The sequence below is a fragment of the Zootoca vivipara genome, chromosome 6 (genome assembly GCF_963506605.1).
Source record: "Zootoca vivipara chromosome 6, rZooViv1.1, whole genome shotgun sequence".
In the NCBI taxonomy this organism is placed as follows: Eukaryota; Metazoa; Chordata; class Lepidosauria; order Squamata; family Lacertidae; genus Zootoca; species Zootoca vivipara.
The window spans coordinates 80,088,932-80,339,644 of NC_083281.1; the positions used below are offsets into that span (position 1 = coordinate 80,088,932).

The following is a 250,713-nucleotide window of genomic DNA, read 5'->3' on the forward strand; positions in this document are numbered from 1 at the left end:
TATTCTGGTTTGGTTTGTTTCCTGAAAGTTGAGGAAAGAAAACTGGTTTTTGTTTTTTTTAAAAAAACACTGTAAAGCCCAGTTAATAAGGCTGTTAGTTACCCAGTGGGGAGCCTGATTCCAGTAGTTGAACTAAACAGACAGCACAGTTCCCGCAACTATAATAGCTTTATGTGCATTGCAGGTTTGTTAAAATAGTGCATGGCTGTAGCTCGGAGGCAGAACATTTGCTTTGTACACAGAAGGTCTCGGGTTCAATCCCTGGCATCTCCAGGTAGGCTGGCAAAGGCTTAATGTCTGTAATCCTAGAGAGCTGCTGCCAATCACTGTAGACATTACTCAGCTAAGATGGACCAAAGGGCCTGACTCAGGAGTTTGGCAGGCCAGGCCAGGCCAAAGCACAAATCAAGAGCTGAAAAAGGAAGGAGGGGCTGGCACCTTGGTAAGCGGGTTTGGAGATGGCACAAACCATAGAGGCTGGACTCTGCTGCAAATATGCTTAATTAAACTTGAGAAGACAAGACGGAGCCAGACTTGGGTCCTTTTGAGTGGGATGGAGGATTCTCCCAGGAGCAGCTACCAGCCACTGCTTGGGCACAAGCTGAGGTTTCCAGCTCCTTCAGAACCAATGGGCATCAAAAGCATTGCTGGCAGCTGCTCTTGATACATTATTTAGGGCCTCTTTTGTGCTTGAATGGCTAGGCAGCCCTGACTCCTAAACAGGAGTTAAAAGGTCAGGTCATTTCTCCTGGGGGATGGGAGACAGGGAGGAATAGTGTTGGCCTGGTTTTTGCCCCACACTTTGGGGGAGGGGTGCTTCCACAGCACTTTATAAAGCAGAAGCAGAGAAGTCTCTGCCCACAGGTTGCTGGCATTGAGCAAGACACATGGCACAATCCTGCACATTTTCTATATGTTGAAATATGTCATAGATGTACAAGCAGGGCCTGCCTGCATTGTGGAGTATTCCTGTTCAACATGCCAGCCAGCTAGCCATGCGCCTCTTCCAGGACACTCCATTACATTTTCCTCTCCCTAGTTTCCCATCATTGACACACCCTAATCAGATGTTCAGCATCTCATGGTCACTAAGCATTCTCAGCTGACTGTTTTGGGTTGTATATTCGTTTCCTCCCCTCTTTGGTCCTTCCCTTATTTTCTCCCTGCCTACTTCTGCAAACCTTGGGGTTTCCCCGAGCAGTGAACCCCCCCCTCGTTTTTTACTAGTCCCATTTTGGTGACATAACTATCGTAATTCAATACCCCCCCATTTGCCATTTTGATGGTGCTGATTATATTGATGCAATATTTATAATGGATTGGTCTGTTGAATGGTTTAATACTGATACTGATTATTTAGTATTACTTGGTCTTACAAGCTTGTTTTGAATAGTTTTTGAATTGTGATTTGTGGTTTCCACTAAATTGCTGTGCATTGAATTTCTGTATTGGTGCTATTTTGCACCTTAAGAAAATGGAAACTGCTTTGAGCATTTTACACACAGAGAGAAGAGGGAGAGGGAGAGAGAGAGAAAGAAATAGAGAGACTGATGAACCCCTTCTGGAGAAACCACCTTCTTGACTGTTGGACCCACTACAGTCATACCTCTTGTTGCGTTTGCTTCACATTGCAGCTTTTTGGGTTGCAAACGCGGCAACCCCGGAAGTGTATACTTCCGGGTTTCGCCGCACGCACAGAAGCATTATGTGTGCTTTGCACATATGTAGAAGCACTCCATCGTGCTTGCGCAGAAGTGCCTCTCTAGTTGCAGACTTTTGAGGGTACGAACAGCACCCTGGAACGGATCGTGTCCGCAACTAGAGGTACCACTGTATTGGTCTCATCTGCTCAATTTGCCAGAGCCTGTCTTTGCACGCAGGGGAAGTCCCAAGCTCACCAAGGGTTTGAGACCCATCAGCTACCCACATCTGGTTTAGCCAGCCAGTTGAAGCTGTTCCCAGGGTGTGGCCGCTGTCGCATGCCAACAGCTTTTCGGAGCCACAGGTGAGAGCTGAGTGCAGGGTGGGGACCAAAGTTGGACAAACTACCCCAGAAACAGCATAACATGTCTCCCACCAGAAGGTGTTACCCATCCCCTAACACCCCAGGTACCACACACAACAACAACAACAACAACAACAACAACAACAACAACAACAACCAGGCATTTATTTTTTTACAATGCCTGGGTTCAAAGATTACATTGGAGCCCATGATTCTTCACCTGCCCTTTAAAGCTCCACCCTACTCTTCCCCTCTTTGTGACCCCATGGACCTGGTGTGCTCTGGTCCATGGGGTCACAAAGAGTCGGACAGGACTAAACAACTACTCTTCCTCTCTAGGGAAGAAATAGATGCTTTATACAGAATCTGACCACTGGTTCATCTAGTTCATTATTATTGTCGCAGAGATTCTTAAGCGGGGGGGGGAGCTTTTTAGCCCAAGGGCCGCATTCCCTTCTTGGCAACCACCTGAGGGCCACATGCCAGTGACCGGGAAGGCTAGAGGCAAAAGTAGGTGGAGCAATGAGTTGAATGTGTGCTCCTCTGGCGGGACAAAGGTCCCGCCCCCGCCTGCTCTATGACGCTCACATGTGACAGGGCAAAGGCTGCTCCGCTATGCCTGCGGTCTGCACTGCTGATACGCTTTCTTATTCATACTGCAGAGATCCTGCATGGGAGGGTGGGTGGCAGGGAGGAGCTGCCTCCGGCTGTAAATAGCAATGATGTGGAACTTGTGCCGCTGGGCTCTGCCTTGTGGGTGGGGATCAAAGGCAAAACAGCAGCTGCTTCTGCCACCTGCTGCCCAGTTGGAGTATAGCAGTTGTCTTTTTTATTTTTTAAAGAAAGGATAGCTTCTCAAATAAAGATGAATTTGATGTTGTCGTATGACTCTCGTTCACAAATGCCTGTGGGCTTCCCAGAGGAATCTGGTTGGCTACTGTGGAAAAAACAGTGCTGGACAAGATGGATCCAGCAGACCTCTTCTTATGTTTTAAATAAGAACATAAGATGCTCCAAAACCTTGATTACGCTGAAATCCTAACCCCACATTCCTGGGGAGTATGCCTCAGGGAAACTCAGATAGTATTTACTTCTGGTTAGGGTTGTGGGAACAGTCTGCACCACACATTTAAAGCACATTCAGTGCAGATTTAAAGTGTGTGACTTTCCCCCAAAGAGTCCGGGAAACTATAGTGTGCTAAGGGTGCAGGGAATTGTAGCTCTGGTGGGACAAGGGACAGGACTGAAGTTCCATGGATTTTGGGGGGAGAAGCAAGGTGCTTTAAATGTGTGTTGGATGTGCTTTATGGCATGAGCTGCCACAAGATTCCGGCTTCCTTTTACTACAAGACAGGTGAGGTTGTGATTGCTCCCTTATGCCACTAGGGGATGCCAATGCACAGTATTTCTTAACAGTGTGCCAGTATTTGGGTTTTCAAGGGTGGCACTTGTGAAACAATTCTGTATTTTTCTTCCAACATTTCCCCCACATCCAGAACAGAACAATCTCTACTCTGGGTCACTGAGGGGATTATACACATGAAGGTGATAGTGGTTCGTGAAAGACCCTGAGTGAGAGGAAGGGAAGATCTCCAAGGCTGGGAGATTGGAAAGAAGGAAGGGAAACTCCCAGGTGAGAGCCAGGAGGGTTCGCCCCTTTCTGTGTGAGACAAGGGTTAAGATCTACCTTTGAGAGAGGGCTTTGCATTTTTTCCTTCCATTTTCCCTTCATTCCTTTCTTTTAGTTTGTTTTTATTGTATTGTATCATGAAAAAGCTTTTTTTTTTAAATTATTTGGGGGGGAGGACTAGGCACCCTGATTAGTCATTTTATCTGGGGTATTTTATCTAAACTCTTGGGCAGGGCTAAGTCAAAGCACCTAATCCTTTTTTCTTGACTCTACTTAGCAGCAAGGATTTTGAGCAAAGCCTTTCCTGCTTCTTTTAGAAACCAGGAGGGTATAAAGGTAAGGTAAGAGGTTTTATTATATTTTGCTTTCTTTTGGACTCTTCCCCCATCCCTTTTGGTTTTGGTCACCCTTTTGGTTTTGGTCAAACCGGGGAGGAGCAGCTTTTTCTTATTTGGGTAGGATTTCTAACGCATCTGTGATCTCGGCCATCTGGACCTGGCAGGGATAAAAATAGGTATAAATGAAAAGAATATTAATCTGTGAGGAGAGAGGCGATGAAAGGGGAGAGACAATCAAAGCAAAGCTATTGATGTTCAGTACATTTGCAGCCTCTCAAATATCTGTTTCTGATAGATGGCAGATGAAAACAGCATCATTTAGCATAAATACAGGGGAAATAGAATTCAACCCAGTTTTCTAGGATCCAGCAAAAAGCAGGACTCTCTCTTCTAAAGCATGATTTCTCCATTTTAATTTTTTCCCAGTTTCAACCCTCATTTCAAGGAATGAGCCCCTTTGGAGAACGGGTGGGATGTCCTTTATAAATTCCAGGAGTGAATATTCTCCAAGTACTTGTGGAAATGGGAGCAGGGAAGGACTTCAACGGTGGCCAAGCATCTGCTTTGCATGCAGAAGGCCCCAGGTTCAATCCCTGGCATCTCCAGGCTGGGCTGGGAATGTCCCCTGCCTGAACCCCTGGTGAGCTGTTGCGAGTTAATGTAGACATTACTGAGTTAGATGAACCAATGATTTGAATCACTATACAACAGCTTCCTATGTTCCTAAAGGCAGTATATAGATACACACACTAAATAAAGGTTTAATCGCCCTTGAAAGCTGTCAGCGTGTCTTGTGAGAAGTGAGTATCATTTTCATTATGCGTTGTGTGTGAAGTGCTTCCTTTTTTGAGAGTCCCGAACTTTTCTATTGGCCTAATTTGGTCTCCCCACCCCGTATTGAAAAAGTTTTAACAGTGAAAGTCTATGAAAAGTGGCTTTCCAATAGGACCATTATGGGAGACATCCTGACCTTTTCCCGTTACGGCTTCCTACAAGATTTGTCCGACCACCAAATTTTGGCTTACAACTGCCCCTAATAATGTTTCTTTCGGATTAAATCCCTTCTTAACTTGGCTCCGATGTTCTTGCCAGTCTTATGAAATAAGTGCAACTGGTACGGAATGAAGTGTTGTTTCTATTTTCAGAAAGGTTGCACTAAACCTGTCTGCCATAACTGCATTTAATCCTGTTTTAAAATACTAATAATATGCAAATATAACAGAATGAAAACAAATGCTGGCTACCATTAACAGTAAAAATGAATCCTAATTTAAACCTATCTATTAATCAAAGCAGTCCAATTCCCCCAATTAGATACCCAAACAAAATTGCAGGAAGGGCAATAAGCATTTTAGACTATTTACTAATGATGGTTGGGGTTTAGCCTCCCAACATAGAAGCACAAGGCTCTTTGCAACCATAAAGCAATTGCAAGGTCCTTTTGTCGCCTGTCTGCTTGTCCCCCCCACATCACAGGGATCCACAAACCTGAAAGATTTTTCCAAAACAACGTTAATATTAACAACTGCTGCTGACCAAAAAGAAGATGTCACAGGGCACACCCACAACATATGCCTCAAATAGACATTATCAGCACTGCATCACCAGCACTTATTGGAAGGTTAGATAAATAAGCACATAATAATTGCCTTGCTTGATCAAGCCAGTGGTCCATCTGCTTCAGGGATGATAAGGCCTTCAGTGGCTGCTAGCCATGATGGTTGTGCTCTGCCTCCACTGTTGGAGGTGGCAATGCTTCTGGTTACCAATTGCTGGAACCCACTGGAGGCAAGAGAGCTCGTGTGCTCAGGTCCTGCTTGCTGGTTTCCCACCAGCCACTGACCTGGTATCAACAGCAGCTCTACACTGGGTAGCTGCACTGGAATTCCCAACAATGCCTGAGAGTGATGTCTGGGGATCGTGGGAAATAAATGTGGCAGCTCAGAATCTGGGACATACATATTTTTGATGAGTGGACCAAGGCAGGCATCATCAGTGGGTTCTTTTGGGCTCCAGCAAATGCCCAGGGAGGCCACGTGCCAGCACTTCTCTGGGGCACAACCAGTACTACTTAATTATTATTGCCTCGAGGTTCAGGACTAGCACGTAACCACTCATGCTCCAGAAAGTAAGCAAGCAAGCGTCCCAAAGTTCATTACCAAGGTCATACCCTTTGGAGGTGGCTACAGAACCATTGAGCTCTCTAAAAATAGGAGTGTGCTTGTCTGCTGAGCCATTGTCCCTAATCGCCATCAATTAGGATAAGTGTTCATCAAACAGCGGAGGTCATCAACGTAGCGGGTCATCTGGTGGTCCTTGTACGAGTAATAAGTGCATTGCACTAGAAATGCATCTCTCCTTGGTTGAGGGAAGCGGGGGAGGCATCCTTCCCCTAAAAGCAGTAGATGTCCTAAAGAAATTGGCTATATAAAAATGTTTCCTCTTAGCAGTTGTAACATTGACCTTGTTGCTTGCTGGAAAGAGAAGGGCAGGAGCATGAATCAAAATTATTTTTCTAGGATGGGGAATTTGCATTAGGTCTGTTTAAATAAAATGAAAGATGCTTCATGAAGAGCTAGTACAAAGCATTTGGGAAGAAGAAGAAAAGTTTGGAATTGATATCCCGCTTTATCACTACCCTAAGGAGTCTCAAAGCGCTAACATTCTCCTTTTCCTTCCTCCCCAACAACACTCTGTGAGGTGAGTGAGGCTGAGAGACTTCAAAGAAGGGTCACCCAGCAGCTGCATGTGGAGGAGCGGAGTTACGAGTCTACCGCTCTTAACCACCACACCACACTGGCTCTCTGGGAGTCTTGATGCAGAAAAAAACACAGGCTTATACTGAGTCAAACCATTGGCTCATCTAACTCAGTACTGTTGACACTAACTGGCAGCAGCTCTCCAGAATTTCAGGCAGGGGACTGAGATTCTGGGGATTGAACTTGGGACATTCTGCATGCAAGTTACAGCCCTTCTCCAATCCAAATGGGTCCCCACCTCCACCTCCTTCATGCTCATTGACACAAGGCAAAATTGACCAGGACATTAACCTGTGTACAAGCCTACTTGAAATGAATGGGGTTTCTTTTCTATGTTTGTTCCATCCAGGCTTGCACAGAACAACAGGAGTCTCCTGCTGGATTATAATGCAAAGGCCAGGACAATCAGTAGCTCATCACGATTCCCAAAACTAAAGCAGCTACCTCATGACAGGGCCCACCTCTGGCTTTGTTGACCTGTTTTCAGTCGACTTTTCGAAATTCCAGCCAACTTTTGCGAAAGGGAAATAGCACCGGATGTTACACTAATGCAGCCTTCAGCAACTGGGTGCCCTCTAGATGCTTTGACTGCAACCCCATCAGTTAAGGCTGCAATTGGCTTTAGGCAAGATGGCCTCCCTAGGTCTCAAGCCCCCATCAGAAGTACTGTTAATATAAAAATGCCTTGCTTTCAGTTGGGATTTCCACTTTTAAAAGCCCTCTCTTGCAAACAGGCTATCTGCATTTCTGATATTACTCAAGCTTGAGGAATCTGGCTTGCACTGGGTTAGTGTTATCCCCCACACCCAACCATTTACGAACTTCCTCATTCAGATTCCTCCAAGCTGGTGCAATAGGAGCATGTGGAAACTCTTGACGGGAACACAAATACATGTTCACCTCTCCTCCCTCAAGCACCTTGCTCAAAGATACTGGTACTCTGAGCTGGAGTGACTCCTTAAATGCCAAATCTCACCCTAACCCTAAATAAGTCTTTCTAATGGTTTGGTTTTTTGAGGAGTGAGCTAGTTTAAATCGAACACCCATCCTTCTGTGCCATTTTGCGGATTTTTACCTTCCCAGACACCTGTTATTAGCCAGAGAGTATGAGTGTGTGTGGGGGGGGTATTTGATTGGGAGAACAGTGCAAAGGCTCAATCACCCCCTTCCTCATCACCACATTCCTCTAATGGAAATGAAGATTCCTCTACATCTGCTTTAAAGTTTGGTTTTTTTAAAACACTATGCAGCTCCCCCTCCCCATGTTATAACAGACATAGAATCATAGAGTTGGAAGGGACCACGAGGACCATTTAGTCCACCCCCTGTGCAATGCATGAATCTTCTTGCCCAGCGTGGGATTAAGAGTTGCCTAGGGGCTAAAGGCAGATCGTGTTTTTTTTTTAAGAAAGAGCTAAAGGCTAACAAGTGGGAAAGAGAAAGGAACCCGCTCAGCAGCTGATTGCAAAAGATCAGGAGGGAGATAAGAGAGCTAGCTCCCTTCCTGGCTCCTTGCCTAGGCCTCAATTGTTGTCTGCAGAGGGAGACATGTGACTGGCTGATTAGATTATCTGTCTGGAAATTAGAAATGGGTCTCTTTCCTAGAGAAGTTGCAGAACTGTGAGTTGAACCCCATAAAAATAGGATTTTCCCCTTTGCAAGGAAACTCAACAACTTTGAGCTGATCCCAAAAAATCGAGCTTTCCCCCTTTGCAAAAAAGATGCACAACTCTGAGCTGAACCCCCCCCCCCCCCGGGCAAACGGGGCTTTTCCCATTTGCAAAAAAAGCTGCACAACTTTGAGATGATCCTTTTAAAAATGGAGCATCCCCCCTTTACAAAAGAAGCTTCCTCAAATATATATTTGGGGGGGGGGCAAAGGCACCTAGGCCTCTAGGAGCTGGCTGCTATGCCTAGGACAATTCAAGAAAGCAAAATATATTTTTTTCTTGTTTTCCTCCTCTTAAAACTAGGTGCATCCTATGGTCAGGTGCGTCCTATGGAGCGAAAAATGCAGTAATGAGTGGCCCGTTGCCACTCAGTGAGTTTGAACTGGATTCTTCCCAGTTCTAGTCCAGTACTCTTTAACAAACACACAGGCTCATTCGAATCCTTTCACAGCACAGAAACCTTTTCTACCTTGCCTTGTTTTGAAAAAAAGAATCCCTTCCTCCATGCTGCTTCCTAGGCTTGATCTCATTCTAATAAATATTTCCAAGTTCCATATGCACTACCATAGGTAAAGGTAAAAGTACCCCTGACTGTTAAGTCCAGTTGTGAATGACTCTGGGGTTGCAGCGCTCATCTCGCTTTACTGGTATCCTCGCTGGTATCCTCCTCCTCATAAATTTCAAAGGTATGATCCTGGGCTGCTTTAGTGGGATGGAAGAGATTTACTCTTCATAAACTCGGGAGCTCTCTTGTCTCCATTCTTACATGTTACACTTCGAATCCTTAATTGCACTGTGGGCGGCCCACAAAAGCTTTATTCCAAAATAAACTGCCATATCGCTTATAAGGCGACACAAGACCATTTGCGCATCTTTTGTTTGTTGGACAGCCCACCTCAGGTTTTGAGAGAGAGATGTGGGCCGTGAGACTTCTGCAGAACCCAAGGAAAACCAGGTTGTATCTGAACTTATGCAGAGCGCCTTCTTGTCACAGCGGCGCGCAGCGGGGCCACTGGCACACACTGCGCACGCGCGTTGAAGTCGCTTGGCCTCGCTCTATTTTCGAGCAGGCCTCTTTTTGCGCGCGCAGAAGCTCTTACTTGAGCAGCTTTTTCTTCTGAGCGATAGAGAAAGAAAAGTGTAGAGTGGCCCCGCTTTATGGACTGGATACTGAGTTTCTGGGTTGCCGGAAATTCAACACCACGCTGTGCCACTTGAGGTGTTATGTTTCCGTAATCTTAAGCTTGTTTTAAACTCTTTTTTTTGGTATTGTGTAATTATTACGTTTTAATAGCGTTGTGTTTTAAATTGTTGCAGTCCGTCCTGGGATCTTAGGGTGAAGAGCGAGTAATAAATTGTAACGATAATAATGATGATTATCATCACAACACCTACGTTAAAATTCTGGGGTTCTTCCTTAATTTATATGGGTGTCTACAGAGCCCAGAAACTAACCCTGCGCGCCGCTCTAACCTTTTCCTAAGTCTGCGGGCCCACGTCTACAGAAGCGCCCGCCACAAACACAAGCCGCGCATGCTCTCCTCACGGACCGAATCCCTTCCCTCAAGCCCCTCAGGGCTCGCTTGGCCATGGCCTCTTCGCCGAAGGAGCGCATGCGTAAAAGCGCTCTCCTCGCTTCCAGTCCCGCTCCTCCCTCTTTACCAGGTTTTACCTCCCTGAGGGGAAGGAAGGAGGGACGGGCAGAGGAGGATGGAGGAGGTGCCTGGCGGAGGTTGCCGCTGCCGCCGTCGTTGCCGCTCTTGGCCGCGCTCGCTGGGCTGGAGGAGTTGCCGGTGGGCGGCAGGCTTCTGAGGCCGGGGAGCGGGGGTTGGCCTCGCGCACCTGAGGAGGAGGCGGAGGCGGGGCCGCTTGGCGCGAGAGTGAGAAAGTGAGTGACGCGAGGCGGAGGGGGCGGGGCCGGAGGGCAGGGTTCGGAGGGGGAGGGGGCGCCCCACTAGAGAGGAGGGCCGAGGGGGAGCTCTGTGAGGAAGGTGCAAGAGGAGGGGAAGGGGGCATGGAGGTGAGGCAAGAAAGGCAGGAGGAGAAGGGGAGGGGCCGGGGCAGGAGGGGCCGGCGCAGGCAGAAATGGGGCTGTGGGGCAGGAGGGGCTGGAGAGTGAGAAAGGAAAGTGGCATGGGGCAGGAAGGGCTGGTGAGTGTGGATGCTATGGGGCAGGAGGGGTGGGATGGGATGGGGGGGCATGGGGCAGGAGAAGCTCGTTAGTCTGGGAGGATATGGGGCAGGAGGTGGGGTGTGGGGGGTATGGGGTAGGAGCGGGTGGTGAGTGGGAGTGCAAAAGTAAATGACAGGAGTCAGGAGGCACTGGTGAGCGTGTGGGCGTTATGAGGCAGGAGGGGCTGTGGAGTATGGGGCAGGATACCGGTAAGTGTGGGGTGTTGGGGGTATGGGGCAGGAGGGGCTGGTGAATGTAGTGGGATATGGGGCAGGAGGGGTTGGTGAGTGTAGCAGGGGTATAGGGCTGGAGGAATGAGGGGCTAGTGAGTGAGAGAAAGGAAAATGGAAGTATGGGGCAGGAGAGTGGGGTGTGTGTGTGTGAATTAGGAGGGGATGAGAGGAAAGGTGGCAAGGTGTGAGAGAGAAGTGGGCGTATGGGGCAAGAGGGGTCAGGGATGAAGGGGTTGGTGAGAGAGAAAATGGGGGGTATGGGGATTTGAAGATAGAGTGGAGCTGAGCTTGGATATTGAAGAAACTTGAGTTTTATCTAAATTTAACTTTTGGCACTATTGGGTGGATTTTTCATTGTTACATAAATCAAGAGAAGTGGAAAAGAGCCACACAACTGTATATAACTATGTTTTCTAGTCAGCTCAGTTTCTTTCCCCAACTTTTTGGCTCTGGATTCCCCCCCCCCCCCCGTTCCTGGCATCTGTTGGCTGTGCCCATAGAGGGCTTCATATGATGAATAACTGCTTTCTTGTTGTCTGCAAAAGCAGTAGGGTCTTGTGACGAAATACATCAGTTTTTGTTGGTAAATGTCGGTTCAAAGATGGAAATTTGTCAGATTTTTTTCATTTTGACAAGGGTGCAAGTTTTACAGAAAGGCAAAGTAAAAATGGTGACAGATTATCAGCATTTCACAAGTGTTCAGACCTGTCCTGCTTTGGTAATGGCATAATAATGTTTGTTTGTTTGGTTGTATTAAATGTCTAAACAAACCCACAGCTGTATCCAAAATTCATTCTTGGCTTATTGCTCATGGTTTGTTTGGAGAAAACAAATCATGAGCCTAGGTGCAGACAAAACATTGTTAAATCAAACCATGGTTTAGCTTCTGGCAGTATGGTCATGATTTTCTCCCTGTGCACTAGCACGCTTGCTCATTCATGGTAAGCCATGGTTTGATTTTGCGTTACAAGCAAACTGGGTTGGTGGTTCTTTTCAGACTTTAAGCCAAACCATGGTTAAGGAAGCTTAGTGATGGTTCGGCATGATGTCTGAATAGGCAAACATTGTTTGAGATCAGATAGTAAACCAGAATTGAAAACCATGATTTGTGCTAGGTTTGTGTGGTTACTCCTTTGATAAGACATATTTACAGCCATAGCTATGCCTGTGGAGCAAACTGAATTTATTTCAAGGGTGGCTTGCCTGTTGGGCAGCCCAAACCATGGTTTTGCCTGCCTACTGCTCATTTGATTTTCATCCTCTCAGCACTCCTTCTATTGTACAACTTAACTCCAGAAAAAATTCTTTGACTATAACTGGTTTGCCAATTCAGATATTACATCAAACCATTGTTAGCAAAACTATTCTAACTCTATAAATTATATCCATTTCAAACCAAGATGTAATAAGATGTTCAAACAGAGCCACTGACTTGCTTTTGAGATCAGGAAGTGAACTTTGGAAGTCATACTTTATCTTGAAATAGAAGAACCAACCCTTTTTTCCTTTGCGCCATTCTGGCTTCTAAAGTTTGCAAAAGTCAGTGGTTACATGAATTTAGAACCCCTGATGCTCTTAAGACAACAACACTGGGATACATTTTGGGAAGTTACTTAATTTGAGGAAGGGCAGACTGAAACCTTGGTCTAGTGTTTTCTAGACTATTGCCAGCAATGTTTCCTGTTTTTTACCTCTTATGTAAGAGTTCGGTAAACTGGCAGCAGGAACAGGAAATTTTGAGTCTGCAGTGCGTTCAGAAGAATTGTTTCTACTATTATGCATTCGGATTATACAAATAGCATGGTCCAGCAAATCCAAAACTTTACTTTAGTTCTTCAAGACCAGCAGTGGTGACTGGTGCCCATTGGGTCTGGTAGGGCAGTAGGCCAGGGAGACCAACAGTAGGTGGCGCTGGAGTTAATGGCAAACGGAACCTCCCCCTGACTGAGATCAAGTTCTGCCTTTGCTGAAATGTTACAGGGTGACCTCAATGTTATTGTGTTTATTTCATCTCGCTCTCAGTGTAAGGTCAAATGTAGTGAAGTCTTGAAAGTGTGGTTTAAGGTAAATTACTGTGATAGAGAGAGACACATGGAAAGAATAAAATAAAAAAGTGTATTTTAGCTAGCATTCTCATATTCTGTGTGCTGAAGAGGAAAAATGTTTGGGTTCCTGAGCATTAGTGTGTTAACTACTGAATAAAACATGTTATTTGCAAAAAGGAAGCATAAGGGTGAGATAAAGTGCTTTCTTGTTCTGCTTTCTGAATGCCCCACTGTCCTCTTGTGTTATATGAGTTATGGTGAGTTCTTAATTGTGTAATTTACAGGCCGACGTCTTACAGAGTAATCTAGTTCTTCTGGCCAATTAATGATGGCATGAGCTAATGGCAGTCAGAAATATTTCGAACCCTCTATGTGGTGCTATAGTATATTATGTGACCTCCACTCTGCAGGCACAACCTGAATATCTTTGTCATCAAGTGAAATTACTGAGGGAGAAAAATGACCTATTTCTTAACACTTCTATATTTATTGTATTTCTATCACACGCTACCTTCAAGGAACTCAGGGTGGCCCAAATAATTCTTCTCTCCCTCTCCCTTTTATCCTTACAGGAACTCTGTGGGTTAAGTTAGGCTAAGGAAGACACAATGACTGATCTTAGGTCACTTCAGTGAGCTTTGAGACTCAGTGGGGATTTGAATGTAAGACTGCAGGAATGCAGATATAGTCTTATACTCTAACCCAGATTTGGGAACATTTGGACCTCCAGACATTGTTCCCATCAGCCCCACCAAGCATGCTACTTGTAGTTCAGCAACATCTGGGTTTTCTTAATGGGTCACTGCGTTGTTCTTCCAGGTAGCACCTGTTTGTTTTCACACACACACACACACACACACACACGGTTTTTATTTGCTAGTCTATAAAGCATTCTGTAGAGTGCAGCTGCTGCATAAAGTTTCCTTTTAGTAGGGTAAAGGTATAGGGACCCCTGACCATTAGGTCCAGTCGTGACCGACTCTGGGGTTGCGCGCTCATCTCACATTATTGGCCGAGGGAGCCGGCGTATAGCTTCCAGGTCATGTGGCCAGCATGACAAAGCCGCTTCTGGCAAACCAGAGCAGCACACGGAAATGCCGTTTACCTTTCCGCTGTAGCGGTTCCTATTTATCTACTTGCATTTTGACATGCTTTTGAACTGCTAGGTTGGCAGGAGCTGGGACCAAGCAACGGGAGCTCACCCCTTCACAGGGATTCGAACCACCAACCTTCTGATCAGCAAGCCCTAGGCTCAGTGGTTTAACCACAGCGCCACCTGTTTTAGTAGGGTAGGAAGCCTTAATTCTTCTACAAAGTCCTGTAGAACTGTAAAATAAGCCCTCTTTAGGTTGTTGGGCCTACAAACTGCTTGTACTGTACAAATCGCACTTGGAAAAGAACCGTCAATGCCCGCATTCTTATCCTTTGTTTACAAAGTGGCATGACCCCCTTGTAGCACCAGGGAACTAGTCTACCTGATCGCCCCTGTGCTTCTGCAGTCCTCCTGTGCAATGCAATATTGACTTGAAGGCTACTCCGAAAGTTGGCTAGGCTCCATATCCTCTATAATAATATGCAAGTGTCTCTGCGTCCAGTCCGTGTGTCCGTGGGATTGCGCTACTGTGCATGTGCCCCATGGACAGCCGTTAGGACTTGGAGCACAGAGACACTTGCATATTAGCAGCAGCTAACGGGCCTTCCGGCCTGCCCAGGACAGCGCTTACCGTCGGCTGTCGTGGCCCCAGGTGCTCAGGGAACCCGGAACCACAACGCGGAGCACCGCCACCTGCCGGGACAGGGCCAGAGCTGATATCCGGGAAATGGAGGGAAGCGAAAGGCACTCGGGGTCGACACCTCCCTCTCGACTCCCGGCTGCTCGGGGCGCCACGCTGAGGGGGAGCCGGAGGAGCGAAAATAAGTGGGGGGGGGAGGAGACTGAGCCCAGCTTAAGCCTGTGCGCGTTTACTCAGGAGTAAGTCCCTGTGTTCTGTGGGGTCTACTCCCTGGTAAGAGCGCTCCAGACGGCCCACCTGGGGGTGTTTTGTTTCGTTTGTTTAAGCGGTGGCGGGGCAGCTTCCACCCCCCAAAATCAAGTAAATAATAATACTCATCTGACCAATTGTATTGCAGGTAACTCGGTTCTGCCCGCCCCAAACCTAAAGCCTGCCCCCCCCCATAAATCCTGGTTTCGCCCGTGTGTTTTAAACAATGAGCGGCGGGCGAGCAATGTCAAGCGAGAGCCACTCGGTCAGCTCTGCGCATGTCCCCAAAGTTGCTCCATATGTTCTAGCACCCGTTAATTTAACGGGCTTCATGATACTAGTAGTTATATAATTCTGGCCACATTTGTATGATGTCCTACCTGACCTGAAACTTTTCAAGTCTTTCTCCCATCATCCCTAGCTAACAGGACCAGTGGTCGGGGATGATGGGAATTGTAGTCTCAAAACATCTGGAGGGCCAAGTTTGCCTATGCCTGCCCTCAGATGTCGCCTGCTCCTTGAACTTGGGAACCATCATGCAAAATTTCGTTATGGTATCCGCAGAAATGTCCAAATGCATAGTGAGCAACAACTTTCCAAAATATATCGCAGAAGTATGAAAAGCAGAATTTGGAGATGATCACCTCTCCACTTAAGCATAAAGTCACTTCCAGTATATAGCCATCAGAGGACTACTTCATTAGGCTCTTTACCGGACAGGGATGAGGAACATCTGTGGCCCTCCAGATGTTGCTGGACTCCCAGCACCCATCAACTCCTGCCAGCATGCTCAGCAGTCAGGAATTATGGGAGTCATGGTTCAGTCACATCTGATCGGTGCCTGGTACACCAGAGTTTGTTTTTTGGCAATGTCAGAAAAATTAACATGACACGCCTCTTTTAGGGACAAATAAAAAAAGAAGGCTTTATTGACTTTGCAGCAGGGATGGCTGTCCTCAGTGGGACCCCTGTCAGATGCTCTCTCAGTTAACACCATACCCTCCAACATTACTCCAGTGAATATAGGGATGTCCCATTCCATAATGATAATTTTACTCTTTATATCCCACACATTTTGCTGGGTTGCCCCAGCAACATACATAAAAACATAATAAAACATTTAACATTTTAAAAAACCTTCCCTATACAGGATTGCCTTCAGACAGCTTGGGGGTTGGATAACTCCATATCCTCCAACATTTCTCCAATGAAAATAGGGACATACTAAGGAAAAGTGGGACATTGTGGGATCAAATCGGAAACCTGGATGGCTTCTCTAAATCAGGGACACTCCTATATTCCCTATATAGGGACACTTGGAGGGTCTGGTTAAGAGAGGACCAGTGGGGCCTCTTTCTTGCCCTACAAGTGGACTTGGAGCCCTTTTTCTTAGTTTGGGGGTTGCTTTGATTTGATGACCCTGTGAAGTAACAGATTAACCCATAAGGCAGGGCTCACCAACCTTTTTGGACCAGTAGGCACATTTTGAAGTTTGAGCATGTGCTGGGAGCCCCAGTCACAACATGGCTGCTGTAGCAGGTGGCAAAACATAAACATTAGAGAAACAGCCATTCCCAATAGCCTTTTGTTTACCATGGGAAGTCAGCTATGTCCTCCTAGTCTTGATTGTGGGGGTCACACACTGTTGATTTTACTTGCAGACACACACACACTTGCAGATTATTATTATTATTATTATTATTATTATTATTATTATTATTAATACTCCACCCCCCTGACTGGGTTGCCCCAGGCACTCTGGGTGGCTTCCAACATAAAAACTAAATATAAAGGATTAAAAAGCAATCTAGGAACAATTGGAAGTATTTCTCAGTACCAGGATAAATATACAAGGTGGCCACACTAACGGTTCTTTCATTTCACAGAAATCTCTTTGAAAGTACTGTACCTGACTTTTTGCCCCATAACTTACTTTCTAGCAGAGCTAGAGACTTTTTTTTTTAAAAAAAAATAAAAGCTCAGAGTTTGAGGCACCAGTGAAAGCCTTTGTGGATGCTGGGCTGGTGTGGTTTCAATATGATTAGCTTTCCCTGGTTTAATTTTTGTACATGTACCACCTTCCTTTCTCCTTCGATTTCTTTGAGCTGTAGCCAACCAACATCTACTTGCAGCAGTAGACCCATTGAAATTAATGGACCTAAGTTAGCCATGTCTATTAATGTCAATAGATCTACTATCATTGGATAAAAATGTCACTGTGCCGTTACATTTTTATTGTATTGGTTTTTGGTTTTTTAAAAGCTATGGAACTATAGCCAACACTTCCCCACCCCACCCCCCAAAAAACCTAGCATCTGGAGGGCCAAGAACATCTGGAGAGCCACAAACATTCTCACTCCTGGCAACACAGAATATGTGCTCTTGTTGCAAAGTTGACACTAAAGAAAATCTTTAACCCACTGGAGCAGCTTCTTTTTATTGTGATTTATATATGCTGTGTGCGTGTGTGTTCTTAGCATAATTTGTAGCTTCAAAAGGCTGCTGGCTCAATATATTTTGCGCATGTAGCACAGAATACCTACCGGTATTTGTTGTTTTTAAGAAGCCCATGATAGTTATTTCACAAATTATGAGGATGAAACAAGCCATTACAGAACTGCTGACATGAGCTGGAATCACTTCATGGTTAAGCTGTGTGATGATGAAGAAGAGGAGCAAACATTGAAATAATAATACTTTTGCCTCTCCTGCTAACATAATGCAGTAAATTCCACTCAGGCATAGCACGGTTTTGCTTGCATTTAAACATACCTTGGCAGCTGCTGCCTTTTCCTTTTTCAAATTATTCATAGGGCTGTACTTCTCAGTCTGTATTGGAGAGGGACCAATCAGAAGAAGGTCAGCTGGTTAAATAAAATGGCAGAAATGCTTTAAAAGCTTGAAATGCACCAATCTCAATGAGGCTAGCACCTGTATGTGGTCTGACAGTTTCAGAATGCTTATAGCTGAGACCGAAATCCATGTGCTGTTTTAAGAGTCAGAATTTCTACTGCCTCCACCCCTTTTTATTATACTTTGTAGATTTTTGTATCCTGCTTATTGAAATGTCAACAGCACCCACTTCCCCATTTCAAGAGCTCAACCCAAGTAATGCCTTTTAACATGAAGACTCGAAAGAGAGTTTAAGCTTGGAAATGCAAGGATACAGTTTAGGAAGAAATGAATTCTCTGCATTTTAACTGAAGTGCACTGGTGCCCCATAGAGATTAAAGAAGCAAAAAAAATCTTAAGCCGTCCAAGCGCCAACACTCCCAGCAACACTCAGACTTAGTTATTACTTTATAACCCACTTTTTCCTCCAAAGAGCTCAAGGTGGCATATGTGGTGCTCCCTCTCCCCATTTTATCCCCACAACAACCCTGTGAGGTAGGGTAGGCTGAGAGGCAGCAACTGGCTCAAGGTCACACAGTGAGCTTCATGGCTGAGTGGGGATTCGAACCCTGGCCTACCAAGTCATAGTCCAGCACACTAACCATTGCACCACATTGGCATCTCCTTAAGGAGAAGAGGGACATGTTCTGCCTCCATCGTCAGAGGCACTATTCCTTTGCATACCAGTTGCTGGGAATCTCAAGTGGAGAGGGTGGCTGTTGTGCTCAGGTCCTGCTTGTAGGTTTCCCAGAGGCATCCTGCTGGCCACTTTGAGAACAGGATGCTGCACTGGATGGGTTTTTGGCCTGATCCAGTAGGCCTCTTGTGTATATATAGAGTATAGACACGTGACCTAGTAAAGGTGTGGATCGTTGCCTTGTGTAACATCCAGCCAGGCACAGCATCCCTATAACGAGAGAGAGACCCAGAAAACCAGAGGGAGGCTTGCTTTCACCAAAAAAAGGTAAATTGGACAACCAGCTCAGAAGGCATCAGGAACGCCTTGTACCCTTTTCTCATAAACTGTTTTAGGAAACTCAGGGCTGTGTTTGGTGAAGCAAGAGCCGAAATGTATACAAAGCTGTAATAAAAAATGTAATTGATATGAATGCAGTTGCACTCAAGTTGCATTGGAGTGAGAAGGGATGCGGTGAAGGGAGGGAGACAATTCGACAGCAGGCAGAGCTCTATCCACCCAGGCGAGCAAGAAGAGGCATTATCATAGTTCAATGACACAGCCAAGTAAAAGCACTTGAACTGAGCCAGTAAGGGGTGTGGCCTGGGGAGAGTCCTGAGGGCCAGATGGAGATGCCTGGAGGGCCACATTCAACCCCTAGACTGAAGGTTTACCCAGCAGCGCCTTAAGGCCTCATGGAAGATACAAAACTATATTCTTCTAATATGATGTGTTCGTGGCATGATTAGTACAGGTGGCTGTATCCAACTTAAGTCCTGCTAAGAGCGGACCCATCTGTAATTACTGGATCTAAGTTAGTACTTGTCAGTAATTTCAGTGTGTCTACTCCAAGTGGGACTAATGTTGGATGCATCCTGGAGGCAGCATATCTCTGGGTATCAAGGGCTGGATCCACGTATTTGAGAAAGACACTCGCCTTTATGGGTTAGCTAGTCCTTGGGCTCCAATCCAGCAAAGTAGCTATTCTGTGGGTCTTGACCTGTCATTGGTTTTTAAACCTGACATTCACCTGAACCCTGCTTTTTTTTTCTTCCCAGGAAAGTTATTTTCTGAGGATGGAGATGGAGCCGGAAGCCTTCAGCCCTGGGGGGGACGATGCCAGCTCAGACTCCACCTGCTACCAATGCTCCTCGTGTCGGGCTGACGAAGAGCGGAGCTGCGCCAACTCCATGCGTGGGCGGGCCAAGACACGCAGCTTGTCTGCATCTCCAGCCCTAGGCAACACCAAAGAATTCAGGTATAAAGCCAGAGGCACTGAATTGACTCACGTAAATCTATGCCAGCTGCTGGCTGCTAAGCTACATTTGTGCATATGTGCCAGAGGTTGCCCATTGTCAGAATCCAAAACTAGAACTCATGGACATCCAATGAAGCTGAATGTTGGGAGATACAGGACAGGTAAAAGAAAGGGCTTCTTCACACAGCACGTAGTTCAGCTATGGATGCCCACTAACTTGGATAGCTTTTTAAAAGAATTGGGCAAATTGATGGAGGTTAGGACGATCAACGATTACCAGCTATGATGGTTTTTTCTGGCTCTATGGTTAGATTGCTTCCAAATACCAGTTGCTGAGAGGGGAGAGTGCTCTTGTGCTTGAATCCTGCTTGTAGGTTTCCCAGAGGCATCTGGTAAGAGCAGGATGCAAGATTAGATGAGCCAATAGCCTGATGCAGGAGGTTCTTATGTTCTTACTAAACAATGAAAGCATCCAATAGTTCATGCCTCCTGAATAATGGAGAGGAAGGCATTCCAGAAGTAAGGGGCCACTACAAAGAAAGCCCTGCTTACATGCTTCTGCCAGGTGTCTCTGTAAGTCATGGCTTAGCAAGGCCCCCTCTGATTACCTTTGTGATCTACTCATCCGGTATTGGGGTAATCTGGTCGCAAGTTGTTCAAAGCTTTATATGTTCATAACAAAATATTGGATGGCTCAATGGGCTAACAGGCAGTCTGTGAAGTTCTTTCAACACTGGTTCTTTCAACACATATGCATGACAAGAGGCACTAGGTGAGTATCCTAGCTGCTGCAGTTTGCACAAGCTGAAATTTCCAGGCCTCAATGATAGCCCCATATAGAGCTCATTATGAGAATCTAATTGGAAGGTGCCAATGTATGTATCACAGTGGTCAGGCTATCCCCATCCAGGATAGGCATACTAACCATAACTGGCAATATGTGCTCCTTGCTGTTTGAGACAACGTGTGTCCCAAGTGACAACGCTGAACCTAGGAGGTCGCCCCCACCCAAACTACATATCCATTCAGGACACGCAAACTTCCCAACTTCCAAATCTAGGGAACCAATTACCCACAGAGCCTCCGTCACCCAGCTCTTCACTGCAGACAAGCCCCAGTTCAGGTCATGCACAGCCTCTCCTGATTCAGATGTTGCCCAGAAATAGACCTGGGTGTCATCAGCATATTTCTGGCGCCTCGCCAAAAAAATAACTAAATCTCCTAATGATAGAGAACATAACAAACAGTGTGGGTCAGTGCACAACATAATAGCCTTATATAGCAAAACAATTAAAAGTTAAAATTAATAGTAGTAAGCGGTGCATGTAGTACATTGGTCACTTAATGCATACTTACTAAAGCAGCAGTGTCAACTTTTACACAGTATCGCCCTATCATTGACCTCCATAACGCCTAGAAAATCTGGAGTACAATAACACCAGTTATTACCTCTTTTTGTTGGGTGCAACTATAAAGCAGTATACGGTATCTATCAACAGTATATCTAACCACAGCCTCCTGAAAAATAAGTGAGTGGGCAAATCAGTAGCAGGCTATCTAAACCGTAAGTCCTTCTAAAGTGTATAGTCCTTCTACCATCTCTCTGCCACTTTTATGGGAGTGCAGTTCTTGCCCCCTATTGGTACCCCAGGAGGGGAGACACCAAAGGGGTAAGTACCCTGGGCCATCTCCCCCTTGATTTTTTAAATACAGCTTTATAATTTTGTGATGACCTACACACATACACATACATGACGGAAGCCTACCAACTTTTTCTCAGATAGATGGGACGGAAAACAGCTTTTTGCCAAGACATACAACCAGGAAAAGAAAGTTGTAAAAATCCACTGTAGCTCAGTGATCGAGCATCTGCTTTGTATGCAGAAAGTCCCAGGTTCAATCTATGGCAGGCATGTCCAAAGTCCATTTCGGGGGCCTAATCCGGCCCGCCGGCCAATTTAATCTGGCCCCCGTGGCAGTATACGCAAGTTCACTTCATCAAATCTGGCTCTCTTTGAAAAAAGTTTGGACACCCCTGATCTATGGCATCTCCAGGAAGGGTTGAGAATTTCGCCTGTCTGAAATCTGTACAGACACTTCCAGGCAGTGCAGCACTGAGCTAAATGGACCAATGGCTTGACTCAGTATAAGGCAGCTTCCTATAAAATTGTTGTTGTTGTTGTTGATGATGATGATAGTGTTGCATGCCACCCCGGTCTCTGAGCAATGCGATTTCAGGGATTCCAGATGCTTACCCAGGGTTCGTGTTTGCTTTGGAAAGAGGCACAGCAGAGGCAGTGGTGCCTTAAAGATATATGGTTTATTTAAACACATGTACAACCTAAATCTGCAACTCCCCAAGATGGTCTTGCTTCTCCCATAGCCACAGCCCTGGATTCCAGCAGAAATCAGACCTGTCTCTCTCTGCTTCTCCAGCCTGCCGCTTTTGCATCCAGCTTCAGCTGTGGCTTTTTGTCTTTCTAATTAACCAGGGAGGGAAGCCCACCCATTCGCCCTCTGGTACAGAGCCACTCCCTTTGTTCCCTTAAGGACTTACCTTTAGTGCGCCATTACCAGGCTGGCCTAGCTATTCCAGCAGTTGAATCTGTGCTGGATCCAGGAATTAGAAGGGTTGATTCATGTTATGAGAATTATAGGTCTAAGATATAAAATAAATGTTCATAAATGTACCAGGCAAACACATAAATAAATAAATAAATAAACCACATGTCTGAAACAGTACAGTAAAATAATCCTGAAGCCATTTTGACTCTCCCAGTGACCTCAAATATTCCTCTGCAGTTTGGATGGAAATGGGAAAAGCCTCCCCATTGTCTCTGTGCTCACAAATCCTGCCTTAAGGGCACATTTGGGTATGAATAGGGTGGGACACGGGTGGCGCTGTGGGTTAAACCACTGAGCCTAGGGCTTGCCAATCTGAAGGTCGGCGGTTCGAATCCCAGCGACGGGGTGAGCTCCCGTTGCTCGGTCCCAGCTCCTACCAACCTAGCAGTTCGAAAGCACGTCAAAGTGCAAGTAGATAAATAGGAAGGTAAACGGCGTTTCTGTATGTTGCTCTGGTTCGCCAGAAGCGGCTTTGTCATGCTGGCCACATGACCTAGAAGATGTACGCCAGCTCCCTCGGCCAATAACGCGAGATGAGCGTCACAACCCCAGAGTCTCTCACGTAATGGTCAGGGGTCCCTTTACCTTTACCTTAGGGTGAGCCTGTGACCTGGACTGTTATAAGAATTTTGAGGTCATATCTATATATATATAATAATTGTTCATAAAACATGTACATGAATGTACAGTACAGGCACATGTCTGAAGCAGCACAGGAAGACAGGCCTTTCTGACACCATTTTGACTCTCTCTCTGACCAGGTGTTCCTCTGCAAGAAAGAAGAAGGGAGGGGGGAACCTTCTCATTGTCTCAGGAATTAAAGTGATAATCCCTGGCATCCTGATACCTGGGTGCCAGACAAAAGGGTGTGATTAACTTGGCTGGGAAACAGGGAAATGTAAATCTCTCTTTTTTTTTTGTTGATTAGGTTTTGGGGGCAGGGGGCAGGGTCAAGACTGCTCAGATTACTGCCACCAGACCTCCCCTTTCATGATGTACCTATGATGAATCTAGGGAGGGGGGTCTTGGGCTACACCCCTTCTGTGACATATGGATGATGCTTCTGGGGGGTGGGCTGAAACCAATTTCAAATTTCTTTTTAAGGGCAAGACACCTCTGTTTGGGGTTCCTTCCTTGTTCTCCTGCGTGAGAGGAAGGACCCTGTTGCAACAGCGAAAATAAAGGCTTTGCTTCTCAAACTTCTCTGGTTGGCCTCTGTTATATTCTCCAACCGATGGAGAACCCAATAAGGGAATAAAGGCAGATTTTTGCCTATATCATGGACTTTAGAATTAAGTATTTATCATCACAAAAGAATGGCCAGGCTCTCCAAGTAAACCCATCAACAGGTTTCCTGCCAGACAGGATTCTGCTGTAGACCACCCCTTCTGTGATGTATGTATGATGTATTGGGGGGTGGTCTTGGGCTCCAGGGTGGGCAATTTCAAAAGTCTATATAAGGGCTTGCACACCATTGTTCTGGGTTCCTCCTCCCTCCTGCATGTGGTGAGTGAGCACCCTGTTGCAACAGTTAGTAAAGATCAGGCTTGCTAGCTGCTTTGCTTCTCAATATTCTCTGGTTTGTTTCTGTTATTTTCTCCTCTCGATAGAAAACCTACATAAGGACTCTATATGGGCTCTTGGGTACCCCATAAGGGAAAAGGAGCAGTTTTTTCTTATAACAATTAGATTTTAACATTTGCTGGATCCAGGGATTAGAGGGGTCTAGCACACCCACACACTCATAACAACAATAATAATGAGCTTAAAGATAAAGACTGTCTCACCGCATTCAAATGAGGCATCGGGAATTCTATATTTCTTAAAATGACAGCTGGAAAGTTATTTTTAAATAGCAGGCAGTTTTGTTTCCCCACTAAACAGAACCAACAGTTGTATGGTCTCTTGAAGCAGCTTTTTGTGGTTTCAGCTGTATGGTGACTAATGATGGTGCAAAGGTAACTTGCCAGAGGTTGCTTGTTGCTCCACAGTATGCAAGGGCTGCCCATTTTCTATCTGATTTGCCAGACTTAATGGCTCTGAAAGCTTGTCACGTGGAGAACTGGGACTGCTGGTAAATCTGTGCAGGGATCATTGCCCTGGTTGTCATCACAAGAAAGGAAGGTGCTGCATGCTCGATCGCCAGAGTGCCTGCCTGCCTGTCACCTCTGCACAGCTTGAGACCATGGAGTTGCTTAGCAGGTAGAATTCTCTCTCCTCTAGAGTGATAGACGATGGCTGCAATGTGGAGCTTAGAGCTTAAATGAAGGCAAGTTGAAGCTTGGATCTCTTAGGGTGGAAATCTTAATTGTTTGTGGGCCATAGCCTTGCAACATATCATCTATTAACTTTTTTTTAGCACATCCACCTTTGTCCTGCCCTCTCTGTTTTCCTCTTGTCTTTGGTTCTCCTTTCTTCTTCGTCTGTCTCCAGCTTATCATACTTTAGAGAAGGAAAGGGGGAGGACAGTACTGTTGGTGCAACCCATTTTAGGTGCAAGCTGGTCATCAGCTGATCCCACTTGCTGAAAACCACTAATCTAGCGGAAGAAGGGTTTGTGTGCACATGTGTGCATATACTCTCCAGGGCTCTTCAATGCTGGTTTTAGAAGATAGCGTATTTCCCCCCAACTAATGTAATCAGTTTGGTGCTCTTTAAGGTAGAATTAGCATCTGGCTGGCTTGCTCCAAATGTAGGGTTGCCAGACTCAATAGAGGACAGGATTTATGTGCCTTTAATTGCCCTGCTCTCTTTTGAGTCTGGAAACTTTAAAGAGAAACCAGCAGACCCTTTGTTTAATTTCCAAGCAAAGGGTCTGCTGGTTTCTCTTTAAGGTTTCCAGACTCAAAAGAGAGCAGGGCAATTAAAGGCACAGAAGTCCTTTTCCACTATTGAGTCTGGCAACCCTATGCAAATGTCTTTCTTTACGTGGAGAAACAGAAACAGAAAAGTAGATAGGAGAAATGGCAAGCGGGTGAAAGGCAGTACTGAAATTTGTGGTTGCAGCTGAGGGTGTAGGAAGTTGCTAGATAAGGGAGTGTCTTGTTTACCTTGAAAGTAAGTCTCACTCACTGTGTTTAATCACACTTCTCCCTAGTAAGAGTGTATTACAGTTGCAACCTTAGTCGCCTAACTTGAATAAAACTTTATACTTGGAGAGAGATCATGAGAGATTGTGGCCTGCCTTCACTCTTGGGTTAACTATTTAGTTATTTCCCCCCTAGCTTCTGCTCTCTCTTGTAAAAGTGTAATAGAAAGATGCTCCTGCTGTCTTGTCAGTGCATGCATTGGGGCGGAAGGGAGTATCAGGACAGTTTTGGGGTTTTTTAATGATCTGATTTGTCCTAATCAAACCAGCTTAGCCACCTTTGCAACACCCAGTACATTAAATCTAGGTGAATCTTGCTAGCTGGCACCTTGCAAAAGAATCAGTTTTTCTTTTAGCCTTGGGGTGACACGACTTGTGTCTTTTCCTTTAGTACCTGAATTGCAGGTTCCCAGACTGAGCCTTCGTCCTGGCATGAGTGAACCCACGTTCCATAGAATTGTAGAGTTGGAAAGGGACACTGAGGGTCATCTAGTCGAACTCTCTGCAATGCAGGAATCTTAACTAAAGCATCTGAGGCAGATGGCCATCCAACTTCTGCTTTAAAACCTCCAAAGAAAGATAGTCCACCACCTCCTGAGGAAGTCAGTGGCCGGGCCAAAGCCACCCAGTGAGCTTCATGGCCAAGTGGGTATTGCAACCCTGGTTCTTCTACATCTTAGTCTCAGACACTAACCACTACACTGGCTGTGAATCTGGAGGTCATTTGGGCTGTGGCAATACATGAATGTCGAGATGAGGATGCAGGCAGAATCGATTTGAAGTTGCTAAAGTTCATGGGACTGTTTAGTCACTGTTCTAGGTACCCGTGATGATGGGGATTACTGCTTAAGTAATGATGACATGGTTATTGCTATAAATACTCAGAAGCCATAACCATGCCCCTGTTACCTAAGGAATAATCTCTGATGATCTTCCTTGGGTGGTGATTAGAAATAATGATGTTACTGCTTTCATCAGTGATTAAGAAAAAATGTTTTTACATCCTGTAGTGGAGTTAACATGATTTTACCTTATGACCATGTTTTTTTTTATTGAGCAAGATTTATATACCACTTGATCGTAATAAAACCTCAAAGCAGTTTACAGAAAGAATAAAGCAACGCAATGATGGGGGGGGGGGAAACGACACACAGATAAAAACAACTATTTAAAACATTTATAAAATGGTTAAAGTAAATGATGAGCTAAAAAGAGATTAAAAGCATGTCAATATTCTACACAGGTTTGGATAGCCTTGTCTAAAGAAAAAATGTTTTCAGCAGGTGCCTAAGAAGGCGCCTGCCTGGTGTCAATAGGCAGGGAGTTCCGCAGTGTGGGTGTGTTGCCACTGCTTGTTGGCATGCTCACACTTTCAAAGGGGAGATATTGTTACTGGATGCAGCATTCTGAGAATCTATGCTTTCGTTCAGTGGAGGGGGGGCGATAGTTTTAAAGGATGCAGAACACTGAGAATCTGTGCTTTGATTTAGAAACAACTACAAAGCATGCAATACTCCAAGAATCTATGTTTTTGTTCAGGAAAACAATTGGTGTTTTAGAAGAGGAACCATGGGCTTTAAGGCAGTCTTGTAGATAAGCTCGCAAAAGTTATCCAGTCTGTGATTTTATTTTACTTTTATTTTTTATTTGTTTGTTTGTTTGTACCCCGCCCATCTGGCTGGGTTTCCCCAGTCATTCCAACAGCTCCAACAAACAGCTCCCCAGTCATTCCAGCAGCTTCCAAGAAAAAATTAAAAATACATTATAACATTAGTCATTAAAAACTTTCCTAAACAGGGCTGCCTTCAGATGCCGTCTAAATGTCAGATAGTTGTTTATTTCTTTGACATCTGGTGGGAGGGCGTTCCACAGGGCGGTGCCACTACTGAGAAGGCCCTCTGCCTGGTTCTCTATAACTTCGCTTCTCGCAGTGAGGGAACCGCCAGAAGGGCCTCAGCGCTGGACCTCAGTGTCCGGGCAGAATGATGGGGGTGGAGACGTACATTCAGGTATACTGGGCTGAGGCTGTTTAGGGCTTTAAAGGTCAGCACCAACACTTTGAATTGTGCTCGGAAACGTACTGGGAGCCAATGTAGGTCTTTCAAGACTGGTGTTATGTGGTCTTGGCTTTCTAGCTTTCTAAGAGGTGGTATCCTATGTTACCAATCATTAGCAGGCCCATCTCTAGGTGTAGTCCCGGTGGCCGCGCTGCGAGGGCGGGAGCGCTGGAGCGATCTCCGCGCCAGGGGGCCCGACCTGCTTGAGGCGGCCCTGATCATTAGCAAGGGAAGACTTGCCTCTTTCATGAGCTCAACAAGTTCCAGCTCTCCTCAAACCAATTTCTTTGCCCTGGAGGATGGCAGTGGAAGCTGTTGGCCTAGCTGAGGTGGCTAAGCCCTTGGTGGTTCAAATCCCCCCTTGGCCATGGAACTCACTGGTGTGACTTTGGGCCTTCTAAATGTTGTTGTACTCCATCTCCCATCAGCCCCAGCTAGCATGATTAGTGTGGTAGGGGATGATGGGAGTTGGAGTCTCAACTTCTGGAGGAGACCTTGTAGAGAGTGGCCTTAAACTTTCATAGAATCATAGAGTTGTAGAGTTGGAAGGGCCTGTGAGGGTCATCTAAGTCCAGCCCCCTGCAATGCAGGAATCTCAACTAGATTATACATGACAGATGGCCTTCCAACTTCTGCTTCAAAACCTCAAAGGAAGGAGAGTCCACCACCTCTCTTGGGAGTCTTTCTCATTGTCGAACAGCTCTTGCCATCGGAAAGGTCTTCCGATGTTTAGTCAGAATCTCCTGTCTTGTAACATGAAGCCATTGGTTCGGGTCCTAATCTCAGGAGCAGGAGAAAGCAAGCTTGCACCAGCCTCCTTATCATAGCCCTTTAGATAATTGAAGATTGATATTGTGTGTGTGTGTGTGTGTGTGTGTGTGTGTGTGTGTGTGTGACCTGCGGTGTCTATATTCATGCATTAATTTCACACTTTTCTGGAGGCAATGTTCATTTGCCCCAGGTGATCAGGGAGGTGTGCTTTTATTTCTGAGACTTCCCTGGTCACCTGTCAAAGTGAATTTGCCTCCAGGCTGCCTGGTTGGGAAGCCAAGGAAGACTAGCCCTCTTATTTAGGTTGTTGCATTATGCCACGTAGGTGTGTTGTGGGCAGGAGGACTAGTAACTTGTGATCGCCAATTTGCAACAGTGTGTTAGTCATGCATTTCTGAAGGCTGAGCTTGTGGCGTATAATAATGTTGTACCTAAGAGAACTTAGGTTGAATAATGTTGAAACTAAGAGCATTTCTTGCAGTGAGGTGTCAGACCGTTCCGACAGGGCATTCTTGGTGGTATTTTAATCTCCAGAAACTCAGCATACTGGTTCACATTGCTAAACACACCAAAATGGACACACCAAAAATGCTGGCTGGTGCAGATACTTCTGGACAGAGCTGGTTTCAGACTTTAGGGGGCCATTAGTATGGTGCTGAAGATCCGTAAACCAGGACAGGTGTAGGGTTAGTCCTGTTAAATCTACCCACCCCACAGATCCATGGAACCAGTAAAATATATAGATCTATGGGCCTAAGCCAGGCATCCCCAAACTGCAGCCTACAGCTCCCATGATCCCTAGCTAACAGGACCAGTGGTCGGGGAAGATGGGAATTGTGATCCAAAACATCTGGAGGGCCGAGGTTTGGGGATGCCTGGCCTAAGCATTACATTTTGTGTTGCTTAAAAATGAATAACGCCTGCTGTTGATGTGAGCGGGGCTTTGCTCCCATTTGAAAGCGTCACTGCTGAGAAGCAGTCTAGGGGCCCGCACTGCAGGGAAAGTGGCGAATGGCAGTACGGCTGAGTCTGACCGGCATGGGGGGCCCTTCCAAGGCCAGTTCCTGAGCTGGACAACTGCTGGCACGAAGCCTGCTCACGGAGGAAGAGGTTGTTGTCACCATTCACACCACCTCCCTCAGAAGCACTGTTTGCATCGTAAATGTGGGAGACCGTAAAGAGCTCCCCCTGACCCCCGTGGCAGTTGTCTTTCACTAATTAGCATCCCAACCAGGGCTGCTTTGGAGAACCAGGGGTGGGAAACCACCCTCAGGAACTGCTAGAGAGAAAACACTCGGGCTTCCGCTGCATTTTGGAATTTCCTGATTGTGTTGTGCTTGGCTTGGCTTGGCCTGGCTTGGCCTGCCTTGCAACAGCTGGGAAGTTCCTCAGTGCTGTGGCGCCATCTCATGCCGTGTTCAGTTTTACTGCTCAGTGCAGGGGTGGGGGTTAGAGGAAGAAGAAAGCTGGGGGATTTTGCTGTCCGTGGCAGGACTCCTATACCAAACTGCTCTACCACCTGGAGATTATGCCGCTCTACTGGGGACTGCAACATAAGTGTAGCACCCTGCTGCCTTGGTATAGGTTTGCCTCCAATTTCAGAGGGAAATGGGTAATGTGACCAGAAACCCAGTACCTCCAGTGTGTGTTAAAAGTTGCTACTGTTTGTGACTGTAACAGAAAATTGTACATATAAAAGAAACCCGTATTGCCACACTACCTCTTTTTTATCATAGGCATGTGGTGGCTTATGCATTTGGCTTTGCTTCCTAGCCTGTATGTGTGGCACAGTTTCATGGCAATTTAGAAGCTCACTTTTTGAGCTTCTAGTTTAAAAAGTGAAGAAGGACGTTTCTAGCCCAATTGGGGGCCTTGTAAAATAGTCCCACCAAGGTTATAATAGCCCACAATAATTTTTACCGGCCTGATGGGAAGAGAGGCTGGCAGAGGAGGGGCAGAGAGCTCCTTCCATGCTGCAGCAGCCCATTGCATTTTTTGTCCTGCCCCTGCTCCACCAGCCAACTCATTCACCAGCCAGCAGTTTCTTGTTGCCTGTGATGACCAGGCAAGCGCTTAGGTAAAGGTAAAGGGACCCCTGACCATTAGGTCCAGTCGTGACCGACTCTGGGGTTGCGTGCTCATCTCGCATTATTGGCCGAGGGAGCCGGCGTATAGCTTCCAGGTCATGTGGCCAGCTTGACAAAGCCGCTTCTGGCGAACCAGAGCAGCACATGGAAACGCTGTTTACCTTCCCGCTGTAGCGGTTCCTATTTATCTACTTGCATTTTGACGTGCTTTCGAACTGCTAGGTTGGCAGGAGCTGGGACCAAGCAACGGGAGCTCACCCCGTCACAGGGATTCGAACTGCTGACCTTCTGATCAGCAAGCCCTAGGCTCAGTGGTTTAACCACAGCGCCACCTGGGTCCCTCAAGCGCTTAGGTAACACATAAGATTTGCTTGAAAGAGTGCAGGCCATGCCAGCAGAAATCTCAGAAGCCGAAAGGGGAGTTGCTGAACAAAGTTTCCAGAGTTTGTGGAGGCTTCAAGGCCTATGATCCCTTATACAGTATAGTTAGGTAGAAGAGATTATCAAAATAAGCACAACCGGGCAAATTGGTTCAATATATCCAGGGTGCAAACACAGTGCATTTTTTAAGAGGGGGGGGGTTGTCACAGAACTTGGATTGTCATGGATGCATAATTTTATAACACAATCATGTTGTGTTTAAAAAACTAAGCCAACTAAGTTCTACTCAGTGTAGGTCCATTGAAACAAATAACCTAAGTGAGTCATGCCTATTAACTTCAGCGGATCTATGGGGCCAGCATTGGATACAACCCTTAAGCATGGAAGATTCACCGTTGCGAATGTACGAAATGTCCCTCTCCAGCTCTAATCATATGTCATTCAGGTGGACTGTGTGAGTGTGTTAATGATTTACTTGTGGTAGGGAAACGTAGGATAGAAACGCAAACGCGAAGTGCATCTGTTAGTCATTCAAGATGCAGTTTGCATATTATGCAATTTGTAAGCTTCCTTCCCTTGCACAAATCACTCTGGAGGCTGTCATAGTTCGCAAAGGGACATGGTACGATAACACACACACACACACCCCAGTTACTGCTTCAGGGCTTTTAGCGCATATCCTGCACCAGGGAACTCAGTTCGCCTCCATTTGAGGAATCTTAGAAATGCTTTTTAGGAAACGAGGGCCATAGTTGAATATGAATCCTGTTTTATTATCATGATGCTTTTGTGCATGAAGTTGGGGCTGTCTTAAAAAAAAAAAGTTTTGAAAAGTCTCTCCAAGAACCTAAGACAATACAGCAACTTAACTAAACTGTCTCCTTCTTCTTCCAGGAGGACACGCTCCTTGCACGGACCATGCCCAGTGACCACATTTGGACCAAAAGCCTGCATGCTGCAGAATCCCAAAAGTATCATGTAAGTGCCTCCGCCTTCGGGGGGAAAAGTCCTGATCCCATTCATCTGATTCTCTGCTGTTAAATAATTAAACCTATTCATTCATTCCCATACATACTTGTGTCTTCTTCAGCTGCATTGATTCATAGATTTGTCTGCTCATTTATGGCAATACAGGGTGCTGTGCTGAAATGGAGTTATACCGATGTGCTTGCATGTTTGCAGTTACCAATGAATTGCTTGTTTGCTTCGGCCATTATTACTAGTAGTAGTATTTTAAAAAGCCATTATTGCCTGAACTTACCATGAACTTACCATGAGGTGTTCTGTTTACAGGGGCTTCATTGCTTTGTAAAGCATGAGTAGGTTTACCCTGTTTTGATGTAGCATCTTCAAAAAATGGACAGACGAGGTGCAAAGGCTTTTGAGGGCCCCCAGGTTCTGATCCAATAGAGGAGGAGGCCATCTCTCAAAAGGTAGCAGGTGTTTCCTTGGGAATAGGTGTTGACCATCAGTGGTAAACAGAGGGTGCTCTGCTGCAAAGCTGGTTCAGAAAGTGTTCTAGAGATGTCAGTCCGACTGTGGTCTTACCTTGCAATCTGCTTTTGGGTTCTTAAATCCAGGCCGTATCCTACCAAACTGTGTCAGTTTAAAATTTGGGGTGTGTTAATTGTTCTGTTGTTTTACTGCATCTTAGTTATGGATACTTGTATTCCAGTGTTATAATTTGATTTGTTTTATGGTGTATTATAATCATGGGTGTTTCTATTCTAATGCTTGTGTAATCAGGTGTTGTTGTTTTTTTAAATTAATTTTTATTGAAAAATTTCAATCGGAAATAATTAACAGCGCTACTTATTTTGGCCATGTCTGCAAGTATTAGTACGCACAATTAATATCTGCATCGGTCTAAGCCACGCATGTCACTTTCAGTCATTGTCCAGTGAATGAAACATGGATTGCACAGAAGAGCTGATCAAAACTGTATGGCAAAGTTCTTCATACAGTTATCCAGGCCTCTTTTAGATTTTTCCTTTGGTTTGTGGGTGTCTTCAGTGGTGTAAAACATGGAGCCCATGTTCTTACTTATTACATTTCCCACGCAAATTCCGTCTTTTGCATGCAGTGGGAAACAAGTAATGATTTATTGTACTTGTTTGTTTTACCACGTCCCTTTCTAAAGTGTGTCTGCGGGTTTTATAGAATGGGTGACACCTTTGTGACCAGGATGTCAAGGAATCGCATAACATGCGATGGGAAAGGCCATGACTCAGTAGCAGAGCATCTGCTTTGCATACAGAAGGTTCAATTCCCAGCATCTCCAGGCAGGGCTGGGAATGAAACCCCAGAGAATGAAAACTGCTGCCAGTCAGTGTAAAAAAGGTAAAGGTATGGACCCTTGGAGGGTTAAGTCCAATCTAAGGCGACTATGGGGTTGCGGGACTCATCTCGCTTCAGGCCAAGGGAGCCGGCATTTTTCCACAGACAGCTTTCCGGGTCATGTGGCCAGCATGACTAAATCGCTTCTGGCGCAACGGAACACCGTGACAGAAGCCAGAGCAACAGAAACACTGTTTACCTTCCCGCCGCAGCGGTACCTATTTATCTACTTGCACTGGCGTGCTTTTGAACTGCTAGGTTGGCAGGAGCTGGGACAGAGCAATGGGAGTTCACTCCGTTGCGGGGAATCGAACTGCCGACTTTCCAATCAGCAAGCCCAAGAGGCTCAGTGGTTTAGACCCCACAGCGCCACCTGCATCCATAATGCTAGTCAGTGTAGAAGATAACACTGAACCAGATGGACCAATGGTTTGTATAAGGTAGCTTCCTGTATTCCTCTGTCTTAAGCGAAGGGCTGCTGCCAGTCAGTGTAGACAGCAACTGAGCTAGCTGAATATAAGGCAGCTTCCTACATGTTAGTCAGCTAGTGTAGTGGTTGCTTTTAAGACTAATCATGCTAGCTGGGACTGATGGGAGTTGTAGTCCAAAACATTAAGGGCACCAGGTTGGTGAAGGTTGCTTTAGATCAACTTGGGTTCAGTCCTGATATGGGCGTTTAAAACATTATTCCCCTGTTGGCTTTCGGCTGACCAGTCTTCCCCACCCCTCACTCTGCTTAATTCTGGTCCAGAGGGATGGATGGGAGCAAACACCATGCAATTGGATAAGCTAGCTTAGTCAATGCCACCTCGAACGTCACCTGCCAGGAGACACTGTTAATATTTGTCTAGCACAATGCTTATTGAACGGATCGGTCTGCGCTCTTAATTTTTTCTCTCTTTTTCATGTCCCACTTCTTTCTCCTCGGTCCGTACTTTCCAAAACCAAATGAAGCAGGGTGAGGGTGAGTCCACTTCCTCTTCCAGTTGCTTCAAGGTGTGGTTGACGTCAGATTTTCACAGATGTTGGTCCTTTTTTAATAAATTGCATTATCTTCTGCTTAGCGCGCCCCCGGCTCAGCCACCGCCCCACCATAATAGCCAAAGGCAAGCTGACCATTCAGGGAAGTCCCGTAGCTCAGTGGTTAGAGCATCTGCTTTGCACGCAAAAGGTCCCAAGTTCAAAACCTGGTATCTCCAGGTGGGACTGGGAAAATCCCCCAAGTCTGAAACTCCGGAGAGCCACATTCAGTGACTATACTAAACTAAATGAAGCAATGATCTGACTGCATAAGGCAGCTTCTTATTTAAATCAATCCTTTATTCAGAAGCATGAGGACTAGAAACTTAGTTTATCCTTAGGGAAAAGGATATCCCAGTGGTAGAGCATCCACTTAGCATTTAAGAGGCAGTGTTAGAAATTAGCCAGGCGCGTTTTGTGACTGGCGCGGGTCCAATTGCGGCCACGTGGAGATCTCTGGAGGCCAGGTTGATGACTTGGGAAAGTAAAACATCACTTAGAGAAGGATGTGAAATATTTTCCTTCAAATCTTGAATTTGTTTTATTCTGGATTGTTTTATTTGTTTTTTAAATGTGTTGTAAACTACTTTGAGATTTGTTTTTTCAAATATAAAGCTGTAGAAATGAAATTGTTATTATTATTATTATAACAACAATATTCAATTGCACAAAACAGCACCCAGACATTCCACTGTGGCGACCATAAGCTAGGTTTAATTTGCCATTTGGTGATTAGATTAGATAAGATATCTGAGTTTCTAACACTGCTAGAAGGTCCCAGTTTCAATCCCCAGTTAGCGCTGGGAAAATACCTAGAACCCCGAAGAGCTGCTGCCAGTCAGTGTAGGCAATACTGAGACAGACGGACCAATAGCCTGACTCTGTATAAGGCAGCTTCCTGTGACCCCTTTCTCTTGCCCCCTCCATTTCTTACTTGCCCACCTGCCAATTCTAGCACACAAGGGAGTGAGGGGAAGAGGTTTGCTGACTGGCAGGTGAGTGGACAAATAACTTGTCCCATGCAGATGAGACCTAACAAATCACCTGCTCCCTGTTTATCACATCCCTGCAGAGAGTATCTTGCAAGCACACTCCTCTTCTGTTGCACCCCGTGAGGATTCAGTCTGCCTCCTATAGCTTGGGAGCCGAAGAGTTAAGGGATGATTGCCACTTACTCAACTTTGGACTTACATCATGCATTTTCATCACCAGATTCTGGCAGCTGAGCAGCCGCTGCTGCTCCTGCTGCTGCTCCTCCCTCTGGGGCGAACAGGGATATAATGACAGCATGTGTTCAGATTAGTCCAGCCCAGAGGCTTTCCAGGAGGCACTTAGAGCTCTTTAATTGCCCAGACAGACAGCAGATCGTAACCCCAGCAGTCTAGAATAGCCTTCAAGCTAGGGAGCCGCTTTGCCAGGCAAGAAGGGAGAAGGCAGCTGAGCTTTTAAAATTCTACCGGGAGATCTTCATCCTTCCTCAAAACTTGACTTTTTAAAATATATATATATATATATATACATGTAGCTTCAAAAAAAATTTTTTTATTCCCCACCCCCTGCATACACACACACACAAATTGAAAGCGGTGCTCGCTCTCTCCTGTTGCCTTTTAATAAGAGGAATTTAACAAAATCCAAGATTAAACTTCCAGCGGCTTCCTAAGTGTTGCATGAAGGCACACTAAGCCGCCTGGTGTTGATTAAACCTCTTTCGTGGGGTTTTCTACCCCCCCTTTTTTTGGTAAAAATTGAACATTTAACAAATACGCTAAGTTTTTGCTCCTCCTTTTTCTAATCCGGTAGTTTTCAGGATCTTTTTGTTTAAGCAACTTTTAGCCTCCTTTTTATGGGGAACTGCTTCTTTATGAAATGGCAAGGCTGGTTTGGTTTTGTTTCATTTCTTTTTGACCAAAGCAATCTGAAAACAGAGGCTATCTGAACTTGGCGGGTGTGATGTTTTTTGCAAGTTAGTAGTTCGTCTGCAAAAGATTATTTCAAGGCCTTTTTTTGCTGTTGAGTCTTGCTGTGTGTTTCTCTCTGATTTGTGCAAAGAACAGCAATGAAGATATTTCAGCATATTAACGATCGCTCCTTTGGAAGCTCCGCTTGGAAGTGGTGAGTAGATTGGGGGGGGGGGAGGTTTAATCCACCTTTCATGTTATGAGCCAAACCTTTGGTTAGCTTCAATGGTGGCTTAGATTTCTTTAAGTGGGGCATGGCGCTATGTCCAGCGCTAGTCCTATTCAGAGTAGACCCACTGAATGGACTTGGGTCCATTCATTTCAGTTGACTTAAGTAAGGTTTCATTGGATGCAGCCTTTGGTCACCCCAGAGCTGATATGTAGCTCTACAAACTGATTCAGATAGACTGAGCAGATTGTGTCAAAATCTGTCATACTTTTCCTGGTCCCCCAGGTATGAGGAAGGGATGGTTTTCTCATCTGAAACCCACTTTATGGCAGCAATGCAAGTTCCTGGCACAGGAAACTGCACTCTGCCGTGGGAATCTCCCTTTCCTTAGGGCATTCTTGTTCTCAGCCTCTGCCATTAAAAAAAATCAGTCGCCAAAGGACTCCTTCCTTCAGTTTCTTCCTCTTTCTTGTACACATTAGGTTTATTTTTAGATGTCTTCATGTGCGTTCATCAGGGCTATTCTGCGGTCTGCCTGGCATTCTGCATTTTGCGCAAGAGTGGGGTATCCAGCAATGGGAGGGGGGGACTGTATAGAGAATAAAAGAATAACATCAACTCTCCCCATATTCTGGATTCAAGACAGAGTTGGCTGGGGTTGTGGTAGTGGTGGCAATTTGCCCCCTTTGTATCCTTAGCCCTTCCTCTGGGGAAGGGTGGGCTAACAGGTGTCCCTCCAGATGATGATGATGAAGAGCAGCACTGGGTAGTTCAGTTGGTTAGAGCTTGGTGCTGATAACACCAAGGTTGCAGGTTCGATCTCCGTATGGAACAGCTGCATATTCCTGCATTACAGGGGGTTGGATTAGATGATCCTTCTAGCTCCACATTTCTATGTTTCTCAGAAGATGGTGATAACCATTTATTATCGGCTCTTCATGCTGAGGTCTCAGGGCAGATCACAACAATTAAAACACAACATTAATATCGAAACACAATATTGGGCTGCAGCACCCATCATTCCTGACCGTAAGGCACACTGGCTGGGTCTGATGCGGAGGTTGGGAGTCCAATGTTATCTAGAAGCCTACAGGTTCCCCATCCCCTGAGCTTGGAGCTTAAGAGCGGCAGTCTCACAGCAAACCTTGTATCACGGTGAGGTTAAAACAGTCGCCTAAGGCTACCTAAGGTTAGGTTTTTTTGCAGGGTGAGAGCTGGTGGCGGATAGGAATCCACCCAGTTTTTCTGCACAGAAGGCCAAGGAGGACTGGCTTCTGCGACGGTGCAGGGTTGCCTAGGTTGACTCCCACTGTGCTCTGTCTCCATGGTCGGAGATAGGAGTTGTTTCTGAATATCAGTTGCTGGAAACCACAAGAGGGGAGAGAACTCTTGTGTTCGGGTCCTACTTGCGGGTTTCCAACAATGGGCATCTGGTTAGCCACTGTCAGAACAGGATGCATCGGCCATTGGCATGAGCCAGAAAAATATTCTTACGTTATGTTCCTATTATTTTTTAACAGCGTTGCTCTTCTCAGAACAAATAAGAGTTTCTTGTAATTAACTATTAACTGCAAATTTAGATACTTATGCAAAATCAAAGTAGTGTAACAGTGGTTTTTGAAAGGAACAATACCAGAATTAAAGCAAATTCCTATACATTTCACCAATGTTCAGTAATGTTTCTAGAAATCTACATGATTCACTGAAGCACTACTTCCCGGAGGCTTTTATCTTGCAACAGCAGGGTCAATTGGCAGTTTTGGGTTTTGTTTTTATTTTTTAAGGGAAAGGAAGCTGGAAATTAAGTAATAAAGACCACAATAAAGACCACGTTCAGGGACCAATTTACAACCAGTACAGGGATACGTGAGTGGACTTTTACGTATAAATTATGATGTTCAAGTCAGTTCTTGAGGTTCTTGGGTAAAGATGTCTGTGTATGCTGACCAGAGCTTTAAATATATGTCCTTCTACCTAAGTTTGTGATAAAATACTACTTATTATTGATTATAAAATCTTCCCACCCTTCCTCTGAGGAGCCTCCCTGTTTTTATTTTCACAGCAGCCAGTGAGGTGGGTTAAGGGGAGAGGGAGAGATAGTGACTAGCCCAAGATCATCTAGGAGGCTTTGAGAATGGCTGGGGATTTTGAACCCATGTCTCTAGCTCGCTAATACTCAAGAGAAATGCCAACTGATTGGAGAACACCCCAGTCAACTGTAGAGAGCCCCCCTCCCGTGACATTCTGGATTAAGGAGGTGCCTCTCCAGAAAGTCGTAAGATCAAGACTCTTTGACTTAAACCCTACACTAATCTGGTGCTCTCTAGATGTGTTGGACTCCAACTCTCTTCAGCCCCAGTTAGCATGGCCAATGGATAGGGACAATGGAACGTGGAGTCTGAAACTTGCCCCTGTTCTCGACTTAATGTATTGGATGGCTTTCCCCAGTGCCTCCGTTGCAAACGTCAAGACGTTTCCCCACCACTGTATGGTCTTGGAATTCTCACCCTCTAAAAGCTGGTGGAGAGAACATTAGGGTCTTTGAGAACTAGAAATGGGATAGTGCAGGAACTCCAATACCCATTAGCCCCAGCTGGAGTGTCCAGCGCTCAGGGATGATGGGAGCTGTAGTCTAGCAGTGTCTGAAAGGCCAAAGGGCTCTGTCCTTGAACTAGGCCATCACTTGCCTTTCCTGCCCCCAGCTACTGCCATCACAGTGCTGCCTTCTTTTAAAGCAGAGATAATGTACCTGTCACCTCCTGGATGTTGCTGGACTCCAGCCTCCATGAGCTTTGTCCATCATGGGATGATGTAAATCATAATCGAGCAACATCCGGTGGGTCACAGCTTTCTGCATTCTTGGGATACTGTGTGTGGAGGCAAGTTCCGTCTTCCTTCAGTTTCTTTGGAAGGTGTTGTGGATAAAATGCAATCAAAATGCATGATCTTCAGAATAGGAGGACTGGAGGAAAACCTTATTTGCTTGAATAAGGAAATAACATTGGAGGCACATATTATTGGGGGGGGGGGGAGAGAGATATACACACCAAGTATGTATCAGAGGATCGCCAAAGGATGTGCCATCAGGACATAACATCATCAAAGCTAGAAGTCAGGTCATTTGTTATTCAGATCTCGAAATCCCCCACGTTACTTTCTCGTGCATGCACTCTTGGGTTGGGGCAAGTGGCTAAAATGTTTTTAAATGTTTTAAACGGTTCTAATTTTGGTTCCTCTGTTTTGTTTTTGTCGGGTTGATGTTGGTTAAATGTTTAGTTGAGGTTGGCGGTTATTTTAATTTGGGTGTAACTGTAAGCCGTTTATTATTGTTATTATTGTTGTTATTATTATTGGTTTCTATTGATTTATTGGTTTGTTTGTTGATCGTATAGAATATTTTGGGTTTTTTAAATGTTTGGTGCTTTGTTGTGTTTTTATATATGTTATAACCCACCCAGAGTGGCTGGGGAAACCCAGCAAAATGGGCAGGATATAAATTAAAAGGATATTATTATATTATTATGACACTCTTGCAAATTGCATATGGTGCTGGAGTGGTGCAGGAGAAACCTAAGCAGCTGCTTAAGAGCTGTCATATCCTTCTCGCTGCCGGTGACGCATCTTGAAATCCTAAGCATTGACTCCCCTCCCACCAAGCATGACAGCGATACCTTGACAGCACCTCTGGAATTGCATGATGCATCTATCTGGGGTGGAAAGCTTTGCTGCCCTAATAAAAGCCCAGCTCATTAAAGATGGGGAAAGATGGGTGAGAGGAGGAGATTAGGGAACATAAAGTCCAGAACAACATTGGGACGTCGGTTGATCTGAAGGCAGTTCAGAGAGTTTGGCTGAGCTTAACTCCGTAAGCTCTGCTTGTTGAAGGAGCACTTGCTCTGATCCAACCAAGCAGGTCAGCATTTTGCCTGGGACAAGTAATGCCCCCATTTCTACAGCTTGTTGTTGCACACCAGGCAGCTCAGGTTGTCCGGTGACACATTGGCATTTGTGCTGAGTGGGCCTGCAGTGGTGTCTGCAGGACATAAGGGTACTAAGACTAAGTGTGGTGCATGCCAATTCCCTGCAATTATTATTAGCATTATATCTTATTAAATTTCTGTTCTGCCAGTTCTCCCCAAAGAAGCAAAGCAATGCAATTAAAAACAAAAGCGTCTTAAAAACACATCTGTGAAGCAGGCCTTGGGAGGAGGTGTTCTCATCTCAACCAGCACCCAGGTGGGGTGGGTGAGGAGCAGCTTGAATCCTCTGTGTTGTGCAGAGGAATGTAAAACCAGGCTTTTGAGCATCAGAAGTATGTTAACCCATGGTGGTACCTAAGCAAATAATACTTTGGACCACAAGTTTTCATCTTTGCATCTGTGTAACCATGGCTTAATGATTTCTGGCCACTATCTTTTAGTGTCCCAGAATAAGAAATGAAAGGCGGGTTGTACCCGGGAAACTTCAGTGAAAAGGGTGGGGCAAGGAGAGAAAATACACATTGCGCTCTTCAGTACTTAAAGAAGAAGCTGCTGAATTGGACCATTAATCCATCTAGCTCAGTACTGCTTTCACATGCTTGCACTTTCTATGGGAGACCTACCTGGATAAGCCAGGAACTGAACATACCTTTCTGTATGAAAAGCAGATACACTATTACTGACCTACAGTCCTTTCCTTAAGACGTAGGAACATAGGAAGCTGCCTTCTACTGAGTCAGACCATTTGTCCATCTAGCTTGGTATTGTCTACACCAGCGTTTCCCAAACGTGGGTCTCCAGCTCTTTTTGGACTACAACTCCCATCATCCCTAGCTAGCTGGACCAGTGGTCAGGGATAATGGGAATTGTAGTCCCAATGGTCCACCCTGACTGGCAGTGGCTCTGCAGGGCTTCAGGCAGGGAGCCTCTCAAAACACTAGTGGGAAATTCCACAGATTGAACCCAGGACTTTCTGCATACAAGGAAGATGCTCTACCATTTAGCTATGGCTGTTCCCTAACATTTCAAATAACATTTTAAAAAATAAAAATATTGTCCAGTAGCACTTTAGAGACCAACTAAGTTGCATGCACACAAAAGCTTATACCAAGAGCAAACTTAGTTGGTCTCTAAGGTGCTACTGGACAATTTATATATATATTTTGACTGCGTCAGACCAACACGGCTACCTCCCTGAATTTCAAATAATACTTAAATATGCCCTAATAGTTTTGAATTGCCTGTGCCACTACCAGGTCATTGGTCCAAGCTGTTTCTTTCTCTGCTTCTGCCTCTGAATCTTGAGCATAGAATTGAGGTATGAAGCCTACTTCCCTTCTCAGAACGCAGCTCCCCAGGCTGAAGGTGTTTAAATGCTTCCCTTAAGTCCTCTGCACATAGAGAAAGCCGCCTGTCAGGGTGAAGGCTATGCCAATCACTTCTTCAGCATCATGCTAGGACTGCATGGGCGAGGGTCTTGTTTTGTTTTTGTAGATGATGAGGAGGAGTTGTGGCAGTGTTTTATCACATGCAACCAGGAATTGACAGGACAAATACCAGTTCCTGAGACTCACAAGGGGTCTTTTTATGTTCTTATCATCTTCCACCTGCAACCGAAGCAGCACACTTTAGGAAAAGCTTGCTGTCTCTCTGTCGTGCCAAGTGCAGAGCTAAGCTGGCCCGTCGTTTTCTCGTGAGGAGTGCTAACGTGATTTGTCTCAGGAACTTCAACCTGTTTCTTTCCTGGCTTTGTGTTTTTGCAGGCACATTCAGGACCCAGCAAGCCAGCGGTTGACATGGAACAAACCTCCGAAGAGTGTCCTTGTTATAAAAAAAATCCGGGACGCCAGTCTCCTGCAGCCCTTCAAAGACCTCTGCATCTATCTCACAGAGGTAGGCTGGACTTCTCTGCCTTAGTGAGTTCAACCCAGGATGGCCAAAGAATTTTAGTGTGGTAGGCTTATGGGCTACAGAGATGTGTCTTGAAGCATGCTGACAGTGCTCAGGAAAGTTCACCCAGAGCCAGGGCTTCCACGACCTATATCTCAGGGATGAGGAACCTGTGGCTCATGTTGTTGGACCCCAGCTCCCATCAGCCTTGGCTAGCTTGGCCAGTGGTCAGGGGAAGCTTAAATCATTTCCAAAACCCATAACAAAACAACCTCGGCTGCAAATAAATGCCAAGAAGAGTTTGAGATGGCTGGCATGTGCCATTTCTATCTATCCAAGAGGATTTCACTTTGGCATGGCGTGAACTGCTTGCTTGGGTTTGCGGTTGGCAAAACACCGCCTCGCACATAGGAGCTTTTTCAGAGTTTCAAACTAAGTCCAGCTGAAATTTTGTATTGCTGTGATCTCCTTGGCAGTGCTCACTTCACTCCTTCACGAAACCGCAGTTCCTATTGTCCCTTCAAGAGGAATCTCGGAGTGGTTAAACTGGTTTTGCCCTTGTGCTTTTGCCCATTCATGTCTTTCATCTGCTTTCAATGTTGTGGGAGAGCCAGGCAACCCTGATCTCCTCTCTCTCATACTCAAATGGTCACTCTGTTGATGTGATTCCTCCTTACCTTTTAAAGTTACTGCACCTATTTTATTACTCATAGATAAAATAATATAAGGCAGCTCTTTGCATTAAAGGGGAACAGCCATAGCTCAGAGCAGCAAATGGTTTTGCATGTTGCACAAGGTCCATGTGCAGTCTAGGAAGGGTTGGGGTAAACTCTGTGTGAAGCCTGGGAGAGTCACTGCCAGTTACTCTGTTTTATTACTACATTTCCATCTGGCCTTTCTGCCTAGGAGCTCAAACTGGCCTACACACTTATATATGAAAAATATTTGAAAGGTGATTAACAGCAGCTACAAAGAAATAAGAACACATGTAACTCCTCCATGTCTGGATAGGCTTGCCTAAGCAAAAATGTTTTAAGCAGGCTCTGAAAAGAATGCAGTGAAGGTATCTGCCTGGTGTCAATAGGCAAGGAGTTCCAAAGTGTAGGTAGAGTGGTTTTTATCTGAGATTGTAAGATGCTTTGTAGGTGTCAGGGGCTGGGCTGGATTGGAAGACTGGGGAATGCAATCTCAGGAAGAGCAGCTCCTAACAGAAGAGGAGGGGGATTATCCCCGGCAGGCAGACACAGAAGCTGTACACTTGATAGAGGAGCTGCCCAGCTATGAGATAGTAGCTAAGCAACCAGAAGGGAGGGAGCAGCTGAGCGATACATCAGTCAAGATTGGGGGGGGACCCCCTCCCTCTCCCCGAACTCAGAGGTCCAAGCATGTCAGAGAACAAAGACGCAGAGAAGGAGGGACTTCCCTTTGGCACACTTCTTGCTGCGGAAGTGAGGAGGAGTCAGAGTAGGCAACTGATAAACTTGCGGAGGGTTGCCTGTTTGTGCTTGTAACATAATGCTGAAATAAAAGGACTATAAATCTACCAAATGCTCATTAATTCTTATCGGTGAGCCAGCAGAAGGGAGAGAGGAACTCCTGTACTTGACAGTAGAAGAATTTCCTCAAAAAGTGGGGTATTTTTTTAAAAAAAATTTTTTTTAAAAAAAAATAAATACATATTATTGTCTCTGATTAATGTCACTAGTTTCAAGAGGTCATGCTTCTATTTTTCACTCAGTGTTAAGATAGTTTTAATTACATCGGTTTCTTTTCCTCCCCACCCTTCAGGTGAACAACATGATTGTCTATGTAGAAAAGAAAGTGTTAGAAGACCCAGCCATCATGAACGATGATAGTTTTGGACCAGTGAAGAAGAAATTTTGCTCTTTCAGTGAAGGTAAATATGCATGTGTGTGAGTGTAGGTTGTGGTTTTGCATGTAACAGAAGCTAGAGATGCAGCAGAAATTTGGTTTGGTTTGCATTTTAATATACAAACTATCTAGTGTACAGTTCCTGGATAAATCCATGAACCAAAACACAACTAACTGTGTTAAAATCCGCTCTTCTCCAAATTTTGTGATCAGTTCTCCAGTCAAATGAAGTGGTACAAGCATGCCTGTATCAGGCAAAGGTGTGCATAAAATGTATATATTAGTGAAAAGTGGTTGTTGTTGTTTTGCTTAAAAAACCACACTGCACACAAACCACATGCTGGAGCATGCACAGCCCAGCCTCTCCCATTTTGCCCCTTTTCTTGAGTAAGCTTTCTTGCGTTGCCAAGAAAGGGCTAGCATAGCACTGCCTCCAAGCCAGGGGTCATGGTTTGTTTCCTCCTAACAAAGCACAGTCAGTGCATCACAACAAGCCATGGTTTAAGCTTCACCAGCGATCGTGGTTTGTTAGGGCGGAACAACCCACAATCCTGCATTTGGCTGTAGTGCTAAGCTATTGCCTTCTTTCTTTCTTTACCTGCTTGTGCCAGGGGAAGAGCGAAGCAAGAGCTCACAGGAGCACAGAAAGCTTCATTATACCAAGTCCAGCCATTGGTCCAGCTAGCTCAGTGTTGTCAACATTGGCTGGCAGCAGCTCTTCAGGATTTCAGACAGAATACATTCCCAGCCCAGCCTGGAGTTGCCATAGTTTGAACCTGGGACCTTCCATGTGCAAAGCAGGCGCTATGCCTCTGAGCTATCACCCTTCTGTGACCTAAAGCAATTGAGCTGGGTGTGCAGTATGGTTTATGAAGCTTGTAACTTTGACTTACCGTAACATGCAAATTCAGGTGCTGTGTCTGTTTCCTTAAAGAAGGAAGGCAAGAGCAGTCAGATAAGAGCCAGAATGAGGATGTAAATGGGTTAAAGGAGGGTGAAGCGAAAAGCCACAATCTTTATACTGCTGTATTTCTGCCCTTTTAAACAGATAGGATTGGAATTTTAAAAAATCGTATTCCATGTTTTCAAACTCTTTTTCTTTCTTAGACTACGATGATATCTCCAATCAGATAGACTTTATCATCTGCCTGGGAGGAGATGGGACCTTGCTTTATGCCTCTTCACTCTTCCCAGTGAGTTTATCTTCACCATCCTTCCCTTGCCTGCAATCTTTCACTTATGAAGTCCACATGGGATGCTTTGTGATGGTTGCGTGTTCTTCCACAGGCCCTTAACACTAACTTTTGGCTCTTCCCCACCCAGTATTCACTTATGTGCTTCCTTTTCTGCCCTGCCCATTTATAAGGGCTTGGTGTGGCTGTAGTTAAATATAAGTTGCTGCTTTTCAACATGTCCTATTGTTATTGTTATTATCATCATCATTTTTTAAAAGAGGGTGGGAGGACTATAGCTGGGCGATATCTGGTTGTCAACATCACGATATATCACCAGCTGAACATCACGATATATTGATATATCACAATGTCTGAAATAAGGATGGAACTATGTAGAGGTGAACAGTAGGGCCGGGCTTTCAACATTGTGATATATCACCAGCTAAACACTGTGATATACCAAAACATCATGATGTCTGCAATAAGGATGGAGCTATGTAGATGCATTGGCTGGCTTCATGGTTTTTCTTGCTTTGGGTTTTTGGTTGTTGTTTTTTGCATAGCACATGCACACACATATAATGATTCGCGATACGTTGTCGGCCAAAAATTATGAAACTGATATCACAATATGGACTTCAAACTGGTTTTTGGACGATATATTGACATATCGTCCAGCCCTAGGGAGCCCTATGCAGAATTTAATACATGCAGGCTTCTTGACAGCCTGGTGTTGAGTATAGACTGCCCAAGATACCCCCCCCCCTGCCTTTGTTTCCTTCCTTTCCCCCAGAACTCGGACTCAAGGCAGCTCAAAAATATTAAAACCAGCACTATGTATTTCCCGAGGGAAATGGTCTACTGCATGACCAAGAGGGTAGAAAGGAGGAGGCTCTGGTGTCATGCTTTGCAGAGGTAGACCTCAAGGGCACTCTGTTTTAGGCCGCCACTTGTGAACTGGTGGGCTACCAAAAAAAATGTTGGGCTAGTAACATTCGCGGGCTTCTTTGGGGATGCTGATCTATTTTGGGCCTCTATTTTGTGCCTCCACATTTTTGGCACAGAACTGTTAAAAGCGGAATATGTTGAAACTGTTAAAAGCTTTGGCTTCTGAACGCCAAGACCAAGGACAGTTTGTGCCGCTTCTGAATGCTCTCTTCTTCCCTCTCCCTTTTTGCCACCAGGGCAGCGTACCTCCCGTGATGGCTTTCCACCTGGGTTCACTGGGATTCCTTACCCCGTTCAATTTCGAGAACTTTCAGTCCCAAGTGACTCAGGTTATTGAAGGTAAGGGTTTGTGCTGAGCTGATCACTTGCGCTGCTTATGCAGAGGTAATGCTGGTAGCATTTTTATTTTAAATAAATAAACAAATTATAGTTTGTTAGAGACCTCTGCTGCTTTGTGGGATATCTTGGGGAGAAGAAAAGGCTCAGGAGCAAACACTACACAAATCAGGAGTTGAGTCCTAAGGCGGTTGGATGGTGCCTTGCCGGCCTCCTTCTGGCAACTCCTGCAGCCCAGCTGGTGCCAAACGTATTGCTCTGCTTTCCTTTGGACCACACCAGCAATGCCGAGAGGGGGTTATTGTCATCTGCGCAGCCCAGGACCTCCATACACACTCAGAGAGGTCACTTCAATGCAGCAGTTTCTTCACCCCTAGAGGTGCACTCCATTGTCTTTTGAGACAGACGGGTGCCAACAAAGTTTATTAGGGTTGTTGCAATCAATCAGTACCTCCCTGATGAGATTGAGTACACTTGACAGCTCCAAGCTACTGCTCCCAAATGCAGCCAATCCCTGCTGCAAACTCTTAAGACTAGGGATGTGGGAGGGAGTTAGCAGCTTTGCATGCAGAAGATCACAGATTTGATCCCTGGCATCTCCAGGTATGGCTAAGAAAGACCCTCCCTCACCTGAAATTCCAGAGTGCTAATTCTAGTATTAGCATAGACAAGAGGTGAGGAGCCTTTTTTCAGCCTGAGAGAGCTGCATTCCCTTCTTGGGGGGGGGGGCTGATGACAATGGTGGGTGGAGCCAGAGGCAAAAGTGGGTGGAGCAACAGATGCAAAATACCTTTGTGTGATAGGCTTGTTTTGACATACCATCTCGCTCCCCTCTAGCCTAAGGTTACCATTTCCCCCCCCCCCTAATGAATCTGGGGACACTTTAAAACTTCAATGGATTTTCTATGGGGACTGATTTGTAAATCCGGGTCTGGTAACCTTACTCTAGCCTCCTTTCCTGGCCTGGGGAGAGTCCCAAGGGCCAGATAGAGAGGCCAGATAGAGAGGCCTGAGATTCCCCACCCCTGCTGTAGACAATACTGAGCTTGATGTCAGGGATTGAACCTGGGGCCATCTGCAGCTTTCCCCTGGATTTTCTGGGCTTCACAGCCCTTTGGCCTTTATATGTTTATTGTAGCAAATATATTTTTATTATACAGATAAGTCTCTGGGGTTTGTAGGGACAATGTTTACTGTATCTCCTAAATTGATCCCATGTAGGCAGGTCTTTTTAATGTCCTTTTACTTAGAAATGTGTGGTTTTTCACCCTCCACCCACCACAGGCAATGCAGCCCTTGTTCTCCGGAGCAGGCTCAAAGTGAAAGTGCTCAAGGAGCACAAGGAGAAGAAGGCAATGATTCAAAACGGGATCGAAGAGAATGGGCTGATTTCTCCGAGCCTAGAGAAGGAACTGTTCAAGCAAGCCATTCAATATCAGGTGCGTGCATTCGGTGGGCGAGGTTTGCTTTTCTTCCAGTAGCAGCAGCAGCAACAACAACGATGATGAGGTTAATCTTAGTGAGTTGCTGAATTTATGTCCCATCCCTTCCCCCCAAAGGAGCCCAGGGTGTCAAACAGATCCATTGTTTAAAAAAACAAAGCAATAGCAATAGCATTCTGAAACAGTTAAGCGTTATAAAGGCAATGACGGTAAAAAACATTCCAAAAACAGTTACAGTCAGAAGCATTATTCCATCCAGTGTTCTGGATCCAGGAATGGTATGCTTCAGCCACCCAATGCCTCACTGGAGAGGAAGGTTTTCCTCCTGAAAGTTAATAATGATGGAGACAGGCACAGCTCGCTGCGGAGCTCATTCCACAACCAGGAGCCACCACTGAAAAGGCCCTGTGACGGGTCAGTGCCAACCAGGAAGCCCCTGGTAATATAATCATGATCATGACAATATAATATTGATGATTATATTTATAATGGTTATGTAATAATATATTAAACTTAAGAATCCCTTCCCGTGAAGCATCTTGAAGTGTCTGTGTAGATATAGAAAGCCAACGTACCATAGTGGTTAGAGTGTTGGACTATGACCTGGGAAACCAGGGTTCAAATCCCTACACAGCCATGAAGCTAACTGGGTGTGACCTCAGGGCCAGTTCACTCAGTCTCCGCATCTAACCTATCTCAGAGGGTTGTTGTGAGGATGGAATGGGGAGGAGGGCAACTTGAGTTCTTTGAAGGAAAGGGGATATAAATGTAAATTCCATGGGAACCGTTTCTCTCTTCTAGCATTGCTCTTTGAACGTTGGAAAACTAGAAATGTATAGAGCAGTGTGGAGCTGTTTGAAAGCCCTTTTGAAAACAGTCCCACACTGATCTTAGAACCACCAGTTTTCAGAGGATTAAAGAGAAGTATAGGGCTGGTTGCTATTATTTATTTTTAATTTTGGGGTTTTTTTATTTTAAAAAACCAAGCACTTTTGGAAAGTGAAAGGGGGGGGGGAATAGTCCACCAGACTTTTTGGATTACAACTCCAAATGACGCTGGCCAACATTTAAGGCTTTCTCTCTGCATGCGAAAAATCGGTCATAAAATCATAAAGTCAGAGCCTCATAAACCCTGTAGAAACACAACAGATTTTACAACTTCCACACAAACACAATACAGTAGATCTTAAAACAGAATGACTCTGGTTCAGAGTTCTAGTCAGCGTCATCAAATATTTAACCTCTTTTGCAATTGTTTCATTCCATCATCTGCATTTCCTGTCGGCAGGTCCTGAATGAAGTTGTGGTGGATCGGGGCCCTTCCTCATACCTTTCCAACGTGGACGTCTTTCTAGATGGGCACCTTATCACCACAGTCCAAGGAGATGGTAGGCACGTTTTTTGTTTGCCAGAAAGCAGAGCGGCCTCCCTGTCCCCTGCCTCCTTTGGGGGCTGGAGAGCATTTTATTTGCATGCCTGGCATCTCGAGATGGGACTGAAACCCCTCCGGAGCTGCTGCCAGTCAGTGTTGGCAGTCCTGAGCTAGATGGAGTCTGTCTCAGGATAAGGGCACTTCCTATGCTAAGGCACCTTCCTGTACCCATTAAGAGCATTCATAGCTGAGCTCTGTTTAGGTCCTTAAATGGTTTGCCCCCAAGCGGTTTATTGGACCGGCTGCACCCTTATGATTATCCTGCCTGTACTTTTATGATCTGCCTGCCCCATGGTAGGTAAGGTGGGTTTGCAAGGTCCTCTTCCTTTCCCTTCCCTTCTATTGCACCTGCATCAAATTCCTACATGACAGGCTTCTCAGAAGGCCCCAAGGCCTTGCAGGCACAATGTCCATTAGCTGGGTGGTTGAACTGCCTCTGCCCCACTCCCCTGCTCTCTTAATAGACTGTTGTTTCCAACTGCTTTGAATGGGTGAGTGTCCTAACAATATTTTAAATGAGTAGGTTGCACAGTCCTGTTGAAAGGGATGTTTCCAGTCCTAAGCCTATAAAGAACAGGCGAGGCTATAATTGCAACTCTTTCCTCTCAGGTGTCATCGTCTCCACACCCACGGGCAGCACGGCATACGCAGCTGCTGCAGGCGCTTCAATGATCCACCCGAATGTCCCTGCCATCATGATCACCCCAATCTGCCCACACTCACTCTCTTTCCGACCCATCGTCGTTCCTGCTGGGGTGGAACTGAAGGTGGGTTCTTAATCAGTTTCCTTTCCCTCTCCAAATTCTGCTAGTCGCTGCGAGATCTCTGCCCTTGAGAATTGCCACCTGAGCTTGCCTTTTTTTTCCCCCTTCTCCCTCCCAGTCCTTTGTTCCTTTTGTGTCGTGTCTCTTAGACTGAAAAGCGGGAGGGATAAAAATGCCTAACAATTAATGAATTAGAAAGCTTTCCTGCCCATCAAACAAACAAGCCTTAAGCTGCTTGTTATGTAACCAAACAAAACATCAGTATAAAATCCAGCTCTATCACACCCGCCTTCCCTCCTGGCAGCCAGAGAGGTTATTGCTTTCTTAAGCAATGTGCCAAAACATGTTTAAACCCTACTGAAAGGTCAGATTCTGCTGAAGCGGTTTGTTGCTTTGTTTGAAAGGCTGCATGGAAAAGACAGGTTGCCTTCCCCTTTTGGAGGTGCCAGTTGCTGGCAATTGCAAGTGGGGAGAGTTGCTGTTCCACCCAGATCGTGCTGGCCGGCTTCTCATGGGCAATCTCTCTGGCCCCTGTGAGAACAGGCCTAGTGGCCTGATCCAGCAGACAGCAAGCTAAAAAAAAATTAGATCCCGGAAATCAATGTGCTTTCCCTTCTCCTCAGATCATGCTGTCTCCCGAAGCCAGGAATACAGCGTGGGTTTCCTTCGATGGGCGGAAGAGGCAGGAGATCTGCCACGGGGACAGGTGAGGATACCCTTCTGAGTTATCTGTGCCACTTGGTGCTCTCTTCTGTCGCTAAATATATGAGGAAGAGCAGGAACGCCTGACTTGAGTCACATCCACACCATGCATTTAAAGCACTCTTATACCGAGCTCCTGCCAACCTAGCAGTTCGAAAGCACGTCAAAGTGCAAGTAGATAAATAGGTACCACTCCGGCGGGAAGGTAAACCGTGTTTCCGTGTGCTGCTCTGGTTCATCAGAAGCGGCTTTGTCATGCTGGCTACATGACCCGGAAGCTGTACACTGACCAGTGAAGCGAGATGAGCACCGCAACCACAGAGTCGTCTGTGACTGGACCTAACGGTCAGGGGTCCCTTTACCTTTACCTATACCACTTTAGCAGTCGTGGAGAATCCTTGGAACTGGAGTTTGCTATTGTACTGGGAACTGTAGCTCTGTGAAATCTTCACCCTTAATTAGTTTATTAAGTTCTTGGGATTCTTTGGCATAAGGGGGAAGCCCTGACTGTTAAAGTGCTGTGAGAGTGCCTTAAACGGTGTGGACATGGCTTCAGCAAACATTCTCTTTCTCATTCTTCATTTAATTTCTATAACACTTCATATTTTTAAGGGGGGGTGGGAAATCTCATTCAAGCATCCAATAGAGCAGTCCGCAATAGAACATTACTGAAGAAAGTCAAATATAAAGTCTACATTCAAAGCAACATCATTAACGGGAAACTAAGATGGTATTTTAGATTCCTGTTAATTATGTTTCTTTGAATATATACTTTATATTTCTCAAAGAAAACTTTACAAAAGGAGGTCAGCTACAAAATGCACATTTTAACACCCCAAAGTTAACAAGAAGAAGAAGAAGAAGAAGAAGAAGAAGAAGAAGAAGAAGAAGAAGAAGAAGAAGAAGAAGAAGAAGAAGAAGAAGAAGAAGAAGAAGAAGAAGAAGAAGAAGCCTTAAACATTTCAAAAGAAAACATTCCTAAAGGAAGACAATATCTGCTTTATCTAGAAAAGCTAGTGCCCAACAGCCAATCCTGCTTTATTGCAGAGGTGGGGGGGGGGGACTGTGGTCCCTCCTGATGTTGGACTCCCAACAACCCCAGCCAGCATAGCCAATGGTCAGGGATGATGGGATCTGTAGTTGAGCAATGTCTGGGGTAGGCACAGCTTCCACCTGCTTTAGTGCAGTCAAATTGCCTTGGCAGCAGGCTTTCTTCTTAGTACCTGCAAAGGCCGGGGATGCCTAGCAGAATTACCAAGGCATTCTCTGTCTAGGATGACACTGACTTGTGTCCACTCACTTCAGTGGGTCTACTTTGAGCAGGGTTCGTGTTGGATACAACCCTGTGCTGCTTTAGGGTTGGTGTCCGTCATTCAGCCCCATCGAGGAAGCGATTCACAAGTGGAATAAATAAGCTTTTATCCTCCGTTGAGCCTGTCCTGAACTGAAGGCCAACCCTAATAACATTTCTGTCTCTTACAGCATCAGCATTACTACCTCCTGTTACCCCCTCCCTTCAATCTGTTTCCAAGACCCCGTAAGTGACTGGTTCGATAGCCTGGCCGAATGTTTGCACTGGAACGTCCGGAAAAAGCAGAACAACTTTGCTATAGACGAAGAAGAGGAGTTTTGAGTGTTGGCACTAGCAGAGGATCATGGGAGGTGGAATCCCTTCTGTACAGAAACATGTTTTTAAGCCTGTAGCTCTGGGGAGTAGACCAATATAATATAATATTATATAAATATATATATATATATATAATAACTTTTTTAAATACAGCGATGTACCTCATATCAGTCTGTTCTGCTGATGACCAGATATCATGTCGTTGTTTTTCTGTCTGTCAGGAGGGCTTGAGGTGAGAAACAAGCAGAGATACTTTTTGTCGGGGCATGTTAGAAATGTCCGATGTTTGTTCGTTGATGTGCAATGTGTTTTCCGCACAACGTGTTTCCTAGAAAGAAGGGGTTTTTTTTGCAAAAGCCTTATTAAAAATGAATGATGTTTTCTTGGACTTTTGTTCCCGGTTATCAGCAAATCCCCAGATTCTCTTTATTGGCCACTGTGTGGGTCGGGCAAATGTTGGTTAAAGGGGCGCTAAAACGTTTTCTCTTACGTTTTTCAAATCTTCAGTTCTGTGCACTTATTTCTGGCAATGTAAAGAGTATCAATCCGTTCTTGGTTGCCACTCTTCCCCCCACCCCCCACTTTTTTCTTTTCTTTTCCAGCTCACAAGAAATGTGGTTTCATGGCTGCTTAGAGCAGGGATTCCTACCCCCACCCCGGGATATTTCCCCACCATCTTTGTTTAAATGTGTTTGTAGGAACTTTATTACACCTCCCTGATGGTGATCAAAAATAAGTAGGTCTTGTTGGGGGTTTTTTTGGAAGGAGGGAGACAGGTTTTGAATTGCAGAAAGTTGTCAAGATGAGTGTTCATAGATCAATTCTAGATGTGATCAGCAACATTAAGACAAAGGCGGCCTCTGTATGAAAGACGAAGTTGGAAATTGGTTGGACTGGGACATGCAGGCAGTTGTCACCTGTTGGTTGAGTAACTGGGAACGTCAGACGCCTCCTTAAACCATTCCTGGTGAAATCACAAGGACTGTGCGCCAAAAGCACCTGTGTGCATACCTTTTGGGTTTCAGCTGGGCTTGCACAAGAGATGATTCCTCTGAGCTGTGCAAAATCTGAAGGTTAAAACTTCACTGTCACATGGGAAATGTATTGGGATTCTTTAAAAAGGCAAAACAAAACCAGTACGTTTTGGGATTTCTACGGTTTCCAGACAAGCAGCCATTTTTGCCGTGATGGTTGAATCTCAAATAAGCCACCCAAACTTTGGGTGTATCTTTTTTATATGGCAGTGAGGGATTTGGAAAGTCTTATGCGAATGTGCTGGTGGGTGGCAGCTTCCCCCTTTGCCGCTCTTTTGGGCCCTGGTCTGTGGATTTCTGCCAAGAACAAGGACCTGTAGGCTGTAGTTAGCTGGGGCTTTCATTTCCATGGGGTTTCCAGTTTGCTCAGCCACACATGGAGGCATCGCCTGAGCGGTGAGCTTTGCAAACACTTCTATGGTATAAGCAAGTCTGCAGGCCCAGCAATGTGTGTGTTTTCTGTGTCTTTAAAAACCCAACAAGGAGCAGTCGCCAAGCACCTATTAAATGACCCAGTCAGAAGAGATAGGCCAGGAGTCACAGCTGCCCTCAGGGAATGCAGGCTGGCTTGGCTGTTGCCTTTTTGGACCAGGGTAGCCAATGGAGTGCCTTCAAGACATGAAGGACTCCCATCAGCCCCAGCCAGCATGATCAGTAGCCAGGGATGAAGCCAGGAATGATGTCCTTGGCATTTGGAGGTCACGACAGCTGCTCAGGATGGGGCCCTGAGTGCCTCTAGGCTAGAATGATGCTGGAGTGGGCGGCCGTCATGTGAGAAATGTCCAGGCGGGGTATTACGGGAGTTTCCAATCAGAAGACCAGGAGATGTTACTAGCACATTTCCTCTTTTTGTGTGCCTTCAGCACACTCTGATGTTGTTTGTTCGTTTGAAGCTTTCTCATGGATGTACACTTCTAAATATATATTCCTTGTTTTTATGAAGATAGTTAAAAGGGGATGGTAAAATCTATCTATTTTCTTTTTTTGGACTTAAGCTTGGGTCTACCGCTTGCAATGGTACAAGGTGGTGGAATAGCTCTATAAGGTTACTGCTAAAGGGTTGCCCATTCTGACAGCCCTTCAGATAAAAGAGGGGGGGGGAATACCATCATGTAAACTGGAATCTGACCTGCCATGGTTGTAGGGTTGACCTGTCACACATGTTGCTTTTCTGCCTGATGGTCTCGTGATCTGGTGTCAAATTTTTTTTATAAAAAGGATTGATCATTCAGAAATGGTGAACCCTCCGCTTTGAAGTGGAACAGCCAGATTTCTGCCACATCAAGACTATACCACCTCGTGCCTCTGCATGTGTGTAGACTAAGCCGCTGAGGTTTACATGCACGTTCTTTAGCAGCATCGCCATCCCATGCCTCCTGCCTTATCCAAGCACTTCTGCAGAGATCTTGAGATGCCCTCAGCCAGTCCTTGTCTGTGACACAAAAGGTTGATGGAAGGGGATAGAGAGAGAGACCCCATGCTCCCTAAATGAATGGAGTTCTGTTGGGGTTTCGTGGCTGCCTTAGCATTAGGGAAAGTGTGTGTTTCACCCACCCTTTTGCAACAGGGATGAGGCGCCTGAGGGCCTGTAGATCCTGTTGGGCTACAACTCTCTGACTACCAGCTACCAAGGGACTCAGGCTCTACAAACAGGTTTTACAACATACACCTGAGAGTTTGATCCAACCAATTTTGCTGAGAGTAAACCCCTTGAAATGAATGGCCTTTAGTTACATCTGCTAATTTAAATGGATCTTCTTCTGAGGGAACCCTGAATGTTTCTCTTTCCTCCCCAGCGTCTCAAGACCTTGTCCGTTTAGTTTTGCGCAAAGCAAATTTTCAGCTCTTGACGGTAGCGTCAACTGCACTAAATTGTGTTATGTGTGCGTTATATATTTGTGAAAGGGTAACTATTGTAAATGTTTTGTGTGCTAGAATATTGGATTCGGGTTTGTTGGCTGGTTCTGAAACTGGGTCTGAATTGGGCAAAATGTTGTTGGCAACATTTGGGAAAGACGTTTCAACCAGCTTTTGAGATACCTTGGTTTCGCTTATATTTTATAGTACTGTATGGTTATGTTACCACTGGTTTTTTTTTAAGTCAGGGTTTTCTAGATGGCAGAGAGTGCACTGTTTTTGAATCACAGTCTTGCTTTCTAATCTGTGAAAATAGAGCTTTGCTTTAAAAAGGCAATGACGCCCCCGACACCCTTAAATGCAAGAATTAAGAAAAGGAACAGAATAAAGGACTTCAGGTTGTAGCCAGCAAAGCCCTCCTGCTAGGGTTGCCAGACTCAATAGAGGACAGGACCTCTGTGCCTTTAATTGCCCTGCTCTCTCTTTTGAGTCTGGAAACCTTAAAGAGAAACCAGCAGACCCTTTGTTTAATTTCCAAGCAAAGGGTCTGCTGGTTTCTCTTTAAGGTTTCCAGACTCAAAAGAGAGAGCAGGGCAATTAAAGGCACAGAGGTCCTGTCCTCTATTGAGTCTGGCAACCCTACCTCCTGCTCAGAGTAGACCCACTAAAATTAATAGACGTAAGGTAGTCGTGTCCATTAACACCAATGGATCTAACTAAAAGTAGGGCTGGTATTGAATAAAACCTTTTTATATGAAGTATGTTGAAGGATTAATATGCTGAGGAAAGACTTATTTGCAGATGAGATGACAAACTAAAACAAGCCTTATTTAGAAAATCTGAGAGGTTTTTTTTTTGTAAACTCCCCCCACCCCAAAATAAATTAATTCAGCATCTTTAGTGCTTCTTATTATTTAAACTAGTAATGTTTCTCAGGATATTTACAAAAGCAACCCTGTTTTAAGGTCTCCCCAAAAAGTCTTTCATTACTGCCTCCAAACTTGTTTCAGTTTACTAATGAGATCTTATAGTGCACAGGTGAGCTTTAACTTGCTCTGCTGGGATCCTGAGCAAATATCCCCCTCCCCCGTTTTCCTGATTTAATTGGTTAATTGTCTCCTTCTAACCTAACTGCTGCAGGCAGACAGGGGGGAGCAGGCAACAGAACCTCTCAGAAAGGCAAGCCGTGTTGATCTGCAGCCTAAAAAAATTGTACCCGGACTTTCTAGTTGTATTGTTGCAATTAAAGGTGGCATCCTGGTTGTGGCTAGGGGTGCATTTTTGCTCCCTCGCTTTCAGTACTCAGGGGTGGGGGCCTTTTGCCCTCTGGGTATTGCTGGACTACAGCTCTCATCAGCCCCACCAAGCATGGTCAGTGGCCAGGGATGTCAAGAACTGTAGTTCAGCAACATCTGGAGGGCCAAAGCTCCCGCCACCCTTGCAATGCACCATTGCCTTAAGGCCTCATCTGGTCCTTGCATCTGCTATTGGGGACCGCTGTCTGTCCTCTGCAAGGTTGAGAGCTCGGCTGGGCCCAAGGGCTACCGCCATCCTATGATGTGGTTGAGCACTGAGCCATAAGGCCTGTATGATTTTCTGCAGTTCTTGCAGGTCTTCCTCTTTAGCCGCTGATTGGAAAGGAAACTGGTTCCTGAGCCAGTTTCTGTTCAAGTGAAGAGCTCCCAGAGTACAACCCCATTTAACGTATGTAACATTAACACTGCAGCCATCGCTTCTCCTGAGGAACAGACAATTTGCCAACGGTTGGCGGTTGCACAGAGCTTCATTCTACAGGCTACCTACCGTGTGGAATATTAAAGCCCCGTTTTCTAGAGCAGGCTGAGAAAATGGGTAAGCAGAAGGCCTAGGCAAGGAGAGAGCAGGAGGAGTTAAAAGCTAGGTTCTCCTTATTGCAACCCCTCCTCAACACTGTCCTTTAAAGGAAGCACTGAAGCTAAGGTCAACGAACACCGCCTTCCTGCATTCTGAGTTCTTGTTTCAGCTAAGTAGCTGATTGGTTTTTGGCTTGTTTTTGATTCACTAGGTGTTTAAGATCTCAATCTCTCCCTGCCTGCCACCCCTTTACGAGCAGCAGTATGGTGAACTGATAGATCAGCTTGCCAGGAATGGGAGCTTGCAGGATGGGAGTCCTGACCAGGAGGTGGAAGTACAGTCAGGCGAGGGGACTGTTCACAGGGAGTCACTGTAGAATCATTGCAGAGTTGGAAGGGACCTTGGTTCCCTTCTGCATTGCAGAAATAAGTAGGTGTGCTGAGAATATGGCACGTCGGTTGGATCTCCAAAGAGGTCCTTGGCTTTTTCTTTAATTCAGCATTAGTTAAAATGTTTTTTTTGGGGGGGTGAACGGGTCTGATCCACTAATCCAGTAGGTTCCCCACTTGTCTTGTGTGACTTCTGCTTGGAAGACCTGTTGACATACCTGGCCTAAGCCCACTCCTTTTCCTTTACAGTGCTTTGCATAGGTGCCCATTCCAGGCTTCCTAAAACATGGCAGCCTTGTTGGGTGTAGCAGAGAAGGGACAGAGTGGCAGGCTGATGACGGCGGGGGGGGGGGGGGCGTGTCAGGGAATGCACAGTCCCACAGATGCTGCTAGAATCCCACCTCCCATCGTCCCTGACCTTGCTGGCTGAGGCTGGGGCCTTGCTGGCTGAGGCCTTGCTGGCTGAGGCTGGGGGGATTTGGCGGGATGGGGGTTGTAGTCCTACTCAAGAGCAGACCCCTTGAACCCAAGTTTGTCAAGGTCATTAATCTCGTCGGGTACAACTCTGGGAGTCCAATAACGCCAGGAGGTCCACAGGCTCCTTAGCCCCCTGGAGTAGGCCTGATGTGGTTCATTCATTGTGTGTCAGAGGTCCCCCGCCCCTCCAAAGAGGCAAGCCTTGTTTCACTCAAAACTTTAAAAGTGTTGATGACATGGCACAGCGCCCAGAGTTCCGAACTTTATAAAGGAAAAAATAAAAAAAGCCTAACGTTTCATATTGTTACTGCTTTGAAAAAGACTTGTTAAATATTGCTGAGAGCAAAACTATTTTCCAGACCTTTTCAATAAACCTTTTTTTTTCCAAAGTTGGAGTTTGTGCCGTAGCATTTTTTAAAATAAAAATTCTTTGCTCTTTGCAAGGCATTAAAACACAGTGACTTGTTGCAGGGGGCCCACAAGCAAAGGACGTAAGAGTTCTGTTTTGGTTAATCTCAGGTTTGTGGAAGGGGAGAGAGAGCTCAAGACTGGGCCTACTGCATCAGTCCTCTTAACGTCCCATCTGCTTTCATGTTTTCAGCAACGGCGAACCAATCTGCCCTTCAAATGTGCTGGGCTCCCAACTTCCCATCATCCCTTGCCACCATGGCCAGTCGTCAGGGATGACCTCCAGGGTAACCACATGGGCTATCTCCGGGTTGAGAAGCACCATGGAAACTAGAGAGCGTAAGAGGAATCTGCTGAATTAAGCCAATGAACCACCTATTCCAGCATCCTGTTCTCACAGTGGCCAATAAGATGCCTGTGTAGGAGAAGAGTGCTCTCCTTTCCTGCGTTTTCCACCAACTGCTTTTCAGAAACTTTACTGCCTCTGACCAGAACATAACCATCATGGCTAATAGCCACTGAAAGCCTTACCCTCCATGATTTGCCCACTCAAAGCCATTCCAATTGGCAGCCATTTTTCTTGTAAGTGGAAGCTCTCACAAGTGGAAGCTGCCACCATTTTGAAAGATTATGGGGAAGTGGAAACATTACAGCGAACATGGGTTGGCAATGAGAGCGCTACAGTACTTCTCTTCCCGCTTTCCATTAAGGAAAGGTTATTCTTCCAAAAGACAGATAATTTTCGTTTTGTCACAAGGGCGATGTTTGTGCAGGGTTGTTGGTGGTTGAGAGATAACAGGTGGGAGCAAAGTAAATAGAAAGGAGAGATGTGGAAAGAACTCTTTAAAATAAATAACCGGAATGGGAAGGGAGGAGATTTTTTTCTACCCAGCTCGTTGCCTTTCAGCAAGAGCCAAGTCAATGGAGGCAAACAAGGAGTGAGCAAACAAGCCCACTGCCTGGCAACTAACAATGAAAGTAATGGGCAATTATGTAATCTCACTATGTTCAAACTTAATATTTTCCTTTTTAAAAAATGCTTCCTTTTTGGAAAGGCAATGTTGAAAAACAAACCCTCTAATTGGTGGTATTGACACTTTATTGAAAAATACAAGGCCAGTAACAAACCTCTTAATAAATTAACAAAGCTTTGAATTACTGTATTAAACATTCTTTTTCCTTAATTAAAAAAACCACCCTCACTGCTGTTGAAAAGCGCATCAGTTAAGACACTCACATAGGCTTGGTTAGTTTGAAAAATTAGGACCAAAATAATAATTTAGGGTGTGAGGGGAAGAAATCAGGTAAGGAGGCAGAGAAATTATTTGGGACTTAGCAAGAAGTCAGCCACACAAATACCGACAGAAGCAAATTGCTGAAGCTTTAGCAAGTGGGAGGTGGAAGCACTGTCCAAGCAGCTTGTGGGCAGCTTCAAGGAAAGTGTCCTGTCCCGTCCCCACAACTTGGTGCCCTCCAAAGTTCTGAGCTACAACTCCTATCAGCCCCAGCCAGCACAGTTGGGGTTTGTAGGCCAGAACATCTGGAGGGAGCCAGGTTGGCAAAGGCTGTCCTTGAAACAACAGGGGCTAAGGCTTCCACGGCAAAAGCATCTTCTTAAGAGCCCTGTGTGGAAGAAGAGTTCTCCCCAAAGTGCTGTAGGACAAGCATTTCTGGGGTGGGATAGGATCAGCAAAGGCATGGTGGAACCTGTGCCCCCCCCCACGTTCTTGCAACATTCAATAGCCCCAGCCAACAGTCGGGGCTGTTGGGAGCTGTAGTTGAACATATGGGGAATTGCCACAAGCTGCCCACCCTTTGCTTTGGTGCAGGTGTGTGGGGAAGCCTCTGGTTGTTTGCTGAACTACAACTCCCACTCAACATGCAGGCTGGTGCTGATGGGAGCCAGGAGGTCGACACAGCTGGTGGGCCAGAGCTTCCACGCAATGTCTGGGGATCTGCAGATTCCTCATGCCTGTCTAAATCTCTCTCCTGTTTAAGGCACAGACATACTCCTTGGAGTCAGATTCTGGAGTTGGCTGGGGTGGGGGCAGCCCTTCTCCATGTAACCTTTGGGGAGGGTGCCTTCCCTTTGCCCCAAATCTTCAACCATTCTGATGGTGCTGAATCAGCCACTCTTCCTGGGGCAAAACTGGAACTTGAGGCTCTCCTATTTCTCGGGCCCTCGGCCCTCCACCAAAGGGATGGGACCAGAAGCAAGAGTGCCAAGACGAGTAAAAACAGCGTATCTTGCCACCGTGAAGGTCTTCAGCAGCACAGAAGCCACCTTCAGCACACACCAACATCAGTACTTGGGTGTTGTTCTGCCAGGGCTATAGGTTATCGGCTAGATGGGGAAATGGCTGTGGCTGGCCAGAGGGGTCACGACGGTGGTTATGCAGTTTGAGCCGTATTTCCAGTTTCAAACCAAACACACCCATTTGGATTTGGGTTAATGGCAGGCAAGATGGCTTTGCAACCGCAGAGGTGCTGGGTTTCGAGCAGCCTCTGCAAAGCTTGCGCCCTCGAGATGTTTTGGACTACAACTCCCATCAGCCCCAGCTAGCAGTGCCTGGGGCTGATGTGAACTGCAGTCCAGAACATCTAGAGGTGGTGCGTCCTGAAGGCTGCATGTGGTCCTCATGCAACTTTTTAAGCAGCCCACGAAAGCTTCAAGCTGCCTTCCACTAGAATTCTAATCTTTGGTTCTATGTGAGAGCCATAAATTTCACCGGATGGGGGCTGTCATCTTAAAACAGATAAAACTTTGGAGGAATGTCGGCTCCTCGTTTGCCAGGATGAGGCTCTCAGCAGTGAAATACGGCAAATGAGGGCACATAGTGTCGCCTAGGCCCTCCCCACCAGGTTTCCAAAGCCCAAAGCTAATCTAGGTGCAGGATTGTGCTCGAGGAAGAAAGCACCAAATTACTGGTCCGTCAGCAACACTCACCGGTGGTAGGCAAGCCACGGCAGGAGGGGGTCATCCTGGCAGCTGTTTTGAAGGTGGGGTAATGGGTGAAGTGGTATCTAGCGTAAACAAACAAACACACCGGAGGAATCTTGACGGGGTTGCTGCATGCAGGAGCTGTTTTGCGAAAGGACTCGAACTTGACGGAGCAGAGTTCTTGCAGCAAGCCCCAGGAGGTGCAGGGTTGTGAAACGTCTTCTGTTGAACTGTGGTCAAGCTGGTCCTGCTGCAACCTGCCTTTTGGGTCCCCACTTTCTTGGGTCGGAGCAGGGAACTGATCTCTCACAGCACACTTTCACTTTGTAGGAGTGTCGCCTCGTACCTGGAGAAGGCGTCATGCTTCACGAGTCAATCCTTCCATAGGAAGAAAACACTGCAGAAGTGGGGAAAAGAGTTGCGGTAAATGATAGGAAGAATCTCACCATTTTTTAAAAGAACGTTAAAGAGCTTGCTGGATCAGGCCAGTGGCTTATCTGCTTCAGCATCCTCTTCTCACAGTGGCTCAATGGGAAGCCCACCAGCAAGGGTGCAACAGCGACTCTCCCTACTTGCAATTCCTAGGCAACTGGGATTCAGAGGCATACTGCCTCTGACGGTGGAAGTATCACAAAGTCATCCTGGCTAGGAACAATGTATCATATGTGGTGGGAGTGTGTATATATCAAACAATTTTGGAGTGACGTTCAAGAGAAACTAAAAAAAAATGCTTAAAATATCATGTAATAAAAAAACAGAGGCGTTACTCTTGGGAATTATATTGACTGACATTCCTGCCGCTAGGAAAAAAGTTTTCTGATATGCAACTGCTGCGGCTAGAATGATTATAACAAAAAAATAGGAAGGGAGAAAAAACTCCCTCAGTAAGAGAATGGCAAATAAGATTTTGTGAATACATAGAATCAGCAAGACTTACAGCAGTGGTAAGAGGCCAATCAGATCAAAAACTGATAGAGGAGTGGACTTGCGTGAAGGAATATATGAAAAAAACATTGTTCTGGTATAAATATATCAATATGCAATGAATGAAATTTATAGAGTAAAAAACTAAGAAGAAATGGGTATAAGATGAGATAGTCAAAAATAAAATTGATAACACAGGGAAAAGAAGAAAAGAAAAAGGAAGTCACACATAGGTGGAGGGAAGTCAAGATTTATGTTTTTATGTTTAGTTTCTTTTGTAATTTAAGTTAAAAAATTTTTTGTTAACATTTGTTTTCCTTTGGCGGAATTAAGAAGTTGGTTGGTTGGTTGTATGTATAATAAGTTCGTTTTGTGTTTTGTTTTGCGTTTGTGAGTATTGTATTTGTCAATAAAAGTTTTAAAAAGCAAGAAAATAACAACAAAATCATCCTGACAAGCTGACCATTTCTTAGCATGCTAGGCAGCTCCTTCTGCACATACTCCTTGCACACTGATGCTGCAGGGAAAGTGCACCGAATGCAGCGGGAATTTTGTGCTGATTGGTGGCCCTCTCTATCAATCAGCATGCAGTCTCCGCTATTTGGATGGGCTAGCTAGATGAGGCTCTTCCCTCAAGTGTCCAGGGGCAGCTAGCATTCCATCAGGCTATAGCAGAGGAAGAGAGCACTGCAGAATCTTTCCATCAGCTCTGCTGGCTCCATCAGGTTCCTCTCTATTGCCTCTCTATTGCCAGCCATTCCAGGAGGCTGCATTCGGAGGGAGAGAGATGGGAAGCAGGGCTGCTGCATCAATGTCAGTGGAGAGACCAGCAACCGACTGCACTGGCTGCCATTTGGTTTCTGGGCCCAACTCAAAGTGCTGGTTTTGACCTATAAAGTCTTAAAAGGGCACAGGACTGCAATACCTCAAGGACCACCTCTCTCCATATGAACCAACCCAGACACCTGAGGCCGTTCTTCATGTGCCTCCTCCATGAGAGGTCTGGAGGGCAGCAACACAAGAAAGAGCCTCTTCTGTGGTGGCTCCCCACTTGTGGAATGCTTTCCCCAAGGAGGCTTGCCTGGTGCCAGGCAAAAACATTCCTCTTTTCCCCGGTGTTGGCTACTTAAACAATCTGTGGCTTTTTAACCTTTGTACTGGGGGTTATTGTTTCTGTTATTAAGATACTGTTTTTGTAAACTGTCCTGTGATCTTCGGATGAAGGGTGGTATAGAAATTTAATAAATAGTAATAAGTTTCACTCCTCCACTTCTCCTTGAACTCTCTTCCATTCCAGCTAATCACTACTAAAAGCTCTGTAAGACCTCCAGCCCGAATTTGCCTTCCTCCTCCCTCCCAATCCCTTTTCCTTTTCTGTCGTGCCTTTTAGATTGTAAGCCGGAGGGCAAGACTTATCTTACTACTGACTTTTGAAAACTGCTCAGGGAACTTTCTCCCACCCATCCACCTTAGCTGAAGAGCAGGGTAAAATGCTTCAAGTAAATACATGCCAGCTGTTTAACCTGAATTTGGGCAGGGGGGGATAAAATTCTTCTCACTGTGCCCAGCCAGTGCTCCAGTGAAACCCATGAACTGGACATGATTGGTCCATCCTTCTCCCTTTGCCCTCAATCCCAGAATCCTCTGGGCTTTTCTATGTACCTGTGTGTCTGTTTTTCCTCCCCCTGGATTAATCTCCTCCAATACTCACTCCTTTCTCTCAGCCCTTGCCCAAAGCTGTGGTAGACATGGAACAACGCCCAGAACAGGACACTTTTGATCATCACAGAGATGCAGGAACAGGTGATGACAGCTGCTTCCAGCGCATAGGAACTCCCTTGCCCCCACTCTTCGATCACCTGGGAAGAAAGCACATTCCACATAAAGAAATCACATTTTCAGACGGAGAAATGAAAGGAGTGAAAAGGGCAGGATTGTCCCATCTACCCAACATTGCAGCCGGGGGGGGGGCGAAATGATGCACCTGCAGGAGAAGTGATGCTTGGGGAGGAAGAGGAGAGGCGATGGAGGCCCCACAACAACTGAGCATAAAACAATCTAGAAGACAGGCTTTGGGGCAATTTGCAATGCCAGAGGAGACAGAAACATTTTGCTAGTGGGGCACTGGATTGTCATGAGAACAAAATAGATTTCTCCTTAGAAGTGGGGCAAAATACATATGGAATGAATTACATGGGAAGCCAGCTGGTCCTCAGTCAGGCCATTGGGCCACCTAGCTCAGGACTGTCCGCAGTGACTGGCAGTGGCTTTTAGGCAGGAGTCTCTCCCCCCCCCCACCTTACCTGGAGATGCCATTGTGAACTGGACCTTCTGCACGCAAAGTGGATGCTCTATGACTGAGCTAGGGCTTTTCCTTAACATAGGAAGCTGCCTTCCACCAAGTCAGACTATTGGGTCCAGGTGGCTCAATGACTGGTGGCAGAGCTCCATGGTTTCAAGACAGGGGTCTTTCACAGCCCTGCCCAGAAATGCAGGGGATAAGCAGCTGCTCCGCCACTGAGCTCTGGCCCCTTCCAGAGCTACAGCCAGCATGTATGGATACAGCAGGAATGGCAGGCGCTGTCCCCTCTTCCTAGCCTGGACATTGTCGCTGACTCTGCTCCTGGACCTGATCTGGGATGGAAGCATGTTTCGAGGGGGCAGGCAGCAAGACAGCCAGAACTGCCACTGAAATTGGTTGTAACTTCTAAGAACTCAGGCTTGAGCTTGCTATCTCCTTCTCCCCTTCCTTTCTCCTCATGTGCGATGTCTTTTTGTCTTTTGTCTTTTTTAAGATTGTGAGCCTGAGTGCAGTTTCAGTACTTTGTAAGCCACTCGGAGGGTTTTCAGGCTGAATGGTGGAGTTTGAATGTCATAAGTAAATAAACAGGCAAGCAAGCAAGCAGGTAAGGCTCAGGTGAAAACATGGGAATTCCTGGGAAGAATTTAAATCATGTTACTGACAGCAACTGAGAGCAGACAGGGAAAGGAGAGGAAAGTGTGTATAGTTCTGGTTGCCTCAATTCAAAAATAGATATTGTTGAGTTGGGAAAAGATTCAGAAAAGGATGAAGCGACTCCTACAAGGGAAGACTGCAGCATTTCATACTTTTTAGCTTAGAGAAAATGCAAGTGAGAGGCGACGAAACAGAAGTTTATAACATGTGGAAAGTGGAAAGTTTTTCTTCCTCTCTCATAACATCCAATGAAGCTGAATAATGAAAGATTCAGGATAAATAAAAGAAAGTCCGTCTTCATGCAACACAGTGTTAAACTATGGAACTCACTCCCCCAGGAGACGTCCACCAAGCTGGATGGCTTTAAAAGAGGATTAGATAAATCCATGGAGGAAAGGGCTATCGCAAGATCCTACCCATGATGGCTGTGCTTGTAATGCTTCTGAACAGTTACTGGAAGCCACAGAAGGGGGAGAGGGCTCTTGTGCTTAGATCCTGCTTGAAGGTTTCCCAGAATGGGCATCTGGTTAGCCACTGTGAGAACAGGATGCTGAACTAGATGGGCCATTGGCTTGTTCAACAGGCTCACCATATTTATGAAAACTAATGACACCTCCCCCCAAAAGTTTTTTGTTTGTTTTTAATGGCAGTGCAAAATGGAACTTGGGCCAGTAGTCCAACAAGGGCATCATGCCCTAAAATCTCTTGTGTTGTCTCTCTCACTTCCACCTTGGACTTGCAATCCCAATCCCTTCACCTCCGCTGACCTTCTCGTCTCCCACCCCCACTCCTTCTTCCTAACCAGCCAAGCCAGCTTGACCTTTCCCATAAAGCCATGCTGCTTTCCACACAGCTGTGACGAGAGAAGAAGCTGTCAGATGGCAGGTTTTTGAAAAGCAATGCAGTCTTTGAGATCCCGCTGCTGCTGCTGCTGCTGCTGCTGCTGCTGCTGCTGCTGCTATAACATCAAGAAATCAAACACCCCCCCTGTCTCCAAAGAAAGGGAAAAGCTTTCCAGTTTCAGTGCAGCAACCAATCCGAGCCGCTGGTGTGTGAACAATTCATTCTGGTGTGTGAACAATTCATTCTGAAACAGCAGGTTTCATTTCCGTTATGGTAAGTGCCAAGATGATGGCTCCCTAGGGGAGCAATGAGATGCCAACTCTGTTCCCAAAGGATCATGGGAGTCTCATGACTGGGCTAAGTTTCTGTTGGCTGGCACAGGAACAAAGGGAGCTACTGCATGCAGAGTCAAATAACTGGTATGCCTAGCTCAGTATTGTCTACATCAGGGTCTCCCAAACTTGGTTCTCTAGCTGTTGTTGGACTACAACTTCCATCATCCCTAAGTAGCAGGACAAGTAGTCAGGGACGATGGGAATTGTAGTCCAATAATAGCTGGCGACCCAAGTTTGGGAAACCCTGGTTTCAGACAGGAGACCTCTCCCAGCCATACCTGGAGGTGCCTGCCCAACCTGCCCAACCTGCTCCACTTCAGCAAAAAAGATTCTCGAGCAGCTTCCAAAACGAGCTCAAAGATGGCCCTTCCTTGCCCCCCACCCACCCCCATTCACAATCTCATAAAGCATGCAAGGAAAAAGGGAAGGGGAGGGAAGAGAGAAAAGCAAGCTCAAGCACAAATCTTAATGCTATCGTTCCAAAGGCAGGGACCGTCCCTTCGGCTGAAAAGCGGGTTAACACTTTAAATACATAATCTCCCGGACCTCCTGGCTTCTGTGCCTTTCGGAGAAATTATCTGTGGATGAAACTCTGGGGCTCTTCCCCTCTAATCCCTGGGGCTTCCCTTCTTTATCCCTGCTGATACACATTCAGAGCTGCCTGCCTGCATCTCTGTGATGCATTTTTAAAAAAAGAGAGGGTTATTGTTGTGTCTGAATTTTCCCTGCTTTGCCTTGACCAGAAGCAAAATCCCAGGGCACCCTGACACAGAGGGATTTCAGAAGCCTTTTGAGCACCCCGACGCTAACCCTTGGATGCCTGGCGATGACGGGACGTGGGAGCGTTTGGCCGCAATCCTGGAATGTTCTGAGCCCGGCTTGAGTTAACCGCTTCCAAGGGTCATCAGAAATGTGGGAGTAGCACCGGATGGGCATCTGCATTGCATTTTTCTCAGGGGCTTTTGGATCGAATAAGCCACAGTTAGTGGGGGGGGGGAACGGGACAATAATTTATTAGTCCCAGAGTTTTGGTGTTTATCTTGTTGGGTCTATTGGACCAATTGAGATGGTCATGTTAAACCTGCAGTGGGTGGGCCTTTTTGAGTCCTAAAGTATGCATGTTGTGGTGAAATAAGAGCCATACATTCACTCTTTTCCCAGCCCCACTGCAACTTCTGTACAAAGAGTTGTGAAGTCTAAACTTGCCCTGCTGGTACATTGAGCTCTCAGCAACCTCCTTGCTCCCCCTGTCAGCTGATTGGCACTGGGCACAGCCAAGAAGCTACAGGATTGGTGTACTAGTCAGCTCTTCCTGTCACGCTTCTCCCCCGTCCCCGACCCCCAGCTGTGATTGGTGCTGTTGACTACATTGCCCGCCCCCAGAGGCTGAGGAGAAGGAAGGTAGGTACAGGGGGAGAGCCACTCTTGTGGGTTTTCTTCCCTCAGGTAAATCGTGCTCCAAGCAGCAGTCACCGGGCAACCCACAGTGAGCCACATGGGGGCCCTGTAATGGTCAGATGCAGCCCACAACTTCCCCTCGCCCTGTGGGACCTACTGTGGCTTAAGTGCCTGGGAATTAGCCAATGGCTAGTGCACTCTCATCTCCCTTCTCATAAAGAGAAGGCAAAAGGCACAGTTTCCTGGTACATAGGAAATGTTAACGAAGAAACCAGGAGTTGGGTCCAATGCCCGCCTTTCTGGGGTTGGCCACCTGCAGTTAATGATCATCGGCCAACCTAGGCCTATTCAGTTCAATGGGTCTCCTCTGAGAGGAACTTGGCTGAATACAGGATCTGAAATGTCAGGTTTGTCCCAGAGTTACAATTAGTTAGGATCACACTGATAATCAGTACCGACTGCTTCAGTTTTGCATATTTGTCCACACAGCCTAGACCTGAAACCATAGGGGCTAGCAACCTTTCTTCTTAAAAATAAAGCGTTAAAACAACCCAACTTTATATGGTGAGACGGCCAGTTGCCTGCACTCTGGGAACATGCAGCCCTTCCTTCAGAACAGCCCCTACAAAAAAGGGCCCACGTGAAGGCAGCCAAGCTAGGGGCTTAACTTGCTTGCACTAGCAATCAGCATCTTGAGGACTGGAATAATTCCCCCTTCCCTTCCTTCTCATTAAATCAACAAAACCCTTGGCACGACTTACCGTATAGATCAGGTAGGCGAGATAAGCAACCTCAGGCAAATTCTGACTCAGAAAAATCCAGGCTAGAGGTTTTAACTCTTTTAAGATCTGGGAAACAAGGGGGGGGGGTGAACTGAGTTAGCTTCACAGTCATTGGTTGGGTCTGCTTTAGCTATACGTACATCTAGCTTCCTCTCAAAGTAGTCTCAAGAGTTATCATAAGCATCAAAGGCCGTGGGGCAGAGCTAGGGCAGCCCCCCACCCTGCTTTCCCCTGCTGGTAAAACAGTGGCAAAACTAGGAGGCAATATGAGCAAGGACCCTTCCTCCTCCTTCCCAGGCCAAGAGGTGGGCTTTCCCAGCCAACCCTCACCCCCATGCTGGAGAAGCCAGCAGCAGCTGAACAGACGTCCGGTCTGGGAGTTGAGTGTGGCCCCCAGCCCTCTCTACCTGGCCCTCAGAACTCTCCCCTGACCCCGAGTGGTGTTGCCTGCCTGAAATGTGTCCCTGAACTCTGATCATGCCTCTTTCTTGTCTATATGGAGCAGAGAAAGGGGGTGCAGGCATTTGTAGAACCTGAGCTACTCCACAAAGGTAACGTTTAACTCTGTTGCCCCGCCCCCTTTTGCCTCTGTCCCTGCCCACTATTGGCATGCAGCCCCCCAGAAGGCTGCCCAGAAGGGATTGCAGCCCTCAGGCTGAAAAATGTTCCCCGTCCCTGCTTCAAAAGGGGAAAGGTGGCTCCTCAGAGCAGGCAGGGGCAGCTGCAAGACTAGGCTGCCCACCATGCAGAAGGCTTTTGCAGGTCACTGAAGCAAAAGCTCCCTTTCAGGCGGTGCTTGGTCCAGGGAATTTCACTTGGCCATGGCCTTGCCTCAACGCAGTTGAGCCACATCTGTGTCTACCTGAAGAGGCAGCACAAACGTAGCCTGCTTCCCTAAGAGCTTGGAGCCCAACTGGCACAAAAGGGGACGGGACAGACAGCCCCTTTCCCCATATAGCTGTAAGAACAGCAGAGCAAGGACAGCCACTTCTCTGTGCTGGTGGGATTCTGGCATCCGGCAAGACAGTAGCCAGGGCTCTGTGGATCCCTCAGAAATGGAACAGGACCCGATTCAGGATGCAGAGTCCAGCTATCTTTTCTTTTGAAGATTCTAGCCCTCATGGTTGTGAAGAATGTGCTAGCATCTGAAGGGCCAGAGGGGACACTGAAAAAGGGGTGACGACCCAGGGCCCTAAAGATCTCTGCCCAGCTCCCAAAGCAGCAAAAGCAGTGGATATGCAAATATATGCAAGGACGCATAATTCGCATAACTCACGCCAAGTTGCAGAACTTTGCAATTTATGTTAGTGCTTTGGCACAGAATGCTGGTCTTTCTTAAAAAACAACAACAACAACCAGGGCCCAGCATTTCTTAGAGGAAATGTCCCTGGTTTACCCCCAGGAAATGCCCAGTTGATCAAGGGGGGGGGGTGCACTCACAGCAATGATGCCACAGACAACTTTCAGCCCAGCCCACAGAATCCCAGCCGCCAGGAAGATGCTGTGCAGAACTGAGATCTCCCGAATTGAGGTGAGCAGCAGAACGCACAAGCAAAGCTGGAAGGCAGAAAGAGAAGTTTAGGAGGTTGTGGCAGCTGCAGACATACCCCTTAACCATTTGCAGCCCCTGGTTTGTTGCGTTGGTCAACCAGCTCACTCTCCAGAAAGGCAGGCCATTTCATGACCTGCGCTGGAGTGTTTAAAAGAATCAAAGAATTGTAGAATTGAAAGGGCCCAATCCTCTGCAATGCAGGAATATGCAGTTGTCCCATAAGGAGCTCGAACCTGCAACCTTGGCCTTATCAGCACCACGCTCTACCAACGGAGCTATCCAGGCTAGAAGGAACACTTAACAAAAATGCAGCTATTCAGGGCTCAGCCCCTCCAAGCGACCATTCAGAACTGCTCTTCAATTTTAAGAAAAGTGGTGCCTGATGTACACTGATTTCAGTGGGCCTACTCAGAGTTAAACGTAAAATGTGACACCCATGCTATGTGCTTTTTTGTAAAACACGTTTAACAAAACTCTCCATTTCCTTGGCTTTTAATTTTTATACGAGTTGCGTGTACCTTGCAGAAAAGCAGTTGAGAGAAACCCAGGAGGCATAGTTGGGAGATAGATGGGCCAAGGGATTCAGGCCATGGTTTGGACTGAGGCCTGGGCCTACCTGAGCCTGGAGGTCAAAGGTCAGCATGGAAAAGCAGAGGTTGAGCATGAAGTATTGGGCCTGGAGGCTCTCCAAGGCTCCACCCACCCGGAAGGCCATCATGCTTTCGGTCTGAATGAGGACAACGGCGCAGATCACGTCGAAGGCGCCGACTAAAAGGATCAGGACGAAGCGGGCCTTAAGAGGGAAAATGAAAGCAAGACCGTCAGAATGGACCACATGCCCCTGCGGCAGCAGAAGAACCTCCACCGGGTTCAACGTGTTTGATGAGCTTGCAGAGGAAGGACACATGCTCGCAGAATTTACTAGAATGCTCCACATGTAAGGTCGCACCCGCACTGCACATTTAAAGCAGCACCATGCCTCTTTAAACCGCCGTGGCTTCCCCCAAAGACTCCTGGGAAGTGTCATTTGTTAAGGGTGTTGTGCATTGTTAGGAGACCTCCCTGTTCCCCTTCAAAGACCTACAATTCCCAGAGTTCTCTGGGTAGAGGGGCTGGCTGTTAAACCCCCCCCCAACTGGGAATTGTTGTTCTGCAAGGGGACCAGGGTCTCTCCAAACAGCTCCCAGGAGTCTTTTGACGGAAACCACAGCTGTTCAAAGTGCTGTAAATGTACCATGCAGATGGGGCCTAGGCAATGCAATCTGAGCAGCATAGAAGCAGGAATTTTAAATTCCACACGGACAAAGATTGGAGCCTGCTCTGGACAGAGGGGAAGTCCAGACCTGCCCCTCTCCGAAATCATAAACTACTCTGCTGCCTCTCCTAGCATGCACCATGCCCAAGCCCTTTGGGAGCAAGTTTATCCCTCCGTCAAAAGTGACCTGCAAGGAACTGAAGTGTACCGGTTTGGGGCGGCTTGCATTTCCGCCCTCCCTTCTCGGATCCAAACCAGTTATGCATCCTTCTAAAAGGGGGGCAGCCATCTTCTTAAAACCAGGGCACAGCAAAGAAACAGAAGGTGATGCAGGGACATCACGACACACACAACCCTGTGCTGAACTACGCTGACAACAGGCCCCAGAGTGATCTTGCACGCTCTAGGAAGCTCCCGCCAGGCCCTTGGTTCAAGGCAAAGACCCAACCGCTGACAACTCACGAGCAGTTTGGGCTTCTGCTCGGCAGGCAGGACACTGAAGTTGACGACTGAGCGCAGCATGACCAGCGCGACGGAGAGGACGAAGACGATGAGCTCCTGGCGGTTCTCTTGCAAGATGCCCCGGCTCACGTAGTAGATGCAGAAGACTGTCGGGGAAAGAGACAAATCCCGCCATCAGCCATCTGCACAGGGGAGAAAAAGGTGCCTTCGAAGCTGAAGGTTGACGTCAACCTAGAAGGCATTTCTTCGTTTTTTAAAAATATATATATTTAGAGTTAATTAGATTAGATTGTTGAGGCTTTTTAATCTCCAGGGTAGAGGAAACATCCATTAATTGGCTCACCTGTCCTCCCAACAACCCTCTTGTGAAGTAGGGAGCTGTTCCCTGGCTCTGAAGGCAGGGAGTGGAGGCTGAGCAATAGGGAGGTCATTTCAAAAGCCTGCAGCCTTCATGAGTGATTTATAACTTGTTAATGTGTTTTTAAAAGCTAGCACTATCTTGAAAGAGGCACTGGGTTGTATTCAACTAAGTTATACTGGCAGCAGACCCTCTCTGTCTCCCTCTTTCCAAGGGAAGAAGTTTCCTTAGGATCCAATGGCTGCTGCAACCCCAAATATCTCTGGAGAAGCCTAGAAAAATTAAAGGTGTGGATTTTCTAGGTGGGGAGTGGGCAGGAACAAACAGGAGACAACAGTAATGGTTCTGGATCGTGCCATCCAAGTCAAGACATTTCTGTGTCCAAATCTGATGACAAATGGGATCCTGTCCAGACGCATCTGCCCAGCAGTTGCAGGCCCAGAGAGAGGAAAGCGAGATGCTTTTCTGCAGAAATATTTCTGAGCAAGGCTAGCCCTAAAGGTGGAGTGGAGTGGGGGCATCGACTGACTTATCTGTCTCTTTTTTTCTTTTCCACAATGAGTAGGGAGAAGTCGAGCTTGCTATGAGGCAAGGGATTTTGAAGGTGGCAGAGTAGGAGGCAAACATATCTGACTTGGCAAACTGGGAAAGGACCAACTCAGTGGGGGACCTTAGGTTCAGGTCTGAGACCCTGAAGAGCCACTGCCAGCCAGTGTGGGCAATACTGAGATAGATAAACCAAGTTGATTATCACCCAATTCCATATAGCACAGCGCAGGGAAATGCTCGATTGGCTTAGTAGCAATTCCTTTTAATATACATTAACTGAGTGCAGTCCTCTCTCGCTTTAATTGTTGGCCACCCAGATTCTGTGCGAAGAAGAGATGCTGATATTTCTGATGGTAGAGAGCATAGCTTTCAGGTAGTTTTAATGAAGTTTGAATCAGAGCCTAAACTTCAAGCATTTGAGTAACCAAATATATTTAGGGCAGGTTCAATCAGCAGCCCTCCCTTATTGTAACAGAACTTCATCAATGCCCTTGCGGTTTTTTGTGCTTTGACTTTCAATGCCTCCATATGACACTTCCAAGAGAGGGTTTCACTAAAGAGTAAATCCAGGTATCTAAATAAGAGGGATTGTTCTATAGCTTGGTGATTTAAACACCATTTATACATAGGACTGTTTTTGCCAAAAAATCATCATCTTGGTCTTATCCTGTTTACAGTATGTGCAGAAAACCTGCAAGAGATTTTTGAAGCCCATTCGGGAAAATGAGAAGAGCACTAACCATGTGCACGTATCAAGATTACTTGTTCTTAATAACTGGAGATACCCTCTCTATATATCAAGCTCTTATCTCTCCATTTTTGGAGATAATTGTTCAAGGAAGGGGTGGGGTGGGGAATGAGACCTTGTCGGTTGATAAGAACAAGAAATGTTTACCTTCTACAGCCGCAGCCAAAATTAAATCATTCCTAATCTAATTATTGCTTATAACAAATCTCTGGAAATGTAATTAACATTCAGCCTGGGTAGCATCAAGAGTCAACATTATGGTTATTTATGATTTTAATGTATCCAGGACAGCAATTGCCTGCTCTTAGGGTACAGCTATACTCTGCCCATATTGCTAGTATTTTATTTTTTGAGGTGATCTATGCTATCTACTGTCCCAGTCAGACTTCTAGATGCATAGCAAATACACGGGGATCTTAGAAAAAGCTCAAAAAGGTCATCACTGAACTTAAGTTTACTGAGAATTTCAATGTCTTGGGTTTTTAATAGGTTTTTTCTCTCTTTAGAGCAGGCATCCCCAAACTGCGGCCCTCCAGATGTTTTGGCCTACAACTCCCATGATCCCTAGCTAACAGGACCAGTGGTCAGGGATGATGGGAATTGTAGTCCAAAACATCTGGAGGGCTGAAGTTTGGGGATGCCTGCTTTAGAGCCACATTTCTGGTTCTCGTGATTGCACAGGTGTGCTCCAAAGCTGCTGCTGAACCACATTGCTTTCCCGATCCTCAGGATCAGCTAAACCAGAAATTAAATTTTATCCTTATTTTTGTCAGTAAAAAATACACTGTGCAAGGTAGCATGCCATGGAAGCTGTACAAAATGGGAGGGAAAATGTGCAGATATTTCTTTACTGGTTTCACTGTTCTCTGTTAGGGAAGCCAGCCTTTCTCGGCAAAGAACATGCAGAATTGTTGCTGGAGCACAAATGGCCTCGGCCGCCTTATGTTCGTATCTTCCTTTCTCTAAGTTCTCAGGGCCCTCTTCATTACCTACTGCCCAATCGTTGCAACTGGAGTGAACCTGACGCCTTTTGGATTCAAAGCAGGTATTCCACTTTTGTGCTGGAACAGGGGTGTGAGGAACCTCAGGGCCTGGCGGCCAAATGTGGCCCCCGAGGACTCTCTGCCTGGCCCTTAGAACTGTCCCCAGGTCACACCCCTAACCAACCTGCTATGCACCTTGCCTGTGTGCTTTTGCCCCGCTGGAAAGTGCGACTGAACTGTGATAAGGTATCCTGCATGCCTGGAGATGTGTGTGTAGTCCCCTGTCCTAAGTCACGCCCAATGCTCTGCCCACTTTCCCCTCTGGCCCCACCTGCCACTGGCATCTGGCCCCTGGGAGGTTCCCCATAAGGGAATGTGGCCCTCGGGCTGGAAGAAGTGTTCTAACCCTGTGCCACTCTCTCTCTCCCCCCCCCATCTCTCTCTCTCTCTTTTTAAAGGGGGGCGAGTGGGGTCTCAATACTATATCCAATGGACAGGTTTATATGGGGAAATGGGGAATACCACCACGAGTTATTGGAGGATACAAATATAACCATTCAAATTTGTAAGAATAATTATTATTTATCATCAATGGGCCCTGCCAGGCTCGTTCTTCTCTGCCCTGCCAAAATCTGTGCCAATACTAAACAGCACCTGATGTTTTTGACCAATCAGAACCTCAGAACCTGCCAGCATTCAGATTCCAACTGCCAAACATCCCAGGAGGGCAGCGCCTGTGAAATATGAACCTTGTCAGGGGCCCCGTGGCAGATTCATGGTTTGATTAGAGAACATGAGGCAGGTGGCATGATGTTCACGAGGGAGGAGAGGGGAAAGGGAGAGTGTCGGTAGTGTTGCGCAGCTCCCTGCTTGCATCACGAGGTGGTTCTTGGCTCAAAAGGGTCCATGGGGCGCAGTGGTACAGAGCACAGGTAGGCAGCTTTGGGCTCTCCTCATGTTGCTGAGCAACAGCTCCCTTCAGCCCCCAACTAGCATGGCCAACGAGCAGAGATGGTGGGAGTTGTTGTTCAGCAACATCTGGAGGGCAAAAGGTTCCTCACATCTGGTATAGAGACGGGAAAAGTCCCTTGATCAGAAGTTGCCAACCTTTTTGGACCAAGGGGCACATTTTGGATTTTGAGAGAGGGATGCCAGTCACAATACGGCTGCCATGGAGGGTGGGGAGGTAGCATAACACAAAATTAGAAAGAGGATGAAGTCCCCTATAATACTTCCCATGGGTTCCACCAATTGGGGGCCTGCAATAAAACGTTGCAGTGTGATGTGCTTCTGTCCCAGGGTTCCATTCCCCCACCCAGTTTTCTTTTTCCCTCTGCCCACTGAGCATGCACAATCCACAGTGGGTTTTTCTCTCTCCTTCCTCCTTTTTTATTTTTTAAAAAATGCCCAGCTCCATGACAATCTTGAATGTCTCCTTTTGATTTGATGGGCAAGTTTCACCTCTGTCTGGGGTGGGGGGCATTAAAAAGAGCTTTCACGGTGTGAACGAGGAAACAACCTTTTCAGACACCAAGTTGGTTCTCTCTACCTTTTTTATATCTATGCGTCTCCTTTTCCAGCTGCCCCCATTCCATGCCCCATCCCACTTGGTTGTCGATTTTTCTCTTCTCTGTCGGTCAGCATTCTGTAGCCTTTTAGTACTCAATGGACAATTCTGGGGCGTTTCTGTGCTTTGGGACATTTTTTAATATTTTTAAAAAGTAGTCCTGCAAACCACCAAGTTATCCTGAGCCTGCTGATTTGTGTGGTTTTGGCTTTGTATGTGCAAGTATGCACAACCATGTCCAAACTTGAACTGGAATAGTTATCTACTAGGGTTTTGAAGTTTCACCGCTGGATTTGGACATAGCAAGCGGGAGGGGGAAATCCTAACCAGACTCCTATCAGGGATATGGTTGTGCTAGAGGCGCCACCTACAGTCCATAAGTAGTATTGCCCACAGTTCCAGGACAATGGAGGTCAGAAAACAGAAAAGGTCCAAAGTCCTGGGAGATTGGACTTGGGTGGGCACCAATGGTTATTTTCTTAGGCCTTAGTTTTTCACCTGCAGAAAGGGAATGATCTCTGCAATTGCACTGATGTGAACAGGAAACGATATAACAATTGCAGGAATGCAAAAGGAGCATAGAGAGCTGTCTCTATGGTCCATTTAGCTCAGTATTGTCTACACTGACTGGCAGCAACTCTCCAGGATTTGTGGCAGGGAGTTACCAGAGACCTTCTGCATGCAAAGCAGGTGTTCTACAGCTCTTTCCTGTGGGATTAACCATTAATAAGCAGGATGATGATGATGATAATTTATTATTTATACCCCACCGATCTGACTGGGTTTCCCCAGCCACTCTGGGCGGCATCCAACAAAATATTAAAATACAGTCATACCTCGGTTTGCGACTGCAATCCGTTCCGCGGAGCCGGTCACTCCCCAAATCGGTCGCACCCCGATGCACGCTTCTGCGCGTGCGTGAAAAGCCAATAGAGCACTTCTGCGCATGCGCATGCTGCGCAGATCGCTTCTGCGAATCCAAGCGCTGTGGAACCCGGATGTAAACACTTCCGGGTCCGCAGTGGTCGGAAACCGAAGCGGTCACAAACGGAGGCAGTCGCAAACCGAGGTATGACTGTACAATAGTCTATTAAACATTAAAAGCTTCCCATACAGGGCTGCCTTCAGCTTCTAAAAGTCTGGTAGTTGTTTTTCTCTTTGACATCTGGTGGGAGGGCATTCCACTCTCCCCCCTGGCCCTGCTCCCACGATGGAGTCTACCTCTTCCCGAATCTGAGTGACTTTATCTGCAAAATAACTTTGCAAAATCATTGCAGGAGATCATGTGGCCCGTACTGGGCTCTGATGGAGCGGGTGGTTCCGCTACATTGCGAACTGCCTTAAAGAGTCCCCTGCTGCTGTTCTCTGCAGATGCAATAGAGGCGGTAAAGAAAGTCTTCGTCGCCACTGCTATCGCCACTTGGTAGGCTCAACATTGAGCTCTAACCCGTGGCCAGTCAGCCTCAAAATGAGTTATTTGCCACCGGCGCTCTAGCCGTCTCAGCGATTGTTTCATTGCCCTCAGATCCGTGGAAAATCACGGGGCTGTCCGGGCTCCATGCAATCGGAGAGGGCGCTTCGGAGCCAAACAGTCAGTAAAGGTAAAGGTACCCCACCGGCATGCAGGTAGCGCTCTGGGTTAAACCACAGATCAGAGGGGCCCGATCAGAGGGTCGGCAGTTCAAATCCCCACATGACCCAGAAGCTGTATGCCGGCTTCCTCGACCAGTAAAGCGAGATGAGCGCCGCAACCCCAGAGTCGTCCACGACTGGACCTAATGGTCAGGGGTCCCTTTACCTTTTACCTTCCTGCCAGTGCAGTACCTATTTATTTACTTGCACTTTGACGTGCTTTCAAACTGCTAGGTGGGCAGGAGCTGGGACTGAACCACGGGAGCTCACCCCATCGCAGGGATTTGAACCGCCGACCTTCTGATTGGCAAGTCCTAGGCTCTGTGGTTTAGACCACAGTGCCACCCGCGTGCCTTTCAAACAGTCAATAGCCCTGGTTAACTCCACACTCCAGCGGGCCACCAGAGAATCAGCTGAAAGGCCATCAACATGGGATAAAGCATCCCCTATCACTCTCTGGAATCCATTTGGATCCATTAAGCGGCGGGGGCGGACCATCCAAATCGGTCCCACCTCCCTGCAGAGGGGAAGGGTCGCAGAGAAGTCCAGTTGCACCAGAAAATGATCTGACCATAGCACTTCTTTAGTCTCGCTTTTACTTAGTGTCAGATCACCAACATCCATAGAGGTGAACACCAGGTCTAAGCCATGTCCGCGGCTATGAGTTGGGCCAGACTTATTCAGGAACAGCCCCAGGGAGGCCATGCTTTCCACAAAGTCCCGAGTGGCCCCTTGTAAGGTCATGTCAGCATGAATGTTAATATAGGACAACTAAACTAAGTGTCTCCAGGAGAACATCCGCCACGACCTGAAGCAGCTCGGGCAGGGAATCCTTGGTACAGCGGGGATGTCAGCACACCAAAAGGAATCCTGTACTGCCCCTATTGCCCAACTTCCAGGATTAATAGTGTCTGGGAGAGAATAAAGTAGCTTGTCCCGTTCATCTCCATGCACACCTGAAGTCCGCTTTGCTCAATAATGCCATTTCTTGAAGAAATTATCTCCAGGCAGGGAGGCCAACAGTAGATGATGCCAAAGCCAATGAGAGGCAGAGCTGGTTAATTCTTGTTTGGCCCGAATCCACCTCCCTGCTCAGTTCTACAAGGTTAATACCGAGACTTAGGAGGAGGAAGCTGACAGCCCATGCTACCAGCTGGAGTCCTTCTAAGAAGACAGGCAAATGGGGGCTGGCTGAAGGCAGCTCCACTCACCCCAATGGACCAGACCTCCACTACTCTTGACTATCTCCCTTATAAACATGTTGCCATTTGTTGTATGGTTAGATTGCAGAGGGTGCAAAATGTCAGGCCGGCACAACCTCCATTAAGAAGAATCATGTGTATGTGTTTGTGTGCTTCCATGTGCAGACACATTTCCTCCACTACCCCTCACCTGAGGCCTCTGCAAAATATAGTCCTTCTTCCCACCCATCAAAAACATAAAACAGGCATTTTGCTGTAGAGTCCCCTCTTCCTTACCGACGCCGATCAGCTGAATGAGAGAGACAGTGAAGTCTTCGTCCTTCTGCTGAACGAGGTTCTCTATGGTTAATCCGATGACGCTCAACAGGGAGAGGATGGTGACGCAGAAATAGATCTTGACCGGAGAGGACAGCTCCGACCATGGTTTTATCTGCAATTGGAAAGGCATGTACATGTTCTCTAAGCAGCTTTGCAACTAGGTAAAAAACAACAACATGGTTTCAAAGCAGCCCTGCAAAATAATCCAGTGTTGTTTTGGCAGGGTGTGTTCTTTGGAACTCCCTGCTCATATGTAGCAGGCAGGGACCTTCCCTGTATTGTTTTCTGTGCCTGAGTAAAACTTTTTTGTTTAGGCAAGGCTACCCAGGCAGGTAATTTTAACAGGTATATCTATTTTCAAACTGCTTGTTTTCTTTATAGCTTGTTAAACATTATGTCAACTGGTTTTTAAGGGTTGCTTTTATCAATACAGTATTTTAAAATGAATCTATTGTGCCAACTGCCAATTAAGTGGTATATAATTTTTGTTAAATAAATAAAAGTTGGAGTTGGGGAATGGGTGAGACTGAGAGATGGTAGTTAATGACAAAGTGGTCCACCCCTGTTTTAATTCATTCATTCTATCTATATCAGGGGTCGGCAACCTAAGGCTCATGGCCCACAAGCAGCACACGGGGGTCGTTTTACTGGCCCACAAGTCGCCCGCTCAGCAAGTCCCTGCGCGCTGCGCTAAACCAGCACAGCACGGGCACGGGGACTCACTTCCACAGCGCCAGAAATCGCATCTGAGCATGTGCAGACACCGGAAATCACGTCTGCGCAGACGCAGACACCGGAAATCACGGGCACGGGCGCTCACCGCAGCAGTGAACTGGCCCAGGCAAGGTAAGCCTTGCGAACCCCTGATCTATATCGTGCCCTTCCTCCTGAAGGAGCTCAGGACAGCAAACCCATCAAGCAAACTTCATAGTGCTTTTCATCAATAGGCTCTGTTTCAGGCTTTCAAAATAATCAAGGTTTCCTGAATGATGTACATTTACGTATGTCAGGTTTCCCACCTATGCATTTATTATCTAAACGAAGCTAAATGAAGAGGTTTGACAGGTCACCACCCCAAGTGACTTTTAAAAAAATAGCCACATGGAAAACAGAGAAAGGAGATGGGGTAGAAGCAGGAGATAAAACCAAAGAGGGGTATGTCATTACTGCAACAAACACACAAGCCAGGTGTAGCTCTAAGCATGATAAATGCAACTGAAACTAACAAGAAATTGATTGGTTCAGATACTTACAGGGCCACATGGGGTAGGGATGAGGTCTTGATGTCTTGGGGTTAGATTTGGCACCACAGAGGTTAAAACTTCATTTGGCAGGGGAGGATCCTGCGTCTCCTCTGAAGGGAAAAGGAGGACCCTGGAGGGAGAGAACAACGATGAAAGGATGTCTGGAGGTGAAGCTAAGTGGAAGTGTCACATATACATGTGGGGTGGTTTGGGGGTTCACTGCGTAGCCTCTGAAAAACCATGGCTCCTGCCCAGCCAGTCTTTTACTGAGTTGATTTCAGTTTGAACTTCCTGATCCAACTTTTTGAATTGGAGACCTCATGGGCGGCGGGGGGGGGGGGTGTATCCCCACCAAGCTGCCTTTGCTGTTAGCTAGCATAGCTCCTGCCCACCTAGCAGTTCGAAAGCACATCAAAGTGCAAGTAGATAAATAGGGACCGCTCCAGCGGGAAGGTAAACGGCGTTTCCGTGCGCTGCTCTGGTTCGCCAGAAGCAGCTTTGTCATGCTGGCCACATGACCTGGAAGCTGTCTACGGACAAACGCTGGCTCCCTCGGCCTATAGAGCGAGATGAGCGCCGCAACCCCAGAGTCGGACACGACTGGACCTGATGGTCAGGGGCCCCTTTACCTTTAGCATAACAAACATACTTGTGGACACCACAGGCTGTTGTGCAAGAACAGAGGCAGCTCCTTTTGTGAGTCAGGACTGCAAAAACATGCATGCTTTTCTGCTGCATGAAAGTCTGGGCCACAAAGACATGCTCAATGATGTCATGATCTCTTCCCCCATTCTGTCTGCACTTCTTTTGTTGCTGATGTAGAAGCAACCAGGGTGGAACCTTCCCCATGTCATAGTGTGGTGTAGTGGTTAGAGTGTTGGATTAGGACCTGGGATAGCAGGGTTGAAAGTAAGCCACAATGTGTTACTTTGGACTGCTGACAATCTCTCTTGCCTAAACTACGGTACCTCATTGGGTTGTTGTGAAGATAAAATGAAGGGAAGCATGCATGCTTCCATGAGCGCCTTCTAATAATAAATACCGGTATAATTATTACATTTATTGTATGTATGTATGTATGTATATGTATATGGTATGTACCTACCACTGGTCACTTAAAAAAAAACCACAAGGTAACTAAATGCATCTGTATAAATTTAATAAGAAATAAAATACGTTTTTAAAACAAATTCAGAATTTTTGAAGGGCTTTTTTCTTTTCTTTTCTTTAGAAAAAGCACCTCAGACTTCTAAGTTTGGTGGTGGTGGTGGTGGTGAAATGTGACGTCAACGGTCGCAGTGAGGTCGCGGCGTGACGCGGCGCTGACGTCACAGTGCATGCAACACTTCAACCACTTTAATGCGGGCCAGAAGGAGAACTCTCCGGTCCAGACTGGTAGCTCCACCCTCTCACCCCATCGCCGCCCTCCCCCGCCCCACTCACGCTCGCTACGGGTCCCCGCGAGGCGCAGGCAGCGGCAACTACCTCGTGTCGGGAGGCTCCATGGTGACAGAGTCAGTTACATGGCCCGACAGGGAAGCGAGCGGGCGCCAGCTCCGCTTCCAGGCCTCAGGCGCGTTTTTGGGAGCGGGTAAGCCATAGAGACACTGGCCGAAGTTCCTATACCGGTGAAACTTCCGGTACAAACAGGAAGTCTATGTTCCCCCTCCCTTGCTCTTCGCTGTTGCTTATGTAGAGACTTCGCGTTGGGAGTTCAAAGGAGGAGAGCCTGTAGAGATATAAAAGGTTAGAGTGACGCATAACAAAAGCACAACTTGGGCGTCAGGAAAGAGCAGATACTAGATTTTTTTCTTTAATAAAAAGCCCCCCTTTCAATTTTAAAAAGTACTATTATAGGGGGGGGGGTTTAAAAAAAGCTGCTGTTTCGGCCATCGCTTCGTATGACGCCTTGTGTGATGCAAACCCTCCACTTTTGACAGAAAAGTGGATATACAGAGATAGAAAGTTTAGAGTGACGCACTCTGGATTACAGCCAGTGTTAACCCTACTCAGAGTAGAATAATAGAAGGCTCATTTTATTTTATTCCAGACCCACTAGAATACATGGACAACAGCCCCAGCCAACAGGAATGATGAGGGTTGGAGTTGAACAACATCTGGCCACAGGTTTGCTTGTAGCCTTCCAAATGCCATTGCACTACAACTCCTGTCAATCCTAACCATTGACTATGTTGCCTAGAGTTGAACCATTCTGAGAGGCGAGCCAAAGTTTCCTCAGCCCTGGTTTGCAGAAAGAAAAATATTTAGGCTGGAAGTGCCCATGGGAACTGGGCGGTGGCGGGGTGTGTGTGTCTGTGCAGACACCCAAGCATTTAAATTTCACATCCCCCCATAGGAACTGTAATTTGTTTAGGGTGCTATGTGAGGGATAAACTACAATTCCTAGCATTCTTACGGGGTGGGGGGTCCTTTAAATATATTGTGTATGTGCCACAATATTCACACATATTTCCCCTCATTCCTGATACCTAGGTTGGAGTAAAGTAAAGGGGGGGGACTTCCTCAAGTAGTCTAGAAACTTGGATTTTCTCATAAACTGGGACATATTTTGTTTGCTTGCTTATTGGAAATATTTCAGCTTCATGGCGGCGAAAGAAAGAACGAAGGGGCGGGGGACATTATTTCCTCCCTCCCCTAAGGTGAGGGTGTGTGACCTGAGTCGTCTCTAGAAACTTACAACTCTGTTATCGTTAGCCCCTTCTTGTATTAACTAACGCTTGCTAGTTATATTTGGCTGCAAAATCGACAGTAACCCGGAAAAGAGACGCCGGGAAATTCGTCGCGCTCTGCACGTGCCTAGCGGCACAGTCACCTTTCGATGTCAGGTTTGGGGCCGGGCAAAGGAGCCTGGTCCTAAGTGCCAGTCGCTCTCCGTCGCCTTGAGAATTAAAGTATTCATCGCATTCATAGAATCAAAGAGTTGTTAAGGGACCGCGAGGGTCATCTAGTCCAACCCACTGCAATCCAGGAATCTTTTGCCCGACGCGGGGCTCGAACCTGGGACCTTGAGGTCTCTTTCTCACTTCCCACAACACCTTGCTCCGCCCGATCAGAGGAGGAGCCCTTTGCAGACCAGGCGGGGCTTCTCCATTCGCTGAAGCGGCCGTGATCATGGCTGCGGAAGGGAAAGGCGAGACTTCTCCGGGACTGCAGGCAGGTGGGTGTGTCGGGGGAAGCATTGTGCGATTGCATTGCAATGTCGGGGGTAATTCCCACCCCACCCACACCCCCAAAATTGGGAAGTTGCTGGAGACATTTGCAAAGCTAAGCGCATCCACATCCACCCCACCCCCCTCCAACGGTGGCGCTGCAGGGATTGCAATACTGTACTGTATATTGTTTTGTGTGTTCAGCACAGCAACGCGGTGCGTGTTTGTGTCTCTTTGAATGGTTATTTCTGCCGCGGCGTCTTGCAATTGTTAATTTTGGGGCGGGGAGATTCCTGGCTGGTTTTTTAATTATTGCCAGGGCTCAGGAGGTCTGAATATAGTGGTCAAACTATTGAAGTGGGTACGGGTATTTCTCATCGGCTAAACCAGGGATCACCAGCCCCCGCACCCCCTTCCAAGGGTAAAGTGTGGGGTGGTAGATACAGCTGAAATAAAGGCTGGCAGTGGTGGTATTGTAGCGGCGGTCTTTGAATTAACCCTGGAACTGAATCAGAAATTAGCACCTTAAAGTAAGGCTGCATGAGCACAGAACAGGGTTAACACACAATTTTTCCTCTCCCAAAGAATCCCTGGAACTGTAAGTTGTTAAGAGCTCTGTGAGGGGTAAACTACATTCCCCAGGAATCTTGCAGGGTGTGCTTTAAAAAGTTAGGTGGGGTATACAGCCTAAAGGATTAATTGTGCCATGAACCCTTTTGGACTTCACCAGATCATGTAGAGGTGTCTCTGTAGCTGTACCCACACTGTGTGTTTGTGTGTATGTAATAGCACACTGATGTTGTGGTGTAGTGCTTAGTGTGTGAGACTAGGATCTGGGTAACTGGGGTTCAAATCTCCCCCACTTAGCCATGAGAATCACTGGGCAGCTTTTTCCAGGGTCTAATTTTGCCTCTGTGTGTGATTAGGTATAGAATGATATTTATTACTGTCAGGTAGGTTAGGCCATGATAGGGTGTATAGTCAAAGATCATCAAAGAGCTTTGTCGCTGAGTGTGAACCTTGATCTTTCAAGTTGAAATCTGACACTTTCTGCATTTTACATGTTCCTCTTCTTCAGCAATCACTCGTAGCCAAGTAAGACTGTCTTCCATGAACACAGTCTTAACAGTGAGTCTGTAAGTGACTGTGGAGGCCAATTCTGGATCCACATATCCTTCCACAGTGGGGACATAGGTTTCCAGGCGGGAGTTGATCATGGTGAGGGTTTGCCAAGCGTGCCTTCCTCTTAGCACAGGGGTCAGCAACCTTTTCCAGCTGTGGGCTGGTCCACCGTCCCTCAAACCATGTGGTGGGCCGGACTATATTTGGGGGGGGGGAATGAATGAATTCCTATGCCCCACAAATAACCCAGAGATGCATTTTAAATAAAAGCACACATTCTACTCATGTAAAAACACCAGGCAGGCCCCACAAATAACCCAGAGATGCATAATAATAAGAAGAAGAATTTTTAATAAAAGGACACATTCTACTCATGTAAAAACACACTGATCCCAAGACTGTCCGTGGGCCGGATTGAGAATGCAATTAGGCCGCATCCGGCCCACGGGCCTTAGGTTGCCTACTCCTGTCTTAACACGTTTCTCCCTTTTGTCCTGAGTTTGAGCGTCTTCAAAGCCTATGGCACCTTTGGTAAAGACTGTTCTCCAACTGGAGCCCTCGCAGGCCTGTGTTTCCCAGTTGTCAGTGTTTATAATGCATTTTTAAAAGATTTGCCTTGAGAAAGTATTTGAACCTCTTTTGCTGACCACCAGCATTGTGCTTTCCATTTTCAAGTTTGGAATAGAGTAGTAATAGTTGCTTTGGAATACTATAATCAGGCATCTGAACAACATGACCAATCCAACGAAGTTGATGTTGAAGAATCATTGCTTTGACACTGGTGATCTTTGCTTCTTCCATTGCACTGGTATTTGTTCGCCTGTCTTCCCAAGTGATATGTAAAATTTTTGGGAGAGACCATGATGGAATCTTGGTTGGCAGTGCCCAGGCCGTGTGTGTGTGCAGGGGTGGGGGGAGGACACTGGCCCAGCCCTCGCCAGTGACACCACGGTGAGGACTGGACAGAGCAAAGGAGGGCCACTCTGTGCCTCCTGCCTGCCTACACCGGGGGGGGGGGGCGGCTGGCCAATGTGGCCCTTGGCGGGTAGAAAGGAGCAGCATGCAGGGCCATGCTGGGGTCACCTGCATGGGGGTGCCTGGTTCATGCCCCCTCAAAAATTGTGTGCTTGGGGCTATGCCCTGACTCTGAGAATTGTGTAAGTTGAAACTGTCCCATTAGGAAAGAGAAAAAAAGGCAAAATAGACTTTGCATATGGAAGGTCTGTTTAGAAATCGTGACTAACTGAATGACTATCAGTGACTAGCTGATAGACTTGCCTTTACCATCATGACTTTATCTAATCGTCACCATTACTGTACTTAATAAGCACCCTGTTGGGTTAGTGTAGGCATGTCCAAAGTCCGTTTCAGGGGCCTAATCCGACCCGCCTGAGTTTTGTCCTGCAGATGGTGACAGCAGTCACGAAATTAAAAGACGCCTGCTTCTTGGGAGAAAAGCAATGACAAACCTAGACAGCATCTTAAAAAGCAGAGACATCACCTTGCCGACAAAGGTCCGTATAGTTAAAGCTATGGTTTTCCCAGTAGTGATGTATGGAAGTGAGAGCTGGACCATAAAGAAGGCTGATCGCCGAAGAATTGATGCTTTTGAATTATGGTGCTGGAGGAGACTCTTGAGAGTCCCATGGACTGCTAGAAGATCAAACCTATCCATTCTTAAGGAAATCAGCCCTGAGTGCTCCCTGGAAGGACAGATCGTGAAGCTGAGGCTCCAATACTTTGGCCACCTCATGAGAAGAGAAGAATCCTTGGAAAAGACCCTGATGTTGGGAAAGATTGAGGGCACTAGGAGAAGGGGACGACAGAGGACAAGATGGTTGGACAGTGTTCTCGAAGCTACGAACATGAGTTTGACCAAACTACGGGAGGCAGTGGAAGACAGGAGTGCCTGGCGTGCTATGGTCCATGGGGTCACGAAGAGTCGGACACGACTAAACGACTAAACAACAACAATCCGACCCGCCAGTTGGTTTAATCCGGCCACTGTAGCAGTTTATTTCCTAGGGTAAAATCCTAAAAAAAACCTCAACTACTTCAATCCTTTAAAAAAGGTCAACAACTTTGGTCAGCCCCAACGGCCCTTCACTTCATCAAATCTGGCCCTCTTTGAAAAAAGTTTGGACACCACTGGGTTAGGTTAAAGTCCCATCTAGCCAAGTATCCCATTTCCAACAGAGGCTGGCCAGAGGCCTGTTGAAACGAGGCATGAGAGCTACTTAGCTCCCTTGTGGTTCTCAGCATCTGATAACTGTGCATGTACATGGAGGTTCTACTTAGCTAACTGTTGCTAAATGCTATTTATAGCATGTCTCTCAAAGTGGCTTTCAAAAATGACTGTGTCTCCCCCCAGGTCACAATATAAAGAGATTTGAAGCGAGATGGGAAATGAGTGGGAGGGAGTAGGAAATGGAACATCTTAAAAGTTACAGATCTTAGCATTGCAGTTGATATCAGTGGCAGTTCTGGCCGTCCTGTTCTTGATAATAATAATAAAAACTCTTCTCTGAAGCACTCTTCTTCTTCTTCCTGCCTCACCCACAAAATCCCAGCACCTGCCTCACAGTTCTTCATTCAGAACTAGGATAGCCCTAGCCTCCACGAATTTGTCAAATTTTCTAAGTTATTTGAACTAGGGGCACCATTGAAATCAGTGGGACAAATGATTCATGACTTGCCTTCCACTGATTTCAGTAAACACTAAGTTCAACTACCTTAGTCACTCTGGACCCAACCCTATTCTTTGTTCAACTCGAGGAGGCTCCTTGCACATTGAAATGGTAGACGATCAAACATCTCCCGCAAAACTAGGTGAAGTAGAAAGCACCCACACCCCGCCCGAGAAATCACGCAAACCAGCAAGAGCTATCAGCACAAAAAGTTAAGAGCAGAGCACCAAAAGAAATATTTTTTATTTTATTAAGAACATTTTTCATCTAGCTCTCGGGATAGCTTACAGTTAAATAGAATTCTGGAAAGCAATGAGGTACTGTATTTTTCGCACCATAGGACGCACCTGACCATAGGACGCACCTAGTTTTTAGAGGAGGAAAACAAGAAAAAAATATTTTGCTTTCTTGAATTGTCCTAGGCTTAGCAGCCAACTCCTAGAGGCCTATGTGCCTTTGCCCTCCCCCCAATTTAATATTTGAGGAAGCTTATTTTGCAAAGGGTGAAAGCTCCATTTTTTTTTTAGGATCAGCTCAAAGTTGTGCAGCTTTTTTTGCAAACGGGAAAAGGCCCGTTTGCGGGGGGGGGGGTCAGCTCAGAGTTGTGCATCTTTTTTGCAAAGGAGGAAAGCTCCATTTTTTAGGATCAGCTCAAAGTTGCTGAGTTTCCTTGCAAAAGGGAAAAAACCTGTTTTTATGGGGTTCAACTCACAGTTCTGCAGCTTCTCTAGCTTCTCTGCATTTCTACAGTTTCCAGACAGATAATCTAATCAGCCAGTCACATGTCTCCCTCTGGAGACAACAATTGAGGCCTAGGCTAGCTCCCTTAATTCCCTCTCCGATCTCTTGCAATCAGCTGCTGAGCTGGTTCCTTTCTCTTTCCCTCTTGCTTGCCTTTCTTAAACACACACACACACACACACACACACACACACACACACACACACAAAATTGGCCTTTAGCTCCTGGGCAATTCGGCTCCAGGGGTCACGCATTCGCTTCATAAGACGCACAGACATTTTCTCTTACACGTACATTTTGGAGGAGAAAAAAGTGTGTCTTATGGAACGAAAAATAAGGTGTGTTATAAAAGGCAAAGGGGAAAGGACAACAATAGGAGCTTGTGCAGGATCTTACCTGCTGGACCCAGCCACTGTTTGCTATCCTACCAATTTCTTATGAACTCCCGTAGGCTCCCTGCCTCATACAGTTTAAATAAAATATACCTGCTTTGCCTAACCTTTTACTTTACTGTGGATACTATCACAGCTTGTTCCTTTAACCTTCTACTACATATAGTAGTGGGATAGAGGAGATGAACAGACCCACAGAATTGTACCAAATACTTTAATAAAAATAAATAAATGTAAGATTTACTTGCAAAGTAAACAGCTCTTGGCTTTGATTCTTGCTTAAATAGGTCACTCAAAGTATACAGTTGCTCGAACATTGATACTTTAAATTTTATCATTGCTGCTTCAAAAGAGGGGGCTATAGAGTTGCCCTCGTTCTTTGCAGGCCAAGCAAAGCTACTAGACAGTTTTGCTGGTCTCCTGCCCTAGTTACCTCTGGTCAGGGGACTACAGAAAGGATAAAAGACATCTGAAGGTAGCTCTGTTTAGGGAAGTTTTTAATGTTTAATGCTGTATTGTGTTTTTAATATTCGGTTGGGAGCCGCCCAGAGTGGCTGGGAAAACCCAGCCAGATGGGTGGGGGTATAAATAAATCACAAGTTTCTCCCTGGAATTCTGAACCCTCACTGGCCTATAACTAGAATTCTGAGTCCTCATTGATATGAAACGATGGTTTGGGATAGGATGGTCTGAGCGATGGTTTGGGATAGAATGCCCTCTGAAGGACCTTGCCACCAGCCGACCCTTTTCCATTCACCTGAACCATATAAAAAGCTGGATTCTGTTGCACTCGAAACAGGAAAGCCTTGCAATTACATAGCAAATGCACCTATTCTGAACAGCTATGCTGCTTCTTGGCAAACATACTTTGTATCTTTCCTGCTTCTGAGAGTTGTTAGGAGACCTCTGTTTCCCATAGTGGAACCTCGTGTTACGTACCGTCCTCCTTGCGAACGCTGTGGGTTACGAACTCCGCTAACCCGGAAGTAGATGTCCCTCGTTGCGAACTTTGCCCCGGGATGTGAGTGGAAGTCGCACACCAGCAGCGCAGCAGCAGTGGGAGGCACCATTAGCAAAAGCGCACCTCATGTTACGAGCGGTTTGGGGTTACAAGCGGACCTCCGGAACGGATTAAATTCATAACTGGGGGTATCACTGTACTATGCTCGCCAGAAATGGGTTAATCCCTCTTCCCAGAAAAACTCTGAGAATTGTACCTCTGTGAGGGAACAGGGGTTTCCTAAGAACTCTCAGCACCCTTTATGAACTACAGTTCCTAGGGGGAAGCTATGACTGTTAAAGTGATATTGTACTGTTTTAAATGACTAATGCAGGTGGGTGTATGGAAAGTAAATACAGATATGGCCAGTCTACTATTACTTGGTTCCTTTTTAGGGTCAAGCCCCCTTAAACACTGCTTCCAACAATATAAGCTTCCAAAAGTATAAGCTACTAGCTGGCCCTGCCACGCATTGCTGTGGCTAATCCCTGTGACTGTCCCCACCCTGTGCCGATCCATAATGTATCACATCCCCTCTTCCCCCCACTCCCCGGCTCATCTCTGTGAATGGTCCCACCGTGTCCTGACCTATCCCATCCCCTGCCCCCCCAACCCCCACCCAGGGAGTCAGTACCTCCATTCGGCCTAGTCTGTAAAGGCTTCAGCCTCCATTCAGCATAATCTGTAAAGGCTTCGGCCTAGTATGTAAACGGCAGCTGAGGTGCTGTTGAGTGGGAAGGTTCTATAGATGTAGTACCAGTGTAGCAGCCGCTAGAGGGCGCTGGTTTGCAACCTGGTTCTTTTCCCAGCATGCACTTTTGGCTGAGTGGTGCATTCTGGAACAGGGTTTTTTTGGGGTTTCACCTGGCGGAGGTGTGACACCTGTCTTTATAAGGGCCTTCGGACATTGGCTTTGGACGTTGTGTTCAAATTTGAACGGAATCAGTGATGCGGTTTCGGAGAAAAGTGGATAGTAACCCACATGCCCAGTTTACATTGATAGATAGATAGATAGTGCATTTAATGTATGAATTGCTTCCCATGGGACACCCTGAAGCAATTTAATCAATTGCTATCCCTCACATTTCATTTCATTTATTTCTTACTACTTTATTATATTTTATATCCTACCTTTTCTTCAAGGAGCTCAAAGAGGCATGCATGGTCCTCTCCCTCCTTTTATACTCACACCAACCCTGTGAGGTAGGTTTGGCTCAGAGTTGGCGGCTTTTCGCCCGAGGTCATGCCATTAACTTCACAGCCCAGCAGGGGTGGGGGTGGATCTGAACTCTGGTCTCCCTGGTCCACCATCCTAACCACTGTGCCACACTGCCCGCTGCACAGCAGGATCGCATCACACTCATTTTGTGGGGTGGATAGCCCTTTAACGGAACTTTCAAATATTTTTCTGTGCATGTGGTTCGCTCTGACCCTCCTCCATCTCTGTTCCAAGTGGGAACATGTTAGGAGTGTCTTTTTGCCGCTGTGGTGACCACAAAGTATTGTTTTCAACCTCATTGTTTTTGAAAATGCATACATGCATTCTGGCAGAGAGTGAGATTGGGGGCAGAGAGAGAGAGAGAGAGAGAGAGAGAGAATTTCCAAAATACGTGGCATATAATCACTGGCTTGTTCTGTGTTGTTTCCTTCCCCCGCATCTGTCTTGATGCCAGCTTAATAGCTCAGCAAACTGGTTAAAGTTCTTATGGCAGCCGTCTTCCCTGTTCCATTTTCCAACTTCTTGCAAAATTGCTGAGGATGTTAGAGGGTAAATATTTCATTACCTCTTGATTTATTTGTCTAGAAGCCAGTTTTAGTCAACCCGCCGTGGTTTTGTTGAGCTGGCGCTTGGAACGAGATCCGTGCAACGGCTTTAAAATGTTGTGGGTTTCTCCGAGAGGTTTCAAATCCCCAAGAGGCCCTGCTTCCCAAAAATGCGCTTCCCTGCCAACTACCTTCAGGATTTGAACCGAAATATTTGATTTGGGTGTGTGTAAGCAGCTGAAGAAATAAATCTTAGGCTGTAATTCTATACATGTTTAACTGGCACGAAGCCCCATTGAATTCAGTGGAGCTTACTTTTTAAGTATATTTACACAGTGTCATGCTGATACTGTGATTTAAACACACTGCCCAATTTGCGTATTATCACATTAGGAACATTAATTTCAGTGGGTCTACTCTTGAGTAAAACTTATAGAGCTATAGCCCAGTCTGTTCAAACAGCTGTGAAGCATTACTTGGAATTTTTGTAAACATTTCTAAGAATGACAACTCAACGGCAAATACTTCCATTGTGTGCATTTTCAGGATTTTTTTTGAGGGGGTAGGAACTGAAAATCGACACAGATTTAGCAGAGAATTTTAAGAGAATCTATATTATTGTTTTTTAACAGGGAATTGCGTGCATTTTTAATAGAATTGATAAGTGTGTATTTCACAGGGATAACTAGCTAGGAAATCATTTTCAGCTTTGAAAGTGCCCAGTTGGGCTGGTGGTATACTTATTTCTTACGTCACTCTGGTTAGAGTGTCAGGTTAGGACTTGGGAGCCCAAGGTTCAAATCCCCACTCAGCCCTTAAGCTCATTGGGTGACCTTGGGTCAGTCACTTTCTTAGCCTAACCCGACTCACAGGGTTGTTTTGAGGATAAGGGAGGGAGGGAGGATTATTTAGCTGTGATTCCTGCATTGCAGGGGGTTGGACTAGAAGGCCCTTGGGGGTCCCTTCCAATAACTTTGTCTATGTACAATTGATTTTGTTCCTGTAGGATCACAGATGGTGGCATTGCATTGTTATAGAACAGCCAGGGTTGGAAACTGAGATATGAAAACTAGGAGCCAAATGGCACTTTAAACCTATATTATGGGCACCACAACGGAGTGTCTAGGCACACTTTTTTTATAACAAGAATACAAAGCTGAAAATGAATGAACTGCAACTAAAATCTTAGGTTCATTTTTCACATGGTCTAGTCCTCATCTGAAGACTGCAAAAAACCAAAGCCATACTCCCCTTGCGCGCCTCCCCAATCTTCTTATGTGGGTCCCTTCTTCAGTCTTCAGAGAGTGGCTGGAAGTGGGGAGGCAGTGGCAGTTTAATCTGAAATCTTAGGCTCAGTACTGCCCCCAGAGCTCCAAAACTGCTCACATTAATGAAATTCCCTGTCACAAAACGCACCTAGAAGGATGGGAGTTTCGAACGCTGAGAACAGCTTTTCCTCATCTTGGTGGTTTCCAAAATGTTAGGCTGTATTCCCTGTCAATTCCCAGCCAGCAAAGTCAATACAGTAGTCAGGGATGATGTGAATTATTAACACAGTGTGGTTTAACAGACAATTCCCTGCTCCCATGTGGTGGGCCAGACTATTTTTTTTGGGGGGGGGGTGAACGAATTCCTATGCCCCACAAATAAATCTAGAATATGTTAAGGAGTTTAACAATAAAGAGTAGAGTGTTTTGAAAACTGAAGTATGGTACCAATATTTTTATCGTAAACACCAAAATAAACATGTATTAACAGTTTCTGCTATAAAAAATGTGATATTAACAATGTGTCACTTATGTGAATTGCGTATTCATTCATGCTTATCAAAATAATAAATAAAAAGTGTTGCTGACCCCCACCCCCAGTGGTGACTAGACATTCTGTTTTGGCGCCCACAACCCAGGTCCCAGAAGCCATTTGGCTCCTAGCTTTTCCATCCCAGTTTCTAACACTGCCAGTGAGCTTCATGGCTTAGTGGGGGATTTGGACCCTGGTCTCCCAGGTCCTAGCGTGACACTCTAACCCAGGCACCCCCAAACTGCGGCCCTCCAGATGTTTTGGCCTTCAACTCCTATGATCCCTAACTAACAGGACCAGTGGTCGGGGAAGATGGGAATTGTAGTCCAAAATATCTGGAGGGCCGAAGTTTGGGGATGCCTGCTCTAACCAGTATACGACACTTGACTGTGGACTATTGTTTATTTTTTTATTTATTCAATTTTATAGACCGCCCTTTATGAAAAGATCCCAGGGCGGTGTACAAGAACACATTTTATGGAGTACAGTAAAATAATAATGATGATGATGATGATGACGACGACTAGACTAGCTTCTGAAATCATAATCCCTAGGAAATGTGAAGTCAAATTTTGCAAACCTTTTAGGAGGGGTGTTTTTTAAAATTGATTTTTAAAAATATATATTTGCAGAGAATGGAAGTGTACTCTGGAAAGAGCACTTGAAGTTCCCTGTGAGCAAGAACAACTTTGGAGGATAGCCTGTGTGGACTGCTGGAGGTGCTGAACCTTTCTCCCCACTTAAGCAGAGCGTCGCATTTGGCCGATGTTCGCTGGGCCCAGACAACCAGCTGTTGTTTTGGGGCCTCACGATGGCCTCCCTCGCAAGCGTCCAGAATTTGGAGAATGCTGACGGTGTCGCCGCTGCTTCTTCTCTCCTGGAGGAGAAGTCCAAAAGCAAAGGGTTTTTCCAGCTCGGCTCCTTCTTCCATTCCCGGAACGAGAAGTTTGTCATCGCCAGGAGCGACAGCGTCCCGGAGGAGAACGTGTTGAAGATCACCATCACTGAAACCACTGTCATTGAGTCGGACCTGGGCATCTGGAACTCCCATGCACTCATCTACCTCACCTTGTGGTTTTTCTTCAGCTTTTGCACACTTTTTCTTAACAAGTACATCCTTTCGCTGCTGGAAGGGGAGCCGAGCATGCTGGGTAATTACTTCTTCTTGCAGGGGGTTCCTTCTTGCTCTACAATGCAGACGTCTCTCAACAATATTGTATTTTAATATTTCTGTTGGAGGCTGCCCAGAGTGGCTGGGGAAACCCATCCAGATGGGCGGGGTATAAATAAATTATTATTATTATTATTATTATTATTATTATTATTATTATTATTATATAACTTACTCAGGGGTTACATTCCAGGGATAGGGCACGAAGCCACAACCACATATAGTCAAAACACTTTGTGTCCCATGGCAGGTGGGATTGCTTAACTCTTTTTTCTCAGACGCCCACCCCATCTCCCCCCTTTTTATTTTAATATTTGTCCAGCTGGATGCGCCCAAGTTAAATGTACGTAAGTTGCGAGCTACCTGTTCTACGATCCCATGGCTCTGTGAAAATGGTCTGGGCAACCTTTGGCCTTCCAGATGTTGCCAAGCTACAGCTCCCATTCTCCTGAGGGTTGCAGTTCAGCAACATCTGGAGGGCACCTTGTATACACAGTTTTGGTCAGGGTGGGGAAGCTCCAGATCTTGCCACACTACAACTCCCATCATCCCTGACTGTTGGCCATGCAGACTGGGGCTGAGGGACTTCTTCAGCATCTGTGGGGACACCAGTTCCCCCTCCCTGGTGTACAAAATGGGTTGGATCTAGACTAAGTTAGTAATATACTCTGGTTTCTCTTCAGATCGTATAAATCTTTCGCCCTTTTTAGACTAAGTTAGTAACTTTTGAGTCCCTTTGAAACCATCAGGGCTGGAGTTAGAGCATGCCTGCTTGCTTGATGTCCATGGTACTACTAAGCCTGACTAACTTAGTTTGGAGCAATCCTTTATTCATGTGTTTGTTTGTTTGTTTGTTTGTTTGTTTGTGTTGTTCTTTTAAGTGGCAAGCTGACGGTTGCAACCAGTATACATGGTTTATTTGTGTGTGTTTGAATAACAATGATAATATTTCTTGAGTTGTATCCAGACAACAGCCCGTCTTCACTATATATTTAAAGCAGCATTTAAAAATTCATGGCCTCCCCCAGAGAATCCTGGGAGCTGTAGGTCATTAAGGGTGCTAACAGACGTTAAAGAGGCCCCAATTCCCCTCACAGGGCTACAATTCCCAGAATTCCCTGGGAGGAAGCCTTGATGATTAAACCGCTCTGGGAACTGAAGTTCTGTGAGGGGTTTTAGACCGAGAGTCTCCCCCAGCCCTACATGGAGATGCCTGGGATTGAATGTGGGGCCTTTTGCGTGAGAAGCAGATGCTGTAGGATGAGACCCAGAGTCTTAGGGCTGTTTGAATGTTCAAGTCCCAAATTTACCATAGACCGTAACCAAGCCTTTTATGCAGGTTTTTTGAATGGGAGGGAGAGCAACGGGGAGGTAAGGATCTGTCTCATTCTGGCTCTGATTCTCCCAGGCGCCGTTCAGATGTTGTCTACCACTTTCATCGGCTGTGTCAAAATGTTCGTCCCTTGCTTCCTCTACCAGCACAAGACTCGCCTCTCATACCCTCCCAACTTCCTCATGATCATGTTGTTTGTCGGGCTGATGAGGTAAGAAGCGGCTAGAAATCTTTCTAAGGCAGGGATTTTCATCAGTAATAAAAAATGCAATAAAGTAATCAAAAGGTCACACACACTCTTTCAGCTCAGATCTTGTATCTGGGCCTCTGTTTCAACACAAAGGAGAATGTCCACCTGAGCAGCAAGAATGGGGATTTCGTTGTTGTTTGTAATCCTAAAGGCCGTATTCACTTATGGGCAACATTCTGAGGGTCCCATGTTAGGGGTGGATGGGGCCAGCAGTAAAAAAAAATAAAAAATTGGGCAGGGCAACACATGTAATTTTTTACCTTTGACCACTAAGCTAGCTTCAACACACACACACACACAGACACAGACACACACACACCATCCAGGCAACAAAAAAGGCATTATGAGAGTTCAAACACATAATCTGGCCAGGCAAAAATGTTTGAAGAGAGTTCTGCGGGCCAGATAGAGAGGACTGGAGGGCCACATTTGGCCTACAAGACTGAGGTTGCTGACCCCTAAGGAGAGGTGTGCTTGTCATTTATTTATTTATTTATTTGTTCATATATACATACATACAGTGGTACCTCAACTTACTAAGGCGATCCGTTCCGCGGCGCTCTTCATAAGTCGAAGTCTGCAGTTGTCGAAGCATCCGTTATGCATGAAGTGCGATTTTGCACGACTGCGTATGCCGCTTCTGCGCAGGCGCAGAATGCACGTGCAGCGAAAAGACTTCCAGGTTTGCTGACTTCGGAAGTCAAAACCTTCAGAAGTCGAGTCATTCGGATGTCAAGGTACCACTGTATGTATACATATATGAAATAATGTGGCTATTTTATATCTCACATTGGGATGAACAGATTCCAGGCTGCTTCACTTTTGCATGTGTTCATTTGTCAGTCTGTGAATTTCTTTTAAAAACTGCATGAGAATCCATGCTTCAATCCCTATTTAAACTTGTCATTCTGAATATATTTTCTCAAAAATATGCCTTTCTAAAGATATATTTCCCCCTGAAAGTGTGCATATCTAAACATGTTGTAAGCAGCTGAGAAATGGGTGTTTTGCTTTTACACACAAACACAAACACAGAAAAAAGCTGTGTTATTTAAAACTTTGTTACCCCTCTTCTCTTTTTAGGTTTGCAACTGTGGTCTTGGGCCTAGTCAGTCTGAAGAACGTAGCTGTCTCCTTTGCTGAGACAGTGAAAAGCTCCGCCCCCATTTTTACCGTCATCATGTCCCGCATGATTTTAGGAGAGTACACAGGTAAGTCTTGCTGAAACTTAGGCCGCATCTACACTATCCATTTAAAGCTGTATCACCTCACTTTAAACAGTAATGGCTTTCTCCAAAGCATCCTGGGAACTCTGTTAAGGGTGCCAAGAGGTGTTAAGGGCCCCCATTCCCCTCATAGAGCTACAACTCCCAGAGTTCCCTGGGAGTAGGGAATTGTCTGTTAAACCACTCTGGAAATGGTAGCTCTTGCAAAGCCCCTTGCATGGTGCTAGGTGAGAAAGGCTCACCTGCTGTCTTTGGGATATGCCCACCTATCCAACTTTGCCCAGGTGGAACCAGCAGGGGGCAAGGGGAGCCAAGGCTCCAGACCAGCAGCCAAATCCACTTGCAAGCCAGGCTGTTGGGGCGGCAAATCCTACGTGTGAAGAAGGGCTCCCTTCTGTTTGTCCTGGTCTGTCCATCCTAAATCGCAACAGGTCAGCCCAATCTCTGGTCCCTGAGCTTACATAACCATAACCCAAATGCCAAGCAGCTTTGGAAATACAGTATGGCTGTGGCCTGATTTATTGCCTTTAAAAATGTCTTTGCCTCCTTCCCCCTCCCTCTCTGATCAACCCCTTTTCCCCCTACAAAGGATTGCTCGTAAACCTGTCTCTTCTCCCCGTCATGGGAGGGCTCGCTTTGTGCACTGCGACAGAGCTGAGCTTCAACGTCCTAGGCTTCTCGGCAGCTTTGTCTACAAACATCATGGACTGGTAAGTACCGTATTTTTCTGTGTTTAACACGCCCCCACGTATAAGACAACCCCTAATTTTTTTGGACTACAGCAACAAAAAATGGGGGGGGATTGGCCAAATTGGCATTGCCGATCTCCTGCTGGCTGCTGCCCGTCCCCTCTCTGCTATCCATGTATAAGACGACCTGCAATTTTGGCCTATTATTTCTAAGGAAAAAATATATAGTCTTATACATGGGATAATATGGTATATTGGAGCCTGCAGACAGAAGTGTATGGGATGAGTGTGTGTGTATACAAGAGAGACAGACAGACAGACAGAGTTTCCTGTGGCTGTTAGTGGGTGAAGTTATTGTGCGTATGTCCGTGTGCGTGTAATAGATATAGATATGAATTGGATGAGTTGCACAGGGTTGGACCAGAGGACCCTTTAGCTCCCTTCCAACTCTTAACAGTTCTATAATTCCATTACTTCTGTTCATGATATACAGGCGTCATCCCCACCCCTTACACGATGGGGGTTACGTTCCAGGCCCCTGCGTGCCTGGAAAGTGGAATTGTGTAAAGTGTGGAGCACCCCACTTGAATAGGGAGGGTAGATGGGGAGGAGAGAAAGAGAGAGACCCACCGCTGCGTGGCCTGTTGAGAACCTGCCTGCCTCCTCGAGGGCAGCCAGCGCACATAGCGGCTGGCCGCGGAAGAGGACGGCCAGGAAAGGTGCCCAGCGAAACTCCTGCCAGGATACACATGCATGGCAGAGGCAGGGAAAAGCCCCCCCCCCCCGAATCACTGGTGGGTCAAAGGCTGCCTTCCCTCACTCCAGCAGCAGCCCCGAGTGACTTCCGGGCAGCTGAGCAAGGGAAGGCCCATTTATTCATTTAGATATTTATTTCACGGCATATGAAATAGTCATGCTTGAGTGGGGGGTGCATAAGTGTGTGTGTGGGGGGGTGCACCTGTAATGTATTTCTGTTTCTGTTTCTAAATTTATTTATCTGCTTACTGCATTTATATCCTACCTTCCCCACAAAGGGGCTCAAGGTGGCTTACATAGTTTCCCTCCCTGTTTTTTCCTTGCAACAGCCCTGTAAAGGTAGGTTAGGCTAAGAATTAGCGACAGGCCCAGCGATGTGTTGTGAAACTTGCTCGGAGACCTTTGTGTAGCAGCATGTCTAAAAAATAATAATAATAATAATTCCACACACACATATATATATGCATACACACACACACACACACAAACAAACAAACCATGTTCCTTCTCATCAACAAACGTGCGGTTTCCTCCCCCCTTGCAGCTTGCAGAACGTTTTCTCCAAAAAACTGCTCAGCGGAGACAAGTATCGCTTCTCGTAAGTACCTGTCATATTTCGGAAACCAAAAAACCCTCCGTATTGATGAAGCATTGGCGAGTCCTTCTTGTTTTGCCACCTCCCTCAGAGGACAGCAGCCAGTTTAGGAGGGCTCTCAGAGCCGTCCTAAATCCATCTCTTTCTTCACAGAGGTCTTAGCGAGTTCCTTGGCTCCTAGCACGTGAGAGGGCTGGGACTCTTCTCATCATTTGGGCTACTGCAAGGGTTGTCCATGTGATGATCTGCAGGTGTCATTGGACTCCAACTCCCATCAGCCCAAACCAGCACGGATTATTGAGGATTAGACAATAACAGGGAGGAGAAGGCTATTCATGGCTGCTAACCACAACGACTGTGTTCTGCTTTCACTGTCGGATGCCTCTGAAACGGCTGGGAATCCCTAGCGGCAAGAGTTGGTCTTGTGCTCAGTTCCTGCTGTTGGGTTTCCTCAGAGGCATCTGGTTGGCCACTGTGAGAACAGAATGCTGGACCAGGTGGGCCTGACCCAGCAGCTTCTTTCCCCCTCTTTATCTCTCACGCTTTTGACCAACATCTGTGTTTTCTCTGGACTGAGCTGCCTGTCTGTTACACAGGACAAAGGGCCTTTTGGTTCTCTGCCCAGGCAGGCTACTCAAGCTTCCCCTGACCTCTGATTTACTGGACATGATCAGATAAGCATGCAAAGCAGGCTGCATCTGCCCTCTGAAAGAAGCTTGCTTCTTCCTGTGTTGAATTTTGTTTCATTTAGCAGGATTTGTATCTAAAAGAATTAAGCAGGTCTCTAAGCCTGGGGACTAGTAAGGGTCCCAGTTTAGCACCCAAGGCTACTTCCCCTAAACATATCCACCTGACATCATATATGGGGCAGGGAGAGACAAATCTGGACTGACTGAGTTCCATGTGGGAAGCTTGGTCACTCATTCAATCCCCTCTGAAAGCAGGCTCCAAAGGCATCACGTTTTCAGAGTGATTGACCATCTATTTCCACTCATAGAGCTGAAATTCCCGGAGTGGGAACTTCACCACTTTTAACAGCAATGGCTTTCCCTGAAGAATCCTGGGAACTGCAGTTTGTTAAGGGGTGCTGAGGGTTGTTAGGAGGACCCTGTTCCCCTCCTATAGCTACAGTTCTCAGAACTCCCTGGGAAGTGCCACTTTGGAAATTGGTGGTGTGTGGGGGGGGGGAATAGGAGTCTCCTAACAACTCTCTGCACCAATAAAAAATTACAGCTCCCTGGATTCTTTGGGGGAAGCCATGACTGTTAAATTGGCATGATGCTTCTGTATAGTGCAGTTTTGTATGTGTTGATGCCCAGCATAAGCCATGCACCTTCCATGCATTTAAAGCCCATTCCCCACCCCCCCTCAAAAAGTATCCTGGGAACCGTAGTTTATTCATACGGAGCTACAATTCCCAGCACCTTTAACTACCCACACTTCCCATGATTCTTTGGGGGGAGTCACACGCTTTAAAAGTACGATGTGTAAGGAGCCGTATGTATGGACCACTGCTGTGGGTAACCATCACTCTGTCACAGCTGGTTTTGCTTTTCTTTTAAAGAACATCTCCGGTTTCATCAGTGTATTGAGTTTGGGTGTTTTTCCATTTCATCCTTCTGACTGTTATTTCCATTGCAGCCCATGCAAAATACTAATTTCACTTGGTTAATTCTCCCCAACCAACACCACTTCCATAGCGCTCCCGAGCTTCAGTTCTACACCAGTGCAGCCGCAGTGATCATGTTGATTCCAGCTTGGATCTTTTTCATGGTGAGATTTTTTGCACATTCTCCCCCCCCCCTCCACCCCACTATAAACTAAGAGTCCTTCTCCATTTTCAAAGCACCCAAATTCAAATCTTGCCTCTATTTCTAAGCAGCCCTAAACAAGTTAGGGTCCCTCGGCCTCTACTTGCCTCCTCCTGATCAGCAGTATGGGAAAAAGAATGCCAGCTTGTATCAGGCTGTTGTGGGGATTATATTGACATGCTGTATGTGAAGGGCTCTGACCGCCATAAAGCAAAGATGAGGAGGGAACCTGTGGACTCTTGACTTCTAGCAATGAAGGGCCAGAGCTTAGTGACAGAGCATCGGCTTGGCATGCAGAAGGTGCCAGGTTCAATCCCTGGCCTCTCCAAGTAGGGCTGGGTGAGATCCATGTCTGAAATCCTGGAGAGCTGCTGCCAGTCAGTGTGGACAGCACTGAGCTAGATGGACTAATGGTCTGACTCAGTACAAGGCAGCTTTGTTTGTTCATAGGAAACCTTATAGGTGGTGTATTTTGTCCGCATCCATCTGCAGGCCACAATTTTTCTCCCAGCTGTTCAAAAAGGAAACTGTCTTTGAAACATCCCTTTGAGAAATCTGTCCCTAGGAGAATTATACAGGAAGCAATACTGCACATAATGGAAATCTGAATAATGTAAGAAAAATGCACATGAGTGTCCAGAATCTGAAAACCTTGGAGAGCTGCTGCCAACCAGAGTCAACAATAATGAGCTTATATAGATCAAACACAGCTTCCTGTGTTTCCTTACTCTTCAGCGACCCCTTTTCTGTGTGTTTTAATGAGGTCTTCACTGCATCTCATATATCTCCCTGTTTCCTTTTCTTTCCTTCTTAGGATGTGCCAGTAATTGGGAAAAGCGGGAAGAGCTTCCAGTACAACCAGGACGTCGTCGTGCTCCTTCTGATAGACGGAGTGCTGTTTCATCTCCAAAGTGTTACAGCCTATGCCTTGATGGGAAAGATTTCCCCTGTGACTTTCAGGTTAGGAATCCCGCTTCCATTTTGTCTGGGTGGGGGGGTTTAAAAGATTTGTTTGCAGATATTTGAACGATGGATTTCTTTGCCTTTTTGACCAGAGATTGGTCTCTTATGGCGACTTATACAAGGTGACTGCCTGGTAGGTCAACCCTAAGGGAGCGGAGGGTGGCCTTTTCAGTGGTGGCTCCCCGTCTGTGGAATGCTTGCCCCAGGTAGACCCACCTGGAGCCATCCTCGTCCATCTGCAGATGCCTCCCATGGTGGTGTTCATATTTTCATAGAGTGGGTAGGACTGAATGAGTGTTTTATGGGTTTTGAAAGTTTTAAGAGTTTTCTGGTTCTACTTTGCTTTCATTTTGTTGTAATTTATCTTGTCAAGTTGCTCTGACATTGTGTCTTCAGTATAAAGTGACTGATGCATGTGGTTAATACCAACAGATAGTAATAATAAGTTGCTGGATAATTTGCAGTACATGGGCAAAGGTTTCCTGATTCCATTGCTGTTTTAACGAGTGGGAAAGACAGTATAGTGGGGTGCAGGGTCTGCCAACATGGTGCCTGTGGGCACAATCACCCTGATCAGCCCTTCACTATATTGGAAATAGCAATCAGACAATCATGGAAAATATAACCAAACAAAAAACAGAAAGCAGTGACAATTGACAGTGAAAAATATTATATATATATATATATATATATATATATATATGTATGTATGTATGTATGTATGTATGTATGTATGTATGTAGAAGGTCCATGTTTGTTAAGCCGCGACGTTCTCCGAAACCACTTGCCCGATCGCGTTCAAATTTGGCCACAGCGTCACATGGGGATATCCAAGTGTTTCCATGCGCTTAGATTGCCCACATGTCACACCTGTGCCATGAAAACCAGGTAAAACCCACTGGTTTGGAACCCTGAAATCAGAGGGCCAGGGAAGCTGGGAAATAGAAGGCAGAAGAGGTTGCAACACAGCACCCTCTAGCGGCGGCTACACTGGTACTACAGCTAGAAAACCTTGACCCTCTTTCGGAGGCTACACTGGTACTGCAGCTACTAGGCCGAATGGAGGCTTGCCTTTACAGACTAGGCCGAATGGAGGTGGGAACTCGCCTGGGTGTGGGTTGGGGGCAGGAGGGGACGGGATAGGTCATGGATCAGGACAGGGTGGGGGGAATCACAGGGATGAGCCACAGCAATGCGTGGCCTGGCCAGTTGGTATATTATAGTAACAGTGTAAATAATAATAACAAAATATCTATGCAAATGCAATGGCCTGATGCATACATTCAATGGTGTACAAACATTACTAATCTCTTTCAGTCTAAAGTGCAATAGTTCACTTGGGAATCATAAATGTTCCAGATAAGTATAAAGGTGATATTCATTGGTGTTCTTTTTCCAGCAAAATTCCTCAACTATCCTTGTCTACCCTGACAGGTTAGATAGACGAGGATAGTCGAGGAATTTTGCTGGGAAAATTGGGGTGCACATCTGTTACGCCACATGCTAGTGGTTAAAAATCCCCACAGCCCCAACCGGTCCACCTTTTGCTGGTTTTGAATCTCCAGAAAGCAATGCTCTTGACCCTCTTGGGCTTTTGGGCTGAAGTGGTGGCTGACCTTCCCCTATCCCAACTGACCATTGCTTTGTAGTCTTTTCGAAATGCAGACGCTTCAGCTCAAGTCCCTGCAACAGATGTGAGGGATCTGCGGCACTGTGGCAGACGACGGGAAAACTTGCTGTATTTTGCATTGCATTCCCAATTGAACTATTGCACTTTAGACGGAAAGAGATTAGTAATGTTTGTACACCATTGAATGTATGCGCCAGGCCATTGCATTTGCATAGATATTTTTTTGTTATTATTTACACTGTTACTATAATATATTTAATATTTTTCACTGTCGATGGTCACGGCTTTCTGTTCTTCACTATATTGGAAGCTGAAGCTTAACAGTGGTCATGGAGCAGAAGAGCCAGGGCCAAAACTCCTGAATGCAAACAGTTTGGCCCTTGCGGGGGGCAGGGGGGAGGCATAGCTCAGTGGTAGAGCATCTGCTTTGGAAGCAGAAGGTCTCCAGTTCAATTCCCCATCGCATCTCCAGGTGGGTCTAGCATTGCATACAACCCAATGAGCCTCCCCGGAGCATAATGTAGGCCCCATATGTTTCAAGCACCACTATACCACTTAAAACGACCGTGGCTTCCCCCAAAGGATCCTGGGAGCTGTAGTTTGCAAAGGGTGCTGTGAGAGCCCTATTTTCCTCACAGAGCTACACTTTGCAGAATATCCTAGGAAGGAGGATTGATTGATAAACCACTTTGGGCTGTGCACCTTTGTGAGGGCGAAGAAAGCCATAAAAGCCTGTAAACTCCTGGGTCTGGCCAATAAAACTCAGGAGCCAGGAGGAGATAAGAGTCCCATGAGTTATTACTTTACAAGCGATAGGTTCAGCAGATAATCCACAGAAACCTGAACGCTGTCCTGGGGGGGCATTTATAAGTTTCTTACACATAGGATTCCAATTTCTTCCAATCATATGCACAGAAACATTTCCCATTACATCATCATTTTCTTCAAGCGATAGGCTATCAATTTTGGGGGGCCCTGGGGTCCCCCATCAAGGGGAATGGGGGGGTCTATTAACAGCTCTCGACACCCTTAACAAGCTACAGCTCCTGGGATTATTTGGTGGGGAAAGGCCTGACTGTTGAAAGCAATGTGATGGATGCAGCCCTACAGTTCTCTGTCTCACCCAATCTGTTGACCTGCTCTGGGAGCCTAGCTCTGTTTTTCTGACTTTGTGTCTCACTCCATCTTCCTCTCCATTTCCAGCGTTGCCAGCACGGTGAAGCACGCCCTGTCCATATGGCTAAGCATCATCGTGTTTGGCAACAAGATCACCAGCCTCTCGGCCATCGGGACTGTCCTGGTGATGGTTGGGGTTCTGCTCTATAACAAGGCCAAGCAGCACCAGCAAGAGACCATTCAGAGCCTGGCAGCAGCCTCTCCTCCCCAAGGGTCCCAGAGCCTGAATGAAGACACCGAACCACTGATTCCCAAGGACTTGAAGCCCTACGAATGAGGCCACCCTCTGTCCCTCTGCCACAACTTTGCTGCAGAGAAGCATGGGGTGTTTTTATTGGGGGTGGGGTGTAAAGGATACAATCCCAGCGATTAACGCTGCTGTGGGCGCTTCCTGGGGACAAGGCCTATTTTCTGCGGTTGAGAAAAATGAGTTGCATGCCAACAGAGAGAGAGAGAGAAAGAGAGAGCGCTCTTTAAGAAATGGATGTATAGAATGGAAACATATGGACTTTTGACTCTGTCTAAAAAGCGGGCAAAATGTCAGGCGGTTGCTCGGGGCCCAGCCTCCACCAAAGCAATGTGGACTGCAGCAAGTTTCTCCGTCGTCTGTACAGCGCCGCCGACCCATCTCATCCGTTGCAGCGACTTGAGCTGAAGCGTCTGCATTTCGAAAAGACTACAAAGCAACGGTCAGCCACCACTTCAGCCCAAGAGGGTCAAGAGGGTTGTTTTCTGGAGATTCAGAACCAGCAAAAGGTGGACCGGTTTGGGGCTGTGGGGATTTTTAACCACTAGCATGTTGCGTGACAGGTGTGCACCCCATCATCCCTGAGCCCCAAACACACAATGGACTGAAAAGGGGGGATACCACTGTCTCTCACTTTCTCTTATTGGCAAAACCCTCCAGAGACCTTTCAGCCATATAATCAGTTCTGATAACAATCCACACACACACAATTTTGGTAGCCATCTTACACACACACACCCCAAGTTTAATTTCTAGGTGCCTTCTGAATGAAATGTACATTATTAAAAGCATGGCTGGGAAATACTTTGCACTAGAGGTCAGGAAGGTGGGCAGCTTTGAACATCTTCTCTCACCCCACCTCCAGTTTTGAGACTGTGTAAGTAGGCAGTAAATAACAGACTCTTGGGAAATGTGGGAGTACCAGCTTGATATACATAGCAAAACTTGCTTCTGAGAATTATGAAATGGGAACCAAAGGAGGGAGAAGAAGGGTCCCTATTTTTTTTTAAATGGAAGAAAGAAAAATAAGGAAAAAATGGCAGAGGTGATCCTACCTTCTCGTGAGGTTTCAGGTTAGTTCACAAGGTTGTAACAGCAGGGGTGGTGGGGACACTGGGGTTTTCTGGTTCTGTCCTGGGTAAATGGCTCTAGTCAGCAACTAGCACGGCCAGAAGTTTGCTTTGAGAAGGAAGCAGAGGCTGGTGGGTTGTAGCCCCTGCTTGCCCTACTTAGAGGAGACCCACCGAAGTTAATAAGCAGGACTCGCTTATTTCACTGGGTCTTCTCTGAGTAGAGCTAAAGTTGGATGCAGCCCATAGGAGCAAAGGAAGCTGATTCATACTGTGTTGGCTCAGTGTTGTCTGCACTGACTGGCAGCAACTCCAGTGTTTCAGACAGGACTATTCCCAGCCTTACCTGGAGATACCAGGGGTTGAATCTTAGGCATGCAAAGCAGATGCTGTAACACCTGAGCTGCATCCTTCCAGGTAGAAGGTGACAGGACAGACTCTGCCTGCAAACTCACAAGTAGACAGCAGCAGGCCAGCATAGACCAGTGATCTAAGACTTGGCATGATTTTGAGTAGGTTTGCATGAAATTTTGTACACTCTCTTGCAAGGACAATTGCACCCTAAAAGGCATTTTATAAGTTATATACGGTGCCATCCTAATGGTGTCTACTCAGAAGTAAGTCAGTGGGGCTTCTTCCCAGGTAGGCACGATAAAGGATTGTAGCCTGTGGTCTTTGTGATCCAAGTTTTGTGCTGGATAGAACGGGAAAGAGGGAGAGAGCCCATAAGCTAGGACCTCTCCGGCCCACAGAGATGTGGTTGCAAATAGCAGAGTAATGGCAGAGTAAACACGCTTAACTTAGGGTTGCGCTGCCCAATACTGTTTAGCATTGTGTTACATTTCAGCAGGGACACCTTCCCTTTTGCAAAACAAACAAACAAACAAAAACGGCATGTCATGAGCCACAAGAACACCAGCCACATTGCTACAGCTCAACGGAGGCTGGTCCATCTGGGCATGTTGCCCCACCAACCTCAGCCGGCCCCAACCTGCCTGCCTTCTTACTTGCAGCAAGACCAGGAGGTGGGAGTGGCTGTCATTCTTAATGTTTCCTGTGGAGACAAAATTAGAATTGGTTGGCTCTGGCGCCACCTACTGTTGGACTCCCTGATTTCCGCCCTACCAGACACCACTGACAGGACTGGCAGCTGGTAAAATTTTACCCAAGTCTGCCAATCACCAGCTAGTTTAACATCGCCATCCTATGCATGCCTACTAAGAAATAAGCCCTCGCTGAGTTATTCAGGGCTTACTCCCAGGTATGTGTGTATAGGATTGCTGCCAAAGTGAAACGCAGCCATAGCTGTAAAGACAAGCATTTTGTGCATTACATATGTTAGACCTGCATATCACAGTAAGTGCCACTTTATGGGGTGTTCACTTCCATGTGTAAGAGAAATAGGAGTACCTCTTTCAAGCTGACATATTTTTGTGTGTTATCAGTGTTTTATGCTGTAGTTGTGTGTGTGTTTTTAATCAGCCACGCGATGAACAGAGGAACTTTTAAAAAAACTTACCAGTAAGCTTATCGTCGGGTAAGCAAATCAATTAACTTATACTAAACATTTACCAACTGAATGTTTGTTTGAGGAGTTGCCAACTTTTTTAGGCCTGTCTGCGACACTGCCTCTGGTCACCTCCTCCCCCTCCCCAGTTCAGCCCTGCCCTCAAGGGCCAGAAATAGAGAACCTGTGTACTGTATTTGCATACTTTGTGTCCCCCCCCCCTCTGTGTAAACATCAGATCCAGTAGAGCCTTGAAAAGAGTTGAAAGAGGAAATGGGAAAGTGTGCCTCTCTATCAGCTTCCTCTTTCATCTCTTTGTATCTTTCGGTTGGGGGGCGGGTAACCACCCTCACCAGTTTGTGACAGAGGAGACAGTGAGTGGATAGGGCAAGGGGCTCAGAGGCTTTCTGGGTGCCAGAAGACCTCAAGAGCCCTATGATGCCTGCGGGTTTCATGTTGGCAACTGGTGGTTTAATCACTAAGCATTCCAGCACGAATCCTTATAAACAGCATGTCTATGTTTCAGCATTGCATGGGCTTTTGCAATAAGAATGACCTCAAATAGTCAGGTTCAGGATGGTTGTACCAATCTATAAGATACCTCATCCCACGATACCTGCCTCATCCTCTGGGCTGCCCAGAAAGAGGCATAGCCTGGCTACAGACAAAACTGGTATAGCCACAGATTCCTCCCCTAATAATCATGGGAAAGGTAGTTCCAAGAAACAAACTACTAAGAGAATCAGCATAATTCTCGGCCCTCTTGTCAAGCTACAATTTCCAAGTCTACCAGGGAAACAGTGACAGTTAAGCACCTCATGGCCATCAAACCAATTTATGTCTCTGGTGTGGAACAGTGCTTTTCCACTAAGTCCCTAGTTGATGGTGGGTGCAAGTCCCGCTGTCCCTGACTGCTGCCACAGCTGGCCAGGAATGATGGGAGTTGTAGTCCAGAAGCATCTGGGGACCTAAGGCAGTCAGTTTTTGACGGTGTTTTAATCAAAGATGGTGTTTCTGGGAAATGCCTGCAATTTAGATAAATCGTTCACATTTGCTCTCCAGAAAAAGGCAATATGTTTTTTCCTGCGGAAACTTGAACACACAATCTCTCATGGGTGCTTTTTTTTTTTTTTGCGACGGGGCCAAACCTTAAGTATACTGTATTGCAGGCATCCTCAAACTTCGGCCCTCCAGATGTTTTGGACTACAATTCCCATCTTCCCCGACCACTGGTCCTGTTAGCTAGGGATCATGGGAGTTGTAGGCCAAAACATCTGGAGGGCCGCAGTTTGGGGATGCCTGCTGTATTGGGATACCAATATGAAAATAAAAGTGCATGTAATACATAATTGAGTATGTTCACTCTTCCAGTATTGACTTAATGTGGAATGTCCATCCGCTTTATAAACCTGCTTTCAAGCACAACCAATTTGATGTAACTGTGACATCCGCTTAAAGTCTCCAAACGGACCAATCCTGTGGATGAGCTTTTGCTACCTGCGTAAGAGGCAAAAATACAAGCTGCAATGTTGTTTGTTTTTAAAGGAAAGAAACTTGTAACTGTACATAATCCTGTTTTTGTTCACTGTATCTTCTAAGAATTCTCTTTTTGGTAAATAAAAACAAAACCATGTTTTGCTCTCTGTTTACTTATCCCGTCTACGTGAGTTGAGGGAAAGAGCAGGGCTGGGGTGGTGAGGGAGGCAGGAGGCCGAATGTGGGGAACCCTCCCTCCACAAAGGGGGTGGTATGACTTGGTGGGTCCCCCCCTCAATCCTCACCCCCTGATATACCTCAGTTTTGCCCAAACCAAAGCCCAGCTTCAATTCCCCCCGCGTCTCCGGATAGGGCTGGGAGAGAGACATGTCTGAAATCCTGGAGAGCTGCAGCTTGGCAGTGTAGACAATGCTGAGCTTTATGGGTTGTTGTAAAATTTGGAGGTCTCTGGGCACCTGGAAAAAGGGATCTTGACCCAGGTAGAGTCCGCAGATCCTGGTAAACTAGCGCAATTGCCGCTGCTTACCGCTACGAAAGAACAGAGCCCCAGCCAGAGCTGTCAAAGCAAGGCAAATTTATTAACCCACAAAGAAACAAAGAAATAAAAGCCGTTGCAACAGCGGTTCCCCCCCCCCACAGCAAATGAAGTGGAGAAGAACCCCGAACAAAGGAAGGTTTGGACTTTTATAAGAACAGCTCTCCATGTTACTCAGTTAGAGAGAAAAAGGCGGGAAGCGGGCGGGGAGGAAGCAATCAGGCATGTACAAAGGCTTAACAGTCCGTGATGGGGAGCGACAAAAGGTGACGGTCTTTGGTGATAGCCGATTGATGCGTGGGTAATTTTCTTCTATTGTTTCAGGATGACTCAACGGAGATGCGGAGAACGTCAGCGATAACAAAATCTAAATAAAGTTGTTTTTCTTCCTTGATTTGTATATTAGTGTCATTTGTCCGCGGCCAGCTAGATGGCAGTGTGGTATCGCACATGTCGAGGCGGGAGGGACAGTCAGTAAAAGTCCGTGGAATATATGAGAGTTAATTTACAGGAGTTCATAAACATCATAGAAGTCAAGCTTGCAGTAATGTGCTGATCAGAGTATACAGTATTGATGAAAAGTAGCAAGAAGTTACAGTTCATGTGCATTCTTATAGAAGGTTACATACAATTGTAGCGGGTGAAAGGAAAAGGAGCGGTTACCTTCTGACAGCGATCGTGCAGTGACAGCTCAGCGGAACAATTTGGCATTCAGTAACAAAGTATAACGAAATCTCAGGCCAGACAAGTATATGGAGGGAAACATTTGTTAGAAACAGTATAAAACAATTTCTCCTTTATTTAGGCACAGTTTATTGCAACAGGATCGGCTGGGTTCCTTTGGAATCAATAATCTCCCTTCCTGGGAGGGGGAGGGGGAGACGCTTCGTCAGCAGCGACAAGGAGTTTGTGTAATTAAACGAGATAGCTGTCATTTCCAGACATCCTGGCTTGGCTTTGTTATGTGTATCTTTCTATGGGATTAGGGCGGGGGTTGTGGTGATCTGATTATGTTGATTGGGGTGGCGGAGAATACCGGGGCATGTCTGGTTCAGACAAGGATTTCCCCATTCCCGGTCTCAAGTCAGCTTCCCCTTTGACCTGATTTTTGGTACCCTGTGAAACATGGCCTCGGTGTGGCCAAGAAATGCGTGTCCCCCTCTCTGTTCATTACTGAACCCTTATTTCAGGGTCAATGATCTCCATATAAGGCAGCTTTGTATGTTCCTATGAAACCATATTAAGGTAGTACGGTGGTACCTCAGGTTAAGTACTTAATTGGTTCTGGAAGTCCGTACTTAACTTGAAGCGTACTGAACCTGAAGCAAACTTTCCCATTGAAAGTAATGGGAAGTGGATTAATCCGTTCCAGACGGGTCCGTGGAGTACTTAAATTTAAATTACTCAACCTGAAGCGTACTTAACCCGAGGTATGACTGTATAGTTATCCCTATCCATTAGCAAGTAAATTTTTCTCCCTACAATTCAGAAAGGAATCGTTCTTTTATGAAATCCGTCTCTGGGAGAATTGAACGAGAGAGCAAAACATAAACTGTTGAGCTGCCAATAAGCATAGGATGGCATCCGATCCAACTTAAAATGGAAACAAGCCACATGTACACACACAGAGAACCTGAATTTGAAATAGGGTTTTTTTCCTGCCCAGCCATAATTAAATGCAAATATACTATTTTATCCATTGATATTCGTGGGCAGCTCTCCCTTAATTCCACAGCTGGGGGTGGGATTTTTTTTGGAGTGGGGAGCCATAAAAAAACACCCTGGAAGTTAGGGAGCCTTTATAAGTCCACACTTTATGCATGCCTATAGAAATTGTGCATTGATGTCCACAAGAAAAAGTTTGATTTCTGTCTTGGAGCTGGGAGGCTTAGTGGACCCAGAAGTACGCTACCCCCTCACATGTCTATACGAAAGTCTATGGGCTTCCGGCTGACGTTCTGCGAACGTCCACAAGCGGATGGGCCTCTCCCTTTAACTGTCTCCGGACCGGGATGGAAACTTCGCCCTTTCCGGTGACGTAACGGACCCGCGCCGGAAGAAATGCGTGCGCCACGCGCCGCGCTTCCGGGCACTGCATCTCCGGCAAGTGGGTCGTGGAGGCGGTGGCGGTAGGGGCGACAGGGAAGGTAAGGGAGGGTCGAAGGCGGGGAGGCTGCAGCTGCGGTGGGTCGCCTTCCCTTCCCCGCTCCCCCGGGGCCGGGGACCGGGTTTCAGAGGGGAGGGAAGCGGGGGTTTGCTGTGGCGGGAAGTTGGGCCGTGGGAGGGCGGCCTACCTTGCATGGGTGGCGTGTTGTGGGGCTAGGCCAGGGGTAGACAACCTAAGGCCCGTGGGGCCGGATGTGGCCCAATCGGCTTCTCAATCCGGCCCACGGACGGTCCGGGAATCAGCATGTTTTTACATGAGTAGAATGTGTCCTTTTATTTAAAATGCATCTCTGGTTTATTTGTGGGACATAGGAATTCGTTCATCTCCCCCCCCCCAAAAAAAATTAGTCTGGCCCACCACATGGTCTGAGGGACAGTGGACCGACCCACGACTGAAACAGGTTGCTGACTCCTGGGCTAGGCCTACCTTGCAGCGGGTGGTGATGAGGCATCCTCTCGACCTCTCCTTAGTTTACTAGGATTTGGAGGTTTTCTTCTTGCCTTTCCCCCAAGACGCTCGGAATGGCACGTGGTAACTTCCTTCTCTGTCCAAATCCCTCCCCCTTTCATTCAGGTTCTGTTCACTTCATTCAAGTCTGGAGCCCCGTCAGGGCTCTTGGCTGAGTGGGTGTTTTATTTATCTACCGTTATTTATTAATTAAAATTATATACCGCCCTTTTGCCAAGGGTCAAAACCAAACAATAACATCCACCCCAATTCGAGCTTTTGATCTTCCTGGTCCTGCCCTGTACCACCACTACAAAAACGATGCTGTATGGGGTTTGTTTGTGTGTGTGTGTGTGTGTGTGTGTGTGTGTGTGTGTAAGGCTGCAAAATTCAAAGGCTAGCTTGTGGACTATGAGCTTTTTCTTTTAAGGAACTTTTGATGGTGTGGTTTGTTCATGGTCGCTGTACCTGCTGAAATTCCTAGCTCTAGTACAGCTGTGCAGGGGCCCTGCCTTCTGAATACCTTTAGCAATGGTGCAAACTGCTTGTGGAGGCTGTTGCCCACCAGTCGATAATAAATGGGGAGGAAACAGATTGAAGGAGTGGGGGCTGCCTGCATCGCGTCCCATAAGCCCCAGGTTTAAACCTTTGGCCTTCCTATTATAACATGTGTTGGAATCCTTTGGTGCTATAGATGTTGTTGAACTACAACACCCATCATCCCTGGCCATTGGCTGTGTTTTCTAGGGCTGATGTGAGATGTAGTTCAGCAATGCCTGCAGGGCCAAAAGTTCCCAGTGTCGAAGTTTAAATAATAGGTAGCAGGTTATGGGAGAAACCTGTGTCTTCCTGAGAGGCTGGAGAGCTGTTCAAAGGAGACAATAGCTGAGATAGGAGAATCAGGTGACTGATGTGCTCCAAGGCAGCTTTCTATGACCCTATTAATAAATGAATGCTGTAGTTACATTATACTAGCAACCTCTTACCCAGCGTTGCTTGGGAATTGTATATAAACAACCCAAAACCAGTACATTGAAATCTGCAGTTTTGAATGGTTCAGTCCACCATTTCAGTTCAAATGACCTTGTATCCAAACATAGACAAAAACTTGCTCTTTGAGCTCATTCAAAATTTTTGTTGCAATATCTTAGGAAGTGTCCAAATGCATAGGCAGCAGACAAGCAACTTTCTGAAATATATAGTAGATGTTTTTCATGATGCCGACCCAGCTAGCACTGGCCTGTTTGTTTTGGGCTAATTATAGTTTCCAAGTGCTTTTCAGAGGCAGCTGCAGGCAGAGTACCTTATCGGTAGTTTTAATCTCGGTGTTATTAAAAAGTGGACAGCCAGGTGCATGATAGGGTAGTAGCAGCCTCTTTTGATGGTTGTCTTTTCTTTTAGTGCCTTTTTAAACACAAATGGGTGATGAAAAGGAATCTTGGAAAGTGAAAACGTTAGATGAAATTCTTCAGGAGAAGAAACGTCGCAAAGAGCAAGAGGAGAAAGCAGACATAAAGCGCATCAAAAATGTAAGCTGCCCTTTTAGAGCCAGTGCCTATAAGGGACATGAGTATGTCTTCTTTTCCCTCATTTTATTCCCCCCTCTTTAATTAGAACAAAGCTTCTTCTAGTATTCTCAGGCTGCAGTCCTGTGCTCACCTGCTTGAACTAACTGAGACTTGCTTCCAAGTGTAAACACATAGGATTGCATGTCTGGTGAAAGTCCTTTGTGCTAGTCGAGTACCACTCTCATGCTGACATTGTGCAGTTTAGAAAACTACCCAAACTTTGCTCCCTCACTTCTAATTAAAGGGAAAGAGTTATATAGCTTGTTATAATCTGCCCTGGGACCTGCTGGTGGAGGGCAGGTAATAATCGTAATCTCCTCGGGCGGGGGGGGGGGTTATCCTAAATATTATTTTGATTATTTTTATGTTTTATTTAATTTCTATACTGTCTAATAAATTAAAAAGATCTCCAAGTGGGGTACAAAAAACTGAAGCAGCAACAGGCAACTTAAACAAAATATTACAAAAATACAGTTACAGTTATAATGTTACATTGATATAAAATTACTAATATATCTATACCTATATAACTAATATATCTATACCTATACATGAGTTCATTTTCCTCCTGACACACCCTTCGGGTTATCACCCAAGGTCCAAACAAACACCCAAAAAAGTATCATAACAAGAAGAGTTCCTGCAAACAGCATACATCGCCCATGTCTCTTACTCTAGACTTGCTTTTTATGGGCAGGCCCAAGGGGGATGATACTTCCTCAGGCTGCCCGCAGCTGTGTCCCATTCAGCTGCACTCTCCACACCCAGTTCCAGGTACAGCAGGTTTGTACTTTTGCAAAGCTCAGTGTTGTTGTTGTTGTTGTTTACATTTATATACCGGTACCACCCTTCATCACAAGATATTAGGGAGGTTCACAGAACCAAACTGTCTTGCCAAAGGCAAGGTGGTTCTTTTAAAATGAGATTCAGAAGCAATACAAAACACACAAGTGAGTGGGAAGATTAAAGTTTTTATTCTAAAACACCAAGCAATATATAAATACCAAGCAAGCACTTCAATCTCCCACTTGGAAGCACTCAAGAAGCTGTGAAGCGACTCCCCCAGGTAGCCTCAGTTTGCACAGCCCTGCGGCCACTCAGTCCGTGCACAAGCTTCAAAGAAACTCTGCCCAAACTGTCCAATTTTATAGATAGCCTGTGTGGCTTCCAAGACTGACTACGTGCAGATCATCCATTAACCACCCTCTTCCCAATGGCTTACTTTCTCAAAACAATGTCCAACATCAAAGAAGGTACTCAGCACTATCCTCCACACCTGATTAAGGCAGCTGTGTGTGGGGCTTCACCTCCTCCCAATGTTCTCAGGACATTAAAGACTGTTCTCGCACCAACAAAAAACTTAACAAGAGCGAGGGAGGGGGAAGGAACAGAGGCAGGAAGGGTAACCATGTGAGATCAGTAACTCCTTGATACATTTTTGTCTTCCGGATGCATTTCCAATACACAAACACAAGATAAAAACACAGTGTTCCGCCTAACCTGGCAAAATTATTGCAAAAGAGCTTCCACATTCACTTACCACCCCCTATGCCATACACATTCACTTGTTCACACACATGCACATACAGCAGCCAATTAACACTTGCTTCCAGAAAGAAAGTGAATTGGATTGGAGAGTTCAAAATAATTGTCCACAGCAGCAGCATGACACTACCCAGGTTGGAAATAAAAACCTATTGGATTATGGTGGCATCCTACTTATGTGCACTGATCCCCAGAGGTGAAAGAGTGTGCCTGCATGATCTTCTTTCCCCACTATACTTTGGTTCTACCTATTTGTCCAAACTTCCCCGGAATATTTGTATGAAACACTGCATCAAAATACACGTCAAGTAGCATCCTGGGATTCCCCCCCCCCCTTGAAGTGAATATAGCACACAAATAGGTCAGGTTTCCCCTGTTTAAATGTCTGTGTGATCGGGTAACAAAATAATTGTGGAGGTAAAAGTATGAATAATCTTTCACTGCACAATTTCTGAAAGCCAAAAATATGTGTTTCCTTCTATCGCCGTAGTCTGATGATCGGGACTCAAAGCGTGATTCCCTTGAAGAGGGAGAGCTGAGAGATCACCGCATGGAGATAACTATCCGGAATTCTCCTTACAGGAGGGAAGACTCTATGGAAGACAGGTAAGAAAGCTGCTAGCACACACACACACCGGTTTAATTGCGCCTACCATACGATAGGGATGTGTATGGGGGGTCTGTAACCCTTCCAGATGTTATTGGACTGCAAGTCCTGTCATCCTTGAACACTAGGCCTGAAGGAGGTTGGAGCCTAGCAATACCTGGTGGGCCACAGATTCCTTTTCCTCGCATCGAAAGAAAGCAGAGTTGTGATGGTTGTAGCTGGGGGCAATAAAGGCAAGGGATTGTCTAGCTCAGGAATGGGGAGCTTGTGACCCTTCCAAGATGTTGAACTGCAACTCTCACCATCCCTGACCATTCTGGCTGGGACTGATGAGAGTTAGCAACATTCAGAGACTTCTGGTCTTTAGAGATGTGGCCGTTACGATGGGCTGCACCTGAATTAGTAGGCTGGCAGGTTCTAGTTCCAACTTCCCTTCGCAGCTGGCTTTGCTTCATTGGCAGTATTCCCTGTCATCGTCTTTGGGACCATCACCTCTGCCTTCCACAATTGCTGTACTCTTGTAGTGTGGTATACTTCATTTCTCATTTTTAAACAGCTGTGTTTTACTAAGCACTGTGCACACATTATAAAAGTCTCTGCTCTGCAGCTTACATGAGGAAAACAAGGTGGGGAGGGTTAAAATAAGCGATCTTGGGCATGTACTTTTAAAGTGACATAGTGATGACCAGCTTGAATAGAAGCGATTCAGGGGAGGGAGGTAGCCAATGAGCAGCTGGTTTCAGTTGCCACTATCCCACCTCTCAGGCTGCTGCCGCCAGATGGAATGACTCCTGATAAACAACAGTAAACAAATGAACTCTTGTTCTCCATACACATGATACTTTTCCCATTCCCCCCCCCCAATTGTTGTGGACTGCAGGGGAGAGGAGGACGACTCCCTGGCAATCAAACCCCCCCAGCAAATGTCACGGAAGGAGAGGGCACACCACAGAAAAGACGAGAAGAGGAAAGAGAAGCGCCGTCATCGCAGTCACTCGGCAGAAGGTACTCAGGTCCCTTCTTAGCATTTCCTCCTCAGTGTCTCCTAACCTCTGGTATCCTTGGAAGAGGGTTGGTCTCTGGAACCCAGCACAATGATGAGTTCAGTTAAGGCAGCCTTATATATACGGCCAGAAAGTTTTGTAGCCAGCAGGCTCCCTCCACCCCAGCCCGCTTAGAGCACAGCTAGCTAACTTACAGTTCAAGATTCTGATCTGGGCTTCAATAATTATTTTTGCTGGCCCTTTAAGGACTCAGCAATCTATACTGGCAGTGGTAAGGGAACTTCTTCAGCCATTGGCTCAATCGCTCATCAGGTTGACCGTTCCTACTTTTGACCACACCCCATTATGTTGGGCTAACCAATGAGCTGTAAACGGTGGACCTTCTCATCTTAGAGGCTAATAGCCTCTGTTTCCATCTCCGCCTTTCAGGGAGCATGGAAATGCAGAGGGTTCTTTAAAAGGGTAGTTTAAAAATGCTGTGGCTTCTACTGAGCCCATCCCTTTCCCTCTGCATTTCCATGCAAGTTGTGGAGGAAGAGACTTTCCTCCCTATGCAACTAGCCTGGGAACCAAGCAGAGGGGCTGATGTGCTCTGTCCCTCCTCCCCCAGAGCACTCACTTACCTGCATGGAATCCCTGGTTGCCTATGGCAAGCGGTTGAATATATGAGCTGACCCTCCCCATGTAAGGTGGTCTGCTGAGACACGCCCAGCATACTTCAGGGTGTAAGCTCAGTCCATGTGGGGCACTGGGTCTTTCGGGCCTCACCATTGATGTATGTCAACTGAGAACGCACCTTGGGTCTATCAGTTGTCTGCTGGCTAATAGGCCACTTGGTACCTTCTGGTTGCTGGCATCCATGAGGAGAATTCTGGACCATCAAGAAGCTTCTTATGTTCTCAGGTGAGAGCTCGGAGCCAGGGTAGCTTTTACCCTGTATCAGTAGAGTAATATTGTTAATAGTGCCAGCTACAAAGTCACAAGGAAGGGAAAAGTTCCAGCTTTTATGGAAGTCAGTTTAATTTTAAAAAGCCCTTTAACTGATGGCTAATCTTAGCCATGGTGGCTTGTGTGTTGTTGTTGTTTTTTTAGCAGAGTGCCAAGAGAAATGATTCTTTCATAATCTGTGTTTCTCCCTCCTCTTTTTCATCTGGTCCCTTTGCTCATTTTGCGACTTCCGAATGCTGTTTGGGAGGGGGGGTAACGGTTTGGCATTTTTTTTGTATCTCTATTATTAGGGAAGCATGCTAGGGTGAAAGAGAAGGAGCGCGAGCATGAACGTAGGAAAAGGCACCGCGAAGAGCAGGATAAGGCCCGCCGTGAATGGGAGAGGCAGAAAAGGAGGGAATTGGCTAGGGAGCATTCCCGGAGAGAGAGGTAAATCCCCCCTGGCCCTGGAGCCCCAAATCCAGCATTTCCTCCCCAGAACCAGCTTCTTAGGGACATTATGCAATCAATCTAACAGCTGTACACCTGCTCCTTTGATTCTATGCTTATGTCACCTGCCACTAAATAGCTGTCTGGGGGCCGTGATCACAAGAACTGCAGAGATGTGGCAATTTGCTTAACAGTGTAAATCAAGCACTTAACTGGTTTAACTGTGTAAGCAAAGGTATGGGCTATTGGAATGTGGTATTATTTCCATGATGCCACATAGGTTTGATGCAGCTCCCAGTTGTTGATTTGGGGTCATGGAGAGCTCCCCAGAAAAGCTGAACTAGACCATGGAAGCAAACTTATTGGTTTGGCTGAGAGCAAAATGCACACTTCTATTTTTTGAGAAGGCATTGGCTCTGCTGTTTTACTGTCATGAATCAAAAAGAAGATGCAGGATCACAGATTAGCTATTCCTGACTTAACAGGACATGGACAAAGCCTAATAGCCCCCTGGGCTCACACCCTCTCTCCTCCTCTGTGGCTGGGAGGATGAGCTTGAAAGCTTTCACGTCCACTTGTAGTTCAGCACAGTTTGTCTTGTCATTTGAGCATGGAACTGTGGTTGACATTGACTGCGGTTGGTTTAAAAACAAGCCACTATCAAACCATGGTTTCTGAAGCTGTGTTGTTGAAAGGAGTCATACTTAACGCAAACCACAGTTCCTGGTGTGGGTGGCATGGCAAGTTGCACTTAACCAAAAATACAAGCTGACAGAGTCCTCCCAACTGCATAGTGGGAGGAGAGCAGGGAGCTCGTAACCTCTTAGCTGCTGTGAGAGGGAGGGGAAAGGGTTGGGGGGCATGTTGGGGGTAACAGCTAGGCTCCAAATCATAGCTTTGTGTGATATCTGAACATAGCTTTTAATTGATTGAGAGACTTAATAAGCTGAGTTCGGCCTTCTGTATCAGGCATCAGAAGCCATGGTTTGGGCATCTAACTGAGTGTGCCTGTTGAGCGATGGGTGGAGCTGGGGTTAAGAGTTGCTCCTTGTGCAGAAATCTAGCTAAAGGAGGACATTCTGCACCTACCACCCATGGAGGAGTCCTGTAGCCCTTTGGACGCAATTGATATGTGAGCTTGGAGAGGAATGTACAATAGTGATTTGAACCAACATTCAGAAAACCACCTCTAATATGAGGGATCTTACAACTTAAGAAATGGACCATGCATTTCACACAGCTTACTCCTGCATATCTGATTCACCCCAGTGGGCATCAGGAACACAAAAGCTGTCTTAGCACCTGTTCAGACTATTTGTCTGTCTTGCCTAATATTGGCCACTTTGTCCCTCCAGCTGCTGTTGGACTCCAACTCCCATCCGCCCCTGCCAGCATGGCCAATGGACAGGGAAGATGTGAGTTGGAGTCCAGCAGCATCTAGACATAGTGCCTCCCCATTCCTGGTCTGCTATGACTGGCAGAGGTTCTCCATGGTATTGGACAAAGAGAGGACCTTCCCATCTGCTGCTACCTGCTGTTTAACTGGGAATACCTGGAATTGAACTGGGGACCGTCTGCATCTGAAGTAGGTCCTCTGCCACCAAGGTCTGTGATCCCTCCCCTACAAAATTCTCCAGCGTGCAGGCCTCAAGTCTCCTACCAGCCCATAAAGCAATGTTACAATGGCTTCCCCTTAAGAGAGAACATTTGGGCACTAGATCAAGTGTATGGTTAAGAAATTGTGGGCTGTATCCAAGGTCCGCCCTGCTCCAAACAGATCCATTGAAATCAGTCCACGTGGCTGATTAGGGCTCCTTAATTTCAGTGTGTCTGCTCTGAGTAGGGCTAATACTGGATTCAGCTATGTGTTACAGGGATGGAGAACATCTGGCCTCTTTTATCTTTTCCTTGGGTCTCTTCCCAGGCCACCACCTCTCCTTAAGTGGTTTTTTGTTTTTGTTTTGCCTAGCCAGAATGTGCCCTTGAATTCTGATAATGCCTCTGGCTTTTCCGGAACAAGGATAAAGAGTGTAATGTAGAAACTCACTTGCTGGTGGAAGGTGAAATTCACACCTATTGCTCTGCCCGCTTTTGCCTCTGGCTTCACCCGCCACAGGCATGTGGCCCCCAGAATGTTGTCAAGAATTGAATGTGGCCCTCAGACTTAGAAAGGTCCCCCACTGCAGTTGTACTACGTCGGTGGTACTATTGCCAGAACCATGAGCCAGGGGGGATGTTGGTAGTCACTGTCCTCTTGCGAATTTGAGGAGGGTCGAAAGCAGGTTAGGTGGGTGGGCAGTCAATAAATCTTTTAACATCCCGATTTGTGTTGGTGCTGACATGGCTAAGCAAAACCTCTCTTGATAAGGGAGATTCGGCCTTTGTGCAAATGCCAGAAGCTACGCTCTTGAAATAAATATTGCTAATCTTTCTAGAGGGAATGCAGCGAAAGAGACCATATAATTCAAAATTGTTAATTAAAACAAACAAAAACCAATTCGATAAAATAACACGGGCGCCTGATGAAACCCTTCGTAGGGACCGCCTGGAGCAGCTTGAGCGGAAGAGGGAGCGAGAAAGGAAAATGAGAGAGCAGCAGAAAGAGCAGCGGGAGATCAAGGAACGGGAGAGGCGAGCGGAGGAGAGGCGTAAAGAACGGGAGGCCAGACGAGAGAGTAAGTAGCTCAGAGGTGGGGGCAGAACGGTGCGAGGGAAGCCTTATTTCCTTGCGGGTACGGATCGTGTGTTTATTTCGTCTATGACGTTTATGCCCTGGAAACCTTTGACACAGACATGCTCGGCTGTCTTACGCCGCATCAGATTCTTGGGACGTCAAGCTCAGTACTGCCTCTTAATTGACTTTCCATTGGTATCAGCTCTCCGGGGTTCCAGGAAACCCTACCTGGACACAATGGGGGATCAAACCTGGGACCTTCTAATGCAAAATGGATGCTCTGCCGCTGAACAGCAGCCCTTCTCTTAAGACCTGGGAACATAGGAAGCTGTGTTCTCCTGAGTCAGACCATCGGTCCAGCTCGCTCAGTATTATCTACACCAGTGTTTCCCAAACTTTGGTCTCCAACTGTTTTTGGACCTCAAGTCCCATCCTCCCTATCCAGTGGGACCAGTGGTCAGGAATGATGGAAATTGTAGTCCAAAAACAGCTAGAGACCAGAGTTTGGAAACCCTGATCTACCCTGACTGGCAGCAGCTCTCCAGGGTTTCAGACATGAATTGCTCCCAGCCCTACCTGGAGATGCTGGGGCATTGAAACTGCTCTACCACTGAGCTACAACATTTCCTAAAAATAAAAGCAGGGTTCCAGTCCTCATGTTTCTGAATAAAGAGCCAATTTAAATAGGAACATATTAAGCTTCCTTGTAGGGACGTGGTGGCGCTGTGGTCTAAACCACAGAGCCTAGGGCTTGCCGATCAGAAGGTCGGAGGTTTGAATCCCTGCAACAGGGTGAGCTTCCGTTGCTCGGTCCCAGCTCCTGCCAACCTAGCAGTTCGAAAGCACATCAACGTGCAAGTAGATAAATAGGTACCGCTCCAGCAGGAAGGTAAACAGCATTTCCGTGCGCTGCTCTGGTTCGCCAGCAGCGGCTTAGTCATGCTGGCCACATGACCCAGAACCTGTCTGTGGACAAACGCTGGCTCCCTTGGCCTATAGAGCGAGATGAGCGCGCAACCCCAGAGTCGTCCGAGACTGGACCTAACGGTCAGGGGTACCTTTACCTTTTAAGCTTCCTTGTACAGAATGCATCTATTTCAGTGTTTTCTGCACTGACTTGCAGGGGTCTCTAGGGTTTCAGACGCAAGTCGTTTTTTCCAGCCTTGCCTGCAGAAACCAGGGGTTGGACCTGGGACCTTCTGTAAGCACAGCGCATGCTAGTCTAGCACAACATTGTGTTTTTGTCTCAGGGCACAGAAGAGCCAGAAGGGCATGGGCTCTGGTTCTGGCTGCCGAATTGCCACTTTGCAGGAATCTCCACTTTCTTGTTTTAAAAGAGAAAAAGAGTTTATAGCCTTTGCTGCTGCCACAATAGGCTTGGAAGTGTGTGGGCAGAACATGGGAGCTGAAGGCATTGCCAAAAACAGCTTCACTATGGTTGGATGCAGGAGTGCTGTGCTGCAAGATGCTCCTGTGGTTATTGGAAGCAGGAGAGCAAAATAACACCCAAGCATGGCTGCTCCTTTGCTGGTTGTGCAGTGGCCTTACGATAAGCAGAAGGTTTGCGGTGGAGGAGGTTCCTCTTCCTGGTGCTCAAACTACAGGGCATGCTTAACCTTTTTCGTTGTCCCCCCCCCCCCCAGGTACTCCTTTTATTTTGTAGAAAGCTTGGGGGTGGGGAGTGGTTAGCTAAAAGTGGGTGGGGGGCAGGAATAGTGTTTGGATTTCATTAAGTCCTCCCTCCGCCACCCCCCACATTAATTTGTATTTTTTTTTAAATCCTCCACATTTAAATTTCCAAATGGGTTTTCAAAATATGTAAAACTCTCTCACCCCACCCCCAGTATTATTTCCTGCTCCACATAGTCTCTTAAAGTTAGCTGGTGTATTGTTGCTGTGTCTCAGTGCTAGCTCCTGCTGTGATTTTGGGTTTGGCATATGGGGAAACTGACATATTGGGGTCTAAATGGACCCTAGCATGGTGTGAACTACTCATATTTAGCAACCTAATAACAACTCTAGGTTAATCTTTTATTATTGTTATTAAAAAGCACCACACATCTGTATATCTGCTATATATATTTTTGGAGGTTGTTCATTCGCTGTGCATTTGCATCACTTTTAAGGTATCATAGCCAAATTTTTGCATGATGGTTCCTGAGATCAAGGAGCAGGTTATTGTCTGTGTTTGGCTACACAAAACGGATGCCATTTTGAATCAAGACTGGGCACTGAACCTTTCAAAACCTCTACTTTTAACCACTGATTTGAAAACTACCATGGTTTTTTTATGTTGTTGTTGTTCCTTAGAATCCCAAGAAACGCTGAGTACGGGGCTGGTAGAGAGAGTGTGCGCGCTTGCTTGCTTATCTGTGTATATATTTTATTGCAAAAATAACTGAAAGAAAAAGGAAATAAATGTCAGATTGCATTAACAATCATGCATCAGTCCAAATTTAAAAAACCACATATATAAATGCAATGAGTCTGGATGTCCAAACAGATATCCAAACAGGATTGATGGTTGTATACATTAAAATGTAGATAGGCAAGTAAAATCTCCATGCTGTTGAGTAATGGATGGTGGATATTTCCCCTTCCAATTGTAACGTAGAAGTCTCTTTGTCCCACCGTTACCCTCTTAATCTTCTGGAAATACTGAGTTTGAGGAAATCGGGCAAGAGTAAAAGACCTGTGATTTGTGAGACCTCATAGGTCCCCAGGGAGTCACTATCTTCTATTGTTTCCAAAGTTCAGGTTGTCAGTGCCATTGATTATGTAGCAAAAAGGGTGCTGTCTGTGCAGGAGAGAGAGGCATCTGCAGACTAGGGAGAACCCCAAGGTTTGCAGGTGGACATATCTTCTTATATGTATAAAAACATAAGTCTGTCATCACACTGCCATCATAGCCACCAGTAGGCAACCATACCAACATGACAACAGAATGGCAGGCAGGTGAATGAGCAAGTGGCCTAGGAGAGCTGTTTCATGGGGGGAGCTGCAGTTTGGACATTGAGGACTGAGCATGCTTGGTGGACATGGAATGCTGACTGACCGGGGGTGGAAAACAGTATGTGAGATGACATGGAGTGGCTGAAATGCTGAACAGCACCATTCCACATTTGCAACATGATATTGCGAGTTCCACATAGGTAGCTGGCTTATACTGACTCAGATCATTGGTCCATCTAGCTCAGTATTGTCTGCACTGACTGGCAGTGGCACTCCAGAATTTCAGAGAGGGCCTCTCTCCCACCTCTATCCTGGAGGTGGTGGGGTTTGAACATGGCACCTTCTGCACTCAAAACAGGTGAAGTCCTGACTTCTGGCTGCACTTTTAGATCTTGACATCTGGCTTGTTTCACTCTGATTTGTTAGCAAGGAGGTTATCTAGGTAGCTGTCTTACACTGAGTTAGAACTTTGGTTCATCTACCTCAGCATTGTCTACCCTAATTGGCAGCAGCTCCAGGATTTCTGTCCATCTCTACCTGGAAATGCCAAGGATTGAACCTGGGACAATCTCCATGCAAAGCAAATATTCTGCCACTTGGCTACAGTTCATCCTTGTATAGACTCTGGATTCCTTCCCTGTCTAGCTATTTGCTGGTCGTTTCCCCCACAAACAAGTCATAGATAGATTTCTGAAATAAATAGTTCTTCCGTGCTATCATAAATATTTGATTCTTGGTACATATTTTTAATGTTTAATTGGAGTCATTGTGAGAGTCTTCTGATTGATTTTAAAGCCATGTCTTAATCCGTCTGACCCTAATAGCACATCACCGAGGTGCATTTTCAACCTTACGGAAGGTTGAACCTTAATTAAACATTGCTCCTTATTCGAATGTACCAGCGTAGTACCGGTAGGCAGGGAAGGAATTCTCATTTGTGAAGCAAATTGCCATGGTGTAAGAACAAAGATTTCAGTTCAGGACTCACAAACAGATGTTTTGTTTTTTCTTGTGCTGACCAGTTTCAGCACACCACAGGACGGTGAGAGAAGACTACAGCGAGAAAGTAAGGATCTGGAGCCGCAGCCCGCTACGACAACAGAGAGAAAAGCTTGAACAAGGAGAAATCCGAAAGCCAGGTAGCTTTTAAAAGGCATCAATGTGTCTTCCATGTGCCAGGGAGGAATTGGAATCCATCAAGCTGGCCTAAAGTATATGGCATTTTAAAATTATTTCTACTTGGCTATTATCCACCCTTCAACCTAAAGTCCCAGGGTGTGTTACAGGAATTAAAACACAACATTAAAAATGTTTTTTGTTCTCAAAAAAACAAAACAAATTTACAGTCATAAAAATACAGTAAGGTGGATCCTAAGAACATGTACCTCAGGTGCCCAAAGCCAGGGTAAAGATGTGAGTGTTCAGCATCCTCTGGAAGCTGCATATTGAAGGGGTCAAACACACCTCTGTGGGGAGGGAGTTCTACAACCTGGGGGCTATAGGAAAGTTTCTACTCCCTGTATATCATTTGAGCTCAGTGATTCAGTTTACTTGGCTTTTATTTAGTAAACAAAACACAAGGCTGCCTTGTAAAAAATTATCTGCTCATAAATTATTTCCAAGTGTTTTCGTGTGGCTTAAAGTTAACAAACTGAAATACTGCGTTAAGAATAAATAAATAAATAGATCATCCTTCCAGGGCAACTCCGTGCATGTTGACTTGGTTGGCCAACTTGGTGGCAGATATTTTCCTTGCATTCTTCAGACCAAGGAGAGGGAGGGGAGGTGTTGGCCCTTTGTTTGTTGCTGGGGCTGATGGGAGTTGGCTTTCGGGTGGTCAGGGGTTCCTCACCCCTGCTTTAGATTTTTAAGGCAGAAAAAAAACTGCAATATTGTACGAGTAGAATTCCTTAGTACTTTTGAGAATTGGGATTTCTCAACCCCTGTTCCAATTTTTTATAATTAAAAATAAAAAACAGTGAAAGAAGAAAAGCCAGAAGAGAGAGACCCCCTTTCTGATCTACAGGACATCAGTGACAGCGAAAGAAAAACCAGCTCAGCAGAAACATCCTCAGGTAACCGCTGGGGTGTAAGGAATTTAGGGGTTCTTTAATGAGCCAGTAGCAGTTATCTTGAGAGTTGAGATCAGTTTGAAGGGTTGGGGGTTTTTTTGTTGCTGTTGTTGCATTTTTTTCATCTTTGTGTTTGCTTTCTTCAGGGGAATCTGCATCCGGTTCGGAGGAGGAAGAGGAGGAGGAGGAAGAAGAAGAGGAGGAGGAGGAGTCCAGCAGTGAAGAGTCAGAGGAAGGAGAAGAGGAGGAGGAAGAGGAGGAGGAGGAGACAGGAAGCAACTCTGAAGAAGTGACAGAGCAGTCAGCTGGTAAGTGTCTCTCTCTCTCTCTCTCTCTCTCTCTCTCTCTCTCTCTCTCTCTCTCTCTCTTTCTCTCTCACGCACACAGCAGCATTCATGTTTCTACTGTGGTCTCTTTGGAAGAGTGTGTGTGTGTGTGTATGTGTATGCATGCACACTTTCTGCCTCTCAGGGTTGGGGGAGCTGAGCAAAGACGGTCGCACCCACAGCACTGGCTCAAAGACCCAGTTGTGCCCATGAGTCTAAAAACGTTGCCCACCCATGAAACCAGTCTTATGCAGCTCTACCTAGGGATGCCATTGATTGAATCTGGAACCTTTTCCATGCTGTACCGCTGCTGTGTCACTCAGCCACGGTATCATTTTAGTAGTGTTATTTCCTTTTAACCATTGCAACCAGAAGGAGGTCATAGTTCAGTGGCAGAGCATCTGCTCTGCATGCGTAAGTCCCCAGGTTAAATCCCTGCCGTCCCCAGGCAGGGCTGGGAATGTTCCCTGTGTGAAACCATAAAGAGCCGCAGCAGAAACGTCCTTAATTGAACTTGACATCAGCCTCTGTTCTAGAGGTTGCAGGATCTGGAGCTGAGCTTCAAAAGAAACTTATGGAAGACTATAGTCCTTGAGATAAGTCAGGTCTAAAGTTGTTAAGGGTTTTATAGGCTGATGCTGCCATCAGCTCTTAAAAGTGCCTAAAAGTTACAAAGCACCGTACAATGATTAGAGGACCAGCAAGATGGCCCCCACCCCCTGCCCACAGAGGTATGAAAGTAATCAATTTCTTCCCAGCATGTCTCATTCTTTCCCCTTTTTTTGCCTTGCAGAAGAGGTAAGCGAAGACGAAATGAGCGAAGAAGAAGAGCGGGAGAACGGAGATCACCTCCCAGTGGGTAAGAAAACAAATGGCGAAATGTGGCTTTCTGTAACCTCTCTCTCTCCTTATGCTTGTTACATGACCTTGGTGATCTTTTGATGGTTTGGAGTCACCTCCTAAAAATATGGTTTGCGTACTAAGGGTATCCCCTACCCACCCCAGGCTGGTTCCCGTGTTTGCAGTCTAAAGCAAATACTGTATAGGGAACCTCAAATGCGGCCCCCAAGCCTCTCTGTCCCTTGAGACTCTTGCCAGGTCACACCCTTCTCCATGCAACACCTTTTTAAAATTAACTTTGCTACATTAAATATGCATTCTGCAGCTGTCCTCCTTTCTGGTGTTTCATTTTGTAATCTTTAAGGTAATATTTTAGTTTCCTGTTAAATTAGGTTGCTTTTGAATGTGTACTGTGAAGTGTCTTACTTGCGTGGCTATAGAAATTTCTGGCTTTTGCATGACTTGAATGTATCTGTGATTCTTGCATTCCAGGGGTTTTGGACTAGGTGATCCTTGGGGTTTTGGACTAGGTGATCCTTCCAGCCCTACAGTTCTGTGATTCCAATGTAGCCTACTGTACAAAGGCAAGAGTCATAATTGTTGCTCTGCCCATTTTCTATTTAACTCAGGCTTCAGGCAGAAAAAATAGTTCTGCACTCCTGAACTGGAGCTCCCTCCTCCCTGACAAATACAAATATTTGGCAGCCGCTGAACACAGATCCTGGCCTGATTTGGCTGCAGGTTCTTGAAGGGCAAAAGGGGGAGAAGCTTTACACAGTATATAATTTGACTTGCGGACCTTGCTGCCGCAAGACATGGTTAACAGGTGGATTCAGGAAGGATAGGTCTATCGGAATAGCCATGGGAACCGTGTCTAACGTTAGTTCTACTTGCAATGAGTAACACAGGTTCATTGATTTCAGTGGATCTACAACTTAGATACAATCCATGATATTGAAATGAAGCCTCCACACTCAGAGGCAGTTTTGTCTCTGAGCGCTTTTGAAATGTCCCTTTTGAACTTCTGGGGGGAGAGGATTCCCAAACATCCGCTTCCTGCCACGATTTGATTCTTACGTTTGAAGTTGCAGAGTCGAGGTTTGACCGGGATTCCGTGGAGAGCGAAGGAGAGGAGGAAGACGCTGGCGAGGGGACCCCGCAATCCAACACGATGACGGAGGGCGATTACCTTCCTGACTCACCTGTGTCATCACCTGTGGAACTGAAGCAAGAGTTGCCCAAGTATCTACCTGCCCTCCAGGTTAGGGGGCCACCATAGATCTCTGGCCTTCCTGTGGAGGGGCCAGGCCAAGCCATTGGTGTCTTTTGCTGACCTCCAAATGAACAGAGACTCAATGAACCTATCACAATGGCCCACTGAGATTGGGCAATCTAAGGGTCTGTCCTACTGGCTGGAATCGAAAAATGCAGCCATTCTGCTCCTTCCCAGGCCCTGCTGCCACTGTGCTACCAAGGTCTAAGCCAGCATCCCCAAACTGCGGCCCTCCAGATGTTTTGGCCTACAACTCCCATGATCCCTAGCTAACAGGACCAGTGGTCAGGGATGATGGGAATTGTAGTCCAAAACATCTGGAGGGCCAAAGTTTGGAGATGCCTGGTCTAAGCCATGGTTCTTCTTAACTTTACTTCCAAACCTGGTCTCATGGTTTGTCTTGCTCCAGACAAGCCATTGGCAGGGTTTGTTCTTGGTTTGCTGCGTGTGGTTTGTCTGGGAAAGAAGCAGTATAAGCCTTGTTCAGCTGTGACTAGGGTTGCCAGACTCAATAGAGGACAGGACTTCTGTGCCTTTAATTGCCCTGCTCTCTTTTGAGTCTGGAAACCTTAAGGAGAAACCAGCAGACCCTTTGTTTAATTTCCAAGCAAAGGGTCTGCTGGTTTCTCTTTAAGGTTTCCAGACTCAAAAGAGAGCAGGACAATTAAAGGCACAGAAGTCCTGTCCTCTATTGAGTCTGGCAACCCTAGCTGTGACCCTAAGCAAAACCACAGCTTCGCTTTGGGTACTGCAGCAGCAGGACCAGAGGGGAGAAGCAAAGCACTCACATTATTTGCTAAGTGTATCTGCATACGTGCTCATTCATGCTAAACCATGGTTTGGGCTGGCATTGGATGAAAACTGGGTCTGCGAGAGCCTCAAAACAATACTCTACACCACAAATAGAGAGAGACTGAAACATATCCATATAGTTTCTATTTTATAATAATACAAATTAGCATGACAAAATCCCACATGACAAAAAAAACCCACCCACCCCATCCTCCGACTATGGATCACATGTAACTAACTCGTTTCAATTATGAGTCTTTCTCAAGTTCCTGCATACTCCTGCTATCAAATATTATTTCTAGTGTCTTATTTCCTTGGAGTTGGGAGGGTTTTTTTTTCAGATTCCAGCTCAAACCAGAGATGAGCACAGCTCCACTCAGGATAGTTGCATGATAGATGGCTTTGGCTCTTACACTGTGCTTTGAATAGAGCTTGAATTGGCTCTCTCTCCACTCCCATTTCTTTCTTCCTTTTCTAAAGTTTCTAGTCCCTATGAATGTGAAAAATCACAGGGACAATCACAGGAACTAAGAGGGATTGTCTTGTGGCCCTGCGTAATTCCTTGCCCCTCCACCCGACTTCTAGAAGCAGAGCAATTTGAAAACTAAGAGAAATTATGTACATATGCAACTTTTATTCTCTCTCTCTCTAGGGCTGTCGTAGTGTTGAGGAATTTCAGTGTCTAAACCGGATCGAGGAGGGAACGTACGGGGTGGTTTACAGAGCAAAAGACAAAAAAACAGGTTTGTTGTTTCTTCAGCACTGGCACTGCTTAGAGCCTATAGTAACGAAGCAGTGCATAAATGGTCAAAATAAGTAGATAAGTTAATAATAATACTACTACTAATAATAAATGCTTTCCAGATGAGATTGTGGCACTGAAGCGGCTGAAGATGGAGAAGGAGAAAGAAGGTTTTCCAATTACTTCTCTAAGGGAGATCAACACCATCTTGAAAGCCCAGCACCCAAATATCGTCACTGTTAGGGTAAGGCCGCCACCACTTGATCGCTTGTTGATGTGTTAGCTGGGTGCCTTGGAATTGTCCAGGGTTCTAGTCTGTGGCATTCCCTTGTTCTAACAAAGCTGCAGCATATATACCACCCTTGCGTGGAAGCCTATATATGTAGCTCCATATCACTTAAGCCCCCTTTCCCCACCACCACCACAAGGCAAGGGGACATTGGCTTTTATGAAAACATAAGAAGAGGGTGATGGATCAGGCCACTTGCACCTCTGGTACCGCATCCTGTTCTCACAGTAGCCAGCTAGATTCCCGAATGGGAAGCTTCCAAGCAGAGGCTGGATAGATGGCTCATTAGCATGAGCCAGAAAAGTGCTTATTATGTTCTTAATTTAGCACTACATAGCTGGGATATATGGATGATTTGTTTTTGAGACCTGAAAGAAAATCAGGGCCTGAGCACGTGAGCACTTTGCCCGCTTCCTGTGGCTTCCAGCAACCTGGTATTCAGAATATTACTGCCTCCAGCCACGGAGGCAGAGCATACGTCAATATGGCTAGTAGCCGTTTTTAGCCCTTTCCTCTGTGAATGTGTCTAATAATATTTTTAAGCCATCCGAGTTGGTGGCCCTGCCTCCTGTGACGGTGAATTCCATAGTATTTACTAGGCGCTGTGTGAAGATGTACTTTCTTTTATGTGTACTGAATCTTCCAACATTCAGCTTCACTGGATAAGTTCCAGAAAGGAAGAAAAACATTTCTATCTAGCCTTTCTCTAACCTTGTGTTTTAAGCACTTGGCTGCAGAGGCGTCGTTAGGGCATTTAAAGTGTGGTCCCAATTCCTCTCCTAAGTGTCCTAAGTGTTTTGGGGTAGGTAATGAATTCAGGAGATAAGTAAATTGGGGTGTGTATCCCGGGCTACTGGCTAGGGGAGGGATAGGGAGAAATATTATTTCAAAGTGACCTTATCTAGAGGTCACTCGAAGGGTATTGAATGGGAGAAATTGAACTGGGTTTATTTGGAGCAGGATACATTGGGAAATTTGGGGGTAGTTTGGAGTGATCTGAGGTGAGGAGCAAATTTATTCAGGGTGGTTCGGAAGGGAAACTAGTTGGCTGGCCTCCAGTTTCATTTTAATTGAAAAGAGTCCACACCTGTTACATATTACATGTTAGCATATGTTAATTTGTATCTGTGTGCTGATGCCCCAGATCTTCCCAAGTATCTAGTTATGTCTCGGCTTGGCTGGTAGTCATAGTCTGCAAGGAATCCCATACACTTGAGTGAGATGTAAGTAAGCGCAAAGAAGGAAGGAAGGAAATGATGAATTAAACCCTGCAGTCATCCAATCTGTGGCCTTTAGGATCACTGGTGCGTCTCATTTCGGTTTCCAGGAAATTGTCGTTGGCAGCAACATGGACAAGATATATATTGTAATGAATTATGTGGAGCACGATCTCAAGAGCCTCATGGAAACGATGAAGCAGCCATTCTTGCCAGGTATGTGGCGTTTCTCAAATTCTAAACACACTTGAAATAAACTGAAGCTTAGCAGGGTGACAAACGGATGAGTGGGTCTTGGCTTCTTTCTCCACCCTCTTAGGATCTCTGCTGTTGTTTATTTCAGGGGAAGTGAAAACCTTGATGATTCAACTGTTGCGAGGGGTCAAGCATCTTCACGATAACTGGATTCTTCATCGAGACTTGAAAACCTCCAACCTGCTATTGAGCCACGCTGGCATCTTAAAAGTAAGAGCCAACTTTCTGAAGCTGTTGCAAGCAGTCAGATGTGTTCATGGCAGGCTCTCTGCAGAGTACATTTTGACCCATCCAGGGTTGTTGTTGTTTTTCCAAACGCAACGTAAAATGATACATTTTTATTGCATTTATTTATTAAGCTGTATGCCTTTCCTTTCTATAAAACATTCAAGGTGATTGTCCAAAGCTGCAAGAGAACCCAACCACCACCAGTGGGGTCTGGCTTCATTTGGTGACACTGCAGAATTTTAGAGTTGATAGAGTATTTAGAGGTTTATCCAGCGCACTCCCCACTCCTAATACATATCTTGCCACTACACATCCCTGGCAATAGGTCGTCCAGCCTCTACTTAAACAACCCTCACCTTCAAAGAGCTGGCAAAATAGGGGCCTCTGGTATTTCAGCAGAAAGAGCATTTCGCAATACTGGTTCCACTAGTGTAAAAGCCCCCCTCTCTGTTACCAGACTGAGTGAGTGGACTTGCCAGGATGTCCTGTTCCCAGACAGATTGAGGGCTTTAAAGGCTTAGAAAGGAGTGCCTTACTCAAACAGAAGCCAGGACAGTGACACAAAAAGCTTGTGACTTTCTAGGGGCATGAAGCTGACTGCTGCCGAAAACCATATAGCTTGTGGTCCCATTTGTTCCATTTCTTTCTCACCAGGTTGGAGACTTCGGGCTGGCCCGAGAGTACGGATCGCCTCTGAAGCCGTATACCCCCGTCGTGGTGACATTGTGGTACAGGGCGCCTGAGCTGCTACTTGGAGCCAAGGTTTGTGACTTGTAGCCTTTCCTGCTTGGGAGTTTCCAAAGGCAGCTATTTTTCATCATTCCCCTTTTAACATTTATCGTGGCTGAATGTACCGTGCAGCTGACGAACGGCACTCGCTTGGTTGGTTTTCCTTATTAAGTTGAGTGACCTCAAAGTTTCATAAACCTCTATAATATTCACCCTTGGCCATCTTTTCCCTGTATTTTAAAATAAATCTGGGGTGTTTGCATCTACCTTCCCTCAATATGATGATCCCACCCATATATTGGGGTGGGGGGAGGGGAGGAATAAGTGGAGGAAATGGACGCTGCTCGACTCAAGTGCCAAATGATAACCTGCCATCGTGACTTAACCTTTTCAACCTCACCCACTCAGCAGCACAGTTTCGGAATTATTGCCGGGGACTCTTCGCTCCCCACCCTGCAAAACGAAAACAAAAAACCCTTCCTTGTTCCAGAAATCTTCACATGCCTGCATGCCACACCATACTGATCTGCCTTAACCAAGGCAGCCATGCTTGCCGGCCCACAAAATTAAGCAACTACAGTGGTACTGCACAACAAAAAACTTGCAAGACGAAAGCGTTTTGCTGCGATCTTTTTGTTAACTCTCAAGATGAATTTTTTTGCAATTTTTTTTGCTTTGATTTGTTTAAATTGGAAAACCGCAAGACAAAATTCTTGCAATTCAAAACGACTTGCGGAACGAATTAATTTCGTCTTGCAAGGCATCACTGTAACTTAATTTCTTATTCTCCTGCCTTCCAGGAATATTCCACAGCCATCGACATGTGGTCCGTGGGTTGCATATTCGGAGAGCTGTTAACCCAGAAGCCACTGTTTCCAGGGAAGTCGGAGATTGACCAAATTAACAAAGTTTTCAAGGTATGCCCTTAAACCGTCATGCAAACACATACACCGCCCCCCTCATCATATATTTGCGTAATGCCTGCAAGGACAAACAAAACAAAACAGGTGCTAGCTTTCTCTTTTCTGCTGCAAAGGCCCCCTAAAGAGATGTTGTTAACTCCCCATTTTTCACTTCTTGATATTCTGGCCCCCGGTGGGTCGAAAAATAAGATGCTTGTTTTCGATCCAATCTTCCTCCTTTGTTGCCAAGCAACTAGCTTGGCAGGCTATCAGTGTCTTGCTCTCCACCTGACATGGTCTGGATGGCACAGACATGCATTTAGTGACTCACTAAGGACACGGGTGGCATTGTGGGTTAAACCACAGAGCCTAGGGCTTGCCGATCAGAAGGTCAGCGGTTCGAATCCCCGCGACGGGGTGAGCTCCCGTTGCTCGGTCCCAGCTCCTGCCAACCTTGCAGTTTGAAAGCACGTCAAAGTGCAAGTAGATAAATAGGTACCGCTCCAAGCCGGAAGGTAAACGGCGTTTCTGTGCGCTGCTCTGGTTCGCCAGAAGCGGCTTTGTCATGCTGGCCACATAACCTGGAAGCTGTACGCCGGCTCCCTTGGCCAATAACGTGAGATGAGTGCCGCAACCCCAGAGTCTGTCATGACTGGACCTAATGGTCAGAGGTCCCTTTACCTTTAGGGAGCTGTAGGCAACTAGAAATTCCTTGTGGGCGAGTGAACCCTTCTACTGGGCCCCCTTCCCCCCCCCTTTGATCCTGTACTAACTGCAGAAGAAGGAAACTATTTTTCTTTCCCCACCCACATAGAAATTCAGTGAGTCTTTTAATTTTTTTACTAGCTGAGCAGTGGCTCTTGGTACCCCATGGTAGATACTTTTAGGGTGTAAGGCAAGGAGCCCTAACAGTATTGTAGGGCTGGAGCCAATCACAACTCACTTGAATTTTGTCCCCACCCTCCCTTCCTGCTGAGTTCTACAAAGGCCATACTGACTCGGAGGAGGAGGAGGAAGCAGCTGACAGATGCCTTCCTCTGGACAGGTTGTATGTTTTAAGGTAGGGGCTGCCTGAGGTCAGATTGAATTTTCAGTAACAGAAGCCGAAGTCACTAACAACAGATGCATACCAAAGGCCACAAAAGTTCCTAACAATATATCACCCAAATGGGATGATACTTCCTGGTTTTTCAAAACTTCTGTTCTCATTCTGTCTATGATCCTCATTCCATTTTCTTGATCTTCACTATTTTTGTCCACAGACGATCCTTGGTAGTATCATACTGACTGGGGCAAGGGGAGAAGGGGGGGGGGGTTGAGCCATTTTAAGGCAGCTTCCTTACATGGTTTTTCATAATTATTCTTTTTCGAAGGATCTGGGAACCCCCAGTGAGAAAATCTGGCCTGGGTATAACGAGCTGCCGGCAGTGAAAAAGATGACGTTCACGGAATATCCTTACAACAACCTCCGCAAGCGGTTTGGGGCACTCCTTTCAGACCAGGGATTTGATCTCATGAATAAGTAAGTCCATAAGAATATCAAAAACGTAAGGTGAGCCCTGCTGGATCGGACCAAAGACCCATCTAGTCCAGCATCCTGTTCTCACAGTGGGCAGCCCAGTACAGGAGGAGGTAGAGCATAGCCATCATGACTAGCCGTCCTCCATCAAATCCTCTTTTTAAGCCAGGCATCCCCAAACTTCGGCCCTCCAGATGTTTTGGACTACAATTCCCATCTTCCCCGACCACTGGTCCTCTTAGCTAGGGATCATGGGAGTTGTAGGCCAAAACATCTGGAGGGCCGCAGTTTGGGGATGCCTGTTTTAAGCTGTCCGAGGAGAGAACCATGAATTAGAACATTAAAATAGGCCTTTGGGATCAGGCCCATCTGGTCCACTTTCCCTATTTGTAATTCCCAGCAGCTGGTATTCAGTTCCCTCCAAGAGTAAACTGCTTTGAGGTTTTATTACAATCATGCTGTGAAATATACTATATAATTTGGAGAGCTGTTTGTCCTCTGCATTCAGGCACTCCTGAAGTTATTGCCACCCAGTCTGGCCTGATGGTTCCTAAGATGTAGGAGTGGGTTTCAATCTCTGTTCAAGTAACTGTTGGACACAGATGGTGGAATGACCCTTTTCAAACAGCACTGATTTAGGCACCTCTAGAGATGCCACCACCCGCTTTGGCACAATGGTCCTTGAGATGAAGGATTGGGTTTTGATCTATCTATGTTTGGATACCATTGGGTGCCATGTTGAATGGTGGGTAGACTGATTTTAACCAAATTTGGCAGGAAACCTGCAAATCGCATTATATCCGTTAATGAATCTCAGTGCAGTTTCTTTGGTTTTTTTTTTGTTTATTAGAATTTCTGAGCAATGCTGCGTACTTTCTGCTAGTTAATGAATAAATAAATAGGCAGCACAGAGAAAACACAGTGACCATGGCTAGTAGCCATTGATAATAGCCTTATCTTCTATGAATAGCACCACATTCAAGAGGCAGATGCAGCCCAGCGTTGCAGGGAAAATTGAGCCGCTTGGGTAAGGTTCTGACCCAAACCCACCCGACCTTGAGGCACATTGTGATCGCTGCACACACCCCCACACCCCAGATGCTGTGCCACAGCAGTTCTTCCCAGTGGGGAGTGAAGTGGTGTATGAAATTGTGCTAAGTGAACAATTTGCAAAAAAAATCATCTTTGGCGGCATCTGACTTCATGCTCACCCGCATTTTTCTGCCCGAAGCTGCCTGCTGCTTTTTTCCAGCACAGCGAGCAAATCATCAGACATGAGAATGTGAAGTTCTGGGCTCCTGCTTTGTTTTGTTTCTAAAAGGGCTTTCAGTGAGCTCTCATCCAGGTAAAATAGAGGCCACTTGGCATTGCAGGGTGGCTATGGTTTGTACTTGCCCACTCTGGCTCACTTCTTCCGAAATTCATTTTCTTCATCATTCCCATCAGCTCATTGTGCTAACCCTTTCCCAGGTTCCTGACGTACTACCCAGGCAGAAGGATCACCGCTGAAGACGGCTTGAAGCACGAGTATTTCCAGGAGACGCCGCTGCCCATCGAGCCATCCATGTTTCCGACGTGGCCAGCAAAAAGTGAACAGCAGCGAGTGAAACGTGGGACGAGTCCACGGCCGCCAGAGGGGGGCTTAGGATACAGTCAGCTGGTAAGTTTCCTTGCAGTCGGCGAAGCTCTGTGTAAAAATTCACCATCCTAAAAAGGCCTCTGTTTTAAAAGAGAACAAGTTTCTGGACCTCACTGAAATTTTCAAAACAGGAAAACCTAAGGTGGAAGATGGTGCACTTTCAGTCTATAACGCTTCCACCATAAATCCCCCTTTATCTGTATGTTATGCCAATTTTATGTTCTCATTCTTTGACCAAGATGAAGTAACCGGGTGAAGAAGTTCTGGGTGTGCTTGGTTTCTGAACAGCCTTTTTCTTTTTAAAAGAGGAGGAAGTCACAGTCTTCCTTCTCTGGGCTGTACCGGGGGGAGGAACAGTTTTGAACACTCGTCTTGCACCCTTCCAAGCAAGAGCAGAACCAGATGCTCTAAGCCAGGAAGGAGAGGTGGAACACAGCTTTCCTGGAACCAACTTCCCCCTCTTCAAAATCACCATGTGCCACCTCTTTCTACAAATTATGCAGATCATCCTTGCCCCAATCTGATGCCCTCCACATATTTGGACTATAGCAGGACCAGCAGCCAGGCAAGATGGGACTTGTAGTTCCAACAACAGGTGGAGACCCAAGTTTGAGAAACACTGGTCTACACTGACAGCCGTTTTCAGGGGCTTCAGGCATGGGACATTCCTTGCCCTACCAGGAGATGCCAGCTGGGTTTGAGCCAGGGACCTTCTGCATACAGGGTAGATTCTCTGCCATTGAGCTATCGCCCTTCTCCAGCAGCGCTGTAACAGGAAGAAGGTTCTGTTACATAGCTCAGTGACAGAGCACTCCACTTGGCATATAGAACACCCCCCCCCGGCCCGTTTCTATCAGTCCAAAGGATCAGAGATAGCAAGCTGGCTCCTTCATCTCTCCTTCAAAGGTGGCTGGCAGCAGTTAAAAACTCACTGCTAAGCCTGCTGCTATTGCTCATATTGCAACCACCATCCCGTCTATCTTGGTTCCCCCCCCCCCTCAGTCCCAGACAGTGACTGCATTTGGCTTGGTGGGTTTGCCACCAGCGCAGGCCTGATCTAACTGCCAGCAGGTGGCGCCGTTGCTTTGTGGAAGGCTTTAAGGATATATGTGTGAGAGAGCCCTTTTGGATCAGACCAAAAGGCCTCTCTAGTCCACCATCTTCTTCCTCACCATGGCCTTTGGGAAGCCCACAAGCAGGGCCTGAGAACAGTTGCCCTTTTCCCACTATTGGCTCCCACAGACTGGTACACAATTGAAGCTGTTGCTTGAGCTACCCTCTTCCGCTCATAAGCCTCATTCCCTTCTCGAGTCATCTTGAACTAACAGCTATCGGTGCATCTTGTGGGAGTCAGTTCCATAAGTTAACTATGCACCTTGTGACAAAGTCCTTGCTTTTGTCTGTCTTGAAATCTCCCACCATTCAGAGGCCTGACATTCTTAGAATCTGCGGCCGACTGTTGACTAGTGGAGCATCTTAAGTTCGCTTATCCGTTTTATCATTCTAGGGTGACGACGACCTGAAGGACACTGGCTTCCATCTTACGACCACAAACCAAGGGGCATCAGCCGCAGGACCAGGCTTCAGTTTGAAGTTCTAAAGCGTAAGGCGAAGCAGCGCAGGAAGGAGACGGGGAGAAGCCAGAGGGGAAGCGAACACTTTGCTTTTCTGCTCAAGCTGTTGGCAAGCGTGTCAACAAGCGCTCCCCATGTGTCTTTTGCCCTGGAAATCCACTCCTCTTGGAAGGGGGGGGGTGTCTTTTTGTTTATTGCAGGTTGTCACCTGCATATGTGAAAAACGTTCTTCCTGGATCTGGCACAAAAAGGCATTGTGATTCCATTTCAAGGATTGGAATTAATCTGAAAAGCCAAGGACTCTTTTTTGCAAAAAGAAGAAAAGAAAAGGCAAAACAAAAAAACAAAATCCCAACGAACTTGAATGGTACAGTTTTGGAAATGATTTTTTTTTCCTTTTCTCTTGTTTGTATTTAAATCTTCTACTCTGGATGGGATTTTTGTTTTTGCTTTTGCTTGTACATTTGTAGAATAAAGAAATTCAATTTTTAATTGTTTACCCTGTGTAAAGGAAACTCTTCTTCACTAGTGCCAGACTTGGAAACAGGAAATTATTTGCAGAAAGGCACGCAGATCTTCACCCCTCCTTCATTTTCACCTTTATCAGCACTTTTTGTTTCTTTTTCTTTTTTTGCACTGCTGTAGTTTTCCTCAGTTTCACTTCTGGAAATCGAATTACATTTCCAGCAGGGGAATAATTTGGTCAGCTTGCATTTTGAATGTGTACATTTTCCTTGGAAGTTTTGTGGTGCAATGTTGAGTGGCATGTCAAAATGTTTAGGGGGAAGCGTGTATGAGTCCAATGATCGATGGCAGATGCCTGCTAAGTTACTCTGGTGGTTGCTAACCCACCAAAGTCTGGGACGATGAGTGCTTTTGTTTCTCTGTCTGCCTCCATGTCTTCCATCCTCTATTCCCCTCAAGTGCAGAAGGCCAGGGCTGCCAGAGGCAACACCTTTGATGCTCACCTTGAAATTGTGCAAAGTGCAATGCCCTTTGATTGCACCCAAGAGCACAGGAGCGTTCTGTTGCACAAGCTTGTTGGAAACAGAACAACATCAAGAGACAGTTGACCCAGACGACATCCGGAGTCTTTTGAGTTCTGACTCAGCCTGCCGGTTACTTTTTATTGTTAATCCACAGAAACGGGCTCACGTAGCTGTAAGGGACAGGCACGTATGATTGTATCCAACTAACTTTTACTCCCAGTAGACTCATCAAAATTAGTGGACCTAAGTTACTTGTGTCTATTAATTCTTAATAGGTCTCTACTCTGAGCAGGACTCTCACGGGTTACAAAGCTGGTAGCTTTGGGGAGCTGTATAGCTGAAAGTTTCTCCAAGCAAATGCAAATATCAGTCCCTCGATAAAGCAACTCTCCCCACTCACCAAAGGTGTTGGGGACTGTTCAGTTGAGGCAGTTTGTTCTGCAGTTGTTAAAACTGTCCTTAAATGAAAGCAAAGGATTGTGTGTGTGTGTGTGTAATATATTTCATATATATATTAGAAGTTCTACCAAGTAATCAGGGACCGTAATGCATTGAAATTGTTCCACTGCATCTTCCTGGCAGGTATTTAAACACAGAGAGTGGGATGGCAGCTGACTCGCTCGCAGCGTACATTTCTGCCAAATTTTCATTTATGCCGCCCCCATGGACTAGAGTATCATCAGGTACCCTCTTTTCTTTTTGTCTCCTCCTGTGGATCCAAGTTTGTTTTCCAGGTACCTCTTTTGCCTTCCAAGATCTGACGAGAATTGGATCTGGTCAGTGTTTAAAAAAGCCCATTTTAAAGCAGAGGTGAGCATGTGGCCTTCCAGATGTTGTTGGAATACAAGTCCCATCTTGACTGTTGGGCCATACTGGCTGGGGCTGATGGGTCTCACAGCAGTTGGAGGGCCGTAAGATGCCCCACCCCACCCCCTTTTCACCACCACAGTTGGAAAAACTAGATTACTTCCCCCACCCCCAACCAGGATCTGCCTGCCGTTCTTAGAATCTCCTCATCCACAACACATCCAACCCACCTCGGTTGAAACATGTTTGGGATGCACTTTAAATGTACAGTGTAGATTTGGCCTAAGACTGTGTGAAATTGATTTGCCAGGCTGTCGGCGTGCAACGAAACCTGGGAGACGTAGCATTGGATGCAGAGTCCTGCATCTTGAAAATCTCAGGGATAACCGCTTCCATTCGAAAACAACAACGGTGTGAGAGTTTCTAGTCCTCGTGACGGTGGAAATAACGCTTGGAAGTAGGTTGGCCAACGTCTGCTGAAATTTCATATGACAGAGAAGTGGCAGAAAAAGATGGACAGAACCTAGAAACTTGCAGCAGAACAAACCCAGCTCAGCCTTGCCTACTCAGACTGGCAGTTGTCTTCTAAGATCTCAGGCTGTGACCTTAACCCTGGGACTTTAGGTGAGAGGCAGGTAAGAAATCTGATTCATAATAATGAACAATGATGATACTGTTTGAGCATATCTATGCACACACTCTTGACAAGTGCTGTATGTGCGCATGTTACACTGTCATGTGGCCAGTTTTTTTGGTCACGTGAAGCTCTTGGTCAGAATCAGGTTAATATTCCTTGTTTAACTTTTATTTTTGTACGTTCACCAAGCAAGGAATTTTGTTTTGATCCCGAAGTGTTCTGCTGGGTGTGAAACCAGCAGAGGGGAGTGTGGGGTTGGTTTTTTTTGTACTTTTGCGGAAGAAATATAATCATGACTTGTACATAGTGTTTTCATGTAATGTCAATGGTTTTGCTACTGTGCTGGAAAATGTACATATATTAATACTTGTGTACGACTGAAATGTTTTTGGGACTTTTCAATATCGTTGGGCGTATTGAAATAATGTAAATGCACAAATTCAGACTCTCTCTCTCTCTGTGTGTGTAGAAGCCAGCCTACTGCACCCAAAGGTACTATTTACATTCATAGCTCTGCCCACTTTTGTCTTTGGCCTCACCCACCTCTGGCCTTTGGCAGAAAAGGGTTGCCCACTGGGTGCTCTAGGGTTGTCCTTGTAAACTGGGCATTGTAGTCAGAGTAGGCCCATTGAAATCAAGAGACCTAAGTCAGGCTGGTTAATTTTAGTGGGTCTACTCTGATTAGGGCCACACCCATACCACACAGCTTCATCTGTGGTATGGATGTGACCCGGGACTTCTTCGCTTCTTTGTTTGTTTGTAAGTTGCTTTGGGTTGGGGCTAAAAAATAAAAATGTTAGATACAACCCCATGCTTCCCCAGATATTCTGCTGCCAGAGGGAAGCCAGCTGTTTGTACATCTGATCCTTTCGACTGAAGATGGAAGGAGGGGGGGAATGAACTGAGCTATTCCCTCTATGAATTATTATGTACTGCGATTCATTTTGATGGCTTCGCGAATGCAAGAGGGTGGGGTAATTATAGGTCAAGAAGGGTTTTAACGCAAACTTGCATCTGTCTGCCATTGCTCTCTTAACCTAATTTATTGGGGGATCTGGTTTTCTCTTAGAAGGATTTGCGGGCAGCATAATTTCTACATCAACGACAAGAATGACGGCAGAGTCAGGAAGCACTTTATTCAAACAGGAGAACCGCAGTAATTTACCAGTGAAATTCCTAGAGGATCAACTGTCCTTTAGCTTTCCAGAAGCTGTAGACAGCTCTTCAAGAGGCTCGACCGAGGGATAAGTGCATCACAACATATGCAAGGAATTTAACAGTGTCTCGTAAGCTTGCTTGAGTTGCCATCACAGAGAGCAAATCGGAGAGTCGATGGCTCATGGTGGACAAATCTTTTTTGTTACTCTGAGGAATACGCGATCGTTACACCTAGGAGCTACGTAGCATCTTCAAGTGCCGCTGAACTACAGCTCCCATCAGCACCAGCAAGCAGGGATGATGGGAGTTGTAGCACAGCAACAACTGGAGGGCCAAAGGTTCCCCACACCTGATTCTATATCTTATCATCACTTTTGTAAGGAAAATAAAAATTAACTGCAGCAATAGCAATATTGCAGCTGAATTTATTACCCAAGGTGACATTTCAGTTATTCTCCATCTGGTAGACACTAGACATTTCCACTTCCCAAAGCTGTTGGGACCTCCCCAGACCTAATGTCCACAGGTGTGTGGGCTTTGTTTGGGTCCCCCCACCTTGTACATTTTACAGACTCTCTTTTCGTAATGGTAGCAAGATAAACAAAACAACCGTTCTAGCTCCCATCTCTTTGACCTGCTAAAACTAAAATATACAGAACAGATGAATTTTGTACTCATCTCCTTTTGGAAGCGGTAATCTGTTGGGGAGGAAGGCCCAGCCTCCCCACACATTGCCCAAGCCACACCTGTGGATGGGCTTTGCCGTTTTTAAGATTGGGTGCTGAAAGTTAGATATACAAAACGACAGGCAGAAAAGAGGAAACCCAACATAGGACAGAACCACTTGGGTTATACCAAAGTCCTTTGCAAAGGGTTCCATGCTAGTGCTTCAGCCTGACCCTCCAGGAATACGTGGTGAGGATCTGAGACTTTTTCTTCACTACACAAGTATAGGTCCCTTCATTGATGACGTTGGCTATGATGCTCATGTGGTCGTCATTCAGAGACAGGTATCCCGGATAGGAGTATTCCAGAAGCTCCTTCTCTTTATACCAGCTGTGAGGGAAAAGCAAGAGGGGAAGATCGATATTCACCAGGTTTGATCCCTTTAACCACGGCCTGGAGTCCTGGGTCCAGTTCTGGGCACCTCATTTTAAGGAGGATATCGACAAGCTGGAACATGTGCACAGGAGGGTGATTGGAACCAAGCCTTATAAGGAATGGTTGACTCCGTATAAGGCAGCTTCCTATGTTACCCCTGATGCTGGTTGTCCCTAATTCAAGGTAACCCGCTTTCCTGCATTGCAGGGAGTTGGGCTAGATGAGCTTTGGGATTCCTTCCAACTGCACAATTCTAATGATTCCCAAAGATCACATACAGACACACACTCCAAACCAAAAAGTTAAAGAGGCATGCATGCATGTCTGGCTCAGTCCTAAGTGAGATTACTTACTAAACTTTGCCTTTTTTATTAATGATCTTCTGGCCACAGCGGAAGGTAACATTCCTGCCTTCGGGAACAATCCTCGTTTTCATCCTCGGGGGAGGCGGAGTTGGCATCACCGTTGGGAATGGGAATTCTGCCAGCAGAACAAGGAAGGGAAGGGAGATCAAAACAAAAAGGACATATTGTCAGCTTCGAGCTACAGATTTAGGATTGCACGATTGTTTTCCTGTTTTCTTACTAATTTTGAAAATCGAGGAATCTTGGGAAAGGGCTGGAGTTCAGTGGTTAGAGCATCAGCTTTGCATGCAGAAGGTCCCAGGTTCAATCCCCAGCAGGGTTGAGAGAGACCCCAATCTGAAAAACTGAAGAGCTGCTGCCAGTCAGTGTAAAAAACACTCATAGAATTATAGGGCTGGAAGGCACCCCAGGGATCATTTAGTCCAACCTCCTGCTGCAATGCAGGAATCACATCTTAAGAATCCCTGAAGCAACTACCAGAACTACTGAGCCAGGTTCAAGGGCCTTGTCTTAACAAAGCCCTGAACAGCTCAGAGACCACATGAGCCCTTATATCTGGCTTGATAACCTGCAGGAGCATAGCTGGTCATTTCCCCAATCGGTGATGCTAATTTGAAATCAACACAAAATGCAGCCTTTAGTGCCATTGTCCCAGTCATGTGGGAACTCAGCCCATAGAGGTTCATCAGGCACCTTGTTTTTCCATTTTTAAATGCCTGCTGAAAACTATGCCTCCAGGCTTACGCAGGCAATTAACAAACAACAGTTATCCGATATCTGATCTTTTTTTAATGGCTTCATGTGTGGTTGTTGTAAACCACTCGGAATTTTTTTTTAAAAAAATATGAGTAAAGGTATATACATATTCTATTAAAAACTACATGATCATATTATCATTTATGAATAGCTTCCCATGAGGCATCCCATCTTCCTAAACGGTTTTGGATGTTGCATTCCAAACACCAGAGAGAGACTCCCAGCTATCAGGAGAATGTGGCCTGTCATTAGCTCCCATTAATAAAATATCAGCCCATTATCCTGAACAGGCCAAGCTACCAGTCTAGCAAAAGAGCATTCTCCCCTAGTGTCTATTGCTTATAAATATATTATATATCCCTTTTAGAAGCAGATATCCTGGAATGCTAGATTCAAAGCAAAGTATATTCATTACCTGAGCAAAAGTCGCAGCTATACGGACAATGTTTCTTCATAAACTTCCTGCGTGTTCTGCAGTAGCCTTTCTGAGACCATGAAGGACATATGAATATTCGATCTTTACAGCCTGAAATAGGAAGATTCATTAAAGGTGGAAATAAAAACTTTTAAAAAGCTGATTGAACTTTGTGCACTTTGATTTCAACCGATGTTAGTACTGCCAACGGAACTGTACCCACATATTTATTTATTGGAAGCATTTTTTTAATCCTGCTTTTCAGCTGAGAAAGGCTATACAGTACATGAGTGGCTTACAGATATCAGTGGTAAGACAGCCCATGCCTTCAGGCTTATGGAATAGCATAAAAGGAAAAGACATGGGGAGGGAGGTGGAAGAAAGCAAGCTCAAGGCACTAGTTACAGGGTAAAAGTTCCTGTAGTAACCAGCCGACATGAAAAACTTTGTAGAGAAGGAGTCCAAGGTAGCTGATCTTTCAGCCGCGCCTTTAATTTTTCTTTGATCCAACAGTTGAAAAAGCATGCTTTTGAGGGTGGATGGTTTGAGTGGAAGAAGCATATTCACAAATATATGTGAAAACTTGCCAGGTCACACAAAGGGTTAAGAGTCATGCATCCACTGCTCCGCCTACTTTTTTCCTCTGGCCCCGCCCACTTCTGGCAGGTGGCCCTAGAAGACAATGCAGCCCCTTGGGGGCTGCAAAAATGCCCCCCCCCCCCCCGGTTGTGTTTTGCATCCAGCATTGCAGATCCTGAGTGGAGCAGGAACATTCGCCTACCTCCAGGTTCCCTTCTGACCCCGACTCTTAAAAGATGCCCAGGTCAAAGGAGAAAGGGGAAAGAAATAAATAAACCAATATCCCCCCCCCCAAAAAATAGGAATATCAAACTCAGCTGGAGCCCATTTTGGCTACACAACTATCGGCACTTGTTATTAGAAGGAGTGAAATGTGCGACTGGGTAGGTGGCACAGGCTTGGCGCAGAAAGCAGTCCTTCGACGGCAAAGCCAGTTCAACCCTTTTTTCAAACTGTAGACAAGGCTGGCTCCTGATCCCTCCACTGCCAGAGCTATGTTCTCATCAGGCCATTTTCTCCTCGCCCCACCTCACCCTCAGCTGTAAATATAGCATTTCACAGAATTTCTATGATGGACCAGAAACGTATCATTTTCTCTCCCCAATACTAGTTTTCAGAGGCCCAGCCTCGGGAAATCTGGGGAAGTCGGAGCCAGTAGCTGCCAAACTGAAGACATGTGGTGCGGCCCCAGGGATAAATGCTGCTTTCAGGAGAGCAGAGGGAGCCACTGATGTAAACACGTTTCAGCAGGGGGCAGGCAAGCTGGCACTCAAGAAGGCAGCTTGGTGTAGTGGTTAGAGTGCCAGAGCAGGACCACACAGCCACGAAGAGCTCCTTGCAGGGCTAGCTTGGGGCCAGTCCCTGTCTCTGTAGCCTACCTCACAGGATTGTTGTGAGGATAAAATGGGGGGGGGGAGCCACATACAGCCTGCATTGTGTGTTGGAATTGTTTAAAAGGTGTTTTCCTAGAGGAATCATAGAATTGCAGAGTTGGAAGGGACCCTGGCGATCATCTAGTCCAGGCATCCCCAGACTGCGGCCCTCCAGATTTTTTGGCCTACAACTCCCATGATCCCTAGCTAACAGGACCAGTGTTCAGGGATGATGGGAATTGTAGTCCAAAACACCTGGAGGGCCGAAGTTTGGGGATGCCTGATCTAGTCCAACCCCCTGCAATGCAGGAATATGTAGTTGTCCCATACAGGATCGAACCTGCAACCTTGGCATTATCAGCACCACACTCTAATTTTAAAGTGTTAATTTTATTAAAATTGTTTTATCGCTGCTTGCCACTCTGGGTTCCTTTTTGGAGAAACGGCAGGATTATAAAGTTAATAAATAAGTAAATTATATGTCACCATGAGCTCCTTGGAGAAAGGCAAGATAGATATGAAATGATTTTTTAAAAAAATTACAACATTTGGCCCCTATAAGCTCATCATCTAGCCACTTTGCAGCCTCCCACTTCAGAGCCCCCTCCCCCTGCCTGAACCCAATCCACAAAGGGCTTTTTACCCCCTCCTCCTCCAGGGAGCCACCATTGCCACTGAGCTAGAAGCCAGTCTCCACTATCACCTCTCAGGCCATTTTGCACATGCAGCAACCAACGCCTCTTGCGTGAAGGGACAGGGCAACAGGGCTTAACCGTGCAATTGTTGGTTGAGTCCTTCCTTTCCCACCTTGCAGCCAACAATGCTCTCGCTCACCGTAAAGGCGGAAGATCCCCCACATCTCGTCCTGTGAAATGGTGTTTTTCCCAGTCAGGGTGGCATTGATGTGCATCAAGGCATTGGGGTCCAGGGAGTGCATGAGGCCCAAAGCGTGGCCGATTTCGTGGGCTGCAACGTGGACCAGGTCTGTAAGCCAAACGCCTAAAGAGAGAGAAGGAGAAAGAAAGGTGTGTGTGTGGGGGGGGGTATGAATAATCAGTGTCCTTAATAACACAACAGACCAGAGCACCAACCGGATGTACAAAGCCACCTTTTGCCGGATCAGACCATTGGGTTTACCTAGCTCAGTACTGTGTAATGTAATCCAATCTGATTTCAACCTGAGATCACAGTGATGCTCACACACCGGGGTCCCGAGTTCGGGTTGATGCCACCTTTTCACTGCTAAAAGCAGTCAGGAGAGTTGGATGGAGAGCAAGCCAAGCAAAACCTTTTACAATCTACCAGTTGGGTTTTATCAATCTGATTTGGAGGAAAGATGCCTTGTGGACTGTTGGCAAGAAGCAATCTTTAAAATGTCCATTCCCCCCCCCCCCACCCCGCTTGGCCCAAAGTGGAGGAGTTGTGAAATCTGCGGTGATGGCGGTGAACTAATCTATACTGGTCAGTTAAAACGTTATAAATGCATTATAAACATGTGACACCAGAAGGCTCTGCGGAACAATGTAAAATCATCAATGTAACATAGCATTGAGAGCTGTATAACTTTATTTAAAGCGTTTTTACAATCAGTATAGATCCAGCCGGTGTTTACGCACAATAAACCCCAAGGTGATGCAACACCTTTCTATTTTCTCCTAAATATGAAATGGGCTTGCAAAGCCGTCTCAAGACAGGACACATGGGAAATCCTTCCCTATCAAGCCAGAATGTGGATAGAGATGGAAGCCAACCATTCACATTTCACAAGGTCCGTGCCTCAGCAAATCTGTGCATGGAACCAGAAAGATGTGAGAGCCTGCAGTTAAGTGCATTTCCCTCCAGTGATTTTACAGCTCTGGGTTTTAACGGAGGGTTTCTACTGGTCAGAGCAACCCACCTCACGCTTGGAAACCACAACCCAGGAACTCGTGAACTGAATTTTATGGGCTGGTTTCGTCTCTTTGCGCCTGGCAAGGAGGGGGTCTCCTATGAGCCTAGCAGTCAACCCTGTCATGGGAAGCTGAACCATAAAACAAAGCAAGCAATAAGGACGAGGGCAAAGGTTAGCCTCACCTTTCCAATTGGTGCTCTGAGGGAGATAAAACTAAGGCCACCATAAGTTTAAAGCACTGTGATACTACTTTCAACAGTCATGGCTTCCCCCCCCAAAGAATTCTGGGAACTGTTATTTGTTAAGGGGCACTGAGAGTTGTGAGGATAAATCTCTTCCCCTCACAGGACTACAATTCCCAGGGTGGCATAACAGGCAATATCTTCCCAGGGAACTCTGGGAATTGTAGCTCTGGGAAGGAAAGAGGGGCTTCCCAACAGCTCTGAGAGCTCTTAGCAATAACGGTGTGAATTAGGAAGGTTCACCTTTAAATGCAATCTGACCCCAATTTCTCTTCCAGCTCTGTCTCCAGATGAGCTTTTTATCCAGCATTTATCCTGACCTGCTTGTACAAATCTTATGCGGCAGTTAGACTATGTCACTCTTATTTGTTTACCGGGCGGTTACACACAGTGCTATTTTTCTAGAAAAAGAGGTGCTGGAACTCACCATGAACACCTCTTCTTATAATGGCAATGGCACCCACTTGAGAGGTGCCAGAACTAAGTTCCAGTGAGTTCTAGCTGAAAAGAAGCCCTGAACACTCATCCCAATTTACTTTTACATGTCTCCCCATAAATCATTCACCCACTGCAAATTTTTCAACACATATCCCTGTCGCTTTCTTAACCGCCAAAGTTGATTTTTAAAAACAAAAGCAGATTTGCCACGCCATTTGATCTGTGCCAAGTGCGCCAAGTTCCATACCCTCCAACATTTCTCTGATGAAAATAGGGACGTCCCAATTGCATAATTTATACCCCACACATCTTATTGGGTTGCCCCAGCACTCTGAGCAGCTTCCAACATATATAAAAACATAATAAAATATTAAACATTTTTAAAAACTTCCCAATACGGGGCTGCCTTCAGACGGCTCAGGGGTTGGATAGCCTCCAACATTTCCAATGAAAATAGGGACATCCTAAGAAAAACCAGGACATTCCAGGATCAAATCAGAAACCGGGACGACTTTTCTAAATTAGGGACGTCCCTGGAAAATAGGGACACTTGGAGGGCTGAAGTTCTGGTATGTGTCCGAATGCTCATAAATTCTCCATCTGGTCACACTGTGAGGACTGTTGTAGGGTTAAAAAATTGGGAGGTTTGGAAAAAATAAAGGGGGCTGGGCTGGGGTGGGGACAACAATTGTTGCAGACACTTCCCGTCCCTATTAAAGACCCATCTGCTTAGCATTTAATGTCAAATGGAGCCTTTTAAAGAGCAACCCGGTCCGTAATGGAGGCATCTGCTGCCCACAAAATGTCCACGTCTGCAGGAAAGCTGGTGATCCAAGTGAACAAAAATGTAAACAGCCCACCCACCCCCACCCCGCTTTTTTCTCTCTCTTTTGGATGAGAATTCAAGGGAAGGGACAAGGCAAAACCTCTCCCCACTGATAGCACAACTGGCTGGATCTATGCTGGGGGGGGGAATGCTTTGTGCAACTGTGGTTGCAGCAGCCCCACTGAGTCACCGAAAACTGAAGCTGGAACCGGCTACCCCTAAATCTGGAACATTCTGTGTGCAGAACTCCTTCGTCAGCTCACGTCGCATACATTTTTCTCCCCCCCCCCAATGTCTGGCAAGACAGACGTTGAACCAGAAAGGGGGCGGGGAGCTGTCTAATCTAAGTCAACCCCAGTGAAGGTCAACGCATCAGAAAGCTTTGATGCTCCTCGTGGGAAGAGTCTGGGCACATCTTAATTGTCTAGCAAACCACTCAAGAGGATCGCAGGCAGTTTTTTGTTTTGTTTTTAACAGTTCCCACTCCCAACCAAACAGTGTAAGGAGCCCCAAACAAGAATAAAAATAAATCGATATCTTTAAAATATCTGTGATGAAAGTGAGGCTGTGTACGCATTACAGTATAGGCTTAAAGAATATTCCAACGTGCGCCCCCCCCAAAAGAATCCTGGGAACTTTAACTCACAGAGCTACAGTTCCCAACAGCCTTAACAAACTACCATTCCCAGGATCTTTTGCTGGGTGTACTCTGAAGGATAGTAGGCGGCCTCTGAGTGACTGAGAAATCCTGTGACCTGTATATGTATTTATTATGACTGAGTATATTTCCATAATGTATGCCACAAGGCTGAGTTCACACAGTATATTCACAGCACATTCAAAGCACACCCTTCCCCTCCATAATTATGGGCAATGTAGTCCCCAGAAACCCCATATAAAACTGCAGTGTCCAGAATTTTTTCAGGGAAAGAAAGCATATTTTTCACGACCAAAGGGACTAGAAACTTGTTTAAAAAAACCACAAAGAAACCCGGAAAGCACCTGCAAAATAACACACAAGAAGAGCTATGTGTAAATTCCCTGAGGAAAGGCAGCGAAATGGCACCACGTTACCCACGATGACATCAGCCTCAAGAATCGAGACACGCGATTCCCTTACCCTTTTTCCAGCTGAACCTCGTGTTGCCCACGATCCAGTATTCATGGTCGTCAAAATGGATCTCGCCTGTCTGAGGGAAAAAGGCATGTGCAAGCTCTCCCGTTGTGCCATCAAAACAGTGGTGGATACTGGACTCCAAGCAGTCTGTATGGTTTATGGAATAGAAGCCTGAGGAGAAATGAAAACGGTGAAATGGGTTCACTTTATAACGGTGGAAGCTGGTCCATTAGGGCCAAGGAAGCACTTTCCCAACAGCCTTAGTTTGCCCTCGGCCCCCACCTGCCCAACGGTTTAATTTAAAAAAGGAAAAGGGAAAATATTATATTGATTTTTCAAAGTCCAGTACTGAGGGGATTCTGGCGGTTCCCTCGTTGCGAGAAGCCAAGTTGCAAGGAACCAGGCAGAGGACCTTCTCGGTGGTGGTGCCCGCCCTGTGGAACGCCCTCCCATCAGATGTCAAAGAGAAAAACAGCTACCAGATTTTTAGAAGACATCTGAAGGCAGCCCTGTTTAGGGAGGCTTTTAATGTTTAATAGATTATTTTATTTCATTTTTCTGTTGGAAGCCGCCCAGAGTGGCTGAGGAAACCCAGCCAGATGGGTGGGGTATAAATAATATATTATATTATTATTATTATTATTATTATTATTATTATTATTATTATTAAAGTAAATGAAATCCCCCACAGCCAACAATGCCCTCTTCCCACTGCACCCTGCAAATGCAGTTTCTTTGTGGGAAAACATTGAGTGTGTAACAAAAGAATGCCATAAAGTTATCTTTCTGGTTAATGCCTTGACTTCCTTAGTTAATTTTTCAGCGAGTGCCGAGGTCCATACTTCTTGTTGCTACTGCGATTATTCCAAATGTCCTAGGGTTGTGGGAATATATGTGCAAGGAAGCAAACATCACTGTCCTAACTAAGACAGGGTGAACGGACAAGATGGCTGCCTAATTCTGAGGTTGTACACACATCCATGTCTTAAAATGCAGAAGCTGGTTTGAGGGAAAGTGCATCAAACAGGAGCATTTCTCAAGAAACTACAGGATGGATATGGGTTGTGGCTGGTGTCATGTGCCCTTGGTTTCAAATGCCAGCAGTGGGAGCTAGAGTAAACGCTAATGTGTACACAGTCTGAGTCAGACCATTGGTCCATTTGGCTTAGCATCATCCACACGGACCGCCAATGGCCCTCTAGGGTTTGCGACAGGGAGTCTTCCCTGCCGTACCTGGAGAATCCCCAAGATAGACCCTGGGACTTCCTCATGCAAAACCACTGAGCTGTGCCCTTTCCCCATATCAAAATGGTAACTTCAACAAAATGTTGCAGTGCTGTTCTACAAGGTGTGACCAGAAAGTTTGGTGAATGGTCACAGAAATTTGACAGCAAGAAGTATTCAAACATGCAATCATCATTGGAAACCCACAAAATGCTCACAATTGTGTATGGAGATGTAACTCAAAAGACAGTGTATGAGTGGTTTAAACATTTCCGTGAAGGGCAGCAAACCTTCAAAGATTACCCTCTATCTGGCAGACCGTTGACAAGCATAACAGCAGCAAATGTCAACAGAGTTTGTGAGTTATTGATTTTGTCCGTCTGAATGATGGCGGAAGAATTGCATATTCCACGTGAAATCGTTCCTGAGGTTACTGAGTTCTCCCACCCTCCATATTCTTCCGATCTGACCCCACCGGATTTCTTTTTCCAAAACTGAAACCAAAACTGAGATCTGCACTGAAAGGGCACAGATTTCCCAACATTTCACAAGTCCTAGCTGCTGTGGGGACACGGGTGGCGCTGTGGTCTAAACTACTGAGCCTAGTGCTTGCTTATTGGAAGGTCAGCGGTTCGAATCCCCGCGACGGGGTGAGCTCCCGTTGCTCGGTCCCAGCTCCTGCCAACGTAGCAGTTTGAAAGCACATCAAAAGTGCAAGTAGATAAATAGGTACCGCTCCAGCGATAAGGTAAACAGCGTTTCTGTGCGCTGCTCTGGTTTCACCAGAAGTGGCTTAGTCATGCTGGCCACATGACCTGGAAAAACTGTCTGCGGACAAACGTTGGCTCCCTCGGCCAGTAAAGCGAGATGAGCGCCGCAACCCCAGAGTCGTTCGTGACTGGACTTAACTGTTGGAGGTCCTTTACCTGTACCTTTTTAAGCTGCTGTGATGAGAGAACAGAAAGCAGTACAAAAAGAGGACTTCTCCAGAAATTTCCAACAGTTTTATGAACGTTGTCAACAGTGCATTGTATCAGTGGTCAACGAAAGAGGTTTAAAGACTGTCTCAAGGCAAATTTTAAAAAATGACAGAGTGCCTTAAGAACTATGGATGGAGGCTTGTAACATTATACAGGAGGCAGCAACGAAAACCATCCCAATGAAAAGGAAATGCAAGAAAGCAAAGTGGCCGTCCAATGAGGCCTTACAAATAGTACGGGAGAAAAGGCAAGCAAAATGCAAGGGAGATAGTGAAAGATACAGGAAATTGAATGCAGATTTCCAAAGAATAGCAAGGTAGTATAAACACAAACAATTGAGAAACACTGGCCTGCGAGTACTCCAATTGGAGAACAGCCTTTACCAAAGGTGTCATGGGCTTTGAAGACGTGCTAAGAGGAAGGCACGCTTGGCAAATCCACACCATGATCAACTCCCGCCTGGAAACCAATGTCCCCACTGTGGAAGGACGTGTGGATCCAGAATTGGCCTCCACAGTCACTTACGGACCCATTGTTAAAATTGTGTTTATGGAAGACAATCTTACTCGGTCGGCTTTGAGTGATCGCCAAAGAAGAAGAAGAAGTAGTATCAGAGGGGCTGTACTCTGAAGGCCTGTAAGGCTCAAATATTTCTCGCTGTCCAATTTCTGTACTCATTCACCAAATTTTTCGGTCACACCTTGTATGTTCCAGCCAGCCATGCCCTCTGTAGGGTGCTCCATTCCATCTTCCTTGTCCTTCCCCCACCCTGACAACAAAGCATTCTGTAAGCAGTGAGCATGTTTAGTCCTCAGGGGGCTTGCTGTGGGCCGTCTCCCACCCCCTGCCGCCGCCTTTCAGAGTTTTCTTCTGAAACCAGCACTATAAGAGGAGCCCCTACCAATTTTTAGGTCACTGGCTGCCCTCGGCGGCACCTCTCGGAAGCTGAAGGGCGAGACGTCACTCCACATGCGGAAAGCAGCAGACAGGCCCTTCCTTGTCTGGCTCTCGTTGATGATGTTCCTAGGAAAAGACAGGATCCTGGAAGGAAATGGAAATGAAATGAAATGAAAACAAGAGGCAGCTTTGGAACTGCCAGAGGGATCGTGGCCAGAAATGGCTGCTCAGCCCTACCCAGGCTTCGAAGATCACATCATATCACATACAGAGAGAGATGGGGGTTGGGAATTATAGGGACAGAACTACCCAAACTGTATAGGAATTTATTCATGTATGCAATGACAGCAGCAAGAATGTTACTTGCCCAAAAATGGAAAGAAGAAGCCGTCCCAACGAAAGAAGAATGGATAACAAAAACTTATGGAATATGCAGAAATGGCAAAACTTACCGGAAAAATAAGAAACCAATATTAAAAAAAAAACACTTTTAAATAAAAGAATGGAAATGGTCTATTGGATATTTACAAACAAACTGTAAACAGATAAGAACACTGGCAGGATCATTGTAATAACCTGCAGTTTTATATTTCAAGTACTGTAGATGAACAAATGAGTAAATTAAGATAATTTGGAATATGCAGAAAATATAAAAAAAATAAATTTAAGAAACCACAGAAAGAGGGGGAAGGAAGTCGAGTTTCGAAATGTTAAAATGCCGGTAATTGTAAAATTATTGAAATGTATACAATTGAAAATCATATTTTTTTATTAAAATAATGGTGCGGGGTGTGTGTGTGTGTGTGTGTGTGTGTGTGGCACAGATCCCTGCAAAGGGTGCCTGATTAAATCCTTCCTATTTGAAACCTTGGCTTGCAGCTTAGACCCGGGCTGGAGAAACTGTGGCCCTCCAGGTCTTGAGGATTCTAGCCAGCCATGCCCCTTTCCAGCATACTCCATTCCATTTCCCCTCCCATTAGGCTTCCTTGTCTGCCCACCTTCCAAATGGAAAGTCAGCATTGTGGATGGAAGACAGAGCCCTCCCCTTTATCGTTTCCAACCCTTCCCAGAAACCAGAATTCAGACCAGGAAAAGGGAGAGAAACTTACATTGCAATGTATTTCCCCCAAACAATCCCTAATCTGCACTTCCTCCAGTGTTAGCCAAATCAAAATGCTGTTAAACTTAGAAATTCCCGTGCCTCCGGCGCAGTTTGCCGAGTCCCCCCAAAAGTACAAAAATATGCGTATTTGAGGTATGCAGGAAAATGCGTATTCATTTGTAAAAACAACAGGCATAAATGTAATTTAACAGAGAAAATCCGTTGCAAAAACTATTAGTATTTCTACAAATCCTGGCCTTACTTGTACGTGAGATTGAAGTGGTCCCACTTCAGGTGACCTGGCGTGAGCGTGTAGCGTTTCTTCCGGCTATGGGGATGGGGTGGAAACTTGCCATCTCGGAGAGCAGGGGGAATTCCAGGAGGGAAAGCGTGAAGTGCAGGATCTGCCTTTAAAAAGCCAAGCCAAGCAGGTCAGGAGGAGAGCTCAGCATGTCAGCCTTGCACCAAAGCCTCTGGGTTGGGTCCCTGTTATGTGAGAGGCAGCGTGGTGTAGCAGTTAGAGTGATGGACCCAACTCAGCAATGATTCAAACCGGGATGACTGTGGGAATGAATGTCACAGAATTTGGATGAAAACTGAATCAGAAAAATTGTTCCGTGGCCAGAAAGGAAATCAATCCAGCAAGTACAATCAGGATCCGCTGTTTTTGCTCGGTCTGCAAACAATATGTTGTTCCATCTGCAAACAATACATAATTTATTCCTTGCCCCCTCACTGCCCAATTTGCAATGTGTTTCCTTTGCATTGAATGAATGGGGGGTGGAATAACATCATTTACACAATTAATTATGGAAGCCGTGTGATTTTGCCACAGTGAACAGGATATACCAATAGACAGAACAGATATACCAATAGACAGAACTGCCACGGATATACAGTACCAATAGACAGAACATTCAATTGGGAGGCTAAAAGAAGACTATAAGGGACACCTCATTCTTTTATGAAAATGCTAATGTCGCCATTCTGCCACTAGGTGACAGTCTAGAGAACAAGGTGGTTTGAGGGCAAAACTAACTCCGACCAGCATTTTATTTTTGTAAACTGACCCCAATCTGAAACACTGGAGAGCTGCTGCTGGTCATTGTAGACAATACTGAGCTAGGTGGACCAACGCCTTGGTACAAAGCCAGCTTCTTATATTCCTCTCTTCTGCCGGGCAAAGGGAAACCTGAATGTTAAACTAGCATGAGAAGTGGGCTCTGGATCTCAGCAGGGGAAAAAAACAAGCGGTGCAATTCAAGGAACTGCCAGATCCTGCCTTGGATTTCCCCCCTAGCTCTTGTCAGCAATGGTTAGTCTTGGAGCTGAGGCCAAGCTGGCTTAGTTGAGATGTTGGACTCAGACGACCTTTCACTAGGTACGCAGCCCTCGGTCTGAACAGCCCTGATGAGCTGCACACAGTGGAGGCTGGTCCATTAGGGCAAATGGGGCACTGCCCCACCAACCTTATTCTGCCTGTCTTTTTTATTACACCAAGTCGAGGGGGTGGCCCTGCCTGCCAGCGTCCTCCTCCTCCTTAGTCTCAGGGACAAAACTAGAATCAAGTAGGCTCTGCCCCTCACTGGCTCTGGCGCCACCTGCTGTTGGGCTCCCTGCCTTCTGCCCCATCAGCCTCTTCTGCCACATGATGCCAACCAACTCCCAGCTTCACGTGTTTTTTCCAGGAAAGGACCGTGAGCCAGGGAAAGAGCTGGCTGGTTCCTTAAAGAGCTCGGCTGAAGGCAGCCAAGCACAAATGGGCTTTCTTTAGGGCTGCCAGCTCTCTGGTTGCAGCCCCAGAGACTCTTGTGTTTCAGGGTCCTTTTTTTCAGGAGCTTGGAGCTGGAAATTTTAAGCATCAAGGCTATCAGCTTGTCTCTAAATCCCAGGCTTGAAATCCAGGGGTGGCTGGTGCACACTGGGGGCTGGTAGGTTGGAAGGCAGGGAGGCAAACACTAGGTGGCGCCAGAGCAACTATGGGCTGAGCCAACTAAGCCTATGTTTGTCCCCAGCCTCTTCCTCCCTGTTGAGTTGTACAAGGGGCAAGACCAAGGAGGAGGAAGCTGGCACCTGGATTGGATGGAAGTAAATGACAGTCAGAAGCTGCCCAATGGCAGGTTGGGGTTGGTGGGGCAGGCCCTCATTTGCCCTAATAGGCCAGCCTCCACTGTTCAAATCCCCACTTGGCTACAAAGCCCACTGGGCGATCTTGGGCCAGTTGCTCCTTCTCAGCCCTGCCCTGCTCTACCTTGCAGGGTTGGTGTCGGGCAAAAATGGAGGGTGGGGAAGTGAGAGTGAGCTATCTTGAGCTCCGTGTCTGTTTGCCTCCTCTGTGTAGTTGTAATAAACCGGCTCAATTAGCAATGCGTTGCAGGGGGTTGGACTAGATGATCCCTCCCAACTCTGCACTCTCTTCACAAAAGCAGGCGGCTTTGAAACATCCTACCCCTTGTGGAAGTGAGGAAGGGGAAATGCCACATTGAAACAAGGCTCTTCTCTAGCTCAGGATCTGTCCTGAAACTTATATAGGGCACACAGACATGTGCTTTTCCAATGCATCTGTAAGTAGGTCAAAAGTCTGATCTCACTCCCAAATCTGAAAGAAAGAAAGAAAGAAAGAAAGAAAGAGTGTGTGAAACTTCCATTTTTGGTCCCCTCCCCACAAAAAAAGGAACTTGCAGAGATGGAAAAGCTTCTGAAAAAGGAAGCCAAAAGGATCAAGGGGGTGGAAAGACACCCCCCCCCAATGAGGAAATGTTGCAGCATTTGGACTTTGGGACAAGGAGAGGTGTGCAGGATAGAGGGGCAGGATAGAGGTGTATAAAAATGCTGTAAAGTATGGTGAAAGGAGAGGCTTCCCCATTCCTTCTTCCATAATACTTGATTTTTGGGCCATCCCAAGGAGCTGGATGTTAAAAGATTGAGGACAGACAAAAGCAAGGACTTCTTCACACAATGTACCTTTAAACTGTGGAATTTTTGATGGTTATCTGTCTGGAAGGCTTTAAATTTAAAAGATTAGACTAATTAATTCATGGAGGGTAATTGTCTGGGGAAACTGAAGTTCAACCCATCACTCAGCCCTGAAAACTCAGTTGGCAATCTTGGGCCAGCTGCTGTCTGTCGACATAACCTGCCTTGCAAGGTAGTTGCAACCATTAAACAATTGAGAGGTGTGTGTAATAATAAATTAAATCGGTGGGCCTTACTTCTAATTAAGCATGCACTGTTAACCCCACCAGAAGCTTTTTCTGCCATGCCAGGAATCTAAAAATGAAATATCAATAGGCAATACTTGAACTCTTTGCTATCTCTTCTGCCCAGGCCAGTGGGCAGGGTTGCGGGACCCGAGTTCAAATCTTTGACCTCCTTGCAAAAACAAACAAACCCAAAACCCCAAAAACAACAACAAACCCACAACACCATGAGATATAATGTAACAGATGAGCAAATATTAAAGTTCCCATTCCATAGAATATGACCACACAACAAAGAAAAATAAATGGTGAAATGTAACAAACCTGAGTTCAAATCCCTGTCCATTGGGGCAATCTTGGGTCAATCACAATCTCTCCGTCTAACCTACCCCACAGGGCTGTTGTTAGGATGAAACAACCACCTTGAGCCAATTTGGGGTGGGGCGGAAGGCAGGATATTAAAGCAGCACACAATATTTGGAAGAAAACGGGTCGCATCTTACCTCAGTCTCTCTTGCTTTCGTCTCAAGCAAACCTTCCCGAGCAGCCAGTAGACCCAGGAGCGGAATAATGCATAAGAAACTCAAGATGCAAGGCCATTTAGGGCTTCTCTGCTTCTCCGTTGGTAGAAAGCCACGAGAAAAGCCGGCGGAAAACTTTTCCATATGCTCCATGCCTGGCTTTAATTTTAAAAAAAAACATCAACAATGCAACACAGCATGCAAGCGTCTGCAGCAGTGGCAAACTTTGCTGGAAATTGACAAAACTATTTGGAGGGGAGTGTTGAAGGGGGGGGGACAGGAGGGAAGAGAGGAGTAGACTTTACATTAAACTTTGGTTTGATGAGCCAAGTGGATTTAAAAAAATAAAATAAAATAAAATCAGCTCCTGCCAAGCCGTTTCATATTACTCTGTGATTTTCTGTTAACAGAGGAGGGAGAAAAGGGAGGATGGACCGCTGGACAGCCCAACAGCTGTGCTCAGGGAAGAGAGAGAGAGAGAGAGAGAGAGAGAGGCAGCTGTGTCTCAGCAGCTGGAGCAGGGAGGCGATTTATGCAATGACACCCTGCTCCAAAAAAGTGGGGGGGGGGAGTATAGGAGGGGAGGAGAAAGTGGTGGGATGGAAAGCAGAAGCAGAATCCAGATTCAGAAGTTTCCCTTTGGAATATTTCATCGTGTGTGTGTGTGTGTGTGTGTGTTCCGTGTTAGGAAACGGTGTTGTTCATTAACAGGCATCTTCTAGGAAGGCAGGGTGGGCAGAGACCAGTATGAGCATCCGTTTCATCTGGTTGCTCTGCTCTCAAAAGCTGGTAAACAGCACTAGATCAAAGAGAGAAAACGAGAAGATCCAGGGCAATGCCAGTAACCGCTGCTATTCTTACTATTCTTATTACATAGAAGCCTCATGCCCAGTGTTACTCAGGAGTTCTAAGAAACAGAACACAAAACAGTGGAGTCTTGCCATTGGTGGGATTTGGAAAAGTTCAATCCGCCATCTTGATTCAAAATGGCGCCCAGTTAAGGACTCAAGAAGAGCCTGCTGGATCAGACCAGTGGCTCATCTCGTCCAGATACCTGTTCTCACAGTGGCTGTCAAGATGCTTGTGGCAAAGCAGCAAGCAGGATTTGAGGATTCTCCCCTCCTGGGGTTTCCAGCAAGTGGTATTCAGAAGCATTGCTGCCTCCAACTGATGAGGCAGAACGTAAACATCACGTCTAGAAGCCACCGACAGCCCTCTCTTCCAAACGTAGCCGAAAACCAGCTCCATTATCTCAGGAAGCATCACGCAAAATTTGGATAAAACCAATGTGGTTCTAAAAGGTTGGGTCGGCCATCTTGTTTCAAAATGGCTTCCCTTTGTTTCTAAACGTCGGTGGCAACTGGCTCCTCGATCTCAGGACCATCGTGCAAAATGTGGTTCACCTTAAGAGGTGTCCAAATGCACAGAAAGTGAACAACTATCCAAAATATGGATACAGATTATGATCTCTTCGATTTCAGCCCCACCTTTTACCAGAAGGTCAAGGTCACAGTGCAAGGTTAAAATCTGCAAAGCAAAGTAGAAATATGAAGAACTGAAAGCAAATAATGTCGGGGTGGTGCCAAGTAACAGTGTGGTATAGTGGTTAGAATGTGCAAATGAGGACCAGGGAGAGTTGAGTTCAGATTTTTGCTCAGCCAGGAGGTTCAGGGCTAGCCAGTCTGTTGCTTGAAGCAAAGGTCAAGATGGAACCCCCCTCCCAAAAAATGCAAAGTGGACAAGGAGAGGAAACTTATGTCAGTCTTAGCAAGGCTGCAGCAGAGGTATGGGGGGGCAGGTGAGGCCGGGGGGGGGGTGCAGAAGGGGACTCCGGGGGAACAGTTTGGTAGAAGAAGGGGCGACCACCTACAACTTGGCTGCAGTTGCCTCTACCTAATGGTTGGGTTTGCCTTGACGAAGCTCAACGGGTGACTCTCGGCCAGTGGCCATCTCACAGCCTTGCCTACCTCACAGGGTTGTTGTGAGCACAAGAAACAGTGGGGAGTGAGATTTGTGCACTGCCCCAAGCTGCTGGGAGCAAGCTCTTGGTTTCAGGGGAACCACCAAACTCTAACTTCCAGCTGATGCCCTAGATGAGCAGAGTGCCGCTCTGAGACCTGGTGGGTATTGCAAATGTTGCCTCCAAGCTGCTTGCAGGGAGGGGCTGGAAAAAAAGGGGGCTGGGGCATAGGAAGCTGCCACCTGCCGCTGTCAGACCGCTGGGTCCATCCAGCTCTGTGCTGTCTGCACTGACTGGCAGCAGCTGTCCAGGGTTTCAGATAGGACTCTCCCAGCTTGGCCAGCGAATGCTTGTAGCTTCGTGGCAGAGCATTTGCCTTGCACCCAGAAGGTCCCAGGTTCGATCCCTGGCGTCACCAGGTAGGGCTGGGAGAGAGCCCTGCCTGAAACCCTGGAGAGCTGCTGCCAGCCAGTGCAGGAAGTACAGAGCAAGATGGCCTGACCCGTTATAAGGCAAGCTTCTTGTATACCTGCAGATAGTAGAGATTGAACCTGGGACCTTCTGCGTGTAAGGCTCTACTTGCTGATCTGCCTCCCTCTCTCTACTCCAGGCATCCCCAAACTTCGGCCCTCCAGATGTTTTGGACTACAATTCCCACCATCCCTGACCACTGGTCCTGTTAGCTAGGGATCATGGGAGTTGTAGGCCAAAACATCTGGAGGGCCGCAGTTTGGGGATGCCTGCTCTACTCCATCAGTGATGAGCCCTAAACTGGCACCACCCCAGAGCAGGGTAAAAGAAAAAAAGAGGATTATAGGAAGCAATGAGGAGATATAAGATACCATTACCCAGTTCTTTCCCCTGGAGCCTCCTTCAATCTGAGACAGGCAGAAAAGGCTGCAGTTTCCCCGGAGCAAGAGAAATGGCTTGCTATCCCTGGGCAGGTTAGGGTCATGCTCACGCCAAGGCGAGGGTGGAACGGTTTTCTTTCAAGCCAAAGAGCACTTTCTTGGAAAGCAAAGCTCTCTCGTTCCCCTCGTGCTTCGAGGCGGAGACAGACAGAGCTCCTAATATGAAGTTAGGGGGTGCTGGCTCTTTTTAAAAAAAAAGTCAGGAGAAGCGAAATGTTTGCTCTGAAGGCAAGATAGCCAAAGAAAACCTTTGGTGTTCGAGCAGCGGGCATTGCAGCTGGGAGGTGTGTGTGCCAGGGGAAAAATTAGATGGAGAAAGGGACTCTGGGGAGAGCTTGCATAGGTTTAGCAATTGAAGACTGGGAAAATAAGCCCCAATTCTCCTCCCTTGCAGGGAATTGATAAAAATCAAAAGGGTGGCAAGACGAGACTTGAATGAGGTGCAGTCTGCAGCCCCAGTGGGCAGAGATGCCTGAGTGGGGTTCGAAGCCTGGGCAAGCCGTCAAGGTTAAGTCTGTGATCCGGGCACAGGAGACGAGTTCAAAGCCTGAAGTACTCGTGCACAAGATCCATTGCGTAGGCCTGATGTGGCCCACCAGGCCTTTTGATCCAAATCACGAGGCCGTATTGGCCAAGTCATACCCACAAGCCACAACATCAAACGTGCATGGTGTTTTGCAGGCTTGGGCAATTAAGCTGCTAAAGAATCATGGGCGTTTTTTCTTTTTAAAGCCTATAATATAAGCAAGTTCATTGAAGACAAAAGGAACTTCGATCTGGCCTAGGCATGCTTCGGAGAGAGGTGGTGGAATCCCCAGGTCAAAAGTTTACAGCTTCAGATCCTAAGTGGGGGTTAGGCTTATCTTCCTAACCATAATGAGGACTAGCAACTTGTGGGCTTTCTTTAAAAATGAAAATTGATAACACTTTGCACTGCATTCTATCCCCTGATTCTATACCAGGCCAGGGCTTGCCCCAAAGGATGGAAAATAGCCCTGTCCTTAATTGAACCATGCTGTTACTTTCTCCATTTTTTTAAAAAAAGGAGAGGCTGGCCGTGTTTACATGCTTTGACACACAGCCATGGTAAATGGCATTACATAAGCAGCACAACAGGCTATTCTTAATTCTCCCTTCTCTTTAATGAGTGTTTCTACCTTTCCCCCCCTTCTTTCAATTTTCACATCTGGCTGTTTGACTTGGCCGGTTCTCAATGATTGTTGAATCCAGCTCAATTTAATTTTGGCCCAAGGAGAGGGGAAAATATTCCTTGCAACCTTGCATGTCTTTTTCAGTCCTGTGTCAAGAAGCGAGATAGAAAAGACGGCGGGGAGGGAAGGTCCTATGGAGGTATAAGAGAAAAGCCTGGGCATTGTGGTCATTTGAGGATGGGGGGGGATTTGATGGGGGGGAGTTCCCCTTTACAGGTCAGCCTACCTAAGTCACGCTTTCTGAAACAATAAACCAACTGAAAAGCAGCACTTGTTCAAAATTTGCACTTCTCTGAATTTTGCAATGCAACATACAATAATGTTTTATAAGGGAACATTGCATTCTCAAAATGAGCACATTAGCCAACAATGCAGACAAAATTGTGTGTACGTCAGGAAAAAGTACGCACAGATGGGTTTGCGCGAGGACTAAGGAAGTCGGTCAATCTGCAAACTGATGTGGAAATGTGTAGAATGAAACTTAATATTGGAAACTGAGCGAACATGTCATGGAGGCAATAACAGCACATTCGTGGTGGATATATACTGGACCGTCCCCACCTAATTCTGCTTTATTAGTTGGTTCTGCAATACTTCCCAAATGTTGCCGCACTATAGGGCAACAGAAATGGAGGCAGGGGAACAAGAATCCCTGGAAAATTTGTGGTACAAAAAGTTATAGGGTTTCAGCAGAAGTCACATCACAGGCACTGATTGGAAACGAAGCAGTGTGTGTCCACCTCAAAACTTTTGCAGTGACACCACTGCGAACACAAATAATCATGAGCGCACAAGGAAAGCATATGCCTGGAGGGCCTGAAAAAGATGAAGAACAAAAATCTAAGGAGCAATGGAGAAAACGTCTTCCGTCAAGAGAATTCCAAGAATTTTAAAATTTGTTTGCGGGACAAGATGTCCCAGACAATTATGCAGACCCACAACTCGCAAACAAATCTCTCTCTCTCTCTCGTCAAAAGCAGCAGGCTCAAAAATATATCTGAGATTAGAACGGAAATGCAGACAGAAATTAAAGAGAAAAACATCGAGACTTAAACCAGCTGCTTGCGGAGAACAGCAACACAGTTTATGTCTTTGATTCACTGCCCTGTTTGCAACCACAGCTATCTAGACACCTCTAGCAGCTCATAAGCAGGGAAGGAGGCAAGTGTCTGCTGCCCCCTGGTGTTTCTCCCTAGGAACTGGCATTCAGAGGTATCCTGCTCCTGTACAAGGAGGATCCACTCTTTAAAATTCTTTAATCTTTAATACCATTAAAATGTACTCATATTGTTCAGCAGCAGCACATGCTATTTACCCATATACTGCCTCTGATGCTGGAGGTTCCATTTAGTCATCATGGATAGCAGTAATCGAGGTGTGTGTGTGTGTGTATCCAATCCCATTTTAAAACTGCCCAGGCCAGAGAGAAAAGGTGTTACATGGGCAGGACACGATTAGACTCGCATACATTTCTCTCAATTCACAAAAAATATTTCCTCCTAAGGAAAAGGTTGGTGGTCTTTAATAAGCTACTTTATAGGTAGTGAGGATTAGAACCCTGGTCTCCCAGGTCCTAATCTGACATTCTAACCACTGACTCAATTCTGAACATTGGGAATTTCTGCTCCAGCATCTGTTTTTCATCGAACTTCTCCAACATCCCTTTCATTTACCTAGGAATTGGGCCCAAGCTAACACCCTCACTCCCTTCTTTGCTACTTATTCCTCCAAGGTAGGCCATGACTTTCCTCCTCCTCCGCTCATCACAATGCAAAGGGTGAGAAGCCAGCTCACCCAGAGGTTGGCAGAACTCTCAAATCTGTTTCAGCAAAATAAAGCAAACAAACATCTATCTGGAGAAAATGCAGGTGGTCACTATTCAAAGGTGGCCTTTTGTGCTTCCGATGGATGCCGCTCCATGACTTTCCCCTAGGAAAGCCAAACATAAGAGAATGGGAGAGGAGGAAACAATCTTTTTCGATTCCCAGAGGAGGAAACAATCTTTTTTCGATTCTAAGTCTTTGTAAGACTTGTCAGTGACCTTTGTAGGCCGCCCCGGGAGCCTGCTCAACTGGATAAATAAGCCAGGCTCCCCCCAAATCCAGATGCAGCCCACCTTGACATTTAAAAAATAAAATAAAATTGGCAAACTTGAAAGTGCACCAAGAGCCGGAATCATCCAACCCACAAAACAGCGAGTTCCCGGGGCTTTGTAATGAGCCTGCCAGGGCAGGACCTGCTTGATCGCACCACGGGCTTTTTCCGTTCTACAAAAATCGAGCAGGGAGGAGATTCTCCCTGCCTTCCTCTTCACAGCAGGCTAACCCCGACTTCTCCTGCCCTTCACAGCTGGGCAGAGAAAGGGAACTATTTGTCCGTGGTCTCTGAACACTCTCCGCCTGTTCACTCAAGGTGCACGTCTTAGCACTGGGCTAAGTGATGGAAGAACAGTTTGCTGCAGGGTTGGCCAGGGGTGGAGACAGCAAAGGGGAGAGCTTGCAAAACTAGATGCAGTCGACACCCGAGGGCTCCCCTGGACCAATGTCTTTTTTGTGCAGCATGTCATTGACAGAGTGATGGTGCACTGGTGGCGGATTTCACCAGATTTGTAGGAGGGACTCTCTGAGGGTCATCTAGTCCAACCCCCTGCAATGCAGGATTCATACAGCCCTGTCCACACATCGTTCTGCTGCATTAGCTGTTTGGTGATGCTCTCCTGATATGATCGCGGATGACAAGGGCATTGTTGCGCTCTGTCATAATCACTTATGTTTATTACGCACACTACGCCAAAAAGTCCCAGGGTCGCTTGCAACTATTTAAAATTCAAATTAAAACAAATTGCAGTCCCAGGAAGAGAGCAGGTGCTGAAAATCTATGTCTCTCAGGTGTCAAATGCTAAGGTTGAAGAGGTGCTGCTTACTTATGTTACTGAAAATGTGTAATTGATTAGATATTATATTATTATAATGATGTAGCAGCCGTAAGCCTTTTTAGCATGTAAATGGCAAATAAATAATAGAATCATCAAGGTGGGAGGGACCCTGAGGATCATCTAGTCCAGGGGTCAGCAACATGCAGCCCATAGGGGTCATTTAACCGGTCCACGAGCCGCCCCCGAACCGAGCCGCCCACTCGCGAGTCCCCATGCACTGCACTAAACTGGCACAGCACGGTGCAGAGACTCACTTCCATGGCACCAGAAATTGTGTCTGCGCAGACGTAGGAAATCGCGTCTTTGCAGATGTCGGAAATCGCACACGCGATCTGGCCCACGGAGGGATCTTCGCTGGAGTGAACCGGCCCAGGCGAGGTAAACCTTGCTGACCCCCGATTCCAGTCCAACCCCCTGCATTGCAGGAATATTGAACCTGCAACCTTGGCTTATCATCATGATGCTCTAACCCAGTGTTTTTCAACCTTTTTTGGGCAAAGGCACACTTGTTTCATGAAAAAAATCAGGAAGCACACCACCATTAGAAAATGTTAAAAAATTTAACTCTGTGCCTATATTGACTATATATAAAGTAATTCTCCCACAGCACACCAGGCAACATCTCACGGCACACTAGTGTGCCGCGGAACAGTGGTTGAAAAACACTGCTCTAACCAACTGAGCTATCCAGGCTGAGTGGGGTGGGCCATCCTCTTGGCCCCCTTTCAAAGCTACCTCACGACTGCAAATTCCATACAATAGAATTAACACTTCCTGATTTTGCCTTGTTTTGCTTTTTGCTCTTTGTCGGGTGGCTCAAGGAGCTGCCCAGGCTACAGAAGCCTCTCGTCGCCACCAAAAGCGCAGAAAACCTTAACTAGCCACCCTTCTGAGATTTCAGCCATGGGGACTAGAAACTTTTTATAAAAAACCCACAAACCCAATATCATCAAGGCAGCTGAATTCTGCAGCCAAATGCCACACAGTGGTAGGGAAAATAAGACAAAACACTCACCTTGCCATCTGTTCAAGTCGACGCATCTCACTGATATTGTCCAGAGTCCTTCAAAAGGAGCAAAGGCACTGGTGTTTGTTAAACCTGGGTGTCATGCCAACCATGGTTTATTGTGCCATTCTGGAGGCAGAGGATACAGTTCAGGATCCTCTGCTTGGTTAATAGCCATATAAGGTCCCATAGCTCCAAACCTATTGCCATGTGGTTGGTTCCACAGAATAAGAGTATGAATTAGCCCCCCATGGGAGAACCTCTTGTGAATGAAATATCCCCAAAGAGGGCATGGACAGGTGGCTGGCTGGCTGGCACCATAAAATGAGCACCCTACACTACCACATTTTACTGCAGGCTCCCTTTTATCAAAATACATACAGTTGTACCACGGGTTACAAACACCTCGGGTTACAGACACCTCAGGTTACAGATTCCACTAACCCAGAAGTAGTACCTCAGCTTGAGAACTTTACCTCAGGATGAGAACAGAAACCACACCCCAGTGGCACGGTGGCAGTGGGAGGCCCCATTAGCTAAAGTGGTACCTCACGTTAAGAACAGTTTCAGGTTAAGAACGGACCTCCGGAACAAATTAAGTTTTTAACCAGAGCTACCACTGTATAAAACTCCTACTCAGCTTGTGAAACATATAGCCGTTAAGGGATTTTGGGAAACCAGCTGTCTTTGGACCTCCCTCAGCTCTGTCCTCACGGCCAGTGTCCAATCAGGCTACCTGAGCAGATTCTATCCCAGCTGGCCATCATAGTAATTTTCGGCATTGGTGCCTTGTGTTTCCTCCTCCCTCACCAGTCCTTTTTCCTTGTGTGTCATGTATTTCAGATTGCAAGCTCCAGGGTTCAGGGACTGTCTCAGAGCGACCTGGAAAAATCAGGAAAGCGCACCGTTTGGGGCTCCAACTAAAATACATATTAAAAAAACAGTAGCTCCCCCCCCCATCACTAAAATCCTCTGCAACACGCAGAGACCAACAGCAAGGCAAGCCTAGCAAAGAGAGTCCCTGGGAAGTTTTGAAACAAGGTTCAGCAAATGCCTTGCACATTTCCACCAGACCTGTGTCAGGATCTGCTTGACCCTACGACTCACAGTTGCATGAAGAGTTTGGACGAGCGTGGCTGACTCAATTTGGTACGTTGCAGCAAACCATGGTTTCCCAACACACAACTGAACTGTGGCTTAGAGCAACTAGTTGGTTTTCATTCTCAGCCCCCACCCCAACCTACCCAAAACATAATAAATTATCCTTCTTTCTTTATGATGCAACAGCCTCTGCAAAGGGACTGTTGCGTTTGCTGTGGCTTGTCAACGTTCAGTTCACACCAAAGCCCAGATTTGGCTCCCTTTAACAACAAGGACAGTGTTAAATGCCTGAATCATTTGCACTAGGCATGGCCAGGGGGTGGGATGTGGAAAATGTCTTAAATCAAGGGTGGGATGGAGGGGGGGAATTCTTTGTCAAGTCATTTTTCATTTTTATTGTAATCTCTCGACTTTTAATAGATCTCTCTCATTGGAAAACACCTGCGTGTGGCATTTTGGGCATTTTGAAGAAATAAAAACATTTGCACTTCAACATAGAAGAATATTTCTGTTTCAGTGTTTTGGGTTTTTGTTTTTTTACCCAGTACCTCTCTCTCTCTCCCTCTCCCTCTTACACACACACACACACACACACACACACACACACACACACACACACACTGTCCATCACCATTTATCATATTGGATCATGGCTTTGTTAAAATAGAGGATCTTCAAAACTGGAAGGAGGCCGGGGTGGGTGGGAGAGGGGAATGTGTGGAATATTTGGTTGTGAGCGTCCTCTCTCCGAGGCCTGCCCCTCTCTCCAGGAAATGAGGAACCCAATTTACCCTCCACTTTTCTTTTTTAAAGTGCAAGAATACTGCTTTCCTTGCCCCCCCCCCCGCCCCTCCCCAGTTTCCCACCCTCCATGGAACTGAAAGAAACGTGCTTGTCTTTTCTCTCTCTCTCTCTTTTTTTGGAAGATCGTGTATTTTTGTCCCTTCAGAAGCTGGATAAGGCTACGAAGAAGGAATAAGAGTCCACGCATTACACCAATAGGTCTTTCTCTCTGCACACCACTGTTTTTGGCCCTCGTGGGCTTCCGTACACAGCACCCCTCAGTTGCATCCAGTCCGCCTTGTGGCCCTTGACCACGCTTATTCTAGTTATTCTTAAAAAGGGGAGGGGGAACGGAAAAAGCAAGCCATGTTGGGCCTTGGAATTCAGGGGGCCCCAAATCTCATGATTCTCCCACCACCAACTGCCTCTCCCACATTCCTTCATGGCTATTAAGAAACAGGCCAGGCCAGTCGTGATTCTCATCCAAAAGGGGGGGGGGACTTAAAAGGGGAGGGTGGGTTTGCGGCGGGGCAGAGAAGGAAGAGCGAGCTGTCTTCAAACGAAGATGTGTATCCTTTCCCGGATGGTCTGCCGGCAAATGGGGCAGACGGAGAGGGCAGCGCTGCACTCCTGGCATGATCCGTGCCCGCACTGGAAGATCAGTTTGATTTGGTTGTCGATGCAAATGGGGCAGGTGATCCGCTCCTCCATCTGCCGGTAGCGGTTCTGGAGGTCTTCCATCAGCTTCTGTTGGCCGGTGGATTCCGAACCAGAAACACACTCCACCTCCGTGCTGTCTGTTCGAGGGAAGAGAAAGAAGACATATTTTGAATTCACAAGTCACGTTACACCTTTTCAGCGCCTCTTTCCTGGAATTGGGGATTTGAAAAAAATTCAACACACCTTAATGTGAGAGTTTAAAACGAACTGTCCTCACCTTGCTTTAGCTTCTTGGTAATTGTCATTTGGCATTTGATGCATTTCTTCATTCTTCTGGAACATTCTAAGGACGAGGAGAGGGGGAAATGGTTGGAACAGGTTCCGGTTTATTTATTTATTACATTCACACCCCGTCTTTTTCCTCCAAGGAGCTCAAGGGGGCCTACGTGGTTTTCCCCTCTCCGCATTTTATCCTCACACCAACCCTGCGAGGTAGGTACTGAGAGGCAGGGATTTGATCCCTGGGCCTCTCCTCCCCATTTTGGTGCAATTTTGCTTTACAGCACCCCAGGGAGGAAGTGCAAACAGGAAAAGAAAGGTATGCCCTCAGGGATCAAAGATGACATGCTCCCCTCTCATACCTTCACACACGATGCTGTGCTGACAAGGGGAGAAGTGGATGAGCAGCGCCAGCTCAGAGCAGACCAGGCACTCGGAGGGAGCTGCCACCTTCGCCACGCTGAGGTTGGTCATGGTGTTGGGGGTGGTGTGAACTCGCCTCTGGCTGCACACCACCGTGGAGTTTTCTGAGGGGTCCTGCTGCTCCCTGCAGACGCCAGAAGCAGAAAAGACACAGAGAGGAACTAGGCGTCGGGTCTGAAGCTGGGTGAGCATCCGCAGTAATGAATGCTGTGAGTGTGTGCTGTGGGCGCCAGCTGCAAAATGGCCGCCGTAGCAGCACAGCACAGACACAAGATGGCTGCCATGGGCGTGTGGCGTGACACAAAAAGGCTGTCACCTCTACAAGAGCAGAAAGCGGGGTGCCAACTTGAATAAAATATTGTGGGGGCCCAGGTGAGCCCTGCCCCGCATAATCAATCACATGACACAGAGCACACGCATCATTCGAATGGGAAAGCCCATCAACTTTGGGGGGGGGGCAACCCCCTCAAATATGTTATTGTGGGGGCCGGAGCCCTACGGCCCTTAGGAGTTGGCTCCTATGGCATAAAGGGAGGTAGAGGGCCACAAAGTGTGTCAACTCCATCCCATCAATGGAGGGGGAAGGCGCTTAAATCAGCCACTGTCGCACTTGCTCCCAGAGAAAGCCTTTGCTCCACCCTCTGTCAGAACAGGAGGGAGAGCGGGTGTCTGGGCCCAGTTTTCATGGGCAAGCCGGGGGGGGGGGGGAAGAGAGCTGAACAGTGCAAACAAGAATGGAGAAGGAAGAGCAGTGTTTTGTGCATCACAAATTTTTGAGGACATATACTTTGTGGGCAATGTGTTGGGTCACAGTTGGCATAGAGCATTTCAACGAAGGAATGAGGAGAGGGGGCCCTGGAACGAAGACAAGGAGGGAAGTCAAATTGGGAGAGGATGGGGCTGGTCCTACCTGAATTTTTGGGAGAAGTTCTTGATGAGCTGCGCTATACTTCCATCCGAAACGAGGTCAAGGGGGGACTTTCCCCTGTGGTTGGCGTAATTGACGTCAGCACCTTCTTGAGCCAAGTAGCACGCGATGGCCGCCCCCACATTCAGCTCAAGATTTCCAAGGAAGCCAGAGGCCTGGAGCTAAAATGAGGGGTGGAGAAGTAAATTTTAAAAAATGGTTTTAATCATTTATTATATTATAGTTGTCAAAGAATTAAAATACTCATTAGCCCCCTTTTAAGGAAAGTGTCTTAAGAAAGCGGCTTCCATAAAAACATAAAATAAATATACCAATCTACTATATACAGGTATTTTGCACCTGCAAAAGTTTTGGGGCAGACATGCTGCTTTTATTTCCAATCCGTGTATGCCCCGTCACTTACTGCTGAAATCCTGCAACTTTTTACACCACAAATGTCTAGATTTTTTTGGGGGGGGGGGTATTTCCTACTTTTGTTGTGCTACAGTGCAAGACTTGTCTCCTCCAGGCTGCAAGAATGGTATGTGGGTGAGTACAGTTTAAATCCACCGCAAATACACAATTGTTGTGTCAATGACATGCTGAATAAGACACCCGCAAAAAAAAAAGACAATGCAGCCTTTCTTATCTAAAACACAATTTAGATGCAATTAGGATGTAGATGGGGAACTGCAGCCTTTCAGATGCTGCTCGACAATTCCCATCATCCCTGACCACTGGTCCTGTTAGCTAGGGATCATGGGAGTTGTAGGCCAAAATATCTGGAGGGCTGCAGTTTGAGGATGCCTGATCTAGGCAATTGGTTCTAGGAGATTGGTTCAGAAACCCTCCCTCCCTCCCTCCCTCCCTCCCTCCCTCCCTCCCTCCCTCCCTCCCTCCCTCCCTCCCTCTCTCTCTCTCTCTCTCTCTCTCTCTCTCTCTCTCTCTCTCTCTCTCTCTCACACACACACACACACACACACACCTTAGATAAGAGGCTTTCCTCTCCCTCCTCTTGCTCCTTGGCCATGATGGACATCAGGTGCTCCCTCTCCAGGACGATGTGCATGGCTGTGTCACCGTCCTCGTCCTCCGCGTTGACATTGCAGCCCTCGCTCACCAGCAGCCGCACCATCTCCATGTGGCCTTGCGTGACAGCCAAGTGCAGTGGGGTCTGGTTGCGGTTGTTCTTGAGGTTGATGTCGCAACGGCCCTGAAAAAGGGAATAGGGTATGCAGAGGCCATGGGCACGCTGGTCGGGTTGAGGGCAGAAGAAAGATGGCGGTGGTGCTTGGCTTGCCAAGACGACACCATGGTTCCAGTTTGCAAAACCTGGCTCCTTCTCCACATCGCTCAGCTCCAATTGTTTGTCTTTCTGGGCCTGCAGCGCTGCAAGAAAGCAGGCTCTGGACTCTGCCCCCAGCGGGGGAATATGGGTTGCTGCTTGTGTGTGCGAGACAGAACCTGGATCAGGCCAAAGGCTCATCTAGTCTACAGCCTGCTGTTCTCGCTGACCAGTGGGAAGTCCTTGAAGACAACAGCTCTTCCTCGTTGCTACTCGTAAGAGGAGGCTGGCTGGTGGATCAGGCCAAAGGCCCGTCTAGTCCAGCGTCCTGTTCGCACAGTGGCTAATGAAATTCCCCAGTGGGAAGCCCAGAAGACTTGAATTGCACTCTCCCCTTTTAAAGCCGGAAAGAGTATGATGAATGAGATGATAAGGAAAGGCCCAACTTATGATGGCTAAGTTCCACCTCTACCGCCACCCCATAACACTAGAGCTCATAGTCACCCAATGAGGCTGAACGCTGGGGAATTTGGGGCTCAGGAATTTGTGCCCCCCCAAAGATGTAGTGTGGGCTGCCAAATTGGATAGCTTTAAAAGGATGAGACAAATTCAAGGAGAAGACCGTCAGGTCTAGCTTGAAAGCTTCATCCCTTTGGACACTGTGAGATCAGGTTGCTGGACTAAGATGGGCCACTGGGCTGATCCGGCAGGGCTCTTATCATGCCCTTATATTGATTTCCTTGCTGCTTACCTCTTTGATTAAGATCTCCGCCACCTCCTTGTGGTTGTTCAAGGCGGCGAGATGCAGGGCGGTGAAGCCATCTTCCTTCTTAGCGTCGACCAGCTGCCGGGCTCTTGCCAGGATCTTCTTGATGGCTCTGGGAGGTGGGAAAGATCAGAGCCAAGCGGAGTGGGAGGGGAAGGAGAAAAGAAAAAAGAGAGAGCAAGTCTAGGGCACCGGATGTCTCAAAGGGCAAGCATGCATTGCCACTCAGTGGTTACTAGTGGCCTAAATGGTGGCTGCTGGAGGTGACACAGTCCAACAGGCAGGAAAATAAGGAGAGGCAGAAGAGCAAGAGAGTGTGCACTGATCTTCCCAGGAACTGAAATTAGGAGAGGAGAAGGGACGCTTTGGGTTTACCACCGGTGAGATAAAACAAGTGTGGGGGAACCTTTGGCTCTCTGGATGTTGCTGAACGACAACTCTCATCACCCTGACCATTGGCCATGCTTTTTTTCTTTTCTTTTCTATTCACATAATATATATTCTTTATAACAGACAAGTCCAAAATAAAATCATATATAGCAAAACCATCAGTCTCATATTATCATTTACACTGATCTCCTCTCTGATACCTTTACTTGATATTTCTTGATGCTTCTTTCCTTATTTTAATTCTCTTAAATCCTGTACCAATCTTTAACAATTTTGATTAATACCTTCACCTCCCTCCTCCGTAACCCAGTGCTTCCCTCCCCCCGTGTGCGATCTTTTTTGCTTACTATTGTTTTTGTTATTGTTGCGTTACTCACTTTATTTGCTATTCCATCCTTATTATTTATTTGTTATTCCATCCTTAATATAATATTATTTATCCTGTCTCCATGCGCCTTTTGAACTTTTGCATATTAATTTTTAAGCTTCATGTATTCCTTAACGCATTCCCACTCTTTATTAATTTTTTGATTAGAGCAGCCTCTAATTGATGCTGTTAATTTTGCCATCTCCACGAATTCGAAAAGTTTGGTTCTCCATTCTAATAATTCTGGTATTTTGTCAGTTTTCCAATTTTTCACCACTACAATTCTGGCTGCTGCGGTTGCGTAAAGGAACACATTCCTTTTATCCTCGGGGATATCATTCGATACTAAACCCAGCAAAAATGCCTCTGGTTTTTTAGAGATTGGACTCCTAATTTTTTTTTTAGCGCTTCATGTATCATAATCCAAAAGTGTTTCACCACTTTGTACCCCCACCACATATGGTACATCGTCCCCACCTCTGTTTTGCATCTCCAACATAGGTTTGATTGTTTTTTGTAAATCTTTGATAATTTTACTGGGGTGAGGTACCAGCGGTAAAACATCTTCCTTATGTTTCCCTTAATCAAATAGCACGCTGTGAAATTTATATCGGTTTTCCATAGCCTTTCCCATCTATCTAAGTGAATTGTCTGGCCTAGCTCTTGTGACCATTTTTATCATTGGTTCTTTTATTACCTCATCTTTCAGTTCCCATTCAAGTAGCAAGCTGTATATTTTCGGTATTATTTTCTTATTTGGTTGCAAAAGTTCACTTTGTAATTTTGATGTTTTCTGTTCAAATCTGATTTGTTTTTTTAATCTTGGTTTGAAGATATGCAATACCTGGTGATATTGCAGCCAGCTGTTACAATAGTTCTTAACCTCTTCATATGGTCTTATTTTTACCTCACCAAGTTCTTTAATTAATAACTGTTGATATGTTGGCCATCCCAGATTGCTCTAATATTCGTATCCTGTGTTTTATTTATTTCAAAAAATTCCTTTAATAATTCTTGTGCTTTTTTCCACTATACTTTCATTGTTTAGCAATGTTTCGTTTATTCTCCACCTTCTATTTATTTCCTTTCTATCTTCTAACTCCAAACTAACTGGGTTATGGTCTGTTATAGATTTAGATCTTATTTCTTAAGGTCATTTCACTCTTTTGCTTACAGCTTGTTCCCTTTCAGAGCCGAATGTTGCAACAGATTGAATCCTTGTTGGTTCTGGACGGTGAAATCGATGTTGGGGACTTCGGTGAGGGCCTCGATGATGCACTTGAAGTCGGCCGTGATGGCGTAATGCAGGGGGGTGTCGCCGTACGAATCCTTGAGGAGGAGAGGTGGGACGGTACACAAAATCTCTGTCAGGTGTCTCCAAGAGGGGAGGGAGGAACAGACACATCATGGCTAGCAGCCATTGATAGGCTGATCCTCTGTGAATTTACCCATCGCCCCTTTTCAAAGCCACCCAGGGAGAGTACAATGAATAAAAACACAAGAAGATCCCCCGACTGCTGGATCCCGTCAAAGGCCCATCTAGGTCCAGCATCCTGTTCTCAGCAGTCACCAATGGGAAGCCTGCAAGCAGGACCCGGGCAAAACAGCTCTTCCCACACTCCATTCAGGGGCACCATTAATGCCCTGACCAGCAGCCAATGACAGACTTCCCCTCCGTCAATGTGCCTAAACCCCTGTGGATGTCCTCTAAGCTAGCCACTATCACTGCAGGTGTCTACCTCTTTCAATCCATAAAGCCCTTGCCTGTTAGCTGCTCAAATCACCTCCACTTCACTGACGGGCACAAAGAATCCACAACACAACATGCCTCCCCCCAACCAGCTCAGTTGGCTAGAGCAGGGTGCTGATAACACCAAGGTCACAGGTTCAATCCCCACGTGGGACAGCTGCAAATTCCCTGCGTTGCAGGGGGCTGGATTAGATGATCGACGGGGTCCCTTCCAACTCGATATAATTCTATGATTCCATGAGTTAGAATGCAAATGCAAAGATTCATAAAACGAAACAAAACCCACCGGCAGGTTGACGTCGCAGTTGTGCTCACAGAGAGCCTGCACGACCTCTGTGAAGCCTTTGTTGACGGCAATGTAGAGGGCTGTGCACTTGGCGTTGTTCCGGAGATCGCCATTGGCCCCTTTGCTGACCAGGAATCGGGCCACGTCTGCTTGGTTCCTGGACAGCGAGAGGGGTGAAAAATCAAGAGGAAAGAATGACAGGCCACAGGTGTTGAGGAACACTGAAAGCTGCCTTCTGCTGAGGCAGACCATTGTCCCACCTAGTTCAGTATTGCCTGCACTGATGGGCAGCAGCTCTCCAGGGTTTCAAGCAGGCATCTCCCTCCGGGAAATGCTGGGGGATAAACGCGGGACCTTCAAATACTCTTGCACTGAGATACAACCCTTCCCTTAAGACAGTGGTTCTCAGGTGGATACAAAAACTTATGGAAGATGCAGAAATGGCAAAACTTACCGGAAAAATAAGAAATCAAAACAATGAAAATGCTTTATGGAATAGTTACAAACAGATAAGAACATTGGCAGGATTATTGTAACAACCTGCAGTTTTATAAGAGTACTGTACGTAGATATTTAGAGTAGATGAATAAATGAGCAAACTAAGCTAATTTGGATATGCAGAAAATATTAAGAATAAATTGCAGAAAGAGGGGGAAGGAAGTCAAGTTTTGAAATGTTAAAAGGATTGTAAAATTATTGAAATGTATGAAACTGAAAATCATAAGATAGATATAAAAAGATGGTGGTTCTCAAACTTTTTTCTCTGGGTCATGGTTTCAGAATAAAAATTTGCTCCCACCACACCAATTTTTTTTTAATTGATAAGGAATACACTGGAAAACAAAGAAACAACTCCTACCAGTGCATGATTTATAACACAGAACACAACTACTTTATAATATGAACATGGGGCATCCAGAAAGTATAAAACAAGAACACAAATCATTCCCAAAGTATAATTCTAAATGAGCCTGTACCTTAAGTATGTATACAAACTCAAGAAGAGGTGTAAGCTTGTTTTTGCTCATTTATATTAGGTCTAATTTGAGACAAACTCTCATCTTATCAACACGAAGAAGCCTCTCTCTTTTCTGATCTTTCCTATTTGTCAGAGTTGAAAATCCCTGTTCACAACAGTATGTCGTGGAGAACTGTAAAAGAGTAGCCAGTGCCCTTTCATTCTGAAAAGATATCTATCCATATTCTGCAAATTAAAAGGAATTATTTTGATACCATAGTATCGGTGTGGCGACACTGAAATGTTTAAATGTTTCTTTGATTGTCCTTGAATCTTCCTGCCACGCTTGCCATTCCCTCCTGCCACACCCTTTGAAAACCTCTGCCTTAAGACACAGGAAGCCGTCTCGTACTCTGAAACATCTCAAAGCAATTTTACAATGCAAGAAAACAGTGTACATTGAAGTACTCCTTGGAGTAGACCCATTGAAATGGGTCTACTCTGAGTAGGACTATCACCCTACAAAAGCAGTTTCAAATATATAAATTGTACTGCCATATTTAGGCTTTTGTGTGAACTGCTTTGAGCAAGCCCGACTTGAAGAAAATAGGGTGTATATAAATAGAACAGGCTATTATTAGAACTATGCCTGCTGTGATCGGCAAGGAGGGCTTAGAAGAACTTTTTGGAGCGGCCCCCAGATTCATATTACAAACATTTATTCTTCAGAGGTTAAGTCCAGGGGTCTTAGTCAGTGGTGGCTGGTTCCCTCTGAAGTTGACAGGGAGGAAGGCAGGTAGACCAATGGGAGGCAGAGCCAGAGCAAAGACAGACAGAGCTAAGCCCTGATTGGTTGTAAGTAAGAAGGCAGGCCAAGGCCACATGGTGGACAACTTCCATTGGACTAAGAAGGCCAAATGCACATGTTGAGTGACAGCTGTTCTCAGGGGTCACCACCTACCCAAATGCTGCGTAATGCAGAGCTGTGTCCCCTTCCTCGTCCCACAGGTTGATGTTGGCGTGGGCCTGCAACAGGATCTTCACCACTTCCACCTGTCCCAGGTAAGAGGCCACTTGCAAGGCTGTCCTGCCCTGGTTTTTGACGTCGACCTGATGAGACAAGGTAAGGTCATCGTTTCATTTATTCAACAAGAAGGCTGGTAAACAGCCAACTCAAAGCAACAACAACATAAAGATCACGAAATTATGAAGACCAATAAATTTACAGAACAAGGTGGATGACACTGAATCAAATTAATTCTCTAAAATTCAATTAATTTTTCTTTTTTTAAAAGGAAAAAACTCGTCAAAATGAAACAAAGTTTACTGCAGGTGATGAAAGAGCAGAAGTGCAGGTGTCTGTCTGGTTTCAAGGGGAACGGTGTTCTCAATTGCTAGTGCCGCTCCACTAAAAAGTCTTTGCGAGTTCCCCTGAATACCAGTTCCTGGGAATCAACTGGGGAGAATGTTGCTGCTGTATTTGCAGGCTTCATTGAAGGCATCTGGCTGGCATCTGTGAGAAAAGGATGCTGGTCCAGGTGGACCTTTAGCCTAAACTACCTGCAGGGCTCTACTTAGCTTCTTACTGTTGTTTGCATTTACATCTGATAACTGGATACAACCCACTATTGGTTTTTTAATGTTCTAAGCAGTTGTTTTAATTGTTTTCACCAATAATTTTTATTGCTTTATCCTTTTCGTAAACTGCTTTGAAACTCTTTTTTAAAAAAGACCACTCTCTCCTGCAGTTTTCAGCGAATGGTAACGCAGATTTGGTTGGCATGCATACTTTTCGTATGGGAAAGGTAAGGTACACAAAGGATTCTATAATCACTTAATTAGGAGATCATTAATGAGAGTGTGGGAAAGAAGGAATAAATAAATACTTTTAAAACAAATTTGAACACATACACAGGAAGTTTTAAGATATTTAAAAAAATGCAATATGCGTCCCATTTCCAGAGACGACTTGCCTTCTCAGGATATTTCTGAACCAGATCGCGGACCTTGGATACATTTCCATGTGCTGCCTCTATGACCAGGCGCCCAGGGCTGTCCGCTTCCGTCTTTTGGGACAGCAGCCTTCCCACCACAGAGAGCAGCGTGCCTGTTAGGAGAGATGGAAAACAGTCCTCCAATTACTACACCAGGCAGACAGGGACGGCATGAGATCCCCCCGCTCCCACTTGTGGATTTGCATCCCGTCCTTCCTCCTGAAGGAGCCCAGGGTGGCAAAAACACCCACAATTTTTTTAAAGCATTGTAAAACCTTCTAAACACAGTTGTAGTAAATGTGTAAAACTATATAAGATCTATAAAAATGATCTAAAAACAGTGACAATTAAAAATGTGATTTCATTCAGTGACCTCGGGGGAGGGATGCTGGGAACAGTATTCTTCAGCCACCAAATGCTTTTCAACAGGGCTGTTTTCAGTTTCCGCTGGAAACTTAGTAACATTGGAAACAGACGCATCTCACTAGGGAAGGGATTCCACAAATGCAGAGCCACCATTGAAAAGGTCACATCTGTGGCAATTGTATCAACAAAACATTCTTCTTCTTCTTATATTAATTTATACGCCCCTTATATGCCCAAATGGCTTTTAAGCGGTTTACAACTATAAAATCAATCCCTAATTAAAATACACAGTGACATCAAAACACGCTTAGTTAAAATATACAATGAAACAATGAAAGCAGTTAAAATAAAAAATCCTAAGTTCAGTTCAGGGGACCGGTGCCTAGACAGGTGTGCTTTGGGGAGCCGACAGAATGCCCATACTGATGGGACCTCTCATATTTCAGCAGGGAGGGGCATAGGAATTGAACATGGCAACATGATGGCCATAAAACATGTTTTTTATTACATACAAAACAACATTATTGGGAGGTCCATGGGCCACTTTCGAAAGATATTATAGGCAAACACGCTACAATGGGCCCTCTCTGAAAGACAAGGAAAGGCTTGTGTATTTTTTGGTATTGTATTGTTGCTTGAAAAATAAATAAAAATCAAGAGGGATAATTGTCTCAGTACCTGTGTTCAATCTAATCAATTTTAGCAAGCCGCATAAATGTACAGCAGCCCACAAGGAACTGCAGAAACGTCTCTTACACAGGCCGGGCTGCAAACAGTCTGAACTGCTTTATCCTTTTAGCAGCTAGAAAGCTCCTGAACATTCTGTGCCATCACATCAACTCAGCCCATCAGTGCCAAGGAAATGGATGCTTTAGCTTTCTGCATTGCAGGGGGTTGGACTAAGTCTAAATGACCCTTAGGGTCCCTTCCAACTCTACAATTCTATGATTCTATTAATTCAAAACACAGGTGGGGCTTCCTGTATGCCCTTCTTATGTCCTTAAATGAAATGTAATACAGATTATTAAAAGGTTTCCCCCCTCCCTCCTAAGCTGGTTACTGCTTTCCTTTCAGACTCCTCACTTTTAGATTCCTTGGCATCCTCGGTGGTCATGAGGTTTGCATCTTCCTCCCTCTGGTAGGCCGTCAGGCAAGCGGGGTTGAAGGTCCAGGACTGGCCTGCAAAAGACACCCGCAAGTCCCCATCTCCAAACACTTTGATCACCTTGCCAATGTGCCCCAGGGTCTGCAAAGGGAAAGGGAAAATTGAAACGTGAGGGGTCGGGGGGGAAAACCTCCTTCTTGTTACTCATCCTTTTTGTTCCGTCTAAGTAAGAAAAGCAGCAGAACATTACATTGTGGAGTACTCCTGTTTCCAGCCAGCCATGTCCTTTTGAAGAATGTGCAATCAATTTCACTAGCCGGCCAGCCATGCCCCTTTCCAGTATATACCATTCCATACCCCCTCCCCACAACTGTCAAGTCAAAATTCCATAGCCAATGAGCAATATATAGCAGGTGTGGGTAACCTTCAGTTGCTGCTGAACTACAACTCCCATCAACCCGAGCAAGCTTGACAAATGGTCAGAGGGAAGATGGGAGCTGGCAGTTCAGCAATATGGAGGGCCAAAGGTTCCCCACACCTGGGACATGGGATTCCAAGACAGCAAAGCCTTAATGCAGGCATCCCCAAACTGCGGCCCTCCAGATGTTTTGGCCTACAGCTCCCATGATCCCTACCTAGGAGGACCAGTGGTCAGGGATGATGGGAATTGTAGTCCAAAACATCTGGAGGGCCGAAGTTTGGGGATGCCTGCCTTAATGCAAGGAGAAGTCAGGCGCTTTTAAAAAGGTATGTGTGTCAATCAGCTCCTTCTCAGAAAAAAAACAAAACCATGAAGTGCTATGGAATAATATCATAGCTGTCAAGTTTTCCCTTTTCTCGCGAGGAAGCCTATTAAGCATAAGGGAATTTCCCTTTAAAAAAGGGAGAACTTGACAGCTATGAATAATATACTAGATGCGCAAAAACTCAAGACGGGCGGAGCAAGTTACGATCTGTGGGTTGAATGTGAGATACTGGTCATATTTTTGAATGCTTCCCCCTTTAGCGCTGTTACCAGGTTTTTAAAATGTCTTGCTGAATGAATCAGCGATCCAATCAATTAAAAGCGGATGCAGTGAATCTGCACACAACTCAAAATCCTGCATGCAAATGAAAAGAGAGAGGGGGGAGAAATCATTCTTTGATTTTAGATGTCATAATGAAGGCTTTGGAGATTTTTAAAAAATTGATTTATTCTAATCATTTGAGCAAGGCCATAATCCTTTTTTAAACAACAACAACAACACATTGACATTTTATGATTATTTTACTTAACAAAATGTATATATCGTTCACTTGACCATTAAACTGTTTGCTAGGGAGCAAGCCTTGCTGAACAAAGTAAAGAAATTGTATGCAATGTATACAATGTTTTTTTTTAATAAAAAAATATGTATCAAACCAACCAATTAATCAAGTCAGGCTGCAATCCTTAAAAGAAAGAAACTCACTCACTAGGGAGTAAGCCTCACTGACCAAAGTGGGACATATCTCTGAGGAAATATGCACATCTCCAGAATTAACAAAATATAATGTTGCATCCAAAAATATTTTGTTTGCAGGAAATGAACACTGAATGCTTCTTCTCTTTTGTCTGTGTGTCAGCTGGGAAACAGTGTTTTATTTATTTCATTTCATTTCTATCCCACCTATTTTCTCCAAGGTGCTCAAGTTGGCATATGAGGTTCCCCCCACCTCCTCATTTAATCCCCACAACAACCCTGTGAAGTAGGATAGGCTGAGAAGCAGTGACTGGCCCAAGTGAGCTTCATGGCTGAGTGGGGATTTGAACCCTGATCTCCCAGGTGTTAGTCTCTGACCCAATGGTGGCCAAACTTGGCCCTCCAGCTGTTTTTGAACTACAATTCCCATCATCCCTGACCACTGGTCTTGTTGGCCAGGGGTGATGAGAGTTGTAGTCCCAAAACAGCTGGAGGGGCAAGTTTGGCCACCACTGCTCTAACCACACCACACTGGCTGGGGGACATAATAAGGCAAAGATTTGGTAGTGGGCAAGATGGGATTGAATACCCCTTTGCCGGGGTCAGCTTGGGCAGAAGCCAATCAGTGGGCAGAGCTGATGTTAGGAAAACAGGAAGCTGCCTGATGCAGAATCAAGACCATTGGGTCCATCTAGCTCAGTACTGTCTGCACTGTCTGGCAGCAGCTCTCCAGGGTTTCAGACAGCTGCCTCTCCCAGAGATTGAACCTGAGACTTCCTGCATGCAAAGGGGATGATCTACCAGTGAGCCCTTCCCCTACATGGTGGCAGCTGGAGACCTGCGTTCGAGTTTTAACACACCAGGGGAGAGGGGGGAGGGCAAAGCATGGACTGGATTGTTTTAAGTAACTGAGCTGTCTTGGAATAGGAAGGACACTCACAGGGGTCATTTCATCAGTCCACTCCCCGTGACCAGCTTGCAACTGCTTGATTCTTTCCATATCATCTATCACCCGGACAACATCATCAACCCAAAAGGTGTTGAGCTACAAGGAAAAAGAAAATCAGAAGCTTTTTTCTTTTCGGTGCGCGGGGGAGAAAGGAATCATAGGAAAGAAAGAGATAGATAGATATATAATATATTTTATATTATAAAATAATATAATATACACAGCTGCCCAGAGCTGCTGGGGCAACCCAGATGGATGGGGTACAAATAACTATATAAGTATTGGTTACAGGTAGGTAGCCGTGTTGGTCTGGATCGAAGTAAAATAAAAAAATTCCTTCAGTAGCACCTTAAAGACCAACTAAGTTTTTATTTTGGTATGAGCTTTCGTGTGCATGCACACTTCTTCAGATACAGTGAAATGGAAGTTTCCAGGCACTTATGTAGAGAAGGGGTGGGGAGGGGTGGGGATGGGGAGGGGGGATCACTCAGAAGGGTGGTGGAAATGGGTGATTGACTGACTGATAGCTGTTGATGACCGCAAACGACTGCAAATGGTTTTGCATGAAAAAGCAAGGGTTGAGATGGCTGAAGATCGCTTATCATGTATAATGAGATAAGAACCCGATATCTCTGTTCAAACCAGGTCCCTCCATGGTTTTGAGCTTGCTGAATTGCAACTTATCACCAAGCTCAAAACCATGGAGGGACCTGGTTTGAACAGAGATATCGGGTTCTTATCTCATTATACATGATAAGCGATCTTCAGCCATCTCAACCCTTGCTTTTTCATGCAAAACCATTTGCAGTCGTTTGCGGTCATCAACAGCTATCAGTCAGTCAATCACCCATTTCCACCACCCTTCTGAGTGATCCCCCCTCCCCATCCCCACCCCTCCCCACCCCTTCTCTACATAAGTGCCTGGAAACTTCCATTTCACTGTATCTGAAGAAGTGTGCATGCACACGAAAGCTCATACCAAAATAAAAACTTAGTTGGTCTTTAAGGTGCTACTGAAGGAATTTTTTTATTTTATATAAGTATTATTATTAACTATTGTTATTGTTATTATATTTTTTAGACAGCTAAATCCATCAAGCATTAACCGTGGAGACGCAGGATGGTGGCGGTGACCATCCCTGGGTAAGATTTCGGCAAACATTCGTAGGGCCTTTTAACCCAGTCGCAGGCCCCCCAAACGTTTTCGACCCCAAACCCTGCCACTCACAACAATCCACAGTGGATTTTTGTGGGCGCCATTTTGATTCAAGATGGCGGACTCACTGAACCTTTCAAAGCTGCCTCAGTTTCAACCACTGCACAGATCTGATGGTTTCTTATAATTCCCAAGGAAGGCCAGGTGAGAGGCTCCTAGTATCTACCATTTCTTAACATTGTTAAAGTATGTGGGTCCTCCCCTCGCATTTCAGACAAACATATGCCCTTTAAATTAAAGGAAGTGAAGCTAATTGACAGGGCCGGCTCATCATAGACCCCCGGTGGCGCAGGGCACGATGGCGCCGGCCCGGGGCGGGAGGGCGCCGGAGAGATCGCGCTGTGTCTGCCCGCCTGCCCACCGCGCAGCAGCGCCGCGCCCACCGCGTTGGGAAACGGGGCGGAAGGGCACCGGAGAGATCCGGCGCATCATGGCGACAGGCGCGCTTAAGACGGCGCTGCTAATTGATTTCTGTGTGAGGGGACCCCCTGTTTTCTCTTTACGCTGTGTGCTTTAAATGGGTATGTGTTTAGGTTCTCTTAAAGACCAGGGATTGGGAACAAGATTTGGCCCTCCAGATGCTGTTGGATTCCCAGCATCTGCCAGCCCCAGCCAGCATGACTAATGGTCAGAGCTAATGATGGGTCATGGGAGCTGGAGTTTACAGTAACAGATGGGGGGGGTCGTGGGCCACCCCATCCAAGTTCTTGAGCAACATAATAGAAACTAAAGCAAAATAGAGACTACCCTTGTTCAAACAGGAAGGGACTCCTCCTCCATGAACATCTCCATTTGCTTAAAAAACAACAACAGGTAGCCAGCTTTTTTCCTTCGATCACGTGTTTCTTGTTCCTTTAATCGAGCAACTGATTAAACTTCACTTTGATTAACAAGGGGCTTCTGGTGGGGAGGGTGAGACAGCCACAACTGCCACTGACATCGGCAAGGGAGGAGGGTAATGCCATCGAGCCCCCTCCCATGAGGAATCTGCCATCAAGACTCAAGCTGTGTGGCAGGAGCTGCCCTGGCCAGGACATTGTCACGTACGATGTTCCTGGATCTGGTTTGCAGGAGGCGGGCGAGAGCGCTTTCGGGGGAGAGACTACCCCAAATCAAGAGCAAGTCACCCAGACAAAAAGAGTGCCACTGACAAAAAGAGTTGCTTGTCGGAACTTGTGCTGGAGCCAAGGACAGCCGGAGAGAAAGCGGATCGCCTTTCTCCCCACCCCTTCGACACAACAGCAAGCAAACGCTGAACGTCAGAATTAAGCGACTGCCAACATCTTATTGGTGTATCTCTACACAACTTCACATTTGTCACTTGGGGAGGGAGAAGGATTTGCGGACAATTGTCCACGAATGTGACAATGACCAATTCTTGGTAATTCACTGAAATATACACTTGCTGGGACAAAACAAAGATCTGCGGGGGTAATAACATAGGAACATTGGGGAAGCGTCATGGAACAACTAATAAAGCAAAAGGACATGTGGATGGTCCAGTATAAATCCACCACTAATGTACCCAGGTGGCGCTGTGGTCTAAACCACTGAGCCTAGGGCTTGCTGATCAGAAGGTCGGCGGTTCGAATCCCTGCGACAGGGTGAGCTCCCATTGCTTGGTCCCAGCTCCTGCCAACCTAGCAGTTCGAAAGCACGTCAAAGTGCAAGTAGATAAATAGGAACCGCTACAGCGGGAAGGTAAATGGTGTTTTCGTGTGCTGCTCTGGTTTGCCAGAAGCGGCTTTGTCATGCTGGCCACATGACCTGGAAGCTGTACGCCGGCTCCCTCGGCCAATAATGCGAGATGAGCGCGCAACCCCAGAGTCGGTCACGACTGGACCTAATGGTCAGGGGTCCCTTTACCTTTACTTTTTAATGCACTACTATTGCATCAGCGACATGTTGCAGCATCCCCCCCCAAAATAATACATCAGCCAACAAATGTTATTCTCCTGCTAACAGGCTCACCTTCCATTCCCTCTCCTCCCCCCCAATCTGTCTATGAACCACGGCACAATTTTTAGATCCATCGCCAGGATGTGTCGGCCGCACTCACCTTGGTCAGAGCACCTGGATGGAACGTCCAACGGGTATCGCTATTGAACTGGACTCTGACGTCTCCTCTGTCTGTGATTCTGTGGACAGTTCCTGTTTGGCCAATGAACTTTGGAAGGAAAGGAAAGGAATGGAGAAGTATTGGGGAGGAGCAGGGAGATGAGGAGAGAGAAAACTAAAGGTTGTCATTTGAAAGCAAGAAATGCCAGATTTTACCATTGGATGCCTCCCCTGCAGCAAGCCAGTAGCCCCTCCTCGCTCACAAATACACTTTCAAACCGCTGAAATATTTATTGCTGAAGTCCATGGCCAGAATAATATCCATGGATCAAAGTAACAAAAGTTTAAAACACAAGTTCACACAAACAGCAACCATCCTGAAGTGGGTTACAAATGGTTCTTATTATTTCTTAAGATTTATCTTTTGCTGGCAAATGGTGATCAAAGTCTCCAAGCGACTTACCCGCATTTAACTTGCATGCATTCACCTTTAAACACTCGACAAAAACAAAACAAACAAGAACAACCAAGGGGGTGGAACGTGGGCAGGCCCCTGGGAAAAAAGACTTTGGCAATCCCGCCCGCCATTGAACCCAATGTGTTTTGACTATACACGATTTGGATTTTGAATGTAACCTCTGTGTACATTGTGTCTCACCTGCATATTATTCCATTAAAAAGTAACATGAAACATTAATATTCTCATACGCCGGCTCCCTCGGCCTATAGAGCGAGATGAGCGCCGCAACCCCAGAGTCGGACACGACTGGACCTGATGGTCAGGGGCCCCTTTACCTTTACCTTTTTACAAGCACATATAATTTTCTCTTACACCTGCACGCACAACAGGAACAGTAAGCTTTGGTAGCACACTAACTTGGGTCCAATGCTTTCAATGGGTCTACCCTGTGTGCAGGTTCTTCTTCTTCTTCTTCTTCTTCTTCTTCTTCTTCTTCTTCTTCTTCTTCTTCTTCTTCTTCTTCTTCTTCTTCTTCTTCTTCTTCTTCTTCTTCTTCTTCTTCTTCTTCTTCTTCATATTTACATTCTATAGATGGGTTAGGCCGAGAGAGACTGACTGGCCCACGTTCACCCAGCAGGTTTCATGGTTGAGTGGGGATATGAACCCTTGTCTCCTCCTAGATCCAATCTAGGACTCTAACCAGTATACCACACTGGCTTAGTTAGAAAGAACTTAGCTGAATACAACCCCTGCCAGCAGCAGAAAACATTTTAAAAATTGATAGCACAAATGAAAACTGCAACAAAATGTTGCAGCGTGGAGACCTTGCTGTCTAGGATTCTGTTCCATTCTTCGCCCACCAACAGTCCATCACAATTCTGTGGCCACTGAGCATGCTCAATCCTCCTGGAGTTGTTTTTGGACCTCCTCCCAAGTTTAAAGCCCCCCCCCTTTTTTAAATGCGGTCCCCTACCTCAGCCATTTTCGGGTTCCATCCCCCGTGCCCTTCCTGCATCTCTCGTAAGATGTCGATATCCAAGAGGCATTTCACTTTGTCCCCATGCTGGAACGGGTGCCTCTCAGTGCTCTCTTTCTTCTGCAACTCGGCCGGCTTACCTGGAGAAAGAGAGAGAAAGAGCAGCTGCCGACAATTTTGCATCTTGAGTGCATTCAGACAACAAACTAAATCCTGGGGTAGATGGGCAATCTCTAAAAGCAAGACCATAGGCAAAAATTGCTGCACATAGGAGCTGCTGCTGTTCAATTCCACTCCTCTCCTCTCTGACCCTCTCTGAAATCAGTCAGCAATCCATGTTTATTTGAGAGGGTGTTATTTTAATTTTTAGGGAGGGCCCCCCTCTTTTCAGAACTTTTTCCTTTTTCCTGCAAACGCTGGATTCCCCAAAACCTGCACGTGGTGCCATTCGGGCTACACAATGAACGGCACTCACAGCTGGAGCATTGGAAGGAGAAGGAACAGCAGCCCGATCTTCTCTTCAGCTCCTAAATCGGTGCGTGGGTTTTGTTTTCGCTTTTAAAAAAAGTCCCAAAAAGTTACTGGGGGAAACCCCCAAAAGTGTGCTATTCAAGACCAGCATTTAGCATGACCGCAGTGCAAATTACACTGCAAGTACTCGATGGGTAGAACTCCCCCCCCTCCCCTGAGAGGGTTTCACACACGTACCTAATCTGGGGAGATGTTCCTTGTAGTAAAAGCCCCCCGTCACTTCTGCAACGCACTTCAGGTCCACTTTCCCTTTGTGCCCGACTCGGTACACGTTTGTGGTGCCGTCGGCCCACGTCACGCTGGCGACGCTCCGCCCGGTTTCCACATCCCAGCCACGGATGTCAACCACGCGCCCAGCTTTGCCTTCGCCACCTGTCCGCAGGAATAAGAAGAGGGCACAGTTGAAACGTGCCAATTCAACCATTCTCCCCCATCCATAACACACACACACACACACACACACAGAGGTTTTCATTTCAAGCTCTTTGCCAGGAGGTTGAGACGGCTTACGTGAGGCCACCTGCAGATCACGACCTTCCGTGGCTCTAACTGCAACAAAGCCCCAAAGATTAGAAAGAAGTTCCCAGGAAAACAGCAGGGAGGAAGAATCCCTCGCAGGAGAAGGGGAGCTTAATAGGTCAAGAGTGGAGCCTGTCTGACCCAGTGGCTGCACGTCTCCAGTCCTGTCAGATCACCTGCCTTCAGGGGTGGGGGGAGTGGAGTAATAAGGCGACGTACACAAAGGGAACCCGCTCGAATCCAGCCTCCCTGCGAGGCAGAGGATTCTCAAAATTCCAACCGCACAGCAAAACAAACACGGGCTGCATTCGCAAAATACTTTTAAAGTGCTCCATCCCTTTAATAGTCATGGCTTACGCTCCCTCCAAAGAATCCTGGGAGCTATAGTTTAAGGGTGTGGAGAGTTGTTACACGACTCGCAGAACTACAATTCCCAGAGTTAGAATAATAAAATCACAGAATTGTACGAGTTGGAAGGGACCCCCAAGGATCATATCGTCCAACCCCTGCAATGCAGGAATCCTGCCCACAGCTGTCCCTGAGAAGAGGGATTAATTGCCAAACCACTCTGAGAAGTGTGGGTCAGTAAGGGAAATAGGGGGCTCCTAACAGCTCAGAGCACCCTTAACCATAGCTGCCAAGTTATCCCTTTTTTAAAGGGATTTTCCATTATGCTGAATAGGCTTCCTCGTGAGAAAAGGGAAAACTTGGCAGCTATGCCCTTAACGAACTACAACTCCCAAGATTCTTTGGGGGAAGCCATGACGGTTAAAGTGGTATCGCAGTGATTTGAATGTGTGGTGCGGAAGTGGCCTAAGTTGTGCAAACATTAACACATTTGGGTGTTAAACCAACCTAGCCATACTCGAGAGTAGACCTACTGAGATCAATGGGCATGACTGACTCAAGTCCGTTTATTTTGATGGATATGATCTTGTTGGATACGACACCCCATCCATTTTTATACAATTTACCGGGTCCTGATCCAAGCAAAACTATTTGCTGAGAGTGGAGATTGATTCACAAGCGCTCTGCCCTTGATGGTGTGATTCCCATAATGGGCAAGAATAGGATATTGATCTGGATAGACCAGGCACCCCCAAACTTCGGCCCTCCAGATGTTTTGGACTACAATTCCCATCTTCCCCGACCACTGGTCCTGTTAGCTAGGGATCATGGGAGTTGTAGGCCAAAACATCTGGAGGGCCGCAGTTTGGGGGTGCCTGGTCTAAAGCCCACTGAGTAACTCTCATTTAGATTGTCCCACTGCAAGCAGTTGCAAGAAGGTTCCAGAGACAAAATGCTACTCACTTCTTAAAGAGTCCCCCCCCCAAAAAAAAAGAACAGAGGAAATAATTCAACCCTGTAGCTTGGGCCCTTAATCAATCACACATACCGGGTTTACGAAATTTAGGACAGTAGCCTCAAATACTAGTCCTACACAGAGTAGAAAATGTATCCTGACATAATTTTCTGTTTTTATACATAAAGCTTCATTTATTTTCAGGTTATGTCTAAAGCTATGTGCACCATTTGTTTGTTTGTTTGTTTGTTTGTTATTTAATTTAATAATTCAATTCCTCTTTACCCAGGCCTATGACTACTAAATAATCTATGGCCTGTGAAAGTGTGGGGGATTGGACTGTTATTATGATGATTATTTTATTATTAGGCCATCTGTTATTATGTTTTTTTTTTAATTATGTTTTTATTATTGATGTTCTGTGATGTGTTTTTAATGTTGTACACTGCCCTGGGAACTTCTGATAAAGGGTGTTATTTAAACTGAATAAATAATAACAGGGTGCAAACAGATACAGAATTCTAAAAGCTATAACATGCAACACACAAAGAAAGACCTTGCAGGGCAAACTCTACCTGCTGCGCGCCGTAGTACATGGTTGTGCTGACATCCCCCGTCATACTTATATCGTCAACTTCCAGTTTCTCTCCCCTTCAGCGCCTGTATTAACTGCTATTATTATCTGCATCTAAATTATGCCCTTCGGGTTGCAGGCAACAGGGTGTGTTCTGCTTCTCTCATGCCTAGAAAGCACAAGACCAAACCGTTTTCTGCTTGCCTCGTGCTTTCTAGACATGGGTAATAGCAGTCTTGCTTTTGCCTCACTGCTTTCACCTGGAAGGCAGTAATCCATGGAAAACCCAAGCGTCGTTTGCTCTAATTGAGTGCTAAACCATGGGCTTTCCAGGGGAAAGAGGCGGGGCAAATGGGAAGTGTGTGAGAGCTCAAAGTTTCAAGGGCTTGTTATTTTTGTTTTATTTTGCAAGGCTCCACAGAACTAGTGCAACTTTCGTTCATTCAGAGTGGACCCATTCAAATTGATGGGCATGACATACTGAGTCCCACTGGTTTTCAGCAGGTCTATACTGAGTAAAACCTGGCTGAGCGCAAGCCACCAGGCAGATTGAGGGAAATGTATTCCCCCCCCCCCAAGGCCCTCTCTACAGATCCATTAGGCCCTAGGGACAGAGCCTCTTGCTTCTTGTCTTGAATATAGAATTTCTCTGCCCACATCAATCACAAGGAGCCAACTCCCACTCCCCTAAAAGGCAAAAAGCACCTCACCGTCCTGGTTACCCCATTCCCAGTCGGGGCCCCGAACCACTTTCGCGCCCTGAAAAGTCCCCTTTAACGCGATGCGTGGCAAGTTCTGTCGTGGGCTCACAGTGACTCTGCAAGAGGGAAAGGAGAGAGAAAACACCATGTCATTTCCCCTGCTGCTCATACAAACAAAGCCAGTTTGGAGGTGAAACACAGCCAGTTTGGAGGTGAAACACAGCCAGTTGGGAGCATCACCAATGCAGACAAGTGCCTGTACACCCATATAAAGTACAAGGAGTCCTCTTCCACATTGCGTACCATATTTCCTTCAATTAAAGACTCCTGTTATTTAGTAGTCAGCCTACCCAATTAGTATATATTTCCCATTATAAGCTCCTTGGTTATCTTCCCTTACCCGTGGTTTGGGCTTAGTGTTGGCATGCTAACCAAAAAGCTATAGTTTGTCTCGCTCCAGCCAAATCACATGCTGTAGCCGAGGACTGTTGCTAGCTTACTGCTCATGCTTTTCGTGTAGGGGAAGAGAAACCAAGAACCTGGTTTGGGACACAACGCTAAGCCAAACCATAGCTTAGCTCTGGGTAGCACGGCAGTGGTAGGGCCAGAGGAGGAGCACAGCACCCATATCCCCCCCTCCACCCCTGTGAATACTTATACTTAGCCACACTTTGGCTTAGCATTACATTGGGGAAGGGCTACAGCCCAGTGCAGAGCATCTGCTTTGCATTCAGAAGATCTCAGGTTCAATCTCCAATGGCATCTCCAGGTAGGGCTGGGAAAAGACCCATCTGCGAGCCTGGAGAGCTGCTGCCAATCGGGGTAGACAATACTGAGCTAGATGGACCAATAGTCTGACTGAGTAGAAGGAGGTTTCCTTTCTTTTTCGTATGTTCCAGGTCTTTTTCTTGTTTTACTGACGTTTATGTCTGCTGTCCTGGAAATATAATTTGTTGAAAGGGTGTGTGTGTGTGTGTGTGGGTGTGTGTGTGTGTGTTTGTAGGGTGGAATTATTTATTAAATTATGTGTACTTATATCTATATCTATATAGCTAGCACCAGGGCTAAGAATGCAGTGGTGGCTGGTGCCCATTGGGACCAGTAGGGCAGAATGGAGGGAGCCCAAATAGTAGGCGGAGTCAGAGACAATAACTGGCACGGCAGAATATATATGTATATCCTCCTTGCCCGCAAAGAGAACATAGCCTTTCCACAGGGCAGTTTATTGTGGAATCTGGGCTGCTCATAGAACACCGGTCCTGAAAGACGTTTCCGAGCACAATTAAAAAATGTTGGTGCTGACCTTTAAAGCCCTAAACGGCCTCGGCCCAGTATACCTGAAGGAGCGTTTCCACTCCCATTGTTCTGCCTGGACACTGAGGTCCAGCTCTGAGGGCCTTCTGAAAGTTCCCTCACTGCGAGAAGTGAGGTTACAGGGAACCAGGCAGAGGGCCTTCTTGGTAGTGGCGCCCGCCCTGTGGAACGCCCTCCCATCAGATGTCGAGGAAATAAACAACTATCTGACTTTTAGAAGACATTTGAAGGCAGTCCTGTTTAGGGAAGTTTTTAATGTCTGATGCTTTGGCGTGTTTTTAATATTCTGTTGGGAGCTGCCCAGAGTGGCTGGGGAGGCCAGGCCAGATGGACGGGGTCTAAATAAAGAATGATGATGATGATGATGATGATGCTAACTTATCACATTGTCCACACAACATCATTCTCATCAAAATGCCACCCCATCTCTCACAGCCCCCCTAAATCTGGGTTTATAATTTTAACAACAACAACATAGTCGATTTTCTTTCTGCAGCCAACAATAAACTGCCCTACTCACAAGCCCTTGCAAGGAAGCTTACAGGTAAATTTAAAAATCACAGTGAGACAACTGTTGAGAAAAATAAATAAATACAGTAGAGGTCAAATATCTATCTCAATATAAGGTTCCCCAGGCTTGTTTTAAATCAGAGCAGCAAATCATGCAGAGACATGGCAAAGAAGCCTCCTTTCTTGATGATGCTCCCAGCTCCCGGAAGCTTTTAGTTCTCCCAGCACTCCCTGCTGGACTATGGCTCCCATCATCCCTGACCACTGGCCATACTGCCTGGGGCTGATAGGAGTTGGAGTCCAACAACACCTGGAGGACCATAGGTTGCCCATCCCTGATGTAGAACCACAATTTATAGGAGCTCAGAGTAGACCCACTGAAGTTAATGAACAAGACTAACTTAGGTCCATTCACTGTGTATCATCTAGCTGGATGAAACCAAAACCATTTTCATACACAATCATGTGTGACTTTTTCTTTTGTTCAGAGGGATTGAAAGCAACACCACAGAATCCCTAGGCACGATGACATGGGATGGGTGGACATCACTCAGAACTTGTCTCAATAAATATCAATTTGTTTTAAATGAAGAAACGCATTAGCCACCTCTTCACCTGTAACGCCTTGCCATGTTTTACTTTACAACATAATATGTATTTTCGGAATGTTTTGTTTAAGATGCTGGTTGTTGCTTCTGTTTTCTGCACACCGCTTTGAGATATTTTTAATATATTAAGCGGTATGGAAATTAAACAATGAATCAAAACAATCAAGAATGATTATTTAAACCAACATAAAATTTTCGTGTTGCTTCTCTGCTTACAACAACTCTCTGTGAAATGTATATTTTAAAAAATCAGTAACTGAAACATTTAGAACAGCAAACAGAAAGTCAAGCAGTATAAAAAGGAGAAACAGTCATTGACACACATTGTTAAAAATTAAGGATACAACAACAACAAAAACAACAACAGTTCCTGGTTTCCTTGCTTAGAAGGATCTCAGAAAGCAGTTGATGGAAAAACAACCCTTTTCTCCCCAAGACCCTGGAGAGGTGCTGCCGGTCAGAGTATGCAGCCTTGTTTGGCCGGGTCTCAGTTTTGCCACACCATCAGATTCAGCCAAGAGGCAAAGGTTTCAGGTTGAATCCAATGACAGTCCCATGCAAAGTGCATCCTCTGAAGCTAATGGACATGACTCACCTGGGTCTAGTACTCTGAGCATAAGCAAGCTGAACACATGTTCTTAAAATGTGCACTTAAACCACACCACACTAGGTTTTACTGAGAGTTAACCCACAAAAATTAACGGACCTAAGTTAGCCATCACCAATAATTTCAATGGCAGGATAACACAGGACACAAACCTTTACGTTTCTTCCTGAAACAAAACCTCGCTTGCACTACTGAGACTTACAACCCAACGCTTCCTCCTCCCCAGAAAGTCAAGCTAAAATCTACAAAAGGCTCAGGGCAAGCAACAAGGATACGTCTCTGCACGGTACCCACACAATGGTGAAGATGGGATCTGACGTCCGGTTAAAGCAGCTGCCAATGCCCATAACGGGATCGGCATTCGTCGCGTCCCAAAATCAAACCAAGTGCATTGGATTAAGCAGAAGCTTCGGGCCAAGCCCTTCAAGAATTCCAGCTGGGGGTTGAGGAAGCAAAAAACTCTCCCACCGCCATAATGAAACCGCTTCCACATTTGCGCGGCTTCCGTAATGGGGGAAGAAGAGGCATAACACTTCCAAGCCCCTTATTTAGCGCTTAATACCCAGCAGCAGACGGCAGAGACTTGGGCGGATAAACCCCTGACGCAGCCTGGGAACCAGCAGCCCACTGCGCCACTAAAATTAACCTTTGGCTCTCACCTTGGCTCATTAATGGATTGCTTCGGTGGCGTGGCATGCCTGGGGAAAGGTGCTTAGGGGAGAAGACCAGGGGGCAGGTTTATTTGCACACACGATGGCTAATCGGTATCTTCCCAGCGGCTTTCCGTGATCCAGATTGTAACGTGATAGGAGCCAAGAGCGAGGAGGGAGGGCAATCCTGCTCAGCCAGCCTCTGGTACTAAAATTCTGTACCGGGGTCACATCAATTCAGCAATCAAAAAAAAAGAAAGAAATGAAAAGGATTCCACAATTGGAAGCAACTGATACGTTTTTCCTCCAAGAAGTTCAGGGACATACAGAATTCCCTCCAACTTATTTTAAAATAGCATCATAGTGCTTTAAACGTATAGTGTCATTGTGGTCTTGGACTGGTTCAAAACCAGAGGACCGTCCTCTGTAAAGTAGGGCATGCTACTAGACATAATCCTGAGTGCAATTTGGGGTTCTTGTTGTTTTAATTCAGTCCTTCCCTGCCCAAAGATATTTTTCTCCTCTGACACAGCATCCCCCTAAGGAAGTGGAGAAACAAATTGCACAGAAGAATTCACAGTCAAGAGGCAAAGCGCCTCAGGCCTACCCATTCCCCTCGATCAAAATTTGTCCTGGAGGGTCCCTGCCTGCCTCAGTCAATGCCGTTTTATTCACAGCAATTTCCTCCTAAATCCTCGACCAGCAAAAGGGCCAGCTGGAAATCTGACAGAGCTGGAATCCCTGGGTCAGCACCGATCTCGAAAATGAAGGCCTTAATTAAAATGGTTATTAAAAGCAATATTGCAGCGATTAAATGCACCCCCCGGGGGTGAGGTCTGCGGCACTCTTTAATAGCCTTGGTTGTTATCCAGTATTCGGAAGCAAAACAACTCAAATTAGATTAAAATCCAGGAGGCGCTTGGCTCCTGCTGCATCACTTGGCTTCTTCGTGGCTGGGTAGAAAGCAGAGACGGTTCAGTTCAAGGTTAATGTTTGGTTCTCGAGGGGCTCGGAAGAAAAAGTAGCCCTGTCCTGCTTCTGTGGAAGCTTGTCGGGACAAATAAGGACATCAGAAGAGCCTGGCTGCAGGATCAGGCCAGTGGCCCATCTAGTCCAGCATTCTGTTCTCAAAGTGTCGAACCAAATGCCCGTGGGAAGCCTGCAAGCAAGCCTGGAGGAGCACAAAAGAATTCTCCCTTCCTGTGGTTTCCAGCAACTGGTATTCAGAAGTGTTTCTGCCTCTGACAGTGGAGGTACTCGAACACACCTCCATGAAATTGTCCCACGCCTCTTTCAAAACCATCTAAACCGGCGGCCGTCACAACATCGTGTGGGAGTGAATTCTTCGGTTTTAACTAGCACGTTCCGCGTTCCTCTAGCTGTAACAGGATACAAGACAGCACTTGAAGGACAATGGAAGATCACCTGCAGACACGCCCCCCCTCCACCAAATTTCTCTCTCCTCCCTACTGAACTTTGCTGCCTCGGTGGAGAGTGTAACTCAGGGAGGATCCACCCCTGTGCGCCTTCCTCTCCAAGCCCATTGCAAGGGGGCAACAAAAAGGGTGCCCACCCCAAATCTAGCAGTCAACAGAGGCCAGAACATCCTTCCTCTTCCCTCTGCAAGCTGAGTCCCCTTGGCTCCCAAGGTAGCCAGGTTTTATTACTTGAGCCAGCTGAGAGCTTCCTAATCAACACATTGCCATATGGAGCAAAAAAACCCAATAACCTTGACTTTCTGGAGACAATGCCTCAATGGAAACATCTGGTCTCCATGCCGGTGTGTGTGTGGGGGTGGTGGTGGTGGAATTTGGCAATCCACCTGATGCAGTCCTGTAAGCTTTATTCAGATTTAATGGCCAAAGGAGAGAGAGACAGAGGAGGGAGGGCAAGAGAGGGACCTTGGAGCCAGGAGGCTCAGCCCAGCCACAAGAGAGAATAAAAGGATCATCTCAAGCAGGAAAACGGAATAAGCCTCCACACACTGACCTTGGAGACAGAGATAAGGCAATGTGAAGGTCCCAATGCAATCTGTGGCACTGCTCTCCACACCACCATGGCCAACAAGAAACACACAGCAGAAGATCAACAGAACTGGGTCTCATCAAGACGGCTGTTTTATCACGGGTGTACCGGTATGCAGCAGCCTGTCATTCACCCATGAGCAGCACATTTGAAGTGGATTTACCCTGGACCACCCTGCCTTATCAGTTGTTCAGTAATGCTTCTCCAACACTCCCGCACTAATGCCTCTATACTTTTAACTCTGCCATTCCACGGTCCTTGTCTCACACCTCACCCCACCCCACCCAACATAGCTGCACTAAGACACCGTTGCACACACAGCTCCATCCAGACAAGCAAGAGGCATCGTCAGTATTCAAGGGCAAAGTCTAGCATGGCAAAAACACTCCAGGAGGATGCAAAGAAGCAGCCAGTGAGAGAGAAAGGCCTGGAGGGCCACTTTCAAACTTGACGTTCCTGACCTCTGCTCTAAGCCAAGAAAAATGAAGGTGAGGAACTACATTAAAAGATCAAGATCACAGCAACTTCATATTATTTATTTATTAATTAGCATTATTATTCTTATTATCTCGACTAATATCCCACCCTTCCTGCTGAAGGAGCCCAGGGTGGCAGAACAGATTCTTTTGCATGCTGATTTCTCCTGGCAAAATGGGCATGACACAAGCTAAAGTCTCCACCTCACCAGCTCAGACGCTGTTTCTCAAAGCATTTCTTTTTAAATAAAGTCCTACCAGGCACATACTCGAGAAGTGTCACAACACGCAACACTGGCTATGTTTCCGCCTGGGAATCAGGTCGACAGGCCCAGCTGGGCTCGCGTTCCCCAATTACCATCACCGAGGCAGCGATGAGGCTGGCCAAATTTCAGAGAAGGAAACAAAACAAAAGGCGAGAGAGTTCTCACTTTGGGAGTTCTCTGCCCAGAGTCCAGCCGTTTCTAACTGATTGATCTGGCCTGGTCTCCAGCCACGATGCCATTGTGAAATTAGGGAAGTCCCTTGGATCCTGCAGGCGGGAAAGAACAGCACGTAGCAGGGAAAGTGTCATTAATTCTCTGTCGCAGGAGAGCTCTGGCCCTTCAAATGTCGGTGGACTACAACTCCCATCAGCTCCAGTCATTGGAGGGATCACAGGTTACATACCCAGCTCTGTTTGGAAGGGTTCAAGATTCAGATAGGTAGCCGTGTTGGTCTGACGCAGTAAAAATATATTAAAAAATAGTCTAGTAGCACCTTTGTTGTTGTTTAGTTGTTTAGTCGTGTCCGACTCTTCGTGACCCCATGGACCATAGCACGCCAGGCACTCCTGTCTTGCACTGCCTCCCGCAGTTTGGTCAAACTCATGTTCGTAGCTTCGAGAACACTGTCCAACCATCTTGTCCTCTGTCGTCCCCTTCTCCTAGTGCCCTCAATCTTTCCCAACATCAGGGTCTTTTCCAAAGATTCCTCTCTTCTCATGAGGTGGCCAAAGTATTGGAGCCTCAGCTTCACGATCTGTCCTTCCAGGGAGCACTCAGGGCTGATTTCCTTAAGAATGGATAGGTTTGATCTTCTTGCAGTCCATGGGACTCTCAAGAGTCTCCTCCAGCACCATAATTCAAAAGAATTATGATTAGAGACCAACTAACTTTGTTCTTGGTATGAGCTTTCGTGTCCATGCACACTTCTTCAGAAGGGTTCAGGCAGTGTCCAGCGACCTGGAAAGATACCCCATCTAGGAGAAGGAAAACTCTGGTGCTAAATCTCCTCGGCCTATTTTAGGGACTTGGCGTGGAGTCCCTAAAATAGTTGGATGGCGCCTTGTAGGTCTCCTGCAGCCAAGCTGGTGCCAAACGTATTGCTCTGCTTTCCTTTGGACCACATCTGTGAGGCCAAGAGGGGAGTCTTGTTATCTGGGCAGCCGAGGACCACCGTACACACTGCCCAGGCTTGTGCCCCAAGGGGTCACTTAGTTGCTATGAACGCAGTGGTTTGACTGCACCCCTGGAGGCACACTCCACTGTCTCTCGAGACAGACAAATACCAAATACCAACAAGAATGCATCTTCTTAACTTATTATTACCAGTACTTATTATTTACCCACCCTTTACCATAAGGTCAAGGGCAGGTTATTACATTAAAACACAGTATTAAAACAGTTTTAAACAACTAAAAATCACCAAAGTAGTGGGGGTCCCAAAATATACCATCTCAAGTGTCAGAAGGCCAGGTAAAGAGTTTTTCCAAACAGTTTAAAAGTAATCTTTACTTTCTGTGTTTTTTTATAATCCAAGATAACTGCAATTTTTCTATTGTTTGGGAACTGGAACGTTCGACTCCCAAGACGTTCGGGAGCCGAGGTGCGACTGTATTGGAAAGTAGTTCCCTCGGTGCGTATACGGAATGAAAAATTCATTGCTCAATGGGCTTTAAGGGTCTGTTTGCTTGAGATAAAACTATTTGATTAGCTGAGAAATATATATTTTGAGGTATGAGCAGCCAACTTGTTTCCAGATCTCTGAATATTTCTTTTAGTTAGACTCCTATCAGAGGGTTTTATTTTTTCTAGCAGTCTCTTTATTATGTGCAATCCCTTCTGTTTCCAACCACTGAATTGCATTTCTCTTGGCAATTATTTAAGAAGCCTGTTTTGTAGGTGAGGTAACAGGAAGAAAAAAGTGATTTTAAAACATATTGATAGCAAGTGCCACATAATGTCTGTTCTGCACTTGTAAGCAATCAATCTTTTAGTGCTTGTTCAAACAAGCCTACCCAGATACGTGAAGTTGACATGCATTTTTGCCTTGTAATATAAGGGTTGTAGCCTATACTAATCCTACTCAAAGTAGACCTGCTGAAAGTAATGGGCATTAGGACCATTAATTTCAATGTGTTTACTCCAAGTAGAACTTCGTTGCAAACATCCCCCCCCCCTTTCTTTTTACATAAACTGCTCATCATGCTTGTAATTTGAACTTTCACCAATCATTTTAACATGCATTTTATTTTATAGAAACAACACAGATGATTTTACGGTTAGCGATTTACAAACTGTTAAATAAAGAAAGAAGAAGAAGAGAGGGTGCCTGAGCAATATCAGTCAGCAAAAGGAATAGAGAGATTGTAAAAACTGCGCAGCAAAAAGTTAGGTTGACATTAGCTGAACTTGCAATGTCTTCAGGGGAAAAGAGGGTGTGTAGGGTCCAATTTCAAACTTAGACGGATGCAAGCCTAGCTTTGCCATAGATAATAAACTTTTTATCACCTCTGGAAAATCAGCATCAGTGTCTCCATGGGCATCATTTGTGCTTGCCTAGAACGGTTGAAAAAAAAGAGATAGAAATGCAGCTATTGATCTTGTTGGGAGAAGAAAAAGTTTGCTGTTTTACGTTGAGCAAGCAATTTGGAGAAAGGTGAAATGGCTCTTCAGAATGTAAAAAAAAGAAAACAGCTTTGTTTCCTGGTTTCTGTGGCATTAGCTATGTCTTCGCATCTAGGCTGTAGGTTTGCAAAATGCAAATTGCTCGCAATTAACAGGATCGGAGCCAGCACAGAGGGGAAATTTCACATTTTCCTCTCCAGAGGAAAGTCCCTCCTTGAAGCTGATATTTTCTTGGGGGGGGGGCAGGAATTCCCCAGTGGTACCTCTCTGTACCATCTCTGATCCCCCACAGTGGAAGCGGTCTACATTAAATTAAAATACTGTTCTTACGTCTCATCAGCAACCAATCTGCCACTAGTATCAAGCACCTTGCCACCTAGCAGGTTAAAATTAAAACAAGGGCTTGTCTCAATTGCAGAAACCGGGGGTGGAATTCTTCTTGCAAGGAGAGCAGCAGCATTGCTTCAAAGAACCTAGGGATACTGGGATACTGTGGTCACATCCACACCATATGTTCAAAGCATGTGGTCCCCCCCCCACCAAGAATCCTGGGAACTGTAGTTCACCGCTCAAAGAGCTACAAATCCAAGCACCCTTGACAAGCTAGCTCCCAGGATTCCTTGTGGGAAGGATCTATATATAGAAGGATGATTTACATTGGCAGTACCTCTCCAGGATTTACGGCAGGAGTGTCTCTCAAAGCCCTAGCTGAAGATGCCCAGGGTTCATCATGAGGCTCTTAATCTCAGGGTCGTGGGTTCAAGCCCCATGTTGGGCAAAAGATTCCTGCATTGCAAGGACTAGATCAGTGTTTCCCAACCTTGTGCCTTCAGCTGTTTTCGGACTACAATTCCCATCATTCCTGACCACTGGTCTTGCTAGCTAGGGATGATGGGAGTTGTAGTCCCAAAACATCTGGAGGCACAAGGTTGGGAAACACTGGACTAGATGACCCTCGTGGTCCCTTCCAACTCTTAGGATTCTATACCATAGTTAAAGCTATGGTTTTCCCAGTAGTGATGTATGGAAGTGAGAGCTGGACCATAAAGAAGGCTGATCGCCGAAGAATTGATGCTTTTGAATTATGGTGCTGGAGGAGACTCTTGAGAGTCCCATGGACTGCAAGAAGATCAAACCTATCCATTCTGAAGGAAATCAGCCCTGAGTGCTCACTGGAAGGACAGATCGTGAAGCTGAGGCTCCAATACTTTGGCCACCTCATGAGAAGAGAAGAATCCTTGGAAAAGACCCTGATGTTGGGAAAGATTGAGGGCACTAGGAGAAGGGGACGTCAGAGGACAAGATGGTTGGACAGTGTTCTCGAAGCTACGAACATGAGTTTGACCAAACTGCGGGAGGCAGTGCAAGACAGGAGTGCCTGGCGTGCTATGGTCCATGGGGTCACGAAGAGTCGGACACGACTAAACGACTAAACAACAACAACCATTCTTCTATATGCGGAGTCACATCCTTCATCCATCTAGCTCAATATTTTCTACACAGCAGGCAGGTGCTCTCTGGGGTTTCAGACAACAGCCTCTTCCATCTGCCCACAGCGGATGCTCCTGGCTTTAGTTTGGTAGACTTTGCAGCTCTGGTTATGATACGTCTATATAGTATATGAGAAGTATCTTTTAAAAATATAAAAACAATTAATAATGTCCAAAGCAAAAAAGGTTTCAAATCCGAATGAGGCGGAACAACCAAATGACCACAAGCTGCTTTTTATGGCTCAGGAGCTGTCATAAAATACACACAACAGATAAAAGTCAACAACGTAACCAAACACTTTTTGACTATTTGTTCAGCAAATAATAGGTCAAAAATACTGGATGTGCAAATCGCCAAGCGGCATCACTGGTTTGAACTTTTAGTGATGATGTTCATCTGGCCCCAGGGTCACTTCCAAATGTAATCCCTTCAGCATGCTCCTCCTCTAAAGGGGCCTCAAAACAAGGATTCAAAAATTATCCGGCTTGTTAGCCTTTCAAGTCCTGCAGCCTTGAGCTGTTATCTGGATCCTCCGGACTGAATTGAGAGCTCTGTTCTTTTTGCTGTTTCAAGAGCTCCCACCGGCATGGCCACTTAGAAATGATTTACACTTTTGCAAAACCCTCGAATGCAAGGACGAGGCCGTTTTCGCACCCAGGTGCCTTCTTAATTAAATATCAGTATTCCTCAGCCTTTTGGTTTTTTTCATAGATGTCTTCAGTTATCTTCCGCCTCTATTGAGATCCGTATATTTCAACAGTTTCATTGGGTTCTCGCGCATATGGAATTATCTTGCAAGTGCCCTGGCTTGTATTTTACTTATCTAACTATTGTCAAAAGACATATTCTGAACTGCCTGCATAGCCCTGGATAGAGAAGTTTTCAGCAGGCATTTAAAATTTGAGACAGAAGGCACTTGCTGAATCTCCGATGGCGGAGTGTTCCACAATAAAGAGTTAATGGCACTAAAGGTTCAGTTTATTGCTGTTACTAGATGAACCAATGATACTCCTGCAAACGATCTCAATAATTCTGACAGTATGAGCTGTTGTACAGTGGAAGAGACTCGCATGAGAGGCAGTGGACTCTACTCCCTTGGAGGTTTTTAAGCAGAGGTTGGAAGGCCATCTGTTATGTATGATCTAGCCGAGTTTCCTGAATTGCAGGGGGCTGGACTTAGATGACCCTCATAGGCCCTTCCAACTCTACAATTCTGAAAGAAGCAGCTATAAGGATCTCCTCCTTGCCCCCCACCTCGAACAATGTTTGGGGCCTGTACCCTACATGAACCAAGAGATCAGAAGATGGGCCAAATGGTCCGAGGCCAATTCAAATCCCAGAACATACAACCCTGAGTGGTGGTCTAGCCAACGTGCTAAAAGCCCTCACCACATGTGGTAACAGAGAACAATTCTGCTTCACTTTTGGCGTGTCTGAAGGCAGCTATTGCATCTGTCCTGAATCTTTACTGCCCAGTGCTAACTTTATCCCACTTTCCACAACCGTTCTTTGTGAAAACTGCTTTCAAGACCTCTTACTCATTGTAGGGCATGAGAGAGAGAGAGAGAGAGAGAGAGAGAGAGAGAGAGAGAGAGAGAGAGAGAGAGAGAGAGAGAGAGACTTCACAGTGTTTTCACCTTGGAGGCAACCAACACTGCGAGGAATCAATACATTCTGCAGGCCTTGTTGGGATTTTCAACAGGAAGTATCCATTATCTGAATGAAACCACGAAACCATGCGTTGGATTTATTATTATACACAAAAAAAGTCACCAGAGATTCCAAACTTAGGTGCTTCAAGTGATTTCTCCTCCTTTTCACCTTGAAAGCCCTGGTGGGAAAGTGACGCACTGTCTGTCCACAGCCTCATAAAGCATGGTTTATGAAGTCACAGATGAATGTCATGGCCGCACAATCCTCCCTTGGCGCTCCCCTTTTGTCCTTCTGCTCCGCCGCCACCCCCCCCCCCCCCGTGGAAGCAGCTTTGAGACACAGATCCTGACTTGTGTTAAGCCAAACTTCTACGTTTCCCCCTCCAGGACCAGAAAACAATTGCATAACATCATATCACAAGCCAGGAGAATGTTTGGGGGGGGGAGGAGAGATTGTCCCTTATTACCCTGGCTTGTCAAACCAACAAAAGCTAAAGAATCGTCGTTCAGACATAACAGGGAACCTGGGCTTAAAGGAAACCAGAATCTCGATAGCTACTAACCACAGTGGCTATCATGAGTCCTGAGGTGTTGCTGGGTTCAGGAGTGGGGTAGTGGGTCGAGGTGGACCAAGAGGGGGAACGGGAGTGAGACATGGGGGTGGGAGGCTGGAGGAAGTGGGTACCTGCCCCTAACTGGGGATGCATAACTCCTATCTCCCTCCTCCCCCCCCCCATTTTGCACGCCTCCTTCAGAAGACAACCTGCCAACGGCACTGAGCACCTGCCCCCTCTCTTTCATCCCACGCCCCCACACCCACATCCAGCTCTCCTGCCCCACGCACAGAAAGCTTAAAAGTCACTATTAGTCACCCCTGAGTTCCTTTCTCTTCCAAGGACTTCACACAGTGGCACTGGCAGCTCCTCTACAATTTAGGAAGCAACATTAGTACGGTGTGTGTGTGTGTGTGTGTGTGTGTGTGTGTGTGTGTGTTTTAAAAAGAGAACGGGGTAGGTTGCCTAGTTACCATTGCAATCGTCTACTGAAAAAAGCCCTGGAAGCCCTTAGCTTAAGCAACCCCCCCCATCCATTTTCTATTTGCTCCAGTTTTGGAGAAGCTTGGTTCTCTTAGAAGCAAAAGCATCACACCTGGGGACAGATAAATCTTTTCCATTTTGGTTTCTCTCCGTTTCTCATTTCCCCCACTCTTTTAAGGTTCAGTTCTCCCCGTCAGTTTTCCGCACCTATAGTCAGTCAGCAGTGCGCGAGACTCGTAATCTCAGGGCTGTGGGTTTGAGACCCACATTGAGCTAAAGATTCCTGCACTGCCAGGGGTTGGACTGGATGACCCCGGGAGTTCCTTCCAGCTCTACAGTTATAGGATTCTATAAGTCTTGACCAACTGCCTGAAGCTATAGAGACATGGGGGGGGGGGAATTACCCAGGTGACTGATATGTAGGCAAGCCATACCCATTTGTCAAACTTTTTGTTAAAAACAACAACCCTCCGTCTCCATCAGTTGTCACCTGGGGGCATCAGGCTGCCTTAGTAGAAGAAATATGAAACAGAGCTCCTTCTGCCAGCTTTGCCAAAAGACCAGCTCTATCAGGCCCCTGAGCTGTTTCTATGCCAGCTGGTCATGACTGGAACAACTGCTTAACAACTGGTGCCCAAGTTTCATTTTTTTCTCATCCCTTCCTGTCCCCTTTCCCTTGCATGCCATTGCTTGTTTGTTTGCTTGCTCGTTTTAGACTGTAAACCTGCAGGTAGGGACCGTCTTGTTTTCACTGAAAGTATGTAAGCCACTCTAGGAGTATTTGCGGCTGAAGAGTGAAATGACACCACACACTGAAATTCACAGAAATAAGTTAGTCACACCCATTAATTTCAACAGGTCTATTCCCATAAACCAATAGAAGCAGTGGTGTATGGTCACTGGACTAGGGCAGGGGTCAGCAAGGTTTATCTTGCCTGGGCCGGATCGGTCCCACGGAGATCCTTCCATGGCCTGGATCATACGCGCCCCCTCAATTCGCGGCATCTGCGAGTGCGCAGATGTGATTTCCGGCGCAGCAGAAGCGAGTCCCCGTGCCGCGCTGTGCCAGTTTAGCACAGAGTGGTTCGGAGGCGGCTCGTGGGCCAGTCAAATGACCTCCGCGGGCCGCTTACAGCCCATGGGCCTTAGGTTGCTGACCCCTGGACTAGGGGGACTAGGCTAGTCCCCTAAATGTTTACCTGGCGCCTCCTTCCCAAAGCCCAGGAAGCTTCTCCCCGGCTTGGGGAAAGGGGCGCAATGCTCACAGGCACAGCATCACCCACCCACCCCAATCACCATTGCAAGCTGGTAACTACGGGCCTACAAAAAAAATTCACTGCATGCCACTGGATAGAAGCCGCACAAATGTCCCCAACAGGTATCCACACAAAGCTGATGTTTATAAGAAATATGTTCAAGATGTAGCCAAGGCAGTAAGGTCCTCAGACTGCTGCACATTAGACAACAGATGCCTTCCCGGCTCCAAATATAAGTCTCTTAGAGACCTAAAGCAAAATACAGTTTTCTTGTTCTTCCATTAATCCCCATACTAAAGGAATATCACTTAAAAGTACACGAGCAAACTGCAAATATCAAGGATCTGATAGGTACAAAATTGAGGAGGACGACAACTTCAAACCAAGAGGAATATAAATCACTGGGCATGTGCCCAAGGGATTTCCAGCATCACACCACATGCCGAACTTGGCTTGCCAGGGGGCGTGTTCCAATTTCCCACCCCTTGAAGTGAAATAAGTACAGATAGAATCGATCCTTAAAAAGAAAGAACACGTCACCCTCTTGTTATCCAAATCTCTATACATGAACATTTCTTTTGCTTACAATGTACACGCGGGGGGGGGGGGGGGTGTCAGAGAGTTGGACTAGATGACCCTTGGCACACCTTTCCAACCCAACAAAGCTCTGATTCTATCACTTACGGCTGCGAGTGGGCAGTCTCGTAGCGCTCGAAGGCGTGGGAGAGGTCGTGCTTGTTGTTCATGTAGCACTGCATACACAAGTCGTAATCGAAGCAGACCTTGCATTTCCACCGCATCCCACGGATCCCGTGCTTCTTGCAGCAGTCACAGATGATGTTGGGGTGGCGGACGCCTAATTGAGAAAGAAAGAGGCGAGAGTTGCCATCAGCAGCTTCAGCAACTAAGGAGATCAAAGGGGTTGGAGAAACTCCCTTATGGAAGTAAGGTTATCAACATGTGTGGCTTTCAGTAAGCTGGAAGTGTGTGTGTGTGTGTGTGTTAGAGGTGTATGAAATAATGCATGGGCACCCAGGATCCCCGAATCATTCCTGGGAAGGACCCGACTCTGAAACCTCTAAGCCAGCCAGTGTAGATCAGCTGGGGGTAAACTGTGGCTTTTCAAGTCACCAGCCAGCAACATTGTCAAAGGACAATTGGGAGTTACAGACCAACAACCAGGGGAAGGCCACATGTTCTTTACTCTGACTGGTGCAGACAATGCTGGATAAATGTTTGGTGTGGCTCAGCAATGCGGATTCCTAGGTTTCGGGGAAAACCGCAGCTCTGTGCAAGAGCATCTGCCTTGAGTGCAGAAAGTACCAGGTTCCAATCCCGGCATCTCCAGGGAAAGGTGGAAATGTCACCTGCCTGAAACTCTGGAGAGCAAGTCAGTGTAGACCAGTGTTTCTCAAAATGTGTGGCAGGAGAGGATGGCAAGCGTGGCAGAAAGGTTCAAGGGCAATCAGTATTACATGCTGGGAATGGTTCATGTTCTTATGTATCCGCCTAGTTTTTTACTTTCTGGATTTCCTGTTATCATATGATAAAGTAGCTGTGTTCTGTTTTCCAATGTTTTTTTTAATCAATTTTTTAAAAAATGGGGCGAGCAAATTTGTATTCTGAAAATGTGGCCCAGAGAAAAAACGTTTGAGGCCCACTGGTGTAGATAGTACTGACACAGTGGCTTAATTCAGTATAAGGCAGCTTCCTGTGTTATTTACTTACCTATTTGTGCATTATCGTACAGAAGAAGATCGTATGCTCCCTGAAACCCAGTCCGGTAGTTGGTGCGAGTTCCTTGGTCCCACTGGACCACCACGGTCTTATCTGGGGTCGTTGGGCTGCCCTGCCGACCAATCTCCACCACCGTCCCGACATTCCCTTCGCCGCTGTCTTGGTTGCTCCACTTCCAGTCCACCCCACGGACCACCCGCATTCCAACCTGCATGCTTGCGTAGGGGTCAAAGTCCATCGCCCGGCGCAGGCAACCTCAAGTTGACGGCCGGACGGCCGGCTCACAGCACAGAAGGCAAAGCATTGATGAAACCTGGAGAGTGGGGAGATGAAAAAAACACACACACATGGGTTCAAAAAGCAAGCTGGGAAGAAGATTGAGGCAGTGTGGCTGCTATGCACCAGGTGTGTGGGTGAAACTTTAGTCTTCCGGGAGTTGCTGAACTACAACTCCCATCTGGCCCGGCAAACATGGGGCAATAGGGAGTTGTGGTTCAGCAACATCTGGAAGGCCAATTGGTGCCTCTCATGCAGCAAGTGGCATATATTGTTCTTCTTTGCTCTCATATATTCTAACAGGGACATCATTCTCCAGATGCCATAAGATCAAGTCAAGTGGACTAACTAGTCCAGCATCCTGTTCTCACAGTGGCCAGCCAGATGCCCCAATGGGAAGCATGTCAAAGGGACCTGAGTGCAACAGCAACTCTCCACGCTTGCAATTCTCAGAAACTGGTTTTCAGATGCATAGTGTATCTGATAGTGGAGGCAGAACATAGCCAATGTGGCTAGCAGCTACAGTCAGTCTCCTCCTCCTCTGAAATTCGCTTCCTTTAAAACCAGTCAAGGGGAACAGAATGAGCATAAGATGATCACCAGTAGGCCCCAAACTGCTGGTTTCAGTTTATGTGGTCAATACAAATCTCAGATGACACTCGGGCAACCCAGGAAGCAGCAGCTCTCACACACAGTTCTGTGCCAGGGTATTTTGCAGCTCTGATCACCCCCTCCACCCACCCTTTTACCGAGAAGTTTCAAAACAGAAGGAAGCTTTAAAAATAAAAATAAAAGTACATATGAATTTCTGACACAGTCCCTCTCTCTCCCCTTTCTGATGACAAGGCCTAAAATTAGACCAGGAACTAAAAATACTTGCACAGGAGACAATGAAAGCTTCTCACCCCACCTGCATTAATGAAAAGAACACAAAGCCACGATCTCAAACACACCATCAAACACTTAACAAGTCAAGGGCAGCCCATGACAGGATGAAGTAGAAAATGGATGCTCTTTTAAACACACAAGTAGAGCACCATGAATTAAAAGCAATGGGAAATTCATCGGTTCAAGGACCTCAGAAATAAATTAGGAAAGGTCACACATTTATTTATTTATTTTAAGATCAAAGTTGCTGTCGCGTTCAAAGCTGAAGCTTGGAATAGACATACTCCCCTTATGTTATATAGCTCAAACAAATATTCAGAAATATTTAACACAGGATGACATGTCCAGCTCTGCCGCTCGCACTTTGAATGGACTAGGACCTGGGAGACCAGGGTCCAAATTCCCCAGTCAGCCATGAAGCTCACAAGCCCAACATTGGCCCAATCACTGCCCCTTAGTCTATCCCACCTCACAGGGCTGTTGTGAGGATAAAATGGGGAGGGGGGAACCATGTACGCTGCCTTGAGCTCACTGTAGTAAAGGGGGGGTGTAAGATGTAATAATGAATGTAACAACGGTACAAAATAAATAATCTTTTGACAAAACACTCCAATTTTATACATGCAAAAAAGTCTGCAACACAAAGCGCGCTTACTTAGCAAGCAAGCCTCAGTGAACAGAGCAGCTTTAACTTCTGGGCAAAAACACAGGGTTGTCTCCAACTGAGGCCCCATTTGTACTAAACATTTAAAGCAGTATCATAGCACAGTAATTCCCTGAGTGGTTAAACAGACTGCAACAGTACAGATGGGGCTTATCATACTAGTTAAACAGTCATGCCTTTCCCCAAAAGGATTCTGGGAGTTGTAGTTAAGGATGCTGAGAGTTGCCAGAAAGTGAACAGTTCTTAGAGCGGTTCAGGAGTCAACAGGGAGCAACGGGAATTGTAGCTCTGTGAGGGGAGCTGGGGTCTCCTAACAACCCTCAGCACCCTTAAACTGCAATTCCCAGAATTCTTTGAGAGGTAGCCATCAATGGCTATTTAAAGTGGTGCCACAGCTCGTTGGTGCAAATATGGCCTTAATATTTGATGCCTGTCAAAATTGTGTGGCAAATGCTGGCAAGATTAACAGCACAGCCCTCTCTTTGTATGTTGCATCCAGTGCTAGCCCTGCTCAAGAATAGATTCATTGAAGTTAATGGACTCAGCTAACTTGGCCCCATCAATAAAAGTGGGTCAACTCTCAGGCTTGACTTCAGTGGATCTACTCTGCATAACACTAGCTCCGTGAAGGGGGAATAAGGGGGTCTTCCCAACAACTCTCACCACCCTTTACAAACAAACACCAGCTCCCAGGATTCTTTGCGGGAAACCACAACTGTTTGAAGTGGTACCACAGTGCTTTAAATGTATGGTGTGGATGTTTTCTGTCTCTGGAGCTATCAAAACGTTAGATACCACTAATGGTATGCCAGTTATCAAAATACTACAGAACATTGCAGGTCCCTGCTTCACGGGCTTTCTGCGTAGGCCTCAGGCTGGCCGCTGTGAGAGCAGGATGGGGTCTAAATGGACCTTTGGCCTGATCAAGCAACGGCTCCTTTTAGGTAATTCTAGTAATAATAAAAAAACACAATTGATGAACAGATATCCGAACAGAGTTTCGGTGCTGAGCGGCAGTTATTTTGGCGAGTCCTTTGGCAAACGTTCAGAGACAACAAGGTTCTTAGAAGATGAGAAAACAGAAAGCGAAATACGTTCCCTCTCAAGCCCGGCTTCCTAACCTTTTCTCGAGAGCCGCCCAGAAAAGCGATTCCATGGCTCCCCTAGGCCTCTTGCTCCATAGATAATGTCCTCTCATGGTTAAGAAAGGGCACCTTCCCTGGAGTTTAAGCGCATGACTTCTACACTTCAGGTGAAAAGGCACCCACCTAGAGAGATGTCCCACCTCCACATGTGGTGGAGTCTAGATACAGCCATGGGTGGTAGAAGCTTTCATTTGCCCTGGAAGATGCACTTTGCAGTTGCCTAGCAACAGGGGAACACGACGTTACATAAGGAGAGTCCTGTTGGATCGGTCCAGCACTCCATGGAGTCTTCTTACCGTGTCCAACCAGAGGTGCTGATACCGGTAGTTGTTAGAACTCCCCTGGAAAAAAAACTACAGCTCCCAGAATTACTTGAGGGAAGCCATGATAGTTTAAAGTGGTACCATAGTGCTCTAAAAGTATGGTGTGAATGTGGCCATATACACTTTAAAAAATTATCAATGAACCCTTCAAGGATATTTGGGGGTGTAGCTAGTAGCTCTCTCTGTCTGGCCCGCACCATGTGTCACCCAGACACACCCCTCACCAGACTTGCTTTGCTCCCTCCTTGAGTGTTTTTGCCTGGCTGGAATGTGCCCTTGAACTCGGGATCATGCCTCCTGGTTGCCTGGATAGGGAGCTGCATGCACCTATGTGTGTAGAAGTACCCTCCTGTACAAAAAGCAACATTTACATTTGTTGCTGCACCCACTTTTGCCTCTGGCCCTGCCCACCTCTGGCATGCGGCCCCCAGAAGGTGGCCCAGAGAGGAATGCGGCCCTCAAGCTCTGAGAGGTTCCCACACCATTCTGTGTGTAAAACCATGAGCTCTACCAGTTTGCTCTATGGGTCTGAAGTCAAAACTCTTAACAGGTAGCTAGAAAAGAATCCCACTGCGATGTGTTCATATAATAAATTTATTTGATTTCTATCTGAGGAGTTCCTAGGTAGCATACATGCTTCCCCCCCCCCCTCAGAGACAGTGACTCTCCCAAGGTCAGCCAATGAGCTTCATGGTCAAGTGGGGAAGTGAGTCCTGGTCTCTTCCAGGCCCTAGAGTCCAGCACTCTAACCACACTGGCTAAATAAGTTAAAAGACATCTCAGGTGCCAAAGGAACAGCTAAAGAAACCAGACGGTTAAAAATAGATAGATACCTTCTCACATGAGAGGAAGAAAAAATTAAATATACCAGCATGGCTATTCTGGGATCCAGCTGCATCACAACCAAACGTGTCATGCTTCAGACATCACAGGCAGACCGATTATGAAAGGGGGGGGGGGACAGGAGGAGCTCTTTCAACTGAAAGAACAATTAAAATCCTTGCCTTAAGGGGATTATGTCTGTCAGTCTCAATTAAAAGGGATTAGTAGACAGTTACAAAAACATAGGAGTGGATATGTAACCTAGACATCATATTTAGAAAGGGAGCGGGCAGGGGAGGTCAGTTACATTGTACGATGTTTGGAAGGGGCTAAAAATAAGTTGACATTTTCAATTGAAAATACTATTATTAGCACCGATGTGATTCGTAGCGTTTCTGCAAAAATTTCCCACACATTGTTCTTTGATAGTAGAGGAGGCTGAATGTCTGCGATGAGGGGAGAGGAGGAGGGGGGAACCAGGAAGAATGGCAGGTGGCATTTCGACACAACCAGAGAAAACCTTGGTTCTTTCTCATTGCATCACACAGTGTGCCCGGGCCTGGAAAGACTTGGGTGTGGGAGCTTAGATCTGACGCAGGAGATAAAAAAAACACAGTATATTATTCAATCCATCAATTCATATATCACTCTTTTATCAGAAGATCCCAAGTCAAGGAGAATTTTCAGAATCTTCAGATTGCTATAAAGCATGCTTTTTAAAAAGAGAAAGAAAGAAAGAAAGAAAGTTTGAGAGCTTCAGGCAAGTGGACCTGTTCACCACTGTCTCCTGTGAGATTGAGTTCCATAGTTTAACCTTCACTGCATGTCCATGCATTCTAGTATTGCGAGAGAGGGAGAAACCCTTTCCTCATGCCAAGCATCATATTATGAACTTCTGTCATGTCACCTTCTTCAAACGAAAAGGTCCCAAAATGTGCAAACATTTCCTCACAGGGGAACTGCATCATCAGGTTTTCGACTGCAGCTCCCAGCAGCCACAGGGCGCAACATGCATGCTGGCTAGCTGGAGGATGGGAGTTGTAGTCCAAAACATCTTGACGGCACCAGGTGACTTTCTGCAAATCAGGGCAAATTCTCTGCTGATGTAGTTATATTAGAGGCCGACAGCAGAGAGCTGTAGCTCAGGGATAGATCAGAACACAGGAGGTCCCAGGCAGGCTTGGGAACGACTCTTGTCTGGAATCCGATGAGTATAAGGCAGGATCCTATCTACATTGAATTTTGGAACATTTGTTTACTATGTATTTGGCACCTCTTAGCATATTGTAAACACATTTTGCATGACTTCCCCCGAGGTCAAGGAGGAAGTTGTCGCCTATGTTTGAATGCAACTGGATGCCATTCTGAATCAACCCTGTTTCCCCTATTTTAAGACGTAGTCATAAAATAAGCCATAGCAGGATTTTTAAGCATTCAAGGAATATAAGCCATACCCCGAAAATAAGACATAGTGATAGGCGCAGCAGCAATGCCGACCGCAGCAGAAGGAGGGAAAAAATAATACATCCCCTGAAAAATAAGCCATAGTGTGTTTTTTTGAGGAAAAATATATATAAGGTGGTGTCTTATTTTTGGAGAAACACGGAAGATGGCAGACAGAACCTTCCTAACTGCCCTGACTTTAACCACTAATATTTTTTTTTCTTGCTTGTTTGTTTGTTCCATAGAATTCCTGAGCAACTTGGGATATGAGGCTGGTAGCGTTCCAACATTATCTGAGAATTCCTCATGGAACCCAGACATCTCTTGGGCACTTAATTTGAAGAAGAAAAATGGGCATTTTCTCCTTCCCTCTGTCTGGTGATGTCCCTTGAATGCCAAATGAAGCCTTACATAACCCGGCTTTGGGGCGGGGAAGTGAGAAATAGGCAAGGAGATGGCCCAGATCTCCCCACCAAAATACAAATACAAATACAAACACAAACACGCTTTCTAAAGGGTCCAGCTATCACTTTGTTAAAACACATGGAGCTAATTCTGTTCACAGCTAGCCTGGAACTCTCCCCCCCCCTTTCAGGCACACACACTCTCTCCTGCTGTTTTTGTAAACCAAACCCAGGAAATGCATTGTACCAGCTGGGCAGCTGGCTGAGGCTTCCAGTCACTTCAAAGCGCTGCCAATGCTCGACAAGGTTATGGTTAAAGAGACCGCTGTGCATTAGTGGAGAATGATTCCTCTCTACCACCACCATCACTTTTTTGAAGCTGCACGTTTTGTACATTTCCCAACTTTTTCCTCCGCATTAGACCAAGTCCTGCTGGATCTAGCCAGTGGTGCATCTAGTCCAGCATCCTGTTCTTGCAGCGGCCAACCAGATGACTATGGGAAGCCCGCAAGCAGGGCCCAAGCACAGCAGCAACTGCCCCCACTTGTTATTCTCAGCAACTGTCTGTTCATTGTCTCTGACACCGGAGAGGTATCCTCTGTGAATTTATCTAATCCTCTTTTAAAGTCATCCAAGGGGACCGTCGCTTCCTCTTGTGAGAGTGAATCCCACAATATAACTTATGTGCAAAGAAGTACTTTCAGTTGCTTGCCCTAAATCTTCCAACATTGAGCTTCACCGGATGGCTCCGAGTTCCAGTATTACAAGCGAAGGGGAAAAAACTTCTCCCTAGTCGCTTTTCCTGCACCATGCAAATATTCAAAGCCGCAAGATAACGAGCTGTATGGGGAAAGTCTTGTCTCCCTCCTAAATTACTCACGTGGTTTTATTTTACCATTTTATCCATTTATGTCAATTTAAAAAAAGGGGGGGTGGGTGGGGAGGGAGAAGCGCACATTTTGGGAGCGATTCACAAAACAACGAAAACCCAACAATAAAATAAGGAGGTGAATAAAACACCAGCAATTAAAAGCAGTTTCCATCACAGACTAAAAGCCTGGGGGAAATAAAACAAGGTATTTATTATTTTCAGCATTTAGGCTAGACTCCTTGGGGAGAGCGCCGTAAAAATTATTACAATTATATCCTGTTTATTTTCCAAGGAACTTGAGGAAATGGATGTTGTTCTCTACCCACACTGATCTCTCCCCCCCCCCCGCGCGATTTTATCATCACAACAATCTTGCAAGGAAGGCGTGGCTGAGTGTAAGTGGCCCTCAAGGCAGCCAGACTCTGGCCTGATGTCAATAAAGTGCCAACTGTTAGTTTCATAGGAAGACCATGTTATTTTCAAACACACGGGGGGATTTTGGAAGGAAAAGGAAAGAGTGTTCAATGTAGAGCAGATGCGAGGAACCTTTCGTCCTCTCGATGCTGCTGAACAACAGCTCCCATGTTCCAAGGCCATTGGCTATGCTTGCGGCTCCGTTCATGGGAGCTGTAGTTCCGCAATAACCGTAGGGCCAAAGGTTTCCCCACACTGGTGTCAAATTTTGTACATGCTGATGCAACGGGCTTAAACAACAAACTTCAAAGCCAAAGCTGAATTCCCAACACAGCTATGAGGTCTAGGAGCTTGCTTTTAAAACCCGTTCTCAAATAACAAAAACAAGCTAGAGGCCACTAGGAACCCCCTTTCCAGACCCAAGCCTGCACCGTGTACTCCATTGCAGGTGTGGGGAAACTCTGGTTCCACCTCCTGATGCTCCGAAACTCCAGTTTCCATCTGCTCTAGCCAGCATGACCAATGGCAAGGTATGTTGGGAATTGTAGTTCAGCAACTTCTGGAAGGAACAAAGATTCCACACGCATACTCTACTGGAAACACAGCTTTGGTGTTCCTGCCCCATCCCCATGGACCAAGGGTCAGCAAAGGTTTTCAGCAGGGGGCTGGTCCACTGTCCCTCAGACCTTGTGGTGGCAAGGACTATATTTTGGAGGAAAAAAATGAATGAATTCCTATGCCCCACAAATAACCCAGAGATGCATTCTACTCATGTAAAAACACACTGATTCCCAGACAGCCCGTGTGCCAGATTTAGAAGGCGATTGGGCTGAATCTGGCCCCCAAGCCTTAGTTTGCCTACCCATGCCATGGACTAACAGGGGGGAAAGGTAAAATAGAGTAGTAGTAGTGGTTGTTGTTATTTCTACCTGCCCTAAGATCACAGATGCTGGTGGGAAGCCGATAAGCAGGATCTGAATGCGATAGCAATTTCCCGCTCTTGTGGTTCCTAGCAACTGGTGGCTGAGGATAGCCAATATGGCTAGTAGCCTTGGAAAGCATCCTCCAGGAATCTGTTCAACCCTCATTTAAGGCCATCCAACCTGGTGGACACCACCACTTCCTGTGGCAGCGAGTTCCACATTTTAATTACAGTACGCGCTATGTCGAACACAATGTTAAAAACCAGTTTGAAATTTAAATTTAAAATATGCAACAACAAATCCACCAGGGCTTTAAAACATCCTGAACTGGAATACAGGTATCTCGAAAGTTATGCGTGTTTAACTTGTACGCATTATTCAGCTTTACGTGCTTGGCAAGAAAATAAAAAAATTAAAAGGGGGCCGGGAAGGGGGCAGGCGTCCAGGAAAAAAAACACTTTGGCAACCCCACCCACAACTGAATCCAATGTTTTCCGACCATATGCAATTTGGGCGTTAAGACACTATCCCTGGAACGTAACCCGAGCACAAGTCTCAAGTCACCTGTAGAGAATAAAATGAGTGATTGAAAAGTCGCAACAATTAAACCAGAGGTTTGGTGCAAGGGGAATGCTCGCCTAAGCAGATGTGTCTTCAGGAGCCGGCGGAATGCCAATATAGATGGGGCCTCTCGTATATGATAACCATCAGGCCTCCTGTGCGATCAAATTCTATGACTGAACTATACGCTTGGGAAAGCCAAGCTGGGGTGGAGGCCAGAAGGGAGGGTTGAAGGGGGAGAAGAGGATAAAGGCAACATGCTCATGGCCTTTTCGTTCAGCAGGAGTCTTACAATTGCAACCCAGCTGGAGTCACCTGCGCTACAAAGACAGAGAAAAGCTCAACCAACCACCCTCCATATCCCTTCCTCAGACCTTCCCTCTCAATTCCTCGTCAAAGGATACCCCAAACAAAACTGACTGTCCGCAAAACTCAGGCCAACCATACCAGGCGTTCTCCAGCAGCAGAAAGTGATATCACCTTCATCAGACTACCTTCTAAAGTAGCCCAAGGTAGCAAAACACAACTAAAAACAAGAACCCTGGGTTCTGTCCAGCTAAGTCATGGGTAGGCAAACTAAGGCCCAGGGCCCGGATCCATCCCAATCGCCTTCTAAATCCAGCCCACGGATATGATATGAGAACAACAAGATGAAGGCAGTAACGAAGATATTGGAGATATACTTCAGAGGTCCAGACTATGGGAAGCCCGGGGAAAAAAATTCATAATTTGGATTGTAATTTGGTTGGTTTTTTATTTTATTTTATTTTTAATTGGATTATGATTTGATGCATATGTTAATTGGCGGGTATTATTGGAAAATCAATAAAAATGATTTTTTTAAAAAACACCCAAGTGAAGATACCTGGGGACCAGGATGGTGGCTGACGTCTCCTCCACCTGGAGGTGCATGCCTAGAGATCCTTGGATCTTGACCATTTTCACTAGCAACACATCCTGTAGAATTCCACCTGTTATATTTTAACTGCACAATCAGAATGAAGTTCAGGAACAAAGAAGCCGTACTGTATTGAGAAATACAGCTTTTGAGCCGCCTGGCCCCAAAATGGCCACTAAGGCATTCCGTTTTGGCGACTGCAACCCTGGTTTAAGAAGCCATTTGGCGCCTAGCTTATATATCTGAGTTTCTAACACTGCCCCTGTCCTAGAGAACTGCTGCCAGGTGACACCCAGCCAGATGAGCAAGAATTGGGACATCCCAGGATATTTTATCGGTCAAGTCACATGCTGGATTTTTAACAGGGAAATGGCAGGGTGGGCGGGAGAGAGAGTAAAGTCACACGGTGCCTTCCAGATGATGTTGTTGTACTACGACTCTCTGCATTCTTGACCACCCCTGACCATGCTCAGGTCCAAGCGACCTGTATTTCAACACCATCCCAAGGGCACAAACGCCACACACGGCAGTACCATAAACACCATGTGCTACCTCAGTGAATTCGGTGCCAAGCAAAAAACCTACTTCCTGTGGGAATCAATGCAAAATTAACACCAGCATAAACTGCGCAAATTAAAGCCATTTATATCTCTTACCCGGTGCAGCTAATTATGTTTTTGCTAGCCATGATGGGCATGAGTTGAGTTGGGGTGGGGAGGGGAGGGGGAGAAGGTATGCACACCAGGAAGTGACACTGATTTTTAGTATGGCTGCACATGCACTTTGGAACTCCCTGCCTATTGACATTAGGCAGATGCCTTCAATGAACTCTTTTCAGTGCTTGCCTAAAGCATTTTTGTTCAGGCAAGGCTCTCCAGACAGGTAGAATGTGGGCATGGGCTTTAATCTCTTTTTGCCAATTTTAATTAACACTTTTTTAAAAAACAAAACTGTCTTTATCTAACCACTTCAATTTTTTAAAAGTTTTTGTAAACTGCTTAGAGGCTTTCTTACAATCGAGTGGCACATAAATGCTGTGAATCAAATAAATGAAACAAAGCGGAAGATTTCCTGCTTTCGAGATTGCCCCTGCCATTGCCCTCTGCAACAATAAGGGCTAGAAACTTGGCGGATGCTTTTAAAAATGAAGGCTGAGATTCCCTAGGAGCTGCATTCCAGGCTTCACCCCCGAGCTCCTGTGGAATCGTGAGATACGTACGTTCTCACCTGCACGATCAATCGGGAGGTATCTTCAGCGGAGTACTAGGAAAAAACCGAAGCAACAACATCTGGAAGCTTATCTGTAAGCAGGACAGCAGGTGCTGCTTCGCTATGGCGCCTATATTTAAATTGTCTCCTTAGCGATGGTTTAGAGTTTATCTTTATGGTCTCTACAATGGCACCACAATTGACGCCCAAGGAAGCAGCCACAAAATCCCATTCATAGTGCGTCCATTTTGCACCTCATTCTCCGAAAAGTGTCTCCCAAAATCCTTGCTGGACTGGAACTCCAACAGGGCAGAAAATTATGGGAACAAATCAAGACAGAAAAAACAGCAACAACGTCCTTTAAGAGGCCCACGTGAAAACAAAAAAATTGCACTTCTTTAAAAAAAATAGGGAGAGAAAAAAAATGCAATTTCCAAAGTACCTAGAGGATGGATAGTGAGATCCTGAGGTTTTGTTTATACCACCATTTGGATACCAGGGTGTTCTTCTGGAAGCTTACAGCCAAGGCTGACACAAGCAGGTTGCAACAGAACGGGTGGGTGAGATGGTGGTTTCGAGGTCCAAAGGTGGCGGTTTCGAGGTCTCCAGACAATGCTCAGCAGCTGCTGCCGTCCAGTCCCTCAAAATCGGATTATTTCCCTGGGGCCGCATTAAGAGCTGCCAGACTTCTGGGCTAGACCCAACAAAGGTGTCGTGAGATAAACAGAGAGGCTGGCGGTGTGAGAGACCCTCGTTCTCACTCATCCGCTGAGTTCTCCCGGCTGGTCGCTGGCAACCGCCCAAGGCACCCTGTCCTCTCCTGATTCCTGGACCTGTCAAGCAAGCTCCCTCCTTCCTCCTGTTTCTGCTGCTGCTTGTCAGGAAGAGAAGTGTCACGGATGCAATTGCAAGAAAGGAGTTTTGGGTGGGTGGGGGGGAACCCTCCTCTTTCCAGGAGGAGAAGCTGCTTTAAGAGGTGGGGGGGAATCATAATACAGATGCCTTCTCTCTCCCCCCCACCCCACTTTTAGCTGAATGACTGGAGGCAAGGCAGAGAGAAGGATAAATGCAGCAGCCCTTGCCCTTTAAACACGCACACGCACACACAAAGTCGACCAGCCTTCGCTTTTTTCCTTTTTTTTTGCAAAGGAGGCTGGCCGAGGCACAGAAGAGCTCACTTATCCAGGCCCCCTTCCTGACAGATGCTTCTCTTTTCTGCACCAACAGCTTGCATTTTTAAAGCAGCAGTTGAAGAGGAGAGATCAGGAAGGAGGGTGGTGCTTGTCTTATGGCCCCACCCCTTCCCTCTCCTCTAGCCACGCCTCTTTGGCACTTGGCCCCTCCCACCCGCTTCCCAAAAGAGGCCTGTTTTCATTGCACGCATTCCATAAAATTTACACACCGCCTGATTGGGGAGGGAAGCCGCACAAAGCGGTTTGCAGAGAGACTAAAACGGCAAGATTATCAGTACGCAACAATCAAAGGATAAAATCGGTGCTAAACAAAATGACATTGAAACAGGCACCCACATTCCACATGTCTGCATAGTCTTGCAGGGACAAAAACGTTTTTTGCATGCGCCGAAAAGAGCACAGTGATGTCAATAGGCAGGGAGTTCCAGAGTTTAGGTCAGGGGTCCCCAAACTAAGGCCCGGGGGCCGGATGCGGCCCAATCGCCTTCTCAATCCGGCCCGTGGACGGTCCGGGAATCAGCATGTTTTTACATGAGTAGAATGTGTCCTTTTATTTAAAATGCATCTCTGGGTTGTTTGTGGGATCTGCCTGGTGTTTTTATGTGAGTAGAATGTGTGCTTTTATTTAAAATGCATCTCTGGGTTATTTGTGGGGCCTGCCTGGTGTTTTTACATGAGTAGAATGTGTCCTTTTATTTAAAATGCATCTCTGGGTTATTTGTGGGACATAGGAATTCATTCATTCCCCGCCCCCCCAAATATAGTCCGGCCCCCCACAAAGTCTGAAGGACAGTGGACCGGCCCCCTGCTGAAAAAGTTTGCTGACCCCTGGTTTAGGTGCTAAAAGACTGTTTTTTTACATACACGGAAAGGGAATTAAGTGGCACCTGGAAGAGTGCCCGTTCCGCAGACTGATAATATAAAAGTCATATGCAAAGAAAAAAAATATATGACCTGAGTACAGCCAGAGTACTTTCCTCTCACCCCACAGCCTTTCGGGAATTATGTGAGTGTTTATCTCCCCCCCTAAAATTTAACCTAAAAACAGGTGGCCTTAGACAGGGATAAGCCATATATTTTGCAGAGAGTTTGGTTCCAGTTTGTAGCTCACCCACCCAGGCAAAGATTTACTTCTTTGCAATCATCCTGTTTTAAAAAGTTACTTGGTTCTTAGGCTTCTGACAGCTCCTCCAGTTTCCCCTCTGTATAAAACCTTTTTTGTTACAGTCACTGGTTCAAAATCTATTCTTTCCCTGTAAAATTGTTATTTTACTGTGCTCAATAAACTTCCTTTAAAAAATAGATAGCTGCAGCAGCAAGGTAAGATTAATACAGTATAAAAAAACGTAATGCCATAGCAGGTCTTTTTCAACCATCATTTGATGATGTGTTGAACAATCGTTTCCCCCACGCTACCCAAAGCTTCCCCCACCACTTTCCTTACTGCAAACAGACTAGGGTATTTTGGCGGGGGGGGGGCGGAGAGAAAGTGGGCTTGTCATGCAGGAAAGTGAATCAACTTTAATTGCGTAAACTGAATTTGCCAGTATGTGATTGAATCCCACACACACAAGAGTGACCACCTGGACTCGCCCTTAGGGTACATCTACGCTGCATTTTTAAACCCGCACAGGGTTTCCCCTAAAGAATCATGAGAAGAACCGTTCGCCTGTGCAAATATATAACTCCCAGCACCCTTAAACTACAATTCCCAGGGTTCTCGGGGGGAAGCCATGTGCTTAAAATGTGTGGTGTGGATGTGACTTTAGTTAAGGAAGGAGCATAGAATCATAAAATTGGAAAGGACCCCAAGGGTCATCTAGTCAGGGGTCAGCAGAGGGCGGTCCACTGTCCCTCAGACCTTGTGGGGGGCCGGATTATATTGGGGGGGATGAATGAACGAATTCCTATGCCCCACAAATAACCCAGAGATGCATTTTAAATAAAAGGAGACATTCTACTCATGTAAAAACACGTGCTAGACCGTCCGCGGGCCGGAATAAAAAGGCGATTGGGCCGGATCCAGCCCCTGGGCCTTAGCTTGCCTGGCTGCCCATGATCTAGTCCAACCGCCGGCAATGCAGGAATCCTGGAAGCTGCCTTCCACAGGATTCCCCCTGAGCTACTGCCCTTAGTTACTCCTTTGTATGTGAAATGTCCCTTTGGCTTGTTATGGGGATGCTGAACTGCCCTGCATTGTTGTAGGATGTAAATAAAAACACCATAAAATAAAGAATGTGAGCGAGGAGGGCAGGGGAGGCCCAAACGCTTTTACAGCAGAGCCATTTTAAACCAGTCAATGCAACTGTTTGCTGGCGGGTCTGTTAAAAAATAACAACAACCACCCAACAATTTTAACTGGGTTTTAGGAACATAGCAAGTTCATACTGAGTCGGGCCATTGGTCCATCTACGGTAGCTCAGTAACCAGCATTAGCTCTCTAGGGGGGACATTCCCTGCCCTACTTGGGAGTTGTTGGGGAACGAAATTGAGACCTTCTGCATGTGAAGCAGATGATCTAACCATGGAGTTAGGGCCATGAACACCACTTGCCATTTTCTTTCCCTGTACCGTAGTTACCCACCCTGCATTCTCCTAACCTTTACAGAACAAAGCAGGCACCCTTGGTATGAGGTCACCTTAATACAAAAGAGGGGGGGGGAGACGCTCATAGCCAACTCCTGAGGTTGCATTTTTAGGTCTTTTAACAATCGAGTTGGACACCCATGTTTAGAGGGTAAACAGAGAGCTGGAAAGCAAGGACTTTACACCTTCAGTTTTCAAAGGAAAGACAAACATCAATGCGTATACTGTATATTTTTTGGCCCTCCGAACACCCCTCCTCTCTCAAGAGAGAATGGAGTGCACCTTCAGGAGTGAATTGAAACCGTACAAAAGTGACCCCTGGGGGCACAATCCTGGACAGTCTTTGCCCAGCTGCCACTAATAAGGCCGGGAAACTCGTGAATCGAGCGGTGACACGGAAGGTGGAAATGCTGAAGGGCCAGGCGATTGCACACCCCGCCATTACGTTCGGCAAAGAGGCCTTGTTCCGTGATGATGGCGTACATCTTTTCAATCGGGGAAATGATGTGTGGTTGGCCGTTGTCATTGAGGGCATTAGGTGTTGTGCAGTTGTGAGGGTATTGGCTGCGAGCCTTTGGCTCGAGTGGTGGGTAGGCATTGGTAAAACCTGGTGCTGGGGAGGGGAGGTGTGGCCATCACCTGCCCCTCCATTTTAAGGGTATTCCCTTAAAGGGATCCGGGGGTGTGGATCTCGTTCGAAGCCCGGGTAGGGGCTAGGGCCATGCCACGACCCCATCGGGGACCCTGGCGGAGCTCGCAGTTGATGTACATCAATGGGGCTCCCCCTACTGGTGGTTGACCCTTACTGATCTTCCTGCATGGCGGGTAGGAGTCAGATATAGTCAGTTCAAGTTCAATGCCTAAGCCAATACCACTTACATTCTGTAACCATAGCTGCCAAGTCTCCCGTTTTCCCCGGGAAATCCCCGTTTTTCCAGCTGTTCCTAGGATTTTTTTGTTTTTCCCCGGTTTATTCTGGCGCGGCAGCCATTTTGGAACTGGGCAAAGCAGCATCAAAAGTCACTTCTGAGCATGCTCCGCCCAGTTCCAAAATGGCGGCAGCGCTACTTCCGGTCTGCTATTTCCGCCCGGTCCCTTATTTCTCTGACAGCAACTTGGCAGGTATGTCTGTAACCAATAAAGCTGTGGCCGAAATTTGACCATTAACCTAAAATACTGGTGTCCGTGTGTTTTATAATTCAACATATGGGGGAACTCGGGGCCTTGACGCGCAACTCCTGGGCTACCCAGACGACAAGACGCACACACACCCAGCCTTGATGTGGTCCCAAAGGAAAGCAGAGCAATACATTTGGCACAGGCTTGGCTCCAGGAGTTGCTGGAAGAAGGCGTACAAGGCGCCATCCAACCGTCTTAGGGACCCCGGATTTGTGTAGGGCAGGGGTCAGCAAACTTTTTCAGCAGGGGGCCGGTCCACTGTCCCTCAGACCTTGTGGGGGGCCGGACTATATTTTTTTGGGGGAAATGAACGAATTCCTATGCCCCACAAATAACCAAGAGATGCATTTTAAATAAAAGGACACATTCTACTCATGTAAAAACACACCGCTTCCCGGACCGTCCGTGGGCTGGATTGGGAAGGTAATTGGGCCGGATCCGGGCCCCGGGCCTTAATTTGCCTACCCATGGTGGAGGGTTAGCTCCTTAGCCTTTTCTTCTCCCAAAGATAACCCGCAAGGCAGCAGAGGTTTAGGGTCAGAGTTTTCCTTCTCCTAGACAAGCCCTATCCGCCCCTCAATTCCCTCCACATCACATGCAGAAACTAGCTTCTTGACCGTTGGACCCACTATTGGTCTCACCCACCAGCTGGTTTAGCTGGCCAGTCAAAGCCATTCACCGGGGGGAGAGACAGCTTCTAGCAGCCACAGGCAAGAGCTGAGTGCAGGGGTGGGGGGAAGCAATGTACCCTTCACAGAATCATGGTGCCAGAAGAGACCATGGTGGTCATCTAATCCAGGGTGCAAACCTCTGAGCATTCACATAAATATTTAGCAGATCCCGTCGCTTCTACGCAGGCTGAGTCAACAGGGCCTTGCATTGTTGAGAAAGCTCAGGAACAAGTAGCTGGCAGAAGGACACGTGTCCAAGGCCAGATTTGGCAATGAGGCTGCATTTCCCTTGCGCCCCCCCCCCCCATAAAATAGTGTCATACAGGCATATATATATATTCCATTCCAAAGTTGCTGATTTGGCTAGGGACACACTAGCAAGAGAGAACAAGCTGGAGAAGGTTCAGAAAAGGGTGGCTGAAATGATCAACGGGTTGGAACAGCTCACCAACGAAGAAATGGTACAACTTTTTTGGGGGGGAGGATTCAAGGAGATAGAGGTTTTACTTCTTCTCTCATGGTAGAATGGAGATTCAGAATGGAATTTTTCACACAGCAGAGAGAACTGTGGGATTTGCTCCCAAGCAAGATGTACCGATGGCCACAAACTTGGGTGTCTTAGAAAAGCTATCAGGCAGATTCATAGAGGATATGAATCTACTAGCCGCAATGACCATCTTCTCCCACTACTGTTGGAGGAAGGAGGCCTCTGATTACCAGTCGACAGGGAATCCCAAGCGGGGAGAGTTTCTGTTGAGCTCAGGTCTTGGCCATGGGGGACGCGGGTGGCGCTGTGGTCTAAACCACTGAGCCTCTTGGGCTTGCCAATCGGAAGGTCAGTGGTTCGAATCTCCACCACAGGGTGAGCTCCTGTTGCTCTGTCCCAGCTCCTGCCAACCTCGCAATTTGAAAGCACGCCAATGCAAGTAGATAAATAGGTACCGCTGCGGAGGAAAGGTAAATGGTGTTTCCATGTGCTCTGGTTTCCGTCACGGTGTTTCCATTGCACCAGAAGCGGTTTAGTCATGCTGGTCACATGACCCAGAAAGCTGTCTGTGGACAAACACTGGCTCCCCTCGGCCTGAAAGCAAGATGAGCGCCGCAACCCCATAGTCACCTTCAACTGGACTTAACTGTCCAGGGTCATTTACGTTTACCTTTACTTTGCTATGGGCTTTGATGAAGCATCTGATGAACCACAGTAAGAACAGGATGCTGAACTAGATGGGCCATTAGCTCTTCCTATGTTCTTCAGAAAACCCATCCAATGCACACAAGGTATACCCCAATTTCACACACACAAACACATCCCACAAACCATTAACTTATTTTTCCACAGACGTCCACTCCTGATTGTAGAAAAAAAGCCTCTGCAATTGAAGCAGAATTCTAGGTATACTGGGAAACTCAAAAAATATAGGGCGTCTAATATAGGGCACCAGAGAATTCTCTGAATAATAGATGCTCCTCAAAATAAAAGAAAGAAGGGTCTCTGGCAGTCCCAAGCAGGACTGACGGCTTACAGTCGCTGCAGGCCTTTTCTCCCAAAGGCTCGCCAAAGTCATCTGAATGAGGCAGGCAGACATCATTTTATTTGTATGCCACATGACTACAACAAAAGTACGTAGTCATAAACAGTAAGCAAAATATTAAAAATATATAACCAAACTGAACAATTTCCACATGAATCCTAACAGGATCTAAAATGATCGTACAAAAAACCAACAGCAACTCCCCAGCCCAAAAGTCTGTTGTTCAGAAACCTCAGCTTTTGCAGCTGGAGTCAGTCCAGGCTCTGCCCTCCCAGGCCAAGTGGGGAAAGGGCTTCCAGGACTCACAGCCAAGATGGGTGCATCCCTTATTGCCAGCCAGCCAGCCTTGCGATCTAGCCGCTTTTGGATTCTTTTTGTACAGCTGAATAAGGAAAGCTCATCACTTCTGGGTACCACTGCCCTGGCAACAAAACCACCCATTGAGCCTCACTCCTTACCATCAGCAAGCATGCCTTGTATTGTGAAGTGATGCTGTGATGATAAAAACCACAGAATTGTGGAGTTGGAAGGGAACCCCAAACGGTCATCATGTCCAACCCATGGCAATACAGATAAATACAGCTAAAGTCTGTTGGAAAACGTCCAATGAGAGAGAGTCTACAACCTTCTGAGGGAATCCATTCCACAGACAAACAGCTCTTACGGTCAAGAAAGGCACTCCTAATGGCTAGCTGGAATCTCCTTTCTTGTAATTTGTATCCATTGGTCCGGTTCCTACCCTCTGGAGCAGCAGAAAACAAGAAAAGCACATCACTGCGTAAACACAGGAAGGATGGGGAACCTCAGGCCCAGAGGCTGAATGTGGCCCTGCAGCCCTCTTGTCTGGCCCTCAGGACTCTCTTCAGGCCACACACCCCTCACCGCCGTGTTTTTGATTGGCTAGAATGTGTCCTTGCATTCTCATAATCCTTCTTGCCTGCCTGGATGCAGGACAGAGGTGTATGTGAGGAAACTACCATACAAACGTAAAATTGACATTTGCTGCCCCACCCACTTTTGTCTCTGGCCCCGCCCACTACAAGCATGCGGGCCCTAGAAGGGAATGCGGCCAGTGGTCTGCACCAACTCAGGCTATGGCGCACAAGATCGGGCGGGTAATGTGGTGGCACAACATTCCCCACCTCCCCCCTTCTAGGCTTTGCCACCCAGCCTTGCAATTAGCCACTGGCCTAGTTGCCTGTGGCAAGTGGGGGGGGGAGGGAAGTCACCCCCTGGGTAATCAGAAGAATGTTCCAGATAAAGAGAAAGCTGGGGTATGGTTGTTTCCTCCTGGTAACCACCTCTGGAGTTTCAAAAACCACAAGCTCATTACCTGGGCCCTGAAAAACAGAGCTATCACAGCTTCCCCAAACTCCCAATCCTCTAAGGTTGCAAAGTCTCTTTCTGCTTTCATTTTTGCTAGCTTGCATTCTTTATTCTCCTTGTGCTAGCCACACAAGGAGTCACGCAGACCACCTAAGCTTCTGCCACCAGCAAGCAGATGAAGTCTTCTCCGATTACCCGCTTTTCAAGCACATCTTTGCCCTCATATGGGCTAGGAACTTGGTTCTTTTTACAAATCAAAGTCAATAATTGCAGGGAGCTGGACTGTCCCGGCTCCTGTGCTTCCACCCTGGCTGTCACAAGCCCAGCAGCTGACACCGTCAAAACAAGCAGAAGGGATCAATATCGTTTTAGGTCAAGCATCAGAGCTTTTGGAAAGAAGTCAAATCAGTGACAAAGCTTTTGTCAAGCCCTGAACTTTTGCTTTGGGACATGAATGCATTCCTTTACCAAGGGAAGTAGGAGAGACAAAGAGAAGGCTTCTCCCCCCCCCACCCTCTTTTAAACATCTCAGCGCATTTGACTCCTTAAAACACTGATTTGGCGATTTAATAACTTCTCGATCCGCTGTGCTTTGCTCTCGGAGGGACCCTATCCAACACGGTGCCTCAAAGACGACCCAGCCAGGTTCACAGTGAAAAATGCACCGTGCCCCCGGGATTAACATTTTGCAGCATCAGCACCAAACTTCGTAATTGTTTTGTTACGAAGACGTCTCATGAGCCCGGACCTCAAGAAAACAAAGTAAAGGGCAAAAGCTTCCCTTAGGAAAAAGCAGGGCAACCAACAGCAAACACATCTACTCCATACACTTCTGTGACGAAGGCATGTCCTTGATAAAAACACCAAACCATTAATTCTTGCAAAGCATTAAAGCAAATTTCGAGTCCAGCGAAGTATAGTGGTTAAGAGTACAGGACCAGGACCTGAGAGACTGAGGTTCAAATCGAGACTCGGTCATGAAGCTCACTGGGTGACCTTGGCTCCCACTCACCATCTTTCTCAGCCCAAACTACCTTGCAAGGTTGTTGTGAGGATTTTAAAAATGGGAGTGTGGTTGGGGAGAGAACCATGTAGTCCACCTTGAGCTCCTTGCTCCCTGTCACATCAAATCAATCTCGTTGGACAACTGACCAAAGCCAGACCCCCATCCAACATGCTTTCTGCACCTCTACGAATGTACAGAGCAGCTGTAAACTTTGGGGAAAGGGTCAAGGTTTTTGGGTTTTTTTAAAAAAAGTATGGGTTGGTGGCAGCAGTTGTAGTAAATGGATAGGGGGAAACAGCCTTGCAAATAAGGCAGTAAGTAAGTAGCCTGCAGGACGCGGGTGGCGCTGTGGGTTAAACCACTGAGCCTAGGGCTTGCAGATCAGAAGGTTGGCGGTTCGAATCCCCGCGACAGGGTGAGCTCCCGTTGCTCGGTCCCAGCTCCTGCCATCCTAGCAGTTCGAAAGCACGTCAAAGTGCAAGTAGATAAATAGAGATCGCTCCAAGTGGGAAAGTAAACGGCTCTTCCGTGTGCTGCTCTGGTTCGCCAGAAGCGGCTTTGTCATGCTGGCCACATGACCTGGAAGCTTTATGCCGGCTCCCTCGGCCAGTAAAGCAAGATGAGCGCTGCAACCCCAGAGTCGGTCACGACTGGACCTAATGGTCAGGGGTCCCTTTACCTTTAAGTAGCCTGCAATCATCTTTTACCAGCATGATCAGACGCAGGATGGAACACTCTGTCACTGCTCTACCAGCCCACTGCTTGCAATTCCTTATCATCTATGGGGAAGGGTTGTCGCTCGGTTGTTAAGAGTGTTAACTTGGCATGCAGAAGATCTCACGTTCAATCCCCAGCATCTCCAGGTAAGGCTGCAAATGCCCCCCCCCCCCCCGAGTCTGAAATCCTGGACAGTTACTGACGGTCTGTGTAGGTGCTAGTAGACAGGCAGATAGCAAAGGGAAAAGGCAGCTCCCTATCCTCCTAAAAGGAGAGGGCTTAATATCCAAGACTGGGTTAGCAACTGATGCAAAAGGGCCTTCAGATCATAAACCACGACTTTCAAGGATACTCTGCCACTCAGGTAAGGCTCCTCCTTTCTCTATAGCACCTGACACAACAAACGAAGGATAGGGTTGAGCAAGAGGCAGCTGCTTTCACACACTAATACCCCACCCTGGAGAATTCTACCAGTTCTATTTTATCTGCACCATAGGAATGAATTTCTGGAACCAAAATGCTTTTTTCTGTGCACCCTGAGCAGGAGCAGTCACCACTAAGAGAGAGAGGTTGGAATAATAATAATAATAGATTTTTATTTATACCCCGCCCTCCCCAGTCAAAACCGGGCTCAGGGCGGCTAACACCAATAAAATTACAAAAAACATAAAAAGCAATTGATTAAAATACAGATTAAAATACAATATTAAAATTTAAAATGCAGCCTCATTTTAAGTAGTCCATAAATCCAAGCCATGAGGGAGGAAAACATAAGGGTCAGACTAAGTCCAACCCAAAGGCCAGGCGGAATAGGCCAATATAGACGTGGGCTGTCCCTGCATCAAGTGACTTTCCTTCTTTAAGTTCTCAAAGCGCTTAACCTAGCTCAAGGTTGTCAACTGAACTAGCCAGATGTTTAACTGAGAATTAATCACAGTTTGGTGCATCGTTTGAAACGTAAGACTTTAGAGCCGCCTTGCCCCCAAATGGCAACTAGACATTCCGTGTTAGCAACTACAACCTTGGTTTAAGGAGACACTTGGCGCCTAGCGGATATATCTGAGCTTCTGACACTGCCCAGGAAAGGTCTCCATAAAATAGGTGGAGAACTTATGGTGCGCATAGAAGGTCCCAAATTCAGCAGCAGTGTGTCCAGTTACAGCAGGGATGGGGAACTTGAGGCCCAGAAATGTAGCCCTCCAGGTCTGTCTATCTACTACCCCTCCAAACTCTCTCCCCTCACCAGCCCTGCTTCACAACCTCCTTGAGCATTTTTGCCTGGCTGGAACGTGTCCTTAAACTCTGAGCATGCCTCCTGCTTGCCTGGAGAGAGGCTAAAGAGTAGAGTGTGTGTGTGTGTGTGTGTGTGTGTGTCTGTGTCTGCGACTGTGTGTGTGTGTGTGTGTGTGTGTAGAAAATAGTCCCATTGGCAAAGATAAAATGGACATTCATTCCTCTGCCCATTTTTAATTCCGGCCCCTGGCATTGGCATGTGGCCCTTGGAAGGTTTCCCAGAAGGGAATCTGATCTGGGAAAGGTTCCCCATCACAAGTTAAAGGATCTCAAGTAACAGGTGGCAGGAGGAGGGGGTTGGGAGAAGCCACAGATTAGAAAACCCCAAAAGTTCATTTTAGAATGGAATAATTTCAAGATTTGAAAAGTAGTTGTAATCTAAGCACGGTAGTTGCCTTTGAATGATTTCTGTAAATAATGTATATGAAAGAAAATGATATTGAAATAGAAAAGAGAATTATTATAAAATAATGATAAATTAAAGTAAGATGTTTATTATAAAAGAAATATGGGGAGGATGGGAAGTCATAGGTTTGTGTAGAAAAAGCATAATTGAATTTGTATGCATTTTTTGTGAACACAGACATTCTTATTGGACTGATTGAAATGAAGATAATTATGTGTTGTATATATACAGTATGGAAAATGAACAATAAAGCATTTAATTATTTTTTTATATAAAAGAACCCAAAATCCACAGGTGAGCATTTAAGGATCAACCACAATGCTATGAACTTGCAAGAAAGCTTTCGAGTTCACCACAGTTCCACATCAGGCTGGAAGTTAAGGGGAGCGGAGGAGAAGCTGCCTTGATATCGAAACCTGCATTTAGTCCACGGCTTTAAGATGGAGCTAAGGAAGAGACTGGGACTTAACACGCCTCAGGACCTCAAAACCTTAAGGGCAGCTTCTCCCCACACAAACAGACCCAGGCCCTGTGCTTGTCATCCACGGCCCTTCTCTGTGTCCCCTCTCCCCAAGAAGTTTGGAGGGCAGCAACGCGAGAATGGGCAATTTCTGTGGTGGCTCCCCGATTGTGGAATGCTCTCCCAAGGGAGGCTCGCCTGGCGCCATCATTTACATGTCTCCAAGCAAAAACATTCCTCTTCACCCAGGCTAATGGCTATTAAATAATCTATGGCCTGCAAAAGTGTGGGAAAGAGCACTGTTAGTTCTACTATTAGGCTATCTGTTACCATACTTTTTACTGTTTCTATTACTCTTTTATCACTGATACTTTGTAATGTGTCTTTAATGTTGTGCAACGCCCTCAGATCTTTCGATAAAGGACGGCATATAAACTGAATTAACAACAACAACAGGTTTCTATGAAGGGTTCAGGTTGGGCTCCGGTTGTTCCTGGGCCCAGGAAGAAAACAACAGCCGACCCCCCCCCCATTTTTCTAGAATACATTCCAGCTAGGCAACAGTGCTTGAGACGGGTGGGAGTGCAGGATTGTGAGGAGTGGGGCCTGGGGAAGGTCCTGAGGGCCAGACAGATATGCCCAGAGGGCTGCATTCAGACACGAGGTCACGGCAGCCTATGTTCCCCCCAGATTCGCAAGGACCGGGCCCTTCTCGCGAAGCAAGAGCAGATCAGCGGCTGTTAAGCCTAATCCGCCCTGATGGTCTCAGGCCCACAGGGCCCCAACTGCCAGAAAGCAGAACAAATTCAGTAGTGAACTGCCTCAACACACGAGATCAGGGGTTCCCAAACTAAGGCCCGGGGGCCGGATGCGGCCCAATCGCCTTCTAAATTCGGCCCGCGGATGGTCTGGGAATCAGCATGTTTTTACATGAGTAGAATGTGTCCTTTTATGTAAAATGCATCTCTGGGTTATTTGTGGGGCCTGTCTGGTGTTTTTATATGATAGAATGTGTGCTTTTATTTAAAATGCATCTCTGGGTTATTTGTGGGGCCTGTCTGGTGTTTTTACATGATAGAATGTGTGCTTTTATTTAAAATGCATCTCTGGGTTATTTGTGGGGCATAGGAATTTGTTAAAAAAAAATTCAAACTATAGTCCGGCCCCCCACAAGGTCTGAGGGACAGTGGACCGGCCCCCTGCTGAAAAAGTTTGCTGACCCCTGCTCGAGATCCTCTTTCTCTCTCTCTCTCTCTCTCTGTGTGAACAAAAAGGAGAGAAAAGGGACTGGGGTTTAGCAACACTGACCGGCGAGTGAGCACCCGGCTCTACAGAAAGCGTTTATTCCCAACGACTGGCTGCCCGAAATATTTCGGAAGGAGGCAAGGTGGCTCGGAGGAAACTCTCGGAGGGAAAGACAAACCACCGTTTGTTCTTTCGAGGCCTTTCAGAACTCGGGAGAGTCAGATCCCCTAGCCTAGGCCATCTAAGTTCTCTACTGTCAATACCAGGGACAGAGAAACTTTCTGCAGCACAGGGGCCGCGTTAACTTCTGAGAAGCCTTCCGGGGGCCAGATTTTAGTGGTGTGGTCAGGGAGAGAGGCAAAAGCAGGTGGAGCAATGAATGTAAATGCTTTGATTTCAGCCCAACATGGCGATGCCCCGGGGGAACAAACCTGGGACCCTCTGCAGGAAAAAGCTGGTGATCCACCCTTCTGTGGCCTCTGCACTGACACGGTGGCCTAAAACGGGGGGCGGGGGGGCGGGGCCTGCAGAAGTTGTTGGACTCCAACTCCCACATCAGCCCCCTGAGCAATGGCCACACTGGCAGGGGCTGATGGGAGTTGGAGATCTGCAACATCAGACTCCTCCATTCCTGACTTTCCTGCAGCCACATGAATTGTTATTGCCCCACTGGAGCTGCTCAAAGAGATTTTGCACAGCACATTAAAAACTATATACAAAACAATTGGCTTGTTTTTGGCCTCTGCCTGTCTCAAGAGACAATGGAGTGTGCCTCCGGGGGGGGGGTGAAGTCAAACCACTGTGTTAGTGTAAGGTTAGCAGATTTTTTCCAATGAATCCGGGGACAATTTTCAACTTCAATGGATTATGTATGGGGACTGATTTGTAAATCCGGGGACTGTCCCCGGGAAATGGGGACGTCTTCTGGTAACCTTATGTTAGTGGCACTGAAGTGACCTCCCCAGGGCACAAACCTGGGCAGTATGCATTGAATGGAGGTCCTGGGCTGCCCAGACAACAGGACTCCCCTCTCGGCCTCGCTGATGTGGTCCAAAGGAAAGCAGAGCAAGACGTTTGGGCCCCGCTTGGCTGCAGGAGTTGCCAAAAGTAGGCATACAAAGTGCCAGTCTCAGTGACTCCACTCTGGATTTGTGCAGGGTTCACTCCTAAGCCTTTCCATCTCCCCAAAATGTGTTGCAAAGCAGCAGGTACAGATTTTACTGTAACTCTCTAAAGCATTAACCAAAAATAAAAGTTCACACAATTGTGTGTGCATGCCCATGCATGTGCGCATACATATACACACACACACAAAATAACTATTTTGAATAAATTCAGATACTGACTGGGGTGAAAATCTCCGCTGAGGATTGTTGAAAGAAGCAAGTCCCAAGATTCAATCCCTGACCATCTCCTGTTAAAGGGACCGAGAACAGGTGATGAAGCAGATCTTTCCCTGCCAAAGAATCCCAAACAGCCTTTCCAAGTCAGAGAGAGAAATCCTGGGTTGGATGGAAGAAGCCTGGCCTGGCAGAAAAAAGCAGCTCGCATCTTCACGCTCTCCAAAAAGTCATTTGTCACCTTCATTTCTCCCTTACACACATACCCTGCAAGCCATTTCCTGCACTCCTCCATCTAATACTTAAGATTGTAAGGCCCTTGGAGGTCGTATCCAGCCACATTTCGCTCAGAACAGAAAGGATGAAATTAATGGCCCAAATTCTGCTCTGTGCATGAACTCCAATAGGTCTACTCTGAGTAGGACTAAATTGTGGCAACCCCCCCCTTATTTCACTCTGCAAAAAGCACCAGGTAATATAGAACCAGGTATTATAATTATTCCCAATTATTTTTTTAAAAAAATTATAGTACCTTCTCTATTGAAAAAACCTAAGATGCTTTAAAAGGAATGTACAAGAACAGCAGCATGCATGAAAATTTCATTTTCCAACAACTTTTTAAGTGGACATTTTTTATTTTATCCATTCTTTATTGGTACCAGATTTGAAACTGATTATATATATAAAATCGTTGGTATCCAATGCTAGCCCTACTCAGAGGAGACCCACTGGGGTTAAGGAGACATGGCTAACTTAGATTAATTCATTTTGATGGGTCTACTCTGTGTAGGACTACAAGCCTGCATCTTCATATTGCTGATTTCTTTCCCCACCCACCCCCACCCAACACACACTTGATTAATTACTTTGGGGTGATTCATAACTGAAATAGCAACAATTATGAATATTTTGGGAAGGTGGAAAAAAACAAAGCAAGCATCACAAAGCCAACCAACTAGAAATTTTACATGCATGCATTTTAAAAATAATTTTAGGTACATTTTAATTTGTTTGCCCTGAAGTCTTATTTCATTACTGCTTTATTGGTTTCATGCTTTGTTGTTGTTGTTTTTGCTTTGGTTGTGTTTCTTATTGCTTTTAGGTTGTAGAGAAGCTTGGGGTTTTTATATTTAAGCGGCTTATAAACGCTTTTAAATAAACATATAGTTAGAGAGACAGAAATGCTGGTAGAGGTCATCTGTGAAATAGCATCAATTTATGATTATCCCATAAAGCTGCAATCCTAAACCCACTTAGCCTGGGAGTCAAGCCCCACTGAATTCAATGGGACTTAAATTTAAGTAGATATTTGTTAGGATTGTTCTCTAAGGGTTGCCCAGGCATCCTCAACATCCTCCTCCACTCATAAGAAAGCAAATGAGAAGGAGAGAGAAAACCCCAGCTTCTTTCCAAAACCACACTGATGTCCCACACAATCAACAGGTACCAACAGCATCTTAACCTTTTCTGGTATAAATCTCCCATATCAATGAGACACAAAGCAGGCAGAAACAGCAGCAAATCCACAGAAAAAAGCATAAATAACTATCGTACCAAGTTAAAGGTCTGTGCAACTCATGACTCCGTTTGAAGGAAGATCGCCAGCCCCACTCTGGGAGGATTTTTTCTTCTTCTAAACTCTGGAGGGGGGGGAATCATGCAGAGATCCTTCTTAGCCCACAGCAAGAGGAGATTCCAGACCCTGCCTAGCCATGCTCATGAAATGTCCTGCTTAAACCTCACCTTACCCCCTTTTGCTGGCCAAACACCCCATTCATAGCCACCAATATTTTCTTATTTTTTAAGCCTTGCAGGTTCTGCTTGGATTGGGGAACCCAGCTGTCCTGTTTAGCAAACTCTGCCAACAAAATCCCTCCAAAGCAAAAGATAGCTAGATAGATATTTGGGTCACCTAATCCCTTTCCTCTAAAAGACCCTTCCTCGCCTAACCAACCCCCTGGAAATAGCTTTAAGCCAGTCCTCCATCCACTGATCACCTTTAAACATTTGCAGCCGGGTGGGAAGGTAGAGGAAATGCAAAAGAGTCCCACAAAACGCCCCTGGTAACTCCCTACCGCCAGAGAGGAGTTGCCAACTTATGCACCGGCCTCCCGCAGCTGTGCCCGTTTTGCAGGGAAGCCGAGCGCAAAAGCCCACATTTAGGCTCCCTTTGTCCACCTGCCAGGAGGGGCTGCGGCTGGATCTGTCGTGGTTCTGGCACGCCAAGCCTTCGCAGCTGCTGCTCTGGTGGTTTCAAGGGCGGCTTTTAAGAGCACAGGAGCCACGGCAAGTTGTTTATTTGTGGTCATCTGGCAACTCCCTCCCTCCCTCCCCTCCTAGCTCCAAGCAGCCCTGCAGATTCCTCTCCCCCGGAATCCAAACTTACTGCAAAGTTTCTCTCCCGAGGCAGCGCCTGATCCACTCTCTTATCGGAGCTGCTTTCTCCCTCCAGCTGTTAAGCAGTTCTCTCTTGAGTCCGGCAGCCTCTGCTGCTGCTGCTCCCCGCCCCCCCCCCTTTTGAGCTTCCTGTTCCTTCCTTTGCAGCAAGCTCAAAAAGCAACCAGTACATGCACACGCACCCACACCCCCTATCCCTGGGTCTTTTGGGCGTCCCTATGACCGCCTGAGGGCGCAAAGGCTTCCGGGAATTGTAGTTCTCGTTCCTCGGCAAAGCAGGCATCTTGCGCCCTTCAAAAACTCCATTTCCCAGCAGGCACCGCGCCACGCTCTGGTTGCTAGCATGAACCAGCCCGGGGGTGTTTAAAAAATTTCCCCCTAAACTCCCTCCCCTGTCGGTGGTGTTGGAAGGTTTGGGATTGCCCAAGGACAAGCGCCATCTCGTGGGGTTGCTTTGTCGTGTAAGCGGGGGAAACAAAATAAAAAAATATCCTATGCTTGGTTGCAAAGAAACATTAGAAGCCAACCGCAACAAGTCCCATGGCACTAGAAAGGGTCTTATTTCCCCTGAAATAATTCTGGGAACTGTAGTTTACTCCCTCGCCGAGCTACAATTCCCAGCACCCTTCACAAACCACAGTTCCCGGGATTGTTTTTTTTTGGGGGGGGGCAAACTAATGTGCTTCAAGTTACAAGAAAGGAGATACCGACTAAATAGAAAGAAGAATTTTCTGGCAGTAAGAGCTGTTCGACAGTGGAACAAGACTGTCTCTTGTGGACGCTCCTTTATTTGAGGTTTTTAAGCAGAGGTTGGAATGGCCATCTGTCAAGGATGCTATGATTTAAGTCAGGCATCCCGCCAAACTTCCGCCCTCCAGATGTTTTGGACTACAATTCCCATCATCCCTGACCACTGGTCCTCTTAGCTAGGGATCATGGGAGTTGTAGGCCAAAAAATCTGGAGGGCCGCAGACTGGGGATGCCTGATTTAAGTGGATGGTGGACGGCACACAGCAAAACAGGTGTATTGTGTGTTAACCCGGGTGCCAACAGCCCCTCGGTCTGACCTACCTCATCGGGTTGTTGTGGGATTTAATGAGGAGAGGGAGAAGTATGTGCACCATCTAAGGTGGGATATAAATGCAATAAATAATATCATCTGTGCTGTCTGCATTTCATTTCTCTGATACCACCACTAGCAGTTCCATAACTGCAACCCCACCAGCAGCAGGTTAGGAGCAGTAGCCAAGTCAGCTGCAAAACAGGTAAAACTTTTGTTATACAGTAATCTTCCTGCTTTTCTTTGCTACTGCTCCTCCATGAAGGGAGAGGAGGAGAGATGCTGGACTTCTGATTTGCAACACTTCTGATCGTGACACCAGACCTCTGGGTGGGGTAAGGAGGTTAAAGGGAGGAAATAGTTGGTCTGATGTGAATGATTTTTGGACTGGAGGAGGTTGAGGTTTCGCTTATTTCTTAATTAATAGGTCTGATTATTGCTTTGTTTATTATTTGAGTATATATATTTTTAAAAAAATGGGTGTTATGTCATAGGAAATATTAATGTATTAGTGCATTATATTATTCTCCCCACTTTTCCCCTCTAAGGTAATATGCATTGTATATCTTGCTTTTATTTTTGCTTTTGTTCTGAGTTTTGCTTGGAGACCTTCGGGTGACAAGCGATTAATAAGCATAATAAATCAAATAAAAATGAAAATGAAATGAGAACTTTGTAACTAAGAACAAGTGTCTGAGCTTAGGTTCCCACCCACCCCACTCCCCCCCCTTTCCTTTTGTGTTTTGCCTTTTCCAACTGTGAGCCTGAAAGCAGGGAGTCTCTGGCAAAGAGTCTCTGGAAGCTGCTCTGGGTGCCTTTCTTTAACTGAACAATGGGGTTTTAAAAAGCGCTTTAAGCAAACTTGTTTTCTTTTTAAAGAAAAGAGGAATTGAGTCTGCGAACAGAGAGGAATAAGAGGCAGGTGATCAGAAGGGAAGTGAAAACATGGGGGGGGGACAGGAGAGAAGGGGAAATGGAAACAGGGGGTTGTATATAACTTAGTTCTACTCAAAGTAGGTGCATTGAAATCAATGGCCTTGAGTTGGTCATGCCTATCCATTGAATTGGGTATACTCTGCGCAGGAGTAGGGACCCAGGTGGCGCTGTGGGTTAAACCACAGAGCCTAGGGCTTGCTGATCAGAAGGTTGGCGGTTCGAATCCCTGTGACGGGGTGAGCTCCCGTTGCTTGGTCCCAGCTCCTGCCAACCTAGCAGTTCGAAAGCACGTCAAAATGCAAGTAGATAAATAGGAACCGCTACAGCGGGAAGGTAAACGGCGTTTCCATGTGCTGCTCTGGTTTGCCAGAAGCGGCTTTGTCATGCTGGCCACATGACCTGGAAGCTATACGCTGGCTCCCTCGGCCAATAATGCGAGATGAGCGTGCAACCCCAGAGTCGGTCACGACTGGACCTAATGGTCAGGGGTCCCTTTACCTTACCTGCGCAGGAGTAACACTGAATAGAACCCATCCAGAGGTGACTTACAAAGAACAAGGAAGTAAGGCAGATGTTGTGGACTACCAATCCGATAAGCCTTAGCTTACTCACTGCCTTGCGGGAAATCTTTGGGAGAAGAAAAGGCTTAGGGGTAAACCCTAGACCAGGGGTCAGCAAACTTTTTCAGCAGGGGGCCGGTCTACTGTCCCTCAGACCCTGGGGGGGCAGACTATATTTTTTTTGGGGGGGTGAACAAATTCCTATGCCCCACAAATAACCCAGAGATGCATTTTAAATAAAAGCACACATTCTGTTCATGTAAAAACACACTGATTCCTGGACCGTCTACAGGCTGGATTTAGAAGGCAATTGGGCCGGATCAGGCCCCCGGGCCTTACTTTCCCTACCCATGCCCTAGCTAGACAAATCCCTAAGACGGTTGGATGGCAACTTGTAGGCCTCCTTCTGGCAATTCCTGCAGCCTAGCTGGTGCCAAATGTATTGGTCTGCTTTCCTTTGGACCACCCACGATCCCACAATGTGGGATGCAAGTGGCGCTGTGGTCTAAGCCACTGAGCCTCTTGGGCTTCCCGATCGGAAGGTCGGCGGTTTGAATCCCCACGACGGGGTGAGCTCCCATTGCTCTGTCCCAGCTCCTGCCAACCTAGCAGTTTGAAAGCATACCAGTGCAAGTAGATAAATAGGTACCGCTGCGGCAGGAAGGTAAACGGCGTTTCTGTGCGCTCTGGCTTCCATCACACTGTTTCTGTTGCGCCAGAAGCGGTTTAGTCATGCTGGCCACATGACCCAGAAAGCTGTCTGTGGACAAACGCCGGCTCCCTCGGCCTGAAAGCGAGATGAACCCCATAGTCGCCTTTGACTGGACTTAACCGTCCGGGGGTCTTTTACCTTTACCTTTTTACCTTTGGGACACATCAGCAAGGCTGAGAAGAAGAAGAGTTTGGATTTGATATCCCGCTTTATCACTACCCGAAGGAGTCTCAAAGCGGCTAACAATCTCCTTTCCCCTCCTCCCCCACAACAGACACCCTGTGAGGTGGGTGGGGCTGAGAGACTTCAAAGAAGTGTGACTAGCCCAAGGTCACCCAGCAGCTGCATGTGGAGGAGCGGAGACACGAACCCGGTTCCCCAGATTAGTAGTCTACCGCTCTTAACCACTACACCACACTGGCTCTCAGTGAGAGGGTGGTCTTGTCATCTGGGCAGCCCAGGACCTCCATACACACTGCCCAGGCTTGTGCCCTGGGAAGGTCAGTTCAGTGCTGCTAACGCAGCAAAAGCAATGTGGGAGGCAGCAATTACAAGTTCCCGGTCTCTGCAGCCACAGCAGGTGCTGTGATTCTGCAGCAGTTTGACTTCAGCCCCAGAAGTGAACTCCATTTTCTCTCAAGACAGATGGATGTTGACAACAACAGTCCGGAGCATCTTCTTGACTGTTTGCTGAAGTGAGGGAAACCCCTCCCCAAATCCACCAAATTATGCCATTACTGTAAGGGAATGAAGACTGAATATATACTGAATGCTTTTCTAAAAGAAAACTTTGTAAGTTTGTGATATGGGGTAGGTGAGAATGTCTCTGCCTCCATGGCTCAGTGGTTGGAGGCAGCACAGAGAGGAAGAATCGCCAGGGCCCACCCACAAAGCGCTTTACAGAAAGCACAAAGTGATTAAATTGTTTGTAGAAACGATTAAAACATCCAGAAAGCTAAAACCAGCAAGAGAAAAACAGCTACCAGATTTTTAGAAGACACCTGAAGGCAGCCCTGTTTAGGGAGGCTTTTAATGTTTAATAGAAAAATTCCTTCAGTAGCACCTTAAAGACCAACTAAGTTTTTATTTTGGTATGAGCTTTCGTGTGCATGCACACTTCGTCAGATACACTGAAACAGAATCCACCAACCCCTTATGTATATTCAGAGGGTGGGGGGTGGGGGTGATGGGAATGGGTGATGGGCTGATAGGAGTGGTAAACCTGTAGATGGCTGTTAACGACTGCTGATGACTGCAATTGGTCCGGGGGGGGGGGGGGAGACAAGGGCTGAGGCGCTAAAGAGTGTTTAATAGATTATTGTATTTATGTTTAATAGATTTAATAGATAAATGTTTAATAGATTATTGTATTTTATTTTTCTGTTGGAAGCCACCCAGAGTGGCTGGGGAAACCCAGCCAGATGGACGGGGTATAAATAATAAATTATTATTATTATTATTAAAGCTAAAAACACACCAGCATTCTTGGTAAATGGGTAGGCTTATCTACACAAAATGTTTTTAAATAGGTGATGAAAAGTGTCAAGTGAAGGCACCTGCAAGATATTAATAGGCAGGGAGTTCCAAAGTTTATGTGCCACCACACTTACGGTAAATATTAATTTATTCCAGATGTGGAACAGGTATTACGTGGCATATATGGGATAAGGCAATCTCATAGGTAAACTGATGCCAAGTTGTTAACAATGGCTTGACAAGCAATCCTTCACAGGATTATGTTTGTGCAGGATTAAAGGATTACGTTTGTGCAGGATTAAAGCATTCTGTCACCCTGGAGCGACAAATGTATTTTTTTTAAAAAAGAATTGGGCAGTTTGCAGTTTGGAAAGTGACAGGAAATACATTGGAAAACACAGAAGGATTGAACAATCAATGGGAAGACATGTAGAAACCTTGCAAGTGAATGAGGATAAATGCTGATTGTGGTAAAATCCTCACTGAATGCTCAGCAAAGACCTGTGGTTTATGGAAATTAAAGGCCAGGGTGAATGGCCCTTAACGAACAGGTCATCTGGAGGAGCTCAGGGAGGTGTCAAAACCCGCATAGAAATCTTATGCAAATGTATGTATGTATTTATTTAATTAAGTGGTTGCGAAAATGTGAAGAACAGAAATTAAGACTAAGAAAAGGAGAATGCTGGAGAACCAAAACGGACAGATTTGCCCACATGCGTGGCACCAAATGACCTTCCTCTGGGCCCACACTTGAGCTGCATAAAACTTTGCCAGCCCACCCCCCGGGCTTCGCCGTTGCTTTTTAAGTCTTCCTCTTGGTCGGTTAAGGACCGCAGTGCCCCAGGTGGCCACAAGAGGGAGACGCAGCACCACGGCTCAACTTGAGTGTCGCTCGACAGCGTGGAAAGTCTTTTGCCGCATAGAACCCCGTGCGTCTTCTGCACATGAACCTCCCACGGTGGGAGCCACACTGTCCGGGATGCGCATGGTGCTCAGAGCTCTGTGCAAAACACCACATCCAAAATGCAGCTCTCCGAAAACGTGCCAGATGATATACACAGTGCTTTAAGATGTGGGGGGTGGGGGGCCTTGTCGCCTTTAACTTGTGCATTACTTTCTGGGGGTTCAGAGAAAATTGACCTTTTGGTGCAAGAAGACAATATTTAGGGGTGCTGAGTGTGTATTTGATGTGTTTGGGGCTTGCCAGTATTTTTACTAGCCCAGCTGCTGTGCTTTTAATAGTAGCCCAGCAAACAGAAAATGCACAGGATTAATTTTTATGCTACCTATCCACCCACTCAAATAAAACATTTACCTGCTCTCTCTCTCTCTCTCTCTCTCTATGTGTGTGTGTGTGTGTGTGTGTACCTATCCACCCACTCAAATAAAACATTTACCTGCTCTCTCTCTCTCTCTCTCTCTATGTGTGTGTGTGTGTGTGTGTGTGCGTACGCGTGCGTGCGTGCATGTGAGTGAGAGAGTTAGTTAGTTTCAGGCCAGTTAAAAAACATTGGCACCCCTGCCCTTGGAATAGTGTTGGCCTCCTGCCTGTGTTTACACCAGAGGTGGTGAACTCCAGCCCGTGAGCCAAATTCGGCCCCCAGACCTCTCTACCGGGGCCCTCAGGACTCTCTCCATAGAATCATAGAGCTGGAAGGGACCCTGAGGATCATCTAGTCCAATCCCCTGCAATGCAGGAATCTGCAGCTGCTCCGTCCAGGAATTGATCCTGCAAACCTTAGTGTTAGCAGCACCATGCTCTAACCAACTGAGCTGTGGCTCAGGGTTGCGGGTTGGGCAAAATATTCCTGCATTGCAGCGGGGTGGGCTAGATGACCCTCGTGGCCCCTTCCATCTCTGCAATTCCACGGTTTAGGCTCCAAGGTGCATTATTAATCCTAAAAATTAATACCTACATAGGGTTTCCGTAGGATGACTACTGAATGAAAAACTATGATTTATTTATTTTATCACATTTGTTCTTCATCAAAAAGGCTGAGATGCTATTGGAAACTTCCTATTTTATTTTAGTAAAGATTCATGATGCCAACCACAGCACAACTGAGGTACCCACCGCAGTAGACCCTTCAGCATTCTAGTCCTCGGCATATTTCTATTCTGGGAGAAGCCTAGAAACAGAAACAGACTAGAAACTAGCGAACAGGCCCCGCAGGTAGCGCTCTTCGGGTTTGGTCAGCCTCAGCAGCAACAGCTTCACCATGACACACTTGGGATAGCCTGGCCTGTGGATCCCGATCCACTTGTTGAAGACCTGTGGTTTATGGAAATTAAAGGCCAGGATGCATACTCAATGAACAGGTCATCTGCAGGAGCTCAGGAAGGTGTTGAAGCCTCCAGAAAAAAGGCCCCAGGGGTCAGCACGAGATCCAGCAAAGCCCGAGTTTATAGTGTAAGTGTAAACTAGACAAGAATTATCCCAGTCCAGTACTGGGGAGGGAAGAATAATCATTGCTGTGTTTTTCAGTCTCTGGGAACCTGCCCACAGCAGAGCGGAAGGGGAGAGGAGCAATCTAACAATAAGGCCTGCAGGAATTTATATATATATATATATATATATATATATATATATATATATATATGCATCATTCACTTGCAGTTTAATTGCCTCATTTACTGTATCAAGGCAAAGTGATCATATTCATTTTTTCATTATAAAAAAAAAAAGCTCAGGAGAAAGACAGAATTAGAATCACAGCCCGGTAAGCAAACAAAAAATTAGCAGGGGGGAATGCTGGGTCAGGCTGAGGAACAATGGACTCAAATGTTTTGTTTCCACCAGTCACTGGCCAGATTTTTCTGAGAAGCCCGCTGTGTGCTTGAGGCACCAGGCCTCAATATTCAGAATCCCACTGCCTTCTAAACATGGTGTTTTTCATTTCTCTTTCAGGACTTCCCTTGGCGTGATTGCGGACATCCACCCCAGTATTCTGATCCCGACAGAGGATGGCTACGTGTGAAGCTGGTGAAGAGAGGACCTTGAAGGTAATCCCTCCAGCCTGTTGTTTTACCATATACGTGGCATGGTGGTGGTGCTGCTCCTGTTGCCACCTTAACTTGGATCAGGCCGCGACCCACTTGTGGATCCATTCCTGAACCACCAATTAAAGGCCACTGGTTTAGAGGTTCCCTTCCTCGATCTGGGTATTCCAAGGAGGGAGGACTGAATCGCTAGGCTGTCCTGTGGGTGCATGCAGTAATTCAGCAAATACCGGGGGCATTATGCATTTCAGAAAATTTATGTACCATTTGGTTTGTAAGTATTTGATCCCTGGTATCTTCACTGTATGTAACGAGCTGAGATTGGAAGCACCTGCTGTAAGGGAGAGGTTTTTACCTGTAATCCCAGCTCGTTACAGAAGCAATCAATCCAGCAGATTCCAAAGTAGCCACCGAATACTTATTTCACTCATTATAATGCACATCAATCTCTGACTTTTGTCCTCTGGGTTTCTGGGGTTTTTCCTGTTATTCTGCCTTTCACAGCTACAATAAACCTACCATTAAAATTATGGACTGGTCATTTCTTCGTCAGAGGGCAATCGGGCAAATTTAGCAGGGGATCAAATACTTTCGCCCGCTCACTTTATTACAACCAAGGCTGAAAACAGCAGGCGCAGTGCTGTGCAATTTGGCAAACTGCCTTGTTTGCTGGAACGGTGAACATTGTTCTCATAACCACTAGGGGCCGCTGTAAGATGCTGTTTGTTTCTCCTTGAGCTCGTAGAATCCTATCATAGAATTGTAGAGTTGGAAGGGGCCACGAGGGTCATCTAATACAACCCCTTGCAATGCAGGGATTCTTTGCCCAAGGTGGGCCTCTAACCCACGAACCCGAGGTTAAGAATCTCATGCTCTCCCGACTGAGCTGTCGTGCGGCCTAAAGCAAAATCTGCATTCTCTGCCCTCGATGGGGCTGGTGCAGAAGCAGAGGGCAAAAATGCAGGGAGCCCAACAGGAGGTGGAACCACAGTCAAAGACAGGCAGAAGGATAGCCATAGCCAGGTGGAGCCAGCTATAGTTCTAGGTTTGTCCCCATTGATATAAGGCGTAAACCCCATATACAAGCCTTATGAGTCCAGTAATACACAGAGAGGGGAACCACTGCCTTGACCAAACGAGAGCCATTTTATTCCTTCAGAAAGCTGGGGTCAAGGGAAGGTTAGCCCCTGCTCCATGGCAGAAAATAATCCCCACTTGACCCCAGACCTTCACCTGGATACACCTCACCTCTTTTACATAGCTATTGCCTAAACCCTTTCACTTCACCCTTCCCTGCTTATTTAACTTATATGCAGAATTCATCATGCGAAAGGCTGGACTAGATGAATCCCAAGCAGGAATTAAGATTGCCGGAAGAAATATCAACAACCTCAGATATGCAGATGACACAACCTTGATGGCAGAAAGTGAGGAGGAATTAAAGAACCTTTTAATGAGGGTGAAAGAGGAGAGCGCAAAATATGGTCTGAAGCTCAACATCAAAAAAACCAAGATCATGGCCACTGGTCCCATCACCTCCTGGCAAATAGAAGGGGAAGAAATGGAGGCAGTGAGAGATTTTACTTTCTTGGGCTCCTTGATCACTGCAGATGGTGACAGCAGTCACGAAATTAAAAGACGCCTGCTTCTTGGGAGAAAAGCAATGACAAACCTAGACAGCATCTTAAAAAGCAGAGACATCACCTTGCCGACAAAGGTCCGTATAGTTAAAGCTATGGTTTCCCAGTAGTGATGTATGGAAGTGAGAGCTGGACCATAAAGAAGGCTGATCGCCGAAGAATTGATGCTTTTGAATTATGGTGCTGGAGGAGACTCTTGAGAGTCCCATGGACTGCTAGAAGATCAAACCTATAAATTCTTAAGGAAATCAGCCCTGAGTGCTCCCTGGAAGGACAGATCGTGAAGCTGAGGCTCCAATACTTTGGCCACCTCATGAGAAGAGAAGAATCCTTGGAAAAGACCCTGATGTTGGGAAAGATTGAGGGCACTAGGAGAAGGGGACGACAGAGGACAAGATGGTTGGACAGTGTTCTCGAAGCTACGAACATGAGTTTGACCAAACTACGGGAGGCAGTGCAAGACAGGAGTGCCTGGCGTGCTATGGTCCATGGGGTCACGAAGAGTCGGACACGACTAAACGACTAAACAACAACAACAAACCCTTTCACAACTTCCCCAGAATCATACATAACAATGCCTTAGCTCAGGAAGCCCAGAACCGACAGCAATTGCGCATTTTCGCACCAACCCCTCCTCCCAGGAAGGAGACTTACTGATTTTAAAACCCTCTTTAATTCTACCTGAATAAAACTATGTTGTATAAACCTATCTGTTTGATTCTACTTTTAAAACAAGGGTTTCCTTCTATGTACTCTTCTACGTGTGGTTTCGCTAAACTTCGAGATTTTCGTAAAGTGTCAAAACGTTGCCTTAAACCATGAATGTATTACTGTTGCTGAAATGTATCCCTCCTTTCACTACTACGGTAGTTACTTTATTTCTGTAATACTCTGCGGAACTTTGAGTGTACGCGTCCTCTCCCTCTAATATACCGTGTTTCCCCCTTTTTAAGGCGTAGTCATAAAATAAGCCATAGCAGCATTTCTAAGCATTTGAGAAATATAAGCCGTACCCTGAAAATAAGCCATAGTGATAGGCGCTGTGCGGAATAGAGCACTGAGCTCCCCGAGTCAGCAGCAGCAACGCCGGCCGCAGCAGTGTTTGCTGAGTCCTTTCTTGCTTTTGGGACTTGGTTACTGTGCTGGCTTGGGATGGTGTGTGTGCAATTGCTGTTGCTGCTTCGTGTTTTTCAGCCAGATTCTCTGGGTTCTAAGCACTTTCCCCCGTTTGTTTGTGAAGCAGCACTCGGCTGCAGCCCTTGCCTCTCCCGGCGGCTGCATGAATGCTCGATCCCCAGGAGGCTGCAGTTGATCGCTATCTCCTTTTCCATTTCTTTTGTCTTTGAGCACCCGGCCCCACCCCCTCTCCCCTTCGTGGAATGAAGAACGGAGTTTTAGAAGCATTTCCTCATTATAAAAAAAGGTCAGGAACTTTTACTTTAACCTCAAAAATGGGATATTTCCTCTCTCTAAAAACAACTCTGACCTGAACACCAATAAAACGGGGGTAGATCACTTCCAGTTTATAAATCCGCAAGTAGATCGCAGTCTCCTGGAAGTTGGGCTCTATACTTTGGCTGATTGCAAGCCTTTGCATCTTTAAAAAACAAAAACCATGCGCTTCTCAGTCTTAATTTTCCTTTAATTCACCCCCCTATACCCTCCTCCAACCATTGCCTCCTTCCATTCCTTACCCCCCTCCCTCTCTCCCCACTTCCCTCACTCCTGTGCGATCTCATTTAGTCATATACTTGCTTTTTCTGTTGTGTTGTCTATTTTATATTTAATATTATTACCCTTTATGATGTTACTTTTTCCCTTGCGATAATTATTATTTTTTATCTTTAACTTTCCTTTCCATATTTTTCCATATATAACTCAACACTTTCCCATTCCTTCTTAACTCTTTGGATAGAGTGCCCCCCCCCCTATTATTGTTGTTAATTTTACAATTCCTGGATTTTTTATGCTACAGGGCTATGGGGCTTCACTATTTGACCCCCCCCCCAGGTTGGGATTTTTAAAATAGTTCTGTGGGTCCCAGGGCGCAGAATCACCCCCGATCCTTTCCTTTGTCTAAACAGACCTCTTCCCCCCTGACTTTGGAAGGCTGTGCTTCAAGGGTGATACCAGGGGTTTTTTAAGACCTGCACCTCTTAAGGATTGTTACGGTCCATAACTTCCATTGCTTTCTACAGGGTTGGGGGTTTAAAGCACTGCCACCCCACCCCACCCTGCAGGCGCTCGGAACTGGCAGCGCCAACAACGCGCCCAGCAGCGCGCAGAAGAGAGCACCGAGCGTCCTGAGCCAGTGGGTCCCAGTTGTACCAGCACTTTAAAAAAAAGACACCCCCTGAAAATAAGCCACTGCGTGTTTTTTTGAGGGAAAAAAGTTATAAGACGGTGTCTTAAAAAAGGGGAAACACGGTAACACCATCCTCTTCGCTGCTAAGGACAACACTGAGACTAAGGAGGCGGAAGCTGATAGACAGGCACATGTCCTTTTTACATTTATATATATATAGATGAGAGGGAGGGCTCCCTGGAGCCCAAAAGAGAACAGGAGTCTGAATTCGAAGAGCATTTGGGCTGATCCAGAAGCACTTTCTGTTCTCTTTAAAACAAAATAAAAATTGTTCATTTGGTTTTCAGATCCAAGTTTTACAATCACATATCCAACATACAACATAAAAACAAGATTCCAAAGAATCTCCTGGACTTCCCTCCTCCCCTTTGTGGGTCCTATTGTTAATCCTTCCCTCCTGGATCTTTTATAATAATCCAGATCTTTTACATCTCCATTAGGTCCAAAATTCACCATTAAACTACAAGTGTTATTCCAGTCCTGCTAACGGTTTTAACTGTTTACAATGGTTTTTAAGATAAATTATATATTTCCCCCATTCCTTATGAAAATTCTGGTCTTCCTGATTTCTGATTCTTCCGGTCATTTTTGCCAATTCAGCACAATCCATCAACTTCATCTGCCATTCTTCTCTGGAAGGGACTTTTATCTTATTTCCATCTCTGGGCCAATAACATCTGTACAGCTGTGGTCGCATGCAGAAATAGTCTTTTCTGCTCCCTTGGGATTTCGGCACCTAGAATTCCTAAAAGAGATGCTTTGGGGTTTTTAAAGAAAAAGTTATTTTAAACATTTTTATCAACTCATTGTAAATCATTTCCCAAAATTCTTTTACTACCTTACATGTCCACCACACATGATAAAAGGTGCCTTCTTTTCCCTTACATTTCCAACATACATTTGACCCTGTTGTATACATTTTTGCTAATTTACTGGAGTTCTTTCTGTTCTCAGCAGCAGCAGGCTCCCGCGGTCAGCAGGGGTGTTGGGTCTCAGCAGCTGCCCAAGCATGCCATCCCCCCCCCCCCGAGAAAGCACAGGTCCTTTAGCCTCTGCAAAGAGCCTGGATCTGACTTTGTTTTTTCCCTCAAAGCTGTTCTTTATTACCATCAGGAGCTGGGAATTTTCCTTGCTCCTAATAAAAATGCAGAATGTCTGCGCCGGGTTATAAAGCAGCTGAGGAGTGCCCTTGCATATCTTAAGAGAGAAATGGCTTCTTGTTCGATGACTCAGACTGGACCTCCACTGACTTTTCTTAAGAAGCTGCAGGTGAGCTTGGAATGGTGTGTGGGTGTGCTTTGCCGTGACATTAGAATTGGGAGGGACCCGGAGGGTCATCTAGTCCAACCCCACCGGATGTGCAGGAATCTTTTGCCTCTAGGAAGGATCCCACGTTCTCAGTGGCCGTCATTCCTTGGGTTGGAGGGGAAATTGGAAACAGTTGGCCTTTTAAAGCAAATCTACCTATCCTGTACTTTCCAAACAATAAGGGAACAGGAAAACAGTCCAGTTTCATACTTCTCTGAATTTTGCAGTGCCAACGACTCCAGCCTAAGTTATGAGTGTAAAAGAGCTGCACTGTACTGGGGTAAAGTACGCCTTAAAATGCATATAAGTAGTGAAAATAATATACAGAAAGACATTCTATTTGGGGGAAATCACTTTGCAAAGATGCATGTGTGTGGCAGAATTGAATATACAAATGTGTAGATCGGCAGAAGTTTGTACTAAAATGCCTGTGGATTTTCATGAGGACTTAATTTTTTATTTTTATTTTGCAAATTGATGTGGAAATACGGACAGCTGGAGTTAAGAGTAGAAAAATAGAGAGATGGGCAGAAATTGAAATTAACAGATTGGCCCACTGAATTGAATTCTCCCCACATCCCTTAAAGTATCAGTGATTGTCATACACATACGAACACACCGCTGTATCAAAAAAGCACGTAGAAAAAAAGAAAGAAAAGGAAGGGAAAACATATAAAATAAAAGCACACAAAATACTAGAATTGTAGAGTTCCTGGATGTCACAATTCAGATGACATGTTAAGTATTCCATGCTTGAGTACATCAAAAACATTGGCTTAGAGAACAAATATTCTTGAGGAAGAAATGTGCAGAACATGTGCTGACCAGGTTATCTCAATTAATCTGGAGTTCAAAAGCTAAGAGACGCAGATGTTGACAAGTTTTAATCTCATTTTAAAAATGTTAATTGTCTTTAAATGGCTTTTAATTGGCTTTAACAACTTTTATCGATCATTTTAATATTTCCTCAGAGGTTTTATGACAATCAAGTGGTGTATATGCTATTTTGTAAAATAAACAAGTACGGAAACATGTGCACATTGTGAGAAACTTGCACTAAAACACTGACCAATTTTCATGTAGGTTAAAAAAGTGAAAACCATAAATTGCTGCAACAAAGGGAGAGCCAGTGTGATGTAACAGTTAAGAGTACCGGCCCAGGAGACCCGAGTTCAAATTCTCGCTCGGCCATGAAGCTCATTGGGCGACTTTAAGCTAGCCACTGCCTCTCGGCCTGACCTACCTTTCAGGGTTGTTGCGAGGGTCAAACAGGGATGGGAGAACCTCACCCCCCCCCACCTTGAGTTCCCTGGAGGAAAGGCTAGCATATAAATGTAACAGATGATAATAATAGTCAATGTGAAGAGATTAATTTAAAGGTTGGGGAAACGCGAGAGACGGAAACAAACAGGTCCATCCATCTCTGTCTCAGAGGCCTTCTGCAAATGGGACTTGGGTCTAGATGGGTTTTCCTCCCTCCAGCTCCAAGCTATTATTAGCAGCGTGGGTGGCCCAAACAGCCTCTCCACTCTCTGCTTCTAGCCTATTAGCCAGAGTGCCCATTTGGCCAGACACAGCAAGAATTTCCATCTCACAGAGAAATGCTTCATCTTCTGGCTTTGATGGAGCTTTGAAAAGGGGGTGGAGAGATTGGGATTTTTTTATTTAAAGCAAAATACAACAGTCTAGCTATAAATACGCCTATCTGGACCCATCTCATAGCCATTCTGAAATATTGATTCTCTCTCTCTTTTCTTGCAGAGAGGCTGGTTTCAGGTCTGCCTCGGTATCGATCCCATTGCTAAGTAACTTGGACTGTTGCAAAGACCCCATGAGAAAGAGCTGGGAGAATATCAGAACACGGGGTGCTATGCAAAAGTTACGGCGCCTCAAATCTATCTGGCCGCTCTTAATTCCCATGACGTGTGTGCCGTCAAAATAATTAACAACAGCAATAGTAATGTTTATTATGTAGCATAGGAGTAGACAACCTTTTTTTTCAAACCAAGGGCCACATTCCCTTCCAGGAAATCTTCTGGGGGCCACATGCCGGGGGTGGGCAGAGCCAGAAGCAAAAGGAGGAGGTGGAGCCACAACAGTAAATTTACATCTGTCCAGGCAAGCAAGAGTTCAAGGGTACATTCCAGCCAGGTAGGAACACTCAGGGAAGGTGAAAAGGGTGTGGCCCGGGGAGAGTCTTGAGGGCTGCAGAGAGAAGCCTGGAGGGCCACACACAAATGGCCCTGGGACTAAGGTCGAGGACAGGCAGTGTCAAAACGTGAGCCGGCAGCATATCACACTGTTCAAAGTTGGAGTTAACTCTTTATTAGCAAAAAAAAACCACGATCTTTGCATATTTGGCTGAGTGTCAGACCTAATGAGCAGAGTAGCTCATTCCTGGTGGTCTTACTCCATGAAAATCATTTGCAGACACTGAAAGTCCCTGCCTCCGCGCAGCCATCTAAGTCCTTTCCTTTCCAGGGCTTTCCCCAAGCAATCGGAGACTGGGCCTGCATGTGAGCCTGCTGCTGCTCTGCCCATTTCAGCCCTCTTCTGGTTCTGGGAGACAAGTGGGGAGGGATCTTGTGGCAGCACGTGGGAGAGACACCCCTGACTCTTCCTCAGCCTTACCCATCTCTGCCTCTTGGCCTCCATCCTCACCTGCTTCTGCCTCTGATTCTG

The 250,713-nt window shown here is 46.2% G+C and overlaps 6 protein-coding genes across 26 annotated transcripts; 3 read left to right on the forward strand and 3 right to left on the reverse strand.

Moving 5' to 3' along the window:
• Positions 1-9,973: 9,973 nt before the first annotated feature.
• NADK (NAD kinase) lies at positions 9,974-55,744 on the forward strand. 7 transcript variants are annotated; one of them, XM_035117959.2, is made up of 12 exons: positions 9,974-10,290; positions 19,462-19,661; positions 31,565-31,648; positions 41,901-42,030; positions 43,816-43,924; positions 45,007-45,092; positions 46,259-46,361; positions 47,643-47,797; positions 49,089-49,188; positions 49,842-49,999; positions 50,620-50,702; positions 52,181-55,743. In XM_035117959.2, exons 2-12 carry the CDS (start codon positions 19,480-19,482, stop codon positions 52,329-52,331), a joined length of 1,341 nt encoding a protein of 446 aa, XP_034973850.1. In that variant the 5' UTR covers positions 9,974-10,290; positions 19,462-19,479; the 3' UTR covers positions 52,332-55,743. The 7 variants fall into 7 exon arrangements, with proteins under 7 accessions (XP_034973850.1, XP_060132171.1, XP_034973849.1 ...); XM_060276188.1 differs by lacking the exon at positions 9,974-10,290 and adding an exon at positions 10,395-10,422 and having other exon boundaries at positions 52,181-55,744; XM_035117958.2 differs by lacking the exon at positions 9,974-10,290 and adding an exon at positions 10,530-10,553 and having other exon boundaries at positions 52,181-55,744.
• A 761-nt stretch (positions 55,745-56,505) lies between these two features.
• LOC118086906 (uncharacterized) lies at positions 56,506-82,028 on the reverse strand. Of its 2 annotated transcripts, XM_035118975.2 has the most exons (9): positions 81,858-82,026; positions 80,382-80,502; positions 79,087-79,240; positions 71,772-71,917; positions 70,671-70,847; positions 69,943-70,059; positions 68,482-68,568; positions 63,900-64,047; positions 56,506-61,661 (listed from the first exon to the last, which is right to left on the reverse strand). In XM_035118975.2, exons 1-9 carry the CDS (start codon positions 81,875-81,877, stop codon positions 61,630-61,632), a joined length of 1,002 nt encoding a protein of 333 aa, XP_034974866.1. In that variant the 5' UTR covers positions 81,878-82,026; the 3' UTR covers positions 56,506-61,629. The 2 variants fall into 2 exon arrangements, with proteins under 2 accessions (XP_034974866.1, XP_060132173.1); XM_060276190.1 differs by lacking the exon at positions 69,943-70,059 and having other exon boundaries at positions 81,858-82,028.
• Positions 82,029-83,474: 1,446 nt separating this feature from the next.
• SLC35E2B (solute carrier family 35 member E2B) lies at positions 83,475-109,105 on the forward strand. Of its 2 annotated transcripts, none has more exons than XM_035119941.2 (9): positions 83,475-83,550; positions 93,681-94,199; positions 95,628-95,763; positions 96,886-97,013; positions 97,618-97,738; positions 99,018-99,071; positions 100,769-100,841; positions 101,694-101,839; positions 104,676-109,105. In XM_035119941.2, the coding sequence occupies exons 2-9, from the start codon at positions 93,860-93,862 to the stop codon at positions 104,923-104,925; spliced, it is 1,248 nt and encodes a 415-aa protein (XP_034975832.1). In that variant the 5' UTR covers positions 83,475-83,550; positions 93,681-93,859; the 3' UTR covers positions 104,926-109,105. The 2 variants fall into 2 exon arrangements, with proteins under 2 accessions (XP_034975832.1, XP_034975830.1); XM_035119939.2 differs by lacking the exon at positions 83,475-83,550 and adding an exon at positions 90,142-91,252.
• Positions 109,106-111,558: 2,453 nt separating this feature from the next.
• Positions 111,559-138,741, forward strand: LOC118087535 (cyclin-dependent kinase 11B). 6 transcript variants are annotated; one of them, XM_035120279.2, is made up of 20 exons: positions 111,559-111,651; positions 113,520-113,647; positions 115,722-115,837; positions 116,719-116,843; positions 118,081-118,219; positions 120,758-120,894; positions 124,868-124,984; positions 125,825-125,920; positions 126,064-126,225; positions 127,037-127,102; positions 128,169-128,344; positions 129,801-129,891; positions 130,013-130,134; positions 131,507-131,612; positions 131,740-131,861; positions 132,534-132,641; positions 133,409-133,525; positions 134,884-135,032; positions 136,500-136,689; positions 138,176-138,741. In XM_035120279.2, the coding sequence occupies exons 2-20, from the start codon at positions 113,537-113,539 to the stop codon at positions 138,266-138,268; spliced, it is 2,343 nt and encodes a 780-aa protein (XP_034976170.1). In that variant the 5' UTR covers positions 111,559-111,651; positions 113,520-113,536; the 3' UTR covers positions 138,269-138,741. The 6 variants fall into 6 exon arrangements, with proteins under 6 accessions (XP_034976170.1, XP_034976172.1, XP_034976174.1 ...); XM_035120281.2 differs by having other exon boundaries at positions 128,175-128,344; XM_035120283.2 differs by lacking the exon at positions 118,081-118,219 and having other exon boundaries at positions 115,814-115,837.
• Positions 138,742-141,790: 3,049 nt separating this feature from the next.
• On the reverse strand, positions 141,791-168,326 carry MMP23B (matrix metallopeptidase 23B). 4 transcript variants are annotated; one of them, XM_060276194.1, is made up of 10 exons: positions 167,119-168,326; positions 166,392-166,439; positions 158,342-158,518; positions 154,901-155,046; positions 153,541-153,680; positions 150,439-150,606; positions 146,756-146,920; positions 144,471-144,581; positions 143,288-143,414; positions 141,791-142,889 (listed from the first exon to the last, which is right to left on the reverse strand). In XM_060276194.1, exons 3-10 carry the CDS (start codon positions 158,510-158,512, stop codon positions 142,715-142,717), a joined length of 1,203 nt encoding a protein of 400 aa, XP_060132177.1. In that variant the 5' UTR covers positions 158,513-158,518; positions 166,392-166,439; positions 167,119-168,326; the 3' UTR covers positions 141,791-142,714. The 4 variants fall into 4 exon arrangements, with proteins under 4 accessions (XP_060132177.1, XP_060132175.1, XP_034976177.1 ...); XM_060276192.1 differs by having other exon boundaries at positions 161,168-166,439; XM_035120286.2 differs by having other exon boundaries at positions 161,168-168,326.
• Positions 168,327-168,336: 10 nt separating this feature from the next.
• Positions 168,337-235,110, reverse strand: MIB2 (MIB E3 ubiquitin protein ligase 2). Of its 5 annotated transcripts, none has more exons than XM_035120290.2 (21): positions 234,964-235,110; positions 234,132-234,217; positions 209,879-209,975; positions 206,774-207,095; positions 205,730-205,901; positions 190,541-190,647; positions 187,612-187,806; positions 186,901-187,043; positions 185,469-185,576; positions 182,185-182,289; positions 179,781-179,943; positions 178,311-178,444; positions 177,299-177,447; positions 175,380-175,536; positions 174,518-174,672; positions 172,572-172,698; positions 171,521-171,748; positions 170,539-170,717; positions 169,568-169,752; positions 169,204-169,269; positions 168,337-169,063 (listed from the first exon to the last, which is right to left on the reverse strand). In XM_035120290.2, exons 4-21 carry the CDS (start codon positions 207,018-207,020, stop codon positions 168,822-168,824), a joined length of 2,862 nt encoding a protein of 953 aa, XP_034976181.1. In that variant the 5' UTR covers positions 207,021-207,095; positions 209,879-209,975; positions 234,132-234,217; positions 234,964-235,110; the 3' UTR covers positions 168,337-168,821. The 5 variants fall into 5 exon arrangements, with proteins under 5 accessions (XP_034976181.1, XP_034976180.1, XP_034976179.1 ...); XM_035120289.2 differs by lacking the exon at positions 209,879-209,975 and adding an exon at positions 232,584-232,651; XM_035120288.2 differs by lacking the exon at positions 209,879-209,975.
• Between the last annotated feature and the right edge of the window lie 15,603 nt (positions 235,111-250,713).

What these genes read in the sequence shown, in the direction of transcription:
- NADK (XM_035117958.2), top strand. An exon ending in ATTTTGCTCTTTCAGTGAAG is followed by an intron (nt 43,925 to 45,006) that starts GTAAATATGCAT and finishes TTTCTTTCTTAG; the next exon opens with ACTACGATGATATCTCCAAT. An exon ending in CACCACAGTCCAAGGAGATG is followed by an intron (nt 49,189 to 49,841) that starts GTAGGCACGTTT and finishes CTTTCCTCTCAG; the next exon opens with GTGTCATCGTCTCCACACCC.
- LOC118086906 (XM_035118975.2), bottom strand. Translation starts at nt 81,877, where the DNA reads ATGGAGCCTCCCGACACGAG. An exon ending in CATTCAGCTGATCGGCGTCG is followed by an intron (nt 71,918 to 79,086) that starts GTAAGGAAGAGG and finishes TTTCCCCGACAG; the next exon opens with TCTTCTGCATCTACTACGTG. An exon ending in CCTTTGACCTCCAGGCTCAG is followed by an intron (nt 70,060 to 70,670) that starts GTAGGCCCAGGC and finishes TCTGCCTTCCAG; the next exon opens with CTTTGCTTGTGCGTTCTGCT.
- SLC35E2B (XM_035119941.2), top strand. Translation starts at nt 93,860, where the DNA reads ATGGCCTCCCTCGCAAGCGTCCAGAATTTGGAGAATGCTGACGGTGTC. An exon ending in GATTTTAGGAGAGTACACAG is followed by an intron (nt 97,014 to 97,617) that starts GTAAGTCTTGCT and finishes CCCCCTACAAAG; the next exon opens with GATTGCTCGTAAACCTGTCT. An exon ending in GGAGACAAGTATCGCTTCTC is followed by an intron (nt 99,072 to 100,768) that starts GTAAGTACCTGT and finishes CCACTTCCATAG; the next exon opens with CGCTCCCGAGCTTCAGTTCT.
- LOC118087535 (XM_035120279.2), top strand. Translation starts at nt 113,537, where the DNA reads ATGGGTGATGAAAAGGAATCTTGGAAAGTGAAAACGTTAGATGAAATT. An exon ending in AGCTGCTACTTGGAGCCAAG is followed by an intron (nt 132,642 to 133,408) that starts GTTTGTGACTTG and finishes CCTGCCTTCCAG; the next exon opens with GAATATTCCACAGCCATCGA. An exon ending in AAATTAACAAAGTTTTCAAG is followed by an intron (nt 133,526 to 134,883) that starts GTATGCCCTTAA and finishes TCTTTTTCGAAG; the next exon opens with GATCTGGGAACCCCCAGTGA.
- MMP23B (XM_060276194.1), bottom strand. Translation starts at nt 158,512, where the DNA reads ATGGAGCATATGGAAAAGTTTTCCGCCGGCTTTTCTCGTGGCTTTCTA. An exon ending in GAGGTTCAGCTGGAAAAAGG is followed by an intron (nt 146,921 to 150,438) that starts GTAAGGGAATCG and finishes CTCTCTCTTTAG; the next exon opens with GCGTTTGGCTTACAGACCTG. An exon ending in GGGGATCTTCCGCCTTTACG is followed by an intron (nt 144,582 to 146,755) that starts GTGAGCGAGAGC and finishes TTCCTATTTCAG; the next exon opens with GCTGTAAAGATCGAATATTC.
- MIB2 (XM_035120288.2), bottom strand. Translation starts at nt 207,020, where the DNA reads ATGGACTTTGACCCCTACGCAAGCATGCAGGTTGGAATGCGGGTGGTC. An exon ending in GGAACCCGAAAATGGCTGAG is followed by an intron (nt 185,577 to 186,900) that starts GTAGGGGACCGC and finishes TTCCTTCCAAAG; the next exon opens with TTCATTGGCCAAACAGGAAC. An exon ending in GCACAGCATCGTGTGTGAAG is followed by an intron (nt 169,270 to 169,567) that starts GTATGAGAGGGG and finishes CCTCGTCCTTAG; the next exon opens with AATGTTCCAGAAGAATGAAG.